The 288,358-nt window shown below is 44.1% G+C and overlaps 3 protein-coding genes and 1 pseudogene across 4 annotated transcripts; 1 reads left to right on the top strand and 3 right to left on the bottom strand.

Annotated features, from left to right (window-relative positions):
* Nucleotides 1–30,105: 30,105 nt before the first annotated feature.
* Nucleotides 30,106–31,038, top strand: LOC309965495 (olfactory receptor 4P4-like; the record flags this gene model as incomplete). The annotated part of the gene is given in 3 exon segments (XM_082845013.1): nt 30,106–30,727; nt 30,730–30,983; nt 30,985–31,038. Coding segments are annotated over 3 exon segments (930 nt in total).
* Nucleotides 31,039–35,460: 4,422 nt separating this feature from the next.
* LOC309965661 (olfactory receptor 4P4-like) lies at nt 35,461–36,379 on the bottom strand (annotated as a pseudogene). The gene has a single exon. The product of its transcript is annotated as an olfactory receptor 4P4-like (transcript).
* A 21,677-nt stretch (nt 36,380–58,056) lies between these two features.
* LOC309965660 (olfactory receptor 4B1-like) lies at nt 58,057–58,986 on the bottom strand (the record flags this gene model as incomplete). The annotated part of the gene is made up of 1 exon (XM_082845282.1): nt 58,057–58,986. One exon carries the CDS (start codon nt 58,984–58,986, stop codon nt 58,057–58,059), a length of 930 nt encoding a protein of 309 aa, XP_082701408.1.
* Nucleotides 58,987–90,878: 31,892 nt separating this feature from the next.
* PTPRJ (protein tyrosine phosphatase receptor type J) lies at nt 90,879–261,749 on the bottom strand (the record flags this gene model as incomplete). The annotated part of the gene is made up of 23 exons (XM_082845514.1): nt 90,879–93,576; nt 95,604–95,739; nt 97,070–97,230; nt 99,880–99,999; nt 102,733–102,867; nt 102,974–103,047; nt 105,268–105,358; nt 105,915–106,002; nt 106,662–106,703; nt 109,285–109,372; nt 115,295–115,419; nt 115,534–115,744; nt 117,337–117,468; nt 121,522–121,812; nt 124,317–124,595; nt 125,352–125,609; nt 132,918–133,169; nt 135,761–136,027; nt 139,042–139,269; nt 144,004–144,186; nt 146,158–146,391; nt 147,547–147,565; nt 261,315–261,749. The coding sequence occupies 23 exons, from the start codon at nt 261,747–261,749 to the stop codon at nt 93,418–93,420; spliced, it is 4,008 nt and encodes a 1,335-aa protein (XP_082701640.1). The 3' UTR covers nt 90,879–93,417.
* Nucleotides 261,750–288,358: the final 26,609 nt, after the last annotated feature.

Raw genomic sequence — 288,358 nt, 5'->3', positions numbered from 1 at the left:
GAAATAGTAAGAAGCAATAGAATTCTGGATATAGCTTGAAGATACAGACAAAAGACGAGGCTGTATCTGAGAGGATTTGTTGATAGATTGGATGTGGGAAAAGGTAGGAATTAAGGATGACTCCAGTGTGTTTGACCTGAGCAACTGAAAGGATGAATTTACCCTTAAATGGTATAGAAAATACTGTGAGATGAGCAGGTTTTATGGGGGAAAATCTGGGGATTTGTAATAGATATATTAAATTTAAGATATTTAGTAGGCACTCAAGTAGAGATATACAGTGGTCTATTGGGTATAAGAATCTAGACTAAAGGGGAGGGGTTCTGGTTAGATATATGAAAGTTACAGGCATCTAAATGATATTAAAGCCCTGAGCGTATATGGATAAAAATAGAGGTTCAAGGACAGAGCCCTAGGACTTGCCTTCATTTAGAGGTCTGGGACATATGGAGGAGCCAGCAAATCAGGCTGAGACATGGCAGCTAGAGAGGTCAGAAGAAAACCAGGCAAGTGTAAAGTCCTAGAGCCCAAGTGGGAAAGTGCTTGAGGGATAAGATTATCATTAGTTAAGTTGCTAATGAAAGATGGAATAAGATCACGACTGAGGATTGACTGGTGGAATTAGCTATGTGGAAGTTATTGGTGACCTTGATATAGACAGTTTTGACAAAAGCCTCATTGGAGAGAGAATGGAAGGAGAAAATTTAGACACAGTGAGTTTAGACAACCCTTTCAATGAGTTTTGCTCTAAAGAGAAGAAAAGGAATGGAAAGGAAAGGGGTTTTTTTGGGGGGGGCAGGGGTTGTTATACTAATATTGGGAGAAAGAATAACATATGTGTATGCTAATGGGAATGATCCAATAGAAAGGGGGGAACTGAAGATGCAAGAAAGAGAAGGGAAAATTGGAAGAGCAATGTCCTTGACTAGGTAAAAGGAGATGTGATTTGGTGTACAAATCGAGGGGTTGAACTTACATAGGATCGTGAGCGTGACAGGGATGGCAGAAGTATTAGGGGCCCAGAATCAGGCAGGTGGGTGGATGTGGTGAAGGAAAGTTGTGGAAGTTCTTTTTCATTTTCTATGTGAAATGATCAAATTCATTAGCTATGAGTAAGGATGAAGCAGCAATGTTAGAGGTTTAAGGAGAGAAGAGAGGGGATGAAACAGTTGTCCAAGAGAGTAGATAGGCTAAGGAAATATAGTACGGTTGCCAGACAGCAATTGGAGCTTTGAGAATAAGGAGAGAGTAAAGTGGTACGTGCCAGCATGGGAGCATGTCCTTCTACTGGCTGAATGGATACCAATGCAGAGAAGCCAGTGAGTTGGACTGAATTAGAACTTTGATTTAGCCAAGTAAATATGACAAAGCGAGAGAGAGACAATGGAATTGAAGGTGTATGCAAGAGGATGATGATGATGATTGACCATGGAAGATAAGGAGAAAACGAGATATGAGGGGCAGTGAAAAATTAGCAGAATACATAAAGTTTCGGATGCAGTCAAAGAACTGTTGAGGTTGGGGCTCAGAAGGTAGTTAGAGAGTGAAGTGTTTGAATTAGTGGTTAGGCAAGGGTTTCAAATATTGATAAACAGGCCTACACTGTTGGTGGGAATGTAAATTGGTGCAGCCACTATGGAAAACGGTATGGAGGTTCCTCAAAACACTAAAAATATAGTTGCCACATGATCCAGCAATCCCACTCCTGGGCATATATCTGGAAAAAACTAGTCAAAAAGATACATGCAGCCCTATGTTCATAGCAGCACCATTCACAATAGCCAAGACATGGAAACAACCTAAATGTCCATTGACAGACAAATGGATAAAGATGTGGTATATATACAATGGAATACTACTCAGCCATAAAAAAGAATGAAATAATGCCTTTTGCAGCAACATGGATGGATCTAGAGATTATCATACTAAGTGAAGTAAGTCAGAAAGAGAAAGACAAATACCATATGATATCACTTCTATGTGGAATCTAAAATATGACACAAATGAACTTATCTATGAAACAGAAACAGACTCACAGACATAGAGAACAGACTTATGGTTGCCAAGGGGGAGGGGAGGGTGGGGAAATGATGGATTGGAAGTTTGGGGTTAGAAGATGCAAACTGTTACATATAGAATGGATAAACATCAAGGTCCTACTGTATAGCAGAGGGAACTATATTCGATATCCTGTGATAAACGATAACGGAAAAGAATGTGAAAAAGAATGTATATATGTGTATAACTGAATCGCTTTGCTGTACAGCAGAAATTAACACAATACTGTAAATCAACTATACTTTAATAAAATAAAATTTAAAAAATAAGCCTGGAGCAGGACCAGAAAAGGACAGGATTGATGGTGGAGAGGAGGCCAAAATACTGAGTGGCCAGAATATGGGAAGGATTTTCTATGGGGATATTGACCTATAAGACCTATGACAGGAATTGTGTGGGGGAGAATGACAGTGACCAGAAGCTAACATCTTAAGAGTTGAAGAGTAGTGACTTGGCTTTGGAGGAGTGGGGAAAGTGACTACAACCTCAAGGGGTAGTGTAGGCACACTTTCACGGTGTGAGAGTCAGAGCTTTAATTTTGTTGATGAGGAAGGAGAGAGAATGATCTTGAAGCATCAATAAAGCAATAAGGAGGGTATGTACCCCAACTCCAGCTCCAGTGCTACAGGAGTGGAAGAGAAGAGAGCCATCATTAGAAATAACTGCAGTGTCCTCAAGGAAGAGCCAGGTTTCAGTTAGAGCATGAAGGTGAAGGGGAATATTACTGAAGAGGCTGAGGATACAGGGGAGTTTGCTGATAAGAGATCTTGAGTTCCAGAGTCATAGTGAAATGATTTCAGAAGGAGAAAGGTGGAGGATGAGTTCAGAAAACGTGATAGAACCAGACAGGCATGAGAATTAGTGGATGGGGGTGAGCTGGGAGTCCTGGGCTTCACAGGGTATCCGACATGAACAAGGATAAGACCATAGTAAAATAATCTTAACAGTCCTAAGGTAGGGGTTAAGAGAGAAGCTGAGTGTTGAAAGGAGGGAAAAATTGATAAAACTGGGTCTTTCAGACTTGACACCCAGTATTTTCCTGGGACCTAGCAGTTTGAGATGGGAATGAATTTTGAGTAATAGCTACTCTGCTGGACTCAGAATTGTGAATAAGACTTTGTTTCTGAGTTAAGTTTGTGTGTGTGTGTGTGTGTGTGTGTGTGTGTGTGTGTGTGTTGGGTTCCTTCCTTCCTTTGCAATGACCGAGAGGGGTGGGATAGGGAGGGTGGGAGGGAGGCTCAAGAGGGAGGGGATATGGGGACATATGTATGCATATGGTCGATTCACTTTGGTGTACAACAGAAGCTAACACAATATTGTGAAGCAATTATACTCCAATAAAGATCCATTAAAATAGAAAAAGATTTTTTCTATAGATTCTCAGCAGCTTTTCTGAAAAGAGACTGTGGTCAGGAGTTCTGCCTGTTTCCCAGATGCACTTGATCCCAGTCTAGATTCAAGATGAAATCACAGCTACCACTGAGTTAAATCATGTTTCTTTTGCCAATCTCTCTGCTACTTACTTACAGAGAGACAATGGAGGATTTTCTTCTATAGAGATGTGCAGTCCCTGGGAGGAGAGGATGCAGATGTTGTTGCTAAGCTCCGAGCGTCAGGCTCTTCTAGTTTTGCAAATCACAGTGCCGTGGGGAGGAACCTTCATATCTAATCCCCAAGGAAGACAGTAGAGCTTGAGAACCTTCATAAAATGGGCTTTGGTGCAAGATTTAGATTTAAAACCCTGCCCACTACATCCTGACTGCATAAACTTAGGCAAATAATTTAAACTTTTAAGCCTTTAATTTTTAAAATCTTGATTAAAGGTGTGCAATTTTAAGCTGTTGAATAACAAATAGACCTGTGATTTATGACACAATTTACAAAATTCTCAGCAGCATTGAATAATGTTGACTCCTTCAGACTCTCTCTTCACTTGGCTTCTGGTGCTGAATATTTTCTTGGTTTTCTTCCTAGCTTAGAATATTCCTTTTTTACTTTCTTTTGCTGACTTATCCTCCACTACCCAATCATTATTTTGGAATTCCTTAGGGTGTAGTCTAAAGCCACTTAAAAAAAATATTCTGTATCCTCACCCTACATGATCTCATTCATGCCTTCTACATGCCAATGACTATTAAGTACATATCCATAACCCAGGCCTCTCTCTGAACTCTAGAAACATATATCTGCAGAGTATCTCTACTTGGATATCCCAAAGACGTTTTAGTCTCAACTTGGCCACAAAGAAATTCATGTATTATCTTTCCACCAAATTGGGACTTCTTCCAGTGCTCCCGATGTCAGCAACTGGCTCTTCCCAAAACCTGCAAGACATTCCTGAGTCTTCCTTTTTCCTTACGCTCCATACCCAATCCATCCTTTAGTCCTGTCAATTCAATTTACTAAATAAATCTCAGAAAATCCTTCACTTTGTGCTATGTCCTCTATTGCTATCCCAAGCCATCATCATCTCTAGCTTGGACCACTGCTATCATTGCAAAACAATTTCCCGGTATCCATTCTACCTTTTCCTTCTCATCTATTCTCCACATAAATAGCGAGAACCATCTTGTCAAAACCTCATGCGAACATGTTATCCCACCCTGTCTCATGTGAACATGTTATCCCGCCCTGTCTCATGCGAACATGTTATCCCACCCTGTCTCATGTTCCTGACAAGTCAACCTTAATCAAATGAAAATGCTTCGTGGCTTTTCATTGATTCCCACCAGGACCCATAGGGCACAACCCCTGCCTACTCAGCCCTCTTCATGCCAGCTTCATCTTACACGACTCTTTCTACCTCCATGCTTTAGCCACGCTCATCTTTTATTTCCTGGCCTGCACCAGGCCCGCTCCCATTACAGGCACTTGCCACGTGTTGATTCTTCTCTTTAGAGTGTTTTTCCATATCCATTTGTTAGCTCCTATGCACTTTCCACATCTCAACTCAAAGTTTGCTTTGCTTCCTGATCCTTTCTAGATTAGATATCCCTAGACGAATATATCTCAGATTCCTTCACTTTGTGCTATTTCCAGTTTTACAAACTTTTGTCTCTGTGTGATTTTATAGCACTTAGAATAATTCACAGCTAATATTTTTGGTGATTATTTCATTATTGCCTATTGCCCCACTAGGCTGTGTACTTTATGGGTACAAATACCATGTCTTTTTTTTGTTTGTTTAACATTGTATCTCTGGGCTTGGATCAGTGATTGTCTCAAAATAAACCCTCAGGATTACCTATTGAATATGTGAATAGCTTCTATTTATTGAACACTTACTATGTGATAGGCATTCCGTTAAGCACTTTATAAACCTTTACCCCTCTTGGCAACCGTACAATGTGAATATTATTATTACATCCCATTTAAGGAAATAAAGTCAGAATGGTTAATAGACTGGTCCAAGTCCCCTCTAGCTGACTAGAATACAGATCCATTTGTCTGCAGCTCTGTGACCTAATACCCGTGTGATATTGCCTGTCCTGTCCCGCTACAGTTAAAAAGGCTTTGTCCTTTGGTAAGGAGCTGGCCATGACCTCTCTATCTTAGACTGGAACCCTCCCACCCCTCGCCTGTGATGCCCTTCCCTTCTTCCTCCTCCAGTACTACTAATGCTTTCAGTACCCAATTCTACAGGGTTGTTGTGAAGATCCTGTGAACTCATAGACGTAAAAGCTCTAGTCCTGTACACTGTCCACTGCACCACGGTTGTCAGATGCACAGTTCCTTTTCAAAATTTGAACTCTTTTTTTCAAGTAATTAAACCACTTTGATCATTATTTGTTCTTCAGTACTTCAGGCTGCTTGTTACTGGTAACCCCTCTACATCCCATCCTCCATCACTCCCTTCTCCCTCTGCCACAAGTTAACATCGTCCCATTCTTCAAACGTTAGGTCACAGGGTAAAACTCCTCCATGAAGATCCCATGCCAGAGAAAGAAAGGCAGTATTTGGGTCAAAGTCTTGGGCAGAGGGAAAATCATTTGAGGCTAAAGAGTCATTTGCTGACCTGGACATTCCTAGAGTAGCTCTGTGGACATTCCATCTGAAGATGATGGGATGTTTTCTTGCTTTGGAAGAGACCGCCTTTCCCAGGCCCAGGGCTGCTCTAATGCTGGAGACTGAGGTTGGCAGCCAGCTTTCCCGCTCTGAGGCTCGGCGCTCTTGGACTTGCCGATACGGAGTGCTCTGACCAGCCACACCTTCTGTGCTTTTGTTTGCTCATTTTGTGTACAGTTTAGAGCTGTTCAGTTTTTCTTTTTTTGTCTGGAGGCTTGATGAAAGGGAATAACTACTGTAAGGCCACCTCTTAGGGTCGTGTAGTAGTTGCATCCTGCACAGGTGTGCCCGGCTGAGGGCATCAGTGGTGCTAAAATCCAGCTTGGGTTTTGTTTCCTGAGCTCCATCTGCGTTTGTTCAGGGGAAGAGGTACTTATTTCTAAGTGCATAAGAGGGCCAGGTAAGGTAGTGCAGGCTCCTCTCCACATTTAGACGTGTGTGTGCGTGCGCACGTGCATGTGTATAACTGTCTGTGACGTTCCTTCTGAGAATTCAGATCAGATAACCGGAGGCCTTATCCTACCAGCAGTGATATGATTCTTCCAGAATTTCAGATGCAAATTCTCACACGTTCTGTGTTTGGTCTCTTTGTTCTCCCTGGTGTACCCCCTTCCTCCCTCCCTCTCTGGCTTTCAGTTGATGGTACATTATCACCATTGAGTGTTCATGACCTTGCTTTCTCGTTCTTTTAAAATTTTATTTATGATTTTAATCCCAATTCTCTACTCTTATTAAGTATGTTTCGTAAGCATTTTTTATGTGTATAGTTTTGCAAAAGGCAGGTTGTCATTTTGTGTCCAAGTCTTTATACTACAGAAATTGTTTCGTGTTATAAATCTCATTCTTTCTTCACTCTGCACAATGTCTCTAAGATGCAGCTGTCTTTAAATTTCCAACTGTTTTACCCACCTCTCTAATTCTCTTCAGTCTTCTTCTTTACCTGGCTCATGAAGGTAAGGTGCAGTTGAAATATTCCCTTCTCTGGGAAGTTTTCCCTCATTCTTCCAATGTTAGGCTCCCTCTTCTGGGCTTCCAGAGCATTTTCATTCTTCTCTTCTCATTCTTCTCTTAATAATGATCTCATTTTGCAATTAAAAGATCTGTGTTGAGCTCTCCATGGAAGAGACTGACATACATATATTTATGCAATTCTAGCAACTAAGATAGCTCTTGGAACATATATTCTCAACAAATGTGTGAATGTATGAATAATAATGACAATAGCTAACATATATCAAGCATGAACTATGTGTCAGACATTGTTTTAAGTGTTTCATATCTATTGAATCATGTAGTTCTCAAATACCACTACACTGAGCATTAGGGCTTCAGCATATGAATTTGGAGGGAAGAGGGACACAGATGTGAGGTTCATAACATCCAGCTTAACCCAGTGGGACACCACTCTTTCCAGGGCATAGTGGGAATCTTGGACTATCTGCTTGAGTAACCAGATGAAGAATAATCTTTTCCCATTTGATGTGTAGCAGAGAGAATATAAGCCTGAAGCCTAAAGTGGCTATAACATGGAGATTATACACTGAACTCCTGAATCAATGCCCGAGGCCAACTCTATCCCTGGACTTTTCATTTTAATAAGCTACTATAATGTGAGCTCTGTGAGGGCAAGGACTTCACTTCTGTGGTAACTTCAGTGCTTAGAACAATGTTCACCACTCGGTAGGGTTCAGTAAGTATTTCCTGAATAAATACCAGGTCTAACAATTCTTTCCCCCTCCTTAAGCCAATTGGTGTGATGTTTCCTGTTGCTTGCAATCAGAGGAGTCCTAACTGATAAATACCCATGGCAGACATTATTAATCAGTGATGACAATTTTTGTAGCTGAACTTAGATGCAAATTTTGAATACTTTTCATTATGATGCTCCAGGCAGACATTCTCAATCATTACAATTAGCAGGCAAGATGGCCTTCTAAAATCTATATTAGCTTTCCATCTCCCTTCTGATTTATTGGAAAAGCAACTAACTTGGGACCTTAACTACATCTTTAAAAATCCCTTCATTTCTTCCTTTCCACATAACTTAATCACGAGAGTGAGATGCCATCACGTACATGTATCCCTCCCACACTCTTGGGGTGAGGGTTGCATAGGGCATGTAACACCAGGGGGTGGGAATCTTGGGAGCCCTTCCTAGAATCCTGCCTCCTACAGAATCCGTGGTCTAGCCCAAATTCTTTGTTGTACAGATGGAAAAACTGAGGCTGGCACAGCTGTAATTAAGACTCTATGTCTTCAGCTTTCAGCTCAGGTGCTCTTTGAGGTCATTGATTGTAGAGCTATTGCTGAGCCTTTTTTTCAGGTCTGTGCGGACTCTGAACTTGTGGGAAGAACCTCTGTGCTTTGGTCATCTTTGCATCGTTCTCTGCTCTCCAACTTGCACTGCACCCAGCAGACAGATATAAAATAAATGTGTTTTGGAGTTGATTTGACTAAGGATCCATGGGTTAATTTTTAGTAATTTGAAGGCTGAAGTGAACTGATCTAATGTCTGATACCAAACCAGTGAGGGATTCAGACACAGAAGTGAGCCTTATAGGACTTCGGTGAAATATTAATAGAGTCCCTGTCAATGACAATAGTATCTCTTCTTCCAGCAGCAGCTGTGACCTTTATGAGTTAAGAAGCACCCTGGGGACCCTTCCTACAGGGCTGGGCCCCCTGCTTTTCAGCTACCGAAGCCATTCACCAGTGATGGTCATGCTGGGGCTTGTGGAAGAACATGATGAATAGCTGAAAAGGATGCTCGAAATGTCAGCTAATGCCCCCAGAGTGATTCACTTGGGAATCTGCTGGGTTCATAAGAAGCTTTCACTTCCCAGCTGCTTCAAGACATTTGAATAGACTTTGTTCTTCTTCTCATAGAGTCCAGGCTTATTAATATGAAATATGTATCTATCTGAACTGATGGGCCAGAAAATAGAATCATGTGAGAAATATAGATAAAAATATTTTATCTATAAAATAGTCCAACTTCCCTGGACTACGTTTTTAACAAGAAAGAATTTTTCTGAGTTTCAGATACCTATACAATTTGTTGGAAAAGAGTCAATTTCATGGGGACCATCAAATTCTGAGCTTAATTCCTTAGACCAACATATTACCTGAAAAAGTGTGGACTTCTGAAGAATAAGGCCAACAGTGATTTGTAGAGTGAGGGACAGATACAGGGGAAGAAGGAAAAGTTTTTTCCAAAAATTGTAGGATTCTGGAAGGCACATTTGATTAGTTACTGTATGAGTTTTCTACTGCTGTATGACAAATTAACCCCAAACTCAGTGGCTTAAAATAAGGAACATTTATTATATCGCAGTTTCCATGGGTCAAGAATCCAGATGTGGCTTAGCTGAGAAGCTAAGCTGAGCTTCTGGCTCCGGGTACCTTACAGGCTGCTATCTAGGTGTTAGCCAGGTCTGTGGTCTTATCTCAAGGCTCTGCTGGGGGAATGTCCTCTTCCAAGCTCATTCACATGGCTTTGGCCAGAGACATCAGTTCTTTGCCACATAGATGTTTCCATAGGGAAACTCACAACATGGCAGCTGGCTGCCCTCCGAGGGAGAGTGGGAGAAAGAGAGGGAGGAAGGAGAGAGAGAGACACACACACAGAGACAGACAGAGATTGAGAGTGGAAGCCAGAGTCTTTTCCTAATCCTAATCTTGCTAATCTCAGCGTCTCATTACTTTCTCAATATTCTGTTCACTATAAGGGAGTCACTATGTCCTACTTATGCTCAAGGGGTCAAGGGGAGGAGATTACACAGGCCGTGCATACCAGGAGGAAGGGATCAGAGGTTGCCTATCACAGGCACAGAAAGGGATGGAAAAGTCCCTTTTGCTGCTGGACCTTATCATAGCCTTCTGTCACTTAGGCAGGCATTAACCAGGTCCAATTCTCAACAAGGTCCAGAATGAAGCTTACCATAATGCCAGAGCCAAGTCTTTTTGTGACCGTGCAGTTTGAGCAGAGAGCTCTTTTAGCAGGGCACTTTCTCATCACTGATGTAGTAGAGATGGAGGTAAGGTGCTGTGCAAGTTCAGGGGTACTCGTATCATTTCCAGCAGAGAGATCAGGCAAGACTTCCTATGGGAGACAACATTTATAATGAAATTTGAAAGGAAGAGAGGATAGTGTGGAGAGCAGAGCTGGGATGGGAGGAAAGGACATTCCAAGAGGCGCATCATGTGGACAGAGCCCCAGAGGTGGGGAAGAGCAGGCTGTGTCTTGAGGAAGCCATGCTGTAGGTCAGTGTTGAAGGTCAGTGAGATATTATTACAGGGACTTGGAATGCAGCTTCCCTCCACATCTCCTCCACTGTTCCTTCATGCTCTCTCCAAGTCACACCAGATACTTATTCTCTGTGGAAGCACAACCTCATAATTCACACAGTTCAATGTCTCCATGTTTGTTTCAGGGAAATGACTTTAGCTAACGCAAATCTCCTATGTCAAAGAGGAATTACCAATGTTTGTACAACAAATTCTTTAATATGTTCACTGCCCAATACATTATATGACTATTAAAGTCTGAAACCTTGGCTTCTCCAAGTCTGGTTTTCCTTAATTATTCTAGGGCTAATTGTATGTGAAGGCAGCCATGTTCATGGATAATTTCAGAAAGGACCCACAGCCCACTTGGTTAAAAAGAAAATACCTAAATTTCCATCACTCTAATAAATCTGTTGTGTTAAAGCGTAAATTCTAGAAGGCTTTTGTCAAAATGCAAATAACAATCCCACGTCAAAGATTCTTTCATTACTCAGCTGGGGGTTACTCACAGTAGTTACCGGCTGGTTGATGTCAGGGGAGAGGGCAGAATACAGAGAAGGCAGGACCAGCTGAAGCACCACAGTGTAAGGGATGCAGAGGCATCAGGACACCTGAGGGCAGAGGGCAGAGGACACCAACAGTGGAGGCCACAGCGAGAATCCTATGAGGGCAGAGCTGGAGGAGCCTAAGAGTTTATGATGACCATTTTTATTCTGTAGGTGAGGAATCTCTATGGAGGAGAACTGAGTTGGTGTATCTGGCGTGATAGGCCCGTGGGGGAGCAGGACCTGGAACCCAGGGTTCCTGAAGCTGAAACTGAGTGACCAGCTCCCATTGTGCTCATGTCTAAGTGACCTTCCCAGATCCTTCTCCTCAGAATCAACCTCTCTCTGCCCCATGCCCTTTGCCCTCTTGCCTACACCTTTACTTGGCCAATCTCCATCTACCTTGTATTAAAATGATGTGCACAGGAATTTATCTTTCCCCAAATAAATGGACATCTATCACTTGTGGTCCAGTATTCAGTCTCTCTTCTTTTAGTAAGAGTGCCCTAAGTTTCCCCTGGGAAACCATTCTGCTCATTTTATTTTGTGCTTGGGAATGATTGGCTCTATCTGCAGTGAGAAGCACGATCGCTCCTCCCCTAAGCCATTGTTTCAGAGAGGGGCACACAATCCAAGCAGAGCCGGTGAGCTCTGAGGAGATATCTTCTGGGATTCGTGGAAAGAAAGGCTTTCTGTCCATCACCATATTTGGTCACGTGAGGCTTGGAGCTGCTACAGCCATTTACCATCAGGAAGGAGACCAGCTTGAGGCTGAGGGTGACTCATGACAGAGGCAGAGCTGAGAGATGCAAAGAAACGATGTCTGGATTTTATTATTTGAGCCTTTGGATAAAACTCAAACAGAACCCATTTCAATCCTTGGAGTATTTACCTATTTGAGCCAACAACCTAAAGTGATCCCACTCAGGTCTTCCTCTCAAAAACTAGCAAACAATGAATGAATGCTCACCTAACATGCGCGAAGCTAAATGTACTAAAGAGCTCCTTCCAAAAATAATAGACACTTGCAAAGGCAAATTTTATTTTCAAACCAGATGGCAGAAACTTCCTTATTACTCTAAAATGGTACCTCTTTGAGCTTAAGAAAATCTTAACACAGGGCTTTTAGGAGGGATTATATAAGAAGAATTTTCATAGTGTATTTGACTACATTTTCTCAAAGAATTCTAACAATCATTTTGATAGGTTATTATAAATGAAAACATGACCACCCTGTGAGATTTAAATATGGGACTGTTGACAAGTGCTCCAGACACCAATGGCCTGGGGCCTATTCCCCAGTGTAGACAGTGGTTTAGGTACATTAGTCAGACTGACTCTGGTTCTCATTATTGTATGAATAAGTTGTTATAAAAATGTAGACTCCAGACCTCCTATGTCTGACTCAGTTAAAATTTCACATGTTAAAAAGGGAAGATAAGAATGTTCTCTTAATGAGCTAATCATCACACACTTACTTAACTCTTGCAAACAGAAGGCTAGGTATCCTCTTTATATTATTTTTTTTATTTTTATTTTTTGTGGTACGCGAGCCTCTCACCGTTGTGGCCTCTCCCGTTGCGGAGCACAGTCTCCGGATGCGCAGGCTCAGTGGCCATGGCTCACGGGCCCAGCCGCTCCGCGGCATGTGGGATCTTCCCGGACCGGGGCACGAACCCGTGTCCCCCACACCGGCAGGCGGACTCTCAACCACTGCGCCACCAGGGAAGGGAAACCCTTAGGTATCCTCTTTAGGTATCCTCTTTAGGTATCCTCTTTAAAGCTGGTTGACTTTAGCCTCTTGAATCATCTCTCCAAGCACCCCAAATATTCCTAATGAACACTTTCAGGAAGTAAACTCTGACTTCCTTTTACTTTCCTTGTGAAAGGCCCTTTATCTCACATTTTTGAGTGTGGTTGAACCATATCCTCTTTGATGCAATGACTTTGGCCTCTTCAGCTAAGTTCTGGATCGGCTGTGACACTAATGCTAGATTGTAAGCTCCATGAAGGGAGAAGTCATGTCTGTCTCGCTCATTTTTATGTCCCCACTCAACTCAGAATCAGACACAGAGTGTCCATTCCAAAAACATTTGTTGAAGAAATGAATTTCTGAAAATTGATTAGGGAATGTCAAGTAAGATTGAAAGTTGAGTTGGGATGATTAAGTAAGATTTCTGTAATACAATCATAGACATGAGTTGAAAAGGAATGTTAAAAATCAGAGGTGTAACGAGCTGTAGTGGAAAGAAAATAGAATAATACAAAAACCCCTAAACGTCCATCTTTGCTTGAGTTTTCCTGGCTGAGGGATTTGGAAAGCCGTTTGACTACCCTAAGTATCATTTTCTTCAACAACACAGGGTGAATTCATAGAGTTGCTTTGAGGGTCAGACAAGATGGTGTATGTAAAATCCTTTGCACAGTTTTGGACACTGTACATATCTCTGGTGCAGAAATTAGGGAAAGGAAATGATAATTCTAATGTGAGTTGAAGGAGAGCATTTGATGTGGAAACTAGCCAAGTAGAGGGCCCTTCCTTGATCAGCCGACTCTAATTTATTGGGAGATCTTAAGGTCTTATCTGGTACATTCACCAGTTGATGTCACAGTGTCTTCTATATTGATGATAAGAGTTTTAAGGGGCATTGGTGGTAGGGGGTGCTTATAAAAAGCTTCTGGAACTATCTGGGTGTGTGTGGGGGAAAGGGGCCCTGGAAAAAGAGGAAGCTTACAAATTCCATTTCTGAAGTCTTAGTTTAATCTTAAAAAAGTAAGTCTCAAGCTCTGGGGACTAAATAGGGGTGCTGTAAAAGATTTCAGTGACTCATAAAGGACAGAGGACATGACGGATGTTTCTGGAGTTTTATATAATTTTGAACTTCTGTGACACAGGGATAGATATGGGCTGCAGCATAGTTTAGTTGATAAGATCTAAACTTTGGAGTCTAACATACTCCTGTATTAGATTCAAATACAGCTTACATCTCTGTCAGTGCAATCCTAGGTGTCTCTGAAGATCAGTTTTTTCATCTGTAAAATGGGCATGTATATTAGCTTTTGGTTATTAAACACATACCATGTGCCAGGATTTGTGCGAGTCTCTTTATATACATATCAGATTTAACTGAAAGTATCAACCTTATACAGTGGTACTGAGATCAAGTAAAACCATGCACATAAAGTACATATTCCAGGCACGTAGTAACTATTCAGTAAATGGTTGTTATAATTATCATCATTATTGGTTATTATTACAGAATTTTAGATTTCAGGTTTGGTGTTATTGTAGGTTGTGGTTAAGCTTGAAACTGAACTTTTTATAATAACAATCTCTTACCTTCTTATAATCCTCCTTATGCTTGTCAGACCCCTGAGAATGTATTGGGGCTCAGTTCTCTGAGTCTTCAGTCTGGATTTGCTAATCAGAGCCCACTTCTTTCTGAAGGACATGAGAGGCATCCTGGCCAGGAGAAGATGCAATTCCAATAATCTGGAATGTCATGACAGGTCCAATTGCCACACAGAGACTCATCTACCAAGAAAGGAAGAGGGAATAAAGGATTGATCTGGATTTGCTTTAGACTAGATGTTTATAAGATTCTCAGTGTCCTGAAGAGTTGAGCAGACTTGCCTCTAGATGATGCTATGGGTTGAATTATGTTCCCCCTCAGACTTCATGTGTTGAAGTCCTAACCCCCAGTACATCAGAATGTGACCTTATTTGGAGATAAGGTCTTCAAAGAGACTTTAATCAAATTAAAATGAGGTCATTAAGGTGGGTCCTAATTCAATATGATTGGTGTCTTATAAAAAGGGGAGATTTGGAGACAGACACATACACAGAGAAAACACCATGTGAACATGAGGACAGCCATATTTGAGGCAAGGAGAGAAGCCTGGGACAGATCTTTCTCTCACAACTTAGAAGGAACCAATCCTGCCAACATCTTGATTTCAGACTCTAGCCTCCAGAACTGTGAGACAATAAATTTCTGTTGTTTAAGCTACTCAATTTATGATAGTTGTTACAGCAACCCTATCAAACGAATACAGTTAGGAATATGTTGGCTCTTTGGTGGTCATTGGTAGTATCCTGATGGGGTGAAATGGTCAGGGAAAGGTGATGCATAGGTACGACCAGACATTCTTGAAAAAGAAGTGGATCACACCTGGAATTCACTTCCACTCTTTGGGTAAACATAAGCTGGGATTCCAGAAAGTGTTTACAAGGTTCACTTCCCTTAGGCGAGGGAGAAAGCTGACTCATATTATGGTAGTAAATAATGACAATAATGCGTGTTTTCAAGGACCAGGAATTCACCAAAATAAGTAGATTCTGTGAAACAGCCAGCCTGAATCATCGGATACTTTTTAAAGAAATAAAGACATTTAGCACCCACAATAACTGGAGCAGGGTAGATAGCATGCTTCCTAGTAGAATCCGTTAAATCACTTGTGTTTTTTTTTTTTTTTACATCTTTACTGGAGTATAATTGCTTTACAATGATGTGTTAGTTTCTGCTGAATAACAAAGTGAATCAGCTATACATATAAATATATCCCCATATATCCTCCCTCTTGCATCTCCCTCTCACCCCTCTAGGTAATCACAAAGCACCGAGCTGATCTCCGAGTGCTATGTGGCTGCTTCCCACTAGCTATCTATTTTACATTTGGTAGTATATATATATTTCCCTGCCAATCTCTCAATTAGTCCCAGTTTACCCTTCCCCCTCCCCGTGTCCTCAAGATCATTCTCTACGTCTGTGTCTTTATTCCTGTCCTGCCCCTAGGTTCTTCAGAACCTTTGGGGTTTTTTTTAGATTCCATATATATCTGTTAGCATACGGTAATTGTTTTTCGCTTTCTTACTTACTTCACTCTGTATAACAGACTCTAGGTCCATCCACCTCACTACAAATAACTCAATTTCCTATCTTTTTATGGTTGAGTAATATTCCATTGTATATATGTGCCACATCTTCTTTATCCATTCATCTGTCAATGGACATTTAGGTTGCTTCCATGTCCTGGTTATTGTAAATAGTGCTGCAATAAACATTGTGGTACACGTCTCTTTTTGAATTATAGTTTTCTCAGGGTATATGCCCAGTAGTGGGATTGCTGGGTCGTATGGTAGTTCTACTTGTAGATTTTTAAGGAACCTCCATACTGTTCTCCGTAGTGGTTGTAACAATTTACATTCCCACCAACAGTGCAAGAGGGTTCCCTTTTCTCCACACCCTCTCCAGCATTTATTGTTTGTAGATTTTTTTGATGATGGCCATTCTGACTGGTGTGAGATGATACCTCATTGTAGTTTTGATTTGCATTTCTCTAATGATTAGTGATGTTGAGCATCCTTTCATGTGTTTGTTGGCAATCTGTATATCTTCTATGGAGAAATGTCTATTTAGGTGTTCTGCCCATTTTTGGATTGGGTTGTTTGTTTTTTTGTTATTGAGCTGCATGAGCTGCTTGTAAATTTTGGAGATTAATCCTTTGTCAGTTGCTTCATTTGCAAATATTTTCTTCCATTCTGAGGGTTGTCTTTTGGTCTTGTTTATGGTTCCCTTTGCTGTGCAAAAGATTTGAAGTTTCATTAGGTCCCATTTGTTTATTTTTGTTTTTATTTCCATTTCTCTAGGAGGTGGGTCAAAAAGGATCTTGCTGTGATTTATGTCATAGAGTGTTCTGCTTAGGTTTTCCTCTAAGAGTTTGATAGTTTCTGGCCTTATATTTAGGTCTTTAATCCATTTTGAGCTTATTTTTGTGTATGGTATTAGGGGTGATCTAATCTCATACTTTTACATGTTCCTGTCCAGTTTTCCCAGCACCACTTATTGAAGAGGCTGTCCTTTCTCCACTGTACATTCCTGCCTCCTTTATCAAAGATAAGGTGACCATATGTGCGTGGGTTTATCTCTGGGCTTTCTATCCTGTTCCATTGATCTATATTTCTGTTTTTGTGCCAGTACCATATTGTCTTATTACTGTAGCTTTGTAGTATAGTCTGAAGTCAGGAAGCCTGATTCCTCCAGCTCCATTTTTCATTCTCAAGATTGCTTTGGCTATTTGGGCTCTTTTGTGTTTCCGTACATGGGTTCGTGCCACAGTGCAGGAAGATCCTGCATGCTGCGGAGCAGCTGGGCCTGTGAGCCGTGGCCGCTGGTCCTGCACGTCCGGAGCCTGTGCTCCACAATGGGAGAGGCCACAACAGTGTGAGGCCCGTGTACCACAAAAAAAAAGGAAACAAAAAAGACAGTAGGCCACATTTGGTTTGCAGGTCACAGTTTGTCAACCCATGCAGTAGAATGTATTTCTTGATTGTTCAAGGTCCAAAAATATCTCTAGAGCAGTAGGCAGGTGTCCTCTGAATGGTGGTGCAGGGACCTAGCCTTCTTCCAAATTGTGCCTTATAATAATGTGATTATTCTCATGTAATTATAATGTAGTGGGAGAAATAATAATTTGCTTTAAGCAATACTGCACTTTTCTGCATTGTCACTGTGCATAACATTTTTTGTTTTGTTTATTTATTTTTCTTTAAGCTTTTGTAAGTGTATTAAGAGTGCTCTTCACATGTTGAGATACTTTAATAACAACCAAGATATTTCCTGGTTAACAAAATCACAATAGGATTTTGAACTTTGAGTTGAACTATAATGTTAAGTTAGAATTGAAGGGTTAAGAAAGAAAACCAAAAGACATTTTAAGCAGAGAAGACATTCTGAGCCAAGGTAAGAATTTGAATGTTCAAGTTTTTATCAGTTAGAAGTAGAGTTTATGCAGGTACCGGTACAGGATAAGATCGGAGGACAAGAGGATCCAAACTGTGTAAAGAATGCAATTAGGTTTAGTGCTGTTTGTTGACCTTGTAATAGAGCTCCATGACAACAGGACAAGTATGTAATAATAAAGAGGTTATGGTTGTAAAAAGTTGTAGACATTAGGAATGAAATTGATTCAGTTTTAATATTATACTCATGGCATTCAATTAGGTTCCATTAGTAGCTGATGTAAACAGAAAGAAGTAACTTCCATTTTCATTTTAGTTCAGAAGCGAGCATTATGTTCTTGACAGCATCTCACTGCAGGTAAATCAATGGTTCCCAGTAACTATTAATAATTGTATAGGCACCTGCAATGTGAAGTAATTAACAGTGAGATGTATATATGGGAACTAGAGCATCTAATAAACCAATCAAGGACGTGAAGATTTCTGGAATACAGAAGAAAAACAAAAGGAGACTCTTACCAATGTTTTCAAATATCTAAAGGCTAAAATGTGAAAGAAACACTGGCTTCTTTTCTGTGTCTTCCAGAGAGAAATTTAACTTTAAATGAATTAATTTACAAACCACAGGAAAACCAGTTTCAGAACAACAACCACCAAAAAGGATTTTCTCTCCAGAGTGTCCAGAAACAGAATAGTATGAATGACTCAGAGTCTCTGGGTTGTTTAGTTTCACTAAAAGGATGTAAGAAGGGGCTATAGAGATATAAACTTTAATGTAAATGAAGGGAAAGGGGTGGCTCTTCAGGAAGAATGCAGACAAAAAATAAAACTTCACAATGTCTCTCTGCATTTCCCATATTCTGTGTCTAGTTGTTACATTTGTCTAAAGCTTTCACTAGATCACTTTATGTTTGGTGTTCTCAAAATACTCTATTGTTTTTAAATTATATGTACAATTCTCAAAACCCATAATTTATACATATCTAACATGTTGGTTTAACTGCCCATCTAATAAAATACCTATTACAGTAATTAAATAGTATACTCTAACCATCTTAACAAATAAGGATTCTGTTCAATGCAAGCTTTATGAATCCTTGCCTATAATTGAGGAGACCATTCCTGTAAGCATATGTAAATACAGCATATTTTAAAAAAATAAGAAATTCAATTCAAAATAGCCTCTCAAATCCAGTATTATGCATAAATACATAGTTATAGATAGATACGGGTATTTAGATATAGATACTTCTGAGAATGGAAAGTATGAAGTGTAGCCCATTATTAGGACTCTGGTTTCTAGGATAACTCAGTGTGATTACAGGCAATTTTCTTTATCTTTCTTTGATCTATTATGGGTCTCCAGTCTGACACATATTTCAGAAAAGATTAAAGAGTTAAGGTAAATATGATAATGAGTCTCTTAAATCTATGTCCAGTATTATTTCCTATTACGCAAGAAGCAATTTCTTTCTTTTTTTTTCCTTAAGTTTATCCTAGCTTGACATAATGAGAAAGAAATGTTGGTTTTCCCCCAACAGTCCCAATCTCTCTATTGTCTATTTTTTATCTCATTCTCAGCAAAAGTACATAGTAATTGGTAGAATTTTTTTCACAGGGTCTAGTAGTATAAAATCCCTCTGCAAATGTAGCAGAGTATGAACTTGTCTTTCCCTTACAAGTGATAAAATAGAATATCCACTAGATGGCAGGGTGATACCATAATTTAAATCAAGGCACGAATAATGTACATTAATTGCTTTAGAGAGAGTAACAGAAACAAACAGAAAACAAGATGTTCGTGGTTTAAATACAACCTTGAAAATTTTTTCTTCTGTAAAGGAAAAACGTTACCTGTCATATCAACAAACAAAGGATGCTGAGGCCATCAAGCCATCAGCCACTATCCGGGCACCCCTACCTCCCACCCGGGACAGGGGAGCTCTGAAGGAACTCAGGCTGGAGACAAACGTTGCACCCTGAGGGGACTCAGGATGGAAAAGTACAGGATACTGGCTCCAGTTAAGGCGCATATCAAAGGAATGATTTCAAGGAGCCCAGACTCTTGCGTCTTCCCATACACAGAAAAGCGTTAAATTCATTAACTTGAGCTATCTGGTTTTCTATAATTAATGGTAATCTTCTGATGCTCCAACTACCTGGTTTTTGTTGCAAAATGCATATATATCCTGGCTTCTCCCTGCATCTTCAGAGCAGTCTCTTAGAACTATCTGACAGGCTGTCTTCCAGGTTGAAGTCCATAGAATAAAAAATAATTCTCAACTTTTAGGTTGTGCTTATTTTCTTGTTGTTGACAATTTCATCTCTCAGGAATAAGGAAACACATGCTCAAAGATGGGAAATCCCTCGACCACATTCAAGCATCAACTCACCTTTGATTTTTATCTTTGTTTTTCCAATTTTCAGTTCTGAACTAGGAGTGATGTGTTGGCTTTCGGTCACTTACACAATCACACAGTTCGAGTAATAAATAGTATTAGCAGTTCATTTCAATTCATTTTATAATAAGTAAAAACACAAATAAAAAGGTGATTAATAACATGTACAGATATTAGTATAAATATTAAAATCCTTACAGAAATGCAAACCTTCCTAAAAGTAAAGAGCAAACAAAACAAAATGGTGAAAAGGTATTAATCTATTAATACACACACACATCTATACATATGTATGAATGTATATGATGTAAAATATCATGTATATGACATAAAATATTACAGAAATGAACCAGAACATATTGATTATATTAATAGATTTAATGACAAAGTTAAACCCAACACTATCCTATATACATGAGAAACTCATAAACGAAGAGATTCAGTAAAACTCATTCACTAAAGAATGAGTTAGCAATTCCTAAATTAATTTCATTTTCGTGAACAGAAACTATTCTGAATGATTTGAGTCCTTTGAATTTGCTGTGGCTTGCTTTATGATCCAGCAGATAATCAAATGTGGTATATTTCTAATGTGCAGTGAAAAACACATGTATGCTACGTTTGTTGGTAGTCATATTCTATCAACATTAACTAGGTTAAATATGTTAATTACGTCATTTAAAACGTCTACAACCTTAGACGTTGTATTGCTTGTTTACTCATCAATTGAAAACACAGGTTACATACAGTCTCCTATGATGATACAGGACTTGTCTATTTCTTTTGTATCTCTGGGACTTTTCCTTACGTATTCTGAAGATCCAAATGTGCATTGACATTTGAATTGTAACCTCTTCTTAGAAGGTGAACATGTATGTCATTATGAAATTATCTTCAGTAATTTTATTTTATTTTAAACCTATAATGTCTCATATTGTTATAGATGCACGGGCTTTCATTAGAAAGACTTTGCTTTGTAATATATTTTTATTTTTACAATGTCTAAAGTAGATGAGCACATGCCTAACTTACTACTGAGAAATTTTACCCAGGTCTATACCTCACAGAAACATTTTATTTACGTTCACCAAAATATAACAAGAGTCTTCAAAATGCCGCTATTCATAATTTTTACTGAAAAGTAAAAAAATAAATAAACAAAAAGAAACTTAGAAAACCATCAACATTTTATGTATAAAATTTGGGGTATATTGATACAGTGAGACTATACAGCAAAGAGATTTGCAAGCAACAAGATGAATAAATGTTATACATATGATGATCAAAAGAAGCCAGATACCAAAAAAAATGCTATGTATAGTTTTATTTATATAAAGTTACAAACAGGTAAAACATTAGTATTACAAGTTTAAATAGTGTTAACAAAAAATTAATCAGTGGATCTAAGAATTGGAAAATTTTATGTGAGCCAAATTTGAGGATTATAACCCAGGAAGAGCATCTCAGAAAGCTCTGAGAACTGTTCTACCAGTTAGAAATCAAGGCACAGTTATGTAAGTTTTTTGAGACAGATTGCTGTACATCAAATAACGTATTATTGACCGTTTACGTAATCTAGATCTAAGCGTCATCATGGTGGGTCATGTGACCCCTTACAAGCTCAAGAAAGAATGCTGTCTTTTAAGGAGTTGTTTTGCTTATGCTGGGAGAATGTTTCTCTTTATGGTTGAGCATGTATTCCTGCCGATAGGGGGAGGTTTAATCGATGCATAATGCAGATACACAATGCACAGTGGGGAAGAGAGAAGGCCAAAGGCCAGAGAAGGATTTTCTTATGTTTAAATTTTTCTTGTCTTGCCATAAGATATGAATTTCATTTCATAATAGTAATCTCTTGGTCTCCAAGCTCATTAAAAGGTGTGCTTACTTTGTGAAAACTTGTGGTGCTGTTCATGCACTTTCCTGTATGCATATTAAAACATATATATAGTTTGCATATTAAAACATATATACATATATATAAAGATACATATATACCTTTATCATATATATGCCAAAATCATGACATGTTATAAAGGAGAATGAAGACCATAGAGCTTTAAATGTATTAAAAGAAACAAATACTATATTACAAAAAAACAGGAATCCATAATGAAGTTATAAGTTATTAATATGCATATATCCAATGACAAAGCAGCAATATCCATAAACCATATACTATAGGAGATGAGAGGAGAAAAAACAAACACTCTCAATTCAAAGTAAAAAGCAACAACAACAAACATTTAGTAATTAAAGCTGTAATCCCAAATAACACAATCGTATGTATATCCCAGAACCCTACTAGTAAGGAATAGAATTTTCTTCAATTGTTTCTAAGCAGTTTAAAAAATTGACTATATTTTAACCCATGTGTAAAACACAACAAATTTATCAATAATAAAAATAATAAAAATGTAAATATCATTTATTGGTCACTAATAAATATAAGTATAAATAAGGCAGTCCATTTAAAAATGTAAAAGCATGCCATTAAAATATTACAAAGGAATAATATAGCCCACAATAGCAGAATTACTATATGAGATATACTCTAGGTGATTGTCAAAATAAATTATATGGTATTGCATATTGATATCAGTAAAATGAAAATAGATAAAACATTCCACTTGAAAGATCTAGAAAAAGGCCTTTATATAGTGATAGCACCTAAAATTTAATCTTCCCACCCAACTTCCCTGAAACTTTTCAGACCAGGGAAATCAAATGAATAGCCCACACTTTTTGCATCACTGTGAAAAAGACAACCCCTTGAAGTGAAATTTGCCTGTAAGTAGATAAATATTCATCAGAAGGAAAAAGGACTATCTCTGGGCCTCAAATTACCATAATTCTATGTGTGTATAGTGAAGAAATCTGAAGAAACAGTTTAGAAAAGAGAAAAGAAATTGGAGATCTTATTAGTGGGACAACACAGGTAAAATCAATCATGAATTTCCACTTACATAACCAATAATAGTCTGATAAGAAACAGCCTTGGCTGCAGGAAAAAGGCTAGCAATTGTATAGGATTTGAGGTGAAAACTTTGGGGAAAACTCTTTCTAAGAGAAAGGAGAAAAGGAAAAAGATGACAGTACCCTTTAGAGTTGTAAATTTAAAGAGAAAGAAGATAAGTAAATTATGTGAAGAATCTTCCAGAAACAAGATGAAACTCACACAAAGGATCATCAAGACCTCTCAGCAGCCACGCATTTTACGTATAGAGGGATTCGTATATCGATAGGTATATGCACACATATATGTGTAAGTATGTGTGAGTATACATATGTGTGTATGTGTATACACACACATTTCATTTCACTATACTACAGAAGAAAACAACCTTAAGTAGAATTCTTGTAAGCCACCCAAAACCCACAACTTAGTCCCCTAAGTGATCAAAAAAATCTGTATCCATATAATTCTACTATAAGGGGAAAGGGGGAAAAACATAGAATGTGTCAAAACATTCCAAACAATGAAAGTGTCCCCAAAATAATACCACGTGCACACAGACACACACACACAGCAGAAGAAAACTAGAATACTCTACATTGAACTAAATCTCCTTAAAAAAATCATTTGGAAATACTAAAAATATGTCATCAATATAAAATAAAACATGAATAGAAAAAAGATTATGCCAAAAAGTTGATTGGACTCAAGAAAGAAATCAAAGAAAAATCAAGAAATCAAGATTTTTTGAGAAATCAAGATTAAATTACAAGATAAAAAAGGATAGGAGAAGCAGATATTGTATGATTCTGTAACAGGGAAGAGCCAAATCTGACTCCATGTTGGATCTGTTTCTTTTACTTTAACCTTCGTTTTCTGCTGCTTTTGTTCACTAAAAGGATACTGTCTATACACAATGGCCTGCCTCAGGGAACCCTGCCCCCTGCCTGAATGTTAAACCAAGTGCCTTTGCTCAGGGAAGCATCCTGACCCTGTCCACCTGTGCAAGAAAGAAGAAATTAACACATCCCCTCCCCGAGGCTGGCCATTCCAGGGGACATTTGCAAAACTTGTGGCCTTTTTACTTTACTTCCTCATCTCCTCCCCCTCTCTGTTCTATAAAAGAAACTGGCTTCCGAACCCCGATAAGATGGTTTTTCAGTGACTCTAGTCTGCCATCTTCTCGGTCTGCCAGCTTTCCGAATAAAGTCACTATTCCTTGCCTCAACACCTCATCTCCTATTTATTGGCCTGTCGTGGAACGGGCAGAATGAGCTTGGACTCGGTAACAATTCCACTTACATGAAATATATAATAGGCAAATACATAGAGACAGAGTAGATTAAAGGATATCAGTGGCAGAGGGAAAGGGGATGAGGAGTTATTACTTAATGGGTGCATAGTTTCTGTTCGGGGTGATGAAAATGTTTTGGAAATATAGAGTAGTGATGGTTGCACAACACTGTAAATGTAATTAATGCCACTGAGTTATGCACCTAAAGTGCCATTTTTTTTTAATGTAAACACATTTGAGGAATGTTGTCTGTGGGGCTTGAATAAAATGCTGTCAGAGAAGAGAAAATACTGTCTCAGAATGTTACCAAGAAATAAGATGAACAAGTAATCACAAAAAGACTTGGTATTATCTTCCATTACAGGGATGAGGTATATAAGGAGATTGTTTGGATGAATTGTTGACAGAAAACTCAATAGCCAAGGACATTGAGAGAGGAAGGACAACAGACTGTGGTAGCTTTTTAAAGAGTTTTTATTAGACTATAGGAGATGTGTGCTGGGAGATTCAGCGTCCTCCACAAACTGAATTGAGGCAACATTAATATTTTTCTTTTACCTGCAACTCAGTTTTCTTCTCTTTCTACTTCTCTTCTTTCTGAGGTGTGAGTGTTACAAACTTTCTTTCCAGGTCATTAGAGTTTTCTCATAATTGTCCCCATATTAAAACAGAAACTGATCGGTACTTGGTTTCAGAGGAAAAATATGACTTGATTGATATAATTATTTTTAGGTCTTTGAATAATATTAAAAAAAAATTCAGCTTCACTTTGGTGAAGTTATCCCAATGGGAATTTCCAAACTCACAGAGATACTGCCATAAATGTCTGCAAGTTACATATCTCCCAGGTAAAATTGTTTACAAATCAGACAGGAACCATGTGTTGTCTTTGTTTTCATTTTCACCATAGAATATAATAAAAGTGCTATGTAAAAAAAATAAGGAATAGTTGCCAACGTAAATGCTGAAGGTACCATTTTATTCTCTTAAATACTAAAATAAAACTGGGGAAAGACTCTTGAATTTGCTTAAGAAAAAAGCTGCATACCGTACCTTAGAGAGCAGGTAAGTTCTATTTTCAGGATTCTTCAGAATTATTTGCACAGTGAGACTTATTACTACATATTCATTGAATTTACTGGTTAATTCTAAGTATGGTACTGTGAAACATTACATGTACCTTAGATTTAAGCCAAATATCTGGTGAGTTGGACACGAGTTTTCTTTAATCAACCCACAATTAATCAGTGCCCTTAGGTCAATAAGAAATATATTTTTAGAATTTATTATTAAAATATTAATTTAATGACCATTTCCCCCTTGGCTAATGTTTGTTAGAAAACTTTAACCATATTTTATATACAGTCAGCATTTGAAACTATCTACTTGGTAATATAGAGCATCTTTTGTGGCTACATATGTTTTGTTTTTTTTTTTTTTTTGCGGTACGCGGGCCTCTCACTGTTGTGGCCTCTCCCATTGCGGAGCACAGGCTCCAGACGCGCAGGCTCAGCGGCCATGGCTCACAGGCCCAGCCGCTCCGCGGCATGTGGGATCTTCCCGGACCGGGGCACAAACCTGTGTCCCCTGCATCGGCAGGCAGACTCTCAACCACTGCGCCACCAGGGAAGCCCGCTACATATGTTTTATAGAATTCATATATAATAACTTACACTTTCTATGCCAATTGTATAAAATAATTAAAAACATGACAATGATGAATATTTTTCAGAACTTGGGGAATGTTAAGGGGAAACAAAGCAGAAAGTTAGTGATTTATATTCAGTGAAGGATATAGAAAATCTGAAAAGGAAAAACTCCAGAAGTACAGAGTATGTCAAATCACTCTATTCCTACTTCCTATCAATTGTCTGAATGTGTCATATTTATAGTTTGAGTTTCTCATTCCTGTATTTAAACACCACTTATTCTATTACAATTCAACCAAAACTGAGCTATTTATTAAAATAGGAAGTTAATGAAGATGATCTAAATAATCCCTCAGAATGAGTGAAAGGGTGGAGAATAAAGCATAGTCAGGTTTAGTTCTGTACATCTTGGAGACCATCCAGGTTGGAGACCACCACGGTTTTAGGGAAAGTGACCAAGTTTTAACATAAAAGCCTGCTCTCAAGAGTCTAGTCTCCAAGTACACCAGGGGAGTAAGAAATGCGGGAAGGTTACAGGGATGGGTTTATGTGACCTCCAAATGATTTTTGCTAACAGGATACTAGTCAAATAGAAGAACCATTCTAAGTGGATCTTTCTGTGTCTCTATCATTCTGAAGTAAATCTGATTATAAACATCTCTTAAATACATGACAAAACAATGATAATGACATATAATTAAAATGAATTTCCATTTCATTCTATCAAACATTTAAATTACATTTATTCATTAATTTGGCAAATACATACTGAATACTTAAAACAATCAACGTATAAGGTGGGGATATAACAAGGAAAGGAATAGAATTAATAATTTAATTCATGATGAGACAAAGTGCCGTCTGATTGATTAAATTATGAATGCATTATCTAATTCATTGACTCTTTCATAATTCATCATTTCATTATCCAGTCACAATCTTACTATAGGAGAACTCGGTAACTATCTCACTAAATGAGGATTTCAGTAAAGCCTACCTTGGTAATTTTAGTCTTTCTCCCACCTAGCACAATTTCTGGCACATAGTAATTAATAATTTAGAACTTTCCCCACATCAACAGGAGATGAGTTTTATTTTCCTTTCTTTAAAGATTAGACAAGTGAGGTGGCTAAAAAGTTCACATAATCTGTCCCAGAGTCAGGCATCCACTATTCTACATAGATCTGAATGGCATAAATTTTAATTTTTTTTTTTTCATTATGTCCAGGTCAGGGAGAAAATGAGGCACTGGCCCTAACTCTCACCAAGATAAGATTTCCTTAGAGAGATAAGCTAAAGCATTTAACAGTATCTGGCAATAATTAGAAAAAAAAATGAAGCAAGGTAGATAGTTCTAAGAACCAAAAGACTTAGAATATTTGAGTATTCATTGCATGGTGGGCTATAGTGAAATCTACCCGGAAGTGGTAGGAGTTTAAGACACTCTGATAGGATTGAACAAGGATTGATTGGGAACAAGTCCAGCTCCACTGCTGCAGGGAATCATGAGGAATTCCAGGAAAGGATATGTAAGTTTGAACTACAGATGCTGGAGATTTCTATATACCTGGATTGCATAAAGGGAATTTAAAATAGCAGGCTATAAATGATCCAAAGAAAGAGATAGCTCCAGGAGTTTCTGCTTCTTTCTGGGGAAAAGACCAACTTTGTTGTGATTCTGAGACTGGATCAGATAATCTTAAAGGAGATAACAGAGACAATAATCTGAAGGTGAGTTGTAAATTTATTTTGACGTGTTTAGAAAATAAGTAAATAGTTATCAACACCCAGCTGCTGACACCTCCTAATTTGTGTCAGAACCATGGACAGTTCAGGTCCAGAGGCGGTCCTTAAAGATCTAGTTTAACTCCCACAGCTAGCTTACTTATGGTTAAACTGAAGTATAAAAAAGGGATGCAGCAATATTATAAATCAAAGTTAGGAAATAGTACGACAAGATGAAGGAGACAATATTTTGTTTCGTTTTCCAAATAGTCCAGTATTTTAAAGAATATCTTCTAAGTTGATATTATTTATTTTTTAAAATATGAAAATATAAAATGATTCTTATAGATATATTAGTCATACTTTCTTATTTTCTACAGAAATAATTAAAAATAGGGAAATTACTTTCAAGTTATTCAGAAATATAGATTATAGTTTTTGAGTCATGCATTATATAGATTTTGTATTTTAAAAAGTAAATTAATTGATAGGTCTTTTCTCATATTTTCCCCTCTTTCTAATATACTAGACTGAGTGCATTTATATGATTACAATTTTTAAAAGAGGTGTTTTGTATGAAATATCCAAGTATTGGTAAACAAAATAATCTGCATTTTAAAATCCTTTGTTTATTTTCTTGATAATTCATAATCATTTCATTGATTTTCCACTTTCAGCCTGCAAACACACTTTTCTCAAAATGGCATTTACATTGTCTTTTTCAAATATGATTTGACCTGTTATTTGATAAAGAATCTCACAGAGGCAGGATTTTGGAAAACCTGTGAGGGAAAAAAAGGCTGAGAAACGTTAATTGATCAGTTCATGCAGCAAGTGTGAAATAAAGAATAAACTGTGGCTGAATATTTAATTTACAGTGCTTCCCACCAAATCAGAAGACTATAATTTAAGGGAGGAGTTAGAGTAGAGCACTGCATTCTTTTAAATGATTGGGAATAATTTTAAAAGCCTAAAATGTAATTGTTAGTTGAATGAGATGGCTTGTTTGATCACTACGAATATCCCCTCATCATTATTCAGTATGAAGCATATCAAAATGTCATTTTGTGGTCATTGATGATACACAATCTCATACATTAGATTGATTTATGGTTTTTTCTCTTCAAAATCCTACTTTATGTACACAAATTTGAATGGTAATTACACTGAAAGGAAAAAAAGGAGGGGAGTGTTACAGCTTTGAAAATAAATTGTGAATATATTGACTCTGAAGTTATGAGTAAACAAAATAAAATATTTTAAATACTAAGGTCCAGTGTTTTTATAAAGCTGAAGTACAGAATTTATGGTGTGATTTAGTGGAATGACTGTTTCTCAGTAGTTCTTCCTTAGCCTATGATTCTTGAACTTCTACCAGTAGAAAGGTTTTGATTATCCTAAGGTGTAATAGTTATTAACACATTATTAGAGCTGGTCTTACTTTACAGCAATGTGTGGAGGAGGAGAAGGTAGAAATAACAGGAATGAAAGTAAGAAAAGCCAGCCTGAAATACTAAGATGGATGATGTAGGGACAGAAAGGAGCATGCATTTTCAGGATGGCTGATTATTAAGACGAGTTGAAGAGTTTGTGTACATCAATTAGAAAGAAGCCAATTTATGCAAGTGAGTAAGCCATCGTATGAGACTAAAATTCAAACAAAATTTTTTATTATCCTTGAATGCCTTGCTGAATGTCAAAAACAAATATTTTAAAAGTCTGAGATGATAAATGTTTTCAAAAATAGAGATCATTATACTTCGCTTGTTATCCTTTTGGTTGACTATAAAATATAATATTTTATTTGTAAATTAAGCATATTTGTAAATTAAGCACAAGAGAAATATAGCCGATTTTGGCCATGTGTATATGCCTCATGATTCCAAATTTGCTGATTTTTTTCTATTTATCCCCTTTCCACCTAGGAGAGAGAGCAGGAAATTTCTCACATATAACGTTATCCACATATTATACTTCATATATTTGCAGTATTTGTATTTTCACTCGATATTTCATTTCTGTGTGTATTTTCTAATAATAAACAGTGAGAACAGGAAAGAGATATCTGATTTTTTTTTCTACAGTACCATTTCTTGAATTCTACCAGCGCATGATATCCAGTTATGTTTGATAATACATGCCAATAGAATGGTTACGTAAATATACTGCATTCTACAACGTTAGCCTTCATCTCAGGTACCTAAGATTTTAACCAGTAATTAACGTCTTCAAGAAAGGGAAAAAAAGAACTCCAGGAAAGACTTCCTAAATAAAAATCAAATCATTTTCTTCAACTTTTGAACCCTTTCCATGCATCACTATATTTAAATATTTATAAGAATTGATAATTATCTAATTTCAGATGGCTACAAACTGCTCTGAGTCATGGAAAATAATAATAACATCACAGAATTTATTCTCTTAGGACTTTCTCAGAAAAAGGAAATTGAAGTCCTCTTTTTTTTACTGTTCTTGCTTTGTTACATTGCAATTTTGATCGGAAACCTACTTGTCATGATTTCTATCACCTGCAGTCAACTTATTAACCAGCCTCTGTATTTCTTCCTGAGTTACCTCTCTCTCTCAGACCTTTGCTATACCTCCACTGTGACCCCCAAGTTGATCACTGACTTGCTGGCAGTAAAGAAGACCATTTCCTACAATGGCTGCATGACACAGCTCTTTACCATGCACTTCTTTGGGGGGATCGAGGTCTTCATCCTCACAGGGATGGCCTATGACCGCTATGTGGCCATCTGCAAGCCCCTGCATTACACTGTCATCATGACCAGACAGAAGTGTGATGCCATGATCGCTGCTTCCTGTGCTGGGGGATTCCTGCATTCCTTTGGTCAGTTTCTTCTGGCCATCTTTTTACCCTACTGTGGCCCCAATGAAATAGATCATTACTTCTGTGATGTGTATCCTTTGCTGAAACTGGCCTACACTGACCCCAGCAGAATCGGTCTCCTGGTCATTGCCAGTTCGGGCCTGATGAGCCTGGTGATTTTGTGGTCTTGTTGATATCTTACGCTATGATCTTATACACTGTCAGTTCCTACTCTGTAAAGAATCTCCGCAAAGCTCTCTCCACCTGCAGTTCCCACATCACTGTGGTGGCCCTCTTTTTTGCTCCTTTATTCTTTATTTATATTCGACCAGCAACTACTTTACCAGAAGACAAAGTGTTCGCTCTTTTTTATACTAGCCTTGCTCCCATGCTCAACCCTCGAATCTACACACTGAGAAACATGGAGATGAAGAAAAGCCATAAAGAAACGATGGTGCCATGTTACAGGAAGAAAGGAAACAAACTGAAAGACATCCCTGATTTTCACCACTGAGCTTGTTGAATATAAGACTTCTCTACTCTGAAAACTTTAAAATGCATAATGTTTGTCTATGTATTTGTGTCTAGCAACATGTATAGGCTCAAATATGAGCGAAATTTACAATTCCGAGGATTTGTCCAGGCACTCTGCTATGTCTCTTCTAGCTTTATTATTTATCTCTCTTTTGCTCCATTGATGGTTTGGCTGTGTAACCAGTTTGCATATTTAGCAGCAGACTATCAAAGCCACCATGCAATACAAATCAACACTGAGAGCCCATATAGCTCATTCTTATATGTGACCGTATTCAAGGAAGCTAATTCCAGCCACCAAACAATGATTTAAAAGATAATTCCAATCTTTCACTTGCATCACTTAGAGAATCTTATAAAAGATCAAATTTATGACCTGCCACAATATTTCTTAAAAAAATCATCTTCTACTCTGATCATTTGTAGCCAGTGGCGACCTGGAACTTCTCACATGCCTAAGCCCCTCATTAAACTCTTTTCTTTTGTTCTAATGAGCTTTTTCTACCAGCTCTGTTCATGTACAAGCGAACTGCAACTCTCTGATTCTAGCACCTTACAGTGTATTTGTTAAGGGCATGAGTTCTGGACTCAGAATTGCTTACTAATTATGAGGCGTGGGACATATAGCCAACAAAGCCTCTATTAATGATAATAATAGCCCAACAGTCACAGTCTTGTGAGGATATGTGAAGGGCTCAACACTGCCTGTCACACAGTAAGTGCTCAATAAGCATGAGCTATTTTTATTGCCCAACCCCGTTATGCATCACAAAAGTAACCATTCTGACAATAAGTTTCCTCCGGAGCAGTGGGAGTATAAGCATGGGAAAAAAGTTAAGGAACACATATTAATATCATGTTCCTGTTACTGGTGAAATTAAATTTTTCTTAGAGTGGGCAAGTAGAAAATATCAGTTAAACTCAATGGGTACATTTTTTTGGCACTGTACAAGTTAAAGGCAGCTTTTTCAGCAGGAATTGAAAGTCACCCAACATCAGAAATGGCTAGGAGCAAAATTAGGCCGGTGGACAATTGGTTAGGAATGGGGAGAATCTCAGAGGTCTTTAAAAACTTCACTGACATGGGGGCTTCCCTGGTGGTGCAGTGGTTGGGAGTCCGCCTGCCGATGCAGGGGACGTGGGTTCGTGTCCCGGTCCGGGAGGATCCCACGTGCCGCGGAGCGGCTACGCCCGTGAGCCATGGCCGCTGAGCCTGCGCGTCCGGAGCCTGTGCTCCGCAACGGGAGAGGCCACAGCGGTGAGAGGCCCGCGTACCGCAAAAAAAACCCCAAAAACTTCACTGACATAACATACTTGCATGAGAATCTGTTTTCAAATTGTATAGAAAGCCATACTAAATAAAAATGAGTTACTGTTGTTAAGGGTTCCTCAAATGGGTGCATAATATAAAGAGAAAAATAGCATAGTTGTGTTACTCAGTTTAAAATGCCCAGCAAATAAACCTGAAAATATTATGTGCTAGAAATTCTACAGAAATATCGTAACATACTTCTCGTTGTTGTTGCTTTAAATCTAAGTCTTGACCGCTATCCCAAAACTCCTGAGTAGGGCTCACACAGTATACATGTCAGAGAATATATCAGAGCGGGAAAATGAAAGATCACTTTCTGGTGTGAAATAAGCAGGGTCTCTCATAAAAAGACCCGCCCAGCCTCGAAGTTCCCCTCTGTTTCAGAAGCCCCATCCTCCAGCCAACCAGACTTGTATTATTGAAAAGTAAAACTTCAAAAATTAATACAAATGTTTCTGTTTTATTTTTATCCTTGGAATAAAAGTTTTGAATAGGGATAATTAAAGCACTTGGAGTTTGCAGCAACATGGATGGACTGAGAGATTATCATACTAAGTGATGTAAGTCAGAAAGAGAAAGACATATACCATATGCTATCACTTACTTGTGGAATCTAAAAAAAAATGATACAAAGGACTTATTTACAAAACATATATATATATACACATATACATATATGAACTGAGTCACATGGCTGTGCAACAGGGAAGAGCTAAATTGGACTCCATGTTCAATCTGTTTCTTTAACTTTAAAAACCTTTGCTTTTCATTGCTTTTGTTATTATAATCACACATAATGGCCTGCCTTAGGGAACCCTGCCCCTCTGCTTGAATGTTAAACTAAAATGCCTCTGTTCAGCTCACAGGGAGATATCTGACCCTGTTCACCTGTGGATGGCTGCAAGAAAGAAGAAATTAACACATCTTCTCACCAAGGCTGACCTTTCCAGGGGATATTTACAAAACTTACGGCCTTTTTATTTTACTTCCTCATCTCCTTCCCCCTCTCTGTGCTATAAAAGAAACTGGCATCCAAACCCCCATAAGATGGTTTTTCAGAGACACTAGTCTGCCATCTTCTCGGTCTGCCAGCTTTCTGAATAAAGTCGTATTCCCTGCCTCAACACCTCATCTCCGAGTCATTGGCCTGTCATGCGGCGCGCAGAACGAGCTTGGACTCGGTAAGAGCTGTACACCTGAAACTAACACAACATTGTAAATAAACTATACTTCAACAAATAAATAAATAAACAAATACTTGGAGCAAAAAGACATTGGTAATACCAATCATTAAGCAGGGAATTCTAATTTAGCTCCTTCACTTTTGCCCTTCGATCTCCTCCCTTCTCAGCTTCTCAAGAACATCACTTCATTGATTCTCCCACCTTTCTCTGCATCAGCCATTTTTCTCTCTCCAGCTGGATCATTAATATCGCATATAGCTATAGGGAAAGCAGGATGAGATTCTTTGCAATTTAGTGAGTGACCTTACTAGCTCTTGCATTCAGTTCATCCACCTTTCATTACCTTTGGCTAAGGTATTTTACAACTCAAAAATATAGAAGTTGACTCATAGAAAATAATAGCAATGCCAACATCTCCTGGCCATAGAAATATAAATTTGTTTGGTGAAATGCAATTGATTATAGCCCTGTGGGTATTGGGCGAGTTTTGCATCCACTTATAAATTCATTTCAGCACTCCTTACTGACTATAAATGTGTGGTACACTGTTTTTGTCTGAAACAATGGTAACACCTTACTGGTTTCTGCATTAAATTCTAAGTTAAATAAAATCTTTGACATGTTCATTCATTATCTGTATAAAAACCACTTTTACATCCTCTTTTAAAATTTATCCTTTGACAATGATAAACTTTAAAATATTGCTGAAATTAGAAAGAAGCTATAAAAATAGATCCATTCACAGATACCTGCTGTTTAAAAAAATTCAGTGATAAATGAAAGATCTGACAAGCTTTCAGACAAACAATAAAGACAAAGTAAATTTTTTAAAAGATGAATTCAATCATATGATTTCAGCATTTGGACAAATATAGAGACTACATTTTCAGGTACAAAAAGGATGAGAAAATACAATTGTCCTACAGAATTATGTAAAGTAAAATTCAGGAGACAACCAAGTAATAAATATCTGTATAACATAAAAATGTCAAAGATTTACAATTGAGTAAAGCTTCTGTAAATTAAAAAGACTAACAGCTTCCTATTCTTTTCTTTAAAAAATACTATTGTAGTTATACATTTGTTTGTTTTCTTGTTTGTTTCATTGTCTGTCTTCTCCTTCGGTCTCCAGCCTCACTGAGGGCAAAGACTTCCTGGTTTGTCTGTCACTACAGTTATACGCATTCTCTATCCTGAGTTGGATCCAACTTAGACTTTTTAGAGATAGGTGACAGTAAATATTTTTATATGGATGAATTTATGAGACCATTTTGTTTTTTGCTATAGTTCTCTATACTTTTTTTAGATTTTCTACAATATACATATACGAAATTCAGTCAGAAAAAGCATATATTTTTAGAAAGTGGTTTGCCATACAGAGATAAATCAAGAAGCTATCTGAGAACCTGGCAAGAGAACTCATGGGGGCATGTGGGGTTCCCAAAAGAACTTTTAAAGAATAGGAGCCTTTTCTAGGAATTAACTAGAAATTCCAATGTCCTAACAAGATTTTTTTTTTTTCCTCAGAAAAAATAAATCATAAATCCTGGGTCTACTTGCTGTACTTTTAATTCTGGCCATAGTGTTCTCGTGTATTTCCCATTGCAGCTCACCTCAGCCTCCCTCAGCTACCTAATTCTGCCCTGTCCTGAAAAATGAGCATTACATACACATTTCTTCATAGGCCCCGTGTCCCATGTCTAACCTCAGCACTTTGGATCCTGATGTAATAGGAAAATATAATTATGAACTTTGGCATAACTATTTATTAGGGAGAAATTGAAGCTATGGTTTATATCTATGGCAAAGTATACTGATGGGAAATTTCTAAACCCTCAGAGATATTGAGACCTAGTCTACGTATGTGATGTGAAGTTTAACTATAATGTTTGAAACCGAACTTTTCTCATGGCATTTTTCATTTCTGAATTCCTCAGTGTATAGATTAAGGGATTGAACATAGGAGCGATGATGGTGTAAGATAGTGCAAATATTTTATCCTCAGGGAAAGTGGTGAGTGGTCTAAGATAGGTAAATATTGAAGGACCAAAAAATAAAACTATATCACAGTGACATGAGACCCACAAGTAGAGAGGGCTTTGCGTTTTCCTTCAGCTGAGTGATTTCTTAAAGTGAATAATATAATTACATAAGAAAAAAATAAAATCACGAATGTCCTTAAGGTCACCATTCTTGAATTGACAAGCATAATGACACCAGTGATGTAGGTATCAGTACAGGCAACTTTTAGCAAAGGAAAAATATCACAAAAATAGTGATCAATTTTATTAGCACCACAGAAGGGTAACTGGATTATCACAGAAAACTGAGGAAAGGAGTGAACTGCCCCACAAACCCAAGCAGCTAAGACTAGGAGGTTGTACCTTGTCCTGTTCGTGATAATCACGTAGTGGAGAAGCTTTCGGATGGCAACATAGTGATCAAAGGCCATGACTGTAAGAATTAAGACTTCAGTCATTCCAAACAAGTGCTTGGAAAAGACCTGTAACATGCAATTACCGTAGGAAGTGTTTTTTCTTTCCAATAGCAGCTCACCAATTATTTGGGTGTAATGCTGGAGGTATAGCAGATGTCCATGGAGGATAAGTGGCTGCGGAAATAGTACGTTGGTTGGTGAAAAAGAGAACTGCGCCGAATGGAGGTTAGGATCAGAAGGCTTCCTACCAACAAGGCAATATAACAGAATAAAAAGAGCACAAAGCAAAATGTTTTTATGTTCTGGTCATAAGAAAGCCCCAAAAGAATGAATTCTGAGACGTTGCTCTGGCTCTCCATATACTTCAGACTGACATATATTATAAACAGATGGTTCAAATATCTGACAAGAAAAATCATGAATCTGTATTTTAAAATAGCAGCATAATATTAAATTTACCCAAAAATAACATCCAATATTAATTATTCCTTATAGATAGGTCACACCACAAGTTGTCAGGTGAAGCTACTTTCCAGGACCTTCTTGAACAGATAAGCAGAAATTATTGCATTTAGTTACAGAGAGTGAGGCGTTCAAGGAGGATAGATTATATTGGAGCTTTCGAGGGCTAAAGAATCTCAGAACAACCTATTTACCTGCGATGTATTAGTTTTTATTCCTGGATTTGATTTACTAACGTTTTGTTAAAGATTTTTATGTTTATGTTCAGGAGACATAAGTCTTTAGTTTTCATTTCTTGCAGTTCTTTTGTCTGATTTTCGTATTGGGGTAATGCTGACCTCATAAAATGAGTTGGGAAATGTTCCTTTTACAATTAAAGAAAATGTATAGAATTAGCATTATTTTAAAATTATTTATTTATTTTTGCCTGCGTCAGATCTTAGTTGCAGCACACAGGATCTTCGTTGAGGGACACGGGATATTTCGCTGTGGTGCATTGCAGCGTGCGGGCTTCTCTCTAGTTGTGGCATGTGGGTTTTCTCTCTCTAGTTGTGGCACATGGGCTCCAGGGAGCATGGTCTCTGTAGTTTGTGGCACACAGCCTCTCTAGTTGAGGTGTGTGAGCTCAGTAGTTGTGGTGCGCAGGCTTATTTGCCCCGCGGCATGTGGGGTCTTAGTTCCCTGACCAGGGATCGAACCAGCCTCCCCTGCACTGTAAGTCAGATTCTTTACCACTGGACCACCAGGGAAGTCCCAGAATTAGTATTATTGTTTGCTTAAATGTTTGGTAGAATTCAGCAGTGAAACTATCTGGCCAGGAGTTTTCTTTTTCACACTGTTTTAAATACAAATTCAATTTATTTGTTGGATATAAAGCTGTTAGATTATACATTTCTTTTGTGAGTTCGGCATTATGTGTATTTCAAGGAATTTGTCTTTTATGGCATGAAGTTGTTTACAGTATCCCCTTATTATCCTTTTATGTCTTCAGGATGAGGGGTGACGTCCCCTCTCATTTGTGATGCTGGCAAAATGTGTCTTCTCTCTTTTATTCTTGGTTAGCCTGGATAGAGACTTATCGATTTTGTTGTTCTTTTCAAAGAACCAGCTTTTAATTTTTTTTGGATATTTTGTATTGCTTTTCTATTTACAGTTCACTTGAGTTCCCTTCTATTTTCTTTTCTTCCTTTACCTTGATTTGGGTTTCATTTGTTCTTCTTACTCTAACTTCCTAAGATGGAAATGAAAATTATTGATTTTAGATTTTTTAATGTATATCTTCAGTACTTTAAATTTCCTAGAAGCATGGATTTAACTTACTCTCACTAATTTTAGTGTGATGTATTTTTCTTTACTTCTAATTTTTAAAATTTCCTACAGACTTCCACTTTGACCCATGGGTTACTTATAAATTTATTGTTTAAATATAGAGATTTTCCATAAAACTTTCTGTTGTTGATTTCTACTTTAATCCTAGTATGGTCCAAGAAAGTGCATTGTATAACTTCCATTAATTTAAATTTGTTAAGGATTGTTTTATGTCCCAGAATATAGTATATTTTGGTGAATGTTCCACGTACACTTAAGAAAAATGCATGTTCTGCTTTTTTTGGATGAAATGTTTTGTTTTTGTTTTTGTTTTGCGGTACGCGGGCCTCTCACTGTTGTGGCCTCTCCCGCTGCGGAGCACAGGCTCCGGACGCGCAGGCTCAGCGGCCATGGCTTACGGGCCCAGCCGCTCTGCGGCATGTGGGATCCTCCCGGACTGGGGCACGAACCCGCATCTCCTGCATCGGCACGCGGACTCTCAACCACTGCGCCACCAGGGAAGCCCTAAAATGTTTTGATGGATGTCAATTAGGTCAAATTGTTTAATAGTGCTGTTTTCAAGGACTCTCTAGCCTTAGTGATTTCCTGCCTACTTTCTAACAATTACTGAGGGAAGTGTGGTGAAATCTCCAACTGTAATTGTGTATTTCTCTGTTGTTCTATAAGATCTATCAGTTTTGAAACTCTGTTTTTAGAAGAATACACGGTAGAATGGTTCTGTCTTCTCAGAAATTGGATCCCTTTATCATTAAGTAATGTTCCCCTTTACCCCTGCTTCTTTACTTTCCGGAAGTCTACTTTATCTGAAATTAGTATCTTTTTCAGCTTTCTTTTAATTCTTGCTTTCACTGTGTATCATTCTCCACCCTTTACTTTAACGTTTTCTATATCTCTGTCTTTTAACTAACATTTTTATATCACTCTCTCATAAAATAATTTTTGATATATTTGAATTAAAGTCTACCATCTTGCTAGCTCTATTTGATGTATTTCTTCTTTGCCCCTTGTTTTCTCTTAACATGGTTTTTCTGGTTTTCACTGAGTACTTGTTTATAATTGCTTTTTATTTTCCTTATTGAATAATTATACCTCTGCTGAAAACTTAGTGGTTTACATAGAGTTTACAATATACTTTTAAGTTATATAACTTAAGATCTATCCCTACATCTTCAAATAATGTAATTTAGCTTCCAGTGTAGTGAAAGAACTTTTTAACAGAATATTCCCAGTTTCTCCCTCTAGTTGCTGTGTCCCTATGGTCATACCTTTTAGGTTTCCATACACTATAAACAGCTAATGCTTTATTGCTGTTATTGTTTCAGTCAGTTATCTTTACAGCAATTAAACATTTTTTAATGTTTGGATAGTGTGTGGTAGAAATGATGGCTAGAAGGAACCCTGTGGTACCAGTTTTGACACAGAGATACACACAGAGTTTAGTATAAATTAATTTTTTAGCTTAATACACACACATACACAGGTGGATAGTACAGACCAACTGTAGATATATGTGCACAAAAAGCTAATAGACATGCCAATATTACCTAGTTTTGCCTGCTGGGAGGCACAGTCATAACGACATCCCAGGTGCAATAAGCATACCCAGCAAATCCACTGCCAGTATCTTGGTTTCTAAATATTATTCTCTAATAAAAAGGAAACAGGACTCAGGAAAAATGGCTGATTCTAGGTTTGAGGCAGAGAAAATAGAAGATAACTCTTGAGCATCTTTCAATGCTATAAAGTCAATAACTGTTCAAAGAAACAACAGAATGTGGTCATGTCAAGGAGAAACATGGACAGAAATGAAAGTGCCCCCCAAGTGCAAAGATGGAATAAAGTGAACAAAATAAATAATGCAGCAGTGGATTAAAATCTAAAGTATAAAACAAATATAGATATGTCTAAAGTGGCATCAATCAATAAATGAATAAATGAATGCAAGAGCAGAAATAAATCTTTTTTACATAAAAAACTCCACATATGTGGAAATACTAACACCTTAGGAGGTGAAACTTTATTTCCTCACGTCTCCCTTGAGGGCAAACTAGATTTAGTATCTCACTTCCAAAGAATAGATTAGGAGAGGAAAAGATAGCAGTTTTACTATGGAGAAACATGGCAAACACTACCTTAAGCAAGTACTCCACAATTGACACATAGGAAATACTTAGTCAATATTTCTGGACATTCAGTTTAAAATAGGATAATAAAATAATATGCTGAATATTTCAAAGTCATGTTTAAAGTTTTAATTGTATAGTGAGGATTCAAGTTATACATTTGTTTCCAAATTATACAGTCCGTTCTAATAGAATTTTAATAGCAACAACAAAATAAATTACTATGATAATATTCATAGCTTTGATTATTTTATGATGGCAAAGTAACATGCAGTTTAAAGGATTTAGTTTTACATTTTTCTTGAACTAAACTTATAATTGTGCTTCACCATCTAAACAATTTAATTTTTGTGCTTTGGATGTCAAAAACATTGCAAGGGGGAATGATTATTTTCATGAGTGTATGTGTGTGGTATGTGGGCATGTGAATGGTAACAGGAAGATGGCAGAAAGAAGCAACAGAGCAACAGTGTCAAAACTAATTATATATACATCTAAGCACTCAAAAGAAGAAGAAGCAATTTTATGTGAGATGCCAAATGTCCAGGATGATTTGATGTATACCACCGCAGATGTTGAAGCCAGAAAATGTGAACTTGAATACAAAATGTGACTTTGGGAAAGATACTTCTCTCACTGAGATTCAGATTCTTCACTTATAAATACGATAAGAATATATATTTATTTTATTTTACATAAGTAATATGTATTTTCTATTATTGTTATTAGTATTATTGCTATTATTTTATTTTTATTATTAGAAACTTCTGATGCAATTTCCAAAGAAATTAGTATAGGGAACTGGGAAATATTTAAAAGACAAAACATTCAGCTCACAATCTTAAGACTGAAGAAAATGACATATAAAGAGGAAACATGGCAATAGCTCACTATGAAAAACTATGTGAAATTGAAATTTCAGTTCTCTGCTTGAGGCAGAGAATGAGATTTACATGCTCATGCCTGGAGACAATTTGTATAATGGAATTGATTATATAAGATATTCGATGACAGGGACTTTCCTGGAGGCCCAGTGGAACATAAAATTTCCTGCCCTAGCTCCTGGGACTGTGAATATGATAATATATCACATCTATGTTAAATTACATGTCATAAGGGATTTCAAAAATTTAATTAAGTGTATTAATCAGTTGACTTTGAGTTCTATTTGAACTCTATGTAATCCCATAAACTGTTTAAAAACAAAGAATTTTTCCTGGCTGGTAACAGAAGAGGAAGTTACAGAAATTCAGAGTACACTCAGGAAGAATTAAATGCACCATTGCTGGCTTTGAAGACACAGGGGCCACATGCAAGAAATTCTAGGAGCTCAGAGTGACCCCCAGCTGACAGCAAGCAAGGAAATCAGGGCCTCAGTCCTCCAATCAGAGGAACTGAATTCTGCCAACCATCTGAATGAGCCTGGAAGCAATCCTTCCCCAGAACCTCCAGAAAAGAGCCCAGCCCAGTAGATCCTTGATGGTAACCTTATCAATGACAGAAACCAGCTTATTCAAACTCCTGACAAGAAGCACTGAGAGAGTAAATGGGTGTTGTTCTAGGCTATTGCTTTTGTGGTAGCTTGTTACACAGCAATAGAAATATAAAACAATCAGAACAATCGCTTAATTTCTAGCTTTATTATCTAGAAGTTTAGCTTAGTTTATTATCTAAATTTAGTTTAGTTTAAACTTAGCGTCAAGAATTGTTATCAATATACCTTAACTGTAGCAAAGAATCCTAGGTTAAAGGTGATAGGAATTCCATTACAGTTTTCTTTAAAATAGCTGAAGACTTTTAGAAGAAAAAAGATTTGTTTTTACTATACAGTCTACACACAAACACACACACATAGATAAGCCAAGTGTATCAATGTAATATGCTGGTAAAAATATGGTAAGTTCAACATTGAGCCTTGAATGAGCAACCTACATGTGCAAAGGACACAGTTGATGGCACTAAAATATAAAGCAAAACAGTGAGTCAAATGAAGTAACAATAACAAGAAAAATTGTCAGTGACATTTATCAATAAGTTAAAACGTTATTTGATAAGACATTGTCAGAATGGCAAGTAAATGTAGATTTTAAGATATACAAAGAGTGGATCAGAGACTATTAGAATTCTTGAAATGCCAGGACAGTTCTCTATATAAACTAGTGTGGGAAGGTTACATGACAAAATCCAGTTGTTTTATGTGTATTTCCCTCCCTCTCTTTTCTATCACTGGTAACTTGAATACTTTTTCCCCCACTTTCAGCTCTTGCAAAAGAAAAAAAAATACTTTAAAGAAACTAACCTACATATCAGAGTCATTCCTGATTCCCTGATGTCATCTGATTCCCTGATGTCAGATTTTCCTTTCCTCCAGCTTAAGTGAGACTGGGTCTATGGGAAAGGGAGACAGAGGGCTTAATGGAAGAAGAAGAAGAAACATTATTGTAACAGGTGTGATAGAGAAGATCACTTGAAGTGAGAGCTTGTAAGGAGATTCTTAAACACTAGCACTAAGGAATGACACAGAAGAAAACTGAGGTGACACAGTCTCTTTTTATGCAGACTAGCCCGCCTCCATTAACCTATCACATTTACTGAAATTTAACAGTTCTAAAATAGTGTAAGCCTTCCTATAGGAAGGGTTAAAAGAGACAAGTGTTTGTGAGGGTGTGGAGAAAAGGGAAGCCTTTTGCACTGTTGGTGGGAATGTAAATCAATGTAGCCACTATGGAAAATAGTATGGAGGTTCTTCAAAAAATTACAAATAGAACTACCATATGATTCAGCAATCCCACTTCTGGGTATATATCCAAGGAAAAGAAAACACTATCTTAAAAAGATATTTTTACCCCCATATGCATTACAGCATTGCTCACAACAGCCAAATATGGATACAACCTAAGTGCCTGTCAAAGGAAAAATGGATAAAGAAGATGTGGTGTTTATATGCAATGGAATATTATTAAGCAATATAAATGAAGGAAACTGTACCTTCTGCAACAACACGGCTGGAACTTGAGGGCATTATGCTAAGTGAAATAAGTCAGACAGCAAAAGACAAGCTGCGTGTTCTCACTTATATGCAGAATCTGAAAGAGCTGAACTCATAGAAATAGTAGAATAGTGGTTTCCAGGGGTTGGGGTATAGGGGAAATGGGGAGGTATTAGTCAAAGAAAACAAACTCTCACCTAAAAAATGAATAAGTTCTGGGGATCTAACGTGTAACATGGTGACTGTAGTTAACATACTGTATGATATACTGGAAAGTTATTAAGAGAGTAGATCTTAACTATTATCACCACACATATACACACACACAAAGTAATTATATTAGGGATGGAGACATTAAATAAGCTTATTGTGGTACTCATTTCCCAGTATACACTTGTATAGAATCATCACAAATCTTACATATGTTATATATAAATAGTCTCTCAACAAAACTAGGGGAAAAAAACCAAAAAGAAAATAAGTGAAATTTACCTAAAATGTCTGGGTAAATTTTTGATTAGATACTATAATATTTTCCTCATTTTTCTCATCGTGCTTGGCTAACAGTCCATACTCTACAAATGTGATAAGTTGCCACATTTTCTTTCTCCGATTACCCTTTTCCCTCCTATCTCTAAATCATAGCAGACTGTACCAGGGATGACACCTGACTTGGGGAGTCACTCCATGGATTGGCCAGTGACCTGAGTTTAGTCTATTCAACTCAACTACAAAAATAAGTTTACTCAGATTTCCTCTCTGGAATTCTGAATAGGGAACCTGAAAGGCTGGAGGGAAATGGGAGACTATTTATTGTACGATACATGGAGAAAGAATTTGTGTCTGAAAATATAGACCCAGAACTCCTGCTTGATCTTACCATAAGTAGAGAGAGACTGATAAAAAAGAGAGAGAGCACAAAAGAAAGCCAGGACATCAGACAGAAGAGACCCATTCTTACGTTTTCAACTGTAGGATTCATCCATCTCTAAACAATTTTACCTTCTCTTATTTTATTTATTTTATATTATTGCTTTCTTACACTTATGTAAATAATAAAATGAATCCTAGTAAACTTACTACCATCTCAAGAACTAAAATATTACCAATAATTAAATTTTTTCAACCTCCTCCCTTTTCTGTCCCTTTCCTCACCCTAAAAGTAACGAATATTTTAATTTTATCCTAAAAATAGGGACTTCCCTGGCCATCCAGTTGTTAAGACTCTGCACTCCAAATGCAGTGGGCACAGGTTCAATCCCTGGTCAGGGAACTAAGATCCCTCATGCTGCACAGCGTGGCAAAGAAAAACGAAACAAACAAAAAAACCAGTACTATCCTAAAATAGAAAATATTTTTATCTATATGTATTTTTTTCCTGGCTTTGAATTTTAGAGAACTTAGCATCCTATATGCAGACTTCTAAGAATTTCTTTTATTTTTTCATCCAACACTACTTAGTTTTATGTTGGTTGTTGAATATAGTTGTAGACTCATTTTCACTGCTATATCACACTCCATTGTGTGATCATTTTAAAATGTGTTTATTCATTTTCCAGCCAATGAATTGACTACTGTGAACAGTAACTATGAACATTTTTAAATATGTCTCCTAGGAGCATAATCGATAGGTTGCAGGATGTGGCAATATTCAGCTTTACAAAATAATATCATAAATTTCCACAAGGGATGAGGAGATGCATTCTAGCTATGTGCCAAAAAAGAAGAAGAGAACTAGAATATTTGTGAACAGATCTAGTAACTTTCATACGATTAGCAAAGGATTACTTAGAAGAATGTTCTATTTTGTGGTTGTTGTTTTAAGTAAGAACATGGATAAAATTATCATCCTCAAAACAACCTGCGTTCATATTTTTCAATGTCAGTTTAAAAATGTCAATTCTTAGCCACTTTTCTTGTCACTTGTAATACAGTTCTTTGAATAGTAAGATAAGCCAGTGTCCTGTGAAGGGAAGAGCGTTTCTTTGAGACAGAAAGACTTGCCTTTATTTATTACATATTGTTAAAATATGTGATCTATAAAGTTACAATTGAGGTGTATGTTTATACTTTTATTAATGAGAGGCATATTTATTTTAAAAATTCCACCTACTCTTACATACCTACATTAATTAAAGAAGACATGCAGAGTTTAGGGGAGGTATCATAATGAAGGCTCTTAGTGTATTGCATGATATCACAGTTCCCTGTCCCCTAGAATATTGCCCGGATTCAAAAGCCTAGCCAAGTAGAATAATATCTTCTGTTGGTAAAATGGTAATGAAAAGTATCAACTTTGCTCTCTCATTGACTTGTTAAAGAGCTCTATAAATAGATGAACTTCCAGGACCTTGAGTCCTAAGTAAGCCTGGTACCTTCTAATGGCAAGCATATTCTGCAAGTACTTTAACCTATGACAAGTTCATTATATTGAGTGAAGCACTCAAAAAGATGGCCTAATTCAAGATAGATGTACCTTTATCTTATTTCGTAATTTAAAAATTCAGTATGGGGCTTCCCTGGTGGCGCAGTGGTTGAGAGTCCGCCTGCCGATGCAGGGGACACGGGTTCGTGCCCCGGTCCGGGAGGATCCCACATGCCGCGGAGCGGCTGGGCCCGTGAGCCATGGCCGCTGGGCCTGCGCGTCCAGAGCAAAAATTCAGTATGAATTGGTAGGAGGAAGATGAATAGGTGAAGTACAGAGGATTTTTAGGGCAGTGAAAACACTCTGTGTGGTACTGTAATGATAGATGCATGCCATTATACATCTCTCCAAATTCATGGAATGGACAACGTCAGGAGAGAACCCGAAGGTAGACTGTGCACTTTGGGTTATTATGTGCCAATATAAGTTCATCAACTGGAAAAAATGTATGGCTCTGGTAGGGGAGGCTGATAACGCGGGAGGCTCTGCCTGTGCGGGGGCAGGGGTATGTGGGGCATCTCCGTACCTTCCTCTCAGTTTTACTGTGAACCTAAAGTTGCTCTTAAAAATTAAAGTCTTTGATAGAAATGAATCCAGTTTATTTACTTGCTGATGTATAGACTTCTACATGTAAATGCCAAGCGTTTCTCTAGGGTGTAATGTCTTGGGTAATGTGGTACATTGAGGCAACGATTATGATGTATATTTTAGATCGGCCTTACTTAGAGATGGCTTGGAACTCCAGTCCCTGCCTTGGGTTCATGAAGCAGGGAAGGAAAAAGTGCATTCCCTGAGGTATATGGCAAACTTCAGTCACTGTCTCCTTCCAGTGCGGTCTCTTGGTCTCCAAGGCTGACGCAATGCTTTAATTATTCAGAACGTTTGGTGCCAAAACTACTTCCACACTAACAGGCACTTTTGTTTATCAAATCCCCAGCGATAACTTATTTTTGCAACCAATGGTTTCTTGGCAAGAAGCTTTGGAGCAGAATAATACTATTAAGGTACTGAAAATGGCTCCTACTAGCAGGCCCCAATTCCCCCAACATAATAAAAGATTCTCTGAAGACATTACAACAGCCACTTTGAACGGTGCCTCTGTCTCCAGTGCCCTGTCCAGTAAAGAACAGAGACGAAGGCCCCTTTCCTTTCTCCCCATCCGTGAATTCATGCCAACTCTCTGCTTTTACCCGGAACATCTTCCTAACATCACTCTTCTCCCCCTTCCTGTCACTCAGAGCATGGGCACAGTGCCATATTCACATTCAAGGCTGTGTGTCCCTTTGAAGTTCCATTTGTTTATATACATGACACCTATGCATACCTTTTTATTTTATTTTATTTTTATTTATTTTTTTTTTTTTTGCGGTACTCAGGCCTCTCACTGCTGTGGCCTCTCCCGTGGCGGAGCACAGGCTCCGGACGTGCAGGCTCAGCGGCCATGGCTCACGGGCCCAGCCGCTCCGCGGCATGTGGGATCTTCCCGGACCGGGGCACGAACCCGCGTCCCCTGCATCGGCAGGCGGACTCTCAGCCACCGCGCCACCAGGGAGGCCCTATGCATACCTTTTTAATGTGTAGCCAGTTGTTTCTCAAATTTGAGCATCTGGCAGAAGCTTTTTAAATAGGTAAGCTCTGAAGTTCAGCTTCAGACTTGGCCTTCAGCCAAAATCATTTATCGGCTTAGACTTCAGCATTTGAAAGGCTGAAGAGCTAAATGTCTACATCAGTGTCATTTGTGACCTCTCTGCCCTTCAGGGATATGACTGCATAGGTTACTGCCGTATACAATCTCCATGATTGTGCTATCACAAATCAGTCACAGGATTCAGATTTACTGTTAATACATACATATTTACTCTCAAATATTGGTGAACATTCTAGGTGTAACTTGGAGAGAATATCTCCTTATTTGTTTCATTTTTTTTTTCACTTTGGTTTTCTTTTGGATATGAAACATTAAGCAAATTGACATTCTTTTTTTTATTTTTATTGGTGTATAGTTGCTTTACAATGTTGTGTTAGTTTCTACTGTACAGCAAAGTGAATCAGCCATACGTATACATATATCCCTTCTTTTTTGGAGTTCTTTCCCATTTAGGTCGCCATAGAGCACTGAATAGAGTTCCCTGTGCTGTACAGTAGGTTCTCATTAGTTATCTAGTTTATACATAGTATCAATAGTGTATATATGTCAATCCCAATATTCCCACATTCCTATAGTATCATTGATTATAATAACCTCTTTTCCAAAACGTGAACACAGACATCACAGCCACAGCTGGAACTGTTAGTAAATCACCTCAGGAACAAGCACAAATAAGGTCACAAAGCAAAATGAAATTGTATAACTTTTTTCTTTCTTCCTTTTTTTTAACCTAACACCTCATTGATAAAGAATGGAATCTGAGGGACTTCCCTGGTGGCGCAGTGGATAAGACTCTGCACTCCCAATGCAGGGGGCCCAGGTTCGATCCCTGTTCAGGGAACTAGATCCCACATGCATGCCACAACTAAGGAGCCCCCATGCTGCAAATAAGGAGCTGGTGAGCTGCAACTATGGAGCCTACCTGCCGCAACTAAGACCCCACGCAACCAAATAAATGTAAAAAAATTTTAAAAATAAATAAAATTTAAAACAAAATAAAGAGCATTAGTTTAAAACAAAAGAATGGAATCCTATTTTTTTCTTGCTGCAAATTAATTAATAAAATTACCTGATAGGACTTTCACAGTTCTGTAATATGTAATTGGGTATGTGTGCATGTACACACACACACAATCCCTTAAAATACAGTATATGAAATTTACTTTTATAAACTTTTTAAAAACTTTTATATAAACTTTTAAAAATTTACTTTTTTGGTTTGGAGATTTTTATGGAATATTGACCACTGAAAGGTGTCTCAGTGAATTCCTTTAGTGAGATGTTGAAAAAAGTTACCAGAATATGGCAGGAAGGGGGAAGAGGAGAAAGAAAAGTTAAGATGCAGGATGGTTCAGGTTAAAAATTCACAGTCTTTAGAGGGAAGGAAAATAAGCTCTTCAAGGAACTAATTGAGGATGGTGGATGCTCTAGGTACCACTTCTGGTACCCACAAATATTTCCAGAATGATCTCTCTGCATTGTTTCCCAGCAGGACATTCTATAACAGAAATTGACCTCGGTTTCCCAGCTATTGGAATATGACTGAAGAGTTCAATTGCCAAGATTTCTATTCTTGGTGTGTGGTGTCAGAGAAGGATGTTAGCACATCTGAGTACGTAGCTGTAATATCAGTGGTATGCGGTAAAACTAACTCATCGGTGGTGTGTGGTGAAGCTAACTCATCACGTTTGAACCAGCTCCATGCGGAACATTTTGTGAGGATTTAGGCTTCTGGGAACACGGGATCAGAGCCCCCTCCCCCAATGAGGCCGTAGGAATCCATAATGAAATGTGCTATCAGATTGGAGTGGCCTTGGATTAGATTTGAAGTCTTCATTAGTTTGCTCTTGGTCATTTGGTGTTGGCTTTGGCAAACTCTAACCTCAGGGCCTACAGGTTCTTGGAATGGAAGCAACTGCTGTTCACAACATATTTTGGCACTTCTGCTCCCATCCCAGTTGCCAAAGCCTGGCTGGATGTGAACTTTATCAATGACTTCAGCTATCTTATTTTTTATAACATTTTTTCTTAATACTCTTTGTATTATTTATTGTCTTAACTTGTTAAAACTATGATTTACTATGTATGTTATTGTACATTTGGGGAATTTTCCTCCTGATGATATTTTGAGCTGGCACAGAAGACATTCTGGTTATTTGATGGTTCATTGGTTTGTTTTTTGAATTTACCACTATCCAGTGTGAAGAATTTCCAGAGTGCTTTTTCTTAAAGGATCCCTGACCTAAATGAATTAAATATTTTTAAATGAATTAAAGTTCTTAAAAGTTACTTTTGTTGCTGTTATAAGTACTAAAAATCAAACTCTCACATGGAGATTAGAATTCCGACATACTCTAACCACGAATATTCTTCCTGATTTCAAAGTGATTTAGATTCTTGAAAACTTTTCTTGGCTCAGAAAGGCTATAACATTCTTCCCAATATTGTATGTAGCCAACATACTCTCTTAATATTCACATTAACTATCAATCTATCTTCCTATTTATGTAATTACTTAAGATCCCGTAATTGTCTTTGAGCTATTTAAAACTCACAGTTTCATGACTGTCGCTCATCTTGGAGAATTTTACACTTGCAAAGATAAATACCTATGTAAACCTCAACTTGCGTATAGAATGTCAACACAGAATGCCAACAGCACGGAGGCTCAGATTCCCAGAACTTCCCCAATTGCTATCTTTCTCTGCCTCCTGAATGTAACAAACTTATCGGAAAACCAGCCCAGAGCAGCAGCTATCACAAATGCCCCCTTCTCCAATCACCCCACCCCATAACCCTAGAGTCCTAGATTATTCATGTCTTTCCCCAAATATTCACATGACTAGAAGAGGTTCCCAAAATATAAAGCCCAGGTCCTTCTCTTCACTGTAATTTTAAGAAAATTACCACTTTTACCATCCTTCTTTCCTTCTCACTTGTCCTCAGTCCTTAAATTTTCCACTTTCTGAATCTTGACATGCAACCCTCTCACTTCCAACTGCCCTTGCATCATTATTAGGAAAGCCTTCTCTACTGCAAAGTCAAAAAACAATTTTGCCATAATTTCCTCTACTATATTGACAGATATTTTCCGGTTACATTTTTATCTATTTTTTTCTCCATGGTAAAAGGAATATGTTTCCTGATAGCTACACATTGTCTCAGCAACTTTTTTGAATAATTTATATTTGTCCAGTAATTTGAGATACCACCTTAACCTTATTCCCAAATCTCTTATCCTTTATGTTCTATTTCGGGGATTTGTGTTCAGTTTAAATGATATGCTTATTCTATAGCTAATACCACATTTTTATAATTATTGGAGCTATTTGCTATATTTTAATGTCTGCTAGGCCTTTCCCTCAATTTTTGTCCAAAGTTACCTGCTCATGTTTTGGATATTTATATTTCAACATGAACAAACTTGTCTGGTTAAAAAGTGTATTATTAACTATTTTACTGGAGAACTCTTTAATGTGTAGGTAACCTTGTGGAGAGTTGAGATCTTTAGGATGTTGGGTGTCTTTAGGATATCAGGCAGGATTAGTGATATTAGAGGCAATAGTCCTAGGAACTCACACAGCACCTGTAATAGTTTGGGTTTCCAACCCATCAGAATAGAAAACTGCATAATTCACCAGGCACCAGGTACAGTATTCAGAAATGCATTGTCTCAGTAGTGAGGGAAAATTAACCATAATCTAATCATAAACTAAATGCTGCTCTACTCCCACTAACAAAGCTCAAGAATAATTATAAGAATGTAGAGGAGTTGAGGAGGATGGCGGAAGAGTGAGACGTGGAGATCACCTTGCTCCCCACAGATACACCAAAAATACATCTACACGTGGAACAACTCCTACAGAACACCTACTGGACGCTGGCAGAAGACCTCAGACCTCCCAAAAGGCAAGAAACTCCCCCACGAACCTGGGTAGGGCAAAGGAAAAGAAAAAACAGAGACAAAAGGATAGGGACGGGACCTGCACCAGTGGGAGGGAGCCGTGAAGGAGGAAAGGTTTCCACACACTAGGAAGCCCCTTCGCGGACGGAGACTGCGGGTGGCGGAGGGGGGAAGCTTCGGTGCCGCGGAGGAGAGCGCAGCCACAGGGGTGCAGAGGGCAAAGCGGGGAGATTCCCGCACAGAGGATCGGTGCCGACCGGCACTCACCAGCCCGAGAGGCTTGTCTGCTCCCCGCCGGGGTGGGCGGGGCTGCGAGCTGAGGCTCGGGCTTCGGTCGGAGCGCAGGGAGAGGACTGGGGTTGGCGGTGTGAACACAGCCTGCAGGGGGCTAGTGCACCATGGCTAGCCGGGAGGGAGTCCGGGGAAAAGTCTGGAGTTGCCGAAGAGGCAAGAGACTTTTTCTTCCCTCTTTGTTTCCTGGTGAGCGAGGAGAGGGGATTAAGAGCGCTGCTTAAAGGAGCTCCAGAGATGGGCGCGACCCGCGGCTAACATCGCGGACCCCAGAGACAGGCATGAGACGCTAAGGCTGCTGCTGCCGCCACCAAGAAGCCTGTGTGCAAGCACAGGTCACTATCCACACCCCCCTTCCGGGGAGCCTGTGCAGCCCGCCACAGCCAGGGTCCCGGGATCCAGGGACAACTCCCCCGGGAGAACGCACGGCGTGCCTCAGGCTGGTGCAATGTCAGGCCGGCCTCTGCTGCCGCAGGCTCGGCCCGCATCGTGCCCCTCGCCCTCCCCCCCCCCCCACCAGCCTGAGTGAGCCAGAGCCCCCGATTCAGCGGCTCCTTTAACCCCGTCCTGTCTGAGCGAAGAACAGACGCTCTTAGGCGACCTACACGCAGAGGCGGGTCCAAATCCAAAGCTGAACCCCGGGAGCTGTGCGAACAAAGAAGAGAAAGGGAAATTTCTCCCAGCAGCCTCAGAAGCAGCGGATTAAACCTCCACAATCAGCTTGATGTACCTGCATCTGTGGAAAACATGAATAGACAACGAATCCTCCCAAATTGAGGAGGTGGACTTTGGGAGCAAGATTTATGATTTTTCCCCCTTTTCCTCTTTTTGTGAGTGTGTGTATGCTTCTGTGTGACATTCTGTCTGTATAGCTTTGCTTTCACTATTTTTCCTAGGGTTCTGTCCGTCCGTGTTTGTTTTTTTTTTACTTAAAAAATTTTTTTTCTTAATAATTATTTTAATAACCTTATTTTATTTTATCTTACTTTATTTTATTTTATCCTCCTTCTTTCTTTCTATTTTTTCTCCCTTTTATTCCGAGCCATGTGAATGAAAGGCTCGGTGCTGCAGCCACGAGTCAGGGCTGTGCCTCTGAGGTGGGAGAGCCAACTTCAGGACACTGGTCCACAAGAGACCTCCCAGCTCCACGTAATATTAAACGGCGAAAATCTCCCAGAGATCTCCATCTCAACGCCAAGACCCAGCTCCACTCAACGACCAGCAAGCTACAGTGCTGGACACCCTATGCCGAACAACTAGCAAGACAGGAACACAACCCCACCCATTAGCACAGAGGCTGCCTAAAATCATAATAAGGCCACAGACACCCCAAAACACACCACCAGACGTGGACCTGCCCACCAGAAAGACAAGATCCAGCCTCATCCACCAGAACACAGGCACTAGTCCCCTCCACGAGGAAGCCTACACAACCCACTGAACCAACCTTAGCCACTGGGGACAGACACCAAAAACAATGGGAACTATGAACCTGCAGCCTGCATAAAGGAGACCCCAAACACAGTAAGATAAGCAAAGTGAGAAGATAGAAAAACACACAGCAGATGAAGGAGCAAGATAAAAACCCACCAGACCTAACAAATGAAGAGGAAATAGGCAGTCTACCTGAAAAAGAATTCAGAATAATGATAGTAAAGATGATCCAAAATCTTGGAAACAGAATAGACAAACTGCAGGAAACATTTAACAAGGACCTAGAAGAACTAAAGAGGAAACAAGCAACGATGAACAACACAATAAATGAAATTAAAAATACTCTAGATGGGATCAATAGCAGAATAACTGAGGCGGAAGAACGGATAAGTGACCTGGAAGATAAAATAGTGGAAATAACTACTGCAGAGCAGAATAAAGAAAAAAGAATGAAAAGAACTGAGGACAGTCTCAGAGACCTCTGGGACAACATTAAACACACCAACATTCGAATTATAGGGGTCCCAGAAGAAGAAGAGAAAAAGGTTTTTTTTTTTTAGTACAAAAATAACCCTAACCTCAAGATAGTCAGAAGAGCTGGTTAGTGAGAGATGAGATGTAATAGTAGTCAACCACAGACCTATCAGGGTACTTGGCACAGGAGCAATCTTGCTCTGATCCAGAACAATAGCTACAAGTTTGCAGAAGTAAACACTGAAGTGCTCTAGACCTGCGTATCCAATATGGTAGCCGCCAGCCACATGTAGCTATTTACAATTAAGTTAGTTAAAATCAAATAAAATTAAAAATTCAATTCTTCCATTGTGCTAAGCATATTTCAAATGCTAATTAGCCACATGGCTAGGTACTACCATGCATTAGCATAGATTTAGAACATTTCCATCATCACTGATAGTTCTCATGGCAACACTGATCTAGACCACAGCTGCTTCAGAAAACAGAATGTTTTCCGAGAATATATATGTAACCAAGTGCCTGAGAATAAGTCCCAATCCTTATATCCATTCTCTTCTTCCTCTCTGAGAACAGAACAGAACCCTGATTTTAGTTAAAAACAATTCTACACAGAATAAAAGATTATAGGGACTTCCCTGGTGGTACAGTGGTTAAGAATCCGCCTGCCAATGCAGGGGACACAGGTTGAAGCCCTGGTCCGGGAAGATCCCACATGCCGCGGAGCACCTAAGCCCGTGTGCCACAACTACTGAGCCTGTGCTCTAGAGCCCGCGAGCCACAAGTATTGCAGCCCATTTGCCTAGAGTCTGTGCTCTGCAACAAGAGAAGCCACTGCAATGAGAAGCCCATGCACCCCAACGAAGAGTAGCCCCGCTCACCGCAACTAGAGAAAGCCAGCATGCGGCAACGAAGACCCAACACAGACAAAATAAAATAAATTAAATTAAAAATAAAAATAAGATTATAGTTTCCAGACTCCCTTGCAATTAAGGATTGCCATGTGATTAATTTCAATAAACTAAGATGAAAGCAAAATTGCTCTGTGGCACTTTTGGAAAATTTCCTAAAAAAGAAAATGATCAGTTTATTCTACCCCACCCACTGCCCCCACCTCCATCATCCTTTTACTGCCTCTTGGAATATAGATGAAATGCTAGAGTGGTATTGTCCAATATGACATGCACTAGTCATATGTAGTATTTAAATTTAAACTTATTTAAATAAAATTTAAAATTCAGTTCCTTGGTCTCACTAGGCACATTTCCACTGCTCATTAGCAGTTAGATTATATTATCTACCTATCATATTAGATAGCACAGAGAGAGGACACCTCCAGCATAGCATGAGTCCTACTGGGCAGCACAGGTCTGGAGTATTAGCAGTCCCTTGAGGTCATACATAGGTTGAAGCTACATGCTGAAGATGGCAGAGTCTCAATTTCTGATAATACTGTTGGACTTCCACAATCATGCTGGATTTTCTCCCTCTGTACTCCTGTAGTTCTATCTCTTAAGTTGCCCTTATTTTCTGTTGTACATAGTCAAACCTATACCAAAAAGAATACAAATAATAAATGGGGGGGGGGGCAGTTGTATATGCAAGGTAGTTTGCATCATGCTACCAAATTTCTTTTAGTGAGATTATTTTATATTTATTTTCTAAAAAGTACATTTTTTAATGCTGTGACTGAATCAACAATTGAGAACTAACTACATGACCTTCGACAATAAGTGATATAATTAGACTGTTGCATCTGTGAATTTAGTAGGCATTCATAAGCTTTTCAACACTCTCTGTTTCTTAAAACAATGGAAAAAATGCTTTCCTTTGCTTCCTGTGTTTTTCCAGTGAGACCAGAACAAAGCGAGTAATTAGTTCTCAATAAACTCACCAAGTCTCAACTCTCAGTAGGTGAGGTAATCCCTGAGAATTATGACAATTCATTTGGAGTAGATATTATCTGCCCATGCAGTATTCAATGACTCAGAGTTCATTGATGATGTTCTTTCTGTAGCTCTCAGTGAGGAAACTAAAGAGGCACGTGAGTAAGAGGTTCCTGTCACAGCCTGCATCTTACAGTCCTAGCAACACATCAAGACAAAGGGAGGGTAAATCCACTAAGTTTAGTTCTGGATCAAACGCTTTCAAATATACATTAACGAAAAATAGGCGCATTCAGCATAAAAGATAAATGGGGAGGCCATGTGACAGTCAACATCCACTTAACAAATATTTATTGAGCACATATGATGTGCCAGGTACTGTGCTAGGCACTCTAAAGCAATTAATTTTATATATACAATAGATAACTAATAAGGACCTACTGTATAGCACAGGGAACTCTACTCAGTGCCTTGTAATGACCTATATGGGAAAAGAATCTTAAAAAAAGAGTGAACATATGTATATGTATAACTGATACACTTTGCTGTTCAGCAGAAAGTAACACAACAATGTAAATTAACTATACTCCAATACATTTTTTTTTTGGGGGGTCGCGTCAGTTATTGGTTGAGGCAGGCAAGAGCTTCGTTGAGGCATGCGGCCTCTTCGTTGTGGAGCAAGGGCTTCTCTCTAGTTGTGGCGTGCGGGTTTCCTCTCTCTAGTTGTGGTGCATGGGCTCCAGGGCGCACGGGCTCTGTAGTTGTGGCATGCAGGCTGAGTTGTCCCACGCCATGCGGGATCTTAGTTCCTGGACCAGGGATCGAAACCATGTCCCTGGATTGGAAGGCAGATTCTTTACCACTGGACCACCAGGGAAGTCCCAAAAATTTTTTTTAAAAATTAAAAGAGAAAGCAATTAAGCAACAGAGAATGTTTATCCCAAAGAAGCTTCGAAACAAAAGGATTGAACTGTCTTCAAATGCTTGAAAGCCTTTTGGGGTGCAATCAAGGCTTATTCCAAGTAGCTCCCCAAGAAAGAAGGAAGACCCATATGAGAAGAGGCAGAATAATGGTGACGGTGGCTAATATTTATTGGTCCATGGTACAGCTCTATATCATGTTCTTTTCTAAAAGCTTTATGTGTACATTATCTTATATAATATTCAGAATAATCTTATGAAGTTCATACCATTGGTAACCTTATTGTATTTGTGCAAAAACAGGTGTTCAGAGAAGTTGGGTAGCTTGGGTCTTGGACTGTGACTAAGAGGAAATTGAAACAGCCTGATGAATATCAGAGCCTGAGCTCTTCAGAGTTTAACAGGAAGAGAAGTGCTCCTCACCATGAAAGTGTTCAGAAGGAATTAGTAAGAATTGATGTCGAGAGGATTTTACGTGGGTCTGAAAGTTTCTATATTCAACAAGCACGTATAAACTACCAATTACATGCACAATATTTAGAGCCACAAAGAAGAAGGGGTAGTGGGTAGCCCTGCCCTTGAGAGCTTACAGTTTAAAAGAGAGAAAAGTATATAAAATAATATAATCAAAGTCATAAGGGCAATGATAAATGCATGTAAAAATAAACATGGACAGGAGACACAAATTCAGCCCAAGGTGGAGGGAAGTCAGAGAAGGCCTCATAAGGGAGACGACTTTAACCTAGGTCTTAAAGGATGCATAGGAGTTTGCCATATGGAAAAGTGTAGTAAAGTCATTCCAGACAAAAGAAGTGGCATTTTCTCAGAGATTATTAATGGTCCTCCATGGCCATGATTAGTGGGGACAACAAGGGAAGTGGGGAAGATTTCCTGGTGCCTTTAAAACCACTATTCACCTACATGCTCAATCAGCACCTGAGGAGAAAGGGAAAAGCCCTTAAGGTCTGTAGCATACTATGATGCTCCACGGCTCTGCAAGGAAGCTGCCTGCATTATTTCCCCTGATCCTCAAGGAGAGCTGGAAGGATGGAGGGCAAATGTAAAGCCAGTCTGTGTAATCCTGAAGCCAACAGGGGCAAATTTTATGATATTCTCTAAATTGTCCACAATGATAAGAGTCAGTTGGGTGAAAGGAGTTTCTGAGAGATGAAACAATAATGTCAACACAGTCTGTCTCATCCTACTTCACCAAGAAACACTAATAGGCATGACAAGAAATGGACCTGGCCTGATCAGTTAGAATAAAGTACAGAGTATGGCACGGAAACATACTTGGACATTACTTACCACCCATTCATTCTTCAAGTTATGCCTAACAAGAATTTCCTACATTCTATATTTATTTCCTATAGATAAAGCTTTGTTAAAATGTTTGACTTGACCTTTCCCTATTGATAGCTAGAATCTGTGACCTTTTGTTTTTTTAATTTATTGATGGTAGACATTGTGAGAGAAGATTTAAGGACTATCTTTTGTGCCAACATGTCACAAGAACTGAAATTGCTCCAGGGACTTTTCTGGTACTTGTGATCAGATGGTCTATGGTACAAGATGCCCAACAACCAGAAGAAGAGAAAAATCCCTGGATGCAATTTTCAAAGACACACTTACCCACGTCGAAAGAGTAGATCAGATTGTTACCCTCCTCCCCAAATATCCCATGATAATTCCTCAATTTTGTTTCCTTTTTTAATGAAATGTTAGTTGTTATTGCTAGGGAGGTTGAACGAAGAGGGAAGCGTGAAGAAGGAAGGAGGAAAAAAAAGTAAGGAAAGAAAGAAGGGAGGCAGGGATGGATGAAGAAAAGGAGGAAGGAAGGAGATCATAAGAATAAGTGATTTAACCTCTAAAACACTTGTCAAAATGTTCTCCTTTGCATTTTCACTTAGCTTAAATCTTAATATTTCCTAATCTCATGATATTGTTGGATATCATGAAACCAATCTGATCTCTGTCCTTTGATCATTACACCGGATTAGTGGGGAGTCTTTGGTGACTAAGGAGAATCACATTAGCAGTAACATTAAGTCTTTACATTTGTTTCTGCCATTCTTGAATGTTCCACTACAATTAAAATCCATTTCAAGAACAGAGAATAATCAGACACACTTTTTAAAATCACTTTCCCATTTTCACTCCACCCCTGAGTTCTCCTTTTTGCCCCACAACCTCCTCATAGCGATTTTCACCTCTGCATTTCTGAGTGTGTAGATGATGGGGTTCAGCATGGGGGTGACCACTGTGTAGAACACAGCCACCAGTTTTTCCTCAGTGAATGTGGAGGAGGGTCGCATGTAGAAGAAGATGGCAGGTCCAAAGAACAACATGACCACCATGATGTGAGAAGCACAGGTGGAGAGGGCTTTGCGTCTTCCCTCTGCTGAATGGTTCCTCAAGTTGACCAGAATGACAATGTAGGAGGTCACCAAGATGAGGAAGGAGCACAGAGCAATTAAGCCACTATTGACCAACACAATAACCCCCTCCACAGAGGTGTCAGTGCAGGCAATCTTGAATAATGGCTGGAGATCACAGAAGTAGTGGTCAATCACATTGGGACCACAGAAGGGCAATTGGATGGTGATGAGAATCTGAATTACGGAATGAAAGAAGCCCCCAAGCCAGGAACCAGTCATTAATACATGACACAGTTGACGATTCATAATGTTAATATAATGAAGGGGTTTGCAGATGGCCACAGAGCGGTCATAAGCCATCACCACAAGCAAGAGGATCTCAGTGACCCCAAAGAAGTGAAAGAAGAATATCTGAGCCAGACAACCCTCCAGTGAGATGGTTTTAATCTTGGTAAGTAAGTCCGTGATGAATTTAGGGACAATAGTAGAGGAATAGCTGATTTCCACCAGGGACAGGTAGCTAAGGAAGAAGTACATGGGGGAATGCAGACTCTTACTGGCTTTGACCGTCAGAACAATGAGGCCGTTGCCTACCACCGTGGCCAAGTACATGGAAAGAAACACCACAAAGCACACTCTCTGCACCTCTGGATCCTCGAAAAGACCAGTGAAAATGAACTCGGTTACATTATTTTTACTCACCATGGATTCCACTCAAAGAAGATGGATCTAAGAGAAGAGACCTGTGACAAAACAAACACAATCATAACACCAGTCCTTCATGTTTACTTAGCACTTGCCTGTTGATAGAACTCTTTCACACATAATATCTGACTGGTTTGTTTATTTATTTATTTATTTGTTTGACAATATAGTAAATGTTTATTCATTCAGTGCTCAGTATCCCACTCTATGATTCAATCTACTTTACAAAAATTCTATGATCCCCATATTACAAGTGAGAAAACTGAAGCTCAGAGAGGTTGTGAATTAGCGAAGCCATCCAGTAAGAAATGGATTCAGAACAAGAACTAGATCATTTTATTCCAGCTAGTATGTTGTTTCAAGGAAACCACACTGAAAAAATAATTACCATCTTCAGCATTAATAACCATCTATAGATATTAATGACTAGCAATTATCCCATTCTCACCATGCCTTTATGTTAGAAATTCTCAAGTGAACTTGTGCTCCTGAATCTCGTTTTCTCCTTTTATTCCCCAGAAATGCCAGTCCCATTGATATTTCATCCTTTCCAAGGAATGTCATCGATATTATCTTGTCTGAACTAGACAATCTTCTGAATTATTTCAGGCCTCATGGTTCCACTCAATCCCACAGCTTCATGAATTTTTACACACATTTTTTGAAATTTCTGACATCTGAGACCAAAGTGAAAATCTGGAAGCTGTTGAGAATACAGCTCACTATCAAACGTAGTTCAAATATAATATATGGGGATACACAAGCTTGCTTGTTTCTGTCTTCCAGTTTTCCTGCCATTGGCAAACATTTTTGTCAGAAGGAGGTAAGGGTTTATTTTAATTCAATGCTTTGACCAAATGTTTTATTAAGTACCTACCATGTGCCTAGGCAATTCAGGACATATGAAAGAAGAAAGATGGCTCTCACTCTCAGGAAGCTTGCAATTTCAAACAATTAAATGACACATTCATAAAACGAAGCAGAGAAAACTCTCAAGATTTTCTCTGCTTTTAAAACTACTATGAAAGATCTCTTATTCCTCTTATTATTCCTTCTTCCTCTTGTGCATCCATGCTGAAATAGATTAATTACTTCCTTCCCCCCCCCCCCAGTTTTTCTCTTAATGAGAATCTGAAGACATACACAAGGTGAAAATATGCTGAGAGAATCCTCAGTAAGTTATCTGGCTAAAACTGGAGAAGAAACGGGGCATTGAAAGGCATTTTAAAAAAGGGGTGACCTCCTCCCAGGACGGGCTCAGCTTGCTTTCTCCATTTGAGAAAATCTTGGAGTTCGATTCCTGTCAGCTCCATCTCCAAAAGTATCTGGCTGTCCACAACTCTGCTGCTGAAATTTTTTCTTGCTAGTATTTTTCAACTTTTATGTTCGGGAGGACCTTCAAGGTGGCGGAGGAGTAAGACATGGAGATCACCTTCATCCCCAGAGATACATCAGAAATACATCTATATGTGGAACAACTCCTACAGAACACCTACTGAACGCTGGCAGAAGATCTCAGACTTCTCATAAAAGCAAGAAACTTCCCACATAACTGGGTTGGGCAAAAGAAAAAAAGAAAAAACAGAAACAAAAGAATAGGGACGGGATCTGCACCAGTGGGAGGGAGCCGTGAAGGAGGAAAGGTTTCCACAGACTAGAACCCCCTTCCTGGGCGGAGACTGCGGGTGGCAGTGTGGGGAAGCTTCAGAGCCATGGATGAGAGCACAGCAACAGGGGTGCGGAGGGCAAAGCGGAGAGATTCCCGCACAGAGGATCGGTGCCGACCAGCACTCACCAGCCCGAGAGGCTTGTCTGCTCACCTAACGGGGCGGGCGGGGCTGGGAGCTGAAGCTTGGGCTTCGGAGGTCGGATCCCAGGGAGAGGACTGGCGGCGTGAACACAGCCTGAAGGGGGCTAGTGTGCCACAGCTAGCTGGGAGGGAGTCTGGGAAAATGTCTGGACCTACCTAAGAGGCAAGAGAGACATTGTTTCCGGGTGCGCGAGGAGAGGAGATTCAGAGCACCGCCTAAACGAGCTTCAGAGACAGGCATGAGCCACAGCTATCAGGTCAGACACCAGAGACGGGCATGAAACACCAATGCTGCTGCTGCTGCCGCCACCAAGGGGCCTGTGTGCGAGCACAGGTCACTCTCCACACCTCCCCTCCTGGGAGCCTGTGCAGCCCGCCACTGCCAGTGTTCCGGAATCCAGGGACAACTTCCCCAGGAGAACACACAGCGCACCTCAGGCTGGTGCAACGTCATGCTGGCCTCTGCTGCCGCAGGCTCGGCCCGCATCCGTACCCCTCCCTCCCCCTGGCCTGAGTGAGCCAGAGCCCCAGAATCAGCTGCTCCTTTAACCCGTCCTGTCTGAGCAGAAAAACAGACGCCCTCTGGCGACCTACACGCAGAGGCGGGGCCAAATCCAAAGCTGAACCCTGGAAGCTGTGCGAACAAAGAAGAGAAAGGGAAATTTCTGCATCCAGCCACAGGAGCTGCGGATTAAATCCCCACAATTAACCTGATGTACGCTACATCTCTGGAATACCTGAATAGACAACAAATCATCCCAAAATCGAGGCGCTGGACTTTGGGAACAACTGTTAACTTGGGGTTTCCTGTATGCGACTAACCAGTTTCCAATTTTTATATTTATCTTAGTTTAGTTTTTAGTGCTTGTTATCATTGGTGGATTTGTTTGTTGATTTGGTTGCTCTCTTCTTTTTTTATATAATTACTTTTTAAAGTTTTTTATTTTAATTTTTTTTTTTTTTTGCAGTATGCAGGCCTCTCACTGTTGTGGCCTCTCCCGTTGCGGAGCACAGGCTCTGGACGCGCAGGCTCAGTGGCCATGGCTCACAGGCCCAGCCACTCCGCGGCATGTGGGATCTTCCCGGACCAGGGCACGAACCCATGTCCACTGCATCAGCAGGCAGACTCTCAACCACTGCGCCACCAGGGAAGCCCAATAATATTTTTTAATTTTAATAACTTTATTTTTTTATTCTATTTTTTTCCTTTCTTTCCTTCTTTTTTTTCTCCCTTTTCTTCTAAGCCATGTGGCTGACAGGGTCTTGGTGTTCTGGCCAGGTGTCACTCCCAAGCCTCTGAGGTGAGAGAGCCAAGTTCAGGACATTAGACCACCAGAGACCTCCCGGCCCCATGTAATATAAATTGGCGAGAGTTCTCCCAGATACCTTCGTCTCAACGCTAAGACCCAGCTCCACTCAACAACCAGCAAGCTCCAGTGCTGGACACTCCATGGCAAACAACTAGAAAGACAGGAACACAACCCCACCCATTAGCAGACAGGTTGCCTAAAATCATACTAAGTTCACAGACACCCCAAAACACAATGCGGTCCTGCCCACCAGAAAGACAAGATCCAGCTTTATCCAACAGAACACAAGAACCTGTTCCCTCCACCAGGAAGCCTACACAACCCACTAAACCAACCACACCCACTGGGGGTAGACCCCCAAAACAACAGGAACTATGAACCTGCAGTCTGCGAAAAGGAGTCCCCAAACACAGTAAGATAAGCAAAATAAGAAGACAGAGAAATGCGCAGCAGATAAAGGAGCAAAGTAAAGGCCCACCAGACCCAACAAATGAAGAGGAAATGGGCAGTCTACCTGAAAAAGAACTCAGAGTAATGATAGTAATGATCCAAAATCTTAGAAATAGAATGGAGAAAATACAAGAAACGTTTAACTAGGACCTCGAAGAACTAAAGCGCAAACAAACAGTGATGAACAGCATAATAAATGAAAATAAAAATTCTCTAGAATTAAATCAATAGCAAAATAACTGAGGCAGAAGAACGGATAAGTGACATGGAAGATAAAATAGAGGAAATAACTACTGCAGAGCAGAATAAAGAAAAAAAAGAATGAAGACAGTCTCAGAGACCTCTGGGACAACACTAAACACAACAAGATTCGAACTCTAGGGGTCCCAGAAGAAGAAGAGGAAAAGAAAGGGACTGAGAAAATATTTGAAGAGATTATAGTTGAAAGCTTCCCTATTATGGGAAAGGAAAGAGTCAATCAAGTCCAAGAAGCACAAAGAGTCCCATACAGGATAAATCCAAGGAGAAACACACCAAGACATATATTAATCAAACTATCAAAAATTAAATAGAAAAAAATATTGAAAGCAGCAAGGGAAAAGCAACAAATAACATACAAGGGAATCCCCATAAGGTTAACAGCTGAACTTTCAGCAGAAACTCTGCAAGCCAGAAAGGAGTGGAAGGACATATTGGAAGGGATGAAAGGGGAAAACCTACAACCAAGATTACTCTACTCAGCAAGGATCTCATTCAGATTTGGCGGAGAATTTAAAACCTTTACAGACAAGCAAAAGCTAAGAGAATTCAGCACCAAAAGACCAGCTTTACAACAAATGCTAAAGGAACTTCTCTAGGCAGGAAACACAAAAGAAGGAAAAGACCTACAATAACAAACCCAAAACAATTACGAAAATGGTAATAAGAAAATACATATTGATAATTACCTTAAATGTAAAAGGATTAATTGCTCCAACCAAAAGACATAGACTGGCTGAATGGATACAGAAACAAGACCTGTATATATGCTGTCTACAAGGAAATATACAGACTGAAAGTGAGGGGATGGAAAAAGATATTCCATGCAAGTGGAAATCAAAAGAAAGCTGAATTAGCAATTCTCATATCAGACAAAGTAGACTTTAAAATAAAGACTATTACAAGAGACAAAGAAGGACACTACATAATGATCAAGGGATCAATCCAAGAAGAAGATATAACAATTGAAAATATTTGTGCACCCAACATAGGAGCATCTCAATACATAAGGCAAATACTAACAGCCATAACAGGGGAAATCGACAGTAACACAATCATAGTAGGGGACTTTAACACCCCACTTTCACCAATGGAAAGATCATCCAAAATGAAAGTAAATAAGGAAAAACAAACATTAAATGATACATTAAACAAGATAGACTTAACTGATATTTATACAACATTCCATCCAAAAACAACAGAATACACTTTCTTCTCAAGTGCACATGGAACATTCTCCAACATAGATCATATCCTGGGCCACAAATCAAGCCTTGGTAAATTTAAGAAAATTGAAGTCATATCAAGTATCTTTTCCAACCACAACGCTATGAGACTAGATATCAATTACAGGAAAAAAACTGTAAAATATAGAAACACATGAAGGCTAAACACTATGCTACTAAATAACCAAGAGATCACTGAAGAAATCAAAGAGGAAATCAAAAAATACCTAGAAACAAATGACAATGAAAACACGACAACCCAAAACCTATGGGATGCAGCAAAAGTAGTTCTAAGAGGGAAGTTTATAGTAATACAATCCTACCTCAAGAAACAAGAAACATCTCAAATAAACAACCTAATCTTACACCTAAGGCAATTATAGAAAGAACAAAAAACTCCCAAAGTTCGCAGAAGGAAGGAAATCATAAAGATCAGATCAGAAATAAATGAAAAAGAAATGAAGGAAACAATAGCAAAGATCAATAAAACTAAAAGCTGGTTCTTTGAGAAGATAAACACAATTGATAAACCATTAGCCAGACTCATCAAGGAAAAAAGGGAGAAGACTCAGATCAACAGAATTAGAAATGAAAAAGGAGAAGTAACAACTGCAGAAATACAAAGGATCATGAGAGATTACTACAAGCAACTCTATGCCAATAAAATGGACAACGTGGAAGAAATGGATAAATTCTTAGAAAGGCACAATCTACTGAGCCTGAGCCAGGAAGAAATAGAAAATATAAACAGACCAATCAGAAGCACTGAAATTGAAACCGTGATTAAATATCTTCCAACAAACAAAGCCCAGGACCAGATGGCTTCACAGGTGAATTCTTTCAAACATTTAGAGAAGAGCTTACACCTATCCTTCTCAAATCTTCCAAAATATAGCAGAGGGTGGAACACTCCCAAACTCATTCTACGAGGCCACAACCACCCTGATACCAAAACCAGACAAAGATGTCACAAAAAAAGAAAACTACAGGCCAATAACACTGATTAACATAGATGCAAAAATCCTCAACATAAAACTAGCAAACAGAATCCAACAGCACATTAAAAGGATCATACACAATGATCAAGTGGGGTTTATCCCAGGAATGCAAGGATTCTTCAATATATGTAAATCAATCAATGTGAGACACATTAACAAATTGAAGGAGAAAAACCATATGATCATCTCAATAGATGCAGAAAAAGCTTTCGACAAAATTCAACACCCATTTATGATAAAAACCCTCCAGAAAGTAGGCATAGAGGGAACTTACCTCAACATAATAACATATATGACATATGACATATATGACAAACCCACAGCCAACATCATTCTCAGTGGTGAAAAGCTGAAACCATTTCCACTAAGATCAGGAGCAAGACAAGGTTGCCCACTCTCACCACTATTATCAACATACTTTTGGAAGTTTTAGCTGCAGCAATCAGAGAAGAAAAAGAAATAAAAGGAATCCAAATCAGAAAAGAAGAAGTAAAGCTGTCACTGTTTGCAGATGACATGATACTATACATAGAGAATCCTAAAGATGCTACCAGAAAACTACTAGAACTAATCAATGAATTGGTAAAGTAACAGGATACAAAATTAATGAACAGAAATCTCTGGCATTCCTATACACTAATGATGAAAAATCTGAAAGAGAAATTAAGGAAACGCTCCCATTTACCATTGCAACAAAAAGAATAAAATACCTAGGAATAAACCTACCTAAGGAGAAAAATGACCTGTATACAGAAAATTATAAGACATTGATGAAAGAAATTAAAGATGATACAAACAGATGGAGAGATATACCATGTTCTTGGATTGGAAGAATCAACATTGTGAAAATGACTATACTACCCAAAACAATCCACAGATTCAATGCAATCCCTATCAAACTACCAATGGCATTTTTCACAGAACTAGAACAATAAATCTCACAATTTGTATGGAAACACAAAAGAGTCTGAATAGTCAAAGCAATCTTGAGAAAGAAAAACAGAGCTGGAGGAATCAGGCTCCCTGACTTCAGACTATACTACAAAGCTATAGTAATCAAGACAGTATGATACTGGCACAAAAACAGAAATATAGATCAATGGAACAGCATAGAAAGCCCAGAGTTAAACCCACGCACATATGGACACCTTATCCTTGAAAAAGGAGGCAAGAATATACAGTGGAGAAAAGACAGCCTCTTCAGTAAGTGGTGCTGGGAAAACTGGACAACTACACGTAAAAGTATGAAATTAGAACACTCCCTAACACCATACACAAAAATAAACTCAAATGGATTAAAGACCTAAATGTAAGGCCAGACACTATCAAACTCTTAGAAGAACACATAGGCAGAACACTCTATGACATAAATCACAGCAAGATCCTTTTTGACCCACCTCTTAGAGAAATGGAAATAAAATACAAAAATAAATAAATGGGACCTAATGAAACTTAAAAGTTTTTGCACAACCAAGGAAACCATAAACAAGATGAAAAGACAACCCTCAGAATGGGAGAAAATATTTGCAAATGAAGAAGCTGATAAAGAATTAATCTTCAAAATTTACAAGCAGCTTATGCAGCTCAGTATCAAAAAAACAAATAACCCAATCCAAAAATGGGCAGAAGACCTCAATAGACATTTCTCCCAAGAAGATATACAGATTGCGAACAAACACATGAAAGGATGCTCAACATCACTAATCATTAGAGAAATGCAAATCAAAACTACAGTGAGGTATCACCTCACACCAGTCAGAATGGCCATCATCAAAAAATCTACAAACAGGGCTTCCCTGGTGGCGCAGTGGTTGAGAGTCCGCCTACCGATGCGGGGGACGTGGGTTCGTGCCCCGGTCCGGGAGGATCCCGCGTGCTGCGGAGCGGCTGGGCCCGTGAGCCATGGCCGTTGGGCCTGCGCGTCCAGAGCCTGTTCTCCACAGCGGGAGAGGCCACAGTAGTGAGAGCCCCGTGTACCGAAAAAAAAAAAATCTACAAACATTAAGTGCTGGAGAGGGTGTGGAGAAAAAGGAAGCCTCCTACACTGTTTGGGAATGTAAATTGATACAGCCACTATGGAGAACAGTATGGAGGTTCCTTAAAAAACTAAAAACAGAACTATAATGTGACCCAGCAATCCCACTACTGGGCATATACCCTGAGAAAACCATAATTCCAAAAGAGTCATGTACCACAATGTTCACTGCAGCACTATTTACAATAGCCAGGTCATGGAAGCAACCTAAGTGTCCATTGACAGATGAATGAATAAAGATGTGGCACATATATACAATGGAATATTACTCAGCCATAAAAAGAAACAAAATTGAGTTATTTGTAGTGAGGTGGATGGACCTAGAGTCTGTCATACAGAGTGAAGTAAGTCAGAAAGAGAAAAACAAATACCGTGTGCTAACACACATATATGGAAACTAAAGAAAAAAAAAAAAGGTTCTGAAGAAACTAGGGGCAAGACAGGAGTAAAGACACAGACGTAGAGAATGGACTTAAGGACACAGGGAGGGGGAAGGGTAATTGGGACGAAGTGAGAGAGTGGCATTGACATATATACACTACCAAATGTAAAATAGATGGCTAGTGGGAAGCAGCTGCATAGCACAGGGAGATCAGCTCGGTGCTTTGTGTCCACCTAGAGGGGTGGGATAGAGAGGGTGGGAGGGAGATGCAAGAGGGAGGGGATATGGAAATATAAGTATACCTATAGTTGATTCACTTTGTTATATAGCAGCAGCTAACACAACAGTGTAAAGCAATTATACTCCAATAAAGATGTTAAAAAAATTTTTTTATGTTTGTTAGAGCCTCCAAGTTTGGGGCAGGATGAGATGTGAAGATGTCAGAAAATTCAAGAAAACTTCTATTTTGTAAAACTCAAAAGGATTTGATAAGAATATGAATTGTCAGTTTTGCTCATCTCTCAGTTCTAAAAATCTATACTCCAAAGCTTTCATGTCTGTCTTATCCTTCACTAGCATCAAACATAATAAAATCAAAATAAACTTCTGATAAAAATCAGGTTTCAAAATTTTTATAAAAGGGGGAGTGTGTACCCTGGAAGAACAACTGAGCAGGAGAGATGAAGCAAGATGGGGATCCCTTACTGGTGCAGGGAAATGGAAACAAGGAAGGCATCAAAAACAACCCAAAGAGGCTGTGAAATAGTCTGGTGGCCTAAAAGAAACTGAAGCATGTGGTTACCTGATGTTCACTGTTTTCACTGTCAACCCGACAACCAAAACAGCAGATACTGCTGTGCTGTATTCAGCTTCTACTGTGTGCTGGACTACATGTTATAGTCCTCTCCTCATTTAATTCTTCCTGTAACACTTTGAGGTAGTGAACTGATAGATGAGGAAACTGTGACTCAGAGAGGTTAAGTTACTTACCCAAAGAAACACAATTTGTGAGTGGTTGAGTCAAGACTGAAACTCAGGCCAATCTAGAAAGGGAGGAAGAGCCTCCCTCAACATGAGTATGGGCTGAGCCTGAGAAAGGAGAGCAAATAAGGAAAGAGCATAATACGTGAATGACATTTTTCTAGTGAAGATCAAAGTCCTACAGTCCCCTCCCTCATGTGGCTCAAGAAAAACCTAGCCTTAGCTATTGGTTCAGTCTCTCGTGCCACAATATACTTATGAGTGCCTGACCCTTGGGTGAAGAATATGTCTATACTCCTTACAGTCCAGAATAGACATCAGAGTCTTGGTGTAGTGAACACTAAAACAGGACAAAGGTAGTCCAAAAAGGCATGGGTCTATTCCACTCCATTTTCTTCTGGTATTCAACAAAGTTGGAGGAAGAGATAGGAAGGCAATATTAACTCCTCAGGGGGAATTCCTGGAGCCTCTTATTCATGGGCAATGGAATAAATAGTAAAGTAAGTAACATCAAATGTCTTAATTGCCCCCAGAGGTAAAAAGCAACACCCAGGTTTCATACAAAGTGACGCAGTCCCGTGTGCCTTGTATGTCTATTTACCTAGTCCAAGCTACCGCTATCTCATGGCTGGATTACTACAATATGTTCTTAACTGTTCTCCCTGCTCCCACTTTCTCTCCTCAAGTTTATTCTCCAGATAGCAGTCAGCAAGATCCTCTTAAAAGATCAGTCAGATTGTGTCTCACACTCACATCCTCAAAAAAGGAGGAAAAAAAAAGAATCCCTACCAATGTCTTTCCTGGCTCCCACAGAAAAAAATAAAAAGCTGCAGAGTCCCTCCCATGGTCTATGAGATGTGGCCCTTGCTCTTTCCCTGGCCACTTATCCCACCTCTCTTCCATTGTCTTGGTGTTTCTCAGCTGCAGAATGTAGGACACTGTAGGGACCGTCAGGAATCATTCTAGGGTCCTGACCCACACGGCATAGGATAGAACTGTCAATAAACTACAGCTAAAAGTGATCAATTTCTTGTTAAAATGTTTGGCTTGATATGTCCATATTGAAACGGACATAGAATCTATGCCATTATGATCTTTTACTGGAGGGAATAGATTCAGGTTCATGGACCTCTGAAGAACTGAGGAAAACAAAATACTGTAAGGACACCTAGTTGAGCTGACTCACTCTCCTCCCAGATGGGTCTGGATTAGTGGTTATAAAAGCGAGCAGTGCAGTTAGCAGCCGGTTCTTAGCTCTGTCACTACATATCATATGTCCTTGGGAACAGGTTTTCTTATTTTCTTAGAATGGGGTAAAAATTCATATTTGGCATAGTTGTTGCAACAATTAGATACAAGATAAAATATATAAAGCACTTAACACGGTTGCCTGGCAAATAGGAAGCTCTCAAAAAATAGGAGCTATTATTATCAGCTCAGACTTCCTGGTATTTATTTACATTTCTCTCTTTCTCTTTCCCTCTTGCTCAAGAGAAACACAGTTGGCAACCTCTTCTTCCCTCTAGCACCTCTCCAAATAAAACCCTTACCATGGGATCAAGGATTACAAGATAATCCATGGGTTGCATGTAAAACTCTAGACAGGTAAATGATGGTCTAGACCCTAACTAGGTAGAATTTTCTCCTCTAACATAAAGCACCAATGAGAAAAATCTAACAAGGACATGAGAGTAAAATGATAGAGGGCCTGGAAGATATATTACTATGAGCTCAAATCACAACACGAGGGCCTCCTTCCCACAATTCACTTTGGACCCCCAACTGGTACTTCGTGGAATCCCTGAATGTGAATGCCAAAAAAAACCTGTAGAAAACATCCTGTGTAGTCCTCTCCTTTTTTTTTTTTTGCTGTACGCGGGCCTCTCACTGCCGTGGCCTCTCCCGTGCGGAGCACAGGCTCCGGACGCGCAGGCTCAGCGGCCATGGCTCACGGGCCCAGCCGCTCCGTGGCATGTGGGATTTTCCTAGACCGGGGCACGCACCCGTGTCCCCTGCATCGGCAGGCGGACTCTCAACCACTGCGCCACCAGGGAAGCCCTAGTCCTCTCCTTTTTATAGAAGGAGAAACTGAGGCTCAGGGAGGAAGAGTGACTCACGCTAGATCACACAGTGATTTGGAGCCTCTCACTCACATTCGGTCAACCTGTGAAAGTCTCTGGGTATGGCATTACCTACCTGGTTTGGGTATTGTTCAGTCTCAGAGCTTGAGCTTGAAGGTTTTTCTCCTTAGGCACAGGAAATATTTCTCCTTCTGTTGCAAGGACTCTTCACTCACACGGATGTCCTGGGCTGAGGAGACCGAAGGGGTGTATGCTGGAACGCAGAAGGTTCTCTTCACAACAAAACTCTTCCACTGGGCTTCTTCCTCTGCATCAGAGGCCCCCAGTGAGCTAAGCCACTTAAGCTCAGCTAAGGTACCAGGTGAAACCAAAGAAACTTTAGAGCTGAAAAGAAATTTGTAGATGATTAATCCAATCTCCTTAGTTTACCCGTGAAGCAACTGAGGGCCAGAGAGTTTAACTGACGTCTCAGAGTCACACAGCTGCTTATTGGTCAGGTTGCTGAGGCACTGTTTCCGGGATTGTTTCTAGTGATTTTGATTTTGTGATTGTTGTTGCCAATTAACAGTGTCAATTTTGCTACCATACAACAAAACCCCACAGATCTTGTGATCTTTTAGAAGATGAACAGCCTATGTTGATGTGGATAAATTAGAAAGAGAGAGATTCAGGAAATCAGTCCATGGCCAACCTTTAGATCAACTATTCAGAAACAGAAAAATAGCTACAGAAAACAGCTAACCAGTAAGTTTTAGGTTCTGCTATTGGTTTAGGAAAGCTACTTGCTCTCTAGAAAACCAAAGGTTGTTTTTCAATATTGAGATGCTTGAACTATTTAAAATAAATTGAACCCCATGCTGTGATCAAGGGACCAAATTCCTCATGGTTTTTCGTCTCTAGGGTGAAACTTTCCCAAGAAACAGACTTAGGAAAAAGTTCAAAATGTGTGCCAATTAATTTAGAGAACTTCTAGAAGTTACCAAACATCCAGTAATTATGCTCCGAAAGAGGGAAGCTAAAAACATGACATTAAGAGAGTTTTTCACCCCAATTTTCTGAGTTACCATGAGAGTATGAGTCCGAAAGGAGAAGAGAAAAAAGGACTGGCCCAGGGGACGGGGCTGCAAACTGGATGACTTTAGGCAAGTTCCTTCATCTCTATGGTTTGCAGTTCTACAGACATAAGATGACCGAACCGGACTAGATTATCTTTCATGTCCCTTCTCACTCTAACAGTCTATGCTTCAAGGTCACTTAGACTTAAGCACCACACAAGCCATGATGGTGATCATGATCACAGTAATGATAATTGCCATTTATTTATTGAGTACCACCATGCGCCACGCACTATACCAGACATTTTGTAGCCATTGTCTCTAAGAGTCACAACAATCCTACAGGGCAAAATTTCTTTTTGAGCCTTTTTTGTTTCCTCCCCAGCATCTATTTTCCTCTAGTCATGTCAAAACTACCCAGATTTTGCTTTAGAGAAACCACACCACCCCAATCCCAGCCATGTAATTTCAATGATGTTGATCACCTAGAGGCAGGTTTTGATTGATTTAAGCAGATGTACATAAACCACCCCTTGACTACAATATTAGTTCGGGGGTGGAGGGGGGTCACAGGAAAGAAGTGTACTCTATTTTGGGCAGAACATATCAGAAGAGACAGAAACATTTGCCTTAAATAGTTTTGAGTGGGTGTGTTTGTGAGGTCTAGAACTGCAGCAGCAACTTTGTGACAAAGAGGCATCATGAGCTTTCATGGGTGGTGGTAATATCTGAGCCACTGTATCAAGACTCACTTGGAGCCTACCTTGCCTCTGGATGTTTTCAGTTACATGAGATAATGAATTCCATTACTTTTTTAAATACATGGAATAGGATTTTCTGTCGGTTGAATCATAAAGTGTTATAACTGGTACAATAGTCTTATTTTCCTCTTACTGTTGGAATTCTGAGTCTGAGAGAAGCCTACTACTTATGCAAGGTTACCCAATGCTATCCTACCTATAAGTCCCCCCAGAAAATGTTGTGACAAAACTGAGGCCAGGGAAATGAAAATACCAAAGTCCAAAAGTGAAGATGTATTTAAACTCAATGAATATACTCATAAACAGTATTCATGTTTATCTCTGTGAATTGTGTTATGTGTGTTTAGAATTCTTTATTATTGGTAGCTTCCAAGTGTTTCTGAAATATCTATAATATTTATATGAAAAAATCTTTTTTAAAAATAAATTACTCCTAAGATTCAGGAAACTCTCTACAAAATCAAATAAAAACGGCTGTGGGAAAAAGGAAACAGAAATTTGTGACTCCCAGAGACATCGTAAATATAAACTCCAGATTTGAAGACTATACTGTGCAAACTCAGGAAGGAAACAGGTTAAAATCTCGTAGGATTCTTCATTATAAGTTCACACGACTGACAGTTTCCTACTACCCATACCTGTTTCTGGTAATTGCAGACTGGTAATAATATCAACCCCAATAGTCTCATGAATTCTCTGAGCTGCATCATTCTCTAACTTTAATTACACATTGAAAAGTAGATGCCAGTTCTTGCAGAAATATTGCAGATGCCATATGGGATGCCTTCCATACCCATGAGGAAAGGAAACTTCTGGAAAAAATTAATAGCACTGAGACACTATATTGCCATGACTAAAAATAAGCTTCAAAACATGTTGAGTTTTAAAAGAAAACATAGCATAAGAAAAATTAAAAATAAAAGAAAACATAGAATAATGGAGAGACTGCATCAGGAAAAAGTAATGGTTTCAGATTCTATTTCTACCACTTAGTAGCTTTGTAACTTTAGACAACTTAGTTAACAGCTTTTTGTCTCAGTTTCTCATCTGTTGAATGGAGATAATAATACATACCTTCAAGATTGTTAGAATGTGGAATGGAATAACCTGTGTTAAAATGTTTATCTAGGGGCTTCCCTGGTGGCGCAGTGGTTGAGAGTCTGCCTGCCGATGCAGGGGACGTGGATTCATGCCCTGGTCTGGGAGGATCCCACATGCCACAGAGCGGCTGGGCCCGTGAGCCATGGCCACTGGGCCTGCGCATCTGGAACCTCTGCTCCGCAGCGGGAGAGGCCACAGCAGTGAGAGGCCCACGTACTGCAAAAAAAAAAAAAAAAAGTTTATCTAACACAATGCTTGATACATGGTAAGTGTCCCATAAATGTTAATTAGGATTTTTGAATTATGTAGTAGGACTATTACCCAGTTTAATGTATAGGTCTTTGTGTCAAATTTTATAGGGGGAGTAACACTAAATTAAAAATCAAATCATATGATCACTTATATGTAGAATCTAAAAAAAAATGGTACAAATGAACTTATTTACAAGACATAAATAGAGTTACAGATGTAGAAAACAAACTTATGGTTACCAAGGGGAAAAGGGAGGAGGGATAAATTGGGAGATTGGGATTGACATATACACACTACTCTATATAAAATAGATAACTAATAAGGACCTACTGTATAGCACAGGGAACTCTACTCAGTACTCTGTAATGACCTATATGGGAAAAGAATCTAAAAAAGAGTGGATGTTTGTATATGTATAACTGATTCACTTTGCTGTACACCTGAAACTAACACAACATTGTAAATCAACTCTACTCCAATAAAAATTATTTTAAAAAATCAAATCAGTAGCACCAAAAATAATTACAAATATTTCTTTTATGAAACAAAGTGATAAAAATATTTCTTCCTCCTTTTTGGTGACAGATACTCCTAATACTTTATTTCCTTTACTCCTTTCTAATCCTGCCCAGAGGAAAATAGTCACTTTCCCAGACTCCCTTGCAGCTAGACGTGGCCATATGGTCCAAGTCTGGTCAATAAAATGTAAGCAAAGGTAACTTTTGGAAATTTCTTTAAAGAGCTCAAACTTAATTGGTGAGCCCAATTAGCACCTCGCTCATCACCCTTTACTCTTGTCCGTTCCTTCTTTCTGCCTACAGTGTAAACATGCAACTAGAAGAGCAGGAGCTGTAACACTCTTGCAATCAACCCATGTCCACGGAATTAATAGGAATAGAAGAAAAAAACTATATCTAAACAAAAGTACCATAAGAAATCTGAAAATGTGAATCAAAGTACTTCTGCTGATGAAAATGCCAAAAATTCTCCATTAAAAGTGCAACCCCAGGGGCTTCCCTGGTGGCGCAGTGGTTGAGAGTCCGCCTGCCGATGCAGGGGACACAGGTTCGTGCCCCGGTCCGGGAAGATCCCACGTGCCGCGGAGCGGCTTGGCCCGTGATGCGTGGCTGCTGAGCCTGCGCGTCCGGAGCCTGTGCTCCGCAATGGGAGAGGCCACAACAGTGAGAGGCCCGTGAACCGCAAAAAAAAAAAAAAAAAAAAAAAAAAAAAAGTGCAACCCCAAAGTGAAAGATATCTGCAACATTGTACTCAAAGCCAAACTAAATATACTCAAACAGTTATGGGTATGAAAATAAAACACTGAATCAGAAATACAAAAACTAAGACCAGAAAAAGATTTTTTAAGTGAGTGGGTGAAATGAGAGTTGATTAAACTCAGGAAAAAAATAAAAGGACAAAATCTTGTCAGAAATGAAAATTAAAGTACAAAAAGGAGAATATTTAAATGAAAATAGAATAAAAGACATGAGAGTAAATCAGATAATCAACCAAAGGGAAAAAAAACAAGATTTAAAGAAGAAGAAAAAGTGTCAGAGAGGAGGTAGAAATAAAAGTTAGACCAAGAAAGGGGTAGAAATGGAAGTTAGACCAAGGAAGCCCAACATATATTATTGATGTCCCTAAATAAATAAGATTAAAGCAATGGAATAGAACCAATATTTAAAACTATAATCCAGGGAATTCCCTGGTGGCCCAGTGATTAGGACTCTGCACTCTTACTGCCGAGGTCCCTAGTTCATTCCCTGGCTGGGGAACTAAGATCCCACAAGCCATGTGGCATGGCCAAAACAACCCCTATAATCCAAAACTACTCCATAAGGGCTTAAGGTGGTTAAGAATCCGCCTGCCAATGCAGGGCACACAGGTTCGAGCCCTGGTCCAGAAAGGTCCCACATGCCACAGAGCAACTAAGCCCGTGTGTCACAACTCCTGAGCCCACATGCCACAACTACTGAAGCCCATGTGGCTACAGCCTGTGCCCCGCAACAAGAGAAGCCACTGCACTGAGAAGCCCGTGCACTGCAATGAAGTGTAGCCCCCGCTCAACACAACTAGAGAAGGCCTGCGGGCAGCAACAAAGACCCAACACAGCCAAAATTAATTAATTAAATTAAAAAAAAATACTCCATAAGTTCTTAAAATACCTGAATGTACACATTAAAAGGATACACTGGATACCAGAAAAAAATGACATAGAACAATCAACCCCAAGTCATACTCTAGTAAAACTATGAGATATTAAAGATAAAGAAAGAAATCTTCAAGAATTCTAGGCAAAATGATGAAATAACTTACAAGAGCAGGAGAATTCCAGGGGTACTCAACTTCCCAAAAACAGCATGCAGAGCGAGGCAACGGTGTAGCAACATTTTAAAGAAAATCAAGAAAGTATAAACCAGAATCTTACACCCAGCCAAGTAGTTCTTCAATAAACAAAACTATAAAAACAGTTTTAATCATGCAATAACTCAGTAAATACTGTACATAAGTACCCTTTACGAGGAATCTACTACATGATAAGCTTCATCCAAACAAAAGATGACTGCACCAGGATGATGACAAGCCCCCGCAAGATCTGTATTTTTTTTTTGTGGTACACGGGCCTCTCACTGTTGCGGCCTCTCCCATTGCGGAGCACAGGCTCCGCACACGCAGGCTCAGCGGCCATGGCTCACGGGCTCAGCTGCTCCGCAGCATGTGAGATTCTCCCAGACCGGGGCACGAACCCGCGTCCCCCGCATCGGCAGGCGGACTCTCAAACACTGCACCACCAGGGAAGCCCAAGATCTGGTTTTGAAGCCCAGTGGGGATTAATTTCAGGAGAGCCAGAGGGCTATAGGAAACAGAGACTTCACTTCTTAAAGGGTGAACACAAAATCTCACATGATCCAAGACCCAGGGCATAAGCAGTAATTTGGAAGAAGCCTGGATCAAAGCCACCTGCTGATCTTGGAGAACCTCCCAGAGAGGCAGAGGGAACTGGAGCTCACCCTGGGGAGACAGGCACTAGCAGCAGCCATGTCAGTGAGCCTGTTCTACCACGAGGACACTGGTGCTGGCAAGTGCCATTTTGGAATCCTTCCTCTAGCCCGCGGAGCAACTAAGCCCGTGTGCCACAACTACTGAGCCCGTGCGCCACAACTACTGAGCCCGTGTGCCACAACTACTGAGCCCGTGTGCCACAACTACTGAAACCCACGCCCCTAGAGCCCATGCTCCACAACAAGAGAAACCACCACAATGAGAAGCCCATGCACCACAACAAAGAGTAGCCCCTGCTCACCACACCTAGAGAAAGTCTGAGCGCAGCAACGGAGACCCAACACAGCCAGAAATAAATAAATAAATAAACAAACTTATTTATTTATTTATTTTAAAGGCAGCAAGAGAAAAACAACTTCTTATGTACAAGGGAACCCCAATAAGACTATCAGCAGAGTTTTCAGCAGAAACTTTACAGGCCTAAAGGAAATGACATCATATATTCAAAGTGCCAAAGGAAAAAAAATGCCACCCAAGAATACCCTACCCAGCAAAGTTGTCTTACACAACGGAAGGAGAGATGAAGAATTTTCCAGACAAGCAAAAGTTGAAGGAATTGATCACCACTAGACCAGCCCTATAAGAAATGTTAAAGGGAATTCTTCAAGCTCAAGTGAAAGGACTCTAATTAGTACCAGCAAAGCATATGAAAATATAAATCTCACTGATAAAGGTAAATATGTAGTTAAATTCAGAATACTCCAATGTTGTAACAGTAGTGAGTAAATCACTTATAACTCTAGTATGATGGCTCAAAAATAAAAGTATTAAAAATAACTATAACTACAATAATTTGTTAACAGACACACATGGTAAAAAGATGTAACTTGTGATATCAAAAACATAAATGGAGGGGAGTAGTAAAAATGTAGAGCTTTAGTATGCATTTGAACTTAAGTTGTTATCAGCTTAAAATAGACTATTATATATATATGTTTTATGTACACTTCAAGGTAAACACAAAGCAAAAAGCTATAGTAGATATACAAAAGATAAAAAAGAATGGAATCTAGGCATACCACTACAGAAAATCATCAAATCACAAAGGAAGAGAGCAAGAGAAGAAGAAAGAAACAAAGGAATTATAAACAGCCAGAAAATAATTATCAAAATGGCAATAGTAAGTCCACACCAATTAATAATTACTTTAAATGTGAATGAATGAAATTCTCCAATCAAAGGACATAGAGTGGCTCAGTGAATTAAAAAAACAAGACCCAACTATATGCAACCTGTATTCTTCAAGTTTAAGGCATAGACTGAAAGTGAAGGGATGGAAATAGATATTCCAGGCAAATGGAAACCAAAAAAGGAGCAGAGGTTGCTATTCTTATATCAGAAAAAAATAGACTTTAAGTCAAAGAATGTAACAAGAGAAAAAACACATCATGATATAGGAATAAAGAGGTTAATATGTGGAATCTAAAATAAAAGGTCAGAAACAGTGTAGAAAAGCTGTTTCCAGGCATTGGAGGTGGGGAGGGGAATAGGGAGAGGTTGGTAAAAAGGTACAAACTTTTAGCTATACGATGAATAAGGTCCGAGGATTTAATGTATAGCATGGTGATTATTGTTGACAACATCGTATTGTATAATTGACCTTCACTAAGAGAGTAGGACTTAAATGTTCTCAACAAAAAGAAAGAAAAAAAAAAAGATAAATATGTGAGTTTGCAGGGGGATGGATGTGTCAATTAATTAGATGGGGGAATCCTTTTATAATGTATATGTATGTCAAATCACCACCATGTACACTTTAATTATCTTAAAATTTCATTTGTCAATCATATCTCAGTAAAGCTGAAATAAAAAATAAAATAAAAAATAGAAAATAAAGGGCTTCCCTGGTGGCACAGTGGTTGAGAGTCCCACCTGCCGATGTAGGGAACACGGGTTCGTGCCCCTGTCCGGGAAGATCCCACATGCCGTGGAGCGGCTGGGCCTGTGAGCCATGGCTGCTGAGCCTGCGCGTCCGGAGCCTGTGCTCCGCAACGGGAGAGGCCACAACAGTGAGAGGCCCACGTACCGCAAAAAAAAAAAAAAAGAGAAAAAATAGAATGGTGCTATGGACTGAATTTTGTCTGCCAAAATTTCATATGTTGAAGCCCTAATCCCTAATGTAATGGTATTTTGAGATGGAGCCTTTGGGAGGTAATTAGAGTTAGAGGAGGTCATGAGGGTAGAATCCTCATGATGGGATTAGCAGCTTTATAAGAAGAAGAATAGCTCTCTCTCTCTCGCTCTCTCTCTCTCTCTCTCTCTCTCTCTCTCTCTCTCAGAGAAGGAGAGAGAGAGAACCTCTCTCAGAGAGGTTGCCAGAGGCAGCCTCTGAAAGCCAGGAAGAGTGACCTCACCAGGGAACTAAATCCACCAGCACCTTGATCTTGGCCTTCTAGCCTCCAGAACTATGAGAAATAAATTCCTGTTGTTTAAGCCACCCACTCTGATATTTTGCTATGGCAACTAGACCTAACACAGATGAGTACATCTACCTACACTGATACTGAAAGAGCTCCAAAATATTTAATTTTTTTAAAAAGTTGAAAAACAGTATGTGTAATATAATAGCATAGATGTAAAAAAAAAAGAAAAAAAGTGTTGATCAAATTCATGTATTCTCAACTCTTTCCACTAACGCTCCACAACTCCTATGCTGGCCTCTTCACATTTAATAGGAAAAGTTCTCTGCTGCTACAATGATCATCAAAGGAAGAAAAAGAGCCAATTATTTTTCTGTTCTTTGAGTTGGATGATCAGTCAGTCCTCCACTTTCTGGAGGCCGCGCTCCGCTCCGGCTTTATGGCACGATGACACCGCAGGTGACTAATTATGCCCTCAGGAGCTGAGGCAAAGAGTTAGGAAAAGTTTGCAAAGCAGCAAATTAGTGTCATCCCTTGAGGGTTCTTCAGAGCTAAGAATTTCTTTCACCTCGATTCCCCAGGAGCTTCAGGTAAGTAATTAAAGGCATGGCTGGATGCTACAAGAACACATCCCCACTCAATGTGCAAGTCACTAATGAGCTCACAGTTCCCAACTCCTGTAACCATACTGTGGACCAAACCCAGAACACAGCATCTCCCGGTATCCCTGTTAGGTCCACAAAACCATACATTTTAGAAGCAGCTGGGTCACCATGCCAATGCAGGAGGACAGAAGCTATTTCTTTCCCGTCTACCCCTTCCCCAGACAGGTGGCTCTGGAAGGAAGGAGGAGACCACCATTTATGGAATACCTACTAGGTGCCAGGCGCTGGGCTGAGCACTTTACCCATTGGTCAGACCAATGTGGCACGGAACGCCAGTGCCCACCAAGACCCACAGCTCTCTTCTGCCAGGGTACACGGCCAAATGCTATTCCCCCACCAACGGAAGGTGGGTGAAAGTGGTATATGTCACTTACAAACCTGGCCTGCAGAAACCTCCCACCCACTGTCTTCCACTCTCTCTTCCTCATCTGCTACCTGGCACTCTGGATGACCTTGACAGGTTTGGGTTAAAGGTGGTGAAGCCTGTGCTAGCCTAGGTCCTTGAAGTGTGCCAGCCACATTAAACTGTGTCATAGGTATTAAACCACTGAGATCTGGGAGTTGTTTGTTATAAGACCAGTTAGCTTACCCAACTCAGCCAATCTATTTCACCATCTGGAAAATACAAATTAAATCCTATCTTTTATTTTACCCAACGAATGGCTCGAGGCTACCTCTGCCTTAATAGCAGAAGTCCTTTATCTCTCGCATAATGCTGGACCCCATCGCAAACCAAAGTGTCCAGGAACACTCAGGCCAAAGGACTCCTGCTTCCAAAGGCCATGCAGGGAGGAAGAACTAAAACTCTGACCAGGCGCTGTCTTTGGTAATAGCCATGTAACTGGTCCTGCATAATCTGATGGGTGTGCGCTGACTGCTGCATTGCGGCTGCAGGTCTGGAGCCCCGCCATGCCATAGTGTGACTCCATCCTTCAGCTCCAAGGTCATAGTTATCTTTGCCCACTGCCACATGCTCAGCTAGCACTCCCCAAAACACAATGGACTAGAATGGCTGGACCGAGAGGGGCTTCCAGCCCCAGGCACGTGCTGCACAAAACCAAACCTGCTACCCAAACCCCAGTGCTGAACCTACTTCACCAACACAGGTCCCCCTTCCCCTCACGGTGGGCTCCCTCTCGGTGCTTTTAAGATTCTTTTATGCTTACGGATTATGGTCAATGTCACCCCGAACCACCAAAACAGGTTTCCTTAATTGCAAATCTCAGAGACCAAAAGTTGGGGGAGGGGCCAACCCTTTCCTTCCCAGAAAGCCCCTTGAGCAATTTGTATGAAAATTGTGCAAACCAAGGGGAGAAGCAGGTTTTGCTTTCCCTCAGGAAAAACGTAATAATAATAAGTGCCTATACACACTACATCTGTGTACTTAATCAGGGCACTCAATTAACTTAGAACAAAGACATCTACTCCAAGGAAACCTTCTGCCTCTACCTACATAAAGAAGCAGCATCTTGAATTCTGTACACATTATGTTACTTGAAGCTGTGAGTAAATACTACTCTTCTCATTTTACAGATGAAGAGGTTCAAAGATGTGGAGTGGCTTGTCTGCAGTATCACAACTAGTAGGTGGCCAGCTAGGACACAGATCAGGCCCATCTGACTCCAAAGCCTAAAACAGTGTCTCAGGATCAGGAAGCTGGGAGTGGCTTAGCTGGGTAGATCTGGCTCAAGGTCTCCCAGGAGATTGCAGACAAGCTGTTGGCTTGGGGCTGCAGTCATCTGAGGACTGACTGTGGTTGGAGACTCTGCTTCCAAGATCACTCGGCTGCTGGCAGGAGGTTCAGTTCCTCACTACGTGGGCCTCTTGTAGGGTTGGTTGTTCATGAGAGATAGAGACAGACAGACAGACAGACAGAAAAGCTGCAGAGTCTTTTACAACCTAATCTTGGAAGTAACATACCATCACTTCTGCCGAATTCTATTGATCACACAGGCCACAATGTGGGAGAGGAAAACGGTGGGTTGGATACCAAGTAGCATTGGGGGCCATCTTGTTGGTGGAAAGACCACATGGGATTTTTTTTTCCTTCTTTTTCATATCTAAATTTCCTAAATTTTTTTTACCATAAACATATATGCTAAATTATAAGGAAAAAAGCTACTGGCTGCTGGAAGGGGCACTTCCTTAGCCCTGCTGTTGATTTTTAAGCATCTCCTATCAACCTCTGAGTTCCTTTTCTTTGTTTTTTATCATCATCCTCAGTAACTTTTATTTGTTTTTAAATTATGTCAGTTGACAAACTACATATTGGGGAAATCTACCTTTGGTCATGACTGAAAGATAAAGACCAAAAGATACTAGGAAATATCCAGTTAAACTATATCTTCTTTCCACCAAAGCTCCTCTTTGACATTGCCAAAATGACCTTTTCAACCAACTTTGTCACAAATTTCACAAGGATATATTAACAATAATTACAAGACTGTAAAGAAAGACCACCTGGAGGGGTGGGATAGGGACGGTGGGAGGGAGGGAGACGCAAGAGGGAAGAGATATGGGAACATATGTATATGTATAACTGATTCACTTTGTTATAAAGCAGAAACTAACACACCATTGTAAAGCAATTATACTCCAATAAAGATGTAAATATAAATAAATAAAAATAAATTTTAAAAAGAAAGATTGATATGGAGTTGGGTATGGGAAGTGATCAGGTCGGGACCCATGCCTTAGCAGGGGGACACAGAAGAGGAGGGGGATATCACAGTCTTGCAGACCCTCCCTGGGGAGTGAGGGTTCTACCCACATATTGGGCACAGAAGATGAGTGCCCTTAGCTGATTTTCTTTTTAACATCTTTATTGGAGTATAATTGCTTTACAATGGTGTGTTAGTTTCTGCTGTATAGCAAAGTGAATCAGTTATACATATACATATGTTCCCATATCTCTTCCCTCTTGTGTCTCCCTCCCTCCCACCCTCCCTATCCCACCCCTCTAGGCTGTCACAAAGCACCGAGCTGATCTCCCTGTGCTATGCAGCTGCTTCCTACTAGCAATCTGTTTTACGTTTGGTAGTGTATATATGTCCATGCCACTCTCTCACTTTGTCCCAGCTTACCCTTCCCCCTCCCCATATCCTCAAGTCCATTCTCTAGTGGGTCTGAGTCTTTATTCCCGTCTTACCCCTAGGTTCTTCATGACATTTGTTTTTTTCTTAGATTCCATATATATGTGTTAGGTGATTTTAAAACCAGTGGGACTTACAGGAGGGCTGTAGGAAACCGAGACTTCATTCGTAAAGAGCGTGCACAGATGCTTGCTTACTCCTGGGAAGAGCACAGAGAAAGCAGACTGAAAACTGCCTGGGGCTCTGGCTGGTCTCTCACAACTGCTCCAGTATGCACCCCAACACGCATAGGAGGCCACTGTAGCCACTCTCACTCCACGTGCTGTTTTTCACTAGGGTGGAAGTGCCACGGCCAAGGAGCGCGCACTCACTTGGAATGGAACCAGCTCAGACCTGATCCTCAGGGTTTCTGCTCCAACCCCTTGGGCCCTACCAGCACCCCGGATAGAGCGCGACTGCCAGTGAGCACCCGACAACTCCTGTCTCACACCTGGCTCTGACTCTAGCTCCTCCACTTCCAGCCCAGCTTCCCACCAAGGTGGTAGCTGCTAGCACACCCTCGGGGACAACATGACCCATGCTCGCTTCAGATCCAGCTCTCTGATTTCCTTTTCTAATCTTCTTTTCCTCCATTGCCCTCTCACAGCCTGACCAAGGGTTGCTTTCTCCGCACAGTCCTCTGGCGCCATCTACTGGTGGCATTCAGAATCACTGCTGTCCGCTGACAGCTGCGAACGCGTGAGTCCAAAGGCCTCAGCTGCCTGCAGGAAAGCGAGATAGGATGTAACAATCGTTTTCGGGGATAAAGCCTAGGGTCTCGTGTTTTTCTTCAGAGGGCCCAGGGATCCTCCACATTCATCCGCGAAGGGAGCTGTGGGATCCCAGAAGGGATGGAAGGGCTGTAAGAACTTTGAGGACCAGGGCTAATCCTCTTTTCTCCCTGCTTCCTCCTTCTGTTTCCCCAGATGCCGACCAGGCCTTCCACCTGGCAGAGCCACGCTCAGCCAGGAGCAACAAGGTGGGCCCCTGTTTCCTCCAGCGGAACGGCTCAGAATCTAATATCCAGAAACTTAACTTTCACTTTTAACAAACTGCAGCTGAAAGGCACTCCCAAAAGCCTTGTGCTCATTTTAAAGAACTTTGTAAAGCTGAACAAATATATTTTGAAATATGTTGTAGCTTTTTTTTTTTTTTTTTGGTAGCTTATTTTTTTGAGTCAAGAAGAAAAATGCTGAAGTTTTAATTAGTCTCAACAAGTACTCCATACTCATTGGGGAAAATTAGAAAGTTTAGGAAAGTGAAGATAAAAGCCACTCAGGACCCCACAGTTACATTATTCTGGAGTTGTCTTTCTTGTCTTCTTATGTGCTTACCTAATTGTTTACTAGAATTATTTTCTTATAGTTCTATAAAGTGTTTTTCTCACTTCAGCTTTACATGTTATAACAGCCCAGGTGATCGCTTGATTTTTCCCCCCATTGTAGCTGAGCAGGACCCTATGGAGTCTTCCTAGGTCAGACCTCCCCCACTCCCCCCGCACCCACCCATGTCCTCTGCCTGCCTCTTGTCTGCAGAAGAACTTTACCCAAAGAATAGATTTAATCAGAAAAGTGAGAAAATGCAGAAGCAAAGAACAACAGCCAAACAAGACAAAATAATGATAGTTTAGCCATTAAAGAAAGTCAAGGACATTTAGCTCCTCCTCAAGGGATGTAGAGAATATTCTGAGCCATATTCTTTGAGTTGTTTTGCAGATATTAAAACCCCCACCTGGTAAACGAAGTTAACTACATGATGCCCAGACTGTAGCCATGACATAAGAGCTCCATCTGCACAACCCTGAGAACTGGCCTCAAGGAAATAGGAACAAACCAGCCCTGGAACTGAAGATTAACTGTATTTAAAACAATCAAGATGACATTGATCAAACTGCCCTATGACCAATGTCAAGATGATTGTCAGAGCTGACTGTGCTGTTCTGCATGTAGGCCCCCCATCCCCTGCCTATACACCCTGGAAACTCCCCCTTAAAAGCTCTTGCCCCCAGTCGGCAACAGGGAGTTGGTTCTTTGGGACACGAGTCCACTTCTACCCAGCATTGCCAGCTTCCTCAATAAGACTGTCTTTCCTTTTACCCAGCACCTATTTCTCAGTATTGGATTCTTGAGGGATGAGCAGCTGAACCTGAGTTCAGTAACGCCATGATACCTCAATTTCTAGGCTACACCTGGGTATTCTTTATCAAATTAAGTGCTAGAAGAAGGCAACACTTGAATGCTGGCCCGTTTTGCAGTTTAGCCTGGTTTTTGAACAGTATCCAGTTAACAACAGGCCACTGATAGAATGTGAAGGTTGCTTGTACCTTCCTGCCTGGACCAAACCAATAGTATATGCATAAAGTTCTGGGACAAGTTTGGCCTGAATTAAAGCATGAAGAATGTGGATTTGTTCCCCCAGCCCAGAAAGAAGCCTAGCAGAGGGCCTTCCCTGGTGGTACAGTGGTTAAGACTCCACGCTTCCACTGCAGGGGGCACGGGGTTGATCCCTGGTCAGGGAACTAAGATCCTGCGTGCCACGTGGTGTGGCCAAAAAAAAAAAAAAAAGCCCAGCGTAACTAACTATAACATAATCTTTAGTGAAGGCCTCTAGGATAGAGATGTAGGCAGATCCTTACTGTTTTCTCTCACATGTCAGATACCTCCAGGTTCTGTTCCTAATTGCCTGTGCTAAGAAACTGACTACATTTTAAACAAACTCATATACTGTTGAAAGAGATGGCTAAGAACCAAACTTTGGAGTTGATTCAAATTCCAGTTCTGCCTATTACTAGCTATGGGGCTGTGTTTTAGTTAGTAATTGCCACAAAAATGCCACATGACAAATGACCCCAAAGTCATAGCTTCTCATGGAATAAATTATCCTCATGGATCACTTAGGAGCCAGCTGACCTAGACAGGGCTAGGCCCTGTAGCTCTGCTCCAAGGTAGAGTCCTGGCGGGCTTGGCTGGGCAGCTCTATTCATTCTGGGACCCAGGCTCGTGGAGCAGCTGCCCAGGGGAGGTCATTTTCATGGCAATGAAGAGGGAAAACAAAATCAAGCAAAATCTCATATGGACTAGATTTGGAATGAGTACTTCTGTTCACATCTATGGGCCAAAGCAAATTGCAGGGCGGCCTTGTCTTAAGTCCAAAACAAAGGAGAGAGAATGCATCAGGCCACCATCATCACATGTCTCAGATCCACCCATCTCTCCAAATTCACTGCCACTTCCCTCACAAGTGACCATCAACTATTTCCAAAACCATCCCTAAGGCAGAGCCTCTAACAGGCTCCCCTGCTTCCAGGCTCCCCTCCTACAACCCGTTCTCCATGCAGTGACCGGCACATCAGCACACTCTGTTGTGGAAACTCTGATGGCCTCCCACGGCTTGTAGGCTAACTTCCCATCTCCCGACGCGGCTCACGCAGCCCGACTCACTCCCGACTGTCTCCGGCTTCATACTGTGCCCTTAGCTTCCTCACCAGCGAGGCCCTAAAGACCACGGCCTTCTCACTACTCTTCAGAAGTGCAGCTTCATTCCTGCCTCAGGGTCTTGGCTGCCCCTCCTGCCCACTCCCTCCGGGGCTGGCCTCTCACTCCAGCTGCACTGTGACGGTAGATACGGGTTCGATTCCTTCTTAGTTTCCTGTCTCTCCCATAGGCCCTTAAATTCCACAAGGACAGGGATCATGCCTGTTTTGTTCACAAATGTACACACCGAGGGCCCACTGCCAGCCTGTAGGACATGATCAATACAAATTTAAATCGATAAATAAATAGCTACACTTACTGGGTGTTTAATATATCCCAGGCAATACGCTGAGTGTCTCAGCATGTTACAGCATCAAAAGTATAACCACACTCCTACCTGCCATCTTCTTTCTTCCTGAACTTACCCTCAAGGCCCCTCTGTGCTGGGACATGAAGATGGGCCCTTCCCAGTTGAACGTGTAATGGTCAGATGACCATTCAAAACACTTGTGGGAAGATGCCCTCCTAGGGAACTGAGTCTCTTAAACTTCCTCAGCTTTAACAAGAAGACAGGCTTCCCTGGTTGTGCAGTGACTGAGCATCCGCCTGCAGATGCAAGGGACACGGGCTCGTGCCCCGGTCCGGGAAGATCCCACATGCCGCGGAGCGGCTGGGCCCGTGAGCCATGGCCACTGAGCCTGCGTGTCCAGAGCCTGTGCTCTGCAACGGGAGAGGCCACAACAGTGAAAGGCCCGTGTACCGCAAAAACAAACAAACAAGAAGACATCCACCAGCACCCAACTCCTCTCGGGCACGCAGGGCTGTGTATTCAACAAGCCACAGATGCTGCATTCCAGACACCTCGGGCAAACTTCAGCTCTCTGTCATCTACTGCTTATCATTTTTTTTGTTTTGTTTTTTTAAGAGAACGAACATATGGTGACCGGGGGAGAAGGGCGGGGGGGAAGATAGTTAGGGAGTTTGGGATTGACATGTACACACTGCTATATTTTAAATGCATAACCAACAAGGACCTATTGTATAGCACAGGGAACTCTGCTCAATCCCTAAATGGGAAAAGAATTTGAAAAAGAATAGATACTTGTATATGTAAAACTGAATCCCTTTGCTGTACACCTGAAACTAACACGACATTGTTAATCAACTATACTCCAATATAAAATAAAAAGTTTGTTTTTTAAAGATGCTTATCAAAAGTAGAAAAGTTCTGTGATTTCCACTCAGTCAGTTTGGGCAGGGGGAGAACTAAAGCTCAGGCCTCCAAGCTTCTGGACCCGAACCATCCTTCCTACCACCATAGATCTGGAAGCATCTCTTTAAAAGCAAAATATTTTCTGTCCTCAATGAGGCAAGTAATCATGTCTGGAATAATTCCATTGTCGTATGCTCCAGATCTGTGCTTTTTGCCTAATCAGGAAAGTAATTACAGCAAGGGATCTCGGGCAGACCTGGACATACTATGGGAATCCATGCCTGGAAAACTGACCTGATTTCGCCCAGTATTTCAAATAAACAACTCAGGAATGTGCTGGAATTGTCAGTAGTTATTTTGACTTGGCAAGCAGGCCAGCATTTAGCTGTAGTCTCCAGATGGTTGGGACAGGCAAGGAGGATGAGAAATGAGGAAGAAAGGGAAGAGGTGGGGAAAGAGAGAAAGGGATTGAGAGGGTGCGATCAGCAAAAAGGGAAATGAAAGATCTGACAGGCCCCGCGTGCTCTGCCCCATGGCAATGACCACTGAGGACCTAGTGGGACCTGGAGGCCCGGGCAAACGTGTCTCCCACTGAACGTGCCACAGTGTGGCCTGTTCTGTGCAAGAGAGTATACCCTTTACTCCCACTAACCAGTCAAGGGTCTGGTGGTGTCCTTCCTTCCATCCTATTGTGGTCACTCACCCTTGCGACCACTGTGCAGTTTCCATGCAAAGAAAATAGAGAAGGCAAAATTGTGTGTATATATGTCTGTGTGTAAGTTTACTTACATATACACACACACACACACACACACACGTCTTAAAGGTGAGACGGTTTTAATCAACCAGGCATACAATCCTAGGGCTCTTCCCTGCCAGGGTCATCAGGCACAACCTCAGCTCACCTCACCTCACCCCTCCCTGCACGCCCTCATCCTGAAGCCCTCACCATCCTCCAAGAGGGCACATTCACCCCCTGCCTCCCCCCTTATATCCTCCAACTAAAATCCTGCTTAAGACTTGCCTCACATGCCACCCCCCCCCTTATGCTCCTGGGACCCCTGTCACCTGTTCCTTTATCACCTCCAGTATTTCGTGGGGTTTGTTGTGCGTTTGCATCACACGTGCCCCTGGCCACTCCCTCTAGACTGTCCACTTCTTATGGGCAGGACTTGTGCTGCGTTCACCCTTTGTGTCCCTGATGGACCCGAGGAGTGGGCAGCACTGCCGCCGACCAAACAGTAAGTAAGTCAGGGGTTGGGTGGAGAGCGTGTTGCGACACTTTCTCCTTGACACGATGTAGCTGCACTGCCTTGTGTGTGAAAACCACTTGGTGCATCTGGGTGTGAAATGCTATTTTTCTCCTTACTTTCATCATCTAACAAACTAAAGATTTTATTTATGTATGTTGTTTGTCTGCCTCCTCTTATCAGGATGTAAGTTCCATGAGGGCAGAGATTTCTGTCCATTTTGTTCACAGTAGAACCCTCAGCCGCCAAGGTACAGTGGCTGGTGTGTAGCAGGTACTCAGTACATCACTGTTCAATAGATTAATTTGTTTCGGGCAAGAGGAATAAGAGAGATCTTAGAATCATCTCCGTCTACTTAGAGTTTGCATCAGGCATAAGGGAGCGAGATGAAGGAAAACGTACCCAAACTGCCACAGTCTCCCAGCAATTCTGAGATTCCCCAAATCCATCAACCAGAAAACCCTCTAAAAATTCCGGAGGCTTGCCTAAGGCATATAAGTGGGTGGGTGTCTGTCCACCTGCAGAGCCACGTCCGACCCTCTGTGAGCACAGGCAAGCCACACCTTAGCTGCACACTCATTTCCCCCAGGTCTCCACTTCCTCACCCTCCATGTGTGTTTTGGGCTGAATTATGTGCCCCCAAAGTTCATATGTTAAAGTCCTAACACCCAGTGCCTCTGAATGCAACTGTATTTGGAGACAGAGTCTTTCAAGAGGTAAGGTAAAATGAGGTCATTAGAGTGCGCTGTAATCTATTGTGACTGCTGTCCTTATAAGAAGAGACTAGGACACACAGAGGGACGACCATGTGAAGACAAAGGGGGAGATGGTCGTCCACCAGCCAAGGAGAGAGGCCTCGGAAGAAACCAACCTGCTGACACCTTGATCTCAGACTTCTAACCTCCAGAACTGCGAGATGATAAATTTCTGTTGTTTAAGCCCCCCAGTCTGTTGTACTTTGTTACAGCAGCCCTGGCAAACCAAAACGATGTGGGAAAATCCCAAGGGAAATGTGTTTTTGTTAAGGATGCCCCAGCTGAATGCAGGAAACTAAACGGCTCGGCTCGGTAAGTGACATGATGTGGACATAAAGCAAGGAGGGGGAGAGTCAAACAGAGGCATGATGTGTTGACATTTTTTATATTTGGTAATTATGTCTTTAAAAAAAATTTTTTTTTCAGGCCATTTTTTTCCTTAAAAAACAAACCAAAAAAAAAGCAACCAACAGCAATACTCTGTACAAGTATAACAAACATTAGAAATATGCATCATTCCAAAATTGTTACAAGAAAATTACAGTTTTAGAGTCCACATCAACATCTCCTATTCATAGGTGTCCCCAAGGGAAAAAAAGCTACAGTATGTTAAATACTCGACTGCTACACATAGTCTGAAAACTCAGAACTTGGACTTTGGAGGCAAATCGACATCAGTCACCAAGACTCGCTTATTCGCTCAGCAAGTGCAATCGAGCATTTGAAAAGAAAACCAGGCCTTTTCATCCCAGATGAAAAGCGAACATGAATCATCTGCATAGCTGGCCCCAACCCCAGGAGCCTATGACTTGGTGATGCCCAAATCCAGCGGAGTCAGTTATGCCAAAATCTAATGGTTGTTACATGGCCACAGGGAACAGACCCAAATGTCACTTCCTACTGGGGCCAATCATCATGAGATTTAACTTTGCAGACAAAACGTCCTTGCTCTTGGGAGAAGATATCAATGGCCCAAATCCCCCAAACTAACTCATCCCATCCTGGCTGGTTTTCTGTATGCAACTGTCAAATACTAAGCAAGGGCGATCACACCATCCCCACGATTCCACTGGACTCCTCAAAGTTTGGTTCATTGTTCACTGTTCCATTGCTCCTGGAAGGGCTGGGGGCAGGAACTCAAAAGTACTTTCTCTTTTCTGGGGCCAACCCCCCGTCCGGGTGTCCTTTATATTTACACATTAATCTTCCCTTTTCACTGTGCTATAAATACCCTCATCAACCCCCCCCCACGCTTGGCCCATCGCCAGGTCTCTTCAGGATGCAGAGAAGCGTCCTGACCTTCGTGTGACCTGCCCATTTGGAATCCAGGCCTCCCCACCACAAGCCTTCCTCCCAGGATTGGGAATGACGTCTGAGAGTGGCTCCTGCCCATTTCCCAAGATCATCCCAGGCGGAAGGGAGGAAGATTTCTGGGTTTTGCATTTTGACACAATATGTTTATGATTATTGTTGCTTTCATCTTTTAAAGGAATTTTTCGAGTTAAGTCCTTCCCTCCGACTTCTCCACGGCAGCGGCAGTGATGTGGGCAGGGCGTACATCTACGTGGGATTTGGTACACTGGCACCCATCACCGTGGTTTCCTGACAAATTGGAGTGGGAAGGGGTGTGACCCACAGAACTGCTGCCTGAACAGGGACCACTGAAGAAGTTACGGAACCCTCCAAGATCTGCGTGCAAGGGGCAGCCTTCCAAGTGTGAAGGCTTGGAAGCAATCGCCCAAACCCAGCTTTACTCAACACCCCGGGACAGCACGGCTTCCCTGATGCAGACCTTCAGAGCCGAAGAGGAGGACCCAGCCTGGCCTGGCCTGGCCAGCCCGCTCCTCAAAGGGCCTGATACTGAACAAACTGCTTTCTACCAAAGAGAGCAAAGGATTCAGCAAAAAGTGCAATTTCCATTTGGGAAGTAAGGTTCTCCCAAAACACGACACCATTACCACTTCTCCTTTATTTCTTTCAGTACCTCAAAGGGAGAGGGAGACAAAAGACGTGCAGCACCCGACCTCTGAACCGAATCAAGGGCTTTCTGTACGCGGTGGTTCCCCCTTCGTGACCCTAAGATACCCAACTGTCCAGTCAGTGATCAAAGTGCCGGTGAGTTAAGGAGCATGGCAGGGTCAGGAGACAGGATCCCACAGATCCACGGTGACCAGGGCACGCCGCTCCCATTTTCAATAGGACACATCGTCCTATGTTTACAGCAGGATTTATGACTGTGGGAAACGGCCACAGGACTCCAGGGACTTGGTCATTCCTTCATAAGACCTTGTACACTTCATTGCCTATTGGAGGAGAAACTCAACACATCTTCAAAATATAACCTGAGCCACAATATAAAATAAAAAGAAACAAATCCTTTCATGTTAATGCCTTGAGAAGTTTACAGATTATGTACCAATAAAATAAATCCACATAGATTCTGAAATTCTCGGTGGATACACATACCTGAAAGCCAAAAACAACAACAACAAAAATCAACCTACACTTTAAAAAAATCAAAGTAATTACAGCAGCAGTATAGTGAAAAGAAGTTTTAAAAATAATAATTACATCTTTGATACAAATTTGAAGTTTGTACACCTCAGTTCCAAGGAATGACTGTTTTAAGAGTTTAGTATATATATATACAGCAGATACGGGTATGTGTCACTGCAGATACAGACTAAAGCCAGTAGACTCTACGGAAGGAGGGATTCATCTGACACTGTTTTCACACGGAAGTGTTCGCAGATTGCCACGCGTTTAAAAACACACACACATACACGGACACACAGAGACACATAAAATGCCAACCTGAGTAAAACGTTACTAAAAACCTAGAGCATCATGAATCACTAAGTCACATATTGCACCTTTAAATAATCCTTCTTACCACATACAGAAATGAGAAAAAAGATCAAATGGGGACAATAAAAGATTATTGTGTCACTGAAGGGTTCCTCTGCTTCCCCCCGACCTTCCCCCACCCCGAAATTCTCACGGTGATAATTTAGTTTCCACTCTTGCCCAACCAATGGGCAGAAAATGTGGCCATCAGAAGTGTCTTTGGGGAAAAATAGGAGGGGAAAAGGGAAGAAAGAATAGAGCACAAAACGGGGGATGGAGGAAGTTGGGGAGGATCTCCTCTAATCAAATGAGAACAGGAATGTTACTAAGAAGGCTGAACCTCTGATACTAAACTACTGTTTAAATATTCCACATAGTCCAATTATGAGATTCAATACAAAAATAGAGATCTACTGAGTTTTACCTGTGGAAGCATAATTCAGAAAAGGCACATGTTCAAATAGAAAACCCAGGCAGGAGAGGTACCACGTAGCCCTCCCTACATGATAATCATCCACTATTATGTATTTTCCATCAGCTAGATTCCAAGATACAGTAGGTAAAAATAGACCTCTGATACTTAAAATATATTCAACCTAACACAATCCTGGCTTTAGCATGTGAATCATATAAAATAGTCTTTTTAAAAAAGAATGTCTTGTAAAAGAAAAAAAAAATCATAGCTCACTTTTCCTGGTGTTCTGTAATTCTCAAGAAAAAAAAAAAAGGGAACTCATCCCACTGATAATCAGAAACATAGTTGATTTGCTCACTACCTATCCACAGCCCCTGACAGCCCCAACTTCTCACTTGTCATGTTTCACATGTGCAGCTTCACACTCTCAAATTAGTTCTAACAAAACGGAACAAAGAATTAGGATACTAGACATATAAAAACATGTCAACATCGGGGCATTTTCCTCTGCTGTGGGTGTGACGGTCTGGTTAACTCCAGAAAGGTTTTCCTTTGGAATTTAGGCAATGTAACCATTTGTCTTTCCGAACGCGGTCACTGGTGCAAGGTTTTCGTAGATTGTCATTGCAGTTGTGTTCTGGTAGATGAGATCTACTTTCGAGTCCTTCTGGGATCTGATAATATCCAAAACACACTGATTGAGGAAAACATACTGGTCCTGTTAGAAAAAGAAAGAGAGAAAACAAATGAGCACAGGTCCTGAAGATGCGCACCCAAGGTTTTTTTCAAACAGATTACCGCCCTCCAACCCCACCCACCCAACAGTGAACACTCCAAGTTCACGTAGGTCAAGGGGTAATAACATAGTGGTGAAATCTGAAACCACTGACAGCAAGGTTCTCATCATTAATGGTTCTCAATGAGAGCGGCGCACTCCCCGCACCTCCCTGCACCAAAGAAAAGTACCAGAATCTTGGCGAAGGGCAAAGAAAGAACGTGGAGGAAATAATGCACTAAAAAGTCCAGCAGGGTTTTCTTGGCTAGGGAGGATGTGGAGAATGAATAAGCTGTGATTCTCAACAGAGGGGGTGGGTTAAAGGGGGATGATCAGGACCGAGTTGGGGGTCCCCATCCTGAAGGGGGTGTAGAGACAGGGGTAATGATTGGGGTAGACCTGAAGGTCCCCATGCTTCAGGCAAGCACATCAGAATCTGCAGGTACCCATTAAAAAGAGGAAGAAAGGCCCTGGTGGTGCAGTGGTTGAGAGTCCGCCTGCCGATGTAGGGAATGCGGGTTCGTGCCCCGGTCCGGGAAGATCCCACATGGCGCGGAGCGGCTGGGCCCGTGAGCCATGGCCGCTAAGCCTGCACGTCCGGAGACTGTGCTCCGCAACGGGAGAGGCCACAACAGTGAGAGGCCCACGTACCGCAAAAAAAAAAAAGAAAAAAAAGAGGAAGAAAGGGTATATGCTGAAAGATATCCATAATGCTGTTAGAGGAGAAAAAACATCACTACCTACAAAATAAGATCCAATTTTTAAAATATGCTCTGTGTGTGTGTGTGTGTGTGTATGTGTGTGTATATTTTTTTAACAGAGGTACATAAAGAAGTCTGTAAAGATATATGCAAGCTGTAAACACTAGCTACCTCTAGGGAGTGGAATTGGGGAAGAAAAAGTAGAAGAGAAAAGCGTCCTCTGTATAATCCTGTACTGTTAAATTTTTTTGATATGAACAAATTTCTATTATTTTCAAAATATTTTAAAAAGGGATGAGAACATTTGTAAGCAGGTATAAGATTTCTGTGTTTCTCAAAAGCGGATAAAAGATTGATAACTACGACTCTATATATTAATTACAGCAGAAAACAGAGATCTCTGTCCCCACCAATGCAGGAGGTGACTTCCGCTCTTCCCACCGCAGCCACGCTGCGCCACCCCAAAGCACACAGTGCACCCAGGCCTCCAGAACATTCCCTGCTGGACTCAGAAACACAACACATACTCATAGAGTTCTGAATTGGTTCCGGGTGACGGCCTGATACAAGATTAATATTCTGCTCTATCCTGGCAGGGAGCATTCATCCCGACAGCTTTGAGGAAGGCTATTTCCCAATACACGTGTTGAGAACATGCCTTGAACACATAGTTTATCAGGAACATTTCAGGGAAAGCCAAACCCAACAGTTTTACATAAACGACACTGTAGATATTAAGCATGCATGTTCCCAATTGGTCACCATCCTCCCGCAGCCATGATGATCGATGTTCTTTAACATTTACAAGGCAGGGTGAGGATATATTGCTGTGTTAAAGCTTAAAGCGGCATTATCCTATTTCGTATCATTAATATTTGATAAGTCCATTTCATTAGCTTATTTTAAGAATGGTCAGAACTTCTTAGAAATCAAGAGTTGAAAAGACCAGTTTTATGAGTTTAAAACCCAGAAGCCAAAGTTCAGAGGCTTGCTAAGATTTGGTGAGTCAGTGGCAGCAAGGTGAGGAATCCTGATACTGTCTCGGTTTGTAGCTCCATTGCTGCTATCAGGACAACTATGTCACTGCATCGGGTATCGTGGGGTAGTTCAATCCCACATCACTTTAAGGTCTTGAAAGAAATCCACCTCACAGCCAAGAGCCAGAAAGATCTGGAAGGGTGGAATATTTTAACACAAGTGTGTGACATGATGCCATCTTTTAAACACAGAAGGGAAGGGGGAACTGTCAGACAGAGACATTGGGCTCACCTCTGTCTGCACCATTAAAGGCCTGTGCATTCGAAGGTCATACACAATCCCGTACACATCCACAGTGTTCTCGTCCTCCATCTGATAGATAAGACGATCGATGGCAATGAAAGTGCCCGTCCTTCCCACCCCAGCACTGAAAAAAAGGGGAAATGAGCATGTCAGCATGGGTTACCTCTACTGTAAAACTCCCATTTCCCCATTTATACATATATCTTACTCTCCTCCACTATCAGGCTTTGAGGGTCAAGCCCAGGACCATTACCAATTGGTTCAATTGAAACCTTTCAAGTCAGACTGTACTAGCTTAGAACTGGGGCCCAAGTCCTAACGTGACTTTCATGTCAAATGCCACAAATAAAACACCTTGCTAGAGCATCTTGAATCTCAGTCCCATTGAAGTCGCCACTGTATCTAGGTTGGCAAGTTCCATCAATTTATTCCCCAGAGGGCAACAAAGTCCCTCCCTTCTTCTGTCCTAAAATCAATTCCTTCAGCTTCAAAGCTAATTTCCTATTGTTCTGGAGGAGAGGGTGGCAACCTTTTTCTGTTAAGGGCCAGAGAGTAAATATCTTCAGCTTCTCAGACTTTGCAAATCAACTCTTTCTGCCACTATAGCATAAAAGTAACTATAGACAATATGTAACCAAATGGACATGGCTGTGTTCCAATAATACTGTATTTACAAAAACAGACAGCCAAATAGACTGTGGTGATGGTTTCACAGGGGTATACTCATCTCCAAACTCATCACTGTTGTATTCATTATGTTGTATTCATTAATTTACATGCAGTTTTTACATGCGGAAAAAATATTTTTAAATAAATAAAATGAACCAGAGTTATGTGTTTCAACATTGTTAAATAGCAAACCAAAATGCTAAACAAAACAGGTTGCAGAATGATGTATACATTATAAAATCTGGTAAAAGTTTAAAGTATATAAAACCATAGAGTTACGTACATATGTAATAAAATATAAAAGCACAGAAGGGAATGATACAGATTAACTTTAGGACCACATTCACCTATGTAAGAAGGCGAATGGGATAGGAGACTAGTAAGCAGAGACTTTAATTATATCTGTAATATTATTCACAAAAAGAAACATATATGGCATCATGTGGTACCTGATTAAATTGTTATTATTCTCCATACTTTTGTAAGGTTGAAATATTTCAAAACAAAATATTATAAATAAGAAAGAAATTTAAATATATTATGATTTTTTTTTAAATACAGGCAGGTGACCAGATCTGACCCACAGGCTATAGTTTGCCAACCCCCGTTCTAAAGTCGAAGGCTTAGGGAATAAGCCCTAATTCCTTATTGGTCCCTTATCCAAACCTTTCTTGAATTTGTAAATACCTATTGCATTCCCTCTTAGGGTTTTTTTTTTTTTTCAGAAGTGTCCATATTTATAAGTACGTTTGAAATCTGTCACACATGGACAGCCATCTGCATACCTGCAGTGCACCAGAATCGGTGACTCAGGAGGACTCTGCTTCATGTAGTCACGAACAAGGTACCGGAAGTTGATGAGCAGGTCAGTGGTGTCGGGAACGCCATGGTCAGGCCAGGAGGTGAAATGGAACTGACGCAGAGTGTGACTCTCACTTGTCTGGATCTAAAAGCCAAGAAAAGTTGTAAGATCCAGAGAGAAAGGCAAGCTAGATCAAGCAGTACCTGAAGACTGAACTGCACGGCTCAGCTGAAAGGCAGCTCAGCAGAAGTGGTCATGACCACAAATTAGAATGGTACATTGGTACAACAGCTGATACAGTGCTCATCAAATCCTCATAACATGCCAAGCAGGAGGGTTTATGATCCCCCTTTAAAAAAGGAGGAGGAAGGTTCCAAGAAGTGAAACAACTTCTCTTAACACTCAGCTCAGAGGCAGAAGTCTCTCATCCTTCGATTTTGAATTCAGAATCTTCCCCTTCCAATCCAGCCTCCTGCCAATAATGTGCTCACATTCTTACACCTACACCTCCTTAGAGATTCATAAACCCCACCCCTTGAGCCCACCTGGAAATGTCACTGACCAAAAATAAATTTATACAAATACAACTACGATAGTCAGTGCCTTCGGGGCAAGAAACGCCTCATAATTCACGTCTTACAAAGAATTTAATAAAGTGATAGGCAACCGGCAAGCACCAAGTAAATACTTAGAGCTGTAGGGCTTTGAGAAAGGGCATCTATTTTGACTTCAGATAGACAATAGAAAGTGAAGCTTATTATAACAGAGTTAGTTATTATGCAGACTGGTTTCCTACATGGACCAAAGCACATACCTTTAATTATCAGAACTCCACCCAGGCTGGGCCATTCCCATTCCTGATTCAACTGTACTCATTATGCCTACACCCGGGCAGTGGCCTCACCTGTGTGTAGCTATATCTGGACTGCTGGCATTTCCATCTTCTTTATGACAGCTACCCTTTGAAGCTTCTTTTGTTGTTGTTAATGTATATACATTATAAAAGCAGTACATTCACATTATTCAAAATGTGGAAGACAGTAAGAAAAAAGGGCAGTGAGGGAAGAGGGTACTGTGAAATCCCGTCACGCAGGAACATAACATTCACAGATTTAATTATAAGTACTCATCCAAAGAAAGAAACCAGCCATGAGAGAAAAGAGGGGAGAAGGAGAGAGATGAGGGAAAGGTCAGATTTTCAGTATTGTCTCCACAGAAGAGCAAAGAGGCTCAGGTTAGAGGTGGCAGGTAAAGGACACTTTCAGCCCTATCAGTTATGTTCCCACTTTTTAAAGGGAAAATATATTTGTGCATTTTGTACAATTAAAAATAATATTTTATTAAATGCCATGTGGTATCCTAGATTGGATCCTGAACTGGAAAGGGCTTTAGTGGAAAACTATGAAATTAGAAGAAAGTCTGGAGTTTAGTTAATAAAAATAATAGTAAATTTTTTAATGATGTGGACAATTCTATCCACAATTCCCCTCCACAAGGGCAAACTCCAAGCAGTGAAAGCAACCAAGGATAAACCAGTCTGTTTCAAATGGGTGAAATCTATAGAAATAAGTATGACATTTTAAGGGATTCTCAGCTATGGTGAACTGCATTATTTATGTGACCCATTCAATACATGATTAACTGCTTTGATGGCATCTCCAGGAGAGGAATTGAAATAAGTATTAATGGAGGCCAGAGCCTTTGAGACACGGCAATTAGCAAAGAGTTAATATACTACAACAGTGGAGCATGAAATGACTTATGAAATCTTCAAGGATAATTCTCATAAACTGGAAACCAGCCCACCAGCCCCTCATAAACGCAACTCTACTCAATCTACTTCCAGGTTTTTCTTTTATGCACTATTCATGATGTGCATAAAATTTTGTCTCCTAGTATATTTCCCTTAATTACACTCTAACTTCTCCTCATGGTAATTATGCAGTTTCCATAGCCATCATTTCTAATAGCTGAATAATGATACAGTGACTAGATAACCTATAGTTTCATTATCTGTACTCCAAAAGCTAGATATTTGCATGGTTTCCAAATTTTCCCCCCATTATAAATAATACTCAGACACATCTTTATGAATAATAAGCCTTCTCCTATATTTCAGATTATTTCTTTAGGGCAAATTCTCAAACTTGGAACCACCAGATCAAAGGGGGATGGGTATTTTTATGCCTTTGATATAAACTGCAGAGGGTTATATTGATTTATGCAGCCATCAAAAGATATCAGTGTTGCTCATGACACTGATTCTATTTTTAAACATCCTTTACAAAATTAAAAGGACACATAAACTGACTTCCTAGAATGCCTACACAATTTAACTGCATTTGTTTTCATAACATTTTGGGGGAAGGCAGGCCATGTGTATATGTCCTGGAATCCTATTATTGTAACTGTCATTATAAACTATTCCAACAGCAAATGGCCACTCCTGATGTCATACTTCCAACCAACTAATCCAAAACGGCCTTGATTTGTAACAAAAATTCTATGAGCAGGTCACGTGGAAGTGGAAGGAAAGGAGTACAGATACTGAGCCATGCTCTTAAGATTCACTTTATTTAAGAACAACTTAGGAAATTGTCTTTAAGAAAGCAAAGCCGAAGGGTTGCCTTAGAGTATATGCAGATATGGACTGTTTTATTCTGTAAAGAAAAAAGCAAAAATATAATTCTGATGCATAAAAAAAATTGGTTAATACCAACCTAAAAAGTATCAACCCAAGGTTTATATATGTTAATGTTATACGAGACTTATCCTTCTTGACCTCTTACTTACATTTTGCACTGTGAAGTCTCTGATGGTCCATTCTGGTAGAACAATTTCTGATGTCATTGCCACCGTTATGTCCCCATAGTCCTGAGCCTGCTTGGAGGGCCAGTACTCCTCACATTTGGTCTAGAATAAAATGCGTTTTTATACAAAGACTCAGATCAAACCACCTACCATCACGAAAGCCTCACAAGGAGACCAGATATTGAAAACTAGCACCGCCCGGGGTCTGAATCCATCCCTTAGGTGGGTTCTGTCTGACCCTTGGAATTTTGGCTTTTTTTAAATTTACGATTCCTGCCAACTTTTTTAAATTTGGGAGTTTTCCCATAAAAATCCAGATTTCTTGCTTCTCTTGAAAAATCAGAAGATCTAGCCAACACTGAGCCCCCATTTCTGACTCAGAGCTAAGCAGCAGCTGTTCCTTCACAGGGGACACCATGCCCACTCAGCTCCCCCAGGCCTACAGCAGCCATTCCACTAACTGCTCCCTGAACTAAACTTCTTTGACTGACCTATAACCCTAAGCAGCAGAAGAAATGAGAACTTTCCCCAATACTTTTAGATACACACTAATTGCAATACAAATATGGACACCAATAAAGAGAATCAGGTTAAATAATTTGGGGGTCTTTGATTTTTATAAAGTCAATGGGCAGATGTGAACAGAAATAAAAGTCAGGAAACAACTGCTCTCTGAGACTACCTGAATCCCCATTTAGTAACTGACTGAAAACACACACACACATATATACACACACTCTCTCTCTAAACTTTCCAAAGTGTGCTCTCCTGCAATGGTTTCTAACCCTGACTGATATCTGACTCACCTCGGAGGTTTGTTTTGCTTTAAAAACAGATGCCTGCTTCCCACTTCCAGAGATGCTGACTCTGACCCAGGGATCTGTATTTTTTAAAAGATCCCGGCTTCTGAACCACTGCTCCAAGAAAGAACCCAGGACTGGGACACACACTGACATGGAGTTTTTGCCCAGGTTGTCTCTTACCCGCTGGATTTATGTTACTACCTTGTGGGCAAGCTCTTAAACTCTAAGCTTCAGTTTCCCCATCTATAAAATAATAACACCTCACAGGGTTGTTATAGGAAAAAATAACATATATGGAGAATCTAGTGCAGAAAATACCCTGGCTCTCTTCCCCTGTCACCCAGGGTCAGTAACATCCACTTCTCTCCCGCCTGATGATGAACAAGGACCCGTTAAATTCATCTTCTTGTTCTTCGTTAATTTAACTATGTCGTTTTCATTTATCTAACAGATATTTAGGAGAATGTCCCATGTGTGAGGCCCTGGGCTCAACAGCACCATAAAGTTTATTTGCATTCATAAGCAATGGCCTTTTGTTTGCATCATAACCTGTTCTAATGCGAGAAATGGGTGCAGAACCCAACCTTCTGTGTCACACATAATATGAAGGGAACCACCTCTTAACTGTTCTTTGTTACCTTTCCTTCCTCCAACCCCTGCCCCTAGCACAGGACCTTACACATACTTGGGGCTGGATAAACATCTGCTAAATTAAAGTGAAAGAACAGAACATTAAAAGAAATGATGCCCAGGGACTTCCCTGGTGGCGCAGTGGTTAAGAATCCGTCTGCCAATGCAGGGGACACGGGTTCGAGCCCTGGTCCGGGAAGATCTCACATGCCGCGGAGCAACTATGCCCGTGCATCACAACTATTGAGCCTGGGCTCTAGAGCCCGCTCGCCACAACTAGAGGAAGCCTGAGTGCAGCAACGAAGACCCAAGGCAGCCAAAAATTAAATAAATAAATAAAAGCTCTATTATTAAAAAAAGAAAGAAGAAAAAAAAGAAATGATGCCTGACAGGTTGGCACTATCTCCGGGATAGTGTTACTCAAAGCACGCACCCTGGAGCGGCAGCAGCGGGAATTGTCAGAAATGCATCTCGGAGGTCCAGCACAGACCCTCTGAATTAGAAACTCTGGAGGCGGAGCCACCCTGCAGGTGACTCTGATGCACGTTAAAGTTTCAGAACCACTGGCTTAGGGACTTGACTCCTTGGGACTTCCCTGGTGGTCCAGCGGTTAAGATTCTGCCCTTCCAGTGCAGGGGGGCACGGGTTCGATCCCTGGTTGGGGAACTAGCATGGCCCAAAAAGAAAAGGGACTTGACTCCTATCCTATTCTTTAAGTAACAAACCTACATGAAAAAATTCACAAAGCACATTAGGTCCTATTCCTCAGGCACAGACTTTCTGAATTTAGCCCATGTTTTTCAATTCTCCTTGGTCCACTTATGGAAAGATGGGATTTTATTACTAGAAGAAATCTTATCTTTGATGGAAGTGGCTGGGAGGATTCCAGGCCATCAGAAGGGAGAGGGAACTGCTGAGACTTCTCTGGGGATACATCAGAAATTTTGCATAAAGAAAGGGTCCCAATGCTATAGACTAAGTTTGAAAATCACCGAGCTGGTCCAATTGGTCATGTCACAGGTAGAGCTGGTTGCTCGGAGGCAGGTCGGGCTTGCACTCATCCACAGAGCTGATGAACAACGGAGCTGCACATGACTTCTTCTGCCTCACTAACCCAACCCCTGCTGTTCATTAATGCCAGCAGCAGTGACTTAATGAATAGAGAACATTGCTCTCTGTCCACAAAGGAAGGTAATGATAACATAGAATTTTTTAACGTTTTTCTAAAACTTTTCTCTTAGAGGAGAAAAAGTCAGAAAACACACTTCTAAGAACAGAGGTGCTAATATTTGGGGGAGTGTTTTTTTAAAAAAAGGCAAATCATTTTTAAGATACCCTCCCACCACAGTAAATACGAATGAACGAATTGAACTGAATAATAATAAAAATAAAAGATACTTACCCTTCCCTGCTCAACACATTTGGTCAACATGACAATGGCATAGACATTTTTCTCCCAAACCATACGCCAAAAATCTTTCAAAGTGTTGGGTAAAGGTCCTTGTGTGGCAATAAATTCTTTCTTGGAATGGTAGCCCTAAAAATGGAAAGCAGTACATATTCAACCTCAAAGAGACAGCAAGAGGACAGCAGGAGGATCTCCTCCTAACCAGCCAGCATTACGGGCCCCGCTCTCCACTTACAGGCATGTAGTTGGCATTGATGTAGTCGTCAGTTGAATGGGCATGGACTGAAAGTTTGACACGGGAAATATCGTCTGTGACATTCAAAGAAAAAAGTTCCATGTTAGAATAGAAGCAAAGGTGTGAGGTGAGTTGAATACAAGAGAAAAAACTGTCGTTTTCATTTATCTAACAGATATTTAGGAGAATGTTCCATGTGTGAGGCCCTGGGCTCAACAGCACCATAAAGTTTATTTGCATTCATAAGCAATGGCCTTTCGTTTGCATCATAACCTGTTCTAATGCGAGAAATGGGTGCAGGACCCAACCTTGTGTGTGGCAACCCAACCCTGTATGGCAACGCAGGGGCTCCATCACACCTTGAAGCTGCATGGCTTGGCGTTTTACATCCACGACCTTATTTCATTCCCACAGTCACCAGATGTGACTATGGCACAGACAAGTTACATGATCACCTGGGCAGAGCTAGTCAGTGGCAGAGCCACAGTTAGAACCCGGGCAGCCTGGCAACAGGTCCCAAGGTCTTAACCACTCCAGACTGCCTTCTCAGGCAAAACCAACTATTACCATTCTTGGGTGAGTGCCATGAGCCAGGGAAGGCCCTCAGCAATGTTATTTATCCCTTATAACCACACTACAAGCTTCTGCGCCCATTTTAAAGAGGAGGAAACTGAGGGTCAGAGAGATTAAGTGATTTTTCCAAGCACTTTCATCTGGTGAATGGCAGTCAGAATTCAAATCCAGTGCCCTTTCCAGTATAGCAGGGTAGATACTCAGTTAAGACTTTCACACTTTCTCTAGTCTCATAAAAAGAAGTTGTTATAAAAAGTCCCAAATGCAAGAATAAACTGAATGTATAAGACTATTATAAGTGGTATATGTGGAATCTATGACACAAATGAACTTATTTACAAAACTGAAACAGACTCACAGGCACAGAAAACAAACATATAGTTATCAAAGGGGAAAGGGAGTGGGGGGATAAATTAGGAGTTTGGGATTAGCAGATTTAAACAGATAAACAACATGGTTCTGTATAACACAGTTATACTGAACTATATTCAATATCCTATAATAAACCATAATGGAAAAGAATATGAAAAAATGTGTGTGTGTGTGTGTGTATATATATATATATATATATATATATAATGGAATCACTTTGCTGTACAGCAGAAATTAACAGAACATTGTAAATCAACTATACTTCAATTTTTTAAAAAAAGACTACGATAAATGGAAGGACGTAAAGCATAAAATTCTCATGTTTCCTATATACTGTCATCTCAAAAAACACACACGCAAAATTGTCCAACTCCAGAAATGAAATAATATCCTTAAAATCTCAACTATCAGCCTGAGCTATAAGCAGCAGCTCCTATGTTTCCCTGTCTTTGACTATCCACTATCTCACCCTCCCCTGAACAAAGTAACAACAATTCTAAACCCAGTTACCAACGTGAGTGTCAGCCTAAAATCTTCCCAATAAAAACAACAGCCAAACTCTGGATCTGAAAATCTCCACAGACATCCACAAGAACGGGCCAATAATCCTGTGTTAACCCTCAAAGCGCAGAGCCGAGGCAGATCCCGACAGCCTAGTTTTAAAAGCGTTTCTCTCAGCACACGCACGAGTCAATGTCTGCTGTCAATATAAGTGCTGGAGGGGCGGCGAGGAATGAAGAGAACGAAGGGAGGAGCTAGAAAATCCTGAATCTAAACAGAAGTTAACATTTCAGGCCAGGAAAGAAAAACACAACTTCAAGTAAAACAGACAATTTCAAAAAACAACAAAAAAAGACAGGAATGAACCCAAATGTAATTCATATTTAGCCGTGGAATGTACTCGGCCAACCAGAGACGTGTCCGGACAAACAGAAAGCATTACTCCCTGCCTGCCCTCGCCCTGATCCCTTTCATTCCAGAACTATACTAACTGAAATAAAAGAGCTGTGGGAATAAAGGGGTTCAAAGCACAGACTCTGGCCTCTTCCCTGAATGAAACTGACAGACTCGGTCCAAGTCTGGTCCCACCATGACTATCTGTGTGACTCTGGACAAATCACCTAGCCACCCTGTGCCTCATTTTCCTCATCTACTACCTATTTCTTAAGGCTATTGTGAGGACTGGCTTCAATGGCACATGCCTGAACACCGTGCTCAGCACACAGAAGGTGACTAAGGAATGGCTATGGAAGTGGTTAGTTCGTATCTGGATTCTTCTCCCCTCTACTGTTAGAGATGTGATGCCAGTGATGGCAAAAAGGGAAAGTAATGTGGAAAAAACAACTTACAGGGTAGAACATTATTATAGCGATTTTTTCCTCTATGCTCAGCCAGTTCAGCTGCGTACTTAGGTAGACTAATTCCAACAAGCTTCAGATCCTAAAAACAGAACATATGAGTTGTTCATTTATTCAGTGTTCAAATGTTAGTTATACTACTCAGAGAGTACGACAGAACAAAGTGGGAATGCAGAGATGTTATGGGTAACATTGTGTCCCTCAAATAGATATGCAGAAGTTCTAACCTCTGGTACCTGTGAATGAAATCTGAGTTGAAAATACAGCTTTTGCAGATGTACTCAAGATAAGACGAGGTCATACTGCAGTAGGGCAGGGCCCTTAGTGCAATATCACTGGTGTCTTTATAAGAGGAGAAAAGAAACTGAGATACAGACACACAAGGGAGACATGTGAAGATGGAGCTTATATGGCCACAAGTCAAGAATGCTTGGGGCTTCCAGAAGCTGGATGAAGCAAGGAAGGCTCCTCCCCAAGAGGTTTCAGAGGGGCCCCCAGGGGACATGCAAGAGCTTCTCTCTCCCCTCAAAGAGAGCTGCCTCTCACCCAAAGCTTCACCATAAAACGGAAAGAGGCAGTTTTCCAACTTGCAGGAAAAACGTAGAGCAATTAAAAACACAACATTTATAGCCACATACTTCATATTCTTCTGCAAATCCACAGTTGGAGTCAGCTTGCTGTTTCTTAAAGTAGGCCTCAAAATTCTCCACTTTGATTAACTTGGATCTAGGAAAACAAAACAGGATTTTTTGCATTCAACCAAGTTCACACTCAAAATAGAAAAATACAAGTTATTTTTTTAAAAAGTGGAGAGTTTACTCACTTTTTAGGTCTTCATCATAGAAAAGGAAAGAAATAAAATAAGCAGTTAGAAAAAAATGACTCAACCATGACTCTGGAGATGATAGTAAACATCTTCCCAAAGAAAACCTGTAGTACAAGAGGCGGGCGGGCGGGCGGGGGCAGGTGGTGGCACTATAATGTTATTTACAAAACAATGAAATATGAATCAGGAAATCTGACTTCTAGACCCTGTCATAGAACTGATTGGTTTTGTGACTTTGAGCATGTTCTCTCCTCCTAGATCTTCATAACCTTTTTTGAATCACAAAATATATATTTGTTGGTAGACTATATGGCAAAAGTATGGTTCCCCTTGCCATTGTACAACACGGCAAGGAAGCTCGCTTCAGGAGACTAGGAAACATAGGTTCCGTGCAGAATAACAAGGCTAATAAGGACTTCCGGAGGATTAGGTCCAAACCTGTCGAAAAGTGGCAGCAGTTTCCATCAAAAAACAAACAAACAAACAAAAAAACCTCAAAATGGGCACTGAACAGATTGAGGGGTTAAATGTATGAAGGTGCACAACTCTGGAGACTTACTTAATTTGAGAAAAGGACACGTCATTGTTCTTGGCATCTTTCCTGTTTTGAAAGAAAAAGAAAGACCCATTAGATCAAAACAGCTTAATTCTGTGCTTTGTCCCCTTTGTGTATCTACAAAATGCCTTTTCGCTGAGCATTAGTTCATACACAGCATTACTTCCTGCTCACAAATACTAGACTTAACGGTCTAAGCAGCAAACGCTGAGTATAAGCCTGTGAAGTTACTCTCTCTCTTTTTTTTTTTTTGGTGGTACGCGGGCCTCTCACCGTTGGGGCCTCTCCCGTTGCGGAGCACAGGCTCCGGACGCGCAGGCTCAGCGGCCATGGCTCACGGGCCCAGCCGCTCCGCGGCATGTGGGATCTTCCCGGACCGGGGCACGAACCCGTGTCCCCTGCATCGGCAGGCGGACTCTCAACCACTGCGCCACCAGGGAAGCCCAAGTTACTCTCTTTTATACCATCTTAAAGTATTGAAGAATCCTACTCAAGCAATGTGTAGGAGTTCCTCTGGGTAAATACATACCGGCAGCACCACCCTAGCGTAAAGCCACACTCGTTCTTTAGTGCTCTGGTTTTTGTTTTCTTGGTTTGTTATTCGTTTGGCTTTGGTTTTGGTTTTGGCGTTGAGAAAGCCTTTCTGATAAAGTTAATGTAATAAACCAGAAAATACACCCAGTGTCGGCAAGGTGGTCGGGCACCTGGCACTCTTCTGTACTGCTGGCTAAACCCCATGCTGGCGTTAAAAGAAAAAAACTTTCTGGAAGGCAATTTCGCAGCACGTATCAAAATTGATAACATGAATACCCACTGACCCAGCAATTTCCCAGCTTGGAATTTAGCCTAAGGGAGTAATCATGAATGTGCCCAGATTTACACACAAGGATAAACAACTGTGGCAAACAAACAAACAAAATACCTGAAAACCTCAGGAATTTGGTTGAATAATTTCTATACAGCTGAATACTCAACAGCCACTTAAAATGAAGAAGATCTGAAGCCGTCCACAATGTCTTGTGAACAAAGCAGGCCAGAAAATGATATGTATAATATGATTCTGTTTGTGGGGATGTGTGTGTGTGTGTATTTGTGTGAGTTTTGTAATCACATCGATGTTAAGAGTAGTTTTGTATGGGTGTGATTATGGCTTATTTCTTTTCTTTGCCCTTCTTTTCTGTTTTTTAACTCTTTGCCGTAAATATGTAAAACTTTTCTTTTAATAAGAAACAATAAAGCTGTTTTTGACCCCTCCCTCGAAAAAAAAATCAGAATCTAATGCAAAAAGATGTAATACGGGCACTGCCTCTCAACCCACGAGAGCAAGGCGGTGGCAGAAGACCAGGCGTAGGATGCATTAGAAACCCTGGGCCAGGATGAAATCCCCTGGCTGGCAGCATCCGATAACAGTGAATAAATCCCAGCTGATACACAGGCTTCACACCCTGCATGGTCAGGCAGGAGGGTGTGCAATGAAAAGCAAAGACCAGGTCCAAGTCCATTTCCACACTTCCTACACTCAGCTTCTGCATCCTTGCAATGGGGCTTGGGAGACCTGCCTCATAGGGCCTCATGTATGAGAGAATTCATGAAAAGCACAAGTCCAGGCACACAGTAAGTGCTCAAGACAGAGTTGCTACTTTTACTATTTAACTACCCCAAAGAGTAACTGTACAGATAAAATAATAATAGCATAAGAGGTATAAGATACTGTCAAAGCACGTTTTTTTATTTAATGCTCCTAGGCGGCACGAGTTAGGCACTGTTATCATCCCCGTATCATACATTATCCAAGACCTTAAAGCCAAGCTCCCTAACCGCCAGTCAGAGACAGAGCGTGTGTTCAAACTTAGCTGACTCTAAAACGCCATCTCTTAACACTCTGGTTTGTGAACTAGAATGCCTGTTTGAAAGCAGCCCCTTCTGTTGCAGTGTTTACCATGACCTAATGCTTTAAAACCCTCCAGCTCACAGGGACTTCCCTGGTGGTCCAGTGGTTAAGACTCTGAGCTCCCAATGCAGGGGGCCTGGGTTCAACTCCCAGTCAGGAAACTAGATCCCACATGCACGCCACAACTAAGGTGCCCTGAAGCCGCAGCTAAGGAGCCCGCCTGCCACAACTAAGACCCGGTGCAACCAAATAAATAAATATATTTTAAAAAATAATAAATGCTTAAAAAAAATTTTTTTTAATAAATAAATAAATAAAAGAAAACCCTCCAGCTCAGAGACTGAGATGAAACAAGACGGGCCGGACAGTGAAGACTCTGGATGATGGGGACCTGGGGGCTCACTATACTATCCCTTCCATCTGTGTGACTGTCTGGTTACCCACAATACAAAGGTCCCTTTAAAAGTAGGATATTATTGGGCGTCCCTGGTGGCTCAGTGGTTGAGAGTCAGCCTGCCAATGCAGGGGACGCGGGTTCATGCCCCGGTCCGGGAAGATCCCACATGCCGCGGAGTGGCTGGGCCCGTGAGCCATGGCCACTGAGCCTGCGCGTCTGGAGCCTGTGCTCCGCAATGGGAGAGGCCACAACAGTGAGAGGCACGCGTACCGCAAAAAACAAAACAAAACAAAACAAAAAAAAAGTAGGATATTATTGTTAACATAAGCAATGGTCACCTTTTCTTTCTCCAGAAGAGGAAGCCTCCTACGGCCACAATAACCAAGGCACCAAAGATACATCCAAACACTGCTCCACAGATGACACCTGGGAAAAGTCCAAATGGGAGCCACTTCAAGAGGTGTTCACAGACAACTAGAGAAGATCACACTAAAGTGAAGTCAGTCAGAAAGAGGAAGACATGCCATATGATATCACTTTTATGTGGAATCGAAAATATGACAAAAATGAACCTATCTACGAAATAGAAACAGACTCACAGACACAGAGAACAGACTTGTGGTTGCCAACGGGGAGGGAGGGTGGGGGAGGGAAGGACTGGGAGTTTGGGATTAGCAGATGAAAACTATTACATATAGGATGGATAAACAACAAGGTCCTACTGTAGAGCACAGGGAACTATATTCAATACCCTGTGATAAACCATAATGGAAAAGAATATGAAAAAGAATATATATGTGTATAACTGAATCACTTGGCTGTGTACCAGAAACTAACACAACATTGTAAATCAACTGTATTTCAATAAATTTTTTTTGAATTTTATTTTATTTTTTTATACAGCAGGTTCTTATTAGTCATCAATTTTACACACATCAGTGTATACATGTCAATCCCAATCGCCCAATTCATCACACCACCACCACCATCCCCCCACCGCTTTCCCCGCTTGGTGTCCATACATTTGTTCTCTACATCTATGTCTCATTTTCTGCCCTGCAAACCGGTTCATCTGTACCATTTTTCTAGGTTCCACATATATGTGTTAATATACGATATTTGTTTTTCTCTTTTTGACTTACTTCACTCTGTATGACAGTCTCTAGATCCATCCACGTCTCAACAAATGACCCAATATCGTTCCTTTTTATGGCTGAGTAATATTCCATTGTATATATGTACCACATCTTCTTTATTCATTCGTCTGTCGGTGGACATTTAGGTTGCATCCATGACCTGGCTATTGTAAATAGTGCTGCAATGAACATTGGGGTGCATGTGTCATTTTCAATTATGGTTTTCTCTGGGTATATGCCCAATAGTGGGATTGCTGGGTCAAACGGTAATTCTATTTTTAGTTTTTAAAGGAACCTCCATACTGTTCTCCATAGTGGCTGTATCAATTTACATTCCCACCAACAGTGCAAGAGGGTTCCCTTTTCTCCACACCTTCTCCAGCATTTGTTGTTTGTAGATTTTCTGATGATGCCCATTCTAACTGGTGTGAGGTGATACCTCATTGTAGCTTTGATTTGCATTTCTCTAATTAGTGATGTTGAGCAGCTTTTCATGTGCTTCTTGCCCATCTGTATGTCTTCTTTGGTGAAATGTCTATTTAGTTCTTCTGCCCATTTTTGGATTGGGCTGTTTGTTTCTTTAATATTAAGCTGCTTGAGCTGTTTATATATTTTGGAGATTAATCCTTTGTCCGTTGATTTGTTTGCAAATATTTTCTCCCATTCTGAGGGTTGTCTTTCCGTCTTGTTTATGGTTTCCTTTGCTGTGCAAAAGCTTTTAAGTTTCATTAGGGCCCATTTGTTTATTTTTGTTTTTATTTCCATTACTCTAGGAGGTGGATCAAAAAAGATCTTGCTGTGATTCATGTCAAAGAGTGTTCTTCCTATGTTTTCCTCTAAGAGTTTTATAGTGTCCGGTCTTACATTTAGGTCTCTAATCCATTTTGAGTTTATTTTTGTGTATGGTGTTAGGAAGTGTTCTAATTTCATTCTTTTACACGTAGCTGTCCAGTTTTCCCAGCACCACTTATTGAAGAGACTGTCTTTTCTCCATTGTATATCCTTGCCTCCTTTGCCATAGATTAGTTGACCATAGGTGCGTGGGTTTACCTCTGGGCTTTCTATCTTTTTCCATTGATTTATGTTCCTGTTTTTGTGCCAGTACCATATTCTCTTGATTACTGTAGCTTTGTAGTATAGTCTGAAGTCAGGGAGTCTGATTCCTCCAGCTCCGTTTTTTTCCCTCAAGACTGCTTCGGCTATTCGGGGTCTTTTGTGTCTCCATACAAATTTAAAATTTTTTGTTCTAGTTCCATAAAAAATGCCATTGGTAATCTGATAGGGATTGCATTGAATCTGTAGATTGCTTTGGGTAGTATAGTATAATCATTTTCACAATACTGATTCTTCCAATCCAAGAACATGGTATGTCTCTCCATCTGTTGGTATCATCTTTAATTTCTTTCATCAGTGTCTTATAGTTTCCTGCATACAGGTCTTTTGTCTCCCTAGGTAGGTTTATTCCTAGGTATTTTATTCTTTTTGTTGCAATGGTAAATGGCAGTGTTTTCTTAATTTCACTTTCAGATTTTTCATCATTAGTGTATAGGTATGCAAGAGATTTCTGTGCATCAATTTCGTATCCTGCAACTTTACCAAATTCATTGATTAGATCTAGTAGTTTTCTGGTGGCATCTTTAGGATTCTCTATGTATAGTATCATGTCATCTGCAAACAGTGACAGTTTTACTTCTTCTTTTCCAATTTGGATTCCTTTTATTTCTTTTTCTTCTCTGATTGCCGTGGCTAGGACTTCCAAAACTATGTTGAATAATAGTGGTGAGAGTGGACATCCTTGTCTTGTTCCTGATCTTAGAGGAAATGCTTTCAGTTTTTCACCATTGAGAATGATGTTTGCTGTGGGTTTGTTGTGTATGGCCTTTATTATGTTGAGGTAGATTCCCTCTATGCCCACTTTCTGGAGAGCTTTTATCATAAATCGGTGTTGAATTTTGTCAAAAGCTTTTTCTGCATCTATTGAGATGATCATATGGTTTTTATTCTTCAATTTGTTAATATGGTTTATCACATTGATTGATTTGCGTATATTGAAGAATCCTTGCATCACTGGGATAAATCCCACTTGATCATGGTGTATGATCCTTTTAATGTGTTGTTGGATTCTGTTTGCTAGTATTTTGTTGAGGATTTTTGCATCTATATTCATCAGTGATGTTGGTCTGTAATTTTCTTTTTTTGTAGTATCTTGGTCTCGTTTTGGTATCAGGGTAACGGTGGCCTCATAGAATGAGTTTAGGAGTGTTCCTTCCTCTGAAATATTTTGGAAGAGTTTGAGAAGGATGGGTGTTAGGTCTTCTCTAAATGTTTGATAGAATTCACCTGTGAAGCCATCTGGTCCTGGACTTTTGTTTGTTGGAAGATTTTTAATCACAGTTTGAATTTCAGTGCTTGTGATTGGTCTGTCCATATCTTCTATTTCTTCCTGGTTCAGTCTTGGAAGTTTATACCTTTCTAAGAATTTGTCCATTTCTTCCAGGTTGTCCATTTTATTGGCATGGAGTTGCTTGTAGTAGTCTCTTAGGATGCTTTGTATTTCTACGGTGTCCGTTGTAACTTCTCCTTTTTCATTTCTAATTTTATTGATTTGAGTCCTCTCCCTCTTTTTCTTGATGAGTCTGGCTAATGGTTTATCAATTTTTTTATCTTCTCAAAGAAGCAGCTTTTAGTTTTACTGATCTTTGCTACTGTTTTCTTTGTTTCTATTTCATTTATTTCTGTTCTGATCTTTATGATTTCTTTCCTTCCGCTAACTTTGGGTTTTGTTTGTTCTTCTTTCTCTAGTTCCTTTAGGTGTAAGGTTAGATTGTTTATTTGAGATTTTTCTTGTTTCTTGAGATAGGCTTGTATAGCTATAAACTTCTCTCTTAGAACTGCTTTTGCTGCATCCCATAGGTTTTGGATCGTCGTGTTTTCATTGTCATTTGTGTCTAGGTATTTTTTGATGTCCTCTTTGATTTCTTCAGTGATCTCTTGGTTATTTAGTAACGTATTGTTTAGCCTCCATGTGTTTGTGTTTTTTATGTTTTTTTCCCTGTAATTCATTTCTAATCTCATAGCGTTGTGGTCAGAAAAGATGCTTGATATGATTTCAATTTTCGTAAATTTACTGAGGCTTAATTTGTGACCCAAGATGTGATCTATCCTAGAGAATATTCCATGCGCACTTGAGAAGAAAGTGTAATCTGCTGTTTTGGGATGGAATGTCCTATAAATGTCAATTAAGTCTATCAGGTCTATTGTGTCATTTTAAGCTTCTGTTTCCTTATTTATTTTCATTTTGGATGATCTGTCCATTGGTGTTAAGTGAGGTGTTAAAGTCCTGCACTATTATTGTGTTACTGTCGATTTCCTCTTTTATAGCTGTTAGCACTTGCCTTATGTATTGAGGTGTTCCTATGTTGGCTGCATATATATTTATAATTGTTATATCTTCTTCTTGGATTGATCCCTTGATCATTATGTAGTGTCCTTCCTTGTCTCTTGTAACATTCTTTATTTTAAAGTCTATTTTACCTGATATGAGTATTGCTACTCCAGCTTTCTTCTGATTTCCATTTGCATGGAATATCTTTTTCCATCCCCTCACTTTCAGTCTGAATGTGTCCCTAGGTCTGAAGTGGGTCTCTTGTAGACAGCATATATGTGGGTCTTGTTTTTGTATCCATTCAGCAAGCCTGTGTCTTTTGGTTGGAGCATTTAACACATTCATGTTTAAGGTAATTATCAATATGAATGTTCCTATGACCATTTTCTCAATTGTTTTCGGTTTGTTTTTGTAGGTCCTTTTCTTCTCTTCTGTCTCCCACTTAGAGAAGTTCCTTTAGCATTTGTTGTAGAGTTGGTCTTGTGGTGCTGAATTCTCTTAGCTTTTGCTTGTCTGTAAAGCTTTTGATTTCCCCATTGAATCTGAGTAAGATCCTTGCTGGGTAGAGTAATCTTGGTTGTAGGTTCTTCCCTTTCATCACTTTATCATGCCACTCCCTTCTGGCTTGTAGAGTTTCTGCTGACAAATCAGCTGCTAACCTTATGGGAGTTCCCTTGTATGTTATTTGTCGTTTTTCCCTTGCTGCTTTCAATATTTTTCTTTGTCTTTAATCTTTGCCAATTTGATTACTATGTGTCTTGGCATGTTTCTCCTTGGGTTTATCCTGTATGGGACTTGCTGCGCTTCCTGGACTTGGGTGGCTATTTCCTTTCCCATGTTAGGGAAGTTTTCGACTATAATCTCTTCAAATATTTTCTCTGGTCCTTTTTCTCTCTCTTCTCCTTCTGGGACCCCTATAATGCGAATGTTGTTGCGTTTAATGTTGTCCCAGAGGTCCCTTAGGCTGTCTTCATTTCTTTTCATTCTTTTTTCTTTATTCTGTTCTGCAGCAGTGAATTCCACCATTCTGTCTTCCAGGTCACTTATCTGTTCTTCTGCCTCAGTTATTCTGCTATTGATTCCTTCTAGTGTAGTTTTCATTTCAGTTATTGTATTGTTCATCTCTGTTTGTTTGTTCTTTAATTCTTCTAGGTCTTGTTAAACATTTCTTGCATCTTCTCAATCTTTGCCTCCATCCTTTTTCCGAGGTCCTGGATCATCTTCACTATCATTATTCTGAGTTCTTTTTCTGGAAGGTTGCCTATCTCCACTTCATTTAGTTGTTTTTATGGGGTTTTATCTTGTTCCATCATCTGGTACATAGCCCTCTGCCTTTTCATCTTGTCTCTCTTTCTGTGAATGTGGTTTTTGTTCCACAGGCTGCGGGATTGTAGATCTTCTTGCTTCTGCTGTCTGCTCTCTCTCAATAAACTTTTTAAAAATAAAATAAAATAAAATGGGAGTTGGACAAGATGATTCCCATGGCTCCTTCTGATCCTAATATTCCAGGGTTCCATACCCTAAAAGTCACATGTGTGTCTGGTACATGGGCACACAAATGACTACACTGAGAAAAAAGGACCAAACAGTGTTTGCCGATTGGAAGTGTAACTGGAATTCAGAGAAGGGAGTGTGGTGGGCGGGGCCTGTGGGGACCTCAGAAGAGGAAGCTGAGCTGGGTCCTGATGGCCCAGTGACATCTCAGCTTCTGAGAGGACAGACCAGGCTCTCCTACCCTCCTGGGGGCCCCAGGGAGGTGTGTAGACCCCCATGCTCCTGTGGATACTGGAAGCAAAAAGTCAATGCGTGGCTAAGATGCTCTTCTACCTGGATCCTGGGGCAAGAAAACAGCATCTGAGTAGCGACTGAAGGACACGTAGCTCTCAGCCCCGTCTATGAGTCCATCACTGTGAGGGTTGAAGGTAATATTGGTGAAGCCAGCCACAGAAGCCCTGTGGGGTGACAAGAGGAAAGAGGGGTGGCTGAGAAGTGTCTGATGGCCCAGGCACATATAGTTTTGCACTCAGAGGCCCAGCCCCCAAAGGGCAAAAACCACAAGGCATTACCGATAGGAACCCAGAGGTTCCAGCTTCCCGTTGTAATAGCCGCGTGTGGTGGACTCGTTCCCAACATTGATTTCATATTTCAAGACTTCAGATAAGCCCTGAGAACAGCTCTTTTCTTCTGTTGTTATGAGGTATGTCACATAGGTATCCGAGGCCCCCTTTTTGAAATCTTCGTACGTATATCTCAATACATCTGCTGACGGATGAACAGCTAAGAAAGGCACACAGAAGGAAAGCCATAAGAAAGTGATCGCAGAGATTTAAGTCTCCCTCGTTTCTAAATAATGACCAGGGTGATGGTGGTGACAGCTGCCATCTCTCACGTATGCTCTCTCTGCCAGGTTTTCCTTATATTAAGTTCTAAGGGCTTTACTTACATTAACTCATTTAATCCCCACAATAATCTCATCGCATAGGCTTACTACCCCCATTTTACAGGTGGGAAAATGAGACACAGAAAGGTAAAAAGACCTGGGCCCCAAGCTGCACTGCCTACGTGGTAAAGTCGTATTTCTAAGCCAGACCACCTGACGCAGAGGGTGTGATCTCATCCATCACAGGCTGGTACGGGTCAGGCTGGTCAGTACCAGTATCATCTCCCATGCAATATCATCTCCCCTGTTCAGCAAAGGTCTGAGCTTGGGATTTGCTGAATACCTTCACAGCAAAATGACTAGGTGTTTGAAACAGACCCAAAACAAAAGATAGAAAGAGAGAGAGAGAGAGATCTCAATGTCTCTTTTTGAGATTTAGCTGCAGGTTTTCAATACCAGCAAATCCCTTGTCTTCCTGGATTCCCGCAGCCCTGACAGTGTGTTTGAGCTCTGTCTTCCTTGGGGAGATGAGGACAGCATCACAGGCTGAGACTGGGCAAGGGGGGCACAGCATAATTCACAGTTAAAGAATCACCAAGAACAGCAAAACTCTGCAATTTTTATTGTTTTGGCCACACCGCACGGCTTGCGGGATCTTATTTCCCCGACCGGGGATTGAACCCGGGCCCCTAGTATTGAAAGCACCGAGTCCTAACCACTGGACTGCCAGGGAATTTCCAAAACTCACCGCTTTAAACCCAGACCTTGGGCAAAGCACCCACACACAGCTAACAAAGACACCCTCAAATCATTCCCGTCTCACTTCCAGGGAATGTAATGGAGCCCTTTAAGGAAAAGCAGCGTTTAATCCACCTCCTCTCTCAGCTATGACAATGCTCTTTGCAAGTTCCCACTACAAATGCAAATCTTTTCCTTTTTTCTTCCAAGAGAAAGTCACCCTTTGAGGATGATTTGTGTGAGCGTGTTCATATGTGTGTGTGTGTGTGTGTGTGTGTGTGTGTGTGTGACAAACTTGGTTAAAACTAATATTCTGCCACCTAAAAGACCCTGTGCTGCAAAAGAGATGAAAAACGTAGATCAGAGGTAAGAAAGTCATGGCCATGGGCCAAATCCAGCCAGCAACCCCTTTTGGTAAATACTAGAACAGTCATACTGACTCTTTCTGTATCTTCTATGGCTGCTTTCACACTACAACGGCAAAGTTGAATAGCTGAGAAGGAGACTGTAGGACCCTGCAAAACTTAGAATGTTTGCTATCTGGCCCTTTACACTAAGTCTGTCAACCTCTGACCTAGCTCATCAGGCAAATGGCTTACACCCACCCACCCCTGGGTGAGTGCCAAAGCGTGGGTCGCAGTATAAAACCAGACGTGTGTTTGTCTCATGAATGCGTTTCAGTGGGCACAAAAATGGTACCCAGTCACGCCATCACCCACTGGCTGTTTAACCCATAATGACCCCTCCTTACCGTCCCCAGTGGTGAGAATGAGAGCGTAGGCTTTGATGGGTCCGTGGCTGGCTTCAAACCCACTGAATTTGACCTTCACAGAATTGTGACTGACAGATGTAATATTAGGGGATCCATCTGGAGAAGGAGGGTCTGAAACAGAACAAAAGAAAACATGATCACCCAACATTTAAAACCACAGAAGGAACAAAATTATGAAGGAGAGGATTTGCTGCAGTGCCCCACTCAAGTTCTGCCCTTGCTCTGGAAGCTGTGTGCTGGGCTCACGCAAAGCAAATCTAGAAGCAAAGGCAGGGATGGGAACTGGTGGGGAACAAAGATGGCAAGTCCTTGGGGAGCCTGCCTGGCTGACAATGACCCCTTCACTGGGTCCAGCCACATTGCCAGGGTGGTCTCCTGGCAGCCTTGTTTGTAGAAGATAACGTGCCTTTTCTATCTTCCCCCAGTCCCTCCTGACCCAGAGAGCCCAGATTCCTTATTTTGAGAATGGGGGCAGAAGCAGGAGAACAAGACGGAGACTGTGTGGGTAGAACTCCAAGGTGAGAACTTGGGAGCTGAAAGCAGACATCTGTCAGCACATGGATTGGCCCCAGGACTGGCTGGTCAGAGAGCAATGATGAAGCAGATAGTTACCCAGAAGGAAGCAAAGATGACATGGAGAGAACATACTTTCTCCTGACACCTGGCTGCATGCTGGCTCTGCACCCTTCACACCGAAGTCCTTGATTTTTGCTGGGGTAGGTTTGAAACTCTGCCTAGAGAAATCCAACTGACCCTCTTCCCGGAAACCAGAAAAGCCCACACGGGAACATTCCGTGAGTGGCCTTCATGATCCTGTGCCTCGCCTTTCCCAAGCTAAGTTTGTGAAGCCACTCTCTAAATTAACACGAAAGGAAGGAAAAGGTGAATTCAAGATGATCTCTCTCCACACTCTCTCTACCTAAATTGGTCTCCCACATACAGTTTGAGTGTTTCTGTTATTATAACCAAGATGCAGGGAGACTGAGAAAACTAAACTCCAAAGAAAAAAAAGACCATAATACAATTTTCCAAATGTATGCTGTCCAATATGGCAGCCACTAACCACATGTACCCACTGAGCGCTTGAAAGGTGACAGGCCCAAGTTTGGACATAAAGTATCTCATTAATAACTCACTTTATACAAATTACATGTTGGAATGATAACATTTTTAATATACTGAGTTAAATAAAATGTGATCAAAACTCAGATCAAAACTCATTTCAGCTCCTCCTTTTTTTTTTTCCTGGCCATGCCAGCCAGCTTATGGGATCTTACTTCCCCGACCAGGGATCGAACCCGGGCCCCCAGAAGTGAAAGCAGAGTTCTAACCACTGAACCACCAGGGAATTTCCAGCTGCTCCTTTTTACAGTTTCTTAATGTGGCTCCTAGAAAAGTTTTTATTATACAGGAGGCTCACATGATTTTCTATTGGAAGGCACAGCTCTAAACCATCCTTCAGCAACCTCTCAAGTAACTGGCCGCAGTGGCCACTTGGAGGCGCTGTCCATCGTCTAAGTGTCAGCTGCCTCAACAGACACTTCCTAGCACCAGCTCCCACCCCGTCCACAGCTCTATACCTTTTAGCGGGCCAGCGAGGAGTCCCCAGCTCCCTGCCCCACGACAGCTCCACCCACCTCAAAGCCTGGAAATCCTTTCCTTCTCACTGCTTATCTCAGTCCTACACTAGAGGGACCTTGCCAGCCACGCTCACCATAGTGTCCCTTACCCAGGCACACAGTAAGCACTCAACAAGTGTTGGCTAAAAGACCATCGCTCCAACTCTCCCTGGTTTACGCATCCCACCAGCACTTCCTGCCTCTCTCAGAGAAAATGCAGCTCCACTTTTATGTTAAATAAAAAAGTATCAAAGTTGTACATTTAAAAAGCTTGCTAAATTTGTACATAAAAATTCATCTGAGGAAAGGGAGCTACAGATTAAAAAGTGAGAGGATCACTGGACTAAATGCTGAGTGGTCATTATCTAACCCTACCACGCACTGCTCAGCTTCAGAAACAACTAACTCTAACAAGCTCCTTCCCTTCACTAGGTACTGTGCTCAGCCCTGGAGATACCGGATCAGATATGGTTTCTGTTCCTCAGTGGCTTATACCCACTGAGATGACATCATAAAACAGAGAACTACAAAAAAGTACCCAACAAGGTTCACTGTTTCTATTACACTGTAGAGTGCTGCAGAAACACAAAGGATTGTGACCCAGGGCCATCCTATATAGCTGTGTACTACGCAACTCCAAGGAGTCCCACGCGCACAGCAGACTATATGAATGGTGTCCCATGGAACTATGCAGTGCACAACTTGACTAGCCATACATGGCAGCTCTGAAGTGATCTTCCACCTGCACTACCTCATCTAATTTGTATTAACAGTCCTGGAAGGTAGGTATTATTTCCCCTTTTTTACAACTGAGAAAAACAAGGCTCAGAGAGGTTAAGCGGCTTTTCTGAGATCACACAGCTGGTAAAAGGTAGACTTTACAATCAAACCCAGGTCTGCCTAAGTCCAAGGCTCTGTCAGTAGAATCCCTCAGCCATTTTCCAAGTCAGTGTCCCTGAAGTAAGAAGCCTTTTCTTCTTACTATTTCAACCACCAATTCTTTAGAAATTGTTTGGAAACATTCTGATACCCTAAAGGAAATAGTATATCCAGGATTCAAAAAGCACAAAGCAAAACCAACTCCACCAGGTTGACCTAAGACATAATTTTGGCAAAGACACAGGGAGCGAAAGACAGATAAAAATGAAACAAAGAATGAATATAACAAAACAGATACAGACTCATAGATAAAGAAAACAAACTGGTGGTTACCAGTGGGGAGAGGGGAGGGGGGAGGGGCAAGACAGGGGTAGGGGTTAAGAGGTACAAACTACTATGTATGAAATAAGTGACAGAGATATACTGTACAGCACAGGGAATACAGCCAATATCGTATAAAAACTTTAAATGCGGGCTTCCCTGGTGGCACGGTGGTTGCGAGTCCACCTGCCGATGCAGGGGACATGGGTTCGTGCCGCGGTCTGGGAAGATCCCACATGCCGCGGAGTGGCTGGGCTCGTGGGCCATGGCCGCTGAACCTGCGCGTCCGGAGCCTGTGCTCCGCAATGGGAGAGGCCCGCGTACCGAAAAAAAAAAAAAAAAAAAAAAAAACTTTAAATGCAGTATATCTATAAAAATCATGAATCACTATGTTGTACACCTGAAACTAATATAATATTGTAAATCAACCATATCTCAATTAAAAAAAAAAAAGCAAAGAAGTAATTTTTTCCAAGTTCAAAATAAAAGGTGGTCATGAAAAGATTAACTAGGGGGATCTCTTGTGAATGATCCCATTTCCCAAAACAGCTGGGGAGCTTATTAATACAGATTCTAGGGAAATATGAATCTTGACTGAATATCTATCTGATAATAGTAAAAAAAAAAAAAAAAAAGAAAGAAAAAAAAAAAAGGATTGTTGGGAGTGCCCTGGTGGCCTAGTAGTTAGGATTCTGGGCTTTCACTCCTGTGGCCCAGGTTCAATCCCTGGTCGGGGAACTGAGATCTTGCAAGCCATGCAGCATGGCCAAAAAAAAAAAGTACTGTTAAATTTTTAAGGGTAATGTCAATAGTAATGTGGTTATGTTTGAAAGAAAGGGAAAAGGAGTCCCTGTCTTTCAGCAATACATACTGAAAAACTTACAAATAAAACTATAGAATAACCAGGACTGGTCTCAAAGAAGTCCAATAAGGGAGGAGGGGATATAAATGAAAAAGATTGGTCAAATGCTCACAAATGTTCAACTGAGTGCTGATGGGTACGTGGATCCCACTATACTGTCCTTTGCTTTTGTGTATATTTGAACATTTTAGGGGAACTTACTTAAAAGAAAAGGTGGCAACAAATTATTCTGTAAAACGAAGGAAACTTTTGGAATGTAAAATATTCCCTCTCACTAGATTTCTATAGGTTATACAGATTCTATAGAATATATAGACTAGATTTCTGTAGAATTGGGTTAACAGTCCGTGCCAACAAAAACAAATATTTTCGGATAAATTTTTTTTAGAAACAGGTTTCTAGGCCACACTTGCAGAGCCTCTGGGTCAGCTTTCCAAGGTGACCACAATGTCACCTGGCCACCCTGCCCTCCCTGAAGCCCACCTGTGATGCCAGTGAGGCAGGTGTTTTGGGTGGGCGATGCCATCTTGTTACAGGACTGGGCAGTGATGGTGATGTTGTACAAGGTAGAAAAATTCAAATATGTGACTTCCGTCCTGTACTCAGAGCCGTTCTCCGAGGAGCAGCTCTCCAGGTTCGTCATATTCTCCCAGTCTCCGTGGCTGACCTCCAGCTCGAAGCCTGTGTTGATGCCGAAAGGGCAGGCCCACTTGAGGACCAAGGTTGGCTCTTTGGGGACCACTTCACAGTGGAAGGAGGTTACTGGTGCAGGGTCTGCAAGGCAAGAACAGCACATCATGAGATTCTTGGACTTTTTTTTGTTTTTTTTGCTGTACGCGGGCCTCTCACTGTTGTGGCCTCTCCCATTGCAGAGCACAGGCTCCGGACGTGCAGGCTCAGCGGCCATGGCTCACGGGCCCAGCCGCTCTGTGGCATGTGGGATCTTCCCAGACCAGGGCACGAACCCGCGTCCCCTGCATCGGCAGGCGGACTCTCAACCGCTGCGCCACCAGGGAAGCCCAATTCTTGGACTTTTGCCTTTGCAAATACTGAAACTTGGGGAGCAGGAGGTTCCTGGCCCGTTGGTGATAAGGAGACAGCCATGGAGCATGACAGAAGAGGCAGAGGCTGACCTTGAATAGGGCCTTACTGAACTGTGTGACCTTGGGTCAGTCCCCCAACCGTTCTGAGCCTCAACTGCAGGGCTGTCTCAGGATTAAATGAAACAGTGGCTGTCAGGGTCCAGGCTGGAAGAGCACAGGGCTCCATGAGAGGCAGCGACCATACAGTGGAGGCGGTAGCAACTTCTTCGCCTGCGTCACCTCATCTTGGGGCCCACTTGATAATCCTTCTGGAAGAGGCAGGGTTAATATTGTCCTATTTTGCAGATGAATCAACTGAGGCTTAGAGAGATTAAGCAATTTGCTAAAGATGACATGGCTGGTCAGTGGCGAAGCCAAAACTGGTTCTCAGGTTTTCTAAATCCAAGTCCAGCGTGTTTTCTACACATACAACAGGCTAAATAATCAATGGTAAACGGTATCGGTTTCTTCATCTCTAAAATGTGGTGTTATTTGTCTCTACCTATCTGAGGGCCAATAGCGTTTTATTGAGGGCCAACAAAGAACTGATGTAAATGGGAAACTCTGTATTTATGTACCGGGGGTGGGAGGAGTATTATCATTACTTTAATGTTGCAGTGTTTTAAAGCAGGAGAAGGTTGTAAAGAGTTACCTAGTGCGACGCCCACATTCTCCACCTGAGGCCTGGAAAGGTAACCTGCCCAATGCATACCTACTCCCACCGTTCCTGTTCCACCCATCCCCACTCATAAAGGCTCATAGATATCCTTCTTTTGCTATAGGCTACAATGATTGTAGCTAAGATAAACATTAGCAATGGAAGCCACCCAAATACCAAAGATCAGAGTCTAGACCCGGTGAATGAAGCTTGAGTTAGCAGAAGGGACTCAGAGCTGCAGGGATCCCTTTAGCCACTCCATGTGAAAACTCAGAGGTCATCAAGGTTCCAGCTCCTACACTACCAGGGAGGCTGATCCGATGAGACCCCTGTTCCCCTTCCAAATCAGCTTAAACACATTTGAATGGCTTGGTCTAAGGAAGGGAGGAAGCAGGTGCAAAGAGGGTAGGGAGTAGGGTGCTACACAGACACAGAGGTGATAAAGGCCCCACGATCGGGCTTCCCTGGTGGTGCAGCGGTTGAGAGTCCGCCTGCGAAGCAGGGGACACGGGTTCGTGCCCCGGTCCGGGAAGATCCCACGTGCTGCGGAGCGGCTGGGCCCGTGAGCCATGGCCGCTGAGCCTGCGCGTCCGGAGCCTGTGCTCCGCAACGGGAGAGGCCACAACAGTGAGAGGCCCGCGTACCGCAAAAAACCACAAACAAACAAACAAAAAAAATAAAGGCCCCACGATCAAAACTGTCAGCAGAAGTACTCACAGTCGTCCACAAAACATTCCCCGGATTACTCTCTGAAAGTTCCCTCAGTTAAACACAGGGCTCTTCTTCCCTTTAAAAGATCACACCTTTTGCATCGAGACATTCAGGATCAAGAAAGGCAGAAAAGCTGGGCATCCATTTTAACCATATCCTTTCCGTCTTCTTCAGCGTAAAAGCCAAACTATGAGCTATAGGCCCGGACGTCATCCACGCCCTGGCCCATCACCTCTTGCATCTTGGGCCTCAACTCCTCCCCCTCCCCCTCTTGCTCCCATGGATCCACCTCTGCCACCCCGACCTCCTGCTCTTTCTTCAATACAGCAGGCACGCTCCAGGCTCGGCACCCCAGCACTGGCTGCCCCTCTGCCTGTAATGCTCTACGTCCCAACATTCACATGGTCTGCTTTACACCCTTCAAGTCTTTGCTCAAAAGTCACCTTTTCAATGAAGCCTTCCCAAGATAAACATCTCATTTTCCCCGTCCTTGTTTATTCCCCCCTCCTTAGTAATCATCAACTGATAACCTATTTATCTTGTTTATTATGTCTTCCCTACCAGAATAAAAGTTCCAGAAAGGCAGGGACTTGTCTGTGTCCTTTAACAGTGCCTGGCATATAGTACATGCTCAATACATATCTGTTGAATGAATAAATGATGCGGGCAGCAAGATAGCACTAATAAGCTAATAGGATGCTCAGAGAGCTTGGGGTCTGTTATCACACACCACACAAAAGCTAATCAACTAGAGTTTATTTCAAGAACCTATGTGCAAGGCCAGCATCACACAAGAAGGAGTCCAAGAGGCACGTGGGACTACTCACCTGTACAGAATGACTGCCAGCCAGGTGCCAGTGACTCGGTGACATTCCCCACCTGTGTGAAGATCTCTACGGTGTATGAGGAGCCAGGTGTTAACTCGGTGACTGTAGCGTAGGTGATGCCGACGCCTGTGACTATTTGTGTGGCCTTGCTGGCATTTCCATCCTGCTCCATAAGAAGGCGGTAGGTGTACCTGGAAGAGGCTTCATCAAAGTTCTGCCAGTTTAAGGTTGCTGCTGTGGTGTTGGTCCTTACTTCAATGTTGGACACATTGCTGGGCCCTTAGTTTTTTTTTTTTTTAAAAAAAAAAAAAAAGCACGGATTAGCTTGAAGCATTTTATTATTTGCATGTAAAAATAGCCAGAAAATTAATTAAATTTAATTTAATAAAAATAGCCTGGCTCCTTTTGGGAAAGAATAAATTAAGCTAATGTTTGCTGGACTCGAAAGATGGAACGCTTCCCAAAAAAGACATTCAGAAAATAATTATACAGATTAAATCTCAAAAGAATGAAAGTTTTTCAGGCTTCTTTTAATAATTTATCTGAAATATATTTTCAAGATATAATTTCTATCTGTTTTTGAAATATGATTAACGAAAGAGAAAAACATATGAAAAAGGCATTATGAACTACCATTTCTACCATATATTTAGGTCAAATATTACCAAAGTACTTCCCTCACTTTTGCATGCAAAGCACCTCATTTGGGCCGCATCTTCCAATGCCAACATGACAGGGTGGCCCTCCTCTAGTCTGTATTCCAGACTAGAGAATGAATAGTCATGTTTTCCATGCTTATGGGATCCCTTTCTGCTTCAGAAGACAATTCCAAGTTCATATAGCTCAGCACCAAGTGCTCCAAGAGCACAGAAGAACATTTGCTGAGGCCGATGTTTTCAGCTTACACAGTTTCCCATTCTACCTGGAGCCCAGAAACACAAGAGCCTCTTATTCCATCATTTAACCAATGCTTACTTCCCATCCTCCAAGTGAAAGGGAGAATACTCCCTTAGGAGGGTGTTCTAAGACACTTACGTGTGTACTGTGCAGTGGAGTTGGGGTTCCCCTGGGAATTGTTCATTTTGGGGAAGATTGTGATGTTATATAAGGTGCCCGGGATCAGGCCCCCGAGAGTGATTTCTTCATGGGAACTATTTGTCTGGTTAGAGCTGTGCTCAGACTGTATCACTACACAGTAGATGTACCCAGTAACACTGTCTGTATTCCGCCACTCCAACTGCATGTCGGTTGTGGTGACATGAACCACACGGATATCAACCACTGCACTGTCGTCTGGTCAGAGGAAAGGAAGAAAAAAGGAAGTCTATTAATGACCATCATAACGTCCAGCTTTATTCCAAAGAGTCTGACAAGAGAACTTGCTCTTTTGCCATCAAACCCTCAAATGAGTTCACACAGGGCAAACTCTAAAACTTAGGTGAGAAACACACACACTCAGTTCTTTCCAGAATTTTGGCACTTCTGTAACACAGATGAACTTACCAGCTTATCCTATCATTTTCTGGTCTTTTGCTTTTGTCATAGAGATGCCCCCTTCGGGGGTCTTCTGGGGTGGAAGTCATGGCCAGTTTCTTGATCTGAGTGCTAGTGACCAGATGGGTGTTGTTTGTGAAGATTCATCAAACTACGCACTTAGGATGTGTGTGCTTTTCAGTATGTGTACTAGATCTCAATAAGTAGGGTTTTTTTTAATCACTCCCTCAAAAGCAAACATCTTTCTATAACATAGACAGGCATACTGAAGAGCAAAACTGAAACAGAGTTGCCACTAAGTGGGAGCATTTGAGGCTGGAGTGATGAAGGGGAAAAGCACACATGCCCTCCACGCTCAGAGCTGGGAGTCAGAAGTGATATCACCCAATAAGTCCTCTGGGTTCTGTACTCGGATCATCTCACCTCTACACACTGAACCAGCTGCAATATGAATGCACAGATCCCAGAAACAACTGGATAACAGGACCTCTTTTCTGCCCTTGCTTACTTACAAAACTTTTCTCTCTTTACCCAGTAACCAAGGTCACCTCTGAAGAGGCCAGTTGAGTAGACAGGGGACAAAAGAGGGGAACATTTTCACTGTAAAACCCTTTGTACTTTTTAAAATTTTGTACCACATGCATGTACTATCTGCTCAAAAATTAATTTTTAAGTAGGTTCTCCTTAAAGGGAGGTAACTGAGAATCTTCTTTCCCTACCACTGGATGCCTGATGTTAAAGGGATTCCACAGACAGAAGGCCATGAAAGGCAGCAGTTTTCTATAAACATAAAAATAGTAGAAATAACCTAAATATTCCATAAAAAGGGAAGGGCTATATATACATTGTGATCTGGCTATAAAATGAAATAGTCTGCAGCCACTAAAAACATGAAAACCATAACAACTACAGGAGGGAAGTTATGATATATATGGAGTTAAAAGAAAAAGTTCAAATACAAAATAAAATAATTCATATAATAATTACAGTGATATAAACTAAATATATGACCATGGACACAGATAGAAAAGGAATTCAGTTGGGTTAGAAGAGTGGAGTTATTTTTGTTTCCCTGCCTTTTTGTGGTAGTAAAATACACACAACATAATATTTATCATTTTAACCATTTGTAAGTGTACAACTCAGTAGCATTAAATCCATTCACAATGTTGTGTCACCAGCACCATCATCTGTACCCAAAACATTTCATCATCCCCAACACGAACTCTGTTCCCATGAAGCAACAACCCTCATTCTTCCCTCCTCCCAGCCCCTCTCTTCTACCGTCTGTCTCTGTGAACATGCCTATTCTAGGCATCTCATATAAGTGGATTCATACGGTAGTTGTCCTTCTATGTCCAGCTTTCTTCACTTAGCATAATGTTTTCAAGATTTATCCACACTCTAGCATGTCTCAGTACTTCGTTCCTTTTTATGGCTAAATAATATTCTATCATATGGATATACCACATCTTGTCTATCCATTCCTCTGTTGATGGACACTTGGTTGCCTCCACCTTTTAGCTATCGTGAATCATGCTCCTATGAACATTGGTGTAGAGATAACTGTTCAAGGCCCTGCTTTCAATTCCTTTGGAAATATATATACATGTAGGAGTGGAATTGCTGGGTCATACGGTATTTGTTTCCCTTTTTCAAAATTGCCTTTAATGCTGTTACATTTATTCTCCCCAATAATAATGAACATTGGTCAAGAATAGAATGGTAATGCCCTAAGAGTCTAGTGCCTTATTACAACTCTTCTTGATTTCCATTCAGCCGGACAATTACAGGCAATAGTACAAGAGATGCCTTTTCCTTATGAATAGGCTTAAATTACTTTTGCAGCTGCACCATATCAAAGTACAGTCCACACTCTGGTTAAGACCTCAGTCTTCAAAGTCAGACAGAGGCCAGTTCACTACCTTGCCACCCCGGGCCAGTTACTTAAGTTCACAGAGTCCCCATTTCCTACTCTATAAAATAGAGATGATAATAGTCCCTACCTCATGGAGTTGTGTTCAAAATGTTTAAATACAGGATGACAGCCCAGCCATTTGTAGACCCCTAGTACATTATGTTATTATTACATTAAATTCTGGCCGTTGGCAAGTCATACAATATCAAAGGGACCCCACAATGGTGATGCCTTTACCATTAGCAACATTCTCAAAAAGAAAGAAAAAAATATATGTTGATACTACGACCCTACCTCAAAAGTCTAATCTGAAATTCAGACTTGAAAAGGAATTACTGCACTTCATCTGAGGGATGCATTTTAGCAGTCCCCATATTTTGGAAGTAGATCTTCCTAGTAGCTATCAGTGCTTAACCCAACGAACAGAGTTGAAGAAACCTACACAAGGAGAATCTCAAGAGTCCAAATGACTTCACACGTGGCTCAAGGAATATCAGTCTCATTTCTTTATTCCTCCCTTCTGTGGAAAAGATTTCAATTCCCTGGCAATCAAAGATCAGGGAATACTGTATGTTTTCCGAGTTTTCCCAAAAATTTCATTTCAAATTTTAAAAACAATAATGAGCAATAGTTTTCATGAAATATTTTTATCAATATCAATAGGCCTCATAGAACTAACAAAACTACTGTATCACAATGTTGTTTATGAAAGACTATAAATAATCTACCTGTCCAACAACAGGGGAGTAGTTAAATATTTATAAACTTTAGGGTTTCAGGACCCCTTTATCTTCTTAAAACTTATTAAGGCTCTCAGAGAATTTTTATTTATTTAGGTTACATTTATGTATGCTGTAATAGAAAATTTTTAATGGGGAAAATATTTAAAACATAAGAATACACAAGCATGCATTCCATTAGCCAACAGAAAAATGATCTCATCCCATGTCATAGAGCATCTAGAAAACTCCACTGTACACTCATCATGAGAGAATGAGAGTGAAGAAGCCAAATAGCATTCCAATATTATTATGATAATAATACCTCACAGGGCTTCCCTGGCGGTTCAGTGGTTAAGAATCTGCCTCCCAGTGCAGGTGACACAGGTTCGAGCCCTGGTCCGGGAAGATCCCACATGCCACGGAGCAACTAAGCCCGTGTGCCACAACTACTGAGCCTGCGCTCTAGAGCCCGAGAGCCACAACTACTGAAGCCCATGTGCCTAGAGTCCCTGCTCCGCAACAAGAGAAGCCACCGCAATGAGAAGCCCGCACACCGCAACAAAGAGTAGCCCCTGCTCACCACAACTAGAGAAAGCCCGCAAGCAGCAACAGAGACCCCACGCAGCCAAAAATAAATAAATAAAATAAATAAATTCTTACAAATAATAATACCTTACAGACCCCCTTGAAAGAATCTAGGGGACTCCCAGAGATCCCTGGACCACACTTTGAGAACCACTGATCTAACCAAGGGGTCAGCGAACTTTTTCCATATGGACCACAGAGTAAATATTTTAGGTTTTGCAGGCCATTTATTCTCTGTGGCAACTACTCATTTCTAGCACAAAAGAAGCCACAGACTTTATATAAAGAAATGAGCATGGCTGTGTTCCAATAAAACTTAATTCTCTATAAAAAAACAGGCAGTGGGCCAGATTTGGCCCATGGGCCATTTTTATCTGCTGACTCCTGATTTAGACAATGGAATGTCAGGCAGGTATTAAAATTATCCTGCAGAGAAGGAAAGAAATCATAAAGATCAAATCAGAAATAAATGAAAAAGAAATTAAGGAAACGATGGCAAAGATCAATAAAACTAAAAGCTGGTTCTTTGAGAAGATAAACAAAATTGATAAACCATTAGCCAGACTCATCAAGAAAAGAAGGGAGAAGATGCAAATCAATAGAATTAGAAATGAAAAAGGAGAAGTAACAACTGACACTGCAGAAATACAAAGGATCATGAGAGATTACTACAAGCAGCTATATGCCAATAAAATGGACAACCTGGAAGAAATGGACAAATTCTTAGAAATGCACAACCTTCCGAGACTGAACCAGGAAGAAACAGAAAATATGAACAGACCAATCACAAGCACTGAAATTCAAACTGTGATTAAAAATCTTCCAACAAACAAAAGCCCAGGACCAGATGGCTTCACAGGCGAATGTCATTAAACATTTAGAGAAGAGCTAACACCTATCCTTCTCAAACTCTTCCAAAATATAGCAGAGGGAGGAACACTCCCAAACCCATCTACGAGGCCACCATCACCCTGATACCAAAACCAGACAAGGATGTCACAAAGAAAGAAAACTACAGGCCAATATCACTGATGAACATAGATGCAAAAATCCTCAACAAAATACTAGCAAAAGAGTCCAACAGCACATTAAAAGGATCATACAACATGTTCAAGTGGGGTTTATTCCAGGAATGCAAGGATTCTTCAATATACACAAATCAGTCAACGTGATACACCATAATAACAACTGAAGGAGAAAACCCATATGATCATCTCAACAGATGCAGAGAAAGCTTTCGACAAAATTCAGTACCCATTTATGATAAAAACCCTGCAGAAAGTAGGCATAGAGGGAACTTTCCTCAACATAATAAAGGCGATATATGACAAACCCACAGCCAACATTGTCCTCAATGGTGAAAAACTGAAAGCATTTCCACTAAGATCAGGAACAAGACTAGGTTGCCCACTCTCACCACTCTTATTCAACATAGTTTTGGAAGTCCTAGCCACAGCAATCAGAGAAGAAAAAGAAATAAAAGGAATTCAAATCAGAAAAGAAGAAGTAAAGCTGTCACTGTTTGCAGATGACATGATACTATACATAGAGAATCCTAAAGATGCTACGAGAAAACTACTAGAGCTAATCAATGAATTGGTAAAGTAGCAGGATATAAAATTAATGCACAGAAATCTCTTGCATTCCTATGCACTAATGATGAAAAATCTGAAAGTGAAATTACAAATAGATGGAGAGATATACCATGTTCTTGGATTGGAAGAATCAACATTGTGAAAATGACTACTACCCAAAGCAATCTACAGATTCAACGCAATCCCTATCAAACTACCAATGGCATTTTTCACAGAACTAGAACAAAAAATTTCACAATTTGTATGGAAATACAAAAGACCCCAAATAGCCAAAGCAATCTTGAGAAAGAAAAACGGAGCTGGAGGAATCAGGCTCCCTGACTTCAGACAAAGCAACAGTAATCAAGACAGTATGGTACTGGCACAAAAACAGAAATATAGAGCAATGGAAAAGGATAGAAAGCCCAGAGATAAACCCACGCACATATGGTCGCCTTATCTTTGATAAAGGAGGCAAGAATATACAGTGGAGAAAAGACAGCCTCTTCAATAAGTGGTGCTGGGAAAACTGGACAGCTACATGTAAAAGAATGAAATTAGAACACTCCCTAACACCATACACAAAAATAAACTCAAAATGGATTAAAGCCCTAAATGTAAGGCCAGACACTATCAAACTCTTAGAGGAAAACGTAGGCAGAACACTCTATGACATAAATCACAGCAAGATCCTTTTTGACCCACCTCTTAGAGAAATGGAAATAAAAACAAAAATAAATAAATGGGACCTAATGAAACTTAAAAGGTTTTACACAGACAAGGAAACCATAAACAAGGAGAGAAGACAACCCTCAGAATGGAAGAAAATATTTGCAAATGAAGCAACTGACAAAGGATTAATCTCCAAAAGTTACAAGCAGCTCATGCAGCTCAGTATCAAAAAAACACACAACCCAATCCAAAAATGGGCAGAAGACCTGAATAGACATTTCTCCAAAGAAGATATACAGATTGCCAACAAACACACGAAAGAATGCTCAACATCATTAATCTTTAGAGAAATGCAAATCAAAACTACAGTGAGATATCACCTCACACCAGTCAGAATGGCCATCATCAAAAAATCTACAGACAATAATTGCTGGAGAGGGTGTGGAGAAAAGGGAACCCTCTTGCACTGTTGCTGGGAATGTAAATTGATACAGCCACTATGGAGAACAGTATGGAGGTTCCTTAAAAAACTAAAAATGGAACTACCATACGATCCAGCAATCCCACTACTGGGCATGTACCCTGAGAAAACCATAATTCAAGAAGAGTCAGGTACCAAAATGTTCATTGCAGCTCTATGTACAATAGCCAGGACATGGAAGCAACCTAAGTGTCCATCAACAGATGAATGGATAAAGAAGATGTGGCACATATATACAATGGAATATTACTCAGCCATAAAAAGAAACAAAATTGAGTTATTTGTAGTGAGGTGGATAGACCTAGTGCCTGTCATACAGAGTGAAGTAAGTCAGAAAGAGAAAAACAAATACCGTATGCTAATACATATATATGAAATCTAAAAAAAAAAAAAAAAAAAAAAATGGTCATGAAGAACCTAGGGGCAAGATGGGAACAACGACACAGACCTACAGAGAATGGACTTGAGGATACGGGGTGGGGGAAGGGTAACCTGGGACAAAGTGAGAGAGTGGCATGGACATATATACCCTACCAAACGTAAAACAGATAGCTAGTGGGAAACAGCCACATAGCACAGGGAGATCAGCTCGGTGCTTTGTGACCATCTAGAGGGGTGGGATAGGGAGGGTGGGAGGGAGGGAGACACAAGAGGGAAGAGATATGGGGACATATGTATAACTGATTCACTTTGTTATAAAGCAGAAATTAACACACCATTGTAAAGCAATTATACTCCAATGAAGATGTTTAATAAAGAAAAAAAAATTATCCTGCAGAAATATTTATGCTAATAGGGAAGAATAGTCATAATAAACTTGAAATGAAAAAAAGCAGATAACACATGTACAGGATTTTAATATTTGTTAAAATATATATACACATACACACCTTTCTATACCTTAAAATTCTAAAACATCACGCATCAAAAGCTATTAGTTATTATCTCTGGTTGTTGGTTTACATGTGATTTTTCTTTTTGCTTGTCTGTATTTTACATAATGAATATGCATTGCTGTCATTATAAACTTGTTAAAAAGTTTTTCTTAGATAATTAAAAGAAAAGCAATATTTGGAAAATTTGACATTTATAAATTATACTGATTTCCCTTAAGAAACATGACTGTTTCTCAGAAAATACAACCTATTTGCTTACCAGTTGTACCGTTAACTGTTTGAGAATCCCCTTTAGTCCCATCTGGTCCTTGTGGAAATATGTCAAAACGATACTTGGTTCCAGGGGATAAGCCACGAATGACAATACTTTGTTCGGTGGTTGTTTGATTTACTCCAACTTCATCCCGTGTGATATGTATCTCAAAGGAATTAGAGTCATTGCTATTCCATGCTAAGCCAATTTCCCTTGTGCTGACACTTGTCACTCGAAAGTCAGAAACTGGACAGGGGGCTGTGGGTAGAAAGTAAATGACTAGATTAAGAATCTATTTCTCCAGAAGACAAGGGTGACTGAACCTCACAAAATATTTACAATGAGATTAAACGTACACTTGGGACACCCAACCTCTCTTTTTCTCTTTTTTGTATTATCACCTACAACACAAGCCCCTCAGAAACTCATGTTTCTAACCAACAAGAGAACACTTGGCCACAGGAGTGCAGAAACTGGTGTTTAAGTTGTACAAAGTCATTCAAAGGAAATGAGAAGAGGTGTAAATTCTCATGGGTCAAGGGCTCAGGCACTGGAGGACCTTGGCCACTGCTGGCTGCCTATGTTGTATACATTACTTAGCCTTCCAGAGTCTCTGTTTAAGGAAGTGCAGCAGAGGCTGCTGTTGGCCCCCAAAATCCATTCCCCCCTCCGTTTTCCTTAATCATACACCCCCAGATTCTTAGCAGTGTACATGGCTATTGGAAAGAAAAACTACATTTCCCAGCCTCCCTTGCTACTAGGCTAAGTTCTGGCCAATGGGATGTGAGTATAAGGACCATATGGCTCCCAAGAAGCATCCTTAAAGGATGGAGCGTTACCTTTTATCCTTCCTCCTTCTTGTAACTGGAATGTGGGTGTGATGCCTGCAGCTCAGGCTGCCTGGCTATAGAACCAACAATATGGCAGTGGCTGCAGCTTCCTGATGCCAGGACGGCAGCTCAGTACATTCCTGGAGCCAACAACTACAGCCAGGGCTGCTGACAGTGACACAGTTGGGGACTCCCTGGATGGGGAGTTCTGCACCCTTAGGCTGGGAGTCATTTCTGGATCCCAGCCTAGAGCTGCACCCCACATGTTATGAGTTGAATTGTGTCCCCCCAAAATTCATATGTTGAAGTCCTAACCATCAGTACCTCAGAATCTGACTATATTTGGAGGTAGGATTTTTAAAGAGGTGATTAAGGTAAAATGAGGCCATTAAGGTGGGCCCTAATCCAATCCATTATGACTAGTATCCTTATTAGATTAGAGGGAACTATATTCAATATCCTGTGATAAACCATAATGGAAAAGAATATGAAAAAGAATATATTTATGTATAACTAAATCACTTTGCTGTACAGCAGAAATTAAACACAACATTGTAAATCAACTATACTTCAATAAAATTTCTAAAAAAGAGAGATTAGGACACAGACATGCACAGACCAAAGGAGAATCACGTGAAGACACAGGGAGAAGCCGGCCATTACAAAGCCAGGAAGGGAGGTCTCAGAAGAAACCAAGCCTGAATCACCTGATCTCAGACTTCTTGCCTCCAGAACTGTGAGAGAGTCGATTTCTATTGTTTAAGCCTCCCAATCTGCCGTACTTTTATGGCAGTCCTAGCAAACTAACACACCAGCACTTCCAATGATTCTATAAACCCTCAGTTCCCAAGATAAGATCCTCTTCAGCTTAAAATAGCTCATGGTTTCTGTTTCTTGGAACTGAGCGGTAGCTAACCATCCCATCCTACCTAGCATTGGACTTCTTTTATAATGAGAGAGAAATAAACTCCTGTCTTGGATACTTGGGGAATTTGTTACTCACAATGAACCTGATCCTAACTAATAGAGAGATTAAACAGTAAAAAAAAAAAAGTAAAAGGTGAAGAAAAGAAAAGCAGATTTCATTTACTCCGAAGACCCAGTCAGAAGACGTTTGTAAGAATGCCTAAGGTGTGCTTCTTGGAAAGCAACAGACACTCGAATAAAGTATTCCGGTGGGATGAGCCCTGGATCCAGAGCCAGGCACCCCTGGGTCCAAGTCCCTGCCCTGCTGCTTACCAGCTCTGTGGTCTTGGGCAAACACTTCAGCTGTGCTGAGCTATAGTCTTTTCATCTGTAAGACAGGGATCCTAACACCTACCGTGAAGACCACTACAATACATGTAAAGCTCGTGGCACAGTGCAATACCGATATTACTATATTATTACATTACTACTCTACTGGCACACCATTATTGTTTTAATTATTGGACCGTCCTTGGAACAGAATGGTTTTTATCTGCTGCCTAACGTCTTGTCTTTAAGAGACAGCTGGATCAGAAGAAAGAAAAGACAAGACATAGCTGTGTCCTATTTCCTTATAACGTCAGCATCCAAAGGACAAAGGGACATGAATAACCAGGTTCTCTTTGTCTCCATGTATCAACTTGCTCCCTGTCGCTAGCACACTAGAATGGCTGTCACCAGCACAGGCTGGAGCTGAGACAGCCCAGCTGTCTGATCCCACCTCTGACACTCACACAGTTTGACACCTGTCCATAGCATCTCTCTCGGCCTTGGCTTCCTCATCCATAAAATGAGGCCAGTGCCATGTCACAGATTTGTGAACATTAAATGAGACCGTGCAAGGAAAGCCCGTCACGCGATGCTGGGCGTGTGGGCAGGGTCAATCAGTGGTCACCGTCATAAGATCACACATCCTGAAGGTGATAAGAGTCCCTGTGGACCCACAAGGTGAGCTGTGCTTTCCTCAAGGGCAGGAACACAATTTGTCTTGTATCTGAGCCTGGTGCATAGCAGGCAGGCAAGAAAGGTTAGCAAAGCAATGAGTGGACTCACGGGTGTACACCTGGAGAAAGCCCGGTATGCCTGCAGAACCGTTGTCAGGGAAAGGCCACACTGTGATGTTGTATAACGTGCTCGAGTTGAGTGGGGTGATGACGGCACGAGTCTCATGGACAGTGAGATTGAAGGGATCTGTCTCGCCAGCAACTTGTATCTTGTAGGTATAGACAGAAGATGGCTCATTCTCATTGATTTTCCAGGTCAGGGTCAAGCTTGTGGCACTGATGTTCACAACTTCGATGTCAAACACCTGACTGGAATCTGCAAAGACACAAGAGGAGTTAACAACCACCAGAATGGGCAAGCCAGACAGAAAGAGACAGAGAGAGGGAGAGATGCTGTCATCAAGGAACGTCATCTAATCTAAGAAACACTCTTAGCGATTCTTCCTTCCTACTCTACACCATTTAACGCAACATACCTGAGTGTAGGGCGGTCCCAGCAAAAGTCAGGCAGCATCTTCAGTGAAAACAATGTGGCCAATTGCAACTGCACAGTTACTCTATGCTCTTCTTGTGAGCTGACGCTTAGAGATGCGACAGACTCCTCAAACAATAACATGGACTCTACACATGCCCCCCTAGGTGCTGGGTGACCCCAAAAGGTCTCAAGCATGCACCCATCCAAGAATGAACACTATACTCTACATGATCAAGTAAAGATCACAGACTTTCACGTGAGGCAGGTCTGGGTTCCAAGGTCAGCTCTACTTGAATAGGCAGGTGGATCTTAGGAAAATCACCGAGCTCAGTTTCCTCATCTATAAAGTTAGGATAATAATCCTAACTCAACAAAAGGTAACACAAGAGTGCTAGTTATTCACCACTTGCCCACCCCACTCTCCCAATCCACCCTCTGTCCTTCTCCTGCCTGCTCTGTGCCCCGGGGAGGCTGAGCCCTGTACCTTGCATCACTGGTGCACGGGTGGCGGGTAGAGACCCTGCCAGGTGGCCTGGGACCAGGTTCCACCAGTGAGCGATAGGGGCACGCTACTGGGGGGCTGGAGGAGAAAGCAGCTGGGAGTCTTTCTCCTCACTGCCTCCTGCTCTGGGTCACCTGTTCTGACATAGCTGTGTCCTCCACTGCCCCAGCCCTCGCTCGGCTCCAGAAACACCATCTCCTCCCCCTTACTCTTCAGCTTTGGACGTAATTTCCTATCATGACTAGTCTCAGGCGTCTCAACATCCTCTGATGGTGTCCTTAACTCCATCCCACCTAATTAGTCACTTGAAAAGTGCCTGGTACCACACATGTATGTGTATCTGTGTGTGTGTGTGTGTGTGTGTACACATGAGTATACACACACATATACATACACACACAACATAGAGAGGGTTAAGGCTATAATATAATTATTATAGTAGTATATATTATATAATATTATTATTTATTAAGCACTAGGACAGTCAACACCAACCAGACTTTGTGTATATCCACATGACCAAAAGCCAAAAATGCAATCACTATTACTTTAATTCCACTCAAATCACTTTAAAAAGCAGGGAACCCCAGGTCCACACTAATCCACAGGCCGCTTTTAGCAGGATCAGGCAAAAAGGCCCTCCTCTGGATGGCTCTGCCCCGGGGTGTGTGGCTTGCTGAAAGACCCAGAGACGAGATTCCAGCCCCACTCACCTCCCTGCACAAGCATCTTGTATGTAGGACAGCCCCACCACTGTCAATGGCACCCCTGGAGGAGTCCCTTCCCCCCACTCCTCCCCCAGCCAAAAATTGCCCCCAGGTGTCCTATAGCACATCCTCCCAGCCCCTCCAAAAGAGAGAGCAGCTCTCAAAACACACATATACCATCTCTCTAGGAAATGAATCAACCCCTCCAGAATCATCAGAGTCCCTGAGATGTTACCTATTCCCAGTGCCTCTCCACTTTCGTACCTCAGCGTCCATCATCTGCACTTTCACTCATGACGTTGCCTCAGCTGACACATCCTCCGCTTCCTCTCCATTTATCCAAATCCTATCCTCCCTTCAAAGAAAGTTCAGATCCTCCCTGTAGAAGAGGCCTTCCTTTGGGATTTAATATTAAAATCAGGCTCCAGCCTTCCCATGTCCACAGCACTTAGTGGGCAACTATAGTGCACAGTGACCATGGGCTGCCTATGCAGCACCCAAGTCCCTCTTCCCCTTGTAGGGAGGAAGTGCCTATCACCCATGTGGAAGCTGGAGGGACAGCGGCTCCCTTCCCCAGCACAGCCATCTAGAAAGCAACAGGACACCCTCTCCACCCTAGGATCCTGAGAGACTGGCACCAGCTCCAGCATGGACCAGCCCCCCAGAGTTCCCTGGATGCTCGACTGTTTTCTGTCCTTGGTCCTCCAGCCTCCATCCTTACTCCCTCCATTCTATGGATCTATGACAGCCTTTCAGAACAGATACATTTTGGGGGTTTGTTTGTTTGTTTGTTTTAATTTTTATTGGAGTATATCTGACTTACAAATATGATGGTGGTGTTAGCTTCTACTGTACAGAAAAGAGACTGTCATATATAGAATAGAGATATCGTTGGATAAGATAACCCGAGTCAGTCTGTGTTGCCTGCAAGCAAGCCCCCAACAGCTGCAAGGCTACAGCATTTGTTCCTGAACCCACAGAGCCTGACCGTGTGCTTTCCCATATATGTTTGCCTTGATTCCCCATCTATACTGCAATTCCCTGAGGGCAGGAACCATTCTTTACCCCCTCATCAGCACCAAACCAAAAAGTCTCTAAAACTGTTCAATTTACAGAGTGGCAGTGCGGACAGATCATAGGTAGAAAGAAGCAATGTGCATGTCAGCAAGTATCATAGGAAGGTCAGTATGCCTTCCAAGTTCAGGCCAAAAAAGGAAACTCATTTTCTTCTCTCAAGGGGAAAATACTTAACCAACATGGACAAAATGAATATCAAGTTACAAGAGAAAAACATCATGCCAGTTTGTCTCGTTGGCCAGTATGCAGAGCTATGAAAGAAAGAATGAGGTAGCCCCTAGCATCTGCACACGGTATCTGTTCAAGGAAATGAGCAGCTATGCTGTAATGAGCTCAAGGAAAGAAGGGTCTTGGCCACAGAGTTAAGAAGAAACTGGATCTGCTCTGTCCAAAACCTCTTCCAGAAAACTCTCTTCACTGGATCTGCTCTGTCCAAAACCTCTTCCAGAAAACTCTCTCCCGCAACAAAACTACTTATGAAGCAAGAGATAACTCGGAACCAGAATCACAGAAGACAAACATTGTGCTAGAAAACTCTGGCTGAAGTCACTTTACAAAATTCAACATACTTGTTTTAAACTCTGTGGTGCGGGGCTGTCCTTCGGCACCATTCGCTGCTCGAGGATAAACAGTGGCCTTGTACTGTGTGTCAGACTTTAACCCAAAAAGCAGGACTTCCGTGGTGTCTTGGGGCAGAGAAGGGTCAGAGAACGGGGGTGCAGGTTCAAGTCCGTATTTGTACCCAGGGGCAGTGGGGCTCCCGAGTGGCTGCAGAAAGCGGTCTGTGTTGCTGGCATCTGTTTCAAACACAAAAGGCAAAGACATTACCTGCGACAGAAGTGCATCCCTGTCTTCCGTCAGCGCCGGTGCCCTCCCCACCGTAAGACGACACATCAGACAGTACCCACAGCTGGGACTCCACAAACACCTGTTCCCTTCCTCCCCCAGAGATACACATGCTCCTGAAAGGGCCCTGATTTGGGGGTTTGGTGAGGTTTTTTGCCTTTTCTTTTTTTTAATTGGGGTATAGTTGTTTTACAGTGTTGTGTTAGTTTCTGCTGTACTACAAAGTGAAACAGCTGTATGTATACATGCATCCCCTCCCTCTTGGACCTCCCTCCCACCCCCCCCTCATCCCACCCATCTATGTCACCACAGAGCACGGAGCTGAGTCCTCTGCGCTATACAGCAGGTTCCCACTAGCTATCTGTTTTACACATGGTAGTGTATATATGTCAATCCCAATCTCCCAGTTCATCCCACCCCCTCTTCCCCTCCACCGTGTCCGCACATTCATTCTCTGTGAAAGGGTCCTGATTTGGGGCAGGTATTGCACTTTGCACTTTTAGCCCAGGTAGCACCGCAGATATCTGTGCTTCCCTCTCCAACTCAGCGATCTGCATCTCTTCCCAGCTTCCTTCAAGAAACCATCGTCTCCCACCCAACTCCAAACACGGATTTCCAGGACAACCTCATGATTCACACCTGGCTAAGCAGAGCCCACTCAAGGAATTCTTTCCCTGGACCAGTCCCCTGCTGAGAGAGGGTGAAACAAGCAGAACCGCTGAACCAGGGGAAAGCTGGTAAAAAGAAAGAAGCAGGAAAGAGAGACAAGAGTCACCTCCTCTCCTCCTTCAAGGCCTTGCTGCCCCTGGTGGGGAAATATACACGAGCCAAGCAGTTGCTCTTTTAGTCTAAGCTATTTCAAGTCTGATTCTGTCACCTGCCATCAAGAATTCTGACACCTACTCTGTACATCTGTTTCCTTATGTGTAAAATGGGGATTGAGTACTTGTTCTCAATTCACAGGGTTACCCCTGAAAATTCTATGAAGTCTGAAAATGACTACTCCACTGTCAATGCAGAAGAACCTGCTAGATCTGCCTGATAAGCAGCCCTTTTCTCAATGGATGCGGTTAAGTTCCTCCGGCGGGCCTACTTGGGTTAACACATCTGTTGTCTATCCAACCGAAAGTCTGTTTGTTTGTTTGTTTTTGCGGTACGCAGGCCTCTCACTGTTGTGGCCTCTCCCGTTGCGGAGCACAGGCTCCGGACGCGCAGGCTCAGCGGCCATGGCTCACGGGCCCAGCCGCTCTGTGGCATGTGGGATCTTCCCGGACCGGGGCACGAACCCGCGTCCCCTGCATCGGCAGGCGGACTCTCAGCCACTGCGCCACCAGGGAAGCCCCCCCCACCGAAAGTTTAAGAAGCTAAAGGGCCCAGCTACTTTCCTGGATGCCAGGCTCCAAAAAGTTTCAACACCCACTGTGCTGACCTGTAAAATAAGAACATTTTCCCCTCCTTCCTCACACACTCGTGGAGGTCAAACTAAAATGTGGAGAAGACCTCTATAAATTCTAAACTCCGTACAAATTATAAGAACAATTTTTCTTAACTATAAGTTACTGAAAGTCAAAACCAGCAAGGCAGATCAGAAGCCCACTTTTGTAACTCACCTAAGCTATTTTCTGTAACCAGAGGGTCACTCTGTGACTTATTTGAAAGATACAGGGTGACGTTTTTTTGAACCCCTGGCTTCAGGTCTGAAATATTGAGTGCTAAGTTTTGAGTCGACTCCTGGCTTCCTTCAAGGAACATCCGGCAGGTGTCAGTGATGTTATCGTTCTTCCAGGTAAGAGCAACGTGCGTCACACCCACGAAGACAACACGAAGACCAGAAACTGGATGAGGCTCTATTTTAAAAACACACAGTGGGCACTGATGGAATAAGATACTTGTAGTCACCTTTCATTAAGAATGACTGGGGACATTGATGTTTCAATGTGACCCACTCAAAATACTTCCATTATATCAGAGTCCAGTGCAGCTCCATCATTTCACAGCAGGGAGAAAACTTATCATTATGCAGAAAAAAAAGGAGAAAAGCATAAACCTTAAGGCCATAATTTTTTAGGAGCTGAACTGTTCTCCATGACAGTTAATTCCAACAGTGATCTGATACTCTTCTAAATTGCCCTTTTAAACAGCAGCATTTAATATTTGTCTTAGATATCAGGAATAAGCATCCAAAAAAAGTGATCATTTGCTACATCTAAAGGTCTCAATTCCAGGTAATACAAATAATATTTCACAGTATCAAGACATTTCAACGAAGACCCTCTTCCTTGTATTCCAACCCCAAGGGAAATTTTCAGAACATTTCCAGTCTCTATTATCCCCCCTCCGTTCTTTCTATCACTTTATTTGACTGGTTGTGACATAAACCAAACCATTTTGGCCAAGATGACATCCACTCCCTTCAATCTTGAGATAAGAACATGGAGATTCAGAACAGCAGGGTGACTTGCTCAAGAATGCACACTACTTGTAGCATCAGGGAAACTAGAGCCCAGGGCTCCAGCTTTAAGCATATATTGATACAAGCACAGGCAGCACTGCAGACAGTTCCAGAACCCTGCTTGAGGTGGCTGAACTCAAAGACACTGGCCTGGACGACTGCAAGGCACCATCCAGCTCTGAGGCGAGCTGGTCCACTCTGCAATTCTGTTCTTCACATCAAATGCTTCTGATGCAAAGATTTCTACATCGGGTCACACGTTTCTTTAAAAAAGACACGTGCAGGGGCTTCCCTGGTGGCGCAGTGGTTGAGAGTCTGCCTGCCGATGCAGGGGACACGGGTTCGTGCCCCGGTCCGGGAAGATCCCACGTGCTGCGGAGCGGCTGGGCCCGTGAGCCATGGCCGCTGAGCCTGCGCGTCCGGAGCCTGTGCTCCGCAACGGGAGAGGCCACAGCAGTGAGAGGCCCGCGTACCGCAAAAAAAAAAAAAAAAAAAAAAAGACACGCGCAACACAAATAAAGCAGCCATCTCAATGATCTGGGTAACTGTTATGAACACCACTGTACCACAGCGCTCTGGAATCAGGCTGCTGGGTTCCCTCTACATGATGGCTCAATAACTCTGGGAGCTCAGAAGAAACTTAACTTCTCGGCATTACCATTTCTTCCACTGTAGCCCTCAGGGTTACTGTGAGGACACCCTGATGTATTAAGGACAGCTAAGCACATGGTATGTGCTCAGTAAACAGGAGCTGATAAACACAGCCTTGACCTTGGGGGCTTTAAGGTGGACTGAGGATCCTTGGTTCCTGGGCTGCGGGCTTCTGGCCACCTGTCCACCTCCCCTTTCCTATAGTCACCAATTCTGTATCACGTTGTCCCATCAGCATTTCTAAATTCTGTCTTCTTCTTCCTCCTTAATTCTCTTCTATCTCCTCTCTGCCCTCTCCTTCTTTTCCTCTCTCTCTCACAATACAGCAAATCTTTACTGTGGGTTTCTGTTTTCTCTGAAACTGTGCTGAGAACCTCCAGGAGGTTTTTGAAGGTACCTGTGACACTGCATCCCTGTAGCTCCTCTCTCTTCAGTTCTTTTTACTTACTGGGCATCTGGGCAAGATTTTATTTAAGGAAATAGTTTCCAGGCTTAAAAAAAAAAAATGTTGAAAACCACTGGTTTAGCGTTGGCCTGCTCCGTGTGCAGAAGGCGCTGTGCCAGGCGGTCACTTCACACCATGGGCTCAGGAGGTCAGCTTTCCACAGCCTTCACCAGCCAATGAGCGCACACCCGACACAGGGTGTGATCAGAAAAGCAACACAGGACCTCTTTTTTAAATTGTGTATTCTTCTCAGCTTAAAAAGAGCGTCTCATCTGTTTTTTATATTTTTGGTTCTTTTCAGCTTAAAAAAAAAAAGCTAAATTTGCAGCTGTAACAGGTGGCTCAGGGTACTGACATCTAAACTAAAGAAAAATCTAAGCTTAATAAGAGTCCCTGGACTCTTATTTCATTTGAAGCACATACTCCTCTCTAAAGTATATCAAACTTTCATGCCCAACAGAAGCTCCCAGGAATACAAGTATAGCATCAACTTCCCTGGGGAGATTAAAAGAAGCCTAGTAATTACCAACACCATCAAGACACATTTCTTTTTCTTTTTTTTTTCAATTAATTGATTAATTAATGGCTGTGTTGGGTCTTCGTTGCTGTGTGCAGGCTTTCTTTAGTTGCAGCAAGCGGGGGCTACTCTTCGTTGCGGTGTGCGAGCTTCAGTAGTTGTGGCGTGCGGGCTCTAGAGCGCAGGCTCAGCAGTTGTGGCACACGGGCTTAGTTGCTCCGCGGCATGTGGGAACTTCCCAGACCAGGGCTCAAACCCGTGTCCCCTGCCTTCGCAGGCAGATTCTTAACCACCGCGCCACCAGGGAAGCCCAAGACACATTTCTAACAGGTCTCCGTTCCCAAGTCCTAGCAGAAAAGTAAGTATTAATCAATAATAATGAAAACAATTTTCAACCAAACAGTTGGAAGTAGCTAAAATACCCCAAAACACACAGGACCTTAATACTGAGTGATCCTGTCACCTGAACTCCTGGGCTGGAAACAATATAGAATCTTTTCTCGTCTTCCACAGTTAATGAAAATCAATCTCTTTCCAGCAGGCAACTTGAATGGGCAAGGCTCTAGGACACAGGACAAGAAGGATGGTTCATGATCGTTCCTGGGAGCTACTCATCTTACCTAATGTGGTATCTCCTGAAGTCCCATCGCTTCCTGGACTTGAGTATGTGCTGTTACCACCTGTTTGATTTGCAAGACTCATCTGCCCATTTTCCATCGTACTCGTTACTCCAGCTGTGTCGTTTTTCCAGGTTAGGGTCACACTGGTTGGACTGATGGTAACGGCTTCTGTAGGACTGGGTTCTATTTTAATATTGTTTCCCAAAAAAAGGAAAGAAAAAAAATTATATTTCGAAAAGAAATGTAAGAGTAGGGACTGCTCTGTATGTCTACTTTCCAGAAGTGAATTTTGCAACCGTAGAATTTCATTTCTCTTTATTTGCCTCCTGGACTTCCCTCCAACAAAATACATTTAGATTCCCATATATACATGTATGCATGTGTGTTAGTGAAACAGAAGGCTGTAAAACAAAGATAAAAATAACAGAGGGTGGCCTTGTTGGCCATGACTTGAACATGGAGCTAAATCTGTACAGAAGCTGACATAAAAGAGACCTGTGACGCAAAATAAGTCTATCTCCTGATTCTCAGAAAACACTGCTTCTGGAGAGGCATATGCAGCGCAGAAGCATATGATAACTTTTTTCCAGACCCAGATATTAGGAGGAAGCTCCACAGTTCTCTGGCCTAAAGATGGCATAGGACAGAATGGCATAAAGAGAAAAGAGCTGGTCTTGGAATCCAGACCTGGATATAAGGCACTGCTCTGCCCCTTAGCTGTGTGACCTGGAATTAGTCCCTTAAAACATCGCAGTCTCAGGTTCCTCTGCTGACAGCTCTTAAACACAAAGGATTATTATTAAGGCACCCTGAAATTGTAAACAAAGTCACTGGACTTGGACATTCACAAATCAGGGCTCAGAGTCCAATCCCGCTGGCCACTAGCATGTGATTGTACTCGAAGTCATCTCACTGCTCTGAACCTCACTTCATCATCTGTCAAATTGTAGATGTACAGGATCTTAACACAATGGAAGCCATGACGGTGATTAACAGTAACTAAAACTTCAAAATGGATGCATCCTAATTACAGTCTAGATGGAGGAGTAACGACTAGAAACAGAAGTGACCCTTATTGCATAGGCAATAAGGCCCTTCTCAAGGACCCAGGGCCTTATCCCAGAAGAATAAAGGTGGTACAGGTAACACCACTCCAGCATGCATGTGGCCTTCAAATGACAGCATGGAGAGTGTGCCTGACCTGGAACCTGGGAGATGCAAACATTAACCCAATCAAAGAAGAAGGGCAGGAGAGGAAACAAGAGAAAAGAAAAGGGGCCAGGCACAGAAGAATCTGGTGGCCCACAATTCAATAAACTTCATGCCAGAAAGCCCCTCAGACTTGAACCTCCTCTTTATAAAGTAACCGGTTCACAGCGTCAGAGTAGCATTTTGGCAGGTCATCATTGTGGTACCATTTGCAATCAGCAGTGATGATGGTGGTGAGGATAATGATAAAACAATAGGCACAGTCACAGCGTGAGGGCAGCAAGAAGAAGCAGCAGTCCTCTTCTGGGTGCTGGCTGGGTCCCAGGCACTGGGCCAGGCACTGTGCCAGGCACTGTGCACACATTTTCTCATTTATGCTTCACAATAACTTCCTGAAGAAGGCTATGGCGCCATTTTAAAGAAAGAGAAATACGTCAAGAACGAAATTTTGTTGATTCATACAGGGATTCTGTTTCTACAGGGAAAGATTTTTAAAAAGCAGGGGGTTTTTTGTTTGTTTGTTTGTTTTTGTGCCGTACCACACAGCTTGCAGGACCTTAGTTCCCCAACCAGGGATTGAACCTGCACCCTCAGCAGTGAAAGCGTGGAGTCCTAACCACTGGACCACCAGGGAATTCCCTAGAAAAGGAAGTTCTTAACTTTCAATAGTTCAGCAAAGTACATCTTAAAATATCTTTTAAAACTATGTGTGTGGGTATATGTATGTATTTTTGGTAATAAAGAGGAAGAAACTGAGGTCTAAGAGGACCAAGGACTAGCCCCAGGTCATACAGTGAAACACTGACAGACCCAGGAAGCAAACCTGGGACCCTGATTCTCGGTCTGCGCTTTTAACCACTACACCATCGCAGTACTGCTCAAACGTGAAGACACTGACATTCTCTAAAACCCACAATCCATCCCCAAAAGAAAAGCCTCACTCACGTATCTGCACTTCTTGGCAGCAGGTACTGGAGCCATTTGAAAAGGTGAAAAGATAGTGCATCCCAGGAACCAGCCCTGAAAATGAAGTCTTCCCATCACTGTCTGCTCGGAGAAACTGCTGACTCTGGCCACTCAAATCTGTTACGTTTATCACTGAAAAGTTTCCTGCTGCCTTGATAGATGATTGAATCTCACTGGCTGTAGATGTGAATTCAAGCAGATCGCAGCGGGAGCCTAGAACACAGGAAAGAAGAATGAAACACAAGCTAATAAAATAGCACCTCCCACCGTACACCGGCCACACAACAGACTTTTTTATTATAATTTTTAAAACGCATCATAGTTCCCTCATCTCCCTTCCCCCACTTTACAGTATCATCTCTACACATAGATGTTTTCTTCTCTTGCACTAGTGATTCAAGCCTGCACAAGGAACCTTCCAGTTTACTTACCAAACTGATTAACAAGGAAGAAAAAGCAATTGTAGACCTCTTTCTATTGTTTGCACAGGCTTTGCATAATGACTGTTATTAACTGAGCTTTTCTTTATTAGAAGGTTTCAGCAAGGTCTGCCCCCTTTGTATGGCACTGTGAGAACATTCTAATTATTTTATCTCTATGGTTCACAGACTTTGAGGTTTTACCAACCAGGAAAAAAAAAAAGAGTCCTTGAATTTTGAGGACAGACAAAAGCTACCAGTTTTTATTTTTTCAAAAACGTACATTAAAAAATTACCATATACTCTTAATTTTATTTCTTATAGAAATAAATAATTTTATTTCTTAAAGAAGCGAATTATGATCCAAAAAATTGGTAAGGACATAATCCCAGAATAAACAGTGATTTCAACTGAATATATTTAGTTTCATAAAAGACTTATTATACTGTCCCTATTTTTCTCGTTTTACTATAGACCTGGGAGGACCTCAGTGGACCAGCAACTGGGATTCAGCCCTCCACGTGGAAGCAAAGTATCCAGGAGGCTACGTCTAGTTTTCCAAAGGTTATGCAAAGCCTGTACACCATTTTAAAAATCATGTGGTAATGTAGCAACACAAGAAAATAATTATGGGATAACAGTACATGAAATAAATATAAATGATACTGCATTATGAAAACTAAGTGGGTTTTTTTTGATCACCTACAGATGTAGGCTAGAAAAAAATCACAGAAAAATTATTTTTTTATTTGTCAGGATTGCACAAATAAAAAATTTTTTCTTTCACTTGCTGTTTTCACCCTCACCCCACTTCTAAAGAAAAATTGGAAACTAAGCAAGTTTTAGCAAATTAGCATTTTCTGTGATTTTCACGTTGCTGTTAATGTTGCTGTGTCCATCGGGGGGCAGTAGCGAACAACATAAGAGTGGAATGGGAAGTGGTACTTACAGTCACCTGTACACACGATCTGTAACAGAAAAAGAAAACGGAAGTCAGTAGATTCATTCAGCCACGGCAAATGCAAATCAGAAATAAAGCAGTTGGGAATTTAATAACTGGGGCGGGGTGTTAAATACATTAGGCAAAGGCCTGTTGGCCAGGGTTAGGGTGTAGGGCCACTGAATAGGGGAATTCAGTGTAACCGCGGGTCAACTACAAACAATGGAGACCAGACAACTGTTGGCAGTGTTTTTTCCCACTGAAACATCCAACAAGAGCAACTCCCCAGGTCAGCACTCCTTCCTGTCGCTACGTTGTGCACTGAGGCAGAAGAACATCGAAACAAGAGTTGAGATTCTCTGGGTCAGAAAGAAAGGAAAGCAGGACCATCGCCCCATCACCCCTTCCTCAGAGCCACTTCAGGTCGAGAAACGGAGGGTATAAAGCCAGATGCGTGACAGAAGAAATCCACCGGGTTTGAGATTTTCATTGTGCAAAAATTCATCTTCTATCAGTAGGTGGCAGTCATCTTTTTTTTTTAATCACATGGCAATCAGCTTTGAGAATAAATGTTTGCAACAGAGGGACCTTAAAGATTGTCTAGTTGACCGTATCTCAGTCTGCCATCTTTAGATCCCTGGGGATCCTCAAAGATATTTATCACGAGCCATACATTATTTCCCCACACTTTAAAAACCTAAAATATTTCAAGATTGCTCATTCTGTTGTTTAGTTAACACACCTTTTTGGATATTTCAAAGTATGTTCCTTATAAAGAAGAAAATAATCAAAAGGGAAAAAAGCGTCCTCCAACCTCCCATCACACTTAGAATAAAATGCAACCTCTTAACTACAGCCTGTGTGGCCTCTCTGATCTCATAGCCTCTCACACCCTTTACAATGTTCTTGAAGCTGATTCTCCCCTGGACCCTTTACGTATTGATTCCCTTCTCCAAAAACACTCTGCCCCCAGACCTTCCCAGACTGTGGCCTCAGATGCCACCTCTTCACGGAGTCTGTGTCCAACCAACCAATGGAAATTAGCCCCACTCACTCTCCACCACATCACTGGGGAGTTTTCTCCCGGCATTCACCTCAGTTACTGTCAGTCTCCTTCAACTGAAATGTACACTCCACGAGAACAGAAACCGCATCCGTCCGTGCCTAGAATATTACACACAGTAGGCACTCAATAAATGCCACGGAAGGAAAGAATGAGCCTCTCATTTTGGAGAGGAGGCAACCCCTAAGGCCCAGAGAAGGGAAAAACTTGTCCAAGGTCCCACAGCAAGGCTAAGGCCAAGGCCAGTCAGGTCCCAGGAGCCTGATTTACCCAGGCCAGTATTCCTTCCGCTTATCCTGAAAATTTGCATTTATCAAATGGAGAAGATAAGAACAACATTAGTTTTCATCTCATGAGATAGGTGGACAGAAGGGGGGTGTGGGGGAGGGGTCTGGCCCCTGTCCTGTCTCCCAGTGACCCAGGTACTAGTACTCAAAGGAATCCAGTACTCTTCCTCTCCTCACTCCCTGCAAGCCGGGGGGGACGGGAAGCCCTGTTGATATACTTGCCTACTCACCCCCTCTCTCAAACTTTCCATTCCCACCACTGCACTGTACCCTCAATTCCTCCTCATCTCAGGCCTAAACTTTTCCAGCTCATCTTCCTCCCTCCAGGCCCTGCCCCTCAATCTATGCTATGCATCAATCCACGTCATCCAGGATGGACCACAAGAGAGGGAGTAAAAGGAGTCAGTTGCTAGTTAAGCAGCACAGGGCAGCAAACTTTTTTTTGGCCCATTAGTTGGAAAACATTAAACTACATAACCTCATGACCCTAGGATAGCATGTTCTGGCCCTTTGCAATGTTATTATCTCTCTGCCTGGGCATCTATATGTTGTGTCCTCACCTGGAATCCATTCAATCATCCAACCATCCAACCAAATGTTGCCTAAGACATGAAAGATCTGGGTCCTGTCCTCAAACTGTTTACAGGAAAGTATGGGAAATAAGACATGTCTGTAAAAAAGGACTTCAAGGCAGAACGTACTGACAACTCATTAACAAGCGATTCCCACACACCTGCATGTGTCAAGCGCTGTGCTAAAGCCCGAGAGCTAAAGCAGACAGGCTCCGAGTCCCAGGAGGCCGTGGCAGAGGGAGAGAGGAGGACAGATGGAGGATGCCCTCGGGTAGGTACCACTCACTGAGGGCATACATGAAGGTGAAGAGTGTCTGTGCATCCCCATCTGTGCCCTTTACAGTCCTAGACTCAGCAAACATTGAGTGGCTGACAGTCACTACACAGGACAATGTGTCAAAGGACTCTGAGTTCTACAGGTGAAAGTTCGAGAATCATGGTCATGGCAAAAAGTCACGTTTCCAAAGATTAAAATCATATGCCCAGAGCACTGACTCTGCCAGGCACTGTCCCAAGTGCTTTCAGATATTAACTCACTTAATCCTCCAAACATTACTAAAAGGGAGGTACAGGTCCCTACTGGGCTGGTGAGCTATAGCACCTGGATCTGAACCCAGGCAGTCTGACTCCAGAGTCTGTGTCCTAAACCACTAGCTACACTACCTTCCAGGGTAAAGCAACTGGCGAGAAATGTACCAGGACTTAGGGAAAGTTTAAAAATTAATTTCAAGCGATATTATCAGTGTGCTTCTTTGACAAATCCAGGTACAGTTTCTCCTGGCAACCCTCCCAAAGAAGGCCCTATGTGCCAGGCATACACACCAGCTGGTATCTTTTCAAGGTTCATCATGAAATCGTAGCCAGAGGGATAACACACTACATCACATGGCTTCATGTCTTTTTGGCCTCACTCCCCCTTCTGTTCCCTCATCTTGACCTCACTAGGCCTTGACTTCCCAAATAAAGCATTAGCAGTTTAATCCTTGCCTTAGGACCCAGGGGACCTAAAGGATGCAGACTAAAACGAAGGACAAGAGCACCTAAGAGAAGTCTGCAAGGGGTCTCTTGGGGAAGAGCTTCCTCACTAATAAAAAGGAATCAGACGGAAGGAAACACCATCCTGCTTCGCTGGACTTCAGCAGATCTACCCATGATGCCTGGAGCCGCTGCAGCCACTATGTGACAAGGAGGGAAGAACTCACCCACCTGCTGAGGATGGCTGATGAGAGGAATGAGAGAAAACACCTGGATTCCTGCACTGCCAAGTCAAGCAATTTTAGACTCTTTCTACCTCCAGACTTCTTGCCTGGGGAGATGCAATACCCCTTATTATTTAATTACTCTTGTTTGGGTTGTCTAAGATTTGCAACCAAAAGAACACTACAGCAACCACAAAGCAAGGTGACTCATTTTCACATTTTTATAGATTAAAAAAAAGTGAAAGGTCAGCGATCTGTCATCAAGGGTTACAGAGCTGGTCAGTGAGAGGTAAAGCCAGGAGGCAAGTCCTGGTCTGCCAGGCCCCCAAACTCTTCCAGTGACCACAGGAAAAAAAAAAAAATGACCCTTGCGAACAACACCCTACAAGTTAACTGGCATGGAGGATGCCTCATAAGTACTTTTTAAAAGAATACAATCAACAGAAAGCTCATCTTCCTGAAGTTAGCTCAGAGCCTAGTTGGGCCTGGGGGTGAAATGGGAGAAAATTTCCACAGATTCATACACTGAGCATCAGAGTTAACTAACTGCAGAAAAGGGAAGTTGGGGACAACTTTTCAGCAGTGACAGCTAAACATGGTGATGAGAATTATCTCAGCTTCTTCCCCTTCTAAGAGGACCCCAAAAGGCACTGGTAGTTGTTAATCGAGAAGGATTCCACAAAAATCGTCCTTCCTCCAAGTGCCTTCCCTCAACTGGTCCCTCACCCAGAACTCCAAATCCAGGTAGGGAAAGAAGCAAGCATTCCGCAGGTTCCAACCCATTTAATCCTCACAATTCTGTGAAACAAGAACGATCATCCCCATTTTACAGATGAGGATGCTGAGGTCAGAGTAGACCTTAGGTCCCAGAGCTAAGAAATTTCCCAACTGGTTATTATGAACTTGTCCCAGGCACAGGAGGGAGAAGTACTTCAGGGTGGAGAAAAACCAGCACTTTCCACGCTCTACTTCCCTCTAGGCAGAAATTAAACCAGATAAAGTATGCAGAGCCAGGCCCAAGAGCTAGGGGCACATCTAGCTCCCAGCCTTCTCCCTCTTGGTTTCAACAGACCCAGCAATCAGAGGTTATGAATGAGCTCACCCTGTCTAGGCCTCAGGGGACACCAAAAGCCACAGCCCCTGTGCCCAAACTGCAACAGGGGACAGTGATTGCATAAAAGATGATGGAGGTCAACTGAAGCACTATTCGCAATGGCTAAAAGGTGGAAACAACCTAACAGCAGATTAACAGAATGTGGTATACACATACAATGGAATACTATTCAGCCATGAGAAGGAATGAAACTCTGATACATGCTACAGTGTAGATGACCGCAAAACCATTATGCTCAATGAAAGAAGCAGACACAGAAGCACACCTATTGTCATCCCATTTATATGAAATGTCCAGAATAAGGAAATCTATAGAAACAGAAGGCAGACTAGTGGTTGCCAGGGGCTAGGAAGAGGGGGAAGGGAGAGTGAGTGTTAATGGGTACTGGATTTTCTTTGGGGTGATGAAAATGTTCTGAAACTAGAGAGAGGTGGTGGTTACACAACATTGTGAATGCACTAAATTCTACTGAACTGTACACTTTAAAATGGTTAATTTTATGTTATGTGAATTCCACTTCAATTTTTTTTAAAAAACTGATAGTAAGTAGGTGACCGTTTATTATCAAGCTCCGCCATTGGGAGGGAGGAGGGAAAGGAAGCTTCCGGAAGGAAGAGGTTGGGGTGGGAGGGTGGGGAGGAGAAGAGGAAGGTAATATATAGAGAGGTTTTGAAAGGTGGATTTGACAGCCGAAGAAGGGGGAATGAACCCCCACCCCGAACTGGACATCAGAAAACATGGGGTGGGCAGAACAGCCTTACCAGAAGCACTGTGGGGACCTCCACTTCCGAATGCATTCTGAGGATAAAAAGGAAGGAACTCAAGTTTACTAAGCACCTACTGTGTGCCAGGCACTGAGCTGGGCTTTCTACAGACCTTGTCTGAGCACAGACTCATGGGATCTTGGGCTCTGGGACTAGACCACCTGGGGGAAACCATTCAGTGCCACCATTTACTTGCTGTGTGACTTTGGGCAGGTAGCTTAACCTCTCTGTCCCTCGGTGTCTACATCTATAAACAATCATACCTGCTTTGTTACAGTGAATATGAAATTAAATGATCTATTTAAGCTATTACGACCATCATCACCTTTGAATCTTCACAGCAACTCTGCAAGGTATTTTTATCTCTGTTTTACAGACGACCACACCAAAGCTCAGATCCTACTGATAAATCCAATGGGCAATCTGAAACTCACACTTTACAAGTGTATAAATAGTTGAACAATAACTCAGTTACAGAGGCGGGCACTGAGGCACAGACAGTAAGTGGCTTACCCAGGGACATAGAGCCAGCGAGGAAGCACCAGAAACAGAATCCAGGTCTTGACCTCTATCTTGACCTCAACCATTCTAGCCAAGATTCACCAAAGCCTTCTCTCCTGGGATGCAAACCCAGATGGAGTACTCATAGCGTACCCATCTTCTCACTACCACCCTGCAAAGTCACCCACACAGATGGCCCAAGGCTTCTGCAGGCCCCATAACTGGGCAAAAGGAGCAAACACTGAGAAGAGAGATTAAGCTCACTGTCTTAGGAGGAAGACATGCCAACATACGAAAAAAGAATATAATACTGTCTTCAGTTCTGCCAAGGACTTCCCGTTACCTAGATACCCCAGGCACAGCAGACAATGGTCCACCCATTGGTCGACCAGATGGCCAGGCATTAACTATGCCCAAGTTCACCCAACACTGCACAGCAGTCTTCTTCTTTTCTAAGGAGCAGAGACCCTCACTGTCAAGACTTCCAGCCTTGCTTATCACTCCCCTCCCCCAGGGATGTGTTTCTGTTTCACAACCTCCTTTGGTTATGCTGATGAGCCAAGGCTCTCCCTCCCCCTCTTTGGGAACCACCCCCATTCCTGAGACCGTGGCTCCAGTCACAAGAATCTTCCTCCAGGCCCAGAGAAGAGAAAACTGCTAACACTGCCCTCAATGCCATCCCAACTCGGCCAAAGCTACAGTCATTACATCAGTGGTCCACTTTGAACACTACTCCTAGATGCGCACCAAAACAGACTTGTACATATTCTCTTCCCAAGTACCTCTGTGACTGCCCCGTTACATGTGTTTCCCAGTCCATAAACTCTGGAATAACCTGACTCCTCCCTTCCTTCGCCCTTGGTGGGTACACTCAGTGGCCATGTCCTAAAGATGCTTCGCTGTACAATGCACTTGGACTTCCCACTTCTGTCGTGTGGCCACCCTAAGCCAAGACCTCATAACCCTCAGCCCTAACTAACAGAAAACAGCCTCGTTGTTGGGCTGATACAGACAGACCATTTCCATTTTTATATCTTGAAGCTCTTAATACACACACCAAAAAGAAGTAAGGGGACTTCCCAGGCGGTCCAGTGGTTAGGACTCCGTGCTTCCACTGCAGGGGGCCCGGGTTCGATCCCTGGTGAGGGAACTAAGATCCCACAAGCTGCATGGCGTGGCCGGAAAAAAAAAAAAATTTTTTAAATTACTAGCATGTGATAATTCAAAAACAAAAAAGATTTTTTTAAAATTAAGAAGAGCCAGAAGAGGGTTATATCTGCTGCAGTATATTTTTGTTTCAGTCCTGTCAAAGTACTGCTGCAACTCTACCTAAAATTCCTCATTTGAATATAAAAGGCCAAAAGCTAAGTTGACGCCCTTTGTGAAGAGCAGGCCCTATTCCTTCGTCCACATACCTGGTTGCCTCTCTTCTAGTCTCTCCCTTCAATGCACAGTGGAAAATTAAAATAGAACTGCTAGATTACTCTTTCTAAAACGTGCTAGTATTCGTCAGGATCCTGGCAGGGACAGATGACACACTCTACCAGTGTAACTGAGGACAGTTTTTAAAGGGTCTGTTTACAAGGGTGTGGGTGGGGCTAAGGGAAACGGGCAAGAGCTGGGCAAGAACCCTAGAGGCAGGAGCAGTGGGACAGGACAAGGGAACAGGCTTAGCGGCTGCCTCTCCCCATCTCCACTGGGGGCTTCCTGCTGCTGGACTGGCCCAGTGGGAAGCTGCAGGTCAAGGGCACCTGCTGGTGTAGACCGCAGAGGGCAGCTTCCTCCCAGTGGGCAGAGCAGGGTGGAGGTGGGGGGCAGGGGTCTGCAGGGGCACATGGAAGAGCCACAGCACAGAGCTCATGTCACATCACTGCAGAGCCTGTGAATCCGGTAGGCACGGCCCAACAGGGTAATCAAGAGGGTTAGTTTCCACTTCCCCTGATGCTTGAGAGCTCAGGGACTTGGATCTCACCAAGACATCCATTTCATCAAGTATAAAATGGCGGAAGGATATACGCAATACAGACCCCGCGTCTGAGTTTTCTTGGGGCTCTAACAAAACAAGGTTCCTATGTTCCCAGCCTCACAGCCTTCCTCCTGCCTCACTGAACCTCTGAAGTGGCCACCCGTCAGCTCACCTGATGACCTTCTGTGACCACTCCAGCCCCAGGAGCTCTCCAGGCTCTGAAGCCCTTTCAGTCCAAGCCACTCGTGCCGTTTCCTGCGGTCCTGCACTGCGCCAGGCCCTGGGCTGGATGCCAAAGATGCCAGGGGACATAAGGTGGTTCTGACACCGAGAGCCAGGGGCGAGAGCGGTACCAAAGACAATGACAGCGCAGTGCAGAGATGGAGGCAGGAGCCAGCCAGCTGGAGAAGCAGGGGGTGCCAAGCACCCCGTGAGTTTGGGGGACAGAGAGGGAGGGGCACGGGTGGTTTGAGAGTGATCCTGTGCGGGTACTTAATGCTAATGGATTCTACTTGTAATAATATTGATTGAGCCCTTAACCATGGGCCAATCACTGCACTACAGGTGTTCTATTCATCAACTCCTTTAGGCCTTACGACAAGGACCCGCGAGGCAGGAACTGTGTTGATCCCTATTTTACAGATGAAGAAACTAATAAGCCTTGGAAAAGTTAAGTTCCTGACCCAGAATCCTACAGCTAGGAAGTCTACGCTTCCGGCCCAGGTCTGCCTGACTGAAGCTCTTGACTTAAACCGCTCCCAGGAGCGCTAAGCTGGCTTGGATGCTGGACAAACTTCAGCTGAGACCACGGAACCCAAAGGCACTTCCGGGGCTGCCCGTCACAAACCCCTGCCTGACATGGGCCCTGGGGACGGGTTCCATCCACCCATTAAAACTGACCGAATTAAGGAGGCTTCCGCACTATTCTCAAAGGGAGCAGAGTTTGAGGATTTCAGCACAGAGCCTGGATCTTAGCAAGTGACAAAGCTTAAGGTTTTCTATTATACACGTTTGGTTTTTAGGGTTGGGTGATAAGTGACTGAATAACACAATGGGTAACAATAGATTCTTTATCCTTCTAAAACCAAGCCCACACACCATATGACAATAGTTATTTTTACCCACTGACATAATTAAACAAAACCGCTTCAAGAGATTTTTAAAATCAAAGAGCATTCTATGAGATTCGGTGCATGCCCAAATTTCAATTCTGAAAGGCCATCATTCTTCCTTCCATTTATCTCCTATGTGAAAATTACCCAACAGCTCCCTTTAAAACTGGTATAAAAAGGTAAATCATTGATCACGAAAACGGTAGAAAGGCTGGGCGCTCCCTCTGAACCCAGAAGCCAGGCACTAAACATCTTTATGGGAAACTTTCCAGAAGACAGGTGAGGCATTGTGGGGCAGCCTGAATGCCTGGTATCCATTTCCACCCTAGAGTCCACAGGCAGGGAATAGGCAGACCAATAGGCAGCACGGCAAGCAGTACCTACAGCATGAGACATTGGGCCAAGCAAAGTGAGAATGGGCTGGCTGACTCTGCCTCATTTGCAGAGTCATATATGCTATGACTCTCTGAACTTGACACTGTCATCAAAAGGGACTGTGGAGAAGGGTCAGCATAATCCCTAATTTTGTGCCCCCCAAAAAGCCAGGTGAGGCTTTGACAGAAGGAATGAGCAACAATTACCCTAAAAAGACCAGGTGGCTCATCTCTTGCTTCTTGGGGCAGTTGAAGGCATGGTGAACATTTCCCTTTCAAATGCACAGAGGAAAAAGTAACCAGAGGGACTATTTTGGTGAGGCTATGTGAACTTTGAGATGCAGAGTTGAGGATGACCTTGGAAATCCCAGGCCAGAAGTTTCCATGGGTATTTTTAGCAGCAGAACTATTTTTTTCAAAAAGAGTCTTATAAGAACTATATGCATAGAGTTCCACATATCATATATATCTATGTAGGTATGTCTATGTGCATATATGTACACTTGAATAAAAGCAATCTTTTCATTATACATTTAAAGTTCAAGTTACCTTGTTCTTATTTTCAGTATAATAGATGCATAAACAAGTTAAGACACTGGTGTTCTCCAATGTATTAAAACTTGGTGTAACACATATTTGGGCAAGTGTTTTCATTACAATTGCACACAGCCAAATTGGAAGGGGTTGGAGAGGGGGTGTGTTTTCTATGAAACTCACAGGAAACACTTAAGAAACCCCCAATGCACCTCAAGGAACACAGTTTGTAAAATAGTGATGGACCTCCCCTTTGACTTCATGGAGGAAGAAAGTCAGTCCCAGAGTGGTTCAGCAACTCAACCCATCACCCAGCCCTGAGACTAAAGCACCAATTCACGGGCTCCCCAGCAGGACTCACCTCCCATCGCATGAGAGAATCAGAGTTGGCAGAACCCAGGCCCCTCTCTGAACCTTTTCTCCACATCATACAATAAATCTGAAGGTCCTAAACTGAAGCTCCACTGTCCAAATCTAGCCCACTGACATGTTTTATTTATTCCACAGTGTTGTTGTTTTTTTAATATACCTCCATTAGAACACTGTCCTATTTTCCCCATTGTATTTTTTCCAACTTTATTGAGATATAACTGACAAATAAAGAGTGTATATATTTATAGTATAAAACATGATGCTTTGCCACAGTGTTTCTTAAAATCTTAAGCAAATATTTTTAAATTAGGAGACAGCATCTTGTAAATCCTGATTTTCAGCTTCCCAGAAAAAAGCAGGGGGCTTCTCTGGTGGCGCACTGGTTGAGAGTCTGCCTGCCGATGCAGGGAACACGGGTTCGTGCCAAGTCCGGGAAGATCCCACGGGCCGCAGAGCGGCTGGGCCCGTGAGCCATGGCCGCTGAGCCTGCGCGTCCGAAGCCTGTGCTCCGCAACGGGAGAGGCCACAACAGTGAGAGGCCCGCGTACCTCAAAAAAAAAAAAAGAAAGAAAAAAGAAAAAAGCAGAAGAAGAAGAAGAAGAGGAGGAAGGAGGGGGAGGAGGAGGGGGAGGGGAGGGGGAGGGGAGGAGGGGGAGGGGGAGGAGGAGGGGAGGGGGAGGGGAGGGGGAGGGGGAGGGGAGGGGGAGGGGAGGGGGAGGGGAGGGGAGGGGGAGGGGGAGGGGAGGGGGAGGGGGAGGGGAGGGGGAGGACCTGGAGACATTTAAGCAACGAGTTGGATCTGAGCATCAGCTCCCCCTTTCCCTGGGTAAGTGCTTAGAGTTTACCACTACTCCCTAGTATTGTCACCTCAACACAGAGGAAAAATGGCAGTTGCCAAGCAACATGGCACCCACACTGTTCATTTTCTCTATCAAACATGAGCATATAAAAGATCGAGAGGCACTGTGACTTCATTATTTGGCCTATTCCATTTATTTATGTTCCCAACACACCCTGACACCATTTGAGTTTCTGACCATTGACTTAAGTGCAGTTTGCAAAATTTGTGGGTTGCAATTATTAACGAATGTTTACTTTCTAAGCTTCTCTCTTAGGAAGAGACCTCCCGCCAACGTCAGATGTGAATACTGTACACAATGTGAATATAAAGTGGACCATTTTGCCTGTCCCTGAATTCTCCGCTCATCCCCTGACCTGCTCCCCCATGCTACCACCACCCCCAAAAAAGGAGCAAAACCAGGGTAGAGAGCTCTGATCTTTCAGTTGATTGTGAAAGTCAAGATTTTCACTTCCGACTCTTGAATCTGAATAAAACCACTCCATAAATCCCACCAAGTCCCTCCTGCACCGCCCATCCACCTTAGAGTACAGATAAAAACAGCTAAGAGCCACCATTTACCAAGTGCCTTCTATGTTCAGGGCCAGCTGGTCACAGAATCCTCCCCTTCCCCACCCCACCCCCAGCTGGGTGCATCCACAGCCCATGCCTTCCCAGCTCCCCAGTCCCCCACCCCCTCCCCCTTCCTCCCGGAGGAGGGAGGAGGACTGAACATCAGGACTCGAGGTGCCAGCTTTGCGAGCTCTGCCTTCAACTGACCACAAAAGCTAAAGGATCTCTCATTAGCTATGAACGCCTGCCAAAAGGTCAATGGTAGATTCTATCTCTGAGGCCACAAGGGCCAGCAGTGATTGCAGCAGAAGCTCTCCACGCCCGCTGAGAAATCATCCTGGAGTAACCTTATGTTCTTCCAAGGTTTGAAGACAGAGGTTCCCACAAGCGAAACCACCACCCCACTGATGCCCACTGCACTGAGGAAGACAGGAGGACAGAGAACGGGCTGGAGTAGAAAATCGGCAGGGCCTCAGCTCTGGATCTGCATCCTAGTACTGCCACTAATTAGCAAAGAGTCTGGAGGCCAGTGACCTCACTTCTTGAGCTCTTTCACCTGTAAGTTATCATCTACTCTGTAGGCCTGATGCGGGGATTAAGTGGCACATAGTAGGTGCTCTATAAACAGCAGCGAACATCAGTTGTCAGGTGGGAGGGCACAGGGGTTCAGACACTCTGGAGTCCAGCCCTCCCAACTGCACTCACCTGAGCCAGCTTCTCAGCCCCTTTCAGCAGCTACAGTAACTACCTACCTGGGCAAGGGTGGGGCAAAAGAGGGCTAAGTACGGAGCCTGAGAGAGGGGTACCTGGGGTTCATCTGTGTGCATTTGATAACTCTCATAACTTAAAAAATAAATGGTTTAAACAGGATTTTCCTCACAGGATTCCCGTGACAAGTCTTAAATGACATAATCCACGCAAAGCACTTAACATACAGGGGGTGCACAATAAATATTAGCTAGTATTACCGTTATCACCGCTAGCAAGAGCTGGGACAGGAGGGTTCAAGAGGTGAAGCATGGGGAGGGGTGAGCTGTCACAACAAAGACTAAGAAAAAGCAGAACCAGGAGGTATTTCTGCTAACACAGAAGCAAGAACAGCAGAGAAAGGCAAGACAGCATCTTGGATTCTGCTGCATGTTAAGAGGAACTTGGGCTGAAATTCTCAGACTGGCTGCATTCTCATCTCTTGTGACCCATCACGGCCAGAGCTGCACTGAGGCCATCCTGCATCCACCAGAGGAGAAAGATGCTCTCAGCAAACCCACCATCAACCCCACTCCCCTCACTGCCAGCAAGATGAGAGCTCAGGACCCAGGCCTGGCTCCTCCCCACGTGCCAGGACAGTCTCAGGGTGGCCTCAACAACCAGTGGTAGTAGTAACAGATCAGTTCTCATACAGATTTTTCCGCCTACGATATTCTCTTTCGATTAAAAAAGTGCATCAGTGGGACATCCAGACAACTGTTCTCCAATCAGCTTTTAACAATAACCTAAATACAACCACCACCAAAAAAAAAAAAAAAAAAATTTTTTTTCAAGGCAAGGTCATACCATCGTCCTCTCTAAGAGACAGACCTTGGATACAGCGGCACCTGGGTAAATCACCCTGGGCAGGTACTATTAAGCCAGTGATGTCACAAAGTAAACACTTTTATTTGATATCCAAGCAATGAAAAGAGAATGCAGAATCTTAAAATTATCAGCAGAGCCTGTCCACGATGGGTGAGGACAGCAATGCAAGGCAACAGGCAATTTTCAACATCTCCTAAAGCCTAATGAATGCCCTAAATGAGAGGTTGGCAAACTATTTCTGTAAAAGGCCAGACAGTATGTATTTTAGGTTTTGCAGGTCTTACAGCTCTGCTGTTGTAATTTGAAATCAGCCACAGACAATGAGTACACTAACGACCATGGCTGTGTTCCAATAAAACTTTATTTATGAGCATTAAATTTGTATTTCATATAATTTTTGCGTGTCATAAAACATTATTCTTCTCTTGATTGTTTTGCTTTTGAACCACTTAAAAATGTAAGGAACCAGTCTTGGCTCATAAGCCACCCCAAAACAAGTGGCTGGATTTGGCCCACGGGACCGTAGTTTGCCTAATGCTGCCCTAAATCACATATTTACCCTGGACGGGCCATAGGCACAGGCCTACAGCAAGTCAGAGCATGAGCCTGTGGTCTGGGTCTGGTTCTGTGTCCTGGTTCTGACAATTACTAGCTTGAGTACGAAGCTGACGTTTAATCTTCTCCTCTGACAACAGAGATTACAACAGTCCGCTCCTAAACACTTATGATAATTAAATGAAATAATGTCTGGCACAAGGCAAATGTTCAAGAGAGGACAATTCTATCATTATTGCCATTGTTTCTTTGCTTTTGGCTAGAATTCAATCAACTCAATTTAAGAACACAGGATCTCTCAATGCTGGTCTGAAATTCCAATTGGCCGATAAGACATGGGAAGGAACAAAATTTTCTTAATGAATACAGGGTATTTGAGAGATAAAATACCTTGCAATATGGGTCCACTGGTGACAGAGGATGGTGCCTGGTGGTCAAAAGACACTGGCTATAGGGCTTCCCTGGTGGCGCAGTGGTTGAGAGTCCGCCTGCCGATGCAGGGGACACGGGTTTGTGCCCCGGTCTGGGAAGGTCCCACATGCCGTGGAGCGGCTGGGCCCATGAGCCATGGCCGCTGAGCCTGCGCGTCCGGAGCCTGTGCTCCGTGACGGGAGAGGCCCCAATAGTGAGAGGCCCGTGTACCACAAAAAAAAAAAAAAAAAAAAAAGACACTGGCTATAGAACTGCTCAGAGCAGCCCCTCTCGTACCCTGTACATTTGCAAGTCTGATCCTGTCCTTTGGCACTTAGCATAAGCCAATTTATCTTTCCACATATTTACCTTATCTATAAACTCTCTCTTAAGGTAAGGGGAGTCACACACTTACATCTGCTCATGCCCAGCACATGGCCTTCCCTATGACATGCTCATTCAGCACTGGCTGATTGGTGGATTTTAATTGGATCTCCAGGGCCTGGAACAGAGCTGGCCGGGCTGTTAGTTAGTGGGTACATGCGTGTGAACTTCAGGGCCTCAAAAGCAAGCAACTGGGATATAGGTGATCAGTCACAATGTAAGATAAAATCTTTACTTAGAGTTGAGGAAGCAGAGGCCCAGAGAGGTAAAGGGACTTGCCCAAAGTTCCTGGGTCTGAAACTCATTCATTCGCCCACTGATCATTAATCGCATTCTCTATGCCAGGCCCCATGATCATTCTAGGGACACAGAGATGAACGTCCCCTAGTCTCAAGTTGCTTAGAGACTAGCAAGGGAGACAAAGAAATAAACAACTGGTTTTGGGTTTTTTTGTTTTTCTTCCTCCCTTTAGGTGGAACCGTCTAATTTGGTGAGGATTTCAACATTTTACATTCTACCACTTTACGTCTTCTGAACTTTTCAACACACACATTTTTTTTTTTTTTACAATGTAACTGATGCCTTCTGTAAAGGAAAGAATGAGTCACAAAAGCAGAATTCACACTTCATGTATATTTTCCCACGTATCGACGTACCTCAAATCCCCTGAATCATCTGTGCTGTCATCCCCTACTTTGACTTGTGCTGGTCCTACAACCTAGAAGACAAGAGCTGTCCCACTCCCTCCTTTGCCCAACTCATTCCTGCTCCTTCTTGTACCAGGACAACTTTGCCAAACTCCGTTCCCCAGCATAGCTGGTGCTTTCCTCTGTGGGGTGCTCAGCACCTTGCGTCTCCTCTTACTGTGACTGTAACTCTTTGGCTGGAAACGCCTTGACATTGGGGACTCAAACTCACACCTAGCACAGTGCCCGAGCTGGCTGACCACTGGACATTTGGATGGTAAGAAGTTTAGTAGCTGGCAGATAAACAACAAGGATCTACTGTATAGCACAGGGAACTATAGTCAATATCCTGTAATAATGTACAATGGAAAAGAATCTGAAAAAGAATATAGATATGTATAACTGAATCACTTTGCTGTACACCCAAAACTAACACAACATTGTAAATCAACTATACTTCAATTTAAAAAAAAAAAAACCGGCTTCTCTGGTGGCGCAGTGGTTGAGAGTCTGCCTGCTAATGCAGGGAACACGGGTTCGAGCCCTGGTCTGGGAGGATCCCACATGCCGCGGAGCAACTAGGCCCGTGAGCCACAACTACTGAGCCTGCGCGTCTGGAGCCTGTGCTCCGCAACAAGAGAGGCTGCGATACCGACAGGCCCGCGCACCGCGATGAAGAGTGGCCCCCGTTCACCGCAACTAGAGAAAGCCCTCGCACAGAAACGAAGACCGAACACAGCAAAAATTAATTAATTGATTAATTTTAAAAAAGAAACATAGTAGCTGAAAGGATGACAGTGGGGAGAGGGTCTAGGCATGAAAATTAGATTTGATTTGGACAGCAGAAAAGAACAGAAGAGAGCGTTCAAGCCAAGAATAGTGTGAGGAAGAAATACAATGGCAAGAAAACACATGGAAGTGATTCTCACACTGTGGTATCAGGACCATCCGGGGAACTTAGTGAAAATACAGAGGGCCCAGTTCCGTCCTGCTTCAACCAGCCCGGGCCTCTGTGTTCTTTATCAGCTCTCTAGGTGACTCCTTTGAGAACCACTGGCTTAAGGTATTTTAAAGGGAAGAGATGATGTAGCCCAGAGAGTCCCCTCTGGTCTGAAGTAGCCACAGTCCATAAGCTCCCAGGAAAACCCTGAAAAACTCACTCCAGGGTAGGAGTTGGCTCAGTTTGAGGAAAATTCAATCCAGAACAAACTGCAGACATCTTCTAATGGTCTTTAAGCAAGAAAGGAGCCAGGTCTTCTGGAATCCAGGCTGAGTTTGCCCCGTAGGTTCTAGCTGGGCTAAAACCAGACTATACTTGGTGGAGAAGGCGGATCAAAGGGACAGTTGTTCTCAGATGCACTGCAAGCTTCTGGTAGCTTCCTCCAGTTCTCCCTTTAACGAATTCAGCAATCCCAACACGTCGTAGAGGGCAATGCCATCAGCCTATGTAGGAATTTGGACTAAGAGTGATTTTCCTCACTGACCAAGAACTTGAACTGTTTTCATACCAAGGTCAGGAAAACCCATGCTCTGTCACTCAGCACTCAGTAAGTCCTTTTCCTGCCTCTGTTCACACAACACATCACTGGTCACATTCGTGGATCCCTTGCTTTTCCTTGTGTGCTTTCAGGAAACAAGATTCAACGCTTAAGAGACGTGATGGGGCTTCCCTGGTGGCGCAGTGGTTGAGAGTCCGCCTGCCGATGCAGGGGACACGGGTTGGTGCCCCGGTCCGGGAAGATCCCACATGCCGCGGAGCAGCTAGGCCCGTAAGCCATGGCCGCTGAGCCTGCGCGTCCGGAGCCTGTGCTCCGCAACGGGAGAGGCCACAACAGTGAGAGGCCCGCGTACCGCAAAAAGACAAAACAAACAAAAAAAAAGAGACGTCATGGATGTAAACATATTCTGTAAACCGCAATGAGCTGTGCCGGGTTCCAGCCAGACCTAAAGTGAATGAGTCAGCCTCTTACAGAAGCGCAAGAATGGTTGTGGAAGCCATAAGCAGGTTCAAATCCCCACCCCACTACCTACTAGGTGTACAATACTGGGTGAGGCACCAATTCTCTTGAAGTTCTAGTTTCCACGTATTCAGGTGGGAAATAATGTTGCCTGACTCCCACAGTTGTGGCAAGCAGGAACTGCCATAAGGTCTTGGACAAAATAGATGCGTAATAAATGTTAGCTGGTTACCTCCCTGAGGTACACTCATCTTCAGAAGTAGAAATATTTAGCTTTAAACAAAAGATACACGACACACACGCACACATACGCACACTGGTATTTTACCCAGTTGAAGATAATTATTAACTGTTCGCGATAATTACCACATTGTACAAATAAATTGCATTATATAAAGAGTCACTCTCTCTAAAAGTTTGCATTAACAAAGAAAAAGCCAAAATTCTCAAAGTCTCATAAGTCTAGTCCATCTTTCTTTGCCATCTAATAAAACACTTTTTATTTCCTTTCATGGGCTTAAACTTCACTAAAAGGCAAATTGTCTGAAGGCATGCCTCTGAGACAACAGGACTCTGTGTGTGCTCAAATAATCCCCTGTTCCAGTTGACTGTTTTCTATTTTTCTGAATAGACACTGTACAGAATCAGGAATCAGAAACGGTCCTGTGATCTCCCTAATTGCTTCCACAGACAAGTCCAAAATGGGTAAATTTTTTCAAAGACACAACTGACTCAAGCCCCAAATGCTCCTCTAGGAGCCCTCAGCCTTCTCTCCCACAATGGCCTGGACAACCCCCCCACGCCCCACCAGCCCTCACCCCAGGACTCGGCAAGAACTCAAACGGCAGAAAGGGCTCCCCCTCCAGTCAAGACACATCTCGGCCCAGGAAAGGCCAGCACTGAGAAGAGGAAGGCCACTTGGAAGGCGAAGACAACGTGCTCTTGGGCATCCGTCCTCTTGCTACCCTGAAGTTATTAACCCCAAGTCTGATCCAGAATCTATCATGTGGGGAGCTGTTGCGCTACCAAGAACTTCTACACCCCCAAAGTCATCCTCAATCATCCTTCAGATCCACTCATCCATCACAGTAGACGCTGAAAGCCAGCCCACGTGACCTCAGATTTGACAAATCCCAATGGAGATCAGTGTCTCAGTCTTCCTGGCATTTTACTGGGGTTCCCCAAATTCTTTATATAAGATATTTAAGGGAACAGCCAGGTCCTGTTCATCAAAAAGTTGAAATAATGCCATTTTCAGTAACAGGGATGGACCTAGAGATTATCATACTAACTGAAGTAAGTCAGACAAAGACAAATATCATATGATATTGCTTATATGTGGAATCTAGAAAAATGATACAGATGAACTTCTTTATAAAACTGAAATAGACTCACAGGCATAGAAAACAAACTTATGGTTACCAAAGGGGAAAGGGGTGGGGGTGAGGGATAAATTAGGAGTTTGGGATTAAAATATACACACTACTGTACATAAAATAGATAACCAACAAGGACCTACTGTATAGCACAGGGAACTATATTCAATATCTTGTAATAACCTATAAGGGAAAAGAATCTAAAAAAGAATAGATAGCTAGGTATAACTGAATCAATTTGCTGTATACCTGAAACTAACACAACATTGTAAATCAACTATATTTCAATTAAAAAAAATTTTAAGTCAAAAACATGGTAATTATGTGATGGGACTAAGTATTAGCTAATGCTATGGTTGGAATCATTTTGTATCAAATTAACATGTTGTACAGTTTAAACCTGTACACTGTTATAGTATCAATTATATTTCAAAAAAGCTGGGAAGAAAGAAGGAAAAAAACACGCTGGGCCAACAAGCCCAAGCAGAGGTTAAAGTCTTATCAGTAATGAGTTAAAAGATCCAAATTCCCAACAGGTTTGACATCAGAAAGACAACACTTGTCTGTCAACTTCTGTCAAAGTTATTAAGTAAATTTAATATGCCAGGAATATCTTATTATGATACTTGGCAAGCTTGATAAAATGACTTTATTGCCATTTTTTTTAATGAAGATAATAAGAAACTCCAGGAAGGTCTTTTTGGCAAGATCTTTTGGGGGCATTTATTTGGGATCTAAGCGGGACTATTCCACTCTTACGTGTTTTAACAAATGAAATATCAGGAAAACAATTTTACTTGGTCCTCGCTATTCAAAGAAAAATTTCCCTGCCTGTATTGTGGCTTCTGACATCCTGCCAAGTTTCAGACACTGAAATATGAATGGATTAAAAATGATTAAGACAGAGTAAATGCTATTAACAGCTCTTCTATTGCATGCATCTATCTTACTCAGGAGCCAATGACCCACCAGGGAAAAAGAAGGGCTGAGAGGGAACTGAGCTCATTCAACACCTGCTCACTTGGGATGGCAAGGTCAGCAGTTAATGCTGGGCTCTCTCCAGCCACAGTCTGTGTCTGTCAAAGATTTGCTCCATTCATCTTGACACATAATCAAAGAACACTTCATCAAGGACTGTCAGCACTGCAGGAGTCATTAGCAATCAGTGGCTTCTCTTTTTATTATTTTAGAACAGCAAAACCCTCTTGACAAATTAAATCTTATGGGAAACCCAAATAAAACCAGATAAGATGGGTAACATTATTAGTAAGCCTTAATTTTTTTTTTTTTAGTAAGCCTTAATTTTTAAAGTTCACATTTATATCATTTACTTATTATGGAACATCAATCTATTTTTATTTTTAAACGACAACTTGGGCAAACACAAAAATTTTGAAATCATGTGTTACATCTCATCCATTTCTGGGTTTCATTCAGTTGCACAAAAATCAATAAAATTCTGATTTACAGAGCTGTGTAGCTGCAAATAGTGAAAGTTTAACAATTCATCTCAATTAAACAAAGAGCAGAGGTTTTACTCCTAAGGGCATCATAAAAATAAAGTTAAGCTGGCAGTACAAAGGAGCACAAGTAGCCTCCAATGTTGAAAGTTTTTCGTTTTTTCCCAGCTTTATTGAGATACAATTGACATATAGCATTGTGTAACTTTAAGGTGTACAACGTGGTACTTTGACATATGTACATATTGCAAAAATATTACCACATTAAGGTAAGTTAATACGTCGATTACCTCACATAGTTACTTTGGTGGGGAGGGGTAAGAACACTTGAGATCTACTCTCTTAGCAACTTTCAAGTATAAAATACAGGGGCTTCCCTGGTGGCGCAGTGGTTGAGAGTCCGCCTGCCGATGCAGGGGACGTGGGTTCGTGCCCCAGCCCAGGAAAATCCCACATGCTGCGGAGCGGCTGGGCCCGTGAGCCATGGCCGCTGAGCCTGTGCGTCCGGAGCCTGTGCTCCGCAACGGGGAGAGGCCACAACAGTGAGAGCCTGCACACTGCAAAAAAAAAAAAGTTAAAATACAGTATTGTGTTAAATAATAAAAAATAATATTTTTTAATTTGAACCAAACATTTAACAGAACTTCTGAAACATTTCACAAAATGTTTCCTTGGGAGAGTTTTAAATTATTCATCTATATTCTAATCTTATACAAACTCTACTAAAGGATTTAAAGAAAGAAAAAAAAAAAGAAGGAACACTCCCTGATTCTCTGAAGCCAATGTAATCTTGATACTAAGGCAGACAAGGACACAATGAGAAAGGGAAATTACGGGCCAAAGTTATACATGCACATAGATGCAAAAAATCCCAAACAAAATATTAGTAAAGATGAATCCAGCAATGTATCACAACCAAGTTGATTTAGTCCAGAAATGCAACAGTGGTTTAGAAATAGAAAATATATGTCATTTATTCCAGTATCAAGTTAAAAAAAAAAGTTTATCTCAATAGATACAGAAAAAGCATGTGATAATATTCAACATTCATACAAGAAAAGTTCTTAGCAAATTCAGACTAGAAAGGAACTTTCTTAACTCAATAGTGGCAGGCATCATTCTGAACCCAGGTGAAACTGAGGAGGATTCTCTTTAAAACAAAGACCAAGACATGAATTGTCAGCTATACCTCAATAAACCTAGGGGGTGGGGTGGAATCAAGCCTAAGACCGAGGATGCTCACTGTTACTGCTTCAGTTTATATAAGAGACAAGAAAATAAAATAATTAGATAAGGGACTTCCCTGGTGGCGCAGTGGTTAAGAATACGCCTGCCAATGCAGGGGACACAGGTTCGAGTCCTGGTCTGGGAAGATCCCACGTGCCGCGGAACAACTAAGCCCGTGCACCACAACTACTGAGCCCGCGTGCCACAACTACTGAAGCCCGAGCGCCTAGAGCCCGTGCTCCACAACAAGAAGCCACCGCAATGAGAAGCCTGTGCACTGCAACGAGGAGTAGCTCCCGCTCGCCACAACTAGAGAAAGCCCGCGCACAGCAACAAAGACCCAACTTGGCCAAAAATAAATAAATGAATTAATTAAATAAATAGATAAGAATTGGAAAAGAAGAAATAAAACACTCATTCCTTACAGAAAATGAGATAATAAGATTGGTTGTATATTTAAATCCACAGACACATTATTAGAAATAATCAGAGAATTTAATTTAGCAGTTACTAAATCAAATGTGTTTCCATATAAAGCCAGAAAGAGAAGAGGTGATTTTTTTAAATTAGCATTTACAATAACAATAAAAACCTGAGGAATCTAGGACTGCATCTAATAAAAGATATGGAAGCTCTGTATGGAGATGATTATCAAACTTATTAAAAGACTTCAAAGAGGACAGGTACACCATGTTCTTGAAGAAGACTCAACTGAAGACTCAATATTGGAAGATGTCAATTCTTATCAAGTTGATTCTTTTTTTTTTTTGGCGGTATGCGGGCCTCTCACTGCCGTGGCCTCTCGTTGCGGAGCACAGGCTCCGGACGCACAGGCTCAGCGGCCATGGCTCACGGGCCCAGCCGCTCCGCGGCATGTGGGATCTTCCCGGACCGGGGCACAAACCCATGTCCCCTGCATCGTCAGGCAGACTCTCAACCACTGCGCCACAAGAGAAGCCCCAAGTTGATTCTTGATTCAATGCAGTCCCAACCAAAATTCCAATGACGTGGCTTTTTTCACAAAGATGGTCCTAAAACTTACGTGGAAATGCAAAAAGCCAGGAACTGCCAAGATCTCCTGAAGAATTAGGGGGCGTGGCTTTCTCTACCACCTGTCAAGACTCAGTATGACACTAATAGTAATTAACACAGTGTGGTGCTGGGACAGAAACAGACACACTGACCAATGAAACAGAGTAAAGAACCCAGGGACAAACCCACCCACCTGTGGAACCTTGTTATATGGCTCACGTGGCCGTGAAGATCATTGACAAGAAGGAAGAATTCATCAAATGGAGCTGGAAAATTTGGTGTCTACATGGAAAACTGTGGAACTGGATCTCTACCATCATACCATACACCAAAATCACTTCTAAACAGATTAGAGATGTAACTGGGAGGGGCAAAACCCTGAAACTTTTAGAATAAAATAGGAGAATATCTTTATAACTGTATAATAAGGAAATATTTCCTAAACAAAACCCAAAAGCATAACCATAAAAAAGTGACTGATTATAAATCTGACACTGTTAAAACTGAGAACTTCGGTTCCTGAAAAGATATCTTAAAGGAAGTGAAGACAGCCACAAACTAGGAGAAGATACAATGCATACAGCCAACAGAGTTGATCCTCAGAATACACGAGGAGCTCCAGTAAATCGAGAAGATAAAGCAAATAACCCAACAGAAAGAAATGACTGGATGACCTGAACAACCTTTCACAGAAGAAATACAAGTGACCAACAAAGACAGAAACAGCTGCTCAGATCGACACCACAAAAGTACATCATTTACACACACTGGATCTGCAAAAATTAAGAACTCCGATAGTATCCAGTGATAGAGATGCCGTGGAGCAACAGGACCACTTATACTGTGCTGACGGGAGAGGACATGGAACACAATCACCCCGAAAAACAATCTGGCAGTTCTGTGAAGTCAAACGTCATCATAGTAATTCCACTCATAGGAATGAGCAGTGTTCTTTAAGACCCAGCAGTTCCGTGCAGAGGAATGAGCCGCACGGAAATCCTCGCTGCACGTGAACCAGGAGGCATGAGCAGGAATGTTCACAGCAATGTCATGTGCAATAACCCAAAAGGGTGGGAAAAGCCAAATACTCATCATTCAGGAGAATGGATAAATAATTATAGAATAACACACCGATCAACAGTTTATGCCTATAAAACTGAATTAACTGCAACAAACACAGTATGGATGGACATTAGAAAGACAATACTGAGTGAAAAAGCAAGTCGTAGAAAACTGTGTGAGATAGACCATTAACAAGCAAAACTAAAAAATATTGCTTAGGTATATGCATGTATATGTTTAATTTTTTTTTTTAATGCTGAAAAGTGATCAACGTAATTCAGGATAGTGGTGACCTGGTTGTGGTGTAGGCCCGTGATGGGCTCAAAAGGAACACAGGTAAATGAAATAACTGGGTGGCGGATTCCAAGGTGTACACTTTATTCTTATACTTGTAACTCAACTATACTCTTTGAAATTATCAAATATTACATGATAACAATGATTAAACTACTGACACAATTCACGGTCACCATCATCAATGATGCTGACAGCAGCCAACATTTATCAGGCGATCACTAGAGGCCAGGCATTGCTCCAGTTACACAGATGAAGAACTAGAGAAGTAGCACTGCCAGGTGGGAGGCCAGAACCGGAAGACAAACCCAGACCCCCTCACCCTTGGCCAGCGTCCTTTCCACCGCGCTCAAGGCCTCACTTCGCCACCAGCCTGTGGGTATCCGGTGTTTGCCTCATTTCCCCAACCACAGTGTAAGTTAAGGAACACACCTTGTCAGTTCCTTTGCTCCCCTCTGAGTGCCTAGCGCACATCAAGTGCCCAGTAAATACCTCCAGGCTGGAAACGTAAGCGAAGTATACCAAGGTCTGTATGACCAGAATAACGCACTCGGCCGTTTAATGCTGATCATCATAAATTGACCCATGCACATCCACGGACACTTTAGAACCAATGGCTTTACCTGACTGGCAGCTAACCATTAGCTTCTGGGAGAGAGGTTCTCAGTTGACAAGGGGGCAACAGAAAGGTGGGTAGCCCTCCATCGTGAGAAATACTGCCCATAATTTGTTACTAAGAAGCATACACATGGTTGATATCTTGTCGAAGCAGAGAAAATCTAAAACTTTCTCCTAACAGCCACCATCTGCAAGGTTTAACAGGTCTTCCTAACTAGGAGTTAAAGGGACAAGTTTTGGGACTTCCCTGGTGGCGCAGTGGTTAAGGATCCGCCTGCCAGTGCAGGGGACATGGGTTCGAGCCCTGGTCTGGGAAGATCCCACATGCCTCGGAGCAGCTAAGTCCGTGCGCCACAACTACTGAGCCTGCGCTCTAGAGCCCGCGAGCCACAACTACTGAGCCCACGTGCTGCAACTACTGAAGCCCACACACCTAGAGCCCCTGCTCTGCAACAAGAGAAGCCACCGCAGTGAGAAGCCCGCGCACCACAACGAAGAGTAGCCCCCGCTCGCAACAACTAGAGAAAGCCCGCACGCAGCAACAAAGACCCAACGCAGCCAAAAGTAAATAAATAAATTTATTTAAAAATTAAATAAGTAAATAAATAAAAATTAAGGGGCGAGTTTATAGCCAGGGTAGGGCCTCAGCCTGTGTGCAGGGTTGGGGTGGGGAGGTCCTGAGGACCATCATTGGCCTTGAAGGAAAGAGAGAGAGAAAGGGAGAAAGAGTGATAGAAAGGGATGTGAGAAAGGAAGGAGAGTGAGCGAGAAGGGGAGGGAGGAGAGAAAGAGGATCAGGGGAGTCAGGAGCTGGCTGGAGGTGGCTAGCTGGCTAGTTGGTTAGATCAAGTGGCTGCCTGATGAGATCACAGCGGGATATTGCAGGAGGCTGCTGGGAACAGATCACAGCAGAGGCCACCCTCCCACCCCAGACCTGATCGAAAGGAAAGGGGAAACTATTTCTGTGGGTCTGGAGTCCTGGATCTAACTACCTATTCCATCCCTGGAGTCAAGACACCTCACCTTGTTTGGGCCTCTGTTCCTTTGTCCATAAAATGATATTGTCAGGGGTGGGATAGGGAAGGTGGGAGGGAGGGAGACACAAGAGGGAAGAGATATGGGAACATATGTTTATGTATAACTGATTCACTTTGTTATAAAGCAGAAGTTAACACACCACTGTAAAGCAATTATATTCCAATAAAGATGTAAAAAAAAACAATGATATTGTCACCCCTGCCTTCCAACTTCACAGAATTGTTCAAAGATCCAATGAGATGGCATATACCTGCCCTTGGCAGACTTCAGAGTTTTCCTGTCTGCAAAAGTACACGTTTAAGACAGTTTTTCAGACCTTAGCGGCCACTCTGATCACTTTGGCAACTACCTCTGTCTCCCTCAGCAGTGGCTAGAAGCACCTGCATTTCCGAACAGCACCCAGGGGAATCCAGAAATAACGCTGTTGGCTGCCAAAGGCTACAATCTACACATTTCACACAGGAGACTCAATGCTACCCCACAGACCAGCAGCAGTTCTTCAGGCTCCACTCCAACCCTCAGCAACCTCTGCCCACCCTGAGCACCGGAAAACAAGCTTTGCCCTTTCTTGTGACTGGGGGAGGGGACATCACCCTTTGATTGAAAAAACAACCCTGAGCAAACAGGGGGTGCTCTTGGAGCGCACTTCACCTGGCTGGCTCACTTAGCCTTGCCTTGACACCAATCCTAAGGAAGCAGGTGTCTTTCAGGAATTTTTCAATCACCTGAAGGAATGAAAGGTCAAATCTGAAGCAGAAAGGGAAAAGAAAGTCACGTGAACAACTACGTTTTTCACTTAGAGGAGGCCGGCGGAGACCTGCCTTTAAGACGTGCATGGGGTGTGTGGCTTTCCCCTCATCACCAAACACTGCTGTGGAGTCACCTAAACAAGCCCCATCCTGCCCTGAGGTTTAGAAAGAGTTTTATTTTGTAGCCTAACCTTTTAAATACACACACACTGAACTCCTCATGCGGAAGTCATAGAAATGCAAATTTATGATAATGACAATAATATTATGGCAACAGCAGTCATCTACTGAGTTCTCCCTATATGCCAGGAAACTTTCCCACGTCACAAGTCATCCTAATAACGCTCCTATGAGATAAGGTATGCTCTTATCTCCATTTTACATATTGGGAAATTGAGGTTCAAACACAGAAAGGGAATTGTCCAAGACCATACGATTAGCCTGCAGCCTGTGGGATATTTTCTCCAGGCCCTCTTTCCTCCTCCAGGCATGACCAGTCCACTCAGAGCCCACATCCTCCCACTTTATATCAAGGAGGATTTTGTTTAACTGCAGGTTGAAAAAATCCTCCAAGGCAAACAGGTAAATGCTCTCCCCTGAGTCCTTCATGTCAGCTTTCAGAATGTGGTCTCACAAGCAGCCTCTGGCTGGGGAAGCACTTCACCATTCACCACGGCCCACACACACTCACCCTCGAGAGTGGGGCAGACTGGGCGGGTTCCCTCAAGTGCTGGAAGACCTGGGGAGAATGCATCGGCAAAGACGGAGACTTCACTCAAAACACAAGGCACCAGCCACACACCCACAGCCAGGACGTGGGCACCAGAGGAAACCCAGCCGGGCAAGCCGAGCCCCAGACCGTGCCACGTGGAGCAACCCTGGCCATGGGAACTGACTTCCGGACACCACCATGTGATGGATCAGAAGCAACGGCAACACTCTGGTCCTCAGGAAAACCACCTGCCAGGCCGGAGTGGGTCTGGGTGCCAGTGCGCACCACTTGTGCTCAGTGAGGACATGGGGGTTGACGAGGCCACCCCAGAGGCTGAGACCTGTCTCTGCGGAGGCCGCTGTGCCGGCTCCGGTCAGGGACAAGACACCAAAGCCTTCTCCTGATGGGTGACCTGAGGAAACAAGGCCATAGTAAAAGCCAGCCGGCCTGTCTCTGATTAGGCGCCAGGAGCTTCAAGAAGGGAAGCCAGTGTGGGCCGGGGTTTGGGAAGGAGAGACCACCTTCACTTCCTCCCTGAGCCTGGGTAACAAGTGGATGGAGGAGATGAAAGGGTGTGTCAGGAAGAAGAGGAAGATGCAGCGCATCCGAGGCTGTGAGCCTCCGTTCATTAGCTAAAGACGGCCCGGGTAGGCCCGGGTCCAGGTCGGCGGGCGCGCGCGGGATACAGAGGTAGTGATTCGTTGTGTCTGCCCTCACGGGCAGCTCCCAGCTGACACTGGGCTGTTCAACTGGCTGCGAATTCAAGAGTCTCCTTGACCCACTAAGACCAGGTGAGTACAGAGGAGGGGATCGAACACCTACTTTGTTGAAAAACGTGTTTTCCCACATTTCTCTTGAATAATAACAGCCAGTATTTATTGTGAGCCGGCTGTAAGGCAGCACTGCTCCAAGGATCTAATATGTGATATCTGGGGGTACACTATGATTAGCCCCATTTCCCAGATGGGGAAATGAAGCTGCTGTACTCCAGCGGCTGGAACAAGGCCTGAGAGCTAGGATGTGACAGAACCAGGCCTGGAGCCCCTCTATTCAACGTCCCCTATGAAAATTCCTTTCATTTACTGAAGATGGCTAGATGCCAGGCCTGTGCTAAGCGTTTCACATTTGTTATCTAATTAAACCCTCACAATAGCCCTCTGAATTAAATGTATCATCTCTGTTTAAGAATTTATATGTGCACAGTATGACACCAACTAAAGTATCCTATTGCATTAAAAAAAAAAAAAAAAATACTGAGAAGACACACACCAAATCACCAAGAGCGGTTCCTCAGGTAGTCAGTTACAGGCAACTTTTTTTTCAATACGTTTCTGTACTTGACATCATTTCCACACAGGGCATGGCTTCCTTTTATCAATACATTTTTTTTTAAAAAGGGATTTTAATTCCATGTAACACACAGTTGGGGATAATAACACCAAAATGAAAATGTTCAAAATGGTCTCAAACGTAGGCGACAGCCCTCCTGGCCACACAACACACTGATCAGGGACGACAAACAGAGCAGCACCTAAATTAAGAGACACTGTGCGTTACCTGAATAAATAATAGATGATAAACCCTTCATAAAGTTACTAAAGCAAAGCACATCGGCTGATGTGGCTGACGCCAACACAACATAAATTTTCTTAATGTGACACACCAGGATGGAAACTGCGTCACCCCAAGCCAAGCATAACAACCCTTAGTATAGAAGCCACATGTGATTCCTGCCCTTGTGCACAGATGGGCCTGTCACAGGCATCTAATTCATCCACCCTGAAGGACACAAGTGACTTAAGACCATGACGCTCAAATGACGTGAAGAGAGAAGACCTCAGGACTGTCTAGATCAGGAGTCCCGGCTGTGATGACCACGGCCTATGGGGGACCCACTGAACGCCAAGAGCAAAGGTGGGCCTTTTTCAAACATCACTTGGCCCAGGTCTCTAGGAGGAGCCTGAGGCAGCAAGCCAGGGGCACATGGGGCCATTTGCCAAGTCACCATGCTTCCTTCATCTGTGAACATATGGAGTCACTAAACTGTCACTAGGAGAGCATGGTACAGCGCGGCTGAGGCCAGGGCCATTCCATTCCCACAGATAATTTATGTCAGTTATTACAAGGCTTCAGGAAGGAGCATGGGATGTTCTCTGGTCTTTAAATCTGACAGTATGTCATGAGAATTTCTGCATGCTTGCGACTCTGTGGTATCTCTATTAAAAGGTTGCCTTGCAGTGCCCCAGATGAGACAGAAAATGTTCGTCAATGATCTTAGAAGAGGGAGGCAGGTCCTCTCAAGAAAGGAATGAGTGCCCAAGCGGCGTGGGAACCCTGGGCAAACTGTTTTTATCCCATCCTCCTAGGACCTGTGCCTGGGACCGGGGGCAGGAGGCTTAAATCAGATCTTTGAAATCGTTCCACAGTTGAAGAGAAAGGTCATCAAGAGAGGTGTGAGACCATCCCAAGGAGCAGTTGATACTACTTAGAATCACAAGTAGCAAATGCAGGAACCATGCTAAAAACAAAACTCTGACTAATGGCACTCACTGACATTTCATAAGAACCTGTTTACTAATGAGGGGAGGGGAGGCAAAGAGAAGAGGGTTTCCTTTGCTTTTGACCCAAGAATCTCTCCTAAACCCAATCATCTCATTAAATCTGCATGTTAACTCCTTGGGTAGATATCCCAATTTCACAGATAAGAGATCAGCTCGTAAGTGGCAGAGGCAGAATTTGAAGACAGATGTGGTTATTAACTCAAAACCGGTATTCCTAGCCATCCTCACTGGGTTTTAGCCCTGACTCACCTCAGATTTGCTGTGTGACCTTGGGCAAGTCACATGCTTTCTCTGAGTCTCAGGTTCCTTACTTGTAAAATGAGGAGAACATTCCTTGCCTGGTTTCTAAGGTCCCTTCTAGCGCTGACACTTTATGGATTTAGCTCCCAGAGTTTGGGATTTCAAAGATCAATGCAGTTTCGAACACTAAACACATGAAACATTAAGGGTCAACCCAAGAGTCACAACTTTTTACTTTGCCAAAGGATATTTACCACCTAGTGTCAATCTTATCTCACAAAAGGAAATATTTTAATCTTAGGGCATAAAATTAATTGCTTTGCCTGGCAAGCTGGAAGAACTCAATGCATTTTAGTTGCTGAATAAACTGATATAACGTGAGCTGCAGAAGTCAATTACCAAGATTGCTAAAAGAGTACTGACCATAATAATGTATTACTTTAATTTTATTGTTGCTGTTGTTGAGGCAGGCAAGATGTCTGGTGCTTTGCATGCATTGGTTCATCTAATTCTCCATATCCAATTTTTGCCCATTTTCTATCAAGGTGTGCAGTTCTCCAGGGGCACAATGATAAGGAAATATTTTCAGAGTGAACAAAAGATATTTCAACGTATTTCATGGCTCAACATGGAGAAACGCACACACAGCCTCTTTTAAAAAGCACTGTTGCCCTGAGAAGAGCAGCAGGAAGTTATAGAGGAGCAATTAAAATACACACACACGTTCAGCGTCTTCCTGAACACTAGCTGGCCGGTCGAGGAGGCCAGGTGGTCCCAGGCCACTGACCTCAGTTGCTCTATAAATCCCAGGAAAGGCCCCAGGTGAGGTCGTGAAGTGAAGAGGACAAAATACTCCAGGCTACAGGTTGGAGACAGGCTGGAGCCCAGAATCAAAGTAACTGAACATCCACCCAGGTAACGTGACTCAGGTCTCAAACAGAAAGCCTGTTTGCCCATCTGGAGGAAGCAATAGTCCCGTCTGAAGCCTTCCCTGTCTCACAGGCAAACCTTGCTCAGCTTTAAGTCTCCTCTTTTCCCTGAAACCGTCTCTCCCTGTTTCAATTCCCACGCGTCTCTTTGACAGGGATGGGCAGAGCTAACACAAAGAAAAAGCTGAAGGAGGCCCAACCCAGTATCTTCTACCTGCCCCCAGCCCCCAGGCCCAGTTTTCAACAAAGGAGAAAAGCAAGGCCCAGAGAGACAAACTTCCCCAAAGCCATCCTGCTGGAAGGCAAACATATCATTCAGAGAGGCACCCCTGCCATAGGGGCTGCTCGATAAACCGCAATCGTCCACCTGGACAAGCATCTCTGTATGAGCTACAGGTTCAGCACAGTCCCTTCCATGGACCACGGGGGCTCCGTCTGGACCAGTGCTTCTTCAACTGTTTGGTCTCAGGATGGCTTTATGCTTTTAAGAAGTATTAATGACCCCAAAGAGATTTTGTTTATAATAAATCTATTACCTGTTTAAAAAAAAATAACACCTTTATGGAAACGGTATTTTCCAATACAAAAAATAAAAATTCGTGAGGAGTGGGGTTATTTTAGATTTTCACAAGTCTCTTTCACGTCTGGCTGCATTAGAGGACCTGGATTCTCATGTGTGCTTCTGCATTCACTCCATTACAATATGGTTTTGGGGGCTGAAGTACAGGAAGAAATCCTGGCCTCACACAAACATATAGTTGGGAAAGACAGTGTTTTCTTGGCCTTTTCAGTAACTGTGGACTTTTTCTTTGATACTACACCAAAACTGGATCAGTGGTAGGTAGTTTTCTAAAAGTCAGCTGCAATGCGGAACCTGAAACTATGTCAGTGACTTTTCATATTCTGTTACATGAAAATCCATTGTTCTTTGTATTCACTGCACTTTGCACGGCTCTTCTTAGCCTGCGTGGCTTTTGTGCATTGGTTACTTGCAAAGTACTGGTTCGCTGAGATTGGTACTCAGGAGAGAATGAGTGAGAAGGCAACAGTTTCCTATTATTCTGGAAACAGTTTTGACCTTGCAGATCCACTGTAAGGGTCTCAGGAACGCCCAGCATTCCCAGGACCACTCTTTGAGAAACATTGGTAAAGAAGCTTACACCCAATGAATATACGTATTCATTCATTCATTCCACAAATATTTACTGGGCACCCACTACATCTGTTCCAGGTGCTGGGAATTCCGCAGTGAACAAAGCCCTGCCCTAGTGCAGCTCACATTCTCATGGGGAAGGCAGACCGTACACAAATAAATAAGTAAATGCACGCAATAATGTCAGGTAGTGGTAAGTGCTAGTGGAAGAATGAAGCACTGTACCAGACATGTGCACATGGGCATGTGGTTGCCCTGGGAAGCCTAAATCAGCGAACCCCGGGATTTGCTAATTTAAGGGTTTCACAATAAAATATGGGTTGTTGCTCTTTTTTTAATACCAAAATACTTGCGGACATGGGCGGGGGCGGGGGGCGGGGGGCGGGGAGTGGTGCTGACCTGCCCTAGAAGAGTTGAGAGCTCACCATTGAAGCTGGATTCCTTTGCAATTGCTCTAGGAGGGGTAAACCTCAGAAGTCACCTCACTTAGAGGCTTCCGTCCCTCCTACGGGCTGACCACGCCCTCCCTGCTTACACACATATCCCTCTGGCCACCTCTTGACTGTACGGCACATTCACTGTCCTGTGTGAGCCTCACGTGACTCCCTGAGAGGTGACCTGGGGTGGGTATTATTCACCTCTTTATCAGATGAGGAAACTGAGCCTGGGAGAAGTTAATAAGTAACATGCCTATTACATACCAAACTCAGAACTTGAACCTATGTCCCCTGACTCCTCTGCACAGTTCATTTTACTATACAGACTGTTGCCATTTCCTTAACCTCTGATATTCCTTCGTGTAAGGAAGAGAAAATGGATGAGCCATTTAAAACAAAGACAGAAGCTTAGCTTCTTCCTCCAAAAATGTCCTGGCTTGTCATAATCCCCCTTCTCAAACAGCAAGTTGAACCTATAAAGAAGACAGAGAGATGGAGCCTGGCACTTAGTAGGCACCCATATTTGGAGCCATTAGCTCTACAAACATTCATGGCGACCTACTGTGCGCCAGGCCCAGTTCTAAGCAGTGGGGGTACAGAGATGAAGAAGAAAGACCAAGGCCCTGCCCTTCTGAAGCTTCTGTTCTAGACGACTGTCATACAATACCGACTAAAAGGGTTAACTCCAAAATTCAAGCTTCCTGAGCCTTCACCAATTGCATCAGATTAACAACAGAGCCCTGTGTTCAATCTTGGCCATAAAACATCCCTTTTAGGAGAAGAAACAAGCTTTATTACTCTGCCCCTTCACCCCACACATTTTACAGATGGAAAAGCAGGCCCAGGACCCAGAAGCCACTCCTCTGAATCTCACAATGAGTCAAAGGGGCCAAAGCCAGCTCTCTTGTCTTCCCGCGAAGCCCTGGCTGCAGCCCGGCCCAATTCTCTCTTTTTAACATCCCAGGAGGCCCCCTTGAATAACAGCCACACATTTGTGGCAGCCAACCAACACATAACCCAGCCGGGGAAGTGACTATTTCAAGAGGAAAGGGGCATATATAGCAGTGGCCCTCGGCGGCCACCCAAAGTACAGCCAGCCCTGCAAAGTCGGCCAACCCCAAGCCCCACATCGAGCGTCCTCTCCCCCCAGCCTGCCTTGCCAGCACGGTTCCCACCAAGGTTTAAAAAAGAAATAGAAGCTCCCTGCTGCCTGACTGGCCGGCACGCTCCCCTGACTCAGACTGTTCTGCGCACCACGGAGAAGACACTGTTCATTTTCCCTGGGCTGAGAACTGGCCCACATCCGGACCTGTCACTGGCAGGAGAGGGCTCTTGGCATCTCAGCAAAATCAAATGAATGGCGTGCTATTTTTAGCGTTTGGTTCCTTTCTTCCAGAAGGCTCAGCACCTGTGCCAGAGTTGCTCCAAGCGTGTCTTGCAGACCACCCGCGTCTGGAACACCTGGTGCTTCAGGGAAATTCAGAATCTGGGTTCCCACCACACACCTAGCAGTAATCACCAGGGGGGTAGAACTCAGGAGTGTGAATCTTCCACAAGCTCCTCAAGTGATTCTTTTGCAAAATAAAGTTTGAGCCTGGTCCGTATTCATTCACTGACTCAACATTTGCCAAGGGCCCGTGACTAGGAATATAAAGATAAGTGCACATGCTCCTAATCTGAGCTTCCAAGGGAGTCACAATAGAGTGTGATGTGCTGAAGACAGAGCATGAAGAGGGAGCTCAGGGCTTCCCTGGTGGCACAGTGGTTGGGGGTCCGCCTGCCAATGCAGGGGACACGGGTTCGAGCCCTGGTCCGGGAAGATCCCACATGCCGCGGAGCAACTGGGCCCGTGCGCCACAGCTACTGAGCCTGAGCTCTGGAGCCCGTGAGCCACAAGTGCTGAGCCCGCTGTGCCGCAACTGCTGAGGCCCGTGCGCTTGGAGCCCGTGCTCCACGGCAGGGGGGCCGCCGCGGTAAGGGGCCCGCGCGCCACGGCGAGGATGCAACACAGCCAAAAATAACTAAATTAATAAATAAATTTTTTTTTAAAAAAAGAGGGAGCTCAAAGGTGGGAGAAATCAACTCTGCTTGGGGGGTCACAGGCAGCTTCACAGGACACGGGATCTTTGGCTAGCCTTTGGCATTCCCATTGGCTTGACCAAAACCAAGACGGGGCCCCCACCCGTCCTCACGTAGCCCAGTACCCTCCCGACTTCTCCAGGGCACTCAGTACACCTTGATGAATGAAGAGAAATAAGGGATGGGTTGAACACTAGGGAAACAGGAAGCTGCTCAGCCTGTGGAGTGAGACTGACTAGGGTCCGATTACCATTTCTAGTTACTGGGTGGTAGGCAATGAGCCCTTCGAAGCCTCGCTTTCCTCATCTGTAAAACAGGGACAAGAGCTACTCCCCAAGGTTGCAATGAAGAGTAAGTGTACACGTGGAGCCCCTGGCACGTGGTACAGGCTCAAAATGGTTAAGAATTGTTTAGTAATAATAATAACAAAAGGCCTGCAATTAAACCCAAGCACGGGGGCTTCCCTGGTGGCGCGGTGGTTGGGAATCTGCCTGCCAATGCAGGGAACACGGGTTCAAGCCCTGGTCCGGGAGGATCCCACATGCCGCAGAGCGGCTGGGCCCGTGAGCCACAACTACTGACCCTGCGCGTCTGGAGCCTGTGCTCTGCAACGGGAGAGGCCGTGACAGTGAGAGACCCGCGCACCGCGATGAAGAGTGGCCCTCACTTGCCGCAACTGGAGAAAGCCCTCGCACAGAAACGAAGACCCAACACAGCTAAAAAGTAATTAATTAATTAATTAATTCTTAAAAACCCAAGTACCATCACTAACCAGCGTTGGTAAATACACCCATCTCAGGCTCAAGTGTCTCACCTGCCAAACAAGAGGCTTAGATCAGACCCTAACATCTCTTCTAACAATAAGACTCCATTTTTCTAACAGCGGTAAGTCCCCAGGGTCTGTCCTGCGCTGATGTGCATGTCGCCTCTGACTCATGGCTTCTGAGATGCCCATTCCGCACTCCTAAGGCTGGGTGAAAGTCATGCCTTTTTCCTGCTGAGGGACATGCCTCGGGATATTTTGCTTTCCCCTTGAGCCTCCCTTTTCACCCAGGCTTCTTTGTATCTTTTCATACTCAAGGAGCTCTGAGGGTGCCCCTCCCCGCAAGCAGGAAGGCGGGCACGGGACAGTAGGGAAGTTGACCTCCCCGCCTTCGCCTCACTCAGAGCTAAAGGGAGTCATCAGCTTCCTCTCTCATCCCCAAAGGCAGGGAAAAGAAGCGTCAACACCAGCCAGAAAAAAAGAGCAGCCACTGCTTAGGTCACAGACAAACACACCTTTGCGGAGCTGCAGCTGGGAGGAAGGCAGCCTCCTGACGGCAGCTCACCCTCCAACGCTCCTCCTGCCCTCGTGGAAGAACTGTTACGCGAGAAGCCCTCAAGCAGTCAGGTGTGGGCCTCTCAGCTTCACTCTTCCCCACCAGCAGCCGGCAAGCTGTCCTTGGTCTAAGCTTGAGGAACCCACATTGGACTCGGAGCCACTCAGGTGGTCTGGGTTTACTCTAAGACTAACCCAGGCCCCCCACTGTGAAAGCACAACCCCTGTACCTTTCCATGCCCTCTGCTCCCTGCCCTAGCAATGCCACATCTAGTGCACTCCCACCAAGACATAAAGTTACACAGAAGGGGGGAAGAGCAACTACTTAGAGAAACTCTCCTACGATGCATCTCCCTCTACAATGTCCCTTGATCCTGCCCATCCCTTACTTTCCATTCATAGTCTCACTCACCCTGGTTGTTCTACTCCAGGGGTCGGCAAGCTTGTTCTGTGAAGGGCTGGATAGTAACTATTTTAGCCATTGCAGGTCATACGATCTCTGTCGCAGCTACTCAAGGCTGACATGCTTGTGTGAAAGCAGCCACAGAAAATATGCAAATGAATACGGCTGGCTGTGTTCCAACAACACTTTACTGATGGATACTGACATCTGAATTTCATATAACTTCCCCATGTCACAGCATATTTTCTTAACCCTCTGGCCATGCAAAAACAGGTGGCAGGCCTGGTCTAAACCCTTGTCACCTCATTCCCAGACCTCACCAACGTTCCCCTACCTGGCCTTCCTGGAACATCTTTTTTTTTTTTTAATTTATTTACTTTATTGAAGTATAGTTGATTTACAATGTTGTGTTAATTTCTACTGTACAGCAAAGTGATTCAGTTATACATATATATACATTCTTTTTTATATTCTTTTTTTTGGAATTTTTGAGTTTTATTTTTTTATACAGCAGGTTCTTATTAGTCATCCATTTTACACACATCAGTGCATACATGTCAATCCCAATCTCCCAATTTATCACACCACCACCACCCCCGCCGCTGCTTTCCCCCTTGGTGTCCATACGTTTGTTCTCTACATCTGTGTCTCAATTTCTGCCCCCTGGCACATCTTACTACCCCTTAAATGCATCCTGCTCACTCCTACCCGGGCAGATCTTCCGACAAATTCCATCTTAGTCATCTCATTCCCCTTCTGAAAATGGCCAGACATCCTGACCGGCATACGAGGCCCAGCTCATTTAGACTCCCAGACACCTTTCACCTTGTCTCCTCATAGCCTAACTGCCTAAGTCCATCCTCTCCAATTTGGCAAATAAATTGTATCCATCTTTATAGATTTGACTCCAAGATCATCCTTAAAACCTTCCCTGATCACCTAACCTCAACTGAGCCTCCATTCCTATAGCACTTGTTTATGCCATTCACCTAGCCCCCAAAGGGCTTATAATTAGCAGGGATAAGAGTGTAAATAGATAATTACCAAAGAATAAAATGAACATTCTAATTGATGTTTGCAAGGTCACAGTGGAGAACAAAGCAACCAGCTGAGGGGGAACTGGAAGATTTAACACTTACACGAGGTCTTGAAGGGTAAGCAAGGTGAGCAAGCCGATAAGACATGAGGGTTTGGGAGTGAGGGAAGAAGCATTCCAGGATGGAAAGAGTGGTGCAAAAGCAGGGGCAGAACGGGGGTGTATGGCTGGGCAGGGGGAAAATGTCAGGTCACAAAGACCCAGGAACACCCTCACTAAGGCTGGAGAGGCTCGGCATGGTGCGGACTCACAGCAGGCCTTTAGTAAATATATTTGGGGACCACCATAGAAACTGGGAGGTTCCTTTTCTCATTCCTGGAAGAGTCAGTCACTGCAAGCCTCGAAAAGTCAACAAACAAGAGCATCAAGGGGTTGATGGCGGGAGATCCCTGGTCTCTAATCTCCTTCTCTTCTCATCCAGCCTACACCCACAGTTCCAAGGAGAACTGAGTGTGAGGTCTCGCCAGGCCCAAGCCCTGTTTTCTGCTCTGGAGCCTGCAACGCCACTGGGCCATCTTGGAAAATGTTGCACTTAAGACTCTATTTCCGTCCTCAGCTCTTATAACTAGGACAAAACAGCAAAAGTAATTTTTTAAAGAAAAAGATTTGTTTTTTCCACCAATTGTAAAATAGCTTTCTTTTTTTTTTAAGATATCTTCACTTTTTTTGGAATCACACTGGCTTGTGTTTGATTTTTTTTTTTTAAGAAGCAGATGTTTCTGAAACCCTCCCCCCTTCCTCTTTAAAGGATTATAAAAATAGAAGTCCCGAAAAACTCTCAAATGCAACCAGCACAAGGTCTTCCATTGACGACAATTCCTATAGGCTTCAGTGGCGAGCAATTCTAGGCCAAGAGGCCTTTGAAGTCAACTCTTTGAAGTGAGCCTGGCACGTCCTCAGTACTAAAGAAGTAAAAATGGAAGCTAAAAGATGGGGAGAAGACAGAAATACCAGGATGAAAAGGGAGAAGAAGGCCCTTTTGAACACAAGCGCTCTCCACTTTTCTCCCTTAACTGGAATAACTCCAGACCAACTTGATTCTATGGAAACTGGCAACAAAACACCTATTTATGTAAAAGTATTGTGCTAGGCACTATTGGGGAAACAAAGAAAAGATAGTCTTCTCTCATAAGATTACAACTTATTAAAGCAACGTAAGACAGAAACAAAACTCTAACACAACAGCTAATGTAAAAGCCATTAGGGCAACACAAGAGGTAAGACACCAGTGCTTGGAGAGAACCTATGTTAGGTGCTCCAGCTGTACTGTCTCATGGAAGTTAGGTATTCTAAGGCTCTGAGAACATGAACTGACCCACCCAAGAACATTCTCCAGGTTAACACCCAGGCAGTAATTTGAACATAGGTCAAGCCGCAAAGTTCTTCCCAGAGTACTCCCAAGAAAAGGAAAAGTATGCCAGGTTGGGGTAAGGAAAGACCGTGGGAGACTTTATGAACAAGCGGCCTTCAAGATGGAAACCAGATGACCAGGACTTTAGTACACACAGGTGGGAATGGAACATTCCACGCAGAAGGTCCAACACTTGGCATTTAGAGAGAAAACAACAAGCAGGCTAGCTGAACTAGAACCTGGCCTCTGTCTTGGAGAGGCAAGGCTGGAACAAGGGCTTCAGAGCAGGTAAGGGACAGGTTCATACATCAAAATATTCTCCTCAAGTTCTCTGGAAGAGGTGGAAGAGGCTAGAACACAGCTGCAGGTTATAAGCAAAAACCATAGAACCTTGGAGATTCAAAAAGTCTCAAGTATTCTATATGTTTTCCTTAAGCTAATGCCTCATCTGATACGCTCCCACTAACTTCTCTGCAAAGAAAACCCCGGTCTGAGAGCAATCACTGTTGCCCTCGCTGGGCCTTTACTGTGCTTGCTTAATGTGCAAAACCTGCATAAAATATATGGAAGGCAAGATTCTCCCAAGTTGAGAGCACTGACTCCTAGCCCTAATGTGGTGAAATTCCATATTCTCATCAATTATCCCGGTAAGCGTTTCAGTATTATCAGAAGTACCTAAAAACTATGCCACACTGCATTTTAGAGAACACCAAACAAGAGGGTCAAAAATACTTTGAAGCGGGCTTCCCTGGTGGCACAGTGGTTGAGAGTCCGCCTGCTGATGCAGGGGACGCGGGTTCGTGCCCCGGTCCGGGAGGATCCCACATGCCGCGGAGCGGCTGGGCCCGTGAGCCATGGCCGCTGAGCCTGCACATCCGGAGCCTGAGCCTGCAACGGGAGAGGCCACAACAGTGAGAGGCCCACGTACCACAAAAAAATAAAATAAAATACTTTGAAGCACTGACCTAAGTACTAAGGTTCAAAGTCTCCATGACTGCCATGTTAACACTGGACTTTGGTTTCGCCCAAATTGCATTGTGAGTTACAAGGTGAAAGGGTTTAATTATCCCATTTGATAAGTAAGGAAACTGAGGCTCAGAAAGGTTACATACCTTGCCCAAGTTTACAGAACAGGCGGGAAGAGATTCTGCCACGACCTAAGTAATCCCAGTTTATTTAGGCATTGTTGTTACTTAGGCATTGTTGCCTAGAATCTAAATACCGTATGTTAATTCGGGTCCCATGCTGGGTAATTACAAACTCAGGCATGATATACGTGATTCTTATCAAGTAAAAGGCTCCAAATATACTCATGCACGAATTAGTCCAATGCTCCAACATGCTAACTCTACAGGCAGCTGAAATAATTACTGCTGCAAAAATAAACTGGGAACACAGAACAGTGAAGATACTTGAAGTTCTTAAGTTTAAAGTGCTTTACACACTTTTTCCCTACTTTTTAAAATTTAGAAAGTTTTTTCCTCTGTGGTTTAAAAAGAGTTTAATATGTTGTACGCATAATTTTGTTCTGTAAAGTATACATAAAATGCTGCAAGTTGTCTCAAATATAACACCCTAGAGACTTACAAAGTGAATGGGTCAACTGAAAACACAAGACACACCTTTTGGACGCTTGCAACTTCATTGGTTTATTCTACATAACATGTACGTAACATTTTTTAAAATAATAACGTCAACCATCACCTAGAAAAAAGGAGAAGAGAGAAACCGAACTCGAAAGTGAAAAGATGTTAAACATCCTTTTTTTTTCTTTTTTTTGAAAGTAAAAACTGCTAAAGGAAATCGGGAAGGGGTCCTTTCACCATGAGGCCAAAAGTCTCAAATCTATAAGTTTTCAGGTTACAGTTAACTCGTTCATATTGAAGAAGGCATAATCAGAGACAGTGACCCATGAGCAGCAAAGAAGTGACTTGACAGTAGCGGCAGTAGTCTGTGTATAGTTAAGCACTGTGCCAAGCACTTTACATGTGATCTCTCCATTTTACAGATGAGAAAGCTGAGGTGAGAGGTTCATGAGAAAAACATCAAGAGGTGGGGCGGGCTGACAGGTAGGAGGTCAGACTGTCCTCGAGCATCTGCTAAAGAAGGTCTCCATCATAGAAGCAGGATTTCCAGAAATCCCAGGAGGTGATCTGACCTCATGTGGGACACCCACATTTTAGAACAAATGCTATCCTGGGGCAGGAATGACCAAGGCACACGGGGATGCAGATGGCTGGGGATGCTTAACCCAGAGAAGAAAATACCAAAGGGAGTGAGAAAAGTGTATGCAGGTTCATTGTGTGGGGCTCCAGGGGAACCAGACAGAACTAGTAGGCAAAAGGTGCAGGCACAGAGACCCCCCCCCCACCATTGTAAGAACTTTCTGACCAGCAGAACCACATTCACAATGGAACAGCATCTAATGGGCAAATGCATCACTGATATTACTTCACTCTTTCAACTACCGTCACCATCAATTTTGTCATAGTCACAAACCACCCACATTTTTATCTATTTAATCTTATTCTGTGAATTGACTACAGATTTTACTGAAATAAATGTAGCTTCATCCTATGTAACGCAATTTTTTAATATAAATTTATTTTATTTATTTATTTTGGCTGCATTGGGTCTTCGTTGCTGTGCGCGGGCTTTCTCTAGTTGCGGCGAGCAGGGGCTACTCTTCATTGCGGTGCGCGGGCTTCCCATTGCGGTGGCTTCCCCTGTTGCGGAGCACGGGTTCTAGGCACACGGGCTTCAGTAGTTGTGGCACGTGGACTCAGTAGTTGTGGCTCACGGACTCTAGAGCACAGGCTCAGGAGTGTGGCGCACGGGCTTAGTTCCTCCGCAGCATGTGGGATCTTCCCGGACCAGGGCTTGAACCCGTGTCCCCTGCATTGGCAGGCGGATTCTTTGTGTGTGTGTGTGTGTGTGTGTGTGTGTGTGTGTGTGTGTGTGTGTGTTGGGTCTTAGTTTCTGTGCAAGGGCCTTCTCTATTGCAGCAAGTGGGGGCCACTCTTCATCACGGTGCGCGGGTCTCTCACTGTCGTGGGCCTCTCTTGTTGCGGAGCACAAGCTCCAGACGTGCAGGCTCAGCGGCCATGGCTCACGGGCCCAGTTGCTCCGCGGCATGTGGGATCTTCCCAGACCAGGGCTCGAACCCGTGTCCCCTGCATTGGCAGGCAGACTCTCAACCACTGCGCCACCAGGGAAGCCCTATAATGCTATTCAAGAAACCATGAAGTTCATTGTTCCCTGGGTTTTTTGCTAATACACATTAAAATGATGGCTATTAAAATAAACATTCATCTGTGTAGCATCTAAAATCATCTCGCATACCAGGAGTTGACTGACCACCCATTTAGAACCACAGATCAAAAAAAGTCAAGCAGAACAAAAGACCATTGGCTTTTTTTGGGTTTTTTTGGGTATGCGGGCCTCTCACTGTTGTGGCCTCTCCCATTGCGGAGCACAGGCTCTGGACGCACAGGCCCAGCGGCCATGGCTCACGGGCCCAGCCGCTCCGCGGCACGTGGGATCCTCCCGGACTGGGGCACGAACCCGTGTTCCCTGCACCGGCAGGCAGACTCTCAACCACTGCACCACCAGGGAAGCCTGACCATTGGCTTTTGAATTAGATAATTTTAGGTTAAAACTCCTGACTCTGTGTATTTCCTCACCTGCAAACGGGTATGACATAGTGCTATTTCCATTAGGGTGGTTGTTGGGATTGTTGAAAAAATACACCCAGTACTAAGCACAGTGCCAAAGCCATAGTAGTTTGATACTTCTTACCACTTCCACTGGTACTTTTAAACATTGTTGTACTTTTCACATTGTTTCGCACAAGAGCTCCACTGCGCTCTACTCATTGATATTTTGACCTATTTTATCTATTCAGAACCTTGTAGAAGGTTCCCTGCACTGGAAGGAGAGTGAACTAGATGGTCTGTAACCCTTCTTTTAACATATCTGCAGTTCTAGTGAACCAATAATTATGCAAGCCCAGGAAAACCAAGTCCCTCTGCCCTCAGAAAACAGGTAATAATTTACCTCTATGGCAATGGGCACAATCATGTGACATTCAGACCAGCCCTCATAAAACACTAAATCAGCAAAGTTCCCTCTACAGTTGTAAATGTCAAAGCCACTTTTTTTTTCTTTTTAAAAAAAATTTTATTGAAGTATAGTTGATTTACAATGTTGTGTTAATTTCTGCTGTACAGCAAAGTGATTCAGTTATACATATATATATCTTTTTTTAAATATTCTTTTCCATTATGGTTTATCACAGAATATTCAATACAGTTCTCTGTGCTATACAGCAAGACCTTATTGTTTATCCATTCTCTATATAATAGCCAAAGCCACTTTTGACTGAAAAATATAAAAATAGTCTGCTCCTCTGAACAATAATAATGAATGATATTTCCTGCTATTGGTAAATTGCCAAGGGATAAACAATGAAGTATACATTAAGAAATTCTCCACAGAGAATACTACAAAAAACAAAAACTCTTAGCAATGACGTATTCATATTTAAAATCAGATCACCAGCAGTAGCGAGAACAAAAAGCCTGTGTTGATGTCCCATCACATAAGAATATTACTTGGGTGAATTAAACTATATCTGCTGAAAGGGAGAAGTAAAAGAGAAGTAATTTAAATGGCACCAGCTATTCCACCCACACTCCACCGTAGCCTCAGCGAGTCCCAATTCCCATGCACCACTTCTCACCATCCTCATAGTGATTTAACACTTAAGGATATAAATTTTCCATTCCACGTGGCCCCTAAATATAATATTTTATCTGATGCTCAACCACAGATGGTACCTTTTTCAACCATGAGGAATAACTAGATGAGGGGCGCTTACTAAGAGATGGCATGTGTCCCCAGTGTGGCAGATAAATACCACTCCGGGCATTGTATTTTGGGACAACTCAAGGAATGATTTTCATTTCCTAACCAAACAGCATGTCTGCCACAGCACTGACTTTCCATCAAGAACCCATGCTCCAACTGAGATGCGATTCTACTTGGCATCACCAATGGTGACCTTGGTCCAAAACCAAAGTATGGTACAGTCAAGTTGCATTGTTCCCACCGTCATCAGGCAACACCGCCTGATAAACAAATTAACTGTACTTTTTATCACAGCCATTCAGAATTATTCTCAACTGGTGTTATCTCCTTTGTACCTACTAGGGGGGCTTCAAGATTGGATTCAAAGATCACTCCCTCTCCAAAGCTGTCCTGGAACACCCCCCGAGGCAGATTTCGATTGTGAAGGAGAATAAAATAAGAAGAACAGCAGCTATCAGGCTATGCCAGGCTGTCTGCAAAGGTAGTTTCCATGGCTTTTCTCATTTAATCTTCACAGGAGAGCTCTGAGGGTAGAACTTTCATAGTCTTCATGCCATACATGAGCAAAGTGAGGATTAGGAAGGAGAGGGACCCAGCCACTCCACAAGGCAAGCGGCAGGGCCAGCTTCAATGCCTGGCTCAACCGGGCTCTCCCGGCCACCTCAACACTGATCACAGGGCTCTCACAAGGCCACTAAAGCACAAACTCCCTGTTGACAAGGCGTGGCTTTTCACCTACCTATTCCCAGCAACCTGGACACTTCTTGACCTGTATCAGCTGACTGATCAAGGTTGACTCAGTGTTCTTGCTGTCTAGAGCAGGCTTCCCTGGTGGTGCAGTGGTTAAGAATCCGCCTGCCAATGCAGGGGACACGGGTTCCAGCCCTGGTCCAGGAAGATCCCATATGCCGCAGAGCAACTAAGCCTGTGCGCCACAACTGCTGAGCCTGAGCTCTAGACCCCGTGAGCCACAAGTACTGAACCCGAGTGCCACAGCTGCTGAGGCCCGTGTGCCTAGAGCCCGTACTCCACAGCAAGAGAAGCCGCCACAATGAGAAGCCCACACACCACAATGAAGAGTGGACCCCACTCTCTGCAACTAGAAAAGACCCCGTGCGCAGCAATGAAGACCCAATGCAGCGAAAAATAAAAAAATAAATTGAAAAAAATCTATAAGCCCTTTAAAAAAAAATTGTAGTTAACGGTAGTCAACTACCATCACTCACATGTCTATTTCAACCGTTCTGCCTCTCCAAACAAAGAATAAAGAAAGGATGGAAGTCTGTATGTATCACAACTTTTTTTTTGGCCAAGCCGTGCGCCTTGTGGGATCTCAGTTCTCTGACCAGGGATTGAACACGGGTCACAGCAGTGAAAGCGTCGAATCCTAACCACTGAACTCCCCACGTTGCCTTCTTAAACCAAGTACTCTGAGTTTAATAATATTACCCTGGTCGTCACTTCATCTTTTGAGGACGGCCAGTCATTTTATCAGCAGCCTGTACCTACCGTGCTGGATTAATACTTGCCAGGATGGTTGAGATACAGGCCTTCTACACTCTCATTAGAAACCAAGCACCTAAGGGTCTCCAGGGGCTGCAGAGGTGTTTAAGCACCCACTTCTCCTTTTCCCAGTTTCTCCCATCTCCACCCTGGAGATACTCTGTAGTCTTCTCCTATTCCTTCCAATTTTCTGCTTATCTGCTGTGGGATAGGGAAACCAGAAGAACTACCCTTATTGGACCAGTCTTTAAAAAGTGAATAAAAAACTCTCCTCTGAGAAAAACATTAATGCATAGTTTCACTGCTTGTTCAGATTTCTTTTTCCTGTGGTTTGCCTCTTGGTGCAGAGCTGTGGTTTGGATAATTGCTGTTGCCTGACCAGTCCAATCCAGAAAAAGAGAGAGGCTTCCTAGGATAAGGCTCCCTTCCCTTTCAAATTTCCATATGAATTCACAGCCAGAGGGCCCTCCCTACAGTCTGAAACTTTCTTTCCTGGACAATAGGATGTGGAGAGTGAAAGCAAATTCTATATGGTCCTACCAGGGGACCTCCCAGTAGGGATTTTCTGAGAGCAAGCCTGAGTCTTGCATTGAGGAAGTCATCTGCACCATTGGCAAACGCATTGCTTTCCTTTCCTTCCCCCCATTGTTTGCAGAATGGTATCTCCTCCAGGCTGGTGAGGATGCTTCCAGGGTTCCAGGCCAGAGGCTCCATAATTGCGCTGGGGGAGGGGAAGGGGCTGGTTTTATCACAGGAAAGGACTCTCCTAGACTCTTTTCCAGGAGGCCTTCCTAATCCCTTCTTTCTAGAAGACAGAAAGAAGGGAGAGAGAAAAAGAGAATCGTCCTACTTCCTTATTTTCTATATCGCCACCACAAGTTTCAGATTTTCTGAACCGAAACTGAAGATTTGCATTTTACTGTCTTTGCCTGAAGCTCAATTCGTGTAAAACCAGCCCCTGAGGCAGGTTACAGTGGAGAGGGGATCGGGTTCAAACCCAGACTCTTCCTCAGAGCTGTGTGCCCTGGAGTAGACCCAACACCTGAGCCTCCTTCCCACCACCAGCAGGATGATGGCGCGGGCCCATTAGTGGGATTACATACGTTATACTTAATAAGGATTCCAAATGGAGAGTCTGTGAGGACATCAACCCCTGCCAGCAGTTTGGTCGATCTCAACAGCACCGGCAGGTGGGCGAGCTCTCACTTTCTGCTTTTACGCATCCTTTAAGTTGTTCCTGCGGTATTACTTTTGAATCTTTTAAGAAAAGCAGTTTTCATTTTTGAGAAATAAGAACGGTAAGTCCTAATCCTGCTGGCTAATATGAAGGACAGTACGGTGTAGTGGTTAAACACCAGGATTCTGGAGCTCACCTGCCTGGGTTCAAATCCAAACTCTCCATTTGGGAAGTGTGTGGCTGCCAGAGTATCATTTAATCTCTCTCTAGCTTATTCCTCCCCTTATCTAACAGGGCCGATGACAGCACAATGGGTGGTGTTAGGGTAAGTTAGCAGATCCAAAGGTCTTAGAACAGTGCCTGGCTCACAGGAAGCACTGTGGCGGTGTCCACCATTGCTACTATTTATAAGTAAGATAAGGCACGGCAGAGCTTTGTGACCTGTGCTATACAAATAGGGCAAAGCACACATAAAGACATGTACTTTTTTTTTTTTTTTTTTTTGCGGTACGCGGGCCTCTCACTGTTGTGGCCTCTCCCGTTGCGGAGCACCGGCTCTGGACGCGCAGGCTCAGCGGCCACGGCTCACGGGCCCAGCTGCTCCGCGGCATGTGGGATCTTCCCGGACCGGGGCACGAACCCACGTCCCCTGCATCGGCAGGCAGGCTCTCAACCACTGCGCCACCAGGGAAGCCCAAGACACGTACTTTTAAAAGTTAGAAAATCTACCAGAAGACATACAATTTTACAAACATGAAGAAAGACTTGCAGATGTTTCCAGAACTTATAATGCAAATCTGTGTAATGGGGAAAATCTGATGGGCACCACAGGAAGAAAGAATGAAGACAAGAAGAGTCCAGGGTAGGCCACGGGCTCCTGGGAGGGACACCTCCCCCCAGGAGGGGGATTGGAGGACTGGGCTGGGCTAAGTGACCAAGCCCCCTGGGAGACGCAGGCCTAAGCCCCAGCAGGGTGGGGAGAACCCCTTCCCAAAGTTCTTCTCTTAGCTGACTCTTGGGTTTGATTCTCCTCCACCCTGCTCAGAAGGAAACCATTCTGAGGATCCTGGAGGGGCAGGAAGGGATTGGGCAGCTGCGCTGGACCAGGACATGCCTGGGGAGCCGCCTGAGTCTCCGCAGGTAACCCTGCAGCCAAAACTGCCTCGGGGCTGCTGCCCAGGCTCTGCCCCGTTCAGCCCCTACAATAACTCCCCCTCCACAAAAGTTCCAAAGCTTCCCATTTTCTGAACTAACCCAGCCCTGAGGGAAAGAGACCTCTGGTTCCGCAGGGTGCAACAACACCAGGGTTCAGGGGACTCACTACCTCCCCCCCAAAAAAATTATACGTTCATTTGTCTCATGGTCATTAAAAACAAAACAGGGGTGGAGGGGAAGGGAGATGAGCCTGTGTACTTTGAGAGACGCTGTCCCACCAATCAACTAAGAAAAGAAGAAACACAAGCTGGGAGCAGCCCTTAGAAGGTCTCGGGAAATGGTTTTGAAGTCACCTCTAAAACTGAAAGGGAACTTCAGGCGCCCACTTAAGAGCTGGCCTTTCAAGGAGCAGAAAACTCAACTAAGGCAGCAAAAAAGTCACTAAGAATCAAAACTAAGACCAAAACTTGAGCTCTTTAAAAAAAAAAAAAAAAAATCATACATAAGCTGAGAACTTTCTACAACAAATGCCAGAGTTTAGCTTGGGAGAAAAACAGAAGCCTTTGGGTAAAATAAACAGAAGGGGGAAAAAGTTCCCCTCGAATAAACCAAGGGGAACCTCCTTCCTGCAGATCAAGTTCTGACCTTCATGTGAACTCGAAATAACTAGCTCATGATTTCGCAAAGCAGGAGGAATGGCAAGCATTTTGAATGATGCTAAAAATCTTAGTTCTTCTCTGGCTTTTTGTTAGGCAGCCAAGTGTATCAGTCAGAGCAAAAGTAGCTTAAAAATGTGCAATTCCCTCCGTCGGGAAAGACTGGTAAGGCGATCACAAAAACCCACCCTCCGGCAGTCTGTCCGTGACACCGCCCTTTATGTGAAAACTGAATTTTCAGTGAGAACTGTACAAGGAAGGCCAATTCCTCTCATTACTCATTCAACAAATATGTATTGAGCACCTATCCTCCACGCCAGCTGCTACTTTAGAGCAGTGGACAAAATGGACAAAAACCTCTCTCCTTGGGGCGCTAACTCCTCCAAACGTGGATTTTCAAATAAAGGAATCCATTCTCTGTCTTTTACAACAGAAACAACATCTAAGATGCTTCCCCACAACTTCATTCCTGCCTGTAAATCCGCTCTTACCTGTCTCCTATTTCTGCTTCGCAGCCTGGAACTTGTGCCCACCTGCTGCCCCTGCATCCAGCCAAGTGTAGACACAGACAACCTGCCCAGGAACACAGCTCAGCCCCAGGCTGGTGAGGGAGAGCTCTACCTAGGGATGTGCTCGTGGGCAAAGTTGGCAGGCAGGAGGCGATTAAATGGGAAAATATATGAGAAAGTGCTTCAGAAACAAAGGTGTCCAAGAGCCAGGTGGTCTTATTGCTCAGTACTTAGCTCTCTTTCTCGATGATTCTCCAGCCCTCATAGGCTATTTCTGTCTCCCTATCGCTGAGCTTGGTATAGAGTAGATCAGTAGTTGTTGAATTCACTGCCAGTGTTGTTGATGACAATGATATAACCATAACAATGGAGCATGAGTACATGCCAGGCACTATCCTAAAGAACTTATGAGTCGGGCTTCCCCGGTGGCGCAGTGGTTGAGAGTCCGCCTGCCGATGCAGGGGACGCGGGTTCGTGCCCCGGTCCGGGAAGATCCCACATGCCGCGGAGCGGCTGGGCCCGTGAGCCATGGCCACTGTGCCTGCGCGTCCGGAGCCTGTGATCCGCAACGGGAGAGGCCACGGCAGTGAGAGGCCCACGTACCACAAAAAAAAATAAAAAGAACTTATGAGTTGGCACCATTGTTATCTCCATTTTACAGATGAAAAGACTGAGACCAAGAAAGGTGAAGGAATATGTCCAAAGTCACACAACGTGGAGCGTTTCCATCAATTCTGTAAAGCACCGGCCCTTGGTAACAAGTAAGGGATTTATTTTTCTCGAATAACAGATGCTCCAGAAGCAGGCAGCCCAGGCCACTTGCAGCTGCTCAAGGCGATTACCTGCTCCCGTCCTCAGGACAGGGCTTGCACCTTTGTGAGAGGCAGCATATCGGGCAGGTGACATACAAATTCTGGTGCCAGGGTCCCAGCTCTGCCACTGACTCAGTCTGAGGCCCGGGGTGGAGAAATATTGTCCTTCCTCAGTCTCAGTTTCCTCATCTATCCCACGGATATCTTCCTCAGTCTCAGTTTCCTCATCTATCCCATGGAGATCACATTGCCTATCTTAAACAAGTTAATAAAAGGGGCTCAGAAAAGTGCTCGACACACAGACTCGCTGTATTAGTATTTATTATTATTGTCAGAAGCAGCAGCATCACTGCTGTACCTCCAAGCACAGAATCCACACCCCAGTCGGAAGGGCACCGCCCAAGAGCAAACCAGAGTCAATCCCCACTCAGGGCTTTCCCGGAAGCCCTACCCAGTGACCCAACAAGCAACCATTTCCCAGGACAGGGTCACGGGACCGCCTCTATGTGCCAGTGAGACTGGGGGAAGCGGCTTCCATTCGGTAGCAGAGAGAATGCCTGAGAATTGAGTAAGAAACCAGCAGTGTCCACTATGGGGATGGAGCCAGGACGGACCCCAGGCAGCCCACAGTACACACCCCACAGAGGACAGCTCCTGGGGCAGGTCTGAGCGGGGAGCAGTCCTCACCCTGGCCCCCAACTTCTTAAGCTCCCTACGAAAGCCTTAGTCACATAGGACACAAAAGCTTCTTTGCCACACATTGTTCCGGCAAAGTGGGGATGAGGAAGTGAGGCAGGGTAGAAACTTTCCTCCCTGTTAAGGGGCTGCGGCTCCCAGTTGCTCAAGGAACATGGAGCCCAAGAAGCCCGAAGTATCTCTACAATAATGCTTTTTCTGACAAATCTGTTGAGGTGGTGGTTCTAATAAAAACATTAAAAGCTTAAGAGCTTCTTCCAGACTTACTAAAATGAACAGGGGCCCCGAGAACAATCTGGCGCTAACTCCCTGGCTTCTGACTTCTCCTTCAGCGCTGCATCTTTCCAAGTTTGTGGGTGGGTGAAGCAAATGTTTGTTCTTGGCACATACTGGTTTATTTTGTTGTTTGTGTGGCAACACGAGTTGGATCCTTTTTTAAAAAATCGCTTCGATAAGTTATGAAAAAGCAGCTCCCAGGAGCTCAATCTTTGTTTACAGTACACCACACACACTTTAATGGAAAAGAGAGTTTCACGAAGCCTGCTTCCTGGTTAGAAACAGGGCTTCTCAAAAATGTTTTTCAAAAGATAAAGTTGCATTCAAATGTTGTTTCGTTAATCTACCTCTTGAGTTCTCAGTAACCCTAGGTCTCAGTCATTTTTAATTTTATTCATCGCAAAAATCTACTTCCGGACCCAGAGAAAAAGATAAAATAGCGTGTCTCCACTTTTGAGAGCCTGGGGTATTACAGTTAACAGAAAAGTGAAGCTAATTTGGGGGCAATTATTCTGTTTACCAGGGGCATCTTCACTTTACAAAACATCCCTTCCACGGAGAAGGCTTCCCAGAACCCCTTGACCCTAGAGCACCCCATTCACCGTGTGCAAAGCTTCCCTACAGCCCCGATCAGAACTGGGTTTGGTGGTTCTTGCTGAGACCCGGGTTTGTGTTAGTGGTGGCAGATGGTACGGTGTTAAGACACAGACTGTCAGAGCTGATGCCAAGGGCTAAAGGTGGCTTCTCTGCATGCCAGATGTATCACCTCAGGGAAGTTACCTATCCTTTCTTTGCCTTGCTTTTCTCACCTGTAAAATGGAGGTTTTAACAGTAGCTGCCTTGTCGGGCGGCTGCGAGGAAGCACTGAGTGGCATGCGGGGCATACAGCAAGGGCTCTGGAAAAGCACGCTATCGTTACCTGCTCTGTCCCGAGCGTACACAGCAAAATCTCTAGTATGTGTTACAGGGCCAAGTTCTGGACCTACTCTGCACCCGGCACTGCCCTGGTGGCTGGAGATGAATCTGTCAACAAAACAGATCAGAATCCTCCTGGAGCCTACATTGTAATTGCAAGAGGAACAATGCAGTCTGCTGGAGATGGTAAGCGCAAAGCTCGTGACCCGACTTCAAGTCTTAAAAAGGATCCTTGTGGCTGCCTCACTGAGAACAGACTGAAAACAGATGCAGGTAGAAGCGGGGAGACCAGTGAGGAGGTCCCCGACGGTGGCTTCTGCATCTGCTTTGAGGGCCGCGCCCACAGACCCGCAGGGGGCACTGATTCAGGGTGACGGATGACTCAAGGGCTTTGGGTGTGAGTAAGTGGAGGAATGAGCAGCCATGAACCGTGCTGGAGGAAAATGGTAGAACCGTGAGCGCCGCTGGTTTTCTGGTTACTGGGTTTTTCTGCGGGGGGAGAAGGAGAATATTTCTTTAAATAGTAATCGTAGCCAGTATGCTTCGTCCCTACTTCTGGTTTCCAAAAAGAAAGATTTTCCTTCAAAACTCCTGGCTTGGGCTTCCCTGGTGGCGCAGTGTTTGAGAATCTGCCTGCTAATGCGGGGGACACGGGTTCGAGCCCTGGTCTGGGAAGATCCCACGTGCCACGGAGCAACTAGGCCCGTGAGCCACAACTACTGAGCCTGCGCGTCTGGAGCCCGTGCTCCGCAACAAGAGAGGCCGCGATAGTGAGAGGCCCGCGCACTGAGATGAAGAGTGGCCCCCGCTTGCCACAACTAGAGAAAGCCCTCGCACGGAAACGAAGACCCAACACAGCAAAAATTAATTAATTCATTAATAAACTCCTACCCTCAGCATCTTCTTTAAAAAAAATAAAAACTCCTGGCTTTCATCAGCCTCTCCCCCAAGGTTCCCCCCCCCAACCCCCATGCAGACATGATTTACCCCGCCCTGGCGGCCCACTCCTCCACCCAGTTGCTGCTGCTACCACTGCCACCTCACCACCCCCCGGAGGAGGCCTCTGGGGGCTCAAAGCTGTCTGTGACTGGGTGGGTACATCTGTCTAATATTGGGTTCCCACCAGGAAGCTTATGCTGTCCCACACCTAAGCCACATCCTCCAACCAAGCCTTTATCAGTCAGAAAGCTGATATTCTGATCTTTATTTTTTTACTCTGTGCCTCTCTCTTAAGTGGTTCAGCAACCTGAAAAACAGGTGTGCTGTTTAAACCCCAGCAATAAGCACCCAGGGGCATTTAAAATAACAACGAACTTTGTCCCAAGTTTTACAGCTCATTGGAACCTCATAATAACCCCCTCCCATCTTCAGTTAATCAGCAAATGACTCCCCAGAACCTATTACTGAGCACTGGCAATCAAGCACCGCGCTAGGTGATAAAGGGGGGGGAGGCGAAGGACGTCTGATTCATGAGCACCTTTTTACAGCTGAGAAGGCAACTCAGAGAGGTGAGCACTTTGCAAAAGGCCACACCATTAGGAGATGACACACAGGCATGTGCCAAAGTCTTCTGATTCTTAAGTCCATGCTCTTTTCATATTTATGAGCGGTGACTTTGGGCACGTTACTTAACCTCTCTGTGCCTGAGGTATATATCACCTATAAAACAGAGATTATAATAGCACCTACCTCATTGGGTTATTGGGCGAATTAAATGAGTTACTTGATGCAAAGTACTTGGAAGAATAACTGACACGCAGTAAGCACTCAGTAACTATCATCATCAGCATTCTTGTTCTTATTCTTACCCTTATCATCGTCATACCAAGCTGCCTTATAATTAGGATAATAACTACCATTACTAAATACTTACTCTGAGCCAAGAACTGTACACTAAGTGCTTTACGTGCAGTAACGCACTGAAACCTTACAAGAGTCTCCGAGTTTTGTCCCCTTTTTACACTCAGGAATCTGAAATTCAGAGAGTGAGGTTAAGCGTACGGGTTAGAGCTCACATAACCACTAAGTGTCAAAGTCGGAAACTGAACTCAGGTCTTACAAGTAACATGCCAGAAACATATTTACTGCATGAAAGAGAGCAATGCGTGTGCTTCTAACTTCTATACAAGTGTTTAAAATACACGTAGAATCCAGGGCACCTCCCCGATACACAAAGCTCCTTTTGAGAAGCCTTAGCCCAAAAGTACAAAAGGAAAAAAAGTTCCACAATTCATGTTAACTTCATCCACGGTGTGATTCTCATCACCCCAGACCACATCCTATACCAACTACAACCTAAAAACCCACTTCCCCCCCGAGAACACATCCCAGGCAGCAAAAGTCAACATCCAGCTCCAGCTTCTCCGAGAACACCTTGTGTATTGACCTACGCATGCCAGCAAGTAACTGAGCTGCAAAAACATTCTCTCAACGCCTGGAAAGGGATCAGAGTGACTTGGACTGAAATGCCTCGCGTCTTCAACGCTGCTTACTATTCCCAGCACTAGCCGAGCTGAGCCAAGCAAGCTAGCAGCATCCTGCTGGATCCTGAGATCAGCACCACAGGCCAAGACAAGCTGGCCCCAGTGGCCTTGACCGAACCTGACTTCGAGGACCTACCTTCATCCACTGACCCTGAGGCCTAGCGGTGGAATGGGACCCTCGTGCCCACAGCCTGTGCATGAAATAACAGAAGGGCATCTGTCAGCAGGCCTTGGACGTTAACCTGCCTTGAAGTATGGAGCCTAGGGGCCTGACCGAGGATATGGGGTGCGGGTGACACTGTCCTTCACATGTTGGTCACGAGACCAGCCCTCTAGCCTCCCAAGGCTAGAATTCATCAGAAACATTCTAGAGGAGATGTAACTGTCACACTGGTGGGAGGAGGAGGTGGCGAGAACAGAGGCCAGGAAACAAAGGGAGGAGGTTGACTATGTGTTAACCCCAGAGATACAGTGGGAGATCTAGGGGCCCTCAGACTCCAAGAATCACTGTCAGAAGCTCCATGCTTGCAGGCAGCCGGTCAGGCAAGAATGCAGTCCACTGAGACGGAAAGAAGCCACAGTCTATATATATATATATATATATATATATATATATATATTTTTTTTTTTTTTTTTTTTTTTTTTTGCAGTACGCGGGCCTCTCACTGCTATGGCCTCTCCCGTTGCGGAGCACAGGCTCCGGATGCGCAGGCTCAGCGGCCATGGCTCATGGGCCCAGCCGCTCCGCGGCATGTGGGATCTTCCCGGACCGGGGCACCAACCCGTGTCCCCTGCATCGGCAGGCGGACTCTCAACCACTGCGCCACCAGGGAAGCCCAAGAATCCACAGTCTATAAACGACAGGTCCGGACCACCCTGGAGGGGTATCTGCTGAGTGCCCACCATGCACCAGGCACCATGCTAGAGGGTTTCAAAAAATGAATATCTCCCATAAAAATAGAATTTCCTGCTTTTCTTGGGGGAGAAAAGCAGAAGATCTACTAACACTGGGCCGCATTCTCGCATAACAACAACGGTTAGGGCTGTTGGCCCTGACCTCCTGGGGGGCTTGATCCCTCCAACTCAACACCAGTGCGGCCAGCCCACTTCCCTCATTTATGTGGCTGCCACGCCACTGTAGGCTGGTGGCCCAGCATTGCTAAAGTAAGCAAGCATTGCATAAAGTCAGGTGTTGTGAGATGGCAGAGCTGCTAGGCCTTTACTAGTTTCTACAGTTCTGCCGAGTCTTCATCACACTGTAAGATTTGGGGTACCACTTCCCCGTTACCTGGGGGATCCATGAAGGACATTTCATTGATGACATTGGGCAAGCATGCTCGGTGCTCCCCCAGGCTCTTCTCCACATCCTGGATCCACGTGTCCCACCCTTTAAGATCGGGTCTCCACCCGATTAAATCACTCCCACCAGAAGCATCAATGAAGGGATGCAGACACGTGAGATCCAGCCTCGCCTGGCCTCAGAAGCTCCTCTACCACCTGGGCGTGGGGGACAGGGGGCATAAGCCTTTGTCGAGCAGGGCAGAGGTGCGGGGGGCGGGGGGACCTTGCTGGCACAACTATGGCACTGACCCAAGGGCTGGAATGGTGAGCACCTCCATTCCAGGCTGAAGCCAGGAGTAAGGCCAACCATGGGCTCCAGAGGATGGCCAGCATCTCCTGAAGTCCTGGCAAGGAAAAGAGAAAGGCAAGCGCCTGTCCCAAGGGAACCACATTCCCACATTTCAAGAACCTGAAGATCGTGCACACTCACAGCTGAATCACGCACGACTCCATTATCTTGTAGACGGAGAATAAACACTAAGCCTCCATCACTTGGGATGCGCTATGTCTTGTCTTTCTAAACTCAGCCCCACCCTGATGGGATCCAGAGGCGAACCTATAGGCAATTCTAGACACTAGAGAGAGAGAGCACAGGACAAGACGAAACCCTGCCCCCAGGAAGAGACACTTCACTTTCAGACTTGGCCAAGTACCACTTTCACCATTGTTGCTGTTATCGAGGTACTAACATTCCCTGTGTTCACAATGTCTCAGCTGGTATGTTATGCATTTCACTCTCATTATCACATTTTGGTATGACTATTATCTGCCTATTTAACAAATGAGAAAATTGAGGCTTAGCAAAGTTAGAGTAACTTGCTCAAAGTCACAGAAGGAACTAGAATTCAAACCCAGGAAGTCTGACTCCTGAACCCATGCTGGAAATGCCAAACATCATTTCCTGATTTTCATATGAGGAAGCTGAGCCTCAAAAGTTTGTGTAATTTGTCTAAGACGATAAAACTGGGAAGAGGGCTCCCTCCCAAGCCCACTTTCTTCCACCCGCTCCTGGCTGCTCCCCCGCCCAGAAGCCTGTGTTTTCTTCACTCCCCCCACCCTATCACAGGAGAGCCTCTCAGTACCCACACTGCTGGCATCTGGGGCTGGACAGTTCATCAATGGGGGAGCCGTCCTGTGCATGTGGGGTCCTTACCAGCATGCCTGAACTCTATCCATTAGATGCCAGCAGCAAATTCAGAATCCTCTGCCCCAAGTCATGACATCAAAAAGTCTCCGGGGGCTTCCCTGGTGGCGCAGTGGTTGAGAGTCCGCCTGCTGATGCAGGGGACGCGGGTTCGTGCCCCGGTCCAGGAAGATCCCACATGCCGCAGAGCGGCTGGGCCCATGAGCCATGGCTGCTGAGCCTGTGCATCCGGAGCCTGTGCTCCGCAACAGGAGGGGCCACAACAGTGAGAGGCACGTGTACCGCAAAAAAAAAAAAAAAAAGTCTCCTGATCTTGCCAAACGTCCCCTGGGAGGAAAAATCTCCCCCAGTTATGACCCACACAGGAGATACCAAGGCACAGCCCAGGACAGAAGAGGCACAAACTGGCAGAGGAGCCCTGGGTTTGAGCTTGGCCTTAAATCCCAGCTCTGCCCCTGAGCACATGCCTCGGTCTCCTCCTTTGTAAGACCGGAGTGGCACTGTGTCTCCCTCTCGGGGGCTGATGTGAACAGTAAATGAAACTGGTTATGCAAAACAGCTGGGCCAGCGGCTGGCTCACAATCGGTGCTCGACTGCGCTTAGCTGTCAGCGGAATGAGTCCGGTCGTCCAGTTGAGGACCCACCTCGCAGTGACCTGGAAAACCTCTCTGAAAACCAGGAGCAGGTTTTTCCACATCTACGGAGAAACACAATCATCAGAAACACCATTTTCCTTATGCCATGGGAGGGGGAAAATATGACCAAGTGACTTCCTCTAAACCAAAAAGGAAGAATGAAAGAAAACCACAAGCAGCTTGGCTTGGAAGTCAAATAGAAGAATCTTCCAGCTCGAGCCTGGAACCCAATGGCCTATCACACAGCCTTCACGTGTGCACAAACTTGCACACACACACACACACACACACACACACACTGACGTCCCGAACATCAGAGAAGCGTTGCAGTGATAGTCCTTTAGGATAATGAAACATCATAAAAACTAAACGCTCAATAATACAAAAGTTAAATAAAATACAAGAGACGCTAGAATATTATGCAGTTACCAAATGATGCTTTAAAAAGAACAACTATCAACATGAGAAAGTGCTCAGAATAAGACACAAAGTGAGGCCGATGAGATACATGCAGTATGATCAGTCTTGTAACATATGTGTTCTGGGGGAGAAAGTCATAAGGAAACAGTAAAATGTTAACAATGTCGACCTCAAGATAGCAGACTAAGGGATTTCTATTTCTTCTTTAAACTTTCCTTGTTTCCCCAGTTCTGTATCTACAGTGACCATCAGAGGCGGGAAAGCCCTGAGGGCAAGTGCGGGTTGGAATCCCAGCTCTACCGTTCACCTGCCACGTGACCCTGTGCCAGGTAGTTAACTTTTCCCAGTTAATAACACTACTAATAATAGCAGGACTCCAAACGGTAGCTATTATTATGACTTATCCTATTGGAGGAGGGAGTTAAGCCCTGGGAATAAAAATAATGGGATATTATGGGTAAAAAGATGTCATCAGTTAATTAGATATCACTCCTGGGGGCATTATATTAGTACTGCAATAAGATAGAAATGTTCACCAGGCGCTTTTGCAAAATTCCTCTGAGTCACCGAGACTGACAAGAGAACCCTTTCCTGAAAATCAGCCACTTTCATGAGCTGTACTAAACATAAGACTTCTAGTATGTCCCCGGGAGGTTGCCCGCTACAGCGCAGGGGCACACTACACCCGGCTTACATGTGTGTTTCTGGGAAAGCGCATGTAAATGGGTGTTGCGAATGGAACCCTATTTATGACATAACAGGAGGGAGCTCTGTTCCACAGAATCCAAGAAATGGATTTATAATCTGACTGCATCATCTGAAAAAAAAGAAACCTTCCCAAATTTTACTGTTCTATTTGAGGTTTTTATAAATTGGATTTTCTCAGTACAAGGCATCCCAGCAAACCATGTGCTCTCATGTTTACTGAACTCTCCAAATAAATGCTCTGAGGCTTCAGGTACAGCCTGGCACACTGTTGGCTTGGAACCTCTGAGGACGGATGTGTGAACCAACAGGAATGACACACGGAGGAAAAGAAATCACGTCTGACAAAACCTAACAGGTTTGCCAGCCATGTGTGTGAAAACAAACTCACCCGGGCTTGTGTACACACACCACAAAACAGACGTTGCTCAAACCACCTGACTGAGAGCCTATGAAACCTGCAGGGTGGGTTCGGCAAGGGCGTAGAGAGAGCACAGGAATGCCCTGCTCCGTGTATGTTCTCCACGTGTCCGAGGGCTCAAGGGAGGCCCTTCTCATTTTCACCTGGCTCTTTTCAGCAAAATGTGCCTTGAACCACAAAACCTCATTAAATCTAAGACTACAATTTTTCCCCACAAGTTATCAGTGAATAAAGACAAACTACTTTAAGGAGGCTCCATGACGGGGCCTCCGAGAGTGTAATGCAGTGTAATTTACATGTCAACGTGAAAGGTTATCCCCACGTAAAGCCCGCCATCAGTCTGTCTTCCTACATCGAAGGCTGTAGTTAAAGCAGTAGTTTCAAGTTCTCTAAGACAGTCCTGATTTTAAATGTTCTACCTTTCTCCATCTCCATATAATGTACATCCTGGTTTAGGGTTTGAAATGGTCACTATAGGGACTTTCCTGGTGGCGTAGTGGTTAAGAATCCACCTGCCAATGCAGGGGACACGGGTTAGATCCCTGGTCAGGGAAGATCACACATGCCGCAGAGCAACTAAGCCTGTGCACCACAACTACTGATCCTGCGATCTGGAGCCCGTGAGCCACAACTACTGAGCCCACGTGCCACAACTACTGAAGCCCCAGAGCCTGTGCTCCGCAACAAGAGAAGCCACCACAACGAGAAGCCTGTGCACCGCAACAAACAGTAGCCCCCGCTCGCCGCAACTAGAGAAAGCCGGCGTGCAGCAACGAGGACCCAACGCAGCCAAAAATAAATAAAATAAAATAAATTAATTTTTTTAAAAAAGAAATGGTCAGTGGTTCTCACTGGGTGCAATTTCACCCCCCTCAGGGGACATCTGACATCTGGAGACACTTTTGGTGGTCACAACTGGACGTGGCAAGGTGGGGTACTGGGCGGGGCAGGGGTGCTTCTGGCATCTAGTGGGTAGAGGCCAGAGATGCTCCCACGACAAAGAATGATCTGCCCCCAAACATCAGGCGTGCCAAGGTTCAGAGGCCCTACCGTAACTAGAAGACTGCAGTGGGAAAAGCTGAAGGCACCTTAAAATAAAACTCCTGCCTCAGGACTGCAAGGGAAGCTTATTCCTAAGCGGAACTGTGCTCCTACGGGGAGACGCAGCCCTCCATCGCTGGCTATGTGAGCTGGGATAGCCTCTGTTTCTTCAGCTATACAGTGGGGACAATACTAACACCTGCCTCCCAAGATTTTGGTGAGAACAACGTGAGGTTATGCACACAAAGGGTTCACAGCACTGCAGTGCCCTGCACGTTGCAAACACAAACTACACGAGAGGCTGATCAGCAAAGCTGAGATGTCTTCTGGATGGTAACAGCCATCACTGCCGTAAGCTGTGGAGCAGCCAGGCCGCAGAAGGCCTGGCAGAGATGAGTCTTCCCAGAAGCAGGGCAGAGCCACTTGGGACACTGAGCAAGTTGAGGTAGCTCAGGGTTCTCTGAGCAGAGTTTCTTGGGGTCACCTGTATCCCCAAAGATGTCCTGGATGGGAGCAATGACTTAGCAAAGGCGAGAGGGAGGAGGGGCTAGGACCAGACCAGTCCCAGGTCAGCATTTGGTAGCAGAGGGCAAAAAAACTATCCAAGAAAAGGATTAGCCAGGGTTCTTCTGTAGACCCCCAAAAGAGAGAAGAGCAGACTAAAGCACAAACCACCCCCCTTCAATCTGCCCCTTAACGTGACAAAAACAACTGAGGACGCAACGTCTGGAGGCCTCAAACAACCAGAATCAAATAAAGTTGGTCATAACCAACTCGGGAGAGTCAGGGCCCCATAAAAGCCTCCTAAGACGTGAGAACTGCACGTGCCCAGGAACTTCTGTTTCTGAAGAGAACCACCAAGGCGTGTGCCCCGATCCCATGGCATACTCATGCTCACGTGTGCCAGGGGGTCACTGGTGGCTCAGCGCGGAATTTCCAGACTTCTGTTTTCTAAACGTTTGAGCAGGGTTTAAATATGAACATAGTTTAATGTTGGCAACAAACAAGAGGGCTTTATTTGAAGTGGTTTTTTACCCTGACCCTAACTGGAACACGACTGTGAGACACGGCCAAGCCCATGTCTTCAGACAGACAGCCCCTCTGCCCCTCAGACCACAGACAGCCCACATCCCTGAGTCCGGATTACAAGATGAGACACGGGGCTTCGCCTTTGCGTAGGCGCAACTTTGAATTTAATGTACCTGAGAGTTCACCCAAATGCTAACGGAATGGTTATTCTTCTGCAAACTGATTATCTATTTTTATGAAAACACATTATTCACAGGTAGACAGAGTAAGATGACAAAACTCAACCTAGAGTCTCTTCAAGATTCCAGCTCATCTACTGTGCAACCTCAGACAAGCTACCGAGCCTCTCCGAGCCTAGGTTTACACGTATGTAAACTGTGCTAATAATCCGTATTAGGGGAGAAGGGAGGATACACGGGGAGAAGGCCAGTAACATGAAGTAATATGAAGCATTTGAGTAAAATGGGCTAAAATCCTAACTCTCTCCCCCCAGCCCCCAATCCCTGCTCACTGCTCCCCACCCACAAACCTCTATAAGGGATCCCCATCCCAAGATTCCCAGCTCTATGAGAACAGGGAATTTGTGGGTCTTACGCACCAAGGCCAAGTTTAGGGCAGAGCTCAGCACACAGCAGACACTCAATAAATACAGATTGAAAGAATAATGAAAGCAACCCCGAGCAAAGGGCTCTAACTGTCCCTTTCCTTCTATATAAGATATGAGAGATATTCCCCCCTGCATAACTGTGAGGGTTAAACGAGCTCGTGGATGGGAAGGTGCCCAGGGCAGGGCCTCAACACGGGTGCTATTAAGTGGCAATCCACCCCCACATGCAGCTTAGATGAGACCACAAACAGAACGAGGCTGTGAAACGGTCACATACATGCACACGATCAGGTGGCATTCTCATCCTCTCCTCGATGCACAAGAACACAGGGAGAGCCGCACTGGTAAGCCCCAGGCGGCCGGCCCCTCGGCCCTCCAGGGAGAGGCAGGGCGGGGTGTGGCCTGCAGACTCAGACCAGAGGCCAATCAAGCTGGACCACTACCACGCACACCCACCCCGGGGGCCTGGCCATCAGCTCCACACGCAAATATTCCACCAGTTTCCCTCCACCTATCTCCGCCCAGGGAAGATAAGGTGGGTCGAGAAAAGGGAGGCAGAGGGAAGGGAAGAAAACCAAACTCTCAAAAGAAAAGTATCTGAGAGCTCCTGACCTGAGAGCTGCAAGAACCTTGCGCAAATGGTCCGAAGTTTCTACTTGGAGACACCCCACCGTCCTTCTCCACTAAAGAGAAGTTCTACCGCTCAGCCCCAAGCTGCAGAAACCAGAGAGACTTAAATCTCAAAAGACATCTAAGATGACCCGCTGGGATTTGGGGCAAAAGGGACTAGTGCAGAGAAAGCACTGCAGTGGAAGTGCAAGTTCAAGCCCAGCTCTGACCCTACTCACTGGAAAGCCCCAGGGAGCTTCCCAAACCTCCCCGGGACCCACTCACCCCAGTTGACAAAATAAAGTTACAAGAACACCATTCCAGATCAAAAGTGGTCTATGGGCATCAGAAGCCAGCTACAAAATCCACAGCTCAAGTTCACGCACTGAGCCTAAAAGTTCTCTCTCCTAGTCCCAAATCCCATAATTTGTGGGGGGAAAGCTGGATGGAAATCTCACAGACCATCCTACTGCTGTGATAAGATGCGTTACCCAGGGAGGAAAGAATTGGAGGGTCACAGAGGGAAGGGGAACATTCTGAAAGGTACAGAGCAAGTAATCAATCATCCCCCAAGTCTAAGGAATTCCTCCACGGTCCCAGCAACGACTTACTAAGAACCCACTTCAGCCAGGCTCTCTCAGGCACTAGGGACACAGCAGTGATGGCTTCTACTCTGTCTTTGGTCACTGCTAAGTCCACCTGGCCATTTCCTCCAGTGTAGCTTTGGTTGTTAAAGGCCTGACTTGGCCTGTGTCCTCACCCTGGTTTTGACAGGGTAGTGGAACGAATACCAGCCTTGCGAGAGTAGCTGAGTTCCAACTACTTTCTGATCTTTATATCCCGTCTCCATTTTCTCATGTCTGAAATGGGGTAGAAAACTACCTGACCTGACCTCCTTACCTTTCAGGTTCCTGTAATACGTACCAAAATCCCACTGAAGCATATGAAAGCATTATGCAAAAGAGTTATTCCTTTGTCCATCGTCACTAGCGAGCCAGCCAGTTTTGGAGATCCCTTAGCACGTGCTGAAAAGCACAGGCAACCATCTACCCAGCCTGGTCCCTGGGCAATCCACTTCCTCTTAGGCCCCCACTAGCCATCATGCCTGACAGCAGAGCAGCTGTGAATCTGCAGCCCTCACTGGAGATTACACCTCCCACCCCCCAGGTGGGACCCACTGAGGAAGTCAACCATACGTCCAGCTGGCCGAGGAACCAGTTCAACCCCACTCAAGCAAGAAGTGTGTATGCCTCAAAACAAACACGAGTGAAAAGACCAAGTGTGGACCTCCTTAGCCCAGAGAAGGCTTTATGGGCCAAGGCCAATGCCTCCCCCAGCCCAGCACATCGGATTTCCCCTCCTTTCCCACATGGCCAGTCCCCCATGTAGGAGGAAAGCAGCCCAGCACTGGGGAGCCCTCCGAGCAAGCTGATCTCTTGGATCTGGAATTTCCCAGAGCATCAAAGCAGGAGTGAAGGATTCAGCTTCCCTTCAGAGGGAGGAGAGAGGGGCTGCACAAGTGCCATTCTAAATACATCCAAGGTTTCTCCCACCTGCCCACCAGCATGGAATTGAAAGCCACTTACTAGCCAAGAGACCCTGGGGACGCACCCTCCTCTCTAAGCTCCCACTTTCTCAACCCACAGGATGGTTATGAGGACGAAGCATGGGGCTGGCACAGGGCAGCTCTCATGAAAGCAGCCAGGAGTCAACCATGGCTGAGCCCCTTCCCTGATCCCACCCTCGCCGATCTCAAGATCCATTTCATTGGACCTTGCCAATTGTGAAATATCCCTCTTAACAGGGAGGAAAGGAAAAAAACCTCAAGAAAGGAAAAAAGAAAAACAGAATTATTCAACCATTTCCTTCCTTATTCCGCTTTGACCTTCCACAGTGTCATACAGGTGGCACTTGTTCTAGTCAACTGAATACCGAACTTTTTCTAAAGACAAGAAACTGCTTTTTCCTGCACTTGTCTGCCTCAGCTCCCACAGTCCTCCAGCCACCTCCCCGGGGCTCTGCCTGGGTCTTCCTGGTCTGACGGGTGTGGTTCTGTTCTTCCTGGAAAAGAAAAAGACCTCAGACTAAACGTGACCCCATTTATGAATATGAGGCTGGTAGAAAAGGTTCCGTCTAAAAGGGAACTGGTCAAAGACTGAAGACCATTGTCGGCACTTGTACCAGGTTCTGGACCTCACAGGGCAATGCCCACCCTGTAGGGGGTTAGTCTTTTTCATAAAGCAGTCTACCAGCCACATTTTCACAGTTTTATAAGACTTTTCATATGACCATATTCACAAATCATAAGAAAAACTTTTACCTGAACTTGAGCCTGATTCAGGGGCTGGAAATCATGGTCCCTATGATGTCTCTCTGGGTCCCATGTTTTAGGAAGTCCTGTTCTACTCCACGCAGCTGCCTCCTCCTCCTAGTCAATCAATCAATCTCCCTCTTTTTCTCTCTCTCCCCCCCCCCCCCCAGACACACACACACGATAAAAGAATCAGAGCCCAGGGCCATAGATATATTTTTGCAAATGTCTCCAATGTCCTAAACTGCTGTCCTCTGGATCTGAATACCCCTGAGTTCCAGTCCCCAGCACTGTCTGACAGAATGGAGGAGAAGAAGGAATTTCTGATCATTGGCGGAACATTAATTTCTAGTAAATATGCTAAGATTAGTCATGCAACTCAAAATACACTTTTTCAAACACAAGGACAGAAGGGAAAGAGAGAAGAAAAGAGGTGCTTTCCTTGCCACACAGGAGCACCAGAAAAAATCTTTACCTGGATTGCTCCAAAATGAAAAACCCTGCTGGTTCAAACATCAGGAAAATACACCACGTGCTGGACCCAGTGGAGCAATAGTTCAGGACACAGAGTGTTCTATTCATGAGAAAAACATAAGGGGGATGTTTTCGTTGACTATTCAGAGCCTCAGTCATGTCCTACTAGGCAAACAAAATTCATATGGCCAAGACAACACTGAAGAGACCCCTTATAAGATAAGCCCCCAGCTCTGCAACGCCGCATCCAGCAGCCCTGTGTCTCTCACAAAGAGGAACTCAGGGGAACAGGGCTATCAGATTCTGAATTATTCAAAAAGATAGTATCTTTATTGATTTAATAAACAAATCCAATTTGGCCTTCATGTAAATGCAAACTATCTGAAAGAGAAAACCCTCTCTCCATCTCTTTCTCTCTCTCCTCTCTCTCTCTCTCTCTCTCTCCCTTTACACTCAGGAGTTTGGCAACTGGCAACATCTCGGGGCCCAAGCCCCTAAAATCCTCTTTCAAATATTGTCACAATATTGTCACAATATCCCTGAGCCTCAGTGGTGATGTCTTTCAGCTTTAAATTCAGAAAGTGCCTTGACGTGACATGCCCAGAAGCCGTGGTCTACTGACTTCTCATCTGAGAAACAGAGCCCCAGCTTCTTCACTTTTGTAATGGGGTCAGTAATACTACTACATTCATGGGTACAACGAGGGTAACAATAAACTATACAAAACACCTGGAATGCGCACAGTAGGCATTTGATAATCAGTAGTGTGTATTCTCATTATCACGCAAATCTGGGAAAGCTCAAGGAACAAGAAATGCTCAAATTTCCCACCTCCCTGCATTTTCACAGGAAATAAACTCATGTGACTAATCCTCCACTCAACGGTTACTGAGCTCCGAGTGTGTGCCAGGTACAGAGATGAAGAAGGCAAGATGTGAATGGTCTAGTTGAGGGAGAAACAGAAATGAAACAGAGCCCAGTGAGCTGAGTGACGCCACAGGGCAGACCAGGGATGGATCTGATTGGGCATAGATTTCCGGGAGCTGCCAACAGGAATCAGCCAGGTGGAGAAGAGTGACATGTACAGAAGGTGCAGCCAGCCGGGAAGCCTTAGAGAAGAGAGAGAAAACCACATACACGCAGAAGCAACCTTGAATACACCCTGGCTGGAGCAAACTTACAGGAAAAACATAAAAGAAGCTGGAAAGGTGGGCAGCCAACAGGCCAATCACCCTGAGGGCACCAGGGGGTGCAAAGAAGGACTTTTAGCTGTTCTGTATTTTGGAAACACTCTCCGGCTGGTGGTAGCAGTGTGGAAAATAATTTGTGGAGGCTACAAAAACGTAATGATGAACAAAACATATGGAATCACCATCAAAGCTGTATACATAAGGAGACTATTCAAATTCCAGCTCTGGGGAAAGAATGTTTTTTATTCCTTGTAAATGTTTACACCTCACTAGGCGCGTGCACACACACACGCGCGAGCACGCACACACGCACATGCATACATACAGCATCTCGGGGGGCTGGTGATAGTTCCTGGTGCTGGGTTGTTTAGCAAGGCCTGTGCTATCTGGGAACTTCCAGAAGAAGCAACACCTACCTGCAGTTTGTATCCAAAGAGAGCAAATCTGAGAACTTGGAAAGGCTCGAAGACAGGAGGTATCAGTGATGCCAAGAAAGGGCCAACGGCAAATCAGGGGAGACACATAACTATTAATGACAAACTTAACACTGGGAGCCCTTTAGCCTCCCTTCAGCCAGTTTCTCAATCAAGCTCCGAAAATCAGAGAGGTGAGGGGAAAAGTAGAATTAAGAAAACTGGATAAATTAGCCACATTTAAATCCACAGATACCATGCCCAGGAGAGAAGAAGAAATGGTCTTATTCACAAAGAGAAAGAGGACAGAGAAGGGGAGGGAGGGTTCCAGGAGAAATTCAATAAAACAATAAATGCCACAGTATTTGTTGCATCTGGAGAAAGGCAATACAGTTATGTGGGGTAAGGCCTCTGGAGACAGACCCGAGTTTCATTCCCAGCACTGCCATTTACTATATGACCTTGCCTGAGCCCATTTTTCAACCTCTCTGGGCCACAATTTTTGACATTGCCTGATTAACAAACCCTAACTCACTGGGTAGACAGAAGGATTATAGAGATAATGTGCATAAAGCAGTTAGCACCTAGTACGTGCTCAAAAAACCGAAGCCTATTATCAGTAGTCTTAGAGACGAAACCTTCATGTAACTGATCAGAAAAAAATCAGAAGTAAAGCTGTGCTCCCCAGCAATTCTGAACGGTGGAGAAGGCAGATTCTGCGTCTCATACAGTGATGTGCTTTTTGAGGTCAGCATAGAAATTGCTGTGGGCACGTGCCACAACTAAGGAGCTGGAGAGCTGCAACTAAGGAGCCGGAGAGCCGCAACTAACGAGTCTGCCTGCCGCAACTAAGGAGCCCACATGCTGCAACTAAGGAGCCCGCCTGCCACAACTAAGACCTGGCGCAACCAAATAAATAAATATTTTTTTTAAAAAAAAAGGAATTGCTGTGGGGACATCGCCAATGTCACCACTGTTGTCAGGCCCTCCCTCCATGGAAACATTAACTGACACTACGAACATCCGTTCAGCAGGCATTTACTGAGCACTTACTACGTGCAAGGCAATATGACAGTCCATACTGTAGCCATGACAGAAAGACCGGTCTTACCTTCAAGGCAATGAATCAATCAAAGAGACATGGACACAAATAAGTGTAAGACCAGATAGGAAATCATGCCATACAGCAGGTACAGAGAACAGCTGCAAGGATGCAGGAGGCCCAGAGGTGAATTGTACGGAGAATGTATAAGGATAAAGCAAAAAAAGGAGGATCTGAACCGAGTCTTGCAAAGGGGGTTGAACCTGACCATGTGGAAATAGGGTTGAACTTGGCCATGCGGAGATAAGAGGAAGGGCACTGCAGAGACAATGGTGTATGTAGACCCACAGAAGCCAGAAAGGACAGGAAATGAAAAGGCAACAGCAGGTACGGGGGCTGAAAAGCTGGGACTCTGGACTTTAACCCTTAGCTCAGCATCGTTCCAGATGCTGCTTCTGCCACAGGATATCAACAGGTGTCCTGGGGGACAAAGTGGCTTCCACAGAGCTAAACAGGCTTCCCGACTGCAGTGTGCCCGAGCCTCCAAGAGTCTGAAGGGCTTCGGGAATCTCTTTAGAGCGGAGCTTTTCCCCAGCTTGTTTGACCAAAGGCCCCTTCCCCACCCCCCACCCGTATTCTCTCCAGGTTCTGAGGGAATGCACAGTGTGGGAAAGACAGTTGTTTCAGTCCGGGCTGTGCTTCAGAAAGCCTATTTTATATATTATAAATATAGAAAATATGTTACTACACTGACTGAAAAAATTGAGAACTGCACTCAGCAGGGGGTCTGCATTGGGAGGATTAAATCACACCCAATACGGTCACCAAACTATCTTCTACTCTTTCAACTGCCGTTTGTTAACGAAGTGCTATTCTTTCACGTGTGCTGTCTGCACACGCTGTGCAGGACAGGACCCGGTACTGCTCCAGAGAACGGTTCACCACCGTCAAACTGAAAAGACAGGAGGAAGAAGAAAGAACTCCAGAGCTCGCTCCCTCTGGACCATCCAGGTGAGAGGTGGGTCACTCAGGGAGAGCAGTATGTGCCTGGCTCCTCTGGGCAGGCTCTGGAGTTCTGGCAGGTAAAAGACAGGAGAACTAAAATCAGCAGAAGGGACACTGGATCTGGAGGCAGACAGATCTGGGTTTAAATGCTTTCTCTACTTTTAAGTTCATAGTCTCAGTACACTCATTTCTAGGAACAGGTCCTAGGCTAGTTGCCAATATAGTGTGACTTACAACAGCAAAAGAAAGAAAAAAAAGATGCACCCTAAACATCCAAAAGTGGTGAAGTGGTGGGAGTTCCCTGGCAGTCCAGTGGTTAGGACTCGGTGCTTTCACTGCCATGGGCCTGGGTTCGAGCCCTGGTCAGGGAACGAAGATCCCACAAGCAGCACAGCCAAAACAAAAACAAACAAACAACAAAAAGTGGTGAAGTGGTTAAATAAGTCATGATACGTACATATGATAGAGTAGGAGGCCAGGGCTTCCCTGGTGGCGCAGTGGTTGAGAGTCCGCCTGCCGATGCAGGGGACACGGGTTCGGGCCCCAGTCCGGGAAGATCCCACGTGCCGCGGAGCGGCTGGGCCCGTGAGCCGTGGCCGCTGAGCCTGCGCGTCCGGAGCCTGTGCTCCGCAACGGGAGAGGCCACGGCAGCGGGAGGCCCACGTACCGCAAAAAAAAAAAAAAAAAAAAAAAAGTAGGAGGCCACTGCTACAAACCACTTTGCAAAGTTTTTTTTTTTATAACCATTATATTCACAGCCCATGTAACATATTAAAGGCAGCGGGGGAATGTGGCTTCAGAAGCAATGCGAGCAATATGAAATTTATAGACAAAAGGAACGCGCGAGAGGAATGCAGGAAGTTTACAATCAGGAACCACTCAAGAAGAGCGAAGCTCTGCAATCCAAGCACGCAGAGAGAAGTGGATGGCAGGAAACCCGAGAGGGCCTGCCTCAGCCCGCAGACGGATTCCCTCGCAGGTTGCATCAGGAATGCCAAGAAGGGGCAGAACAGAGATAGAGGCTTCTATCTGTTTCAGCCGAGATGTAGGTCAGTGTGTCATTTCTTCAGAGGTGAGTCGGGATCAGAGCAGCCGGTAATTCAAAGGCAGAAGAGCCGAGAGCTAACTGTAAAGGGCCTCTCTGGAGGGTCCCTCAGGCCCCGAAGACTTCCATCCTTTTTACCCAGCAAGTGACTAAGAATGCACTGTGAAGCAGATCATTTCTCCCCCTCTCCGACTGTCCTATAAATTGGTCCTGTGTTTCCCAGCACCAGAAGGGGTAGTAACTCACGCAGAGCAAAATGCCAGTAAGTACAAATTTAGAACATGGGTTAAACAATACTCTGATCAAACCTCCAGCAACAACCCTGGAGAGACAGAGGGGGGAGAAAGCAAGAGCCCGGCTCTCCCTACAACTTAATTCTATGCTCTAATTCAGAGCAGTATAATTAACCCCGAGTTTCACTGCTAACACTGAACTTTCTCAGCCTGATGAGAATATCATTTAGAATCCTGCAATCGCCAATAATAGCAATATGACACAATGGTGCCTATTGAGGCCCTAATCAGGGCGCACAGTCATTTACATAGAACATTTTCTGTGACTCTCTGTAATACAATGCCACAAAGACTCAATTGAGACACAAGTCTCCCTTTCCCATAAACGAAAAAAGAAAAAAGGAAAGAAAGAAACCACAATTTCCTTTACAGGACAGCACAGATGGTCCCCACCTTTCCCGAGGGTTCTCCAGGCCCAGGCAGTTCACTAGACACTGCTCATCATGACGCTGACCAGAAACGAGATGCTTACGCGTTACTGGCTCTGTGTGTTGGCCTAATCTCATCACACAAGAAAAGGAGATCTGTGGCGCTTTAGGAAAACCCTGAGCTTAATAAAACAGAGCAAGGGATGTGGAGGAACCCGGCTGGATTAACAGCTTTCAAATCCCAGCTCCAACTTCCCCGGCCTCCCCGGGTGGCTCACGTGGCCTTGGATTCAGGCCTGGAGAAACACAGGCCACTATCCCATCCTGTGGCCCAACCGGTGCCATGGGCCACAGAGTGAGTCTGAAAGGAGGTGACCGGGTGCCGTGAGTCACCAGCGAAGGAGTATCGCGTGCATGGTGCAGGACAGCCATTGTACTGAGAAAACAGCAGGATTCGGAAGCCAGACAGACCAGAGTTGGCATCCTGGCGCCATTCCTTAGACTTTGAGCAGTTATTTACCTGCTCGGAGCCTTTGTTTCCTCCTCTGAAAAACGGGCTTTGAAGACTGGGCAGGGACGGAGAGTCCTACTCAGCATCTGAAATACACGACACGGTGCACAGCGTAAAAAGAACAACGATTATGGGTATGGCCATCGTCATTATTCTCGAGTAAAGATTTGTGGAAAAACCAATAGGCCTTGGAGCATAATGTTTAAAAGCCTGGCGCCAGAGCCAGGCTCCCTTGATTCAAATCCTAGCTCTACCACTTCCTGGTTGGGTGACCTTACTTAACCTCTGTGTCTATTTCCTCATCTGTAAAATAAGCAAACTAATGGCACCTACCTCCCAGGGCTGATATGTGGATTAAATGAGTTAATATACACACAGCATTTACACAGTACATACATAGGTACCAGGCACTAGTCTAAGGATTTGTTATATAAATAAATATAAGATGAATCAATAGGGATCTGGGGAAAGGGGTGTCCTTTAAGGCAACAGCAGCAGTTACTAATATCTATAGTATACCTTCATATTCATACCCACTAAGTTATTTAAGGCTTTCACTGAAACCCCAAAAAAAAAATCCTATGATGTGAAATTGGGGCCTAAGTTCTAAGCATGGCCTGGGAGGGAATCCTCCTTTCTTGAAGGTTTCCTTTAAGAAAGAAGGAAAAACAAACAAACAAAAAAGACCCTGGTTAATGGGAAGCACGGAATGAATGACCATTTGTTCCTTTTCTAGCTCAAGTCTTTGCCTGTACAGCCAAGTTCTTCCCAGCAGATCACATCCTTCTCACGTGCCATCTTGTGGGAATGGCCAACAGGAAGGTCCAAGCCAGTGTCTAGCACCAGGACAGGCTGGGCTGAAGGAGAGGAAAAGGGAGTCTTGGGCCAAGTCTGTATGTTACTTTCTGACCAAGGCGAAGGGCTCCACTTGGCGACTGTTAACAGTGTCAGCACTTCAGAGTTCAGACTAAGAAGTCCTCCCAAGTCCCTGCTCCATACATGCCCCACTTTGCCTTGGAGAGAAGCCTCGTAGTAAATAAAGCATTTGTTATACTCAGCTGGCGAGTATGGGTCCAATGCTCTGTTTCTGCTGACCAACCCGGGCAGGGCCACCATCAGTGGTACCACCCACCAAACGGCTATCGAGGCCAGACCTCAAGGACAGACTCCCCAGTGACTATCTTCTCCTCTGTACTTGTCTCATCATTCTGAGGGATTTCCACACCAGATTGGGAGCAACACAGGGACTGGTCCTCGGTCCCTCTGCCCAGATGCAAATCCAAGGCCAATGAGGTGGACAGGCACATGTATCTCCTGAACACCCACCAAGACTGGATGCCTGCACCCCCTGGCCAGCACGACCGATCTAACATGACGGTGATCTCATCCAGTCCCACAGCATCGCATAGCTGATGCCTCTCAAATTTATCATTCCAGCCTCAATGTCTGCTCTGGACTCCAGGCGCCTGTTACCAACACCTTGCTCAACAACTCCAAATAAAAGCATCTCAGGCTCAAAAGTCTAAAACCCACACCCCCTGCCCAGTTCATTCCACTCCCCGCAGAGCTGCCTCCTTGCTATTCCACAAACGAGCCAATCAGTCTTACCTCAGGGCATTTGCACTTGCTGTTCCCTATGCCCCCTTGGGGAGGCTTTCCCTGACCACCATGTGTAAATTAGCACCCGCCCCCCCCCATCACCCTATTTTACTTCTCTTCGCAGTCTGAAGTCTACCTGTCTTCCCCAGCAGACGTAAGCTCCATGAGGGAGGCGGCATGGTTTGTTTCGGGTATGTCAATATCCCCAGCACATACACAGGATTTGGCACAGAGCAGGCAGTGACTAAATTGCGTGTGAATGAATGAATGAATCCTTTAATTGGTTAATTAATTAGAAGCCAAGGTAGACAAAGAGAGGGTCAAAAAACAAAATCGTTATCCGGGGCTTAACTTAAAGTTTTTAAGATGCACTTGAAGGCCGGCCAAGGAGTCTCGTGGAGGCCCTCAGCAGCCGGAGTTAGGCTGGGCTGCTCAGCTTCCCTTTCCTCCCTTCTCCCCTCTACATTTTATTTTATAATGTTTTGAAACTGATGGCACATGAAAGTCCAGAGCTGAGGGATGAGAATGTCACCCAAAAAAAAGGAACCAAGTCGGGGGAACATCCCGGCGGGGGGGCAGGAAGAGGCGCTGGGGGACTGAGTCGCTTTCTGCCACCTGGCCTGCTCTGGCCAGCTGGACGCAGCAACGGTCACTCACTGAGCCTTGACCAAGCGCCAAGCACCTAGCTGCACGCTCATCCTCATGACAACCCTACGATACAGTCACAGGGATGCTGCCCCTAACATGGGGCTAGGTTCTAATGTCACCAGGGAGTGGGGGCAGGACCGGGCCTAAGCATAATAACCCTTGAAATGTACCAACCTAGGCATTTGTTGGAGAAGGACACACTGTCCCCTGAGTTCCAGCACTGGACAGGTGATGTAATGGGCTCGCGGCTTGCATGTAGGAGCCACACTGTATGAAAGGTATGCATTGTAATCCCTAGAACCACACTCACAAGGCAGGATAACTACACTGTGAGAGGCACCAGGACACCAACAAGGAAGATCAGATGCGTGTTTCCAATCCCGCATGCCCTGCAGGCCAAGTATGGACATACAGCTGGTAAAGAGCAGAGTCTGACCCCGTCCCACCAGCACGTTGTGCCAGACTCAGGCTGGACCTCTTCTATGTTGCCCTTGACCCCATGGCACCTTCCACACTGTGGATGCTTCCCACACGCCCGCTGGAAGCGCTTCAGCCTAGCAGAGGATTAATCACGTGCATCACGCTTCCGAATCTACTAGGGCTTCTGCAGGCTTCGCCAACTCCACAAGGTGTTGGGACTTCTCGTCTCACCGATGGGAAGAGCTCAGAGAGGTCAGAGACTTGACTGTTCGGAGAGGTAAGAGGAGGTGCAGAGTTGACCCAGGTCTTCTGACACCAGGGCCCGGGCTCTTTCCACAGCTCAACACATTTACCTTCCGTCCCTGTGTTGTGACTTTACCTTTGGCCCTCCTACTTTTACAGGCTCCCTGCAACCTCATCCCACCATTTACAAAGAGGAAGAGTCGGCTTGGTGTCTGTGCCCCTAGACTCTAATAGGCGATGGTCACTGTGCAAAACAATTAGGCGGTTCTTTGCTTAAGTAGGAAGGAGGTCAGTTCACAGAGTTCTGCAATTATTAAAGTCCTTGAAAACACTGCTTACTGCCCACATCCATAACCTCCAGTCTCCTCCTCCTCAGTAAAGGACCCTTTTTTTCTTTTTTTTTTTTTTGCGGTACGCGGGCCTCTCACTGTTGTGGCCTCTCCCGTTGCGGAGCACAGGCTCCGACGCGCAGGCTCAGCAGCCATGGCTCACGGGCCCAGCCGCTCCGCGGCATGTGGGATCTTCCCAGACCGGGGCACGAACCCATGTCCCCCGCATCGGCAGGCGGACTCTCAACCACTGCGCCGCCAGGGAAGCCCAAAGGACCCTTATTTTTAACTTTACATATTGCACTGTGGACTAAGAGGCTACACTTCCCAGCCTCCCTGACAGCTTAACTGTGTGTATGCGACCAAGTCACAACCAGTGAGACGTAAGCAGAAATGTTCCGTGGGGCTTCCAGAAAAGAGCTGAGAGAGAGCTGATTCAGCAGAGAAGGTGCCTCCTTTGAGGGCTGTGCCTTTCTTCCTTCTGCAGCGTATGGCTCAGGCACGAGAGCTGGTGTTCCAGGAACACCCTGGGCTGTGAGATGACCTGAGGATGGACACCTGGGTCCCAGATGACACCATGGGGCTCTAAGGGCCCCGAACTGCTACCTCCAACTTACTTTTATGTGAGACACAAAACTTTACATCACTGAAGCATCTTGTAAATTACTGTGAATCTGGAGGTTTTCGGGGGTTTGGATTTTGTTGTAGGCAGCTAAAGCGGATCCTAACTAATGCGACCTCAAAGCAAAATGAAAACACCAACAAAACCCTGCCCCCATCTTTATTCCCAACCAGCTCCATAAAAAGCAAAACATCTGTCTAGATAAAAATCCAACATTCCTACAAATTAAGCTGTTTTACATTTGAACGTCCAGAACTTCTTACACTATCATCTCTATCACTGGCTCCGAAGGGCAGACAATGAAGATTCTATGTCCTTTTCTAATTGAAAGAACAATTTCCTCCAGTCTTACTGAGAGGCACTCATCAGAGGTCTTCATGAGTCTAGGGGATGAAAGGGTAGGGAAAGCAATTTTAAGCTCCCACATGGGAAGAAGGACAGAACAGGACTTCAAGTTGAAAACAGTCCTGCTCGCCTTTAATATTTTTATTCTTTCTCTTATACAGCTAAACATGTATGTTTATCAAGGACAAACTGTGTAGTAATTACAAATGGGATTGCCAAAGAAATCCTCAACACACGAAAAAGAAAAAAAAAAATCTGTGTGCTTAGGATTCGGGGGATTTCATATCACCTCATTTAATCCACGCTAGAGAATAAATAATACAATGAGCTAGGTTTTAATATTATCCCATAACATATATGGAAATTGTGCTTGGAGAGGTTAGAGGATTTGTCTGAGGTCACATAACTAGTCAGACAGTTTTCTTATTCAAATAATTGGGAGAGGAAGAGAGGAAAGGGCAAAGAATAATTTTCCTTCTTTATATCTTTCTGTATAATCTGAATTTTATACAACTAGGTACATGCATTCTTTGACTTTTTGCCTTTTAAAAAAATTAAGTTATTTTTCATGGCTCTGGAAAGGGAAAAGTAATTGGACCAATCTGCATGCGGTCACAAGGGCTAAACGATGCACACAGGTGTGAGGCTCACCGGACCCAAGAAGACCAGTCCACACCCCCGAGGCAGGGGGAGGGATGTCCAGTGAGGCTGGACGTGTCCACTGTGCTCACTGCAGCACCTGCAGCTCTCAGCACATGGCCTGGCACACACACAGCAAGCCCACCGCCAGGGTACTGCTCAAAGCCTGCAGGGACAAACCTGTGTCATACAGCACTACAACATGGTATGAAATCATACATTCGTCATTGCAAACCTTTTTTGCTTTAGATTCACTTCCAAACTACCCTTCAGTTGCAGGAGTTCTAACTTGTAGCTTTAACTTCCCTCTCCACTATGGGTCCAAGCGAAAAGTCAAGAATGGGAGGGCTAGTGGCTGAATCACATTCACAGATGTCTGGTTCATCCTCATTATGTTTTGAAACAAATCTAGCTTTAACAATTAAGAGATGTCATGTTAAAAGCCCAGATTTCTAGTTTTTCACAAAGAACTGGGTGATGTGGAAACACCAGGTCCACTTTCTTGGGCTGAGGAGAGAGGACAGATGGCAAAAAGGGGGCATGGAGGCATCCCCAAGCTGCTCCCGGCATCACCGCTGCTGAGGCCAGCGCCCACCTTCAAGCCTATTTCTCCACCACCAGAGGAACATTTCTTGGTGTCCATGCCTCTATCAAAAGCACAAAATGGAAAGATAAACCAAGAAGACCTTGTGTTTCCAGAAACGTAAGAGAGCATATGACTTAGCAGCAGGGAAGACCTCTGCTCTCTGTCTAAAACACAAGCACAACTGTGAAGAAGGACTATTAACTTACGATGCTTTTTCTTTCAGCTGGGGAGCCCCTCTCATTTCCACTCACTGCCTGGACCCTGCATGCATGTGAGCTTGGAACCTAGGAGCTCTCTGAAGAGGAGCTTCGGGGAAGAAAAAGTAACAAACCTGACAATACTGCAGGCAGCCCCTGCGCTGAAGTCCAAAAAGCCCAGTAGACAGCACCACACCCTCTGTCCAGCCACCTGCCCCCTTTTCCAGCCCCCTATAGACCTGAAGCAGCTTCTTCGTGAGGATCAGCTCTCCATACCCCAACAAAAAGTGTCTAATTCAATAAAACCCTGTTGGCTGTGGTCCTGAGCCAGACGCCAAGGGGACAGAGTGATGAGTAAGACTGGAGCCATCTCACAAAGACTTTATCATCTACCACGGCAGACAGACCACTGAACAGCTGCGAGCCAAGGACAGGGTAGAGATGGCGGGAAAGCGCCACGGAAGCTGAGAGAAACACGCAATGTATTCCAACTTTACAAAGTGGGGAGGGCAGCGGACTTCAGGGAGCAGAGCCTTTTGAAGGATGAGTGGGAAGTAGGGTTCCCATAAACTGGAGGGACAAGCGTTCCAGGAAGAGGGAACAGCATGAGTAAAACCAGGAGGGAAGGGCTTCCCTGGTGGTGCAGTGGTTGGGAGTCCGCCTGCCGATGCAGGGGACACGGGTTCGTGCCCCGGTCTGGGAAGATCCCACATGCCACAGAGCAGCTGGACCCGTGAGCCGTGGCCGCTGAGCCTGCGCGTCCGGAGCCTGTGCTCCGCAACGGGAGAGGCCACAACAGTGAGAGGCCCGCGTACCGCAAAAAAAAAAAAAAAAAACCCAGGAGGGAAGAAACCATGGGCACAGACTGAGACTGCTGCAGCCTAGGAAGTCTGGAGGGAACCAGGGAGATAAAACTGGTGTGTAAGAAAGTTGAGGCCACACTCTGGAGCGGAGGCACCATTTATAGTTACACTGCACAAGGAAGGCCTTGAATGCCAAACTGGAAAATTCAGACTTACATTACAGGAGGCAGGGAGGTGCCCATGAAGGCGTGGGGGAGGGGAGGAGACCAGGAACAGAAGGTTTTCTGGTGGGTGAAGAACTCGGCTTTTGTCGTCAATGTCTCCTTGATGCCAACTCTGGGCATCTGCTCCGCCCGCCCTGCGTGCACGCATGTCCGTTTCCGTGGCAATCCCGGTACGCGACCATCTGCATAGTGACTAACACCCGCCTAAACTGACCCTATGGCGTGTGTGTATCCCCTGGTGACCTCTGGCATTCTCCAGCCCCGCCTTCCGCTCAGAGGCCAGCAGGCACGATCCTGCAGCTGAACTGGTGGCCAACATTTGAGGATTAGGAGACATCACATTAAAAAATCTAAATTTTTCTAGGACGATACTTCTACACGGCGACAAAGAAGCCGACTGGCAGCTGCCCCCTTTAGGCAGAGCACGCAGTCACCGGTTTTCCATACCGTCACCTCTTCTGAATCTCCAAGACTGAGGCTGTCCACTGTCCACTTACCTTTTACAGGCCACCTACCACATACCCAAAGGCCTCTGAGTTTGCAGACACATTTATGCTAGATTTATGGGCCTAGCAGATTCCTGATCCCTCCAGCCCCAGGTACTAATCCCTCCTCCAGAGCCCACAGCTGACCCACAAGACCCACACCTCCCTCCTTCTCATACTCTCAGGCCCTGGCAGATGGCACTGCTGAAAGAAATCAAAAAGCCCCTCGAGAGAGCTAGGCAACAAGCTTCAAAGAAATTCAATATACCTTTATTTTCCCCTTCTATTACCAACTCAACTCTTCCTGATTACCCACTGTGTGTCAGGCCTTCTAAGCAGTGCTCAAGAAATACGGCTGAATAAGATGGGATCCCTGCCTTTGCCAGGTCTGGGGAACCTGGAAAAACTCCAGGTGGACTTGGCTTAGATGCCACTCAGAATGAATGAAATAACAACACAGCTCAGGCGTGAAACACAGCAATCCATGTACATTCTACAAGCAAACGTTCAACACTCACTAGCTAGTAAATAAGGCAGCAGGCACAGCCTTTCAGAACAGGGGATGTTTGGTCCCCAATACTTATTCTCATCAGAAACTGGGCAAGGAAATTTACTCTGCTGCTTTGATCTTAGATACAGAGTGAGAGAGAGAAAAGGTTGGTCATGGCAGCAAAACAGAAAAGAAATGTCAGTATGAGTCCTGTCTTCAGTAAGGAAACAGCCTAGTCAAGGATCAAAACACCGAACCCTACAGATTAACCACGTCGCTAATATGGAAGGAATGTGAACACGGGCTGGGGTCCAGGTGGGAGGCCTGCTGGATGAGGTGCGCCAGGGCTGGGTTTTGAAAGACTTTTTAATTGAAGAAGTAGCCTAGGGGGGCACAAATAATCTGAATTCTGTTTGATTAATCATCAGGACCTCCCTCTGAAAAAAAATGTTGGATCTACGATATTATTGAAGAAATAATAGGAAACGTTAAATCCCACTTGAGTAAGAATGAAGTTCAAAACCCCATGGAAAACTCTGGTTCAAGAAAGCCATGGGGGCTTCCCTGGTGGCGCAGTGGTCGAGAGTCCGCCTGCCGATGCAGGGGACGCGGGTTCGTGCCCCGGTCCGGGAAGATCCCACATGCCGCGGAGCAGCTGGGCCCGTGAGCCATGGCCGCTGAGCCTACGCGTCCGGAGCCTGTGCTCCGCAACGGGAGAGGCCACAACAGTGAGAGACCCACGTACCGAAGAAAAAAAAAAAAAAAGAAAAAGAAAGCCACGGATTTAGCCTGTGAATGGGTTTTCCACTTGGCAAGACAGCCCCTCATCACTGAGTGATAATACAAAGGAATGAATGGACATTCGTATCAGGGAAATTCCTAGTGATTATTAGAATGGAAAGGAAAGAAAAGAGGGAGGAGGAAGCAAGAGCACTAACAACCGGCAGGCACCCTCCGCTTTAAATTCCGGCAAAGGCAACAACTGTTTTGTTCAATTGGGATGACCTCCAGCAAGAATTAGTAAAAGCTATAACAAAAGTGAATTTCTACACTCTTAAAAGTCATTTTTCTTGGTTGTCTTGCTCTTAATTTCTCCTCCAAACAATGGTCACGTTATAACATGCAGCCATTTGTACCTGCCAAATAAGTAAATCAGCCCAGACCACTGGGACAAAAATGATGACAGCATTTCCCCGCTGCTCTATATTTAGTCCCATCTTGTGCCACGTGACCTCAGGCCGTCAAACCCCTCTCCCCAGGTTCCATTACAGCCATCAGGCCCACCCCTACCAACTTCCCCTTGGCTAGCCCTCTCCCCCTGCATCTTCCCCCAGGAAGGGTCCTTGGGTTCAGCCACTTCCATACTTCTTTCTCTCTCTCTCTCTCTCTCTCTCTCTCTCTCTCTCACGCGCACGCACGCGCACACACACACACACACACACACACACACACACACACACACGCAAATGAACCCTTTCTTTGCCATGAACCAAAATCCATAAATGAAAGGAACCCAAGCTGCCCCAGCTGAAGCAAAGACGGAGGTCTACAAGCCTCTGTCACTCAGTCTTGAGGCTGCCCCTACCTCTACCCCTTACCACAGAGTCCCAGAAAAGCACTATTGAAGCCAAACGTCTTCATCTTACAGGTGCAAAGTCAGAACCCCAGAGAGGGAAAGTGCCAGGCCCAAGGACACGCACGCAGTCTTTTAGAAATCAGGCCGGAAGCCAGGTTTCTCGACTCACCCGACCAGCGCTCTTTCCACCGCCCACACTGCATCTTAATTCCTATAACCAACGCTCACACAATATCAACCACGTGCCCAGCATTTGTCTAAGGCCCTCTCCACAGGTTAACATATTTAATCGCCACAACAGTCTTAGGACGTAGGTTCTCTTCTCCCCATTTCACAGAGTAGGAAACTGAGACCCAGAGAGATTAAGGAACTTGGCCAAGGTCACAGAGCTGGTGAGTGGCAGAGCGAGGGGTTTGAGCCCCAGCAGCCCCACTCCAGAACCATGGTTCTTAAGCCGTTTGCCAGAAGGAATCACTTGTTGCCTTTAGGCAGAAAAGGGAATACCGTGTTATTAGCCATCTGACAAATAGACCCAGAGTTTTCCTTAAAAAGCAAAAGACCCACAAGAATGAAGAATTAAAACAACAGCAACGACGCTGAAGACTGCAGTGGAAACCTGAATGGGCTAGACCCCCCTCAAAGGCTTCGGTCGGCTTTCTGGCTTTCTCTTTCAGGGTGCTGCCTGCGTGGGGTCGGGGTGGGGCGGTGTGATCCCATGTGAACGTACACAGTAGCCCAAAGTCTTCGGTCTGCTCGCAATGCATTTGTCCTTTGCACACACACATCTTGGCTTCTTTCCTACCCCTGATGCCCCAAACCCTGGGGCTTCTGTACAAAACTCACCCTCCTGTGAAGGGTTCTGGGCAGCCTACCCTTCTACCACAGAAAAGTAAACCGCTCCGCCCTTTCTTTAAAAAATAAAAAACCATCAGTGGCTAGCCTGCCCTTTGGGGATCTTTCTCTGTATCTGGGGATATTTCTTCACCCAACTCTGGCATGTGCCCTTCAAAATCAAGTCAGATAATACAGAGGTGAACCGTCTAAACCCCCTGCTTCTTCACGGCTCCACGCACTTGCCCACAGCCTGTTCGTAGCTCATGGGCGCATCCGCACCTATGGTACCTCCAGAAGCTCCAAGCTCACGGCTGGCAACGGCAGAACCGACACACAGCTTGATTTTCAGAGGGTTTTGAAACCTCTGCTTGCTCAGCTGCTGACCCATCTCGGGCACCTGGGCTGTGCCGGCTGCAGCCACCAAGCGTTTGCTCTGCACCCGGACTGCACCAAGCCCAGTTATAAGACCTCCAAACGTGAGCTTAGTGGGGGACAGACGTGGACAAGGTTCTCACGACCCAGGGAACTCCAGATGTCCTAAGAAGGAAAGGGGACCACACCAAATGAAGGGTTGGGAGAGACGAGACATTCCCACAGCAGCAAGGAACAAAGAGCATCTTTACTTTCTGTGCTAACGCCCTCCAACACCGCCACCAAAAATTAGGGTATTTCATGCCGCCAGCCAAGGTGACTGCCTCAAATCCGGCCACTTTCTACATTTGCATAATGGGTCCTGACATCTGGCTACCATTTTACGGTCACCAAATCAGACACAAGGTGGAAACCTCCCCACAAAGCAATATTTATTGTCTTTGGATCATCATTGGCTAAAACCTCCTGAAATTTCACCAATCTCAGCTCTGTAAAACAGAAAAAAATGCCACTATAAATCGCAATCGAACCAGGATCTCAGGACAAGCCCATACTTGGTATTTTCTAATTTTCAGATAAATATGGGAACAGTACAGAAACAGGGTGATCTCAGAAACTGTGCCATTTTTACACCCACATGACAGAACCCAACCATTTATCTCACTTTAGTCTACTTACCTCAAATACACAGTTCCCTTTAACAAAAAATATCCCTCTTTTAAACAATATGGGATATGAAGCAAAAAGAACAGGGCACCAAAACAAATTCTTTCCTACAAAATTTATGCTTCCTTTTCTGTCAGCGGTTACACACATAACTACCACCCAGGTCTGCTGCTATGTACACAACACAGACTATGAATTTTAAACAACTGCATCAATCTCTCATCTGTGTGCAGTGTGATGGCGCATGCTTGGGTGCTGATTTTTAAAAGCAAATCAACCTTTCTCAAATAATCTATTAAGGTAAAGAATTAGGAAGGAAAAGCTGACAGCATTCAACACCATTGCGGGGAGGGGGACCCTAAATGCTCCTACGTGTCAGGGTGATGCCTTGGGAGCGGGAACACATTGTTGGTACCCTGGCAAGATGTCCATCACAACATCTTTTCCACCCCTTCACCTGGGTCAGCAAATTTTACTTTCACACTTGGGCAAATGAGTTTGCTCAGTGGTCAGCGTAGGGAGTCAGGCCCCTTCCTGAAGGCTCCCAGGCCCACTCAACACTATTTCCTCCTCTTAGGCTCAGAAAGAAGAAGTGGATGTTGGTTTTGGCTGGGGGGGGGGGGGGGGAGGGGGACCCTCAAAAAAAAGAATGTTTAATTTCTGATATATTTAATATTTTTGCAAATCTTTAATTTAGCTTTTAAAAAATGTCAAGGAGCTCATTTCACAACAGACAGCTACCAGATACCTACAAATATGTACGATCTTCTCTGAGTCCAAAGATGTTTCTCCAAAGTAACATTCCTTAGGGTCACTACCTTAAGTCAGAATCAGTTAACATGAGAGTGCCAACTCCCCCCTGGTTTTCAAGTTTCTTTGCTATGGTCCCTGATTTTTGCTTTCAGGGGGGATTTTTTTAAGGGGCGGGATTCTACGCTGGTGAAGCAAGAGGTCTCAAGTCCAAACAGGCTTGCCCCCACGCACCTGTGCAGCGGGGTCAGGCAGAAGAGGGTGAACCAGGAAGGATGCTTCCTTTCCACTGAGAGTCCTTCTCCACTGCTCTTGTCAAGGCCAAGTGCCCGCCTCACCCCTGCCACCTGCACGTTCCTGAATAGAGGTCGTCCCAAAGTCAGGAGAAGAACAGGGAGATTGGGAGATGGGGAACCGATGGCCTGACCCCAAAGGCCCGCTGGGATGGGGCCTCCCCTCCCCCACCCCACGCTCCCTCCCAGGAAGCTGGGAGAGGGAGTAACTCGACTCTGGTGAGACAGAGAAAAGGAAGGCCTCGGCTTTATTCTCTAAGGTGTCTAGCCATCCCCCTAGGGCAGCTTCCAGCTGCCATTCGCATGCATGAAGACTGTGGTCAATTTGTACCTGGGAGAGAACAAAGCAGGAAATAAAAAGGCTGTCTGTCACTTACTCAAAGCCGGAGCTCATCAAGCTTAACGAAAGGGAGCCCAGTCTCCCCCCTTCAGAAGGTGGGATTTGCTCTCCAGCCCCTCCCCTCACTGGCCCTTACAAAAGGATCTTGTTCCCACTTAACCTGTTCCTCCTGTGCCCGTTTCTAGTCTCCAAGGGGACTGCGTTTGTATTTTTAATTAGCTGCTTTTCACATAACTTTTGAAAGTCTTCTTATTACTTGTACATGGGAAGAAAAATAGATCTAAACAATGAAAAGAGAATTCTCCCTCCCACCTCAGATCCCTGGGACCCCACTGCCTCATCCCAGGGGCTTCACTTCTAAGATTCCTCCCAATGCTCCCAAGGCAGGCCCAGGGCTTCGTGCCACTCACAGCGCCCCCCCCCCCCCGCCACATCCCTGGTGTGTGTAATTCATGCCTGGCACTTTGCTAGGACTTTGCAAAATGGATTCTCGACAAAACGTTTGAACAAAGAATCTGCAGACTGGGGGTGACCGAGCCATCTCAGCAAGGAGGATGATTTTAAGAAACAGAGGGGGCCATTACAATTAATTTACATCTACTCTCCATGTCATTCACATATCACAAACATTTTTAGAGCAAGGCACAAGCATCCATGCGTCCCCTATTGCATTTAGCACCATGAGGCACATTTTTATCTCCCCATCTTACAGGTGAGAAACGTGAAGCTCAGAGACGAGCTCGGTTGCCCAGGGCTGTTACCCAGCTGAGTCCCAGGTTCCACTGCCCCTCCAGGGACCACCCACACCAACTTCCTACCCCAGGTGGTCCTTACTGTCCCTACGACACTGATGTGCATTAATATCACTACCCAAAAAGGTCTCAGGCTTCTGCCTTTTGCTATGATAGTGGTAATAGTAAGTTCAGCTGCAGGCTTGGCTGCCTGGGTTCAAATTTTGGCTCTACCCCTTAAGATCTCTGGGGCCTTGAGCAAATTACTTAATCTTTTTTAAGCAAATTACTTAATATTTTCCACCTGCAAAAAGGGGCTATCGTAGTCCCCACTCGTCTGTATGCTTTGTGCATTCATTAAGAAAATGTATGTAAAGTTTACCAAAGTGATGGGTACAGGAGTCAATGTTCCTATGATGTTCATCGTCTAGCACCATGCAGACAGGGCACTGCAAACGGGCACAGTACATGACACCAGACAAGTGCTTCCACGCTCACCTGCTTCATTTTCCCACGACAATCCAGTGAGGCTGGCAGGGCAGGAGTTAGGGGACCCATTTTAGAGATGAGGCTTCTGAGGCTCAGAAAAGTGACATATACGCACAGAGTCGTGGCCATGTGATCCAAATCCCCAATCCTAAGCTCTTCCCCGCTCCCAAGCTGCCTTCTCTACAGAGTTGCCATGAGGATAATGAAGGAGACGTAGCTGCAAAGAGCATTACAGTGCTCATCTGTCTGTCCAAGGGGGGTCTGCCCCGCTGGGAACCCTCAGAACTACAAGCAGGAAGGGAAGGCTGAGCAGCCCTCACCAAGCAGGATCCACAGCTCAAACCACGCGTGTGACATGCAGGTCAATTCAAGCCACTCAAGACCTCCAGTTCTGCCAGCCCAGCTTCCTTTGAAACCCACAAAACGGTGGCTGCAAAGGCAAACAGAGCTGTCTCTCGGTGGGTCCTCATCCAGAGAGGTACGTCACGTGGTGGACAAAGGTGGAGCCGCCTCCCTGCAAGCCAGCTGGAGGGTCTTACACAAGTCACCTTACCAGTATTTTTAAAATTCAGTTATACTCAGCCCCATCTGCCAGGTACTTCACAGTGGATTAGAATAATACAAACAACACAAAAGAATAAAATAAACGGCCAAGGGAATCGGGATAAGAGAAAAGTAAACGTAAGGCAAATAATAAAGCCAGGGGTAAGACCAGCACATAGAAAAATATACCACATGGTTAGTTCCCTTCTGCAGAAGTGTCAAGACGGGTCACACACCTAGCTCTCAGGTGCTTAGTAACCAAAGCCAAAGGGAAACACGATCAGCCACGAGATTCTCAGCGCCCAGAAAAAGAAAACAAACCAGTTGTTCTGGAGAAGCACATCTCTCCCTGCCTGATTCAGAGCCTCAGAAAAGTTTCTCCATCAGACCTTCCTAAAGGGTCACAATGGTATAGCAAAAGGTTCCCCACCACAGACCCTAATGTCCCTGCCAGGCAGTTCCTTACTTCCCCAGCTCCTCTTGCAATTCAAAGGCATAATCCAAAAAGGACAATTCAGCCGAAATGGGGAGGTCACTCTACCCCTGGCCTCAGTTACCTAATCTATAAAATGATCCCTCTATCCGACCAGACTGTTGTGAGGATTAAACAGGATAACAGGTGATAGCTCACATGCCTGACACGCAGCAGGTCCTCTGTGAAGATCAGTTCATAGCTTCTACAAGAAGGTAAGTTCCTCCAGGGTAGGCTCTTGGGCGGAATTGGTCATTGATTTATCCCAAGCATCTAGAATGGCCACTGGTACATAGTAATTACTCAACAAATCTTTGTTGAATTAATTTTCTGCGGCAGTTTCCTGAAAACACTAGTCTCGTGAGATATTTCTAAAAATAGAGATAAACAGATACCAGGTAAAACAAAAATCTGGGAAAAATAAGGGTTTTATATTCGCCTCCCTGTCAGTGTCATAAGCACATGGAACGTTCTTAGAAGTCTTGCAAGAAAGACATCTGTTTGATTTTGTTTAGCCCAGAGTTCTCTAAACTTGCTTGGCCACAAACCCCCTCTTTTTCCCCCATAGAATGGGAAAGTGACCCACATGTGTTCTCGTGACCCTAGGGGACTCTAACTGATCCTAAGAAGGAAAGGGGGCCACCCCAGAGATCAGAGGTGGTCCCATGATAGCCGAGGAACGAAGAGCACCCCCACTCTCCAAGCCAACCCCTTCTACCACCACCACCTATGCACTTTGGAACACGTGGCATTTTTTTTTTAAATCAAATGGATCCTTCGGACCTAACCAGCTCCCTCTGTCTGGACACATGGACACTCTGGCTGCCCCTGAACATTCCAGAACCCACTTGTTCAGCAAGACCAACTCCCAGTCTCCTGGCTCAGGGTCCCCTGCCTGCAGAGAAACACCCAAGTCAAAGCAAAGTACAGAGTCTGGGTCGGGGGAAAGGTCCTTACCACCCCCAGGGAGCTTTCTTGGAAGAGGGTACAGGAGGCAGGAGGACCTGGGTATGTGTCCATCCAGGAGTCCCTGGGTGGCAGGGTGCATCACATGTTTCTGTTTAGCTCACTAAGCTGAGAGGCCGCCTGGCAACAGGTACCCCTGGCTGACGCTCTAGCCGCCCGCCCCCGCAGGTGCCATTCCCCAGCTCCCAGAGAGCCAGGCGGGCAGAAGGCCAGGCCATCCGAATGACCAGCACCCCCTCCCCCATGCAAACCACGGCTCTCTCAGGCACCCACAGGGCTTGCCAGACAGGAAATGATTAACGAGTGTTTACTGAGCCCTTCCGGGCAGCAGAGGGTTGCTCCCAGCCTCGGATACGCCCCGGCGGGTTCTGGCACCCATTCACTCATTCGTGAAACAGTTGTTAAGTGTCTGCCTAGTACTGAGCACCAAGCACCGGCCCAGGCTTCTACGTGAACCCTGGCCTTGCCCTCAGACCCCTCGGTGCTGCTGGACTGCCTTGGCCTGCCGTCCACCTACACAGCCACGAGATTCACGTTCCTCCTACTTCTAGGCACCTAGTCCGTGTGTTTGAAAGAAATTAAAATGGCCTGTAGGTGACCGTGGGCCCAACTGTTGTTTAGCATCACTTGTCATCCACCTTCTGCCCCCTGGGGCTTGACATCTTGAATGCAACCCTGAACTACATTCTCAGCAGCCCTGTGTGCCGGGGACTGGAAGGTGGCTGGGACCCGTGAGTCCTCTGCTCCCAAAGCCCCAACAAGGTGGCTCTCCAACCCCACCTCCCCCATCTGCCCATGTTGTTCTTGCCGCCTGGAAGGTCCTCCCTGACGGCTGCATCTGCTGTTACAGCAGCAGAGCGGTGGCTCCTCCTTTCCTGCACTAGATCACGAGGTCCTTGACTGCAGGGACATCACCCTCCATTCTCGTTCTCCTGGGACTCAGCACAGGCCTTGGCACAGAGCAGCTTCAGGGGACCATGCTGAACAAAGAGGAGTGGAAATCAACACCGTGCTTGGTAGACTTTCCAACAGAGCCTCATAGATGCCAACCTTGAAAACACCACCTCGAGGCTGTGGCTAATTCAATTAGTACCACTTAGAGCGAGGATGCGACTGCAAACAAGCTGATTTGCAAGGCTGTTGCTAGCAAAGCATTCACAAAAGGAGATAAGAGGGGAAACTGGGGCAATGGCCGGCAATGGCCAGCACAGCACTCACCCCAGTAACACCCACTTCAACGCTCCCCACCCCACGTCCCCAAGCTGCTGCAGACCTGGACTCATGTGACCCCCAAGAAACCACCTAAACACAAGCGAGGGAAACTGCCACAGCTCTCAGTGGCTTCCACAGAGTGAACCCAAGTCTTCCTGACTGTACTTTTCAGTGCTCTCCCCTGAAGCAGATATATTTTTTAAAACTGAAAATCGGTTGATTACTACCTTCCCACGTAGAGGAAAGAAGTGTGGGCTTTCACACTCTCTCAGATTCAAGTTCAAATCCCGGCTTTGCCACTCGCTCCCCTTGGGATCTTGGCAAGTCACTAGACCTCTCTGAGTCTCAGTTTCCACCTCCGTAAAATAAGACACTCCACCACGGCCTCGGGATTGTTGTGAGGGTTAAATGAAATAAAGTGAGAGAAGGTGCCTAGCAAAGTGTCTGGCCCCAGTCTGGGCTTAATAGATGCTCAGCGCTTCCCCTTCCCTGGTAATTCTTCAGAATTGAGCCCAAACAAAGGCAATAAGCACAGTGGACAGAGCCCCACTCTGGAGCCCACTGCCCAGGTTCTAATCCTGACTCCACCCTCCCAGCTGTGTGACCTCAGAAGAGGTACCTGACCTCTCTGTGCCTCATCTGCAAAAGGAGGGTAACAATACCCCGACCCATGGAGGGCTCTCGTGAGAATGAAAGTACTGAGAACCCGGCTTGACACAGAAGCACTCAATATGCATATTAGCTACTCTTACTAACTCCAAGTTAGACTTATTGCTCCTCATAGGTTACAAAAGATTTTCGCTTACATTATCTCCCTGGGTCCTCCCAACTCCTCCTGGGGGCAGGTGAGGTGGGGATGAGTTACTGGGAGAACTATGCCCAGCCTATAGCAGTGAGGCTGTCATCTGGCCCTAATGGTGTTTTGTTTGGTTAATTTGATTCAATATTTTTTAAAAGCAGGTGTTTCAACATTTAAAACTATTTTCAGCTTTTCTTGGGGAAAAAAAAAAAAAAGGAATCAGAGTAACTGACAACTCTGGTTTCCCTAGGGTTAGAATCCCAGCTCCAACACTGACCAGTTGTGTGGTCTTTGGGCAAGTTACTTGACCCATCCGTGTCTCAGATTCCTCAATTCTCAAATGAGGATTAAAAATTGGAGATACCTCGGATTTCCCTGGCGGTCCAGTGGTTAAGACTCTGTGCTTCCACTGGAGGTGGCGTGGGTTTGATTGGTAAGGATTAAGTGAGGTGGTATTTATTTATTTATTTTAACGTTTTATTTTATATCGGAGCATAGTTGATTAACAATGTTGTGTTAGTTTCAGGTGTACAGCAAAGTGATTCAGTTATACATACACATGTATCTATTCTTTTTCAAATTCCTTTCCCATTTAGGTTGTTACATAATATTTAGCAGAGTTCCCTGTGCTATACAGTAGTAGGTCCTTGTTGCTTATCCATTTTAAATATAGCAGGTGCTGTTTATAAAGCACAAAATACAGCACCTGAATGGACAGTGGTGATAAGCGCACAACACTGTGAGTGTACACAATGCCACTGAACTATACACTTAAAAATGGCTAAAATGTACAAAATAAAAAAGTTTTTAAAAATGTTTTTAATTTTTAAAACTGGCTAAAATGCTAAATTTTGTTATATATATTTTACTACAATTTAAAAAAACAACAAACACACTGTCTGACACATTTTAATATGTTATTTAAAAGTGGGGAGGCACTCGCCTTCAAACAGGGCATCTTCTCCGAGTTGACCAAAGTCCCCACTACTCCCTACTGCCTCATTAACACCACTCACATTCTGAGCTGCACCCCTGCCATAAGAGCTAGATGAGAATACTGTGTGTAAAGGCACTTGGAACACTCTGGTAAGCACTGCTTTCTTTCCTTAAGTCACTCCACTCAAGATAGATGATCTAGTAAGTGATAAGACCAGACACAGAACCCAGGCTACCTTCGCCCCCAAGTCCAGCTCTTGTCTCACCATCAGCACGTTGCTGGCAGCCTCAGTACATACACGACCACCACACAGGCTTGGTCTTATGGGTCTCTCTTATGAAGAAGCGCACACAGCCCCAATCTACAAAAGGTAGCAAAACTGATCAAGCCCAATAGATTAAATGTCTTACAAAGTGTGCTGATGCCCGTGTGACACTGAACGCTAAAAGGCAGGCTGTGCCTATGTCAATCTCTGGTGTGCCCAGCGGGTCTGGTCCCTGAACAGGCGGTAGTGACCGCCACTGCCCTCTGCCCTGCCTGCCTCCTAGAATGAGGCTTCTGCCTTGATCACCAAGCCCCACTTCTTACTTAAAGGCCCAATTCAAGTCCCACCTCTTCAATTCATTTGACAAACACTGACTGCGCACCTCCTGGATACCTGGCCCTGTGACATGGTGCCCTGGGGGAACCCAGTCTACTTAGGCAGACAAAGACACAAGGATGTCTTTCAGGATGTGTGCAGACCTGGTGGAAAGGGCATGGCACATTGGAGGAAACTGCAAGAAAAGTGAGCCCACACAGTGTGTAGGTCCAGGATCCAGAAGGTACTGGGAGCTCTGATGGGCTTGAAGCAGCAGATAATTCGGTCTGGTCTGATCTCTCAACCACAGCGCAATGACTCAAGGTCCAAGGCCAGGCAAGCCCTATCTCTGAAGGCCCAGATAGCTCATTGAATTCTTACAACAACCCACAGGCAAGGTACTTCTTCCAAATTACAGATGGGAAGCTGAGACTGGAAGGTCCAGTGACTTGCCCAAGGGCACGCAGCAATTACGGGACTTGGCCTAGGGCTGCCTAACCTGCTTTTCTTTAAACACCACACTATAGTGCACTCCTGTATCCCTGCAAAACATGTTTTTGAGTTGCAAGTCTAGTTGAATGTTTTACCGAACTGGGTTTCCACTTTACCTTATTTTGTAGCCCACATCTTTAAATGTCTTGCGTTACAAACATCTTCCTGTGTCATTAAGCATTCTTTCAAAGCATTTGTGATGACTGCGTAGTAGTCCATGGTTTCCGCAATTCCCCCACCGCTTAACATTTCGGTTGTTTCCAACCCATGGCTTCTTGTTTTTAACAGACCAGCCCACACAAAGTTCATCTCACTGTGTTCTCACAGGGGGGAACGCTGCACCCCAGATACCACCCATTGTGTGACTTATCTAGGATGAGGATGAGTAAGACAGTGACTTTCAACGTTATATCAGCAAGTTTTATTCTAAAAGGAACACTACTCTTTTTCTTCCCCAACTCACCTCCCAAACTCAGCCTCCCAGTTTGGGTTACTCTATTAGATATAAATGCAATAAATGGGAGGACCATCTGTCAGCCAACACCTTCAGGATCCAAGCATGCTCAACCTCCCCTCAGGTGGCCAAACACTGCAGAGATGCCAGACTCCAGCAGACACCTTCAACGCTTCCCCGAAAAGAATGCATTTCCCCTCAGCAGATTACCAAGCACACCACAGAATTCAACCCCAGAAAACCAATTCCACGTCCACTGGAGAAACGGGTCAAAGATAGGTATGTTCCCTGAATGCCTTGTATGCTCACGATTGGGAACATTACTGTCCGGAAGAACAGGGTAGTGGAGCCAGGAAGCTGGGCTCACACTATGACTAGCTGTGTGGTCTTGGGCAAGTGGCTTCCCTTCTCTGGACCTCAGTTTCAGTATCTGCAAAGGGCAAGGTTTGGATTAGGTGATCCTTAAGGTCCCTTCCTGCTCCAAAGGGCCTGGGCCTGACCAATTATATAAATGAAGAGTGACTGGACTTCATGATGCGAACTGATAAGTACAGCCCCAGACCAACAGCAGTTGCCTGGAGGCAAGAGGGCAGAAACACACAGAGGAAGGATCACAGACCTAGGCCCCCTATGTCCTCATAGGTCAGGATAAAAGGGAACACATTAGGGCTTCCCTGGTGGCGCAGTGGTTGAGAGTCCGCCTGCCGATGCAGGGGACACGGGTTCGTGCCCTGGTCCGGGAAGATCCCACATGCCGCGGAGCGGCTGGGCCCGTGAGCCATGGCCGCTGAGTCTGCGCGTCCAGAGCCTGTGCTCCGCAACGGGAGAGGCCACAGCAGTGAGAGGCCCGCATACCGCAAAAAAAAAAGAGAGAACACATTAGATCACTCTCTGATAGGGGCAGGATTCTGACTTAGTCTAAGAAAAAATCACCTAACTTGCATCCCCTAAGCCTAGCTTCTCATAGTAAGACACATGTGCTCATCACACTTAAAAAACATTAAGTGCCTGATTCATAACAACCCAGCAAAATACTGCAGTCAAAACAAGAGCAAGTCATTGCGATGCCAGCACCAAAGGGGAGGTTTCTGTCTTTATTGTCTAAATGGCAACGACAGGCTTTTCGCAAAACCCAGGCCAGCTGCAAGTCACTGATAAAGGGGACAGCCAGCTCTACCACTTGAACAGAGAGACAGGCCCAGATAGGAGAGGCCACCCGAGTGACCTCTAGGACCCAGGAAAGCCTCGCTGGCTTTCAGGTGACGTCCAGGCAGAACGAGGAAGGGATGTGCTGAAGGCAGCTGCCCATGCCGAGGGCGGGCAGCACCAGACTCTTCCTGGAAACAAAGGCTCCAGTTCAACTACTAGGAAAAATCAATAGTCTCAGGATTACAACCGGGGTTCAAAACTCCCCCAAATGGGCAGGGATGTACGTCCTCCCAGACCAGCGGGCGACCTCCTCCTGAACCTGCCTGCACCTGCTGCGTGTGTCCCTCCCTGCCTCCCAGACATGTTCCAGCAGGTTCTGGTCCCCCCACTTCCTTTCTCCTCTTCTCCTCCCTTCCTCCCCAACCCCCGCCCTTGTTCATTTCAGCCTTCAGGGAGGCTGGAGGCTGGGAGAAGAACACCAGGTTCCAGATGAGGAAGGTAATGTGCAAAGGAGACAAGATCAGCCCAAGGTCACAGAGGTCTCGTTCCAAGAATCCAACTCACTCTCATAACCCCAACTTGTGTTCCTTCTACTGTCACAGCTGCACACAGCAGGTCCTGCCGATGCCGCCTGTGAAACGTCTCCCCTCACTGCCCACTGCGCTCGCACCAGTGTACACACACACCCCGACTCCATCCAGCTCACTGTCACTCTACAGGACTGCTCAGCCTCTTGGCCCCTCCCAGGGAGGCCACTGCTATCACCTGGTCTCCCAGGAGCAGATGGCGTGCCAGCCGGCTAAGAACTGGACAGAGCTGGGACCTACCATTTTCTAGCTGTGCAGCATACCTCATCTCATTGAACCCGAGTATCCTTATCTGTCAGAAGGGAGTAGTAACAGACCCTGCCTCATAGGGTCATTTAAAAGAAATGGAGCACATTAAGCTTGCCCTGGACTGGCCTGGTAAAGGCGGAAACACACACAGGTCTCCTCACAGCCCACCCTGCTCAAAGGCTCCAAACACCACTCCCCAGTTCAAAGTCCTCCCACGGTGAAAACATTTGTCCACATAAAAACCTGAGAAATGTTCACAGAAGCATTATTCGTAATAGATAAAAAAGAGAAATTAACCCAAATGTCCATCAACTCGTGAAAGAAGAAATAACACATAGGATGGGCCCTATGGTGAATATTATTTGGCCATGAAAAGGCATGAAGTACTGATATACTCCAATAAGGATGGACCTTGAGGGAATTCCCTGGCGATCCAGTGGTTAGGACTCTGCACTTCTAACGCCAGGGGCACGGGTTCGATCCCTGGTCAGGGAAACTAAGATCCCACAAGCCGTGCAGTGTGGCCAAAAAAAAAGATGGACCTTGAAAACATTATGCTGGGTGAAATAAGCCAGATACAAGAAGACAAACATTATATGATTCCTCTTATATGAAACACATAGAAAAGGCAAATCCTTAGAAACAGAAAGCAAACTGATGGTTGCCAGAAGCTGGGGGGAGGAAGGAATCAGGAGTGATTGCTAATGGGTGTGGGTTTCTTTGAGGGGTAATGAAAATATTCTGGAACTCGATAACAGTGATGATTGCCTCTGAATATACTAAAAACAACTGAGTTGGACACTTGAAAAGAATGAATCTTGTGGTATGTGAATTACATCTCAATACAGCTGTTATTTTTTAAATTACCATTAAAAAATATAACAACATAATACAATGCTTAATATATAAAATGTGAAAAGAAAATCCTCCTGTAATGCCTCATGCTCTACAAGACAGGGTCTAAATCACTCGGACACCCGAAACCTCCAAGCCCGGCCCCAGCCTACCTTGCCACAAACATGGTGAACTTACCAAGCGTGACCCATCACTGCCCCCAGAATGAGTCCTCCCCACCGCAGGCCTGGGCTCCCAGCATTCACCCCCAAACAGCAACCAAGGTTACTCGTTTGGCCTTACTTCTGTCTCAGCTCCCGGCTGGTATTCTGAGGGCTGCCCCATCTGTGACTTGAAACTGACCCAGCAGCCCACCTCACCTCTCCCGCTAAACCAGAACCTCCCAAAGGAAAGAGATCTGGACCGGCCTGCTTCCCTCCTCTCTGTCCCCACCCCTCAGGCCACTGTTGTGTCAAAACCAAAAGTAGATTCCCATGGCTTCCTGTGTGCTAAATCCTTGATAACAGGGTTCTTGATCCTGACATCAGCGCTCCTTAGAACGGTCAGACTGATGTACAGGTGAGGAAACAAAGGCAGGGTAGGGTAGTGAGAAGGAAGGGAGGAAGCAAAGGGCAAAGCTAGGGTCTGAACTCAACTTTCTCTGCCCTCTATGCTAGCACATGCTGCCACTTTCGACATATAATCAAGAAGGCCCGGGCTTCCCTGGTGGCGCAGTGGTTGAGAGTCCGCCTGCCGATGCAGGGGACGCGGGTTCCTGCCCCGGTCCGGGAAGATCCCACATGCCGCGGAGCGGCTGGGCCCGTGAGCCATGGACACTGAGCCTGCGCGTCCGGAGCCCGTGCTCCGCAACGGGAGAGGCCACAGCAGTGAGAGGCCCGCGTACCGCAAAAAAAAAAGGCCAGATACCTAATAAGCGCTCAACAATATTTCATTCTTCAGACATCCATCTGACCATCACATAATTCAAGTTTAAGGTTAGATACTGCAGAGCAGGCACCCCTAAAATTAGCTCTAAAAATGAAATGAATACACCTGATTATCTTTGCAATCAGCTAATACCCACCTAGGCCCATCTGCTTTCCGGCTGCACTTAGAATTTTTCTAGGTACCACAAGGCAAGTGCAGACTGCAGCACAGAACACCAACAGTGACTTGACATCTTCCCGGCGCATTTTTTTAAATATATAATTAATTAATTAATGTTTAAAAAAGATCACACAGAACAGGTTCTACACGAGTCGCGCACGGTCCAAAAGCGGTGGAGGCAGCCACCACACAGCCCAGTTGGCATGTCTACAAATGCAAGTATTAAATTTAACATCTGTCTTTGAAAAACGATAACACCCAGTGCCGGTGTGGGCGTAATGAAACAGGCAGTCACATGCATGCTAATGGCAATGTAAACAAGGCACCCCTTTTGGAAAGTCATTTGGCAAGTGGTGTCAAAGAGTATAAAGATGCCTGGAAATCAATCTGGAAGAAATCATTTCTGTGTCACAGAAAAAGTGACAGCGTGAAGATATTCATCCCTGCATTACTTATAACAGTGAAAAACTGACTGCCGCCTAAAACTCTAAACAGGAAAAAAGTTAAGTGAATGACAGTACACCCAATCCATGCAGCTATAAAAAAAATTATGGTTCTATCATCCATTTATCACCATGGAAAAAGTGTGCTCTTCATTTAGCCTTCTGGCATTAAAGGATCTGAAATTGTCCCTGTCTGTGATGACAATTATTTTAAATAAGAAACAACCTGGAATAAGTCGTAGCTGTAACTCCTTTAAAATTACAATAGTTCTCCAATGAGGAGGGATACGTGGCTTTTTTTTTCCTTTCTCTAGTTTCTTTTCTTTTTTTTTCAATATGTATCTATTTATTTATTTTGGCTGCACCAGGTCTTAGCTGCAGCATGTTTAGTTGTAGCATGCAGACTCTTAGTTGGGGCATGCATGCGGGCCCAGGGATCAAACCCGGACCCCCCTGCATTGGGAGCGTGGAGTCCTACCCACTGCACCACCAGGGAAGTCCCCTCCTTTCTCCAACTTCTAAATTTCTTTTAATATTGTTACACTACTCTTATATAAATAGGAAAAAATAAATTAAAAAAAAAAGACCAAACTCATTTTTAGGCCTCTCAGTCTCACATCAACCCTGAGCCTCCCCAGCCCAGAATACAGCAGCCACTTGAAATGCAGCCGTGGCTGTTCACTCTTCCATTTATCTAAACAGGGCAGGGCTTCCCTGGTGGCTCAGTGGTTAAGAATCCGCCTGCCAGTGCAGGGGACATGGGTTCGAGCCCTGGTCTGGGAAGATCCCACATGCCGCAGAGCAACTAAGCCCATGCACCACAACTACTGAGGCTGTGCTCTAGAGCCCGCGAGCCACAACTACTGAGCCTGTGTGCCCCAACTACCGAAGCCTGCGTGCCCAGAGCCCGTGCTCCAGAACGAGAGAAGACACCACAATGAGAAGCCCGTGCACCGCAACAACAAGTAGCCCCCGCTCACCACAACTAGAGAAAGCTCGCGTGCAGCTACCAAGACCCCGTGCAGCCAAAAATAAAATAAATTTAAAAAAGAACAAAAAACAGGGCAAATACTCCCAGAAAATGCCTCAGCAAGATGACACCAAATTCAGGCCCAGCCCAGTCATAAATCCGCATCTCCAATTAAAACAGTCACAACCACAAAAAGTGCCCAGGTAACCGGGCATGGAAATAAAGGGCTGATGAGTTGGGGTGATAGGATTGAGAATTATTTTTTAATTTTTTTATTGGTCATAGTCACAATGCCTGGCACAAAGTAGGCACTTGATAAATATTTGAGGCAAAAGTTTTTTGTTTTTGTTGTTTTGATGGGAAATGCACGCAACGCCCCACGCTCCCTGAGTACCAGGGCCCAACACCACGCACCCTTGGGGCCTCAACATTACCACCCATCTGGGGCCATCTGGACATGGTTTCATAAATTCATAACAACCCGACTCTAGAACCAAGGTGCCAAAGTTTGGTTCCTCACTTGATTTGCTGTGTGTGACTTCAGGCTGGTTGCTTAACTTCTCTGTATCTTGGTTTTCCTTTCCGGTAAAATGAAGGCAAGAAGAGAACCACCTCCTTAGGTGATCATAAGGATTCACTCAGTCGAAACACATAAAGCACTTGGCACAGTGCCTGGCACATAGAAAGCATTCAATCAATGTCAAGTAATCATTAGTATTGACTGTGATTCCACTTTGCAGACAAGAAAAACTGGGCCTCAGAGAGGTTCAGTAATCTCCCAAGATCACACAGCTAGTAAGAGGCAGTGCTGGGATTCAAATTCAAGTCCAAAGGACTTCAAAATATGTGCTCTTGGGCTTCCCTGGTGGCGCAGTGGTTAAGAGTCCGCCTGCTGATGCAGGGGACACAGGTTCGTGCCCCGGTCCGGGAAGATCCCACATGCCGCGGAGCAGCTGGGCCCCTGAGCCATGGCCACTGAGCCTGCGCGTCCGAAGCCTGTGCTCCACAACGGGAGAGGCCACAACAGTGAGAGGCCCGCGTACCGCAAAAAAAAAAAAAAAAAGAAAAAAAAATCTGTGCTCTTTTTACTAGAGTGCATGCACACACACACATATATATATATTTAGGGGTGCCATGGCAAAAGGTAAAAATATTATGAGATAATTGGAAATAATATGAGATTGAGAGGCAGTTAAATGGGATTCTAGTCGATTGTAACTTGGGGATACTACCAGCTCTGGGGGCTTCCCTGGTGGCATCTTTTTGAGGCAGGCTCCCTCCAAGGCATGAACAGAGACCCAGACAGGGTCCCTACCTCCTGAAGTTCATATTCCAGGGAATGGGGAAACAGAAACAGTAAACCAGTAAGATAGTTTCTGGTGGTGGTAAGGATGGACGAAATGAAGCAGGACAGCAATAGAGGGGTCTGGACAAGACACTCGAGTTAAAGCCTGAGAAGGAACCAGAAGGATCTGGGGAAGAACACTGCAGCAAGTGTCCCCCACCCCTGCACCCCAAGGGAGAGAGGAGGGTGGGCGCCAGTGTCTGCTAAAACAGAAGCAGCATGAATGGAATCAGTGAAAAGGGGCGGGTGGACAGGGTGAAGTCAGAGAGGAAGGATGGGTCTGGTCAACCGGATCTAAGGTTTAGGGTCTTACAGGCCACCATTTGGGTTTATACCAAGTGCAACATGAAGCCACATGGGCTTAAGCAGTGGAATAACACACCTTTGGGGGACAAGAAGAGTCTCAGTGGGACTTCCCTGGTGGCACAGTGGTTAAGAATCCGTCTGCCAATGCAGGGGACACAGGTTCCAGCCCCGGTCCGGGAGGATCCCACATGCCGCGGAGCAACTAAGCCCGTGCGCCACAACTACTGAGCCTGCGTGCCACAACTACTGAAGCCCACGTGCCTAGAGCCTGTGCTCCGCAACAAGAGAAGCCACCGCAATGAGAAGCCCGTGCACCACCATGAAGAGTAGCCCCCACTCGCCGCAACTAGAGAAAGCCCACATGCAACAACAAAGACCTAACACAGCCAAAAATTAAAATTAATTAATTAATTATTTTTTTTAAAACGAGAGAAGAGTCTCAGCATGAAAGTAAAAGAACCTAGCACGTGGCTGGCACTCTATAAAGAAAGAAACCCTAGTTTCCTTCTCCTTGTGTCACTAACCCTATATAACCCTGGACAATCATACCCTTTCTGGGCCTCTGATTCCAAAAAAAGGTTTGGTCTCAGTGGTTCTCAACCCTGGCTACACATTAATACCACATGAAGAGTCTGGAAAAATAAAAATAAGACAATGATGCCGGGGATGGTGTGTGCCCACGCATGCAGGTGCTCAAATCCCACTCGTCAGGAGTGGGAACCTCCAATCAGTATTTTCCCTCTCTTTTTTTTCCCCCTCAGTCAGTATCTTCTAAAAGCCCCCCAGGTGCAGCCACGGTGGAGAAGAGCCCACCAAAAGTGTATTCTAAGGCCTTCTCCCCCTCTATGGTGTAAGTACTACCCAGGAGAGGTGCCCAAGGACAGAACGAGCCACCTTTTGAGATAGCAAGTTCCTCCTAGCTAAAGATAGTCAAGCAAAAATCACTTTCTCAGAGATGAAACCTAAGAACTGGATACCCTTGAAAGATCCCTTCCAAAAGGGATTTTTGTGGTTTTTTGACTTGCTGGGTGACACTTCAGTGAGCAAATCGTTGGTCTCATTGTCCCAGCTGAAACCAAAGAGAGCAAATAAAACAGCCTGTGTGCCACCCCTTGCCTTTCTTGTGGCCATGGCAGACATCACTAACTGATCCCAGCACTCTCTCCTGCTGAGCTAGGCCACTCCAAGTGGTCTAAGAATCCCTTCCATGCAGGGCTGGAGCAGCCACTATCAATCACTTGAAAATGGACATAAACTGGAACCCATTTGTCTTCCCTAGCCTAATGTCCCTCAGGTCCTTTCTCACTCTGACATTCTTTGAGGTGATAATCCTTTTTATCTTCCTATAAGCAATGATTAACTACCGAGTTGCCTGGCAATGAGCTCAGCTGGTTTGACTGGGAGATCACATGTTCTATCCCTGAGGGCAGGTTTTGCTTTATTTTGCTTTATTCTCTCAAGCTCAGTCTCTTTGTCCTCCCCAGGTGACATCTCTCCCCCGCTCCAAGTAGCTGCACCCCCAAACATTTACCGAACAGGGCCTGAGACAGACTATGATTAGATCAGGGCAAACCAGTCCCATTCCTGGAAAAGCTCATCAAAGCCGGTGCCCTATTGCTATTACTGATAGTTGAAACAATAATAATGAGGCCAGCTGGCATTTATGGAGCACTTCCTGTATGCCAGTCCCCATGCCTGGCTGGGGCACGCTGGGGGCTCCCCATGCATTTTCTCATGGAATCTCAATCACAGTCCTCTGAGGTATTTATTATCACCATTGGGCGCAAGAGAAAATTCAGGCCTTGAAAGCTACTCAATTGTTGTTGATCACAAAGCAGCAGAAAGGAGATTACGGAACAATCCCATCCCCGGCTCTGCACGAGTCCCTTCACCTCTCTGTGCCTCAGTGCTAAAATGGCCATAATTAAAAGGACGAAGAGGGAGCCCAGCACAGTGTGTGACAGTACAGCGGACAGCTTGGAAGAACTTGCTGGACTCTGGGTGAAAGACTAGAGCCCCTAAAAAGAGTACGTCCTAACCAGGTGTGACCAACAGAGAGAGGAGCCCTTTTTTGGCTTCACAAAGTGATGTGTTCCCGAAGAGCTGTGTGAATACCCAGCTTTCAGAAAGCCAACCTCCTCGCCCCGGGGCAGGCACCATGGGCACCATGGTACCACCGTTTCAGTAGGTTTCCGGGGTTCTTCCTCCTGCCTCATTCCTGCCGGGCTCCCTGTCACTGGCTCTGAAGGCGTTACCTCCAGGCTTATGCCCTGGGGCCTCTAAAGGCTGACAATTGCTCCAGGGAGGTGGTGGGAGGGGGAACTTCCCAGCGAATCCCTTTGTAATGGGATTTCCCTTTGACCAGGTCTATCTCGTGTGGAACTTGGCATATCTGGCCTCACTCCTAATAAACACTAAGCCTTTCCTTCAATTTCACATCCCCTGCAGTAGAGCTTAGCACCACACATATCACGTTAACACCGGCTTCCTGTCCCAGCGGGCAGGGTGAGGAAAAGTGGAGCCTGGCACGGGAGTACCTATCACAGCATCCCTAAAGAGTACTCACTGCATGAGCAGAGGTGGAACATGAATCCTCTTCTGAGATCTAGCAATGTGGCTATAAATGCGCTTGTTAGTTTAGACCTACTGTCTCACAAGAGGAAGTCAGTGACGCAATCACCTGGGAATGGAAGGACAGCTGGGCCCCCTACTAACAAAGACGATGCTACCCCTCAGGGACGTTTGGCAATATCTGGAGACATTTTTTATTGTCACAAGCTGGGGGAGGTGGGTACTGGGATCTATCAGGCAGAGGCCAGGGATGCTGCTAAACGTCCTACAGTGCACAGGACAGCCCCCAAACAAGGAATTATCAGGCCCCAAATGAGGTTGAGAGACGCTGCTCTAAAGGAAAAGAAGCTGTCCCCACTCACCCCAACCAACCTCGAAGCCAAAATGCCGGATTCCAGGGGACAGCAAAGGCTAAGCGCTACATGTGCCTCTTCCAAAGGAAATCAAAAGGCTGGTCACAAACTCTGTGGTCAGATAGAGGCTGAGGGTCTGAGTCTTACCCCCACCCAACACGTGGCCCTTTTTCTTTTGCAATGTTTACTGATACTTAATATGTGCTAAATACATACCGTATCTTATGTACGCCCTATAACAGCCCTAGAGCTGAGTCATATATTCACCACTACTTTATAGATAAGCGAAATGAGGCACAGAGGTTAAACAACATGGGAAAACAAGGAATTCCCAGGCAGCCTTCTTCCTCGAGAGCCCTGGCTCTTAACCACGGCACGTACTGTCTCTCAGTCCCATGAACAAGCCTACAAGACTATCAACCGAAGTGACTTCAAGCTCTCTGATGTCCACCCTCACAGGGATGGACTCCCGGTAGCCAGATACAATGAGGCTACATTGGATGTTATGTCTGAGCCATGAAAACAATTTCAGCATCAGGTCTGAACGGTAATAAGGATGCAGGATCAGAGATGGTTTTGGGTAGAGTGGTTTGCAGGAGGAGGTGATCTTGAGGAACGGATTGAGGCATGAAGTCAGGAGATGGGTGCTTGATGATGAGGCCAAACTATATGGAGCAGAGCTACGTATAGCAAACTAAGAAAGACAGGCTACCCAAGGCCTATCCCGAGGCCATGGGTATGAGACACCCACGAGCTCGGGGCTTTGAGACCTACCCCTGACCAATCTGAGATCTTTGGATTATGGCATCTCCCCCACTCAGGGGCCCCAAGCTGTACCCCCCTCCCCAGCCTCTGAGAGCTGTCACCATCAAAGACCCAGAGACACTCTCTTCTGATTCCAGAAACCCGGTCCACCCATCCCAAGCTCTGACAGCCCTCCTGAACCACCAGAAGCCCCCTCCCCCTTTCAGGACTCACCCAGAGAACCTGTCCTTCAATCCGAAGGCCCTGGGACTGCTTCCACTACCCTGTGCTTTGAACCCAGACCTCTCAGCAGGAAACATCCCCCTAGACGACACTCCAGCTAGCAGCCCTCAGCTCCCTTCGAGGGCTCGGGGGCCCTCACATCCCATTCTACTCTCAGAAGCACAGCAACCCACCAGAAGGTTTCTGTGGACTTTGAGCCTTTTTTCTCATTTCGAAGCTCTTCACTCTCCATCCTGTATAGAGACCTACATCCCGGAAGTCTGAGGGTTGAGCACCCTCCCCCAATCTGAGGATGTATTTCATACCACCCATCACCCCAGCTCTAGCTCAGGCCCCTCCCTTCCTTGGCCCAGGCTTGGGGTTCAGCTCTTCTCTCTCTCTCCCATCCCAGGCACAGGCGCACCCCTTCATAGCCTTAGTGCGGAGCTGATCCTCAGCCTTTCCCACTTGTGGCTCTGATACCCTAATACTCAGTCCTTGTCCCCAATCTCAAACTCTCAGCTCTTCACCCCGATCTGAGTTTCATCCCCCTGCCCAGGTCTTAGGCTCTCAATTCCTCCTACATCCGTCGCTTGCACTCAGTACCCACACTTCCACTCACTGGGTCAGGGTCCAGTGAGGAATCCATCCCTGGGATATGCCCAGCCCCCTTTCCTCTTAGGATGAGCTCTCTAGCCCTGCAAAACAGGCGCAGATGCGAAGCACCCCCCAACCATACTAGCAGATCCCCATGGGAGATCGTGGAGGAGGGAGTCCTGGGGGTGCAAAGTAGATGGTCTGGCCTCACCACCAGGGTCACCTGACCCATTGTGCCACAGAGCGGGGAGCGGGAGGGGCTCTGAAGGGCTGGGAGCTGCTGGCCACATGCTCCTTCCCACCTATGTGACGCTTCTCCCTTGGAGATTCCTCGCCGCCACCTCTCCACCCCTGCCCCCCATATCCTTCTGGAAGAGGAAGGGACAAGCCCTCCTGTCCAGGGTCAGAGCCTCAGTGCCCTGCCTTCTCCATGATCCCAAAGCACAACTGGTGAGTGGAAGGGGGCCGCCTCTCCCTGACTCCCCCCGCCCCACCGCGGGTCAGGCAGAATGGCTGGCCTGTGCTGCCTCTGCACACAGGAAGTCACCCTCCTTCAACGCATTGCCTTGAGGCCTGCCTTCCCACCCCACCCTGGAAATCTGGATCTCCCCTGGGCAGTTTTCTATAAAGCCTGCAATAATCTCAAAAAAAAAAAAGAAAAAGAAAGAAAGACAGGCTAGGCTGGAGAGTACTAGATCTAAAAGAAGGGATTAGTGCTTGTTAAGTATTTTCTGCCCGAAGCAAGGATGTGACGGATCAGGACGGCCTCACCACAAGGAGAAAAGACAAACAGGACCACTACTCTCCTCCAGTTAAGGCTGGCTTATGGCTGGTTGTATGTTCTCTCTCTCTCATGATCTCCTGCTCTAGCTTAATTAACATTATTGTCTTTTAGAGATCGTTATGGTTCAAAGTGAATATAGGCCCACATCTTCAGATGCGCCAACATGTCATCTTAAATAAGAGCTCCTGTCCTGCACCCTTAAAATTTCTCTTCACACGGTAGGATCTGGGGACCACTCTAGACAACAATGCTCCTGGGCACTAAGGCAGAAGTTGTTTGAACACCTGCACAGCAAGTCTGCTCAACCTTGGGCACGTGGCAGCTGCAGCCCCAGAGTCAGGAGGCACTGTGTTAATATGGGTGAGCTGGGAGCGAACACTTAAGCCACAATCCCGACTGGGTGCCTCACACCTTCCCTCATTTAACCCTAATAACACGTGGCCCAGCAATTATTACCCATTTTCCAGATGATGTAACAAGTTCCAAGGCATGGCTGTAGAGAAGAACATAGGCCTGGGTCCATGCTTCTGCTGACACCAAAGCCCATGCCCTTTTCCATGCTTCTCTTCTTATGGGACACCCTAAAGGCATGTCATCCATGCCCAATTTCAAGCTCTATGAAATCCAAATTCATTCACAACAGGAAAGCCAAGACCCCAACATGATGCCATTATTTCATTCATTTGACCTGGGCCAAGGCCCCAAAGTTTCAGGCAGCCCTTACACTTATGGCTCCAGGACCTAAAATCCACGGCAAAATCCCTCTTATCTTCTGTGGTTTGGGGAAGCATTTCATTCCTGCCATGTCACGGCACTTGAGCAGCAAGTATCAATGTGCCTCCCATCCCACAGGAAGATGACCCTCCCACCTGTGAGAATGGCCCTCAAGCCTGCTGTCCTTCCAGGAGACTCACACACACCCTGGCCCATGTAGGCAATCCTCCCAGATCTCCCCGTGTCCCCAAGGAAGCCCACAACTAGCTGGTTGAGGTGCCGGCACAGTGTGTGGCCATGGACCAGATTATAGGTCTTTGGCCTCGGTTTCCTTCCCTGTACCTACAACATAGGATTACACGAGTTAATACATACAAAGGGCTGAGAGCAATTCATAATAACTATTCAACCTATGGTAGCTACTATTTTTATCATCTTCACTTATCCTAAGGCAATCCTCAGAGATGTGTTCAGAGATTTAATCACAAAGTCATCTGAATAGTCTTTATTACAGCAAAAAGTTTTGGAAACAAACCAGACAACAGGATGAATGAGATAAATTAAGGCACCTCCATATAATGCAATGGGATGCAACAGCTGAAAGTCAGAGAAGGGAAGAATATTTACTCTCAAGGGAAAAATGTTTGTAACATATTATCACTACTTTACAAAATGCCCCTGAGAAGAGCAGAGGAGAGTGAACTCACACCCCCAGAGGGTCTGCAGGGTACAGATTTGTTTGTTGTCTCCTGTATTTGCTGAAATTTTTCTAGATGCAACCATGTTTGTTTGTTTGTTTAAAGAAATAAAAATGTTTTTCAAAAGACTTTCTACTGAGTAACAGTGACCCTCCAGGAAGAAGCCTCATGTTTATGCTGTGACCTCCTGGGGTACCAGCATCTAACCCAATAAAAAAAAAAAATGAAAAATATAAATTACAAAGCATGTGTAGGAAGGAATCCTATTTTAGGAGAAAGAGATAGATAGAACAAGCATAAAAAAAGACAAAGATCACCCGTCACAAAATGGTACCAGGAATTAATTTCAGGAAAGTGGAGATTACAGATAATTTTGCTTTCTTTTTTTTTTTATTTTATCTTTATTTATTTACTTTTGGCTGCATTGGGTCTTCCTTGCTGCGCGTGGGCTTTCTCTAGTTGAGGCAAGTGGGGCTACTCTGTTGTGGTGCGCGGGTTTCTCACTGCGGTGGCTTCTCTTGTTGCAGAGCACGGGCTCTAGGCGCGCGGGCTTCAGAAGTTGTGGCACGTGGGCTCAGTAGTTGTGGTCCGTGGGCTCTAGAGCGCAGGCTCAGTAGTTGTGGCGCTCGGGCTTAGTTGCTCCGCGGCATGTGGGATCTTCCCCGAGCAGGGCTCGAACCCGTGTCCCCTGCATTGGCAGGCAGATTCTTAACTGCTGCGCCACCAGGGAAGTCCCTGCTTTCTTTTTTATGTATCTGTATTTTCAAATTTTTTATATTTAAAAAAAAGAAAAAAACAGAACTGACTCATAGGGGAATCAAATCAATCTCTGGATCAGGATCCTCCAGTCAACTGCACTAACAGCCCCCAGACAGGGATCCGCATGAGTCCAGTGCAGATCACCATGAGTGGAATGAGGGCAGCATGGCCTGGAGGTAAAAAAACAACAACAACAACAAAAAACATCTAGGCCGTGAGTCTCAGTCCTCCACTGTCCACCAGATGGGTGAAGCCCTCAGAGCCTCAGCTCCCCTGAGATGTCCTAAGTTCTCACTCAAAGTAGACCACACACTGGACGTGTGGTCCACAACTGTTAGCTCCCTAACAAACCCATTTACCAAAGAACGCAGAGCACGGCCAATAGCTTGTCCCACTGGGGTGGTCCCCCTGAATTATCCAGAAGGGCAACTACTTAAAGTCAGGCCTCCTCAGCTGCCAGTCAACACCCTCTCCTCCTAAGGGCCTTCCTGGACCAGCCACTGCATAATGGTTTTCAGTCATATATGGGGGCACTGATGATGCACATTTGGGGACTTTATACTAGTTTTCCACCGTCCCTGGAAACAGAAACCACCTGCATGCCCACCCCCACCCCACACCTTCCATCACTCCATTCCCTATAATAATGGCTTCCAGGGTTTTGGGCAATGATTGAAGCCATGATTAATTCAATTTATATGCAATTCAGTACATTCACACACACACACACACACATATATATAACTGAAACAAGTTTCATAAAGGAATACTTACCCTTCCTACATACAGTAGATGCCAATATTTTCTCTTCTATCATTTTTTAATAGATAGAATATATATTCTATCTATTAAAATCACTAAACTGATTTTATGACCCATGGTTTTAAATATACTGCTTTACAACATGCAAGTCTATGATTTGGTTTTCTAAACCACACTTTAAAAGAACATTTTCTGGGACATATTAGGTAGACTCATATACAACTACCGGTATCAAAGGACCAAAAACAGTAATTTCAAATGGTTCAACCTAATAATTATGTATGAACCAAACTAGGGGACTCAACTGCCCCATTTGCCTCTTGAAAGCTAATTCTAAATTTGACTGATGTTAAAAACTGGGCTACACAATGAATGTACATTATTATTGTGCAAAAGACAGATGGCACCTGAAATGGACTGGACAAGACACTGAGAGATAGTCTGAGCCACACCTTAAATGGGAATAACAAAGACAGACTCACAGGGATGTTATGAGAACTGAACGAGTTCATATATGTTGAAGGCCTTGCAAACTATAAGGTAAAATTAATATTCTCATTTTTGTAAGTAGTAAAGTATGCCAGTGTCTTGGCAAAACAAGACCACAAGTGTGGTCCATGCTTAGTGGGGAAGGAATAATCGCCATGACACAAGGACATGAAAACGTGGTAGCCCCTCAGCCAGTAGCAGGAAATGCAGCATCACCTCGCTGCCATGGAAACAGGGTGACATGGTCCACACAGACTCCCTCAACTTCCCATCTCCTGCAATTAGAGTCAAGGATTATGTCTTTAAACTTTCAGTTGGTGGCATAAAATAAGTCCTCTTGGTCCTACAGAAAATGTCCCCAGAGATAGGAGGTGGCCACAGCCAGAGCTGGCCAGGTCACAAGAGAAAGAGAGACACTCAAGGAGGACCCTGTTGCTTTAAAGGACATGGTCAATATTCCTGTGCTCTTTGGGGGCAAAGACCACACTGGCCATTCTTCAGTCATATCTTGTGTTCATCTGACCTATATTAATTCAGTTATATTAACTTGTCAAAAGAGAAATATAATTTAAATTATGCTAGCCGAGAAGCCTACACTACTTCACATTATACATTTTAATATATATATAAACACATATATATATGTATGTATGTATACCATCCATTGTGGATTTAATCTCTTAAATCCAATTTAAAATTTTTTGTAACACAATGTTTACAATTCATAATTATGGCCTTTTGCCCTAACTTTAAAAACCTAATTCTTGAAAAAATGAAGTAATGTTCTTAAATTTCTATATCTATTTACAAGGAACTTTAATATAATGTGATCCCATTTAACTTATCCAACTACCCTGTGTGAAAGGTACCACTGCTATTATTAGCATTTTAGAAATGCGAACGCCAAGGATCAGAAAGGTTAAGGCACCTGCCCAAAGCACACAGCTAGTTAGATGGTGGAGCTAGGATTCCAACTTGGCAGGCTGGCTCTCAGATCTATACCCTCTTCATCACCCAGGGGTCTTATTTATCTCTGAGTTCCTAAGGACAAGGGCTGCATCTAAAATAATTGGAAAATATATGTAATTGAAACACAAATTAGAGACAAAGGACTAACTTCCTCAGTTTCCAAAGCGCTTGTACAAATTGATAACAAAAAGACAATCTTTTTTTTTTTTTTAATGAACAGGGAGTTAACCCCCGCCCCACCAAAAAAAAGAAGGAATTAATGCAAATAGCCCAAAACAAGAAAAAAATGCTCAAAATTGAAGCTATAACTAAAAGTAACAGGATACAATTTTTTACCTCTCAGGCTGGCACACATTTACAAATTTAACAATCCTCAATTCAGCTGAGAGTATGGAGAAACAGACACTCTCCAAGCCTATGCATGCAGGTACAAACTGGGGAAAATTTAACAGCCATCAAATTTTTAAATGCATGTACCCTCTAACCCAGCCATCCTAAAATTAGAAATTTACCCTATGGAAATTCTTGTGAAGGTTACAAGAAATATGTATCAAAGACACTCTCTGAAGCATGATTCCTAAAAAGGGGGTCAGAGTGTCTAAAAACAACTTAACTGTCCATTGACAGGAGAATGGTGAAATAAACTATGGGAAAGTCACACATCAGATTAGGCAGTCATTTAAAGGAATGAGTTAAAACTATGGGCACAGATATGAAATAATCTCCAAGATAACTAAGTATTAAAAAATTAAAAGCCTAAGTAGAAAACAATGTATATATAATGTTTCCTTTAATGTAACTTTTTAAAAAGCTCAACACAGATACTTGTATACATTACATAGAAACTTTTTTTTCCTGGGAGGAAACCAAGGTTACCCACAGGGTTATCTCTTTGAAGAGGACTGATACTTTTCTAAATGTTACAGTTTTAGATTGGAGGGTTTTTAACCTGGGCTTCATGGTCTATTTTAAGGAGTCTGTGAAACCCCTGAAATTGGATACTGAATTGTAAATGTGTGCATTTCTTTTAGGGAAAGGATTCTTCGCTTACCCTTACCTTGTAAGGGTCTTAAACCTCTCCCTCCCCTGAAAGATTAAGAACCACTGTGTTGGACCCATATTGGTGCTGAGTTTTAATATTCACTCACTTCTTTGCTCAGAAGCCATGAAACAGCATTGGATTGTGACCAGCACAGGCACTCAGAAAAACACCACCCCATCCCTGCCCTGGAGAAGGAGATAGTTTGTGGCATAATAATGACATTGTCTGCTCAAGCCTCAGAAATGGCAACAGGGGACAGCTTCCCTCTAACAGGAAGAAGGAAAAGTGGAACTGAAAATTATTTGCATGTTTAAAATTAGACCTTCTGTGGGAACTGACACTACTTCGCTTTCAAAGTGCCTCCCATCTGCTGTCTCATTGCCACCACCCATCACCCAGGCATTTACATGCCGTGGAAATTCTGAGACAATAGGATGACTATTAAGGAATCCTATCACTGATAAGGAAGTAATAACAAATTTCCTACAGCTCCCGTTTTCCACGAGGTCACCAGAAAAGCCACTGGAAAGCCATACGGGGAGGTGACAAAATTGCTGTGGACTTCTCTGGTCTGAGAGACCTGCAGCTTCCAGGGATCTCCACTTAAGACACTCTCTGCCCCTCTCATGACCACTCCTTCCCTGGCAAATCCAGTGCCAACCCTTTCTCTGGAGGGGCAGCAAAGACGTCACATGCACAGCCTGTATCACACCTGTGACTGGTTAGCCGGGGGTGATCAGAATGATGTCAGCCCCACAGCCTGTAAGAGTCACGAGGCCACCTGCTTCTCTTGCTCATCACCAGGACCTCCATTCAGTGCCTGTCCCACATCCAGCACATCCCCAATTTAAGCAATTTATCACATTTACAAGTGTGCCGTAACCACAACATCTTTCCATAATTCCGTACTCAATATTTTTCTTTAGCTTAACTTTTTATTAAGTTTAAACAAATTTATTTACCATGACCCTCATGGGTTTGACATCTCACTTATAACTTTTTTACTAACGCTCCCCTAAAATAAATAATTATTAACATTGTTCTAAAATGTTTTGTGAGCCAAGTTCATTTTGCACACCACCAGGGTTATTCCGCACCACTGTGTGGGAGACGCTTAATAAATATTTGTTACATGAATTAATGACTTGAAGCCCCACCTCCCCTCCGCAGATAACAGCAGCAGCCACAACTAGCACCGGGAGACTCGGAATTTACAGAGCAGTTCCTCTTCCATCTGACTTGATCCTCTCCGCCACCCAGTGAAGCAGGAAGTATTAGTCCCATTTTCCAGATAAGGAAATGAGGAGTCACAGAGGTTAAGTGTCTTGCCCAAGTCTAGGCAGCTACTAACTGGCTGAGCGAGGACCTAAACCCAGGTCTTTCCATCCCAGATCCCATTCTGTCTCCACTAAAGCAGGCCTGCCTCACATACTCAGGCTCCCAAAGAAACATGAGCAGGAAAGGGGGTTCCTGGGCTGTCTGTGTTACAAATGGAGTAGATTCTACAGGGTTTAGAATGCAGAAAACCCAAAATGACTCCCTGTCCCATCAGGGTTCAGGCCCCACAAGCCTGTCCTTCACCACAGGTCAGTCACCTCCTCTCTTTTTATTTCCCCCTCCTTTTTTTATTGAAATATAGTCGATTTACAATGTTGTGTTAATTTCTGCTGTACAGCAAAATGATTCATTTATACCTATATATACATTCTTTTTAAAATTCTTTTCCATGATGGTTTATCACAGGATATTGAATATAGTTCTCTGTGCTATACAGTAGGACCTTGCTGTTTATCCATTCTGTATATAATAGTTTGCATCTGCTAACCCCGAACTCCCAATCCATCACTCCCCTACCACCCACCCTTGGCAACCACAAGTCTGCTCTATATGTCTGTGAGTCTCTTTCTGTTTCATAGATAGGCTCATCTGTGTCACCTCCTCTGTTAGCTGCACACTGAAGACTTTTGTAAAACACATCAATTCTTCCAGCACAGGACAGTAAACTGGAGCGGCAGAGATGGCAAACCCACCTCTGCCATGTACTAGTTATGAATCTTTGGTAAGTTCTGAACCTCAGTTTTCTCCCAAATAAAACGGGATCAGGGAATTCCCTGGAGGTCCAGTGGTTAGGACTCAGTGCTTTCACTGCTGGGGCCCAGGTTCGATCCCTGGTCAGGGAAGTAAGATCCTACAAGCCACGTGGTGTGGCCAAAATTAAAAAAGAAAAAAATAAAATAAATAAAATAAAATAACTTAAAATAAAATAAAATTAAAAAAGAAAAAAATAAAATAAATAAAATAAAATAAAATAAAATGGGACCATGAATAGCACCTACCTTTCAGTTATTTCTGCAATGGTCAAATGAGATAATGCATTAAAACCCTTAGTGCCTGCCACATATAAAGTTACCTATTAATTAATGTTGTCAGCAGCATTCTATTCGAAGGGAAAATTGCCTCTTACCCTACACTCTAAAAAATTCTCTTGGCCAAGCAGTGAATGAACTAAGTAAGTAACTGCTGATGAAGTGCTGGCTAAACCCAGGCCTACAGTCATTCAGCAACTCTACCTGGGCCTCAACCCCAAGCAAAGATTACTTTTAGGAGCTAAATAACCTCTTTGCTGACCGAAATTGCTCGCTCAGGAGCCAGGATTCTCTCTGCTTAGGAAACCTTGGGTGTTCTGTGGTTATCTTCACCGTGTGGCTAAACTTGAAGTCGGCTCAAAGTCACAGTCTAACCATAAACCAATTTGCTCTGTTTTCTTAAACTGTCTGCAAACAAAACATAATCGTTTGGTTTTTCCGTTGTTGTTCTGAAGCAAAACAAAAATATTTAAAGTCACCCCTATGAGAATTTTAACAAGCAAGTTCAAGGGGAGTCAAAATAATTTTTTGTACCCTGGATGAAACAGGTAGGTAAGAGGGCTTAAGGATTAGCTACAGTAGACAATAAACACAAACAGCTATTATTCACCAGGAAACAAGAAAACAAAGGAAAAGCAAATCCAAAACACTATAAGACCAACAAAACAGCTATCACTCACCAGTTTGTTTGTTTGTTTTTCATTCTAAAGCAGCCCACTATCAAGCTGATTTTATAAAGAATCTGTCAGGACTGCTTTTCTCCAAAGAAGGAGGCAAGGGGAAAAAACTGCTTTGTCACATTGCCTAAAACATACACACAAACCAAAATTACTGGGCAAAAATGCTACAAGAATGGGTGAAGTCACCGCACCCAGCAAAGTCCTCATGTTGGAATCATCTCTGGCCATCCTTCCTGTCTTGGAGAAGGGGGATGAGAAGCCAGGTTAAAAAATTGCTTTTCCAGCCCTACTAAGCATTAAGTCTTCCAGCACCTCAGCTTCCTTGCTTCCGTACCCATTATCATTAATGCCCAAACAGAGCTTCATCTTTTCTACAACTTGGCCATTTTTTAAGCTGCTACAGTTGATTCCATTTAAAAACACACACCATCCAAGCCTTACAAAACCAACCAAGTGTTAGGGAGGCAGTCGGATAACTTCACCCACATTTCCTATATGTATGGTACAAGCTTCAGAAATCTCAAATATGACTTTCAATCTCAAATATGATTCGACTTTGAAAAACTCAATTTACACCCACAGTTTCAGGAGTACACAGTGAGGCAGGGCTGTGCCTATTGTAAAATTAAGAACAAAGAGAAAACATGGCCCAAAAAACAGCATCATGAAAATCTGAGGCACGGGCAAGTGACACAGGTTCCAGTCCCAGCTCCTCTACTGTCTTGCCAGGTGACCTCAGCCCAATCACTGTCTTCCCTGGGCCTCAATAGCCTTATCAAAAAAAAAAGAAAAAAGAAAAAGAAAAGAAACAAGCAAAGGAACAAAGAAAAAGGACTTTGAGCTATCTTGAAGTCTGGTCCAGCTCAAAAACGCGCTGAATCCCTGAAATACCCAATATCAAAATAGACCGTCAAATGTGGATTTTGAAGATGCTTTTTCAGAGAGCCTTTCAGACTTCCTATTTTATAATGTATCCAAAAATGAGAAATAAAGAGCCCTCTTGAGTTTCTACAGGACAAATTAGAGAGGAAGGAAATACCTGAATAGGGGACAAGTGTAGCGTGGCAAGATGCTATTGAAACACAAGGAAGGATTGGGCAAGAAATAAATTTACCCAAGAAACGTTTCGCTGATTCAAAGCACAGCTAGCAACCATCAGGGCCCAAGCAAAACCATAAATAATATAATAAAATATATATGTACCAAAGTAAACTAAAAATAAATGAAGTATTTCTTTAGTATTAACTTTGGTACAAAAGATCTTCAATATGAGGCAATTTTTTTTAATCTCATATACTATTCTCCATGAATTTCCTTACAGGGTCAGGGAGAAGACAGTCCATACACACTGTACCTTAATGTTAACCCCATCTGGACACACTTTTTTTTTTTTTTTTTTTTTCTGGTACGCGGGCCTCTCTCACTGTTGTGGCCTCTCCCGTTGCGGAGCACAGGCTCCGGAGGCGCAGGCTCAGCGGCCATGGCTCACGGGCCCAGCCGCTCCGCGGCATGTGGGATCTCCCCAGACCGGGCACGAACCCGTGTCCCCTGCATCAGCAGGCGGACTCTGAACCACTGCGCCACCAGGGAAGCCCTGGACACACTTTAATGTTTACAAAGCTCTTTCAGACACTGGCCAGTGAAAGTCCCTCAAACCACGCTATGGGGCAGGTGGTCCCATGCTACAAAAGCTATTAACTGAGGATGGAGGAGACGGAAGAGCAAGTCCAACCTGCACCCGGCCCTGGAGCTGGTCTTCTGACACCTAATCCAATATTCTGTGCAGGAGGTCACAGAGCCTTCCAGGCCTTCAGGACAGCCTGTTCAAAGCCTGCCGAGGAAAACTATGAGGGGACACTAGCAACCAGAGTGTCCTTTGGGTTCTGAGTGTTGTCGCAGCCCCCAGGCCCCGGCTGCCTTCTTGTCCTGCCTGCTGGGCTGCATTGCTGCCCCAAGGCTGACGTCTCTGCTCTCAGACAATCTTTTTATTTGTGCTTGAAAGTTTTCCCTTGTAATAACCTACAATGGAAAAGAATCGAAAGTATATATATAGATATATACATATATATGTATACCCGAATCACTTTGCTGTACACCTGAAACTAATACAATATTGTAAATGAACTACATTTCAATTTAAAAGAAAGAGAAAGGAAGGGACCTGGAAAAAAAAAAAAAAAAAAAACCAGTTTTCCCTGAAGCCAGGTTCCATACCCAGCCAGTAACTCACTTCCCAGGTTTTCAAACATCATGTCCTCAGAGCCGCTGTCTGTATAAAAGAAGCAAGGTTTTTCCTTTACAAAATGCACAACAAGGGTATCATCAGGGCCCTTTCCACTGCGAGTTCAAGACCCTAGCAGTCTCCTAGAAAGCTGTGAGGACGAACCCGCTGGCTCAGCTCCCGCCGCAGGGCTGGGTGATTCTGCTTTTTCACTTCCAGTTCCCTATCTGTGAAATGGGGACATCTCCCAGCTGCCCGGCCTCACCCCGTGGGAACACCGTGAAGGGGAAACGGCGCTTTCAGAAAGATCGTCACCAAAACGGCAGGCACAGCATTATCTGAAAAGCGAAGCTAGAAAACAGGGCGGGGGGTGGGGGGCAGCCGGCGCCCACAAAGCACGAATTAAGCATCCAGGGAAGCAAACAGCTTCTCCGGGAAGAGGACCGTCGCCCGGAGGCACGCCTGCGAGTGGCCACCTTCTCCCCAGGCTGGGAACTTTCCCCAGAAGCAGCGCCCTCTGCCCGGAGGCCCCGCGCCTCTCCCACTGCCCGCCGCCCGGCGCCCGACCCTGCCCCGGCTCCCCGCGGCCGCCGCCGCTGCCCTTCGGCCCGGCCCCTCGGGCCCCCGCAGGCCGGGTCGGAGGTCGGCTGCGGCTCGGCCAGGCCCGCCCGGCTCCGCGTCGGGAGCCCTCCACAAACACGCCCCCTCCGGCCGCCTCGGGCTGGCGAGCCGGGCCCGCGCCGGCCAGATGTGACCAGCTCGGGTCAGGGCCGGGCCAGAGACGGCCTGCAGCCCGCGCGGGGCCGGCCACGGGGAGGCTCCGGGCACCCGGGACCCCGAAGCCCACCACCCTCCCTCGCGTACGCGGCAGCCGGGGAAACGGCTCGGTCGCCGGCGCGCGAGGCCGGCCTCCAGCAGCGGGGGGCCCCGAGGACGCGGACCCCCCGCCACCTCCCCCGATCCCCGCAGGCAGGGCGCACCCGGGCAGGTGCAGGGGCTGCCAGTCCCGCCCCCACTCTCCTCGCGCCCCCCCACGGGCCCACCCATCTCACCTGGCCCAGGCGCAACAGCAGCAGCAGCGGCGGCAGCGCCCAGCGGAGCCGGGGCGAGCGCGGAGGCGGCCGCGCCTCCCGCGCCGCCTGCTTCATTCCCCGCGCGCCCTGGAACGTGCCCGGGACGCGCGAGTCGGGCCCCGCCGTGCTTCCGAGCCCCGGCGCCCTAGTCGCCGCCTCCAGCCGCCGCCTCCGCCTCCTCCTCCTCCAGCCGGTCCGCCTCGTCCCCGCTCCGCCCGCCCCGGGCTTCCCCGGGGACATGGCAGCAGCGGCGGCGGCAGCGGCCACACGGCGGAGCCTGGCGGGGCTGCAGCGGGGTGGACGCGTCCCTGGGCGCGCAGGGGCTTCGCAGGGCGGAGCGAGCGGCGCCCACCCCCCGCGCTCAGCGCCCTGATCCCGGCTCCGGCGGCTCCGGCTGCCTCCTCCGCGCGTCATGCGGATGGGGCTGCAGGGAGCCTCGGCGAGCGCTCAGCCCCCTCCCTCCCCCTCCCCCTCTGAATATTCATCGCTTCCTCCCACCCCGGCCGGCCGACCGGCTGCCGAGCACCGCGGCCCATCGCCGCCCTCCCGCTGCAGCCCCCGCCCCCGCCGGGCCGGCCGGGCGGCTGGGAGGGGGCAGCGGCGCTCCCCGCGCGCTCCCGGGCGGCTCCCCTCCGGCGGGCAGAGGAAGCTCCCCCGCCTTGCCCGCCCTCTCCGCCCAGCCCTCCCACATTCCTGGGACTCGGCACCCGGGACGCGGCTCTGCGGCTCTCGAGACGCGAGCCCGTACCCCTCGGCCCGGTTCCATGGCCCCGAGTTTGGGTTACCAGATGTTGACCGAGACCCCTGCCGAGGGCACAGCCAGGCCTGCGTTAAGACGGCAACCCAGGGAAGGCCTGGTTGACCTTCGCTGGGTTGCCGGCGAAGGCTTGGAGTGGCAGTGGAGGTGCATGAACCCCTAAATTGTAGGGGACGTGCAGTGTGTTCTCCCCGCCCCCATCCCCGGACCAGGGAGGCAGAGAGCAGGCATTGGAGCGGGTCCAGTGATTAGGATCCCCCGCTCTGCCATGTGGTAAACCTGGCTCTGCTAGTAGTACTAGCTGTGTGACCTCGGGAGAGGCATTTCACCTCTCTGGGCCTCCTTTCCTCATCTGTGAAGTGAGGATAATACTAGTACCTGGCTGGAGAGACTTGACCATTATATGAGATAATGAACGGAAAAGTCCTAAACACCCAGCCTGACACCACACATAGTGGGCCTCAGTAAGCAGTAGCTCTTCCAGCAACTTTCATCACATTTTCAAAGAAGTCCACAACCCGAAAGGGGTTAAAGATTACTGCAGATGTTACTGTTATGCCCATGCACACAGGAGGGAACTGAGAATCAGATGCTCAGCCTGTTGCCCAAGGAAAAGTAATGAGAGAAAGGGCTAAACCAAGGAGTGCTGGGGAGGGAGAGATGAATTCCAACCAGGGGAGGAGGTGACACCTGAGCTGGGCTTTGAAGGATGGGTTGAATTTCACCAGGAAGATAGAGGGGGGCAGGGGCTCAAGAAGTGGGAGCAACTTGGCAAAAAATGGGAGGCGGATGCTTCAGGCTTGGCCCTTCTGAGAAGAAGCAAATGGGAGGTTGAGGGGTTCATATATAGAGACTCTGAAAGGCACAATAATAAGTCTGGGCTGGATTCGATGTGCAGCAGATTGTAAACCACCAGGTGCCCAACACCACAACCAGACACCTCTTGTACCTCAGGTTCCCCATCTACGAGACAGGAACGCATCTTCGCTTAAAGGGTCTAAGCAGCTCCTACCAGGACTGCACACACAGAGAACAGAAGGTAAAGGAACCTCACCTGGTCACTCAAACACCCTGCCATCTTTTGTTTAAACACGGTGTAATTATCGTAATTCACCAGGAATTCTGTTCCTTCCTGACTCCTCACCTTCTTGGGGCAGAGACAGGTGGTTTGAAAGGCGTTCGTATCCGTGATGGCCAAAGAAAGGGTGACTTACTGCCAGTGCTACCAGGTCTTCAGGTTGCCCCAGATACTCATAGACCCTACCGATCCTAAGGATCCATCCATGCCTCCACTGCTTCGTGACAGGTCTGCAAATAGCTCTGAGAACACCAGCGTGCGCTTGGGTTTTTCTCCTGGATGAAATATGTGCTCACGGTTGTGTTAGTTGGAACCGGATTTCCCCACAACATGGTGATGAAAGAGAATAAACAGTGTTTTCAGTAAAGGGAGTTACAACCTGAATAATAAACTACCTGTTCAGTCATAAACAGATCACACTGGATTAATGACCTATATGAGACATAAATTAATCCTAAGTACGTGTGGTATAAACTCCCTGAGGGCAGGGATCGGGCCTTTCTCCCCCTGGTTGCCCTGCAACACCTCACTCAGTGCCTTACCCATGGCAGGAAAAGCTCATTTTTCCACAAGGATAAATTAGGGAAGGGTCATTCTCTTTGCAAAAGGACTTGAGATTATGTTCCAGTGTACAGGAAGATCCTCAGATGCCACCTCCCCTAGAAATTCCCAGATGCCCCAACCCTGAGTTGGGTACCCTTCCCCCTCTGTGCTCTTGTAGCTCCCTGTGCTAACCTAACCTAACCACAGTGGACTGTAAGTCAGGCCCTTGAAGACAAGGCCTGCATTTTCCTTGTCACTGTATCCCCAGCACATAATAATCACTCATATAATATTTATTTAGCTGAATTGAATGCCTTCCTTTGAATAGCAAACTAAGGTGTTAAATATATGTCTGTACACACACACACACACACACACACACACACACACCAACTTCCATTTGCAAACAGCTTTTCAGGAATAAATCTGCTGTGCAAAGTTCAGAGCACATTCTCTCTGAGAATAAATAATGCTATCTGACCTTTTAATCATGTCCACCCTCAAGCAAAAGCTAAAGCTCTACTGAATATGGGGCCAGGTGCCCAGAGAATGAAAGGGTCAAAGCAAAGAGAGGCTGGAGGGCAGCGTACCTGAATGTGTTCCAAAATTGCCAGGTAAGAATCACCCAGTGGCTTGTTATAAGATACGTTCCCATGCCTTTCCTTAGACTGCAGAGGACTGTATCTGTACTTTTCACCAGCTCCTTGGGTAATTCTTGCTGTGAAACAGGATTGGAAGGCACTATTGATCTTATGGCTGGCCTGCATTGCATCCCTACTAATAATAAAGACCATTGATCTGCTACTAACTAGGTGCCAGGCACTACTCTAGGTACTTTACATCCATTATTTCTGCTCCTTACTACAACCCTATAGAATGGGTATCATTATCAATATTTTAGGAACAAAGAAACTACATCTCAGAGAGGCTTAGTTACTTACACAAGATCACAGAGCTTCAGAGGGGCAAAACCAGAATCTGAAACCATACCTTTCTTGCCACTATGTCATGGTGCCCCTTCCCTTGACATTTGTAGATAACTTAATATAAAGTGTTTTCTGTGTTGGCTGTTGTTATTACTTTTATCATGACTCTCTTGGGCCTCAGTTTCCCCAATTTTAAAATAGGCAGTGACAGAAGGTACAAGACTTTCCACTTCATCCCCCAAGAATGGGGAACAGGCAAGGCAACCATGTTTCATGAGAGGTCCACCATCCCAGCAGGAAGCAAGCCCGCTGGGCACCAGCCTGGAACCAGGTCGCCGGCCCTGCAGGGAGTCAGTTCAGCCTGGCAACCCTCAGTTTATTTTAAAAGCCACCATGAGCAAACCATTCTCCAAAGCCCTCCTAAGCGGAATGGAATGTTTCTTGGGAGTCTGATTAGCTAATGTTGCAGGCATGGCTGCCCTGAGACCTTCCTGCCTCACAGACTTGAACTGAATCAGAATGGAAAGGAAGACTTTTCGAAAGTTCTTTAAAAAAAAAAAAAAAGTAGCACTTCATCTTTACAATAGTAACAGGCTGTTTCCTGTGGACTAATAACTGGGCTGTGGTTAGAACTCCATGTTTGTCCACCAGACCTCAGTTCCTCCTGAAACACGGCCTTAATCACCTGCCCCTGTACCAAACCAGGGAGCGCCTCAGCAAGGCCTTTTTTGTTCCTGACTTCAAGCACCTGCAACGTTAAGCATGTTCATATTTCTGTGCGTGTGTGTGTGTGTATTATGTGTTGTGTGTTGTATGCTGAGATAGGAAACAAAGTTTACTTACAAAGAAACAGTAGCATGTGACAGATTTTTCAGAGTGTAGAGAGCAGAAAGAGAGCCATTGCTCTCAAGAGTCCCCACCCTTTCCCAAATGTAGGCACCCACAGGGAGGAGCCCACCGGCTTCTGCACTTCCAACTGTTAGGTCCTGAGTCAAGCTTCCAGGGAGCCCAGTACCTTCAAGCTCCCAGGGAGTCCAGTACCAATCACACCGGGCTGGCAGAACGAACACAAGACCCAGGGTCTGGGGGTACCTGGGTACACAGGGAGTGTGTGGTAAGGAGACTTGGAGCCTAGGGGACAAGAGGCTTTTGTCCAGGGCTTGAGAACTACTTCCACACAAAGACCACAAGTGCCAGGTTGGGGGCAGGAGGGCAGTCAAGCCTGCAGCAGAAACATCACCTCCAACAAAGGAAGGGCTGAGAGGTGTAAAGACAAGAAGAGGGAGAGTAGGCGGGAGGCCCAGAGTCCCAGGGCTTCTTGGCAGCCGGGTCCTTCCTCGTTAAAAATAAATTAATTTTTTTCAATTTTTTTGAAAAGAAATGTTCTTTCTTCTTTTTTTTCTTTTTTTTCAGGTTGAAAAGAAAATCTTAATCACATTGGGCTGGATGTATACAACACCTGGGTCCCTGCAGTTAGGGTAAGTAATCAACTCATGTGGGAACAATTGTATAGTGGAATCTTGCTAGTAGAGAAGAAAATACCCTGAAATCTAAATAAACAAATAAAAATCATATATGGCACTATAGTTACATTATGTATATAAGTGATATATAAACATGTGCACGTATATATCATATTAGTATATATCATATTAGAGAGATACAAGCATGAGCTTTGCTAGTGGCAATAAAGTCTAGTGGATATGAGTCTGGACTCTGGAGTCAGCTGCCTGGGTTCAAATCCTGGTCCTGCCATGTATTAGCTGTGTGACCCTGGATAAGTTACTCAAGTTCTCTGTGCCTCAACATCCTTATCTGTAAATGAGGATGTTCTTGATGATAATATCTACCTCATAGAATTTTTATAAGTATTACAGTAGTTAAAGCACCAATAATACTGCCTGGAATAAAGTAAATACCATGTAAGTGTTTGCCATTATTAAAATATTTTTTTGGAAGATCTGAAGCAGGGTGGTGTAATGGGGGAGGATATGTGCTTTGGATCAGATGGTCATAGGTTCAAGTCCTATGCTTGCTATGTAATTTTGGCCTCCATTTCCTCACGTAAAGAATGGGATGATAGAGACTTCCCCGGTGGTCCAGCGGCTAACACTGCATGCTCCCAGTGCAGGGGGCCCAGGTTCAATCCCTGGTCAGGGAACTAGATCCCATATGCCGCAAATAAGAGTTCGCATGCCGCAGGTTAAGATCCCACGTGCCGCAACTAAGACCCAGCACAGCCAAATAAATAAATAAATTTTTTTTAAAGGGATGATAATTGATCATTATGAAAATGAAAGGGAAAGTCACATGCAAAGTGCCTGGCACATATTCCAGGAGATACAAGTGGTAAAGGCATAGTAACTGATAGAAAAAAAAAAAAGGAGATTGGGAATGAATGGTACTAGCGAATGGTACTCATGACCATCACAGTGACAGAGCCTCTAAAACCTGGCAATTGAAAGTGTGGCCCACTGGGCAGCAGTATGACATCCCCTGGGAACTTGTTAGAGTTTCTGGCCCCACCCCAGACCTACTGAGATGGTTGATTTGATGAGTGGGCCTTGGGATGCCCAGATATCTGGTTAAACACTATTTCTGGATGTGTCTGTGAGGGTGCTTCCGGAAGAGATTCACATTTGAATTAGTGAGCTGAGTAAAGCAGATGGCCCTCCCCAATGTGGGTGGGCTTCATCCAATCTGTTGAGGGCCTGAATAGAACAAAAAGGCGGAGGAGGGTTGAATTTTCTCTCTGCCTGACTGTTTGAGCTGGACAACGATCTTCTCCTGCCTGGCGTTCCGGGTTCTCAGACCGTCAGACTCAGACTGGAATCTACACCATTAGCTCTCTGGCTCTGTGGCTCTCAGGCCTTTGAACTACACCACCAGCTTTCCTGGGTCTCCAGCTTGCAGGTGGTAGGTCATGGTCTTCTCAGCCGCCATAATCACATGAGCCAATACCTTATTTTATTTGTATATATTTTTTTAACATATATATATATATATATTTTTTGTGTGTGTGTGTGTGGTACGCGGGCCTCTCACTGTTGTGGCCTCTCCCGTTGCGCCAGACGCACAGGCTCAGCGGCCATGGCTCACGGGCCCAGCCACTCCGCGGCATGTGGGATCTTCCCGGACCGGGGCACGAACCCGTGTCCCCTGCATTGGCAGGCGGACCCTCAACCACTGCGCCACCAGGGAAGCCCCAACATATAAATTTTATATATGTTTTTCCTATTGTTTCCGATTCTCTGAAGAACACTAACTAACGCACCTACTAAATCAGAATCTGCATTTGAACGAGATTGCCAGAAGATTCCTATATACCTTAAAGTTTGAGAAGCACTGACCTGGTCGGTTGGGTGGCAAGGCAGCATGCTCCTGAAGAGCTGGCTCTCAGGGACTTTCCTGGCAGTCCAGTGGTAAAGACTCCACGCTTCCACTGCAGGGGGGCCGGATTCCATCCTAAAAGAAAAAAAAAAAAAAAGGGACTTCCCTGGCAGCACAGTGGTTAGGAATCCGCCTGCCAATGCAGGGGACACGGGTTCGATCCCTGGTCCGGGAAGATCCCACATGCCGCGGAACAACAAAGCCCATGCGCCACAACTACTGATCCTGTGCTCTAGAGCCCGTGAGCCACAACTATTGAGCCCATGCACCACAACTACTGAAGCCCGTGCGCTTAGAGCCCAGGCTCTGCAACAAGAGAATCCACCGCAATGAGAAGTCCGCGCACCGCAAGAGTAGCCCCGCTCGCCTCAACTAGAGAAAGCCCGCGCGCAGCAATGAAGACCCAACGCAGCCATAAATAAATAAATAAATTTATTCCAAAAAATAAAATAAAAGAGCTGGCTCTCAGCCTTTATCAGTGATTTGGTTAACATGCTTATTTCTGGCCCCCCATCAGAAACTCTGAATTAGGGTTCTATCTCCGATTAGAATTGGAGCTCAGGACTCTGCACTAAGAAGCACACAGGTGACCCAGGTACCGTTAGCTTCCTCCAACCACCTTGGGAAAGCACTCTCAAGTGTGTTCTGAGTCTATGTGATTTTTTTTTTTCCTATGAAGCAAAAGAATTTTAAAAGGTCTAGACTACCACATATAAGCAGAATATGTTTAAAGAGTTTCCTTTTACTTACTTAGAAACTATAATCCAAGATCAAGAGACAGTAAACACCTAAGTAATAACATCCAGTTCCATTATTGGCAGCTAACTATGTACCAGGCTATGTGCAAGCTATTTTATACACTTTATCTCATTTAATCCTTCTTTATCTGTATATTTATACCCACAACACTACCCCACAGGTGCTGTCATGATTCCCATTTTATGGTTAAGGAAATAACAGCACGTACAGTTTAAGTAACTTGCTCAAGGACACACAGGTGGCAGAACAGGAGGCGGGCAAAAAGCTGGCTGAAGCCAAACTTGTGTTAACCACTCTATGATTGCTTCCCAGGGCAGACATCCCTGGCCTAAGGAGGTCCTTCTGTAGAACTCTTTCCCTACCCTCAGTATCTCCCACATGGTCCTTTAAGCTTCAGCGTCTTGCCAAGGGCAGCATGTTACAGATACCCCTGAATTCCCTGAACATACACAATAAATGCATGATTTCACGATAAGAACATATAGACAAATTCCTCTTCTCCCTTGTTTCTTATTCATCTGCTGCTGTCATTTTCCTCTGTTGTTATTTTCATCAGGCTTTTTTTTTCTGAGACTTGCATCCACTCTGTTGAAAGGTGCTGTTGCTGCTCTCAGGGCTTATCATTCTGAGACTCGGGCAATTGTAAAATGTTACACACAAAGAACCTTGGAGGTCATCCAGTCCAACCCGCTCACTCTACAGATGAAGAAACAGATGAAGAAACTGAGGCTCAGGGAGGTTAAGTGACTTGTGAATGGTAACACATCTGGCCCATGTATCAGCAGTGCTTCAGCAGTAAGGCTCTGTTCTGCAATCTCTCTTGACGTGCTCCCTCTCCTCTATGTGACTCACAGGAAAGAAAGTAAGATCTCTCTCATTCTGGGCCTCCACCCTTCTCAAATAACCTCCATTAATCTCTGGGCTGTTAAGAAATTTGAAATTTGCAGTCACCAAAGATGTACAGAACATGAAGCATTTTTGCCTTGAGCCTCTGGGCCCTGGGAAAGCAAGCTGGGCTGGGCTGATCCTGGGTCTGGTTCTGATTTGGCCATTGTCCGAAGCAAAGGAATCCAGCACAAAGAAGGAGTTTGTACACCAGCTGTAATCCCGGTGTAGGTAAGGCTGCAACCGGTGTCCTCAAGGTCTTGGCTTTTCTGGCAAAGCTAGATTTCCTTTACTCCGGTCCCTGCTGACACAGTGACAATCTGAAGACTCGTTAGGCCCGGAGCAAGACATCCGCAGAGAAGAAGCATAAACATAAACAGGGCAAAGCAGTGAAGGGATCCTGCCTGGCTCCCTAACTCAACCTGGCATTTGTTACCTGGGAGGATCCCTGGCTCCCGGCCTCCTGGCCTTCAGCACCAACCTGAGGCAGGTGTATTCTCTGCGCACCTGGATCATACCCAGGTGTTAGCCAGCCAGCTCGATCTTCCACTCCCAGGGCTAGAAGGGAGTTTAGAGGTCATGCATTCAACCCCTGATTTTACCAGTAACCAAACAAAGACCCCAAAGGAGGTCAATGATTGTCTAAAGCCATGGAGAAGTGTGTAGAGAAAAGTCAGAATGGCAACTGGGATAGGAGTGGAATAGAGAGAGAGGTATACACACATGTGCACATGCACACACACATACACACAGTGTTATGTCATTTTAAAGTTTACAAAATTCTTTCACATACAGTTAAGAATGATACTCAAGATAGTTTAACCTGTCAGGCCCACAGCCCTACAAACATTAATACATTCGGCCCTCTCCTGAGAAGTGGGCTCTGACCCTATTTCCATCTCACAGATGAGGAGATGAAGCCTCAGAAGACTGACACTTAGCCCTGTTCACCATCGTAAGTTATATTTGTGTTTGCTTGTTTGCAGATTACAGAGATAGCTTAAGCAAAAAGGGGGGTTTTGTTATAACACTGGAGTGTCACAGAGCACCTCCAAGGCAGGAATACCCAGGGCCTCCCCTAGCCTGGGATCAAGAACTGGAAAACCACCAAGAGCTCAGGACAGTTGTCTCTGCCTCTTGCTTCTCTCCTGCAGGCCACCCTTCAATGCATCTCCGTGTACTTCTTTCCAGTTTTTCTCACCTCTGTTTCATGTCCTTATAGTGACTCGTAGACCATATCAAATCCCAGTTCTCAGAAGGAATCTGATTAGCCCAGCTTGGATCCCATGCCCACCCCTGGTCCAATCAATGTGGCTGAGGAGAGAGGGTCATATTATGTAATGATCGCGACCAAAGGCCACCTCGCTGGTAGGTAGATGCACAGATAGGGGTAGCAGTGAGCTGAGCAGACACCCCAAAAGTTGTCTACTATGGTCACACAGGAGCCAGGGCTCAGACCCATCTCCAGCCTGTCAGGACAGGATGCCTTTCCATAGGACCACTGATCCCTCTGTCCCCAGGGCCATGTCCAAATACATGGCTGCTCACTCTGCACTAATCTTTGGATGCCAAGGGATGTCCCTGTTGCCCTGGAAGGATTTAGGCCAAGGACTGAGATTCAATTCCAGCTATTCCTGCACAGAGATCAAGGGAGATCCCCTGATTGGCCCCTGAGTTTATTGATGAAATTAGACAGAGAAACAGAGGAAGGAGAAAACCTGTCATCAGCAGTGGAGTCCCAGAATCCTGCCTGCTTCTCATCCTCTGGTTGTCTGAACACTCTGTTTAGGGGCTAAGAGTGGTGCTGACTCTGTAGGGAGCACTGCATGGGGCCATGGCAGATGGAGGAAGTATCTGCAGGGAACCTAGAAATCAAAGGCCTGCTCAGAGGCTGGCAGGAAGCTACGAGGGTCATGGCGCTAGAAAAGGGAGACACAAAAGGCCTGAGCTGATACTGAAAGGGCAGGGGGTATGGCCAAGGAAAGAACCCCAGACAGGGGGAGAGCAGAGAACGGATGCCAGACACACTGCTGGACCCCTCCCTGCAGAGGCCGTCTGGAGCTGGCCCTTAAGGACCATGGTAGGATGGGGCCTGGGACATACATACTGCAGGTGGGAATGAAACCAATCCAGTCTCTCTGGAGGCACTTTGGCAATATGTATTAAAAGTCTTTAATGGGCTTCCCTGGTGGCGCAGTGGTTGAGAATCTGCCTGCTAATGCGGGGGACACGGGTTCGAGCCCTGGTCTGGGAGAATCCCACATGCCGCGGAGCAACTAGGCCCGTGAGCCACAACTACTGAGCCTGCGTGTCTGGAGCCTGTGCTCCGCAACAAGAGAGGCCGCGATAGTGAGAGGCCCGCGCACCGCGATGAAGAGTGGCCCCCGCTTGCCACAACTAGAGAACGCCCTCGCACAGAAACGAAGACCCAACACAGCAAAAATAAATTAATTAATTAATAAACTCCTACCCTCAACGTCTTCTTAAAAAAAAAAGTCTTTAATAATAATAAAAACAATAACAATAAAGGCATTTTTACCTCAGAAAACCCACTGTGGTTATTTCTCCACTGCCTAGAAAAGAGCCTGATTCACAGAAGGGACTCAATAAAAATTACTAAACGAACGACTAGATGATTGACATGTGCATAAAGAGAGATATAAGCAAGGATGTTCAATACAGTAGCAAATTGGAAACAACCTAAATGCCCACCAATAGGGGACTAGTTAAGTAAATTATGGTATAGCCTTACAAAAGAATACTTTACAAATATTTTAAATGATGGCATAGACGTATACCTATTGATTTGGAAGAATATTCTCAATATTTTGCTGGGGAAGAAAGCAGGATAAAAATAATGTCATTTTATAGAGAGAAAAACATTTTAATATACACATAAAGAAAAGTTAATAATGTATGAAAATGATAACAATGGGAAATAAGATTTCAGATCATTAATCCTTTCTCTTTTAGTTTATTTCTATCTTCTAAATTTTCTACCATGACCATGTGTTACTTGTATAATTAGAAATAGTAGGAGAGGGAATTCCCCTGGTGGTCCAGTGGTTAGGACTCTGAGCTCTCACTGCCAAGGACCCGGGTTCAATCCCTGGTCAGGGAACTAAGATCCCACAAGCTGCACGGCCAAAAAAAAAAAAAAGACAGAGAGAAAAGAAAGTAATACATGAAAATATTTCTCATCAGAAAAGGGTGAAGTGAGGCCAAGAGGGAGATGAATAGAAGTGATCAATCAACAAATGATTTCAGAGCACTGGTTGCGTGTGGTGCTGAGTGCGTCAGCAACTATTAAGAAGTGTCAAGCAAAGTCCCTGCCCTCCAGGAGTCAACAGTGTGATGGTAGAAAATCACAGGGGAGGGTGGGAGACGGCTGCAGGCTGGCACTGAGACTATGGTGGGCACAAGGGCCACCGACAGTACTTTGCTTCCTGTGACCAAGGATAGACCAAGACAAGGCAGGGGAGGGCTATGGATGGGGGAACCTAGAAAGCCAGAGATGCAGCAAGAACCAGCAAAGCAAAGACCGGCAATGATGAATAAGGGCCAACGACATCAGTGAGAATTAAGTTTAGCAGAAAAAAAAAAAAAATTAAAATCCAACTGTGTGCTAGGTCCTGTGCTAGGGATACAGGTGCTAAGGATAATCAAAACGAGCAGGGTCCCTGTTTTCGTGGATTTACAGTTAAGTGGAGGAGGGAAGAAATTGACTGATGAGTCAATAAATAAACATAGCAAGAAAAATACCTGACAGTAACAAGCATTATTCGTTTTTAAGCTGCATCCAAATACCCCCATTGTCTTACTTCAAACAGTAAATGTCATGGGGAAAAAAATAATATAATGGACAACCTCATACCTATTACCAACATTTAATTGTTCTTAACATTTTGCCATGTTTGCTTCATCTATTTTTCTGTTGCTGTTTTTGTTGTTGATGTGTTTTAAAGTACAAACATCATGACATTTCACCCCTGAATACTTCAGTACACATCTCTAAAAATTAAAGACCACCGTATACGTACCCACAACATGATTATCACACCCAACACAATTAATTCTTTAATAGAATCAAATACTCTGCCCATGCTCAAGTATATACAATTGTTCCTATAATATTTTTTAAATATTTATTTATTTATTTATTTTTGGCTGTGTTGGGTCTTAGTTGTGGCACGTGGGAGCTTTTGTTTCAGCACAGGCTCATCCCTGCGGTGAGCGGGCTCCAGAGCCCATGGGCTCTGTAGTTGCAGCGCGCCGGCTTAGTTGGCCCCCCACATGTGGGATCTTAGTTCCCTGACCAGGGATCGAACCCCCGTCCCCTGCGTTGGAAGGCGGATTCTTAACCACTGGACCACCAGGGAAGTCCTCCTATATTTTTTTTATGCTGGTTTTTCAAACTAAGATCCAATCAGCAGCTACACATTGTGTTTGGTTGTTTTTACTTTTAAGTTTCCTTTTAATGTCTATATCTACAATCTCATTTACATCAACATCTGTGTAGATAGATCTCCATTGTCAATACCCTGGAGGTCCAGTGGTTAGGACTCCACGCTTTCACTGCTGAGGGCACGGGTTCAACCCCTGGTCAGGGAACTAAGATCCCACAAGACTCGAGGCACGGTCAAAAAAAAAAAAAAAGATCGCTCCCAAAAATCATGTACCCAGTATAGCTAGATCCAGCCAAAAGAAACCCAGGCTATTAGTGGGTAGCAAACCCTGTAACCTGGTCCCCTCCCATCCACTAGTAAGAGGTGACTGACTACAGGTGAAATTGCTGGCCTTGGAAAAAACCCAACTATACCCTATAGGTGAATCAGCTCCATCTGAGAAGGACTATTGACTCCCTCCCCCCTTGCCTTTCTTGGATAGTTCAAAGAGGCAGGTGGGGGCTTCCCTGGTGGCGCAGTGGTTGGGAGTCCGCCTGCCGATGCAGGGGACACGGGTTGGTGCCCCGGTCCGGGAGGATCCCACGTGCCGCGGAGCGGCTGGGCCCGTGAGCCATGGCCGCTGAGCCTGCGCGTCCGAAGCCTGTGCTCCGCAACGGGAGAGGCCACAACAGTGAGAGGCCCGCGTACCGCAAAAAAATAATAATAATAAGAGGCAGGTGGGTGTAATGGAAGAACATTGGGAGCAAGACCTCCAACTCTGGCTCCCTGACTGTGGAGCGATGTGGCCTTGAGCAAGTCATTTCATCTCTTTGAGCCTCAGTTTCTTTACCTGTAAAATGAAGATAGCAACCACCTGGGGGGTTGCTGTGAGGGTGAAATGAATTCACTTATAAGCATGCCCGTCACAGTGCTTGAATTTCCCACAAAGCCTGGAGCAGATATTGGTGCCTGATCACCAAACTCCTCTTCCTCCCGGTGACACAGCTAGAGGACGTTTCCCAGCCTCCCTTGCAGTTAGATGTGGCCATAGGATCAAGATCTGACAGTGGAATGTGAGAAAAAGTGTGTTGTGCAAGCCACCTCCAGGCTCAGCCCATGAAACCTTCTATGTTACAGGCCCAGGGAAGCTCTTGAAATGATCTGTTGCAACACAAAAATCTATGTATCTGGATCCCTGAATGACCACATGGAGTGAAGCCCTTGCTACCAACGAGGAACACCTGATTTGGACTTTACACGAGCAAGAAATAAACCTTTAGAGTGTTAACCGATGTGGTTTTAGGGTTTAGCTTTTACAGCAGCCAGCATTGCTTTAACAAACGCAAAGCTTGTTGCTAAAGATTAAGCCATTACTTAGAAGGAAAACCGGACTTCCCTGGTGGCGCAGTGGTTGAGAGTCCGCCTGCCGATGCAGGAGACACGGGTTCGTGCCCCAGCCTGGGAAGATCCTACATGCCGCGGAGCGGCTGGGCCCGTGAGCCATGGCCGCTGAGCCTGCGTGTCCGGAGCCTGTGCTCCGCAACAGGAAAGGCCACAACAGGGAGAGGCCCGCGTACCGCAAAAAAAAAAAAAAAAAAGAAGGAAAACCTACATAGGTTTGATCTGAACCACGGTGGCTTTCGGAAAACCAAATAAGGAACCACATGACTGTTAGCGAGGACATTTAAATTTTAATATTGTATTCCATCAAACTTACGACACGTTTTTTTCATATTTTTACATCTCTGAAATAAGGCTGTATGTTGTAGTCAACAGTATCTCAAATTGCAGGCAGCCTGCAATTGCAGGAGATAGTCGTGATATAGTTGCAGCTGACCGCACGTGCACAAACTTGGTCACAGTTCTCCGTCTCGTCATCCTTTCCCTTGAGTTGTGTGCACTGTTAGCACCACAGGTGTTGGTTTAATCGCCACTAACAATGTCTTCAAAAAGATTCCACGCTGATTTGGCACTGAAATGAAAAGTTATTGTGTATTAAAAAGGCAAGGAAACAGAGCAGCTTGATACATGATAAAAATCTATGTCTAAATAAGACTTAAAAGAGCTCTTTCAATATGCATGAAATGGAAATTCTACGTGATAGGAAAGCTTTGTGTCATGATTTTGTATTTCTTAGAAATGCATCAGTAATGGTGTGGTTATGATTGACAGGTGCCTTCAATTTAGTGAAATTGTCAATACATCAAAACATCAGTGATTTCAACCAAGGAAGGCATCCAGTGTAAATAATGGTGATAATAATATAACAATTTACACTTGCCAAGAGCCAAACATATGCCAGGAAGCTCTGTGCTTTACTCACATTATCTCATTTAATCATCATAACAACCCTGTGAGGTGGTTACAATTATACATGATTGCAAGTCGTCCTGAGTGTTATATGGGAAAGGAACATAGTGCTCGGAGAAGGAACATAATTCAGATTGGGTGGAGGTGGGGAGGGGAACCTCCCTGAGGCAGCAAAGAGACCTGAAAGAAAATACTAGGCAACATTTATTGAGCATTTACCATGTACCGGGCATGAGCCAAAGTTTATTGTGTTGGGACTTCCCTGGTGGTTCAATGGCTAAAACTCCATGCTCCCAATGCAGGAGGCCCAGGTTTGATCGCTGGTCAGGGAACTAGATCCCACATGTTGCAATTAAAGAGCCTGCACGCGACAACGAAGATCCCGCATGCCACAACTAAGACCCAGCACAGCCTAAATAAATTTTTTTAAAAAATCAATGGCCTTTAAAAAAAAAGTTTATTGTGTTAACTCACTCAATTCTCACAAAAAGCCTAAGAACATTATTATCAGCTCCATTTTACAAATGAAGAAATCAAGACAGCGATAGAGAAGTGAAATGATTTGCTCATAATAACTCAGCTAAGGAGTGATAAACCTGGGATCTGAACCAGGGCAGTGTGGCCCCAGAGCCCATGCATCTTACTTACCACTCTCCTAGTGACTGAAACAAATGCCAAGAATGGCAGCAGTAAGTGACCCGGTTACAAGCAAAAGCTCTAGAGCCAGGCTCCCTGAGTTCAAAGCCAGGCTCTACAACTGACCAGCAAGGTATTTGACCTTCCGAAGCCTTAGTTTCTTCATTTGTTGTGAGGTTTAAATGAGTTGAGACATATAGAGCTTAGATCAGAACCAGAATATAGTCAGCCCTCAAAGAATAGTACATAATATTGTCTTCGTACAACACTCACAGTAACTCAGAGAAAACTGAGACTCAGGGAGATTTAGCAATTTGTCAAAACCCACCCATTTCAAGAAAGGAGTCAGGATTCAAAGCTAAGTTGCTTCACTCGGAAGCCTTTGCTTTATGCATTACCCCATGGAGGTGCCTAGTAAAGATGAGTCAGTGGTTTAGATCTTCATCCTGAAGGTTTCCAGGAAAGGAGATTCTCGCTCCCAATGTGGTATCTCATTTTAACATCCCAAATCCCACTCAGTAGTAAGGCTCTCTCATTGCCAATCTGGATTTCATCTGTTTTATTTTAAGGTCATTTCCTCTTTGAGAAGGAGAGAAGATGGAGACTCACCAGTTTCTTCCTTTTGTATCTTTCATATACTGTACGTTACATTTCCTCGCAAACATAGAGAAAGCAGGGAACATTTTAGACTCTGGCACGAAGTAGATGCTCAACAGAGAAATGTGTTGCATGGAGAACAGATCGGTGCTGCCAGAGGTGGGGTGGGGGAGTTGGGGGTGGGCAAAATGGGTAAAGGGGATCAAAAGGTACAAACTTCCAGTTTTAAAATAAGTAAGTCATAAAATGTAATGTGCAGCATGTTGGCTACAGTTAATAATACTGTTGTAGGGACTTCTCTGGTGGTCCAGTGGTTAGGATGCTGTGCTTCTACTGCCGGGGGCATGGGTTCAATCCCTGGTCAGGGAACTAAGATCCCATGTCTCGGCGTGGCCAAAAAAAAAATAATAATAATAATACTATTGTATGTTTGAAAGTTGCTAAGAGAGTAGATCTTAAAAGGTCTCATCACAAGGAGAAACAGATTTGTAACTGTGTGATGATAGATTACTGTGGTGATCACTTCACAATATATACAAATAACAAATTATTATGTTGTACACCTGACACTAATGTTATATGTCAATTATATCTCAATTAACAATAAGAATAATAAATAAAAGCAAAAGGAATGTTTTATGAATGAACAAATGAGTGAGAGAACAGCTGCACAATCTCAAAATTCCCTCCCAGATCACATGGACCCCGTGCACCCCACCCCTGCCCACCCAGCCCGCTTTTCTCTGACTCCCATTTCTTAACTGTAGTGTTTCTCAAACAAGGGTGTTGCAAGGGTATTCTGAGCACAATGTGGAGTTGAAGTGGCCTTGGTATGTGGTGACACCCTGGGTTTCCTCATTCCTCATTCCCTTGGGCCAGCTTTTACCAAGAGGGTAGAGATGGAGATATCTCTGTGTGTGTGTGTGTGTGTGTGTGTGTGTATGTGTATGTGTGTCTGTGTGTGTGTCTGTGTGTGCTGGGGAGGGGGTGTTGAGGTTGAGGGCGGGCAGGTGGATGACATGTGACTCACACACATCCTAACAGTCCGTCAAGGTCACAGGTGTTACAGGCAGAGGAAGGTTGGGAGTCCTGTGGAACATTTATCATCAAGATGGGAGACCTGGACCTTTGGTTACAAATAATAGAAACTCATCTCAACACGCATAAGGAAAAAAGAAAGGCATGCATTGTTCACATAACTTGGAATTCCAGGGGTAGTTCTGCTTTCAGGTATGAATAAAGACATTCACATAAGACTTCAACTTTTCTCTCTTTCTCTCTCTCCCTGCTCTGATGCTTTTCTCTCTGTGTTTGATGGTACGCTCTCCTCGGAAAGCAGGCGTTCTCCAAATGATGGCTGCTGAGAACCCTCAGTGGACATCCTCCCAGCCTGCAGAGAGCTCTAGCCATCACGACTGTGTTTACCTTGGGGGCAGTGGGAAGGGTTTGTCATGGGGAAGAGGCTGTTTTCTTTTGTCAAAAAATTGAAAGCTTTCTCAGAAGCCCCAGAGCAGACTTCCCCTCGGGTCTTATAGGCAACAACTGGGTCACGTGGATACCCTGGCTGCAAGGGAGTCTAGAAAAGTGAGAAATAGGGATGTGATTGGCTTAGATGTATCATGATCCATGGCCTGGGGCTGGCCATGTGGTCAGCCTGAACGAAATTGGGGTTTCTTAAGCCAGGAAGGAAGGAGACTAGATTGGGTAGGTAACTAATGGTGTCTACCACAAGAAAGTGTTGTGAGGCAAACTGGCTAGATCGCAGAAGGAGCACAGGGAAGAGAAGCTTTGCAAAAGCAGTGGAAATGCCAGCTAGACAAAAACAACTTATGTGCACATTAGAATTGGGGAGGAAGGAGGTGAAGGCCAGGAAAAGATGTGAATCAGGGAAGGTGGGCATGGCCAGAGTGGAGAGGACCAGCCAGCTGTGGACAGCACATTCCTGGGAACATACAGCTCTTATCCAAGGATATTCTGCAGCAGAGGTTCAACAAATACAGAGGATGCTTGGTGAGCGAGGAGCTAGTGAGGGATCTCACCACGCATACAGTATGAGTTCTTCCCACTGTGTTTGTTCAGTCTCCACTATTCATGCTCCAAAGTGACCCTAAACCAAAGCGACAAAGGTGTGATACCTCTGGGGCACCAAGGAGAAACATGATGGAACATCTTCAGTGGTTCCCTGCCACTATGAACTCAAGTCCAGACTTCATAGTCTGGTCTCACTGGTCCTCTCCAGCTTCATCCATCACTATCCTCCTCCCTCCTCCATCCTTTTGCTCCAGCTCCTCAGAGCTCTCCAAATCCAGGCTGTACTTTCTTTTTTTTTTTTTGGCTGCGTTGTGGAGCATGCAGGATCTTAGTTCCCTGACCAGGGATCAAACCCTGTGCCCCCTGCAGAGGAAGCGCGGAGTCCTTTTTTTTTTTTTTTTTTTAAATTTGTCTTTGGCTGTGTTGGGTCTTCATTGCTCTGCGTGGGCTTTCTAGTTGCAGTGAGCGGGGGCTACTCTCCATTGCGGTAAGTGGGCTTCTCATGGTGGTGCTTTCTCTTGTTGTGGAGCATGGGCTCTAGGCACTTGGGCTTCAGTAGTTGTGGCTGACGGGCTCAGTAGTTGTGGCTCATGGGCTCTAGAGCTCAGGTTCAGTAGTTGTGGCGCACGGGCTTAGTTGCTCCGCAGCATGTGGGATCCTCCCAGACCAGGGATCGAACCCACGTCCCCTGCATTGGCAGGCGGGTTCTTAACCACTGCACCACCAGGGAAGCCCAGAAGCACAGAGTCTTAACCACCGGACTGCCAGGGAAGCCCAGGCTCGTACTTTCCTGACTCCAGGATTTTATTCCCACTGTCCTTCCTGCCCTTTCCTATGTGTGACCTCTCTGAGCCTCTGTTGTCCTTTCTGTACAATGGGAAGCACTTCCCTAACTAGGTGTTGTGAGAACTATGAAAATGAGATATACCATGGTTAGCACTTCGAAACCGCCAGGCACATAGTTAGTGCTCAGTCCCTGCTAGCTACTGCTATTCGTCAATCCCTGTTTTGAAATCATAACAAACTTGACATACTTGCCGTAGTACTTCCGCATTTCTTCCTTGCTGTCTTCCTGAATGACTATGTCAAGAGAATGAGCCCCAGGGCAACGTGTGTGGCTGCCCTTTGCATCTTGCTCCCTGTAGTGGCATGGCAAGCACACGGCTGTTCTTGAAGCGTTCACCTGAGATGCAAAACAGCCAGCCTGACGAGGGACAGAATGCGTCCATCCAGGACACGCTGGAGGATACAGAGCTAGGTTGGGCAGAAAGTCAACTTCCGGGAGTGTTCCCTCTTGCTGGCTGTGGGGCCACACCAGGAAATGGAGCCCACCCACGGTTCCACAACAGAGCTGTTAGGAAAGTCAGACGAACTTGTCCACCAACGATGTGTGGTTCGGGTCTGCCGCCAGGCATCTCCCCCAGAAGACAGGGATTTACCAGTGTGAGGAGGTGAGGCCTGAGTGCCACTCGACTCCTTTCATGGCCCCTCGGCAGTGACTCAGCGGGAAGCCAGCCAAGGTCTGAGTCACTCCCTCCCCTCCCACCACACCCAGGGTTTTCCTCCAGGGCTTGGAAGGCTGCTTATAGCTGGAGGTGTAAGTCTTCAGTACCTGGGTCTGATCTCTTCAACACAGCTTAGTATTTAAAAGCACAAGCTCTGGAGTTAGGCAGCTTGGGTTAGAAGCCTGTCCGCCTCTTATCTAATCCACAGCAAGTTTCTTAGATTCTCCGGCCACAGTTTGCCCATCTGTAAATGGGAACAATAATGTTACCTCCCTCATAGAAGTGAAATATCTTAGAACAGTGCATGGTATGCTGACAGGGCTACTCTAAGACCCCAGGCCTGGTCCCCCCGCAGGACTTTTGCACTTGCTGTTTTCTCTGCCTGTTTTTGCCCCCAATGGCAGCTCCCTCACTTAATTCAGGTCTTTACTAAAGATGCATTTTCTCAGTGAAGCCCACGATGGCCGCCCTATCTAAGCCTTCCTCCTCCCAAACTTCTTACCTTCGTTCCCACTTTGTCTCCATAGTACTTATCACCGTCTAATACACCATGCGTTTCCATCATGTATCTTCTCTACTGTCTGTCTCCCTCCACCCACGCTGGAATTCAAGTTCCATTTTTGTCTGTTTTCTTCACTGCTGTACTCCCAAGACCTAGAAAAGTGCTGACACATAGCAGTTCTTAATAAACATGTGGAATGAATGTCAACTTATTCACCATTATTTATCACCAATTATTATTGTCATCAATAAAGATCACCAGTAAAGATCACCATTATTATCTCATTCCAGTGAGACTCAGAGAGAAGTTCAAAGCTTAAAACCATTACCAGATTCTGCACATCTGCCTTTGGTTCATTTATACTTGAATTAATAGACTCTCAAAACTTGGAGACATCCACTGTTAGGGTGGAAAACTCTGTTAGCCACAGGGCTGGGCAGACGGCCTGTAATGTAAATCCGATGGGGCCAGTAAGGAGTGGTGAGAACCCAGGAAGCTGGGAGTCCAATCCCCACCTAAAGGCATTTAAATTCAAATGAAAAAATAACCTCTACTAACCAAACACGTCTCTAAGCTGCATTTCCCTGATTCCAGACTCTAACTGTAAATTTATCTTACCACCCACTGGATCATCCTGATCTTAAACTATCCAAATATTGACACGACCCAGAGACCCCATTCTCCCACCACCCTGACATCAAGACTCCAGGTGGGCTTCACAGGTCTAGCAGTCAGTTACAATCTTAGCTATCCTATTTTGGGCTGCTTTGCTGCCCTTTTAACTCTCCCAAAGTTCAGCTGGTGGGTAACTCACCAGTAAATTCCCAAAGCCTAGCAGAGCTTGGGTGAATTAATGAATGACCAATCAGTCACAAAGGTCCGCAGTACCTTCCGCATCTCCATTATTCAATCTTCAAAAGCCTCCCGAGGAGGCACCTCGTGTCCAGTTGGAATCTCGCTCCGGGAAGATTATTTCTCCCCCATTCCTCAAGGGTGAAGGGTGGTTAAAAAGATAGATTCACATCATTCAAGAGAACTCAAGGCACTCCGCTCCATCTGCGTAGAGATTGGGGTGACCCCACCCCCTCCCCAAGGACAATGGGCGGGGATTTGCCTCATGTTTGTATAAAGGCCCATCCTGGTGAATTTCCCAAAGAGAGAGAGCTCCAAAAGTGTGGAGCCTTTACTCCTAGAAGCGGGAATTGCCAGAGCCCTTCCGCCCTCCCACCTCCCTCCACCCTGCCCCCCACCCCCGCGGCATTTTCTCATTAAAATGGAAGAAGGAATCAAGCCCCCATGCACATATACACTCACACACCCAACATAAAATGGGGAAATGGAGTTTAGACAGACTAGAGTTCTAACCTTCACTGTCTATATGACCTTGAAGTTCCCTGAGCCTTCCTTTGCTTTCTCATCTGTGAACTGGGAAGAAAATTCAAGACACCTGACTGGGTGCTGGGACGAGCCCTCCTGCCCCTGTTTAGCTCCTCCCGCAAGCTTTAGCCCACACTCTGACCAGAGTTGTCCCCCCTCTCTCTGTCTGTCTTCACACACACACACACACACACACACACACCAGCTCCCCAGCCCCACCCCAGACATGCATACTCATTAAATGTTAGCTGTCGCAGTTATTACCGTTGCTTAGGTTCACCTCGTGAATGCGAATTTGGAACCAAGACCACCAGCGCACAGTCAGCTGGTACCACCACCACACTGCCTCTGGAAGCAAAGCACTCTGAGGAGCAAGTCGGATGTGACGGGGTCAGTCCATGCAGCGTAAGAGAGAGCCACGACTGTCCCAGCAGTGGCTTATAGCGTTAGCCCACCAGCTCATGGCTACTCCGTGTTATTGGCCCCAGACCTCCACCCACCCCGGCCATTCCCCTGTAGTAATCATTTTGAGAGAAGCCTTGAAAGATCACTGGTCTCCAGGCCTGACAGTTCTTCCTCTTTCTCTTTGTCACTGACTCTACAGTCTTTGACCTCTAAGCCTTAAGGGGCTCAGAGAGTAGTGAAAAGATGTAGACTTCCCGAGGCTGCCTTAGTCTATGAGCTTTGCTGCTAAACTGCTTTGTAAACCTCAGGGAAGTAACTTCTTTTCTCTAAACCGTTGGTTTCTAATCTGCAAAGACAGAAAACCAACATCCATTCACGGCTACCAGGTGTTTAGGCGCACGTTCGTATTGTTAACTCGTTTGCTCTGTAAAATGAAGGAGTTGGACTATGTAATTTCTGCGTCTCTTCTGGGAAAGGTTTCAGTAGTTGCTTTCAAAACCACTCCAGCTCTCAGCCCAGGGAAGGCGCTGTGACCTCACAGAGAGAACACAGGATAAAGACCCAGGCTGGCCTGGGTTTAAACCTCTGGTCTGTCATTTCTCAGCTATGTTGACGTTGGGCAAGTCACACGGGTGCTCTGAACCTCAGTTTCCTCATCTACAAAATGGGAACAATAATATCTCCCTTGTAGGGCTGCCTGGAGGATCAAATGAGATGGGTGTGTAGGAGCCTAGCACTGCACTTAGGAGAGAGTAGGGCTGCAATGTGGGTTCCTGCCTCCTTCCTTAATTACCCAGATTTGAGGATGTCTTTATGCTAATTATCTCTGCTAACCCCTTTAAGGTTTTTGCTCGGGTTTTGTTTGTGAGAAGGAAGCAGAAAGTTGCGTCTGATGGTCTAAGAGAATGCTGATGACAAAGGTTTCATTTCTGCAGCCTACGCTGCGAGCCAGTGTCGGATGGTCATCACCACAGATCCGAGCAAAATCAGCCTTTCCCTTGAGACTCTGATGCCCAAGAACAAGTATATTCCTTTCCAAACTTTTTTATTTTAATTTTAAAAGTTCCCCTCCACTGTGCTAGGTGCAGCCCAGAATCTGGGTCACTTTCTCTGAGAGGCCCTCTTTGACACCCCTGTGTATAATTCTAGCCCCTCTCCCACCTCTGGCCACTCCCCATTCCCCTTCCTGCTTTGCTCTTCTCCATAGCACTTATCCCCACACAACAAACACACCCACACACGCAGTTCCCTAGAATGTAAGTACTGGGAGGATTAGGGCTTGTAGGGGCTGTGTGTTCACTGCAGTGTCTCCAGTGCTGAGAAGAGGCATTAGTAGGCAATAAATAGTAAGCATTAGTAAGCTCTAAATAAAATGTGTTGGAAGAATGAATCTGAACCTGAGTCAAAGCCAAGCTGGCAGTTATGGCCAGATAATAATAAAATACCACACGAGCCCCTCATTTCACAGTTTGCAAAGCCTCCTCACAGTATCTATTTGATCCTGTGCAGAAGAACTTCTGCATTTTCTAGGTGAAGAAACTCAGACATGAAGCATCTCTGGAAAACAGAGGAAGCTCTCCTGGCCTCCTGGCCTTGAGCAAGTCACTTCCCTTCTCTAATCTCATTTTTTCCTTATGAGAAAATGACAAGATGTGGACTGGTTCCCTTCTGGGGCTCAGACTTTTAAATTCTTAAATCCTGTGACCTGATTGTTAACCCTTTAAGGACTGACTCAAATGATGTTGCCCATAAACCATAATTGCAGAATCAGGACAAGTTGAAACCTCTGCCCATCTGATTCCATTTCCAGTCTTCTTTCAGACTGCACTCGACTGGGGGACATTGCAGGTGGGTCTGCTGAGACACAGTAAGTTCTATATACCAATGAGTTGTGGTAGTTGTTTTTGTTATAGGGTCAAAGCAGACAATTTATTTAGTTTTGAAACTATTACTCTGCCTTTGGCTGGGTTTCCACTAGTCTTCTAACTCGACTGTCCATCTCCAAGCTCTCCTCTCCAATCCATCTTACACACTGCTTGGAAACTAAATGAACAAACCTTGCTTTCAGGAAATCAAAAACTTTCAGTGGTTCCCTACTGCCTACAGCATACTCATAGAGGGGTTAGCCTACCATTTGAGGCCTCCTCAATCTTCTCCTGACCCTTTCAAACATACTTCCCTACCCCACCCTGCTTTGTTGCACAAGAATTCCCTGCTCCAATCAATTCAACTCATTCATTCGTTCGTTCATTCAGTAACTATGTATTACATTTCCTACTCTAAGCCAGACACTCACAGCTCTAGGCGCTGCTGTGATGAACAAGTTCTGTCCTCAAGAAGAATATTTTCTAGAGGGGAAAATGTTGGGCAATAAGCAAGGAAACAAGTTAACAAGATTATTTCAGATAATGATAAGAAAATCGGCACTTGTGCTTTGGTAACGGTAGCACATACAATAGCTCAAACAAAGCAGGATGCAGTGGTAGGAAGGTGATGGCACGATCTTAGATCCTGTGATCGGGAAGGTCTCTTTGTGGGGCCACATTTAGGGAAGACTTGAGTGAGAAGAAAGGGACAGCCACGTGGAGACCTGGGAAGAGGGTTCCAGGCAAAAGCGAGAGCAAGTTGCAGAGGCCCTAAGGTGGCAACAAGCTTCACATGTGCTCAGGGTGGAACGAAGGCCAGTATGGCCAAATCAATGCGGACAAGGAAGAGATTGGTGGGAGATGAGGTCAAGGAGGTAGGCAGGGGTCAGCTCAAGCAGAGCCTGGTGAGGAGTCTGGATTTTATTCTAAGTATATGGGAAGCCGTTAGAAGATGTTCATAGGAGAGTGACATGATTGATACATATTTTAAAACATGACTCTGGCTGTCGTGTGGAGAGTGAGTTGTGGACAGTGCAAGAAGAGAAGCAAGGGGACCAGTTTGGAATCTTTCTTCACTTAATCTCTGGTTACTTGTGTGTGTATGTGTCTCCATCAGTAAGTGCTGAGACAAATTTCTGTTTTGATGGCTGTGTTCTGCCTTCCCCTATTAGGTGATTGATTCTTCAAGGATAGGGTAGGCACACCAGCAAAACTGTAGGACAGAATGGCATGTCAGCTATGAGCACCTCCAGAATCTCATTTATTAGTGACACCCATCAGATAAGTTACTGACTTCTGTGAGCCTCAGCTACATAACTGAAAAAAAAAAAAAAAGATGGGAGTGGAGGTGTGATTACCTAAATAATGCATGTAAAGTGCTTAGTACATACAGTTCCTGGCGTATAGTAAGCCTTCAATAAATCATAGCTGTGGTTATTATTTGCAAGGCGGTTGTGCTGCTGGTGGCTATGACTTTGGGCAAGTTTTTTTCCCCTCTTTGAGTCTCAGTTTGTGCATCTGTAAAATGGGTTGCAGATAGAATTCAGCTCTAAGATTCTCAATGCCTCTGTTCTATTTGTAAACACTTTAGAATCCACTTTAAGTAATGTTGCCCAAAACCCATGTGATGTGATTTATTCTTCATAATGTTGCACCGCCCTCTGTTGGACATACTCTGCCAGCATACTTGTTGGATCCTTAAATCAGCAGATGCTTAAACAGAAGCCCAGACCTCCCTCGCCTATATGCTGACAACTGTCTCTTCTTAAGTAAGATCTCTCTCCATATAGCTACGGATTATTTTTAAAACAACAAAAATAAGGTGTTTTTTGCATTTTTAAATTCTGTCCCTACTTTATTCCATTTTTAGGACTTTGTAAAAGTTTAGGATTTTAAAAATTTATCTATTTTAACACAATTTCAGACTTACAAAAAAGTTCGAAGAATAACACAAGAATTAACACTATCTCTTCACCCAGATTCCCCAGATATTTACAATTGATCGCATTTGTTTTATTATTTTCTTTGTCTCTGCACACACAATACATGCACACATACATACATATGTAATACATACATATTTTTTCTGAATCATTTGAGAGTAAACTACAAACATGAAGCCCTTTTATCCCTAAATACTTTATTGATGATGATGTAATATTATAAAATCTTCAGACTTTATTCAGATTTCTCAAATTATCTCGTCTGTTTAGAGCAGAACAAAATCCTACATCCCATTTTACATTGGGTTGTGCTGTCTCTTTACTTTCCTTTACTCTGGAATAGTTTCAGATTTTTTCTTTATCTTTTTTTTTTCCAGTATTCTTGGCTCACTCTCTTTTTTTTTTATTATTTTTATTATTTTTTTGGCTGCATTGGGTCTTCATTGCCGTGCACAGGCTTTCTCTAGTTGTGGTGAGCCGGGACTTCTCTTCATTGCAGTGTGCGGGCTTCTCATTGCAGTGGATCCTCTTGTTGCAGAGCACAGGCTCTAGGCGCACAGGCTGCAGTAGTTGTGGCACTTGGGCTCCATAGTTGTGGCTCACGGGCTCTAGAGCACAGGCTCAGTAGTTGTAGCTTAGTTGCTCCACGGCATGTGGGAGCTTCCTAGACCAGGGCTTGAACCCGTGTCCCATGCATTAGCAGGTGGATTCTTAACCACTGTGCCACCAGGGAAGTCCCTCTGTGTCTTTCAAGACATTGACATTTTTGAAGACCACAGGGCAGATATTTGGTAGAATATGCCTCTATTTGGTTTCGTCGGATGTTTCCTAATAATTAAATTCAGGTCATGCATTTTTGGCCAACCCAATACCACAAAAGTTCGGGTGTTTTTTGTTTGTTTGTTTGTTTATGTAGGATCTTAGTTACCCGACCAGGGATTGGACCAGCGTCCCCTGCAGTGGCAGCCCAGAGCCCTAAACACTGGACTGCCAGGGAATTCTCTGTGGCTGCAGGGAGTGGCTGCAGGGAGTGGCTGTTGAGTTTAAAAACAAAACACAGGGGCTTCCCTGGTGGTGCAGTGGTTGAGAATCCGCCTGCCAATGCAGCGGACGTGGGTTTGATCCCTGG

The sequence above is a fragment of the Leucopleurus acutus genome (genome assembly GCF_964270905.1).
Source record: "Leucopleurus acutus genome assembly, chromosome: 8".
NCBI classification, from domain to species: Eukaryota; Metazoa; Chordata; class Mammalia; order Artiodactyla; family Delphinidae; genus Leucopleurus; species Leucopleurus acutus.
Note: the sequence above shows the minus strand (reverse complement) of the source record. Positions and strands in the feature narration are given on the sequence as shown.